The sequence below is a fragment of the Chelonia mydas genome, chromosome 11 (assembly GCF_015237465.2).
Source record: "Chelonia mydas isolate rCheMyd1 chromosome 11, rCheMyd1.pri.v2, whole genome shotgun sequence".
Taxonomy (NCBI): domain Eukaryota; kingdom Metazoa; phylum Chordata; order Testudines; family Cheloniidae; genus Chelonia; species Chelonia mydas.
This window is the reverse complement of record NC_051251.2, coordinates 51973910-52201355: the sequence shown is the minus strand read 5'-3', so window position 1 is coordinate 52201355 and position 227446 is coordinate 51973910. Positions and strand designations below refer to the sequence as shown.

At 41.9% G+C, this 227446-nt stretch overlaps 2 protein-coding genes and 1 long non-coding RNA gene across 18 annotated transcripts; 1 reads left to right on the top strand and 2 right to left on the bottom strand.

The window, feature by feature from the left end:
• The first annotated feature begins 10285 nt into the window (after window positions 1-10285).
• On the top strand, window positions 10286-53899 carry STAT1 (signal transducer and activator of transcription 1). Of its 10 annotated transcripts, none has more exons than XM_037912542.2 (25): window positions 10386-10478; window positions 15702-15749; window positions 19192-19320; window positions 20149-20293; window positions 21887-21985; window positions 23610-23699; window positions 24639-24717; window positions 26160-26251; window positions 26942-27093; window positions 28335-28493; window positions 29770-29862; window positions 32066-32125; window positions 33526-33555; window positions 33660-33753; window positions 34817-34858; window positions 35950-36033; window positions 37282-37380; window positions 38010-38145; window positions 40755-40810; window positions 41649-41743; window positions 45158-45297; window positions 46637-46822; window positions 47483-47558; window positions 48695-48797; window positions 49584-53899. In XM_037912542.2, the coding sequence occupies exons 3-25, from the start codon at window positions 19193-19195 to the stop codon at window positions 49605-49607; spliced, it is 2262 nt and encodes a 753-aa protein (XP_037768470.1). In that variant the 5' UTR covers window positions 10386-10478; window positions 15702-15749; window position 19192; the 3' UTR covers window positions 49608-53899. The 10 variants fall into 10 exon arrangements, with proteins under 10 accessions (XP_037768468.1, XP_027687835.1, XP_037768470.1 ...); XM_043524870.1 differs by having other exon boundaries at window positions 10387-10478; window positions 48695-48770; XM_043524869.1 differs by lacking the exon at window positions 15702-15749 and adding an exon at window positions 17647-17837 and having other exon boundaries at window positions 10392-10478; window positions 48695-48770.
• On the bottom strand, window positions 50765-156315 carry GLS (glutaminase). Of its 7 annotated transcripts, XM_043524872.1 has the most exons (20): window positions 155952-156315; window positions 155659-155706; window positions 148655-148669; window positions 143722-143818; window positions 141170-141291; window positions 131926-132055; window positions 130202-130281; window positions 127035-127198; window positions 117916-117974; window positions 108779-108811; window positions 108441-108499; window positions 106288-106354; window positions 105592-105642; window positions 101996-102172; window positions 101125-101256; window positions 99244-99336; window positions 62646-62707; window positions 59690-59766; window positions 59539-59602; window positions 50765-57345 (listed from the first exon to the last, which is right to left on the bottom strand). In XM_043524872.1, exons 1-20 carry the CDS (start codon window positions 156260-156262, stop codon window positions 57189-57191), a joined length of 1998 nt encoding a protein of 665 aa, XP_043380807.1. In that variant the 5' UTR covers window positions 156263-156315; the 3' UTR covers window positions 50765-57188. The 7 variants fall into 7 exon arrangements, with proteins under 7 accessions (XP_043380807.1, XP_037768471.1, XP_037768474.1 ...); XM_037912543.2 differs by lacking the exons at window positions 148655-148669; window positions 155659-155706 and having other exon boundaries at window positions 155952-156314; XM_037912546.2 differs by lacking the exons at window positions 148655-148669; window positions 155952-156315 and having other exon boundaries at window positions 155620-155706.
• A 40805-nt stretch (window positions 156316-197120) lies between these two features.
• On the bottom strand, window positions 197121-227232 carry LOC119567415. The gene is made up of 4 exons (XR_005227419.2): window positions 227116-227232; window positions 215098-215313; window positions 202550-202587; window positions 197121-197411 (listed from the first exon to the last, which is right to left on the bottom strand). It is a non-coding gene; the product is annotated as an uncharacterized LOC119567415 (long non-coding RNA).
• Between the last annotated feature and the right edge of the window lie 214 nt (window positions 227233-227446).

The following is a 227446-nucleotide window of genomic DNA, read 5'->3' as shown; positions in this document are numbered from 1 at the left end:
CAGCATAAAGCAGCTTCTTTATTACCTTACTGGTTACTCAGAAGTCCAAACAACACAGTTCCCTTAAAGTGATCTAGCCTCAGGCCTCCATCCAGGTACCCACATCAAATATGATGAAAATTTCTGTAAATCTTATTTCATCATATAAAAGAACAGGTTCTACCAATCCCAAAGGATCAGACACAACCACCCAAATACACGCTACAGTCAAGTCTTATTAACTAAACTAAAATTTATTAAAAAACAAAGGAGAGCAAGTATGGTTAAAAGATCAATATACATACAGATATGAGTTCAATCCATTGAGGTTCAGATTCATATCACAGATGGTGAGCTTTGTAGTTGCAAAGAGTTCCTTTAGAATTCAGTTCATAGGTCATAGTCCAATGTCCAAATTTCATATTCAGGGCGTACCAGCATAAATGGGATCTCTGTCTTGCGAATCAAATTTCCCCTGATGACGCCTAAGCAGATCTGAGAAGACAGAATTAGGATCCAAAGATCTTTTGGACAATTGCATGTCTTTTGACAAGTTGGAGTTCCTCAGGGAACAAAAAGTAATTAGGATGACTTTGAAGGAGGTCCATCACCAGTACTTAGCTATACGAATTAACATAAAGCCATTTTCTTGTTCCTCTACCATTCACCATTTCAAAGAGAGATGAATACTGAGATAGCCCATGTTTACAATTCATTTAAATAATAGGATGTTCTTTTGACCTCTGAATTATCAGAATACAGCATAGACAGGGACTGTTGATTACGTTGTCGACCCTACTCATACATATGTAAATACACAAAAACACAAACATTATCCCCCCCCCCATCTTTTGAGGGTTATTTATTTTGCAGGATGTTTAACCCTTTCTAGCCATGCGTCACAGCTTCTAAAAACAAAAAACAAACAAAAAAACCCAGCACTGCATACAGAATATTCTTGACCATATAAACCGCCTAGAAGACTGTGTTAATCGCTGTGGTGTCCCATATTTTAGCTCTGCTCTGGCCAGTTGGAAACAAAAGGCTAATGGTCAAAAAAATCAGATTTGAAAGAATAAGACCCTTGGGAACACAGATTCTTCTTCAAGTGCTTGCTCACGTCCATTCCATATTAAGTGTGCGCTCGCCACATGCACCGATGCCGGAAGTTTTTCCCTCAGCAGTATCTGTAGGGGAACCAGCTCTGGAGTAGCACCCGCATGGTGCGGTATAAGGGGCACCACTGGCTCCCCCCACCCTCAGTTCCTTCTTGCCAACAGTGATGGTGCTGGAATGTCTGCTGCTTTGGCTAGCATTGATTCCTTCTCTGTTCTTGTGAACTTTGAAATCCTGTAAAGTACTTATACATAGTAGTTTTCTTAGTTACCCTTAGTAGTCTCAAACTCTTTGTTAGTCCCGAAGTTCGTTAGTCAGGGCATGCCCCGGTCCCCAAGCTTTAAGCCCTGCAATTGCTGCAAATGGCCTATGCCCGTCAGCGATCCACATACCAGCTGCCTAAGGTACATAAATGACAAGTGCCATGTCTGTAAGTCCTTTAAACCTAGGACGAAGGAGGAGTGCGATATCGGTCTGAAAGTGCTCCTAATGAAGTCGGCACTCACTCCGGCACCGGAGCAGCGGTCTGATTGCACCGAGCACCATGGGACTCCGTGCGCAGTGCTCTGCCGGCACTGTCCACAAGCTGGTCTCCCTCCATGGCTCCGGTCAAGAAGCTGAAAAAGACTGTGAGGGGAAGATCTCCTACCTCCCACAAGCGAAAGGAGAGGGCAGGGGGTGAGCCAAGACCTGTGTCGGTCAGCTCAACATCCCCCTTGGGAAGTTGGGCCCCAGCTCAAGTCGAGCGGTGCAGCCCATCCCATCCCATACCTTGCCTGCAACTCCAGATAGTGGTGTAGGCCACAGCCAACTTCAGGTGCTGTTGATGCCCAAAGCCCTTCAAGCAGCTCAGGAGATCCTGACGCTCCTGGTGCCACCCACACCAGCTCCCGGCGGTACCCCAGTCTCGGGGTAAAGCTGCGTTGGGCGATATGTGTGTTCCCGCCTCAGCGGCACCATTCCCCATTGAGAGGGACGTCCCGCCAGCGTTCGCCCGCCCACAGCCGTCATGCCTCAGGACAGGAGAGGCAGGCTCAGCGGATCCCCCTTTGGTCCCCGCACTGGGGGCACTGATCGGGGGACTCGAGGCGTACCTCACCAGTAGATTGGCGCAGACCCTCTGAGGCACGTGCCACCCAGCAAGAACTCCGGGACCAGCCCTAACCATCTTCAAGGGCCCAGTACCGACTGGGCATCAAAGACCACCAATTGCCGGCCCGTCAATCAGCTGTCTCCAAAAGGAAGGTTGCCCTACTCAGGACGATCCTCCTGGCAATCAGCTCATAGTAGCAACAATGGCGGGGGACGGTCTATTCCCAGTCCCGAAACGCCCTGGAAAAGATCGTTACCATTCCCCAGGCAATACTTACCTTGCTGCAATGGTGGACTGACCACAGGACAGTCCTAGAGGGGGTTCCGTTCAACGAGCCCCCCCACTCCATCGAATTGGTGTCGGATGCCTCGGACCTTGGCTGGGGTGCGCATCTCAGTGACCTCAACACCAGGGATGTGATCCCTGGAAGAGTCAAAAGTTGCACATAAACGTCAAAGAGTTCTGAGTAGTCCAGCTGGCATGTGGAGTCTTCCTGCCCCACCTGTCGGGCAAGGTGGTACGAGTCCTGACAGACAACACAGCCTCGATGTTCTACATCAACAGGCAACGGGGAGCACACTCGTCGACTCTCTGTCAAGAGGCACTCCATCTTTGGGACTTCTGTATCAGCCACAAAATCCACCAGGAAGCTTATCACCAGGAATAAGAATAAGGTGGTGGACCAGCTCAGCAGGGACACAGCAGCTGATAACTGCACTTTCACTTTCTTTGTACTTCTCAGCTGCAAAGTCAAAAATTGTCTAGAGATCACAAGACAACAAATATGCTGAATTTAGAGTTTTGCCACATCACCACCATGCAACGAATTAAACAGAAACATGAAAATTTCAGTTGCCAACTGGTTCTTCTACTTAAAAAGACGATACCTATAACCAGACCTCAGCAGGATTACAATCCACAAGATTTACCATATGCACTTTGCATCTGGATTTTGTTCCCTGACAATGACATTTTGAAAATTGTTTCATTAGTACAACATCTATAGACAGATCCCAAAGTAAAACAGGAAAGGAGGCGTACGTACTGGAAGCCTGTTCCAAAGCCCAAACTTTTATTCTTCCATTGTTTTGCCAATCTTTTATTCCTGTTCAGGGGGAACAAGATATGCCCTTATTTCTCTGAATATCAGTTAATACAAGGCTCCAAAGAAAATCATAAAGGAAAGATAACATGAAACAAAAATAAACTATTAGAAAATCCAGTGGGGGAATGACGTTAATTGTCAGGAAAGATAATAAGGAACGTTCTTTTGCTTTCTGGCTGTAGTTGTTCACCAGTCAAAAACTACTGTATCTTACATGGAAATCTTAGTTATAATTTAGAAATGGGAAAGGCCAACTATATTTGTATGTTCTATTTTTAACCCTTTGCATCTTATTTCTTCCCACTGTATAATACAGAATCTGGTGAAGTTTGCCTCCGTCCACATACAATTAACCTGTAATTAATTTTAAACAGTTTAAGCAGTTCAGAATCAAATTATGTCTAGCTTCCACAATATACATGTCAACAAATGCCAGCATAGCATGTCTTTAACTGTGGTTGACAAACCATGAGACGTTTTATTCCAAATGTAAAAAGTGGGTCATTTTTCACAGTGTCTTATTTGACAGCTCTTTATCGTAGAGTTTTTAAACTCTAAGAAAAAAAAATACTTATACGTGTGAGGAAACCCAAAAATATTCAGAGCAATAAGCTCATTCCTTACTAAAAATTAGGGGAAATAATGGCGGTGTAAGAAGATTTGGAAAGAAAGTATAGCTGCAAACCTAACCATGGCATGGCAACCAGTGATTCTATAACTTAAACCCCCCTCGTGAAAGGTCGCTTCTTCCACAAGTACCCAGAAAAAATGAGTCAATAAGTCATCACACACACAAAACCATCATGATTATTTCCTATCTCTGTACTTCCCAGTGCATCCTGTCTGCTTTGAATCCATCTTGTCTAGATTTGGAGTGACTGTCTGTATTGTGTGTATAGTACAGTGTCAAGCACATTGTCAGTGCTTAATAAAATCCACAATAGCTCATTTCCACCCCAATTTTCTATTAACACATATGTAACACCTCTAGTTTTATTACCAACAGAAGAATTGCAAAATCATGTTGCAACAACAAAGGAGATATTATGGTTGTATTTTTACGATGGATCAAAATTGCTTTTGCTGTTTTCAAAATATTGGTCCTGTGTCTCTGCCCTTTTAATCAGTGTCTTGGTGACAAACACGTCTATAAACAAAAACTATGTTACTTCTCTTCCACCAGCATCCTGACGTGTTGGCAACTACCTGAAACCCATCTTCCACCCCAGAGGTGGCTGCAGTTCAGTGATGCTTGTACATGCACCATGCCATACCAAGGAGGAAGCAATGGGGGTGTTCTGCTTAAAAACTGATGGCACTCCATGGGTCATTGGTGTAAACTTGCTTTGGAATCCTTTGCATTGAAAGCGCTCCAGGCTGCCAGGAGGATAGGGATATATTCAGCTGGCCACGTTCCTTGCAGGCAGTACTGCAGGCGACGCCTCTGTATTATTCCAGCACACCTTGAAGGAGCAGCATCAGGCTGAAAAGTCAAGCACTCAAATGACAGCAAAGGCCAGAGGCTCAGCAACCGGCTAAAAATGCACCAGGCAGTCAAGCGGCCCGGCAGGTTTTCAGGCAGAGCATTTGTTAAATGATTCAAACACCCTATTTTGCTAGCTGGTCACCCAGCGAGCTAACACAATGCGGTAGGGAAGGGGGGGAAGTCAGCTCGTTCCCCAGCGAGGGCACAGGGCCAGCGACACAGCTGCTCAAGGTAACCTCCATTTCCCCGCTGCTTTAACTTTCGCTTTCCTATCAATCGCCGCCTTCCAGCTCCGGGAGTCCTTTCTCAGAAACCACGTGGCTCAGCTGTTCCCGGGTTCGCTCACCCCTCCTGCCTCCCTGGCCCCGTCAGCCAATCGGCCAGAGGCCAGCCAGTGTTTCCAGGCCCTGGGTGCCTGCCAAGGTGCAATCAGGCTGCCTGCTGGGGGTTGTAAAGCTTGTGCTTCTGGACGAGTGCTTCAGATCGTAGGATTGGAAGAAACTTTGAGGTCATGGAGTCCAGTCCCCCTGCACGCAGGGCAGGATTAAGTTCTAGACCAGTGGTGGGCAACCTGTGGCCCGCGGCCCGCATGCAGCCCATCAGGGTAATCTGATTGCGGGCTGAGAGACATTTTGCTGATGTTGACCGTCCACAGGCTCGGTCCCCTGCAGCTCCCAGTGGCCACGGTTTGCAGTTCCCTGCCAATGGGAGCTGTGGGAAGCAGAGCCAGCATGGTCACTGGGAGCTGCGGGGGCCGTGCCTGCGGACAGTCAACGAAAGCAAAATGTCTCGCAGCCCGCAATCAGATTACCCTGATGGGCTGCATGCAGCCCACAGGCTGCAGGTTGCCCATCACTGTTCTAGACCATCCCGGACTGGTGTTTGTCTAACCCGGTCTTAAAAATCTCCAATGATAGAGATTCCACAACCTCCCTAGGCAATTTATTCCAATGCTTAACCACCCCAAAAGGAAGTGTTTCCTAATGTCTAACCTAAACTGCCCTTGCTGCAATTCAAGCCCATTGCTTTTGTCCTATCCTCAGAGGTTAAAGAGAGAACAATTTTTCTCCCTCTTCCTTGTAACAACCTTTAACTAAAAGCTAATCTTCAATTCCTGGAGCAGCCAGGACAATCCTGGAGGGTTGCCAACCCTAGCAGACAAGTCATCTGGGAAAAGGCCTGCAGAAGAGGTCTGTGGGGCTTGAAAGCTTGTCGCCAACAGAAGTTGGCCCAATAAAAGATATTCCCTCACTCATCTTGTCTCTCTAATATCCTGGGACACACACTGCTCCAACAATACTGTAAACAATGCTTTAGCTCAGAGGTGGGCAAACTATGGCCCTAAGGCCACATCAGGCCTGCTGGACCGTCCTGCCTGGCCCTTGAGCCCCCGGCCCCTCCCCCACTGTTCCCCTTCCCCCGCAGCCTCAGCACACTGCACCGCCAGCGCTCTGGCCCGACACTCCTGCTGGGCAGCGAGGCGGCGTAGCTGGTATGGTAAGGGGACGGGGAGTGCGGGGTCCCGGGGGACAGTCAGGGGACAGGGAACAGGGGATGGTTGGATGGGGTGGAGGTGCTGGGGGGGGTAGTCAGGGGACGGGGAGCAGGGGGAGTTGGACAGGGGGTGGAGTCCGCGGGGGGCAGTTAGGGGCGGGGGTGTGGATAGGGGTCATGGCAGTCAGGGGACAGGGAGTGGCGGGGGGTGGGGTGCTGGGGGGCGGTGGGTCCTGGGAGGGGGTGGTCAGAGGTCAAGGAGCAGGGTGGGGTTGGATGGGTCGGGGGTTCTGAGGGAGGCAGGAAGTGGAAGGGGGTGGATAGGGGGTGGGAGCCAGGCTGCGTGGGGAGACACAGCCTTCCCTACCTGGCCCTCCATACAGTTGTGCAACTCCAATGTGGCCCTCGGGCCAAAAAGTTTGCCCACCCCTGCTTTAGCCAATGCACTATAACAATGATCTTAAAAAACAGGACAGCTGTAACATGGGTAAATTGAGGGGCAATGCTGAGAAAGGGGCCCCATAGTACTCCATAGGAGTACAAAGCTATATACTTTTGTCATATGTACCTTTGTACATATAATTGGTTCATGGTCACTGGCCACAAATCTGTGATTGACAAGTCATGGTTTGGTTCTTATAACAGCAAAAATCATAGGGCTATATTCTCAACTAGGTGGAAAGGGATTAAGCTTTATAACTGCCGTTAGTGTCTATGGGAGCTGGGTGACTAAAACCATAGTGCAATGAGTTAAGAATAAGTACTTAGTTGGCATTGGTCCTGATTCTTACTTTATTTTTATTATTATTTAACATGTGGTGGTAGCACCCACAGGCCCCCTGTTAGGATCCCATTGTGCTAGCTAGGCATTTCCCCCAAAGAATATCATCTCTATTCTTAATAGTGCTTAACATGAATTATTTGTAAGATTCAAATACAAACCCATCTTCAAATAAAATTAAGATTGTGATTAAAATACAATACAATAAAGGAAATGGACGGTTAAAGCTAATGCACATATAACAGGCCCTGTTCTGCATTAACATATCCAATAAAACCCCACTGGAGGAATACTGCTTTCCACCCCATGAAGTGGGCTCCATAGATGCAGAGGCTGACCCACACAGAGCACATTGTAAGATTGGGGCCTTTATTAGCAAATTGGGTCAAACAGTGCACTGGTTTCCACCCTTTTCAATCCGTTATTCCATTATAAGTCAAAGCAGAATTTCCCCATTACGTGTACACAGTGCCCAGAGACATAATTTTGGCAACACAACCCTTATTTTAATTGGGTTGTCCCAAGAACACTTGCACAGAATTCAAAACCTTCTAATATATTTTGTGGCTAATGCAAATATCATGATGTCAACTTTATGAGTTTTTCCCAGAACATACTGTTTTAAAAGTGGGAACGGTAAGTCCTCTGCTGAAAAAATATCATATTTGGATCATCTACTAGACCAGTGGTTCCCAAACTCGTTCTGCCGCTTGTGCAGGGAAAGCCCTTGGCGGGCTGGGCCGGTTTGTTTACCTGCCGCGTCTGCGGGTTCGGCCGATCGCGGCTCCCAGTGGCCACGGTTCGCTGCTCCAGGTCAATGGGAGCTGCTGGAAGCGGCGCGGGCCAAGGGACGTACTGTCTGCCACTTCCAGCAGCTCCCATTGGCCTGGAGCAGCGAACCGCGGCCACTGAGAGCCGCGATCGGCCGGAGCCGCGGACGCGGCAGGTAAACAAACTGGACCGGCCCGCCAGGGGCTTTCCCTGCACAAGCAGCGGAACAAGTTTGGGAACCACTGTACTAGACAAAGCAAAAGAACTACATTCAGCTTGTCTTCTATGGGAGTTCTTATTACAGATTTATATTGGTGAAAACAAAGCTGACAATCAGAGTTGTTCAACAGATTCAAAAACAAATAAAAATGCTGATGACAAACGGAAACTACTTTAAATAATTTCCCCTCCCAGTCTCCAAGCAGAATTAAGAGTCTTCATGAAAAGTATGGGCCTCAAGCCAACTGTCAAAAAATCCTCCATTAGTACCTTGGAGAAGTGTCTCTCTGTGGTATGTACTTTGACCTGACACATGCCTCTCTGAAGACAATATGAGTTTTGCTATTGACTTCAATGGCAGCAAGACTGAGCGGTCAGTGAGGCAAGCCCTAAAATAGTCATGCTGAGATACTCTAGTCTTTTTCTCTTTAAAGACACAAACCCTCCTCTTGTGACTTAAGCAGGAGTTGAGGGCACACAGCAATTTGCAATATAGGCCCTTAATTTCTCTGTCTAAATGTCAAGGTTAGGTTTCACTATCGGGTTTCTTAAAGCTATGGCACCAGCACTGTGCACCAAAACTAGTGCAGCTTTTTACTGAATGCCTTTTTTTAAAAACAATATATCAAAAAACTTCATGGGGCACTGGAAGGGAAAGGTTTCTTTTATTTTAAATCAAAATGCAACAGTGAAACCAAAGTTTGCAAGAGGTGCAACACAAGCAAGTTGTCATCCAATGCACCACTAAAATTCAAAGCTAGTGAGGAGAACTTGCATTAAAATGATTTTTCTCATGGAATTTGGTGGTTTATTGATTTACTGTCATCTTTTTGCTACAATTCTCAAACATGAAGGTTGTAAGTGCCGTAAACATGCTCATGAATGGGTTTCTTTTTAGCACATGCAGCAGTTAAAATGTTCTTGACCCCTTTTTGAGGAATTAATAGTGAAAAATAAAAACCTTTCGAACTCCCAGTAAATCACTTAAGTAGACATGGTACAAGGCGAGGCTGTACTCAAAGGTCAATCTATGGCTGCCAACTGAACTAGGTAGTTTCTGAAAGTTGATTGCAACACATCTGAATAAGCAGAATGTGGTGAGTGGAAATTGCTGCTTGGTAGTTAGCCCTATTGAACAGGACAGTGGGGAGGGTTGTGGGGGTTAGCCCTGTGGAGCGGGACGGGAGGGAGGGGGCTCTGAAGGGCGGGCGTTAGCCCCATGGAGCAATGTGGGGAGGAAGAGGCTCTGTGGGGTGAGGATTAGCCCTGTGGAGCAGAGGAGGGGGTTCTGTGTGGTGGGGGGCTTAGCCCTGTGGAGTGGGGGGGGGGGGCTCTGTGGAGCCGGGCGGGGAGAAGGGGCTCTGTGGAGTGGGGCTTAGCCCTGTGGAGTGGGCTCTGTGGAGCCCAACAGGGGCGCACTGCGGGGGGGGGGGGGGGATTAGCCCTGTGGAGCGGGGACGGGGGGTGAAGGGGTTCTGTGGGGGAGGGTTAGCCCTGTGGAGCAGGACAGTGGGTGGGGGGCTCTGTGGGGTGGGGGTTAGCCCTGTGGAGCTGGGGAAGGGCTGTGCAGGGTGGGGGTTAGCCCCGTGGAGCGGGGGGGGGGAGGGTGAAGGGGCTCTGCGCCATGGTGGTTAGCCCCGTGGAGCCGGGGTGGGGGGAGGGTGAAGGGGCTCTGCGGGTGGGGGTTAGCCCCGTGGAGCGGGGGGGGGGGGTGAAGGGGCTCTGCGGGGTGGGGGTTAGCCCCGTGGAGCGGGGGGGGAGGGTGAAGGGGCTCTGCGGGTGGGGGTTAGCCCCATGGAGCGGGAGGGTGAAGGGGCTCTGCGGGGTGGGGGTTAGCCCCGTGGAGCGGGGGGGGAGGGTGAAGGGGCTCTGCGAGGGGGGGTTAGCCCTGTGGAGCGCGGGGGGAGGGTGAAGGGGCTCTGCGCGGTGGGGGTTAGCCCCGTGGAGCGGGGGGGGGGGAGGATGAAGGGGCTCTGCGGGGTGGGGGTTAGCCCCCTGGAGCGGGGGCGGGAGGGTGAAGGGGCTCTGCGGGGTGGGGGTTAGGCCCGTGGAGCGGGGGGGGGAGGGTGAAGGGGCTCTGCGCGGTGGGGGTTAGCCCCGTGGAGCGGGGGGGGGGCAGGATGAAGGGGCTCTGCGCGGTGGGGGTTAGCCCCCTGGAGCGGGGGGGGGAGGATGAAGGGGCTCTGCGCGGTGGGGGTTAGCCCCGTGGAGCGGGGGGGAGGGTGCAGGGGCTCTGCGGGGGGAGGGGAGGACGCTTTCGGGAACGGCCCGGTCTCCGGCTGCCGGAGCCAGCGGATTGGCTGTGGCTCGGGATTGGGCCGGGCGCTGGCCGCGTGGCTCTCGCTTTGTTGCTATTTCTCGGCTCGGTTTCGCTTTGCCGGCGCAGCAGCGGAGCGGTGACAGCGGGGTCCGGAGCCCTCCTCTCGATAGCCGGGTGAGTGTCCCCGCGGACCCGGCCGCCGCCAGCCCCAGGGCGGAGTGCGCGCGATGCCCGCCTGCCCAGCCCCGCACGCCGAGCTGGGGTCCGCGCCGGCTGCCGGGCACGGAGGCGCCCCCGGGCTGTTTGCCCGCCCTGCTGCTGGGGCCCTTAGCGCCGGGCGGAAGCCACCGCGGCTCCGAGCTCAGCCCTGCCGGGGGCAGGGGCGGCCCCGGGACAAAAGTGGCCCGAGACAAGCCCGGGGAGCAAAGGAGGGATGGGCGCTCCCGGGGCTGCAGCGAGCCTCGCGGGACCCGCCCTCTGTTCCCCGGGTTTGTCACAAGGTTCCTTCCTGTGTGACCTCAGCCCAGTCCCTTCAGCGGTGGGTGCCCCAGGGCCGGCGAGGGGGTAACGCTGCTCCCCCCATCAGAGTCAGCGGTACGCGGGGGGACACTCCGTTCCTGGACCAGGGCCGGCTGAAGTGCAGGGAACACGAGTCCCAGCGGGCGGGAGAGCAGCAGAGTGCAAAGTCGGATTGAACACAGGCCTTGCTCGACCCCCCTGAAACTACCAGCTTGCAGTTTAAAGGGGGACACTACCACGGTGAAGATCACACTTCAGCTTGAAATTTTGTTCACCTGTTATAACTGAGAAAGATTAGAGGGGGGGGGGGGAAGCTTGTTGTTTACATTGACATTTGATGAGTTGTTCTCTGGCGGTGCGTTCTGTACAGCATTAGGCAACAGACAGATGTTTGTAACAAAAAAGGAAAATGTGACTGTGGAACCAGAAGGAAAAAGGGGCCGTTGCAGTGACTGAAATTACTTTAAATTCCCCTTTTTTAAATGAACCGGCTTCAGACTTCTTTGAAAGTTTTATCTACAGCGGCTCTGAACACACAGGGACTTAAGTTAAACAGCAAAACAAACATGTGCCTAGAATCATAGACCTTCTTATTTTTCAGTATCATAGAATATCAGGGTTGGAAGGGACCTCAGGAGGTCATCTAGTCCAACCCCCTGCTCAAAGCAGGACCAATCCCCCCAATTTTTGCCCCATCCCCAAATGGTCCCCTCAAGGATTGAGCTCACAACCCTGGGTTTAGCAGGCCAATGCTCAAACCACTGAGCTATCCCTCCCCCCAATCAGTTGTATGGAAATTTCTGTACAAAAATCAGCAAAAGTATCTGTCAGTTTATGGGGCAAATAGCAAAACTCACTCACCAAGTGGTCCAGAACAGTAAAGCTACCAGGAGTTTGTTGTTTTTCATGTAAAAAAAGAGGAAGAGTAAGTTTGATGCTGGGTACCAATTGCTCCTTAGAGATCAGGGCTTATTATTCAAATTGTGTTTTGTTTAAAAAAAGTCTTTGACCCTTTTCACTAGGGTTTGAAATTATGTAAGAATGACTTTAGAAATGCAGATCTGAGCTCTGGGTCGTTGAACTTGGCATGACTGAGGGAAGAGAAAAGGCACAGAAGTGGCTGTATGCGACATTGACAGCCACTTGGGGTCTTGTATGTAGTCTCAGCTATAGTTAGCGGGGGAGTAGACAAGCAGGAGTGTTGAGTTGTGGAAATGTAAGTAAATTTCAGGGGTTATAGACTTTGCAACTCAATTGATTTTGGGTTGTGGGATTGATTCATTTTAAGAGTTAAAACAATCAAAATGAAAGGTTTAAGATTAACTTCTCTCTCTCTCTCTCTTTTAATAAAGTGAAAAATTGCCAGTATGCATCCTTCAGGAGGCCTGAATTTCCTTATTTAAAAAGAAAGGAATGAAGTGAGGTTAAGCCCATCCTTTGCACAAACCCTGAGAAGTGGAACTTCATGCTGGGAATAAAATTCATTCCCCACATGCACCCTACCGGTGGGCAGGCTCTGACCAAGTCACAATGACTGCTACTTGATCCTATCCAGTGGTGAGCTGGAGTCGGTTAGCGTGAACCGGTTGTTAAATTTTGAAGCCGGTTTTGAACCGGATGTTAAAGGGGTGGGCAAACTGTGGCCCACGGGACCGTCCTTTCCGTCCCGTCTGAGCTCTCGGCTGGGGAAGCTCCCCTGAGAATTTTTACTCACCCAGCGGCACTCTGGGCCTTCAGCGGCACTTCGGTGGCAGGTCTTTCACACGCTCCGGGCCTTTGGCGGCACTCCGGCGGCAGGTCCTTCAGTGCTGCCGAAGACCCGGAGCGACTGAAGGAACTGGTTCTTCAGCTCATCACTGATCCTATCCTATTATACTGACCACAGCCCCTCTGCATCAGCGTCACAAAGACAGATTCAGTGATCCTTCCTATGACCCCAAACCTCTCCTTGAGTCAGTGGAAAAACCCTGGCCTTAGTACATGCTAAGTCTCTTCCTTTGCCCGGCAAGGTAGTGAAAGCAAGAGGCACAGAAGAGCTTACCTCTATGGTATTCTCCCCTACAGTGGGTGCAGATGTCTTGGCTAAAGAGTTTAAGAACAGGTAGGGAGATTTCAGACACGTAAGGTGACATGTAAATGGCAGCATCCTTCAGGAACTATGCTGCCTTGGGGCAGTGCCACAACAAAACACAAAAAAGCCACTCCTTTACAGAACTGGACCTTCCCATCTCTTCAGATTTTCCAGATATGTAGGGTTGGGAACCTACATCACCTGCTTCCTCCGAGATCCGAGGTTTTTTTAGTACCATATCCCTTTCCTAAATAAATACACACAGAGGGGTACAACTTGGTCCCAAGATTTTAGGAGGGCATAATGAAGGAACATTGGATTAAGAACATAGTATAATGAAAAATGAAATGTAAAGATCTTGGATACTTGCATACCTTTTCAGAGAGAACATGCACAATTAGAGAAATAACTTTCAGAGGGACTTAGGAGCCTAAGTGACTTTAAAATCTAAGTCAGAAGGGACCATTATGATCATTGACCTGGGTAACATAGGCCATAGAGTTTTGCTAAGCGATTCTTGCAATGACCCCATAATTTCTGGCTGAACTAGAGCAGTTGACTGAGGCTCATGAGCACAAGTGGCTCTTTAATGTGTATCCTGTGGCTCTTTGCAGCACAGGATATTAAAACACTGATTTAATTATTAGCCAATTAGGATGCTTTTACTATGTTATTAAACATAGTAGGTTAGACAAACACCTGTCAGAGATCACCTTGATTGATCAGTCCATCAGCCCTCACAGAGAGAGTGCCGATCACTAGTCAGTCCTTCAGCCAGCCGCTGGCCAGGCTGTCAGTGGCACCAGTCACCCGATTGGCATAGCGCACCAGCCTAGAATCCCTGAGCAATCCGCCAACCTCAGCCTCCCAAGTAGCTAGGCAGGCACACACCACCATGCCCAATCCTGTCAGAGATAGTAGTCCTGCCTTGAGTGCAGGGGCCTGGACTAGAAGATCTCTTGAGATTCCTTCTAGTTCTATGATTCTGTTAACCCAGTGTTTCCCAAACTTACAGCAGTTGCGTACCCCTTTTGAGACATTTGTCTTACCAGCATAGCCCTTCTCCAGTGAAGATAATTCGGGGGGTGGTAGCCACATAACACACTCCTAATTAGTTTCATTCTGGATTAAATGTTTATTAGAAATAGATACAAAATTATATTACATACAGTTGAAACAAATTTTAATAGAAATAATAGTTACATATAGAAATAGTACTAGAAATAATTAAAATAATAGTGAATCAACGGTCTGGCAGAACAGCATATTATATATATGGTGAATTTGTATAATTCTGAAATTAAAATATGCTGGGCTGGTTTGGTTAGGTTACTGAAGAAAGCACTAGTTTTAATACTTACGATTTCGGTATTGAAAAATTTTCAGTACAAACCAAACTATTCAGTGCGAGGGATGGAACTGCTTTTGACCAGACACTATCGCGGGGGTATCTGGCTTGATGTTTGTGATCTTTAAGATGAAGATGGGGCTCCACGTCAATAAGACTATTTCGTTTTTTTGTTTTGATGTCAGCTAGCGCAGAGAATCCGATCTCGCACAAATACAAGGTGGGAAAAGGCAGAAGATACTTGACAGCTTTGTCCGATAGAGCTGGATATTCAGAGCTAACCCCAACCAAAATGACGTCAGTGTATTTTGCTCAAATTTTGTTTTCAGGAAGCTATCTGAAGCCAGCTCCAAGAGCTGTTCTTCTGAAGCAGAGAGGTTATTTGGCAAAGTTTTATCATGAATGTTCAAAGGGCTCCTTATCCATTCAAAGGTGCCATCCGGTTCAGGGAAATACTTACGAAGATCTTTCTGTAAGCTTTCCAAATGCTGCTTCGTGGTTTGCAACACATCACTATCAAGTTCGTTAGTAGAGTTTACTACTAAATCATGAAGAGATGGAAAGGAATCCAGTTCACGATGACTAAGACATTTATGCCACACTTTCAATTTTGCGACCATGGCACTCACTTTGTCTTGGACATGGAATATGGATATGAGTTTCCCTTGCAAGGATAGATTGAGATTGTTTAAATGAGCAAAGATATCTGCAATATATGCTAGTTTGCATAGCTGTTTCCAGTTGTGTATATCGTCTTGCAGGTTAAAGGTTTCATCTAAAAAAACTTGCAGTTCTCGCAGCTCAAACTGGTGATTCAGAACTTTTCCACATGAAAGCCAACGCACTTCAGTGTGAAATAGGAGTTGTGTGTAATCACTGCCCATCTCATCACAAAGCTGAGATAACAGCCGGGCGTTCAGAGGGCGGCCTTTCACAAAATTGATTATTTTCACAGCTTCATCCAGTACTTGCTTTAGATCTGCCTGCGTGTTCTGGGAATGCAACGAGTCAATTTTGCTTCTGGCACAACAGCTTGAATACGTGCAACAACTCCTTTCTTCGAACCAATCATGGCTCTGGCACCATCCGTGCTTATTCCAACACAATGACTCCAATCCAAGTCATTGTTTTTGATAAAGTCATCAATAACTTTTAAAAATAGCTTCTCCAGTTGTATGTGTTGACATAGGTTGGCAGAACAAGATATCATCATGGACTTCATTATTCAGGTCGTATCTGACAAACAACAAAAGATTAGCTAAGTTCACAATATCAGTGGATTCATCTGCTTGCAGTGCATAGTAGCAACTCTTTTGTACTCTTGACAATAATTGCTGCTTTACGTTTTCGGCCATATCTGTGATTCTATGATGCAGAGTGTTGTTTGAGAGGGGGACACAATCTATAGCTTTGCTAGCCTTGTCTCCAATCATCACTTGTACCATTACTTTGGCTGCAGGTTTTACTAATGTCTCGCCAATCACTTCAGCAGCTCCAGACTTTGCAAGTAAGTATGCTACACTATATGAAGCTTCCAAAGCTTTCATATTTTCACCTCCCGTCACATCACGAATTGTTTTCTGGGACTTTTGGAGATCTTTGCGCCTATTTTCGAAGAATTCTACAGGTTTTCCCTCATTCTTTCATTGTTATTGAAATGGCATTTTAGGTTGGATGGTTTCATACTTTCATTTGTGAGAGTCTCGTAACAAATCACACATAATGGAACAGGCTCCACCTCGTCGCCAGTCCACAAAAATCCCAGTTTAACGTATTCTTCAACATATTTGCAGTCTTTTTTCGTTTTCTTTGCAGCTGATACGTTCCGTAAACTTACAGATGGTTCACACGGTTCACTAATTTTGTCGTCACAATTGTCTGATCTAGCCATATCACTGCATTTTTCGGCATAATTATCACTAGCATTCGTATTTCCTTCACAATTTTCTTTTGTACATTTCAAACTTCCTGTTTTTAGCCAGTGATCCATTGTAAATGGGTTTAACAAAAACAAAGAGAAATTTTGTATATTAATACACGCCAAGTATGTACTTGCTACGATCTTTAGATTACTATGAGTAGTTATTCACTTTTATCTTTTATCCGTCAATCTGACTTCTGCGCATGCCACGCGTGGTTTGTGTCGGCTCTGCTGTGCTATTAGATGTTACTGAATGCGTTATCATATTAGTTACAATGTAAACCTGGATTTCTACTGTACAAGTGTACACTATTCTTATATATTAAATTTTAGTGAATTGTTTTCTGCTGCTAAAAAAAATGATAAAGTAAAATAAAGAATTCTGCCGCGTACCCCTTGAAATCCTTTCACCGCCAGGGGTACGTGTACCACACTTTGGGAAATACTATATTAACCAGTTGTAGTTGATAAGTTAATCTCACAGCATAATGACCAGTTATTTTATTATATATTTCCCGTCATACTGTTTAAATATGAATATATAGTACTATAGTAAATGAAACAATGAATTCGCCCTACTGTGGCTCTTTTGGGTAATGTTGATTGCTAATTTGGCTCCTGAACCACTGAAGTCATGAGTATCACTGAGCTAGAGCATCTTTTTAAAAGACTCAGTTATGGAGAATCCACTACATCTGTAGGTTTAACAACTTCAGATTAACAACTCTCACTGTTGAAAATTTTCACCATATTTCAAGCCTGAATTCGTCTCTCTTCAGCTTACAGACCTGGTTATGCCTTTTGTCTGCTAAATTAAAGAGCTTTCTAATATGAGAAATCGTTTCCCTGTGTAGGTACTTATAGAGGTGATCTTGGATAAGATAAACAGATTGAGCTTCCTTAGGCTCTCACGGAGGCAGGCTTTTCAGACCTTGGATCATTCTTACGACTTTTCTGAACCTTTTCCAATGTGTCAACTTTTTTTAAATTCTGGACATGAGAATTGGACGCAGTACTCCAATAGTCTCACTAATTTCCTGGACAGAGGCGAGACCAGTTCCCTACTGCTTCTCAAGATGCCCCTTCTTAAAACTGGGCCACAGGATCACATTTGCTGCCTTAGCCATTGGGTTGCCCTGCAAGCTCATGTTCAGCTGATTATCTACCAAGACCCCTCTGACTTAGATACTTCTCAAAATGGACTTTGAAAATGCTATCCAACAGCTGAACAATCCAACCACTAATTTTATGCACTCTAATATAATCTCCCTTTGGTGCCCCCCCCCCCAACTATATAGGTCTTAACTTTTTGCTTCTCTATTGTTAGGGCTTGTCTTCGCTGCAAAGATAACTCGAGTTATAACTCAAGTATTGCCCTAACTCTAGTCCCTTCTACACATGAATAGTAACCTACTGGTTAAAAGGTTTCAAGTTAGCACAACTCATCAGGGCTACTAACACAACCCTCTCTGCTACTAATTAGAGCTGGGAGGGCAGCTGTCTTATTCCACAAACATTTGAAATAAAAAAAAATCCTTTTCTGCATCGGGATGAAACTGAGACCTTTTGAAAATTTTCCATGAAAAAACAATGGGAGAGACCCACCAGAGAGAGGGATACTGACCCACTTCAGAACAGCCAACAGCCTGATGCTTAGGGTCTATCACATTCCAGGTGAGTGCCCTATACTAGGCTATAGAGTTAGTGTGTGTGTGTCTCTCTCTCTGTGTCCTGTTGGAGCTGTTCCCCTTTGTATAAATGAGTTAAATGTTCATTGGGTCAGAGAAAGAGACTGACTCTATGACCTGCTGGTTAGGTCACTTATCTGGGACATGCGAGACCTAGCGTCCAGTCCTTGCTCCAGATCAGGCAAAGCAAGGACTTGAAGCCCTAACCCCTGGGCTACTGGCTTTTCTGGGGTAGGTCTGTCTCTTACCGACACTTTTGTGCAAAGCGTTTGGCTACGATCAGTTGGCATTTTCTGACACAAAAGTTATCAAAAAATTCTTGACCAGCTCTACTGCTAACCCAGTCACTCTGCATAGTAATGCAATTGCTCTGTGGCTCAAGTGTTATTTCGTACTGTGGCCACTCTCACTCAAGGTAGGCTAACTGAGGAGTTAGCTCCAATCTAGGTAACTCAGATTAACTGCAGTGAAGACATAGCCTGAGTAGTCATGATGTGGGGCAGGGGAGGAAGCAGGTAGAGTTTCTTTATATTTTTCCATTTAAAGAGATCCTATCCAGTTTTCAGTATTGAGTTCAATGTAGTTTCAGGTACTATGCCTTCACTTGAGTTCCCTGACCATTTTTATGGGTTTGCAGTCACATTTTTAGGTCTCTTAAGTTCTTCATTCTCCTATTGATAGATTAAAAATTCATACATGCAGAAGGGGAACTGAATGAGAGACCTCAGTCCTGCAATATACAATATGCAGGCAGCCTGCTGCTCCTGCACAGAGCTCCATTGCAAGGTCTAGGACTGCATTGGGGAAAACAGTGAAACTGTCTCCATGCAAAGTGCTGTCAAATGCACAAAATTAACAAATTGGACAGGGATCACTGTTATAGCAATCTTATATGTTAATTATAACAAAAATAGGTAAGAGTTTTCAAAGAGAAGTGTGATTTCTTTTTTAAGTTGACTCTCCATTAAATAAAGATGTAAATTTTACAAATTCTTCTTTGCATCATACCCTTAATCAGAGCTGGCTGGGAAAGGATGTTTATTTCCATGCAAATAAAATTGTCAGAATTTTTTGAAATTATTGGGAATTTCTGAAAACCCAAGAACCAAACATTTCCTGGTTTTTTTTTTTTTTTTTTTTTTTTTTTGGACAAAAGCCTGAAAATTTTCTGTGAAAAGAATTCCCCCCCAAAATTTAGTTTAGTTAGAAAAACATTTTCCATCAAAAAATATGTTTAGATAAGAAGAAATGTTCAGCTCTACTAAGTATTTTGTACTGGGATGTAGGTATGAATAAGACTTGTGTAATTTTATTAAACTTTATTCATCTTGATTCCACAGGATGACTCAGTGGTATCAGTTGCAGCAACTTGATTCCAAATTCTTGGAGCAAGTACACCAGCTGTATGATGACAGCTTTCCCATGGAAATCAGACAGTATCTGGCACAATGGCTGGAAAATCAAGACTGGTGAGAGCAATGTGCTGTAATGTATATAGGAATTTGCCATTAAATGAGTTGACTGGTGATGCCTTTGAAATATATGGTGCCAGGTTCTGGCCTTGTGTGCCGATGGCTCTCATTGATAACCATGCATGCACATCTAAGAACAAGGTTACCTCTGTTGTACAGTGAGAGCAAGCAGCCACTTAGGGCAGTAAAATACGAGGGCAGCAAACTGTTCAGTAAATTTTTGTGAGAGTGACCACTGGGCGGTGGGGACAGACCTTTAGTATTTGCCTATGTGGCTGCTAGTCACTGTTTCCCATGGACTTCCTTCCAGCACTTAACAATCTGGTCTGGGCCTCTTGGGTAGTGCAGGTGTTGGCTGCTCAGGGGTACACAGCAGTTTCCCTGTTTGGCTTGTCCACCAGAGAGAGATGGACAATTATTATTAAAGGGATATATGAGCCAGGTGTTTAGCTTCATCTCCACTAGCAAACTGAAGTATTGTTAAAATCTCTAGAGAATATCTTTTTATAGAGCTTCATTAAAATGCAAATGAATACATCCCACTTCCAGCTCCTCAGTATAGTGGAGATTAAGGAAAAATACATGTGCAAATACACAATGTTGAAGAGTAACCCTAAACAAAAAGCAAAGAAAGTAGTATTCATTTGAGATGAGAATGAATAAAAGGGTTACAGAGAGTGGAATTGAGTGAAATCTACAGATGCCTATTCAATGCTTTTAAAAACTAACACCAGAATCTGAAAAAAATGCATTCACTTACCGTATTTTTCTAAAATATCAGTTTAACGGTTGCATTTAATATTAAAGATGCCTTAAATATTCTAGGGAGCATGCTGCCAACAACGTTTCATTTGCTACGGTACTGTTCCATGACCTCCTGTCACAGCTAGACGATCAGTTCAGTCGGTTTTTAATAGAAAACAACTTTTTGTTGCAACACAACATCAGGAAAAGCAAACGTAATCTTCAGGTATGTGTGTAACTTGTTTAGATTCACACAGGCATACTCCTGTCATTTTATTAGGGTCTTATTTTATTCAAGAGAGTATTCTTCTAACTTAAACACAATCAAGTTAAAGGTTATACCCCCTCTGAGGTTTTTTCTTAAAACTTCTGAATGGTACATGTAACTCCTGAGTACTATAACAGTTTAAAGAAATGATTTTTTTCCAGTTTGTTTACTATGTTTATTTGGTAGCCCTTTGTGTAAGTTCTTTACTTTTTCCTATTTATTCAGTTTCCCAGGAGTTTGTGTGGGGGTGTTATGCTGTAATCTGGGAAAGAAAACATTTTTCAGAGAAGTTATGGAGCCACAAAAAAACTTAGCAGAGGGACTTTGGTTAAAAGAAATTTCACCCATCCATTTCTTTTAAATTGACTTGATTTCAGTAATAAATTAATCAACTTGAAAATAGGGAAGGTGGATTTACAGGTGTTTTCCAGATTCTTTTTAAACTAGATTCCAGCAAATATTTTAAAATACAGTTTTCACATACCTATTAAAAACAAAGTAGTCTGAAAACTATCCAGAAGCAAGAGAATTTGCCTGGGAAACAACATTGTAGAATCTGTACCAAGAAACAGATTCTAATGAAGAATCTCAGTGAAAAGATCAAGCGTTTCCTGCATGTGTTCTGCAGTTCCAGGCTCTGTAGGATTATACCAAAGAAACAAAAGTGGTTTATGTTATGGCAAGGATCAGATAACATGTTAGTCTCCAGTAAAGTCAGCAGAGGCAGTAACAGTTTCAGTAATTTGGTTGACAGTGGCAAGTTATAAAGAGTAAAATCTACAGTACTAATGACAATATCGTACTGTAGGCAGAGAAACGTGATACTGAACTAAAGAGGAAAGGGAATACAGCATTTGGGGATTAATATATTGTAGGACACTGCAGAATGTGGACCTGGTGGATTTTATTAGTTAGTGGATTCACTGGGCACAATGCTGCCTCCCCACCCCCGAAACTCATTATTCCACAAGGTTGCAGCTATTGCAGAACAGTGCTCCCTAATGCAAAGAGGGTAGGGAGTCCTGCTGATAGCTGGACCTCCTCGGTCTTTCTTCTGTTCAGCCAAGCTTAGGATAGTGCAGCTACCTGTTTTGTCTTGCTATCTCGCAGTTGGCCCCGTACAAGCACTCTGTACGCATCTCAAATGATAGGGTTAGATTTGTACCAAGCACTAACTGGGTTCATATGCAGCAAGGAGCCTTCACCTGAGCAGAGCAGGACACAGTAGGTGCAAGAACACTGCAAAACCAGCACCTACAGCAGTACTAGACTTCCTGAAAGTGGGTGGGGAGTGGCCCTTGGGGTGGACAAGAGGGCATTGGATTCTGCACTCTTGGAAAGGGTGACACAGCATTCATGCTTCCTGTAGTTCTAGGGGACACTGTGCCTGACCCGATAGCTCCTACTGAGGCAGTGCATCTCCACACCACATCTTGGCTCACATATAACCACCACCTGCTAAGCTTTTTGCCTGTCGGTTTCATCAAAGACATGAGAACTGGAGTGGTTGGTGTGTACTAATAATGGACTATTTTAATGCTGTGCAACCAGGATCATTTTCAAGAAGACCCAATACAAATGGCAATGACAATCTTCAACTGTCTGAAGGAAGAAAGGAAAATATTGAGCAGTGCCCAGTTGTCAGACCAGGTAATTCCTTCTCTCTCTCTCTAGCTGCTGCAGTTACAGCCACCCAAACAGAGTGACAGATTGAAAGCAGAACCATATGTGCTTTCTCCTTTTGCCCATCACCTCCTGTTTTAAAAGAGGAAGCTTGACTGGGTGTATCACAAACATCCACCGCACAAGATGTGGTTTATTTTAAATTGTTTGCTTCTCTAGGCATAGTTTAAAGAAAAAGGAAGTTAACTTTCTCCCTGTGCGGGAATTCAAGGCCTCAGCTGCCTTTGTAGTCCAGAGCTAGATGATACTTACAAAAAGAAGCCAGTTTGATTTTCTAAACTGGATTTTATTGTGGTGTTTTACTTTTGATAATGGACTCAAAGTGGCCTAGCCTGCTCATATTTACTTTTGATTAGGTTAAATGTAAGAATAATATATAGTTTTACCATTGCTGTAGTAAGGAGAATATTTAAACAACCTTATTAGGTTTTTTTATGACTCAGCTATAAGACTTGCCTTTGCCCTTCCAGCGTTCCCAACATCAGTGGGATTCTAGCCGGCTTCCTTTCCGCAGTGTACCCCTCTACCTGCCCTGTGGTGACCACCTGATCTTTCCTAGTTTTCTGTAGCTTCTGTCTGTGATCTTGATGCAACAGTCTCTCATTTTTTCATTTGCTCTCTAAATATTTCTTTACCATCTTGTGTTTTCCATGGAACCCTTCTCTGCCCACTAAATTAATAGGTAAAAAATGTAAAGGAGCCAGGGTGTTCCCTTCTTCACCTGTTAGAATAAATCTTCTTTTTCCTTTTTTATTTCCCCGCCCCCCCCCCGGACCAGTCACATTTTTTGGTAATAAAGATTGTAAAAAACCCACACTTACACACTTGGTGCAGACAAAAGTTCATATTGCAAAATGTAGCACCTCAGGTATTAGATAGTAATAGATGACTCATTTTGTGATGAATCAGTACTTTGGTGTTACAATCCAAAACTGGCCCATTCCAGTATACTGTAATTTAATAGGTGTAGGAAGCCATTGTGATAACACACAAAGAGCTCTGTGTCATAAAGCCAAACTGTAAACATTCCAAGCACACAGGAAAGTCCCTTACAGCAGTGGTTCTCAAATTAGGGCAGCCGCTTGTTCAAGGAAAGCCCCTGGTGGGCTGGGCCGGTTTGTTTACCTGCCGCGTCCGCAGGTTGGGCCGATCGCGGCTCCCACTGGCCGCGGTTCGCCGCTCCAGGCCAATGGGGCTGCTGCAGGAAGGGCGGCCAGCACATCTCTCGGCCCACACCGCTTCCCGCAGACACGGCAGGTAAACACACTGGCCCAGCCCGCCAGGGGCTTTCGCTGAACAAGTGGTGCTCCTAGTTTGAGAGCCACTGATACAAAGTACGTGTCACCCAGAAGGCAAAGTTTATATATTTTCACACACACCCCAGTCCCTTTCCTTATTACAGCCTTCTTCTGTTTCCAGTTATTTAAACCTAATTCTTTGACCATGATATATATAACAATTGCTCATTAGCTATCAGAACAAAGTGTGCTTTTTTAGAGGCGTCATTATGGCACCAAATACACTGTAGCTTGTGTTAATCAAAACCAAAAAAACCCAATATTTTTCTTTGATTTTGTTCTCTCTACTGCAGATGCAGGTAGGGAACATACAGAATACTGTAATGCTGGACAAACAGAAGGAGCTTGATATGAAAGTCAGGAGTGTGAAGAACAACGTTGTGGTAAGTGAAAGTGGGACTCTAGGCTTTGCTTGGCGATCTACATTTATTTTTCTAATAACAGGAAAATATTTTCAGTGTCTAAGTTGTGAAAGGGAAATCATGAATTCAGCAGTAGGGTTTTTTTTTTCAGCTTTTTACCATCAGTAAAATGTTTTAAAAACTTTACCTAATCACTATTCAACGGTACTGAGATGCAGGATGTCCACAATGCCTGTCACACTGTGGCTGGAATCAGATTTTTAGTTTAGTCTTGGCTATACCAGATTTCCCAAATTTCAAACACAGCAGGAGAAAGTTTTAAAATGGGATAGATGGATAGATAGAGATTAGATTGTCAGATATCTTTCTATTTTAAGCAACACTGTAGAAGAAAGGAGGTAGTTTGAGAAATTATATATAGTTCATCCATAAAAATTATTAGAAGCCAGATCGTCCGCTTGTATAAATCAGACCTGCTTCTACGGTTTTGCCCTGCACGTTTTTTTTTAATAACTTCATCTTGATTGATTGATCTTCTGTAGGACAAATCCTGTAGTGCTTACTCTGACTTTCATGAGAGTTTTCCTGAGTGAGGGCTGAAGGATTTGTCCCAACATCGTTAAATGCCATTCACTGGCCAAATTCTGCCTCATGTCATGCATAAATTCTCCTCACCTCATTAAAGTTGTGTGGGACTATGCAAGGTCAGAATTTAGCCCCGTTTTATTACAAGTGAACTTTCCGTTGGCAGAGAAGGCAATGGTTAGTTTGGGGATTTTTCTTACTACCTTCTTTTTGCTTTGAGCAGGGGGATGGACTAGATGACCTCCTGAGGTTTCTTCCAGTCCTAGTCTTTTATGGCCTCCAAGTAGCTGGTATCACATGATTGCCAATCAGTAAAAGTCTCATATGACCAAGTCTATTTGACTAACTGTGTTTTACGATGTTGATGCTTTGTAGGAAGTAGAACAAGACATCAAGACTCTAGAGGATGTGCAAGATGAATATGACTTCAAATGCAAAACCTTACAGAACAGAGGTGAGATTCATCCATAAGAAATCTCAAGTACAGTACAGAAATTTGTTTTTATTAGATTGTACCAGTAATCAGGATTTAGAGACAGCCAAATTCAGAGAGATGCCAATTGTTGGGTTTAATTTTACTTGTTCTGCCTACCTAAAATATTTCATCTCACAATGCCCACCGTTATGTAAAGTTGGAAAGCGTTTTTAATACCAGTCTAAATGTTCTTTTGTCCTTTGCATCGTTACTAGAAACCCCAACTCCAAAACCCCATGAATTTTGAGACAGTACAGCCCTAGATCTTATCTCTGGAGCTTGGGCTTCTCCCTGCTCTTGTGTATTCGTTGCATACATAAGTAATTTTATTATGAAATTTTATAACTTTAAATAGAGATGCACTTGTACGCCTCTAAAATATATTATATATATAAATTGAGATTACATATTAATTATATAGATCCTTGTTTTCAGTCAGTTAGTAGTTTTGAGATAAAAATTCTTTATGGGCTGAAACTTGACTTACTTTGTCTCTGCTAAGGAGTTTCTCCCTAATGTCTAAAAGTTTGGAGAAAGTACGAATTTCCGTTTTTGAGTTAGAGGAGCTCTCTCTTCTCTCCCCTTCTGCCTCCGCAAAAGGCCTTGATCCTGCACCATTTAAGTTAATAGGAGTTTTGCCACTAACTTCAGTAGAATTGGGACCGGAGTGATTAAAGTTGGTTGGTTCTGTTCTTGGAACATTCTACAAAGGCTTCATTTTTCAAAACCAAAGTTGGAAAGTGACTAGCCATTAATGAGGATTTGTCATCTTGCATGTTTTGAAAACTGTTGGCATCTAAAAAACAAAGTTACCATTTAACAAAATGATAAATTGTTTAGTGTTAGCAAATACAAAGAGTGTTGAACCGAAGATGAGAGCCATCCAGAGAGAATTGCATGCCACTGTTCTTTTTAATTGAACTTTCAATATCAAAGATGGTGAAACGCTTCATTATGTGACTTGACTGGTTCTACTGGCATGAGTAGGGGATGTAGGACTGGGCTATTTGTTCAAAAGGAGAACTGGGGAGTTTTTGAACATCTTTCTAAGCATTAAACAGCATAGTATAATCTGGACACTGCCAGTTGAGTAATTTTGGTGATGCCCTGGTCTAAATCCCTCGTGAAACCTGGGTGTGAATGTAATTGAGAACTACTGAGCTTTTAAATTAAATTAATATTTTCAAGCAGAAGAAAGGATGTGGTTTTCCCCTTCTTGAAATCTTTCAGCAAGTAGCCAAACAGGAAGAGACAATGCCAGGATTTTCTCTCCAGCCACTAGGCTCCTCAGCACTTTGTACGGACTCTGCTGCCATCAGCTTTTGCAGACTTCCTAATGTCTAACTGAAAGTAGAAACAATTTCCCCCACCCTCCCCCGCACAAAATATTTCTTATTCTATTGTTTGATTTTATTTTCTAGAAAATGAACCCAATGGAGTGGCACAGGATGAATATAAGAAAGAACAGCTTCTCCTCCAGAAGATGTTTCTAACACTTGACCTTAAGCGAAAGGTGATGCTCCAGAATACTTTAGTTTGAAAATATGCACTTTTGTTCTCTTTGGCTTGGCTTATCATAGGATATAAAAGAACCATGGTTTTAAACAAAGAAGCAGCTTGATTGTTAACGCCAGTTTAAATGTTCTTGTGCCCTTTGCATTGTTATTGGGAGTCCAAACCTCTTAAAGCAATTGCACGGCTTCTATTTTAGGATTTTTCTTACTAAACCAGCCTTTTCATTTTGAACTCTTATTTAACCAGCTAAAGCTGGTGCAATAACGGGAAAGGAAATGTGTCATATCTCATTAGTGATGCTAGAAAGTGCTGTTTTTTTTGTTTGTTTAAACGCTTCTTAAATAGTCATACATGTCTTGTAATACTGTAAGCCCCAATTCTGCAACGAGTCTGTATGGGCACCAGGGTCCACTTGCATAGAGGTCATTGCAGAATTGGGGAATCTAAGGTTAGTCACTTGGGAGAAGTCAGCGGGGTTAGCAGAACTTTGTCTTTTCTCTTTGTGTAGCAAATACTCTGCTGGTTGAGGAAAAAGAGCAGCTCTCCAAGTTCATGTTAGCAGAGTAGATTTTCTGTTATTCAGAGCTCCTTGCAAAGTTGTGTGAGATGCAGCATTAATTGATAAAGCAAATAATTAAATGTACTTAAAATACAATAATTAAACAGAGGAATCTGATATTCTCTTTAGGAAGTGGTGACCAAAATAATAAACCTGTTGAATATATCAGAGCACACACAAAGTGCTTTGATTAACGAAGAGCTTGTTGAATGGAAGCATAGACAACAAATTGCTTGTATTGGTGGTCCACCCAATGCTTGCCTCGACCAGCTACAAAACTGGTAAGTCTCTACATCGCAGTTCAGCTGACCCCAGGGGTTTTGAAACATACCACGAAGGAAAGTCTGATAAGCAAATATATTTGAAAATGGGCATGCTCAGAATATTTTGGCCCACAGTCAATTTACTGTTGTTAAAATTGTAATTTTTTTTATCCACAAGAGAACCAACAAGCATATTTCACTGTGCTCCTGAAAGTTATATAATGTTGTATTGTATTCATTCTTTTCGAGGAAGTCTGAAGAAAACATTGACTGCCTTTCTTGTATAACTTTCTGTACGTGAAGTACAATTTGCCTTTTTATGTTCCAGAGGCCGAATTGAGCCTTGGTGTTAAGGTTGAAGTCCTCTAGGAAGTATTTGTGCCGATAAATGTTGTAAATTGACACTTAGTTTCTCCTTCAAGGACAAGTTACAGCAGAACCCCATTTATCTGATCTAATTGAGAGGGGGCCCAGATCTGATAATCCAGAGAATGGGAAGGTATAAGACTGCAGTGCCATCTAGTGGCAGCAGGAGAGATTGCTTGCTTCTGGACCTGTGTGCCTTGGTTGTTTAATAGGGAGAGCTGGATAATAGAGGATTGGATAAATGGGGTTCTACTGTAATTTCTGGTGTAAGATGATGCAAGTCCCACTGAATTTGCCACTAGAGAATGAGGGCTCTAATTGGGGGAGAAATATAGTTTTCCTTATTAAATATCATATAAACTACCTTATACGTCATAAAAAGAAAAAGGAGTACTTGTGGCACTTTAAAGACTATATGTCATGTTAGCCCTAAGATTGCTTAAATATAATTTCCTATGCTGCAGAGCTAATGCACTGTAGAGAGGACAGAAATCTCCATTATGGCACCAAATGCAGTACAGCAATTTATTTAAGCAGCCTTACAATGCATGCATTGTCTCCAATACCCAAAACATGTCCTCCAAAAAACAGATGCTAGTAACTCGAGGAAACGCTTCCATTCCTTATTACTTTAAATAGGTCACAGTACTTACATGGGAAGGAGAGGTGAAGAGGGCAGATTCTGGAGATTTAAATGTTTACCTGCACTAACAACAGATCCTTGCCAAACCTACATCATCATCGTCTTTTTTCCACTGAGACAAGCTCACAAGTTCCTGAGGACCATGTGACTCTTAGAAACATACTAACTGGAGTCAGAGCTGGGTGGTGTCTGGGCACTACTGTAATACCAGTGTTTGGTAACAATAATCAATAAGATGTGTTTTTTGCAGGTTCACCATTGTTGCTGAGAGTCTTCAGCAAGTTCGTCAGCAGCTTAAAAAGCTTGAGGAATTGGAGCAGAAATTTACATATGAGCCAGATCCCATTACAAAAAACAAACAAGTCCTGCAAGACCGCACATGCAGTCTTTTCAAACAACTCATTCAGAGGTAATGGATGCATATGTTTGTTTGGTCTGTGTGAATGTATGGTAGACTCTCCCCACTTAACATGTCACACACGCACGGGTTAGTGCCCCACCTGCTGTTTTCTTTTATTCTTCACAAAAAACCAAAACGGGGCTGTCTGTTACTAGGATTTTCCCTGTAAGCTCTCCTGTTTAAGCCCCTGATTCTGCACCTTTAAGTCAATGGGAGTTTTGCCACTGTCTTCAGTTCACACAGAATCAAGCTTTGGACCGTTAGTCCATTTCTGATTTTAGGCTCTAGTCCTGCAAGCTGCTCCATGTGTGCGCAGCTGGGGTCTACCCACAGAGATACATGCAGGATGAATACCTTGGAAACTGTCCACCTCTTATTTCCTTGGGTGGGAGTTGGGATGAATCAGATTAGCCCTGCATCTCCAGGCAATTATTTACATTCCAGTAGTAATTAGAGGCCCCATCCAAGATCAGGGTCCACTGTACAAATACGTAACATAGGATTCCTGCCCTGAAGTAGTTACAGTCTAAACAGATAAGACGGATGAGATGTGGGAGGGGAAGAGGTCCAAAGGAGTAAAGTGATTTTGTCCAAGATCCCACAACAGTCTGAGCTGAGAATAGAACCCCCAGTTCCTGAGTCCCACTCAAGCGCCCTAGCTAACCCACAGGTGAAAAAGACAAATCCGCTCCTGCCCCATTAGAAACGGTGCAAATGGAGAAGATATAAAGGCCTAAATCTTGCCATTTTCCTTAGTTATATGCATAGTGTGCTTGCGCGAGTAGGATGAGAAATACCGTCCTAGAGCCTGACATCCAGTCACAGTATGAACACTTTAAGAATTTAGTAATCCATAGTGCTGCAGATAGAGTGTAAACTAACAGAATGATCCATCTCACCTATGATTGTACCAGTTCTGTCCTTTATTATTTACATGCCGTTTGATTTTTAAAGTTGCGTGAAGTAGCTTTCTTTTTTCTTCAAACTGTTAATTTTATTTTTAGTGCTTTTTTTTAAAAAGCCCTGATGAAATAAAAGTTTATATTTTTAGAGTTCCATCCAACTTAAAAACATATCACTTTAGTAAGAATAGAGTCCAAAGATTTAGTACCTGAATAAATAGGAACTGAAAGTGCACACAGTACCAATTTATTGTGGATATTGGTTAAAAATACTGTAGTAAATAAATTAGACTGTAATCTGTTTTGTGCTGAAAGTGTCATCACTTTTTAACAGTATTGTACTAACGTAGCTAAAAATGTCCATGGTTTTGTTCCCCCTGCAGTTCTTTTGTGGTGGAGAGGCAGCCTTGCATGCCAACTCATCCTCAGAGGCCATTGGTCCTGAAGACTGGAGTGCAGTTCACAGTAAAACTGAGGTAATTTTTCTTTGTGGTAAGCCTATTCCCTCATTGGACTTCCTGTAGCTGAAAGGGCTGCAAAACCTTCCATCTGGCTAAGTGACCAGAAACAAAATATAGTGAGCGCTCTGTGATAGAGAAAGTGTTCTGGCAGGATTTCCCTGGGCCCTGCCTTTCTTCCTCCCTCTTCCCACTCACTGCTCCACTTCCTTCTGGCTGAGAACTGACCAAGATTCTGTTTGGAACCCTCTGACTTTACTCCTTTGGTCAGGGCCCTGGTATTGAGTGACACAGTCCTGCCTCCGTAGCCAGAAGGGAGTTGAAGGCATTCAGTCTAAACCATTCAGGCCACTTTGATGTGAGGAAGGATGAACCACCATTAGCAGACTAACCAGGGAGCACTAGGCTGTATTCATGATTGCTCAGGTGCAGTGTCTTGGGGAGTTAATCCCCCCCCACCCCCCCAACCTGTCCTCTTCCCTTGAGCAATAGCGAGGGCCCTACCAAATTCCTGGTCCATTTTCGTCAATTTCACGGTAATAGGGTTTTAAAAAATTGTAAGCTTCATGATTTCAGCTATTTAAATCTGAAATTTCACAGTGTTGTAATTGTAGGGATCCTGACCCAGAAAGAAGTTGTAGGAGGGTCACAAGGTTATTGTAGCAGGGGGTGTTGCCGTATTGCTACCCTTCCTTCTGTGCTGCTGCTAGCGGTGTGCTGCCTTCAGAGCTGGGCAACTGGAGAACGGCGGCTGCTGGCCGGGATCCCAGCTCTGAAGGCAGAGCCACCGCCAGCAGCAGCGCAGAAGTAAGGATGGCATGGTATGGTATTGCCACCTTTACTTCTGCACGGCTGCCTGCAGAGCTGGGCCCTCAGTCAGCACCTGCCACTCTCTGGCCACCAGCTCTGAAGGCAGCCGTGCAGAAGTAAGAGTGGCATGGTATGGCACAGCCATGCTTAATTCTGCGCTGCTGCTGGCAGGGCGCTGCCTTCAGAGCTGGGCGCCTTGCCAACAGCCGCTGCTCTCTGGTTGCCCAGCTCTGAAGGCAGTGCAGAAATAAGGGTGGCAATACCGTGACACGCCCCCCCCCCCCGACCCCCAAATAACCTTGAGACCCTCCTGCAACTCCCTTTTGGGTCAGGACCCCCAATTCGAGAAACACTGGTCTCCACCGTGAAATCTGTATAATATAGGGTAAAAGCGCACAAAAGACCAGATTTCATGGGGGGGGACCAGATTTCACGGTTCGTGACGCATTTTTCATGGCCGTGAATTTGGTAGGGCTCTAGCAATAGCCATTTTATACCACATTTAATGACACTTCCTTGACTAGAACTACAGTTAGTTTGCCAATATCTCCTTGCCTTTCACAAGCTCCTTTAGTTTGCATAGGTGTCAGCTAATAATACACTTACTTTCTTTGCTTATACTTAGAATAATTCTTTGCATATAAAAGTGGTTAAGAATGGTCTTTCCATGATGGGTAACAGTCAGTTCCCTTCCAGGCCTCACCTTCAAAGTTCCTGTCTTTTGCATAGTTCTGTAGTTCTCAATAATACTAGTCTCCTTGTAAGACACTGGTACAGCTCTGATTTAGCATGGGAGCTCACACTAGATCCCCCTTAATTATAATAGAGAGGGGCTGGATGGTAGAGTGTTCTCCATCAGTGCCATGGACTCTTGATTGTACCCCTATCCCTGGTCTGAAATAGAGTCGAATTGCCTCTCCGGGGCATGCTACAGGGACCACTTGTTTCACTGTTACCTTTGAAAAGCGTTCAGTGAATTGAGGTGTAGGTCAGTGTATGGTGCGTTAGCATTTAATTAGGAGCTGGAGCTCCAGAAAAATGGGGTGAGCTAACTGCACTGCATTATTTGGTTTTGTAATTACAAATAAATGGTAGGGCACTCAGAGCTTGTGTACAGGCACTGTTTATTATTCAAAATGGAAAGAAAAAACAAATAAATATATCAAAGATGACTTATCAGTGGGCAGTATCCAGTCAGTCAAAAGGGACTAGTCACACTCCCAGTGAAGTCTGTAGCAAAATGTCTGATTTAAATGCAGGATGGAAATTTCATGCTGACTCATTGATTTTTAAAAGGAACTGACAAATCAAGAAGCCATTTTGTTCATCACCAAAATAAAACAGGAGCCATGTTTCTGAGAGAAGTAAAGCCTTTGCAGTTGCAGTCATCTGTACTTATTTCTCTTTCCAGATTGCTGGTGAAGCTACAAGAACTGAATTATAATTTAAAAGTGAAAGTCTTATTTGATAAGTATGTTTCATCTTTTTCATATCCCGTATATAGTTATGATGATCTGCCCCAGTAAAAAGCGCATGAGATAGACACTTAATGACAGAGTAGACCTTGGGCCCTGTTGTACCAGTTTATATACCAGTATATATTTTCACTATAATTCTGCTTCCTTGCTAGGTGCAAGAGAACAGTTCCCCATCCTCTTCCATTTCTAGTATATACCTTTGCATCACAGGGAAAGATGTAGACCCAGCCCTGCAGTGAGTTCCACATAGGTCCCACCCGTGCAGAGCTCATTGTAGTACTGGAGCCTTATTTACTAAGGAAAGTCACTCACTGTGTGGGTAAATTGTCTGTGCGCGCATGCACGTGCATTTCCCATTAATTCTATCTGAGAGCAGAATTTGACCCTATACTGCTATTTTCATTCACATACAGCTTTAATTATCAACTAGTCTCTCTCAAAGTTAGCAGAATAGGCATTCCACATTGGGGACTATACAGATGACAAGATTAAACTTTTAAGACAAAACCATTTTTGAGTTATCCACATGCAAAAAAGAGCCCCCTAAGATAAAAATTTGAGAAATGTCTTAACTATAAAAAAAAACAAACCCTCTGCTTATTCACATTCAAATCAGAAAACTCCAAACAGACTGTTACCAAACCTTCTAAACAAAATTCGCCTGTCAGCCAACAATGTGCTTGAGATAATTCAACACTGTTGCCAACCCCAGGCATCCAAAAATCAGCCTTCAGAAATCATGATTGGCTGAAAAATGATAATTTAAAAAAAACCCAAATTAATTTTTTTTATTTAAATTCTATTATTTAGTGTGCAGTGAGGCTTTTCTCCACAAACACTACAAGGGTTGGAAACTTACTTGAACAAAACAAAACAAGCAGATTCTCACATAATTATCTGACTCCAGGATCTGGGACTTAACATCTAATATCACGAGGTTTATGATAAAAATCATGAGTACTGGGCAACACTGTTTCAAGTTAAATGGTAGCTTTTTGTGCTTGAAATTAGGGGTTTAGAATGAAAGTAGTTTATGAACTCTTATCTTTTACAATGGAGTACCAAAGTTATAAACAGTGTAGTAAAGTGAAGGGCTGTCTTTGATTATAAAGGCACCTTGGAGAAATCTAAATTTTGGGGGGAAATGTACAGTGATGTGAAATACATTTAATCTAGTAAACATTTTGCTTTCTTGATTACTGGAGCTGATCAGAGAGTTTTGAAATTTCATTGATTTTTTTTGGCAAAAAAATTCATTTTTTTCCACAAGTATTACCACCAGTTTTCAACCAGCTCTATCAATTAGAAATATAAAGAGAAAATAAGCCTTTTTTTCCCCTCTATGTGTGTGGTTTACTTTTGGAACTTACAAAGATCTGAATCTCCTTTGCAGGGACGTGAATGAGAAGAACACAGTAAAAGGGTATGTTGCACCTGCACTCTTTCCATTTTTTTTTTTTTTTTTTGCCATGTTGGGTATTTTTAAAATGAATTAAAGTCTGATAACTCCCCCCTCTCTTCGTGTAGGTTCAGAAAATTTAACATTCTGGGAACAAATACAAAAGTGATGAACATGGAGGAATCCACTAATGGAAGCCTAGCAGCAGAGTTCAGGCATCTGGTGGGGTACACTTTTCTTGCCTTCCCACTTTTAGATCACTGTCTAATATGTCTTAAGTCACTGTTTGCAGAAAGCATTCCTTTAAGTACTGACTCTCTACTGCTTTAAAGTGCCACTGCTTTCTACCCTAGTGGTACCAAATAGCCAAATGACCCCTACATAAGGAGTTATGCCACTGACTTGAGTGGAAGTAAGATTGGGTCCTAGGAGAGCTGAAGGCCACACTCTTTATAATCTGTTACTACACTGGAAAATTTTTACTGCCCTGTGGCCTGAAACAAACATTTGCTAATAAATTGTAGCGAGGGTATCAGTTTCTGTGAGGAAAAGAGAGGAAACCTGCAGCAGTGGAGGTGCTGGGGCAGTAGGGAGAGTGTTTCTGGAAAGGATTCTGCAGCAAGCCACGAGTAGGGAGGTTTTAGATGTGTTGGGAAAGAAAGGTTAGAGCTGAATTCTCTAGGGAAGGGGCTTTTAGACAACAGCCCACAAATTTAGCGGACTAAATAATCTCACTGCCATGCTGATTTAGGAAGGGTAGCGAGTATCCATCCTATCTGGAGAGGAATCAGATGCAAATGGAGGATTCAGATGCAGGATTCTTCTCTCCTATTTGCCTAGACCTATACATAGGGCACTAACAATGGTACAGAGTCGGCCGACATTCTCCTAGACCAATTTAGGGTGGATGCTCATTGATGATAATCCATTATTTAGTCTATCCCACGCTCATCAATAACTCTTGCTGTGCCTCTAAGAAAGGCCTTTTCTACACAATCATTGCAGCATGATAAAAAGATATTAATTCAGGTTGCAATATCTGTTTTCACAGCAGAATGCTTTTATAAAGGGATAGCAGTTATCTACTGTATCTACAGTCAAATCCCCTGGTTCCCATGTTTGGGAGCTAAAGAGGATCAGAGACTAATGCAGCAGATTCATGACCAGTTATGCAGAAGGGACTGTGCAAATGCTACTTTATTTATGTAAATACATCTTTTATTTGTAACAGTCACTTTTTCAGTCGGGACTGTCATTTATTTTGGTTTGTTCTTTTTGTCTGCAGCAATTAAAGGAACAAAAAAATACAGGAAGCAGAACTAATGAGGTAAGAAGCACTGACTTTTTCTCCCCCCTCTCTTGGTCCAGTTTTTTTAAATATTAAGGACTATTAAATGCCTGATAGTGGGCCAAACTGCCCAATCCCATGGAAAAATCCTCAAGGGGAAAATGGGCAGAGCAGGGTAGGAACTTAAAACCTCAGGGAAAGCAAGCCCTGGAATCACAGACATAGGCACCGTACTATGTATATAAGATCCCAGCTTGGTGCTTTTCCTTTGTGCCTTCTCCCCCTGGCGGCATGGCTCTAACAAGAATTTTTGCCAATGGCAGAATTCCCTGGGATTGATCAGTAGCAGACATGGAGGGGACCAGGAAGTTCCTGCTGAAATGTCCATGTGCGCTCTAGGGGAAGTGCTGTGGACGACATCCAGTGCCCTTGCTATTACCCCTTGGAAGCCTAAGGGCAGGAGCATCTAGAAGTTTCCAGGAGAGGTGAAGGCTCCCGCCTCCCGGATAGGGTGAGATTTGCCATGGAGGGTGCCCTCCATATACCTATGCAGAGGGCACTCTTCACCCCAATGTTTGGCCATTGGAACAGATTCAAAGAAGTTTTAGATAACGGGGCACAAATTAGCATTTTGGTTTTCCATAGAGTCCAAAGCTGTATGACATTACGCAGAGTTATCCTGTGGTATTACCTAAAAACTGCCCTTTGTGCTCAATTTTATTTGTCTTTCTAAAATATACAGTCTTCTAAACAAGTTAGGAAGAAAAGGAAATAATGGGGGGGTGAGGGATGACGACTCATTCTGTCTAAGCCAGGAGACCATCAAACTGCTCCCTTCCCTGCCTAATGACACTTCTTCTAATCCCTAGAACCACTTAATTGGAATATTTGAAAAATTGCTTATAGGGGTCTTGCTTTTACATTAACCAATGAATACTAAATGTCATTATTTTGACTGACAGTAACTTCATAGCTTATACACTGCTGGGGAAGTAAGAGGTACCTTACTAAATGGGTTCCCATACAATATTTAACATAACATATCAAGCCTAACAGCCTAAAATGTCTTATTTCCAATGTTTTAAAGATTTGAGCTTAATCATTTAATTCCCTATGATTGTTTTTTAAAGGGTCCTCTCATTGTAACAGAAGAACTTCATTCCCTCAGCTTTGAAACTCAGCTGTGCCAGCCTGGGCTGGTGGTAGATCTAGAGGTAAGGTTACTACGTAGATTAGATAGGGTTGAAATTAATTCTGAGAAATAACAATCTCTGAATAAAATTAAAGTACAGTAGAAACCCCTCTTCTATGAAATAATTGGGGCCTGAGTTCAATTTTTAGGAATGTCTCAGAATTACAGTAGTTATGGTGCATAAGATGCACCATGGTGCATTGTATCGCTTTCTTGTCCTTCAAGCCAGTGCAAAGGAATTGTCAGTGCATTGAAGACATGCTTGTTCATCATCATCATCACTTTTTTGTTGTGATTTTTATTATCCTCTTGGGGAAAAAAAAAAGAGTTTGTAAGAGTGGTATTCATAAAATTAAGGTTCTACTGTATTAGAATTTTCAGCATTTTTTCTGCCTCCATTGTTGTTTTCAAATCCATTGATAATACTTAGCAGTGTCACCGCATATAGTGATAGGGCCTTTGTATTTTGATTCTTTCAAATCTCAGCACCTAAGTAAGGCTGGGTCTGGTTTATAAAACCTCAGAAAGAATACTCTATGTTGCAGAATTGGTACCTGCAGTTCTTTGGGTAGCACTCTTCCCTTCAGGTCAGAACTGAACCAGTGCCCCAGGCTAGCACTAGAAGGGCTGCTGGAGGTGCCAACTTTTGAATGAGATGTAAAACTGACTTCTTGGTTGAAGGGATGTCCACCAATTCCAACATACTCCCCCAGTCCCAAAAAAACTCAACTCTCCCTCCCCCCCAATTTGCTAACATAGAAAACATCAATCCAAAAGGTTTGGTAAGTTATAATCATGTGAAAATAGGGAACTGTTTTGTAAACTTCATTATAGCAGTCTCTACCAGCATTTACTACATTCCTTCACTAGTGAGTCTTGGATGTGTTTTGTGTGTTTCCCATTATATGACAGGATTTCTAAGGATGCCACTTCTTTTTTTTAGCATGACCTTTATGAGGTCTAAATGCCGTTATTAACCTTAAGTATGTCACATTGCCCCTGTCTGGTGTGTACCTGCTACAGGCCATGTCAGCAATAGTGGATCCACATTCATATAGACACTAGTAATGCAGCAGTTTTTCATAAAACCATTTCACAATATTGATCAGAATTAATTAGTTGTACAGACATAGCCCATGTTCATCACAAATTGATAATGTATTTATTGTATATGAAAGATGATAGTATATATACCTAAATCAATGTGTGTAATAAAGTATCTACAGTAGTAGAACTGTATCCCAAATAATTCCAAAAACCTCTTTTATAGACCACATCCCTTCCCATTGTTGTGATCTCAAATGTGAGCCAGCTTCCAAGTGGATGGGCTTCCATTTTGTGGTACAACATGCTGACTACTGAACCCAAGGTATTTACAGAATACTTACTTCTAAGTGTTGTTGACATGAAAGATAGATAGAATGTTAAAAGTGTAAGTCAGTATCCTGAAACTATTGTGTAATTTACAAGGGAGATGTGGATTGTCTTTCCATGTTAATTCATAATATTTGACATAATTCATTCTTTCATCTTTATTCTGAAGTTCAGTTCTTATGGATCTAGGATTTTGGGGGGGAAAAGGTCAGTCGGTCAGGGTTTGTTTCTTGTGTGTGCTTTTTTTAAACCAAGCAAACTGTTAGGTATATAAAGGTTAAGGATGATAAAGGATACTACAATTTTCAGATGTTTATTTGGCTTCTCCCAGTGTACTGTATATATTCAGTAATTTAATTCACTGCTCTTCAGTAACATGGAATGGTTTGTTGGGTTAGATTAAACCGAAAGAGGTTTCTTTTTTCTTGGAGAACAAGAGTCAATCAGTATTGTTAACTGCTTCTCCATAGTCAGCTGGACCTTCCATCTACGTAGAAGTCCTCATTTATTGTCAAACGTCACCATATTTTATGTAAACTCAGTGTTACTTTTTTGACCACACGCTTGTGCTCATGCTAAGTTTCATGTGTGTTTAAGATTGTGGACATGATGTTTTCTCTCTAGAACTTGTCCTTCTTTCTGAACCCACCTTGTGCAAGATGGTCTCAGCTTTCTGAAGTGCTAAGTTGGCAGTTCTCTTCTGTAACTAAAAGGGGACTTCATGCAGATCAGTTGAGCATGCTGGGGGAGAAACTTCTTGGTATGATTCTGTAACAAATTTTTCTATATCTACAAGCCCTTTTATTATGTTCCTTCCTCTTGGTTATATTAAGTAAGTAGATGGCCTGTTTGACTGCTAGGGAAAAGTGACTTATTGCTAGATAAAAATGGATTGAACTTTTCCATAGGAAAAAAATGAAAAGCTTATTTTCCCCTACCTTTTTTTAAGTCAAACTTTGAAATTTTTTTGACCAGCTGTAGTTACTACCATGTTGGACTGTTTTTTTTGTTGCAATTATCTACCATGGTTACTTTACGTTTGGGGAAACTTTTTTATTTTGTAGGTTTTTTTATAGCTATACTCTGTAGCTCAATTTTAAACTATTAATATTCAGTGTTCTGTAATGCAGATAGAGTTGTATTGTGGTCACACACTTACAGTGTTGAAGCCATTTTCCATTTCTCTACATGCTAAATAGTTTGTATACTGTAAGGGTTAGATCCTGCCGATCTCTCTCTCTCTCTCTCACACACACACACGCTTCTGCTGAGCAAGGGTTTACAGGATTGGGACCAAATCTACTTCTGAGAGGGCACTGAAATATTCCTTCAAGAAATGGGTCATTTAGTCCAGTAACTAACTTTTTCTCAGGTTTTTATGTTACACTTGCCCATAGACCAGGACCGGCTATGTACTGTCTTGATTCAGTGCATAAAAGACAGGGCTGGACCAAGAGACCTGTGACAGCCTTAAAGGAATGTGTCAAGTTAAAAAAATCTCCTGCTCTTCCCACCTACATGTCCTTAGCTAAACTCTAATTCATTGTTCAATTTTTGTGTATTCCCACTTGAACAACGAAAAGGTGTCAGTTTACTGTCTGGTTCTCAGAGACCCTGACTAATTTAATTCTGTAGTGTTTGGATAAGAGGAAGGATAGATTTAATTTAAAAAACAAAACTTTAATTCCCAGAAGCATTGCCATTAGCCTTAAATTTTATAAAAAGGTTATATTTAAAAAAAAATCTAAATTGGAAATCTCAGCTGTCCATTTTATAAAGCATATTTTCTAGCTCTATCAAGAGCTCAAATATCAAATCTTTAAAAGGTTTGGCAGCCTTTTGTAACATAATTTATCATTGTTTAGATCACTTTTCTCTGTGTTTTAAAATTCTGTAATATTTAACAAAGGCAGAATATATTCATCATAAAAAAAAAATACAGGTTTCCTGCTGTTAGAGAGAGAGATACTGATTATTGACATCTCTGTTGGTTTAGTATTTTACAACTTGGTAAATTCCCAAACTGTGATAACCTCCACTTAAGTTTGTAAACAGATATCCTCCATCCTATCATTACATTACATTTGAGTTATAAAACTCAGTCTTAGCACTGGAGAGATTGATTGGAGAATCCTTACTAGCTGCAATAAATTCAAGACTTCCTTCTGTGCTGTATGTAGTTCACTAGTATATGGAGTTTGGCTGTCTGATGATAAAGCCTGTATCCATTCTTTCAGATGTGAGGGTGTGAATAGTCTGTGCTCTGATACTATCAATGGTATTGGGAACCGAGACACAGTCTAGATGGACATAGGGGGAAAAAAAAAAATTTCTCCCTTGTGCCTGGAGCTAGTCTGATTGATTGATATTGGGAGTAGGATACTAGATAGAGTCAGAGTTGGAAAGGCTTGCAGTTGACAGGCCAGTATGTATAGTTTCCCCTGAGATTTTGGGGGTCCCATGCCTCATAGTTGAAAATCCAGTTGTGAATGTAGTGGGAATACTTAATAGTAATAAGTAACCGAATCTTCGTCCTCTGCGAGCGTAACTATACACTACTTCCCTAGTTATGTGGTGTGCCTAGGGGGATTTTGAACATTTTGAGGTAGCTGTGGCAACTGGGCCACAGTTTCATTTAAAGGAATGTCTGTGGCTTTTCCCTTAAATCAAAACACGTACATACGCTACAGGATTTTAATGGGAAAGAAAAGGATTCTGTAGTTAAGAGTAGGCTTGGAAGTCGGGATATGAGGTTTATTCCTCACTATGATACAAGCTTTCTGTGGGACCTTTGGCAAGTCACCTAAAGCTGAAATGGGAATAATACGTGATCTCACAGGATGTTGCAATGATTGATGAGTTAATGGGCCAAATCTCTCTCTCAACTCACATGGATAGTCCTAATTTCAGTGTGATAGCTTCTGCCAATAAATGGAGAATGATTGGACCACATTTCTAGAATTATTTTGAAGATGAAAATGTCTTAGTATATAACAATTTTAGATTATCTCTGTATTTGGATTAGTTCCTACCTTACTTTATTGTTAGTATGAAATCTGTAGCAAAGCTCTCGATTGCTCTTCCTGGTGCCTGTCAAAACATCGGTTTGTCATTTGCATACATTCTGCTTCTCCAGAACACTGCCTAGAGGGGCTACTCTGCAAAACTGGCTTGCTAGCTCTGCACCAGCTATTCGAACAGTTAAATCAACAGCTTCTCTTCCTTCTTTTTTAAACCCCTAACTGAAACTAAACAAATGCTTCAAATTTAATATGTAAATACAGATCGGTTTCACCTACATTAAGTCTTGAGCCTAATTGATATTTCAAATAAACACGTCTGAAACCAGTCTATTGGTTTGTTGTGTAGGTCCAACAGGTGGAGGTTCTCTTGATGGCCTTATTCCTTGGACAAGATTCTGCAAGGTAGGAACTGTCTATTTAACAGGTTAGATAATGAAGACAAAGCTTCGATTCCTGTTGTTTTTCACTAGGCTTTTGGGAAGGCAAGGGGGTGTGTGTGAGAATATTTTGATTCAGTTATGATTGGTTCATGTAAGTTATATGGGGGTGAGGTTAGACTGCTGAGTTGTGTGCATCTTTTCAGGGACTGAATCTTAATTTCTGTAGAAGTCACCTAGAGCACTTTATGTTCTATTATATTGAAATACATAAATCCATAGATACAACAATCTGCTGTTCCTGGCTTTTATTCCTACACTTTTATTTCATCTGTTAATCATTAAGTGAAGGATCTTCATTGCTCTTAAATAAAGAGGGTAGTTCTCCAGTGGACCGCAGCTGGGTTAGGGGCAACACCCAAGTTAACTCTGCAACGAAGACATACCCTAATATACATGCCTGTGGTGGCAGCAGGTCACGTGTAAGGTCCTGCAGGCCCAGGTATCCCCTTGCCAGCCCAAGCTTCTCTTCCCTGTACCTGTGCCACACAGACCAGTTTAGGATGGTACCAGTGGATGCACCTCATCCCAACACAGCATCTTTCATTTTAGGGAGTGGAGGAACTGGAGCTATTACAGAGGAGGGAAGAGAGGAGACAACAAAAATAAATAAATGAAATAAAAAGAGCAGCAAAAAGGAACAAAGAAAGAGGAAAAGTGTTAAGAAAAATAGGGGGTGAAGAGGAGAGGAAGGAGAGACACTGCAGCTTTTTCAGGACATTGTTATAAATTGAGTCCATTGTACTCAGATTTCTTTTTGTAACAGTTATATATGTCTTCCTCCCCATGTACTGTAATTTCAGGAAAACATAAATGATAAAAATTTTCCCTTCTGGCTGTGGATTGAGGGCATCCTTGAACTCATTAAAAAACACCTCTTATGTCTCTGGAATGACGGGTAAGAATCTTGTATGTTGCTAATGAAGATGAATAGCTGATGGCTCACACCTTTAGCTCTGTTAAAATGACGGTTGTGATCAGAAATAAAATGAGTGCTAATAGGGCAAATGAGGTTTGTTCTGGGTCTTCATTGGAAGGAGCCAGACGGATCCTCTGCACGTTAGGTGAAGCAGTGGTAAAAAGACTATGAATTTAGTGAATAAACCCATTGCACTGCCTTTTAATGCCAAAGGTCAAAGTTCAGATTAGTTTCAGGTTAAGTGAAATGAACCACCCGCTCTCAACCTACAGTACAGTGAGCTTTCACCACATCTCAAAGCAGAACTGAGTTAGCTCACAAGAACAGGAGTTTAGCAGGTGAAGACTGAGGTGCTGTAGGGGAATCTTGTATAAGATTCACCCTTGTTTAAAAAAGTGCATTTGTGAGCCTCCTGTTGGCAACAGCTGGATTGACTGAATCCTTTGATACCAGTGATGGAGTCCAGCTACAGCAGCTAATCTTTGCTGATCAAATGTTAAAGAATTAAAATGTTAATAGTAAAGCTCTTTTCCAGATTGAAAAATCAGTTCCTTTGCTAATGTTTAGAAACCTTGGGTTTCAGTGTTGCTGATATCACATAGTCCCTTTAATAATGGGCTATGACTTCTGCCAGAAATAGGCTCAAAATGGGGTTTTAATCCTGCTTTTTAGTTGTCAGTTCAGATTTGACCTTTTTACAATCCTGTTAACAGCTCATATATGATGAAAGGTGCTTCTGATTCTGTGAACCTTCAGTGACTTACTGTAAAAATAGCTATATATTAAGGTTGGCAATCAATAACTAATGAAAGCAATGACAAACTTTCTTACTATTTTAATGACCGTTTTAGGGCATTTATGCTGGTAAGATAACACTCATATCCAGGACTAACAAACATAGACCAGGAAAGTTATGGATATAGCCTTTGATTGAACAAGGTACTTGTGCATGTGAACAACAGAAGTTCTCATGTGCTTCAAAATAGGCAAATGCTTAAGTGCCTTGCTGAATTGGGCCCACAGATATGGCCGAGTTAACAGGGAAGTTACTATACTAAAGTGTGCTGTGTTCTCACCCTAATTTTCTGCTTAGCTACTACAGATATCTCTGCACTGACTTCTGCCCTCAAAGCTTCCTGTTCAGATGCCCCCAACAAACTTGTCACCTCCACTTCTGACCTCCACCCCACATAAACTCCTCCTTTTTCTATATATAATCTCTGCTCCTCTTTGAAAATCTTTGCCCTAATCTTTGCAAACTGATCAGCACCCACTGAGGGGTCCAGATTTGGCTTAACAGTGGGAGCAACTGGCTGCTGAGCATTTTTGAAGATCCAGCCAGAAGACTTAACTCTCTCACATCCATAAGAGATTTTTGCTTGTTTGTTTGTTCATATGGTGAAGTCTTGGCTCTATTAATGAGAGTTTTGCCACTGACTTCAGTGGCGCCAGGATTTCACCCCTGGTATCCAGGGCTCTCTCTGTATAATTATACCATTAATACCATCTACAAGATCATCTTACAGATATACAGAGTTGTAAACAACAAATTTCCCCCCTGTTCTGAGCAGTTCTCTGTTTGTTAGTGGAAGAACAGAGACAGAAATAAAAGGTACAAACAAACCTTTCTTTTCAACTAAACCTAGAGGATTTGCAGGCAGGTAACACAATAAAATGATCTCTAGGAACAAAGATAAACAGGTTTGTGACATCAGCCACAGGCTTTAAAACATTTATTGGTTTTTTTTAGGAAAGCTAAATAGCTGAAAGTTAATTAATAGGGGCTAATAACCCACTGGAACCGCAAGAGGCCCTGAATCAGACAGACTGCCAACCAGTCTGATTGTTTTTTGTACAATATGAACACCTGTTGCATATACATGGCATCATAATTGCCCCCAAATTGCCTTTTTCATATATCAAGCTGAAGATTGCCAAACAAAGGATTGGGATATATAGTCCTCAAAGGATCCTTTGTAGCTGTTACCCACAATATCTGAAATGTTCTTTTTTTAAAAATCTCTAAATATATAAAATTTACCTTTGTAGATTTCTACTGTTCTCTTTTGGGTAGATGGTGTATTTCCTAATTTACTGGGCTTGCCAAGATATATATTTACCTAGAGTAATGGTGGTTTAATTACATAAATGAGTGTTTGCATAAGGAAAGAACAATGGTTCAGAGGACTTTTGAACTCCTAGATAAATAAAATTGAGTTTAAACATTAATTTAAAGCAAAAAAAAAAAAAATCTCTTGCTTCTCCCTCAAACTCTGATCTACTGGAGAAAACCTGGACAATATTGCTAAGTGACTGACTGAATCAGAGCTACCTCATCCCCAAGCATGAAAACACAGATATTGCTTATGGATAGAGGTCATTGTCTTGAGAGCAGTTTCTTCCTTCATGTCCCTGTTTGAGACTCTCGTGTCATCTTGATGTTCAGACATCATCCACCTTTTAAGGTCTTCACCATCATGCCCATATAATAGATGTTACCCTGGGATACTACACTGGCCCATTCTGCCCTGTGCAGGTAAATTCAGGCATCACAAGCAGATTAGACACAGCCCTATATGCTCTCCTTAGAGCTCCTTTCCTTCAAGGCCACAAAAAAGTTACCCCAGATCACTCTGAAGCATTGTCTGACAAAAGATAAACCTTTCCAGAGGGACAAAACATCATAGTACCCTGCATCTGGTAATCATGGTACAAAGAGGGTGAGAAAGTTAAAGTGAGCTACTATCAGAGTGTTTCCAAGCATAAGAGAACATGGTTTTAACACACAATGTAATACTGGGGTTGAAATAACCTAGACTGTCAATATCTGATCTGGCAGAGATACACATGCTGTCTGGGAAGTGAGCACAAAACCAAACAATACTGAGAAATCCAAACAATTGTCTGCGATTCCGACAGGAGCATGGGATACTAAAGCAAACACAGGATGTCAAAAAGGAATGCAGTGGCAATTTTCGTTAATACCCACTTAATGCTCTCTTTAAGTTAAAACTGCCATCTAGGCCCTGGTCTTGCAAACACACATATGAGTAAGTTGAGTAATTTTACCCATTGAATTGAGACACTGGTTTTGGATAACAAACCAATTTCTGATTTTAGAAAGTGTTGAGACAACAACATTTTATAGCATGTTACACATAGCAAGAGAGAAAAGGCTGAATAGCCACTCTCTGGATAGCTGCTGCTCAAGGACTACTGCACCCAGGAGTGAGAGTGCACATTTTAATTTGTGCATTGATGGTGGTGTTATAGCTGCATGGGATGTTATAAACCAGTTGGAAAAATTCTGCTTTTAGTTACATGAGGTAGCCTAATAATAGGCTTTGGATGTACTTAGAAGTAAATTGTACAATTTTTCTTTTAATATTACAGTTGTATCATGGGTTTTATCAGCAAGGAGAGAGAACGTGCTTTGTTAAAGGACCAAAGGCCAGGGACCTTTTTACTGAGATTTAGTGAAAGTAGCCGAGAAGGAGCCATCACTTTTACCTGGGTAGAGGGATCCCAAAATGGTAAGTAAATACAGAGAATAACTTGGGTTTATACCTACATTTTAAAACCAAAGTTAAAAATCCTTGGAGCCCTCTGTCTCCCTTACACAGACTGGCAATAACATGAAATTAACAATCCTCCCCGATAAGTGCCAGAGTACCACCACTAGTACAATATTCCACCAACAATCTGGTAGGCTGCTTCATTTACTTCCGTGGGGACAGGGGCATTTCCAGGGGAGTCAGTTTGGCCTATAAAGTGGTGGAGGACAAATCCCCAAGGTTCCCCCAGTATCATTCCCCTCTACAGGTCTCCTCCATCCCAACATGTCCTAGTACATATCCTTCATGCCCCCCCCCACCACCCGAAGGTGCCCCCAGTTGCCACCTGCATCTGCCCAAAGTTCCTCCATCCCCAAGATGCTGCAGCTGCTGCCCTTCCCCCGAGCCAGAGATCCCTCTTTTGACCCTGTAACTCCCCCTCCACCTGCTCTCAGCAGCTCCCCTGCACCTGTCTCCAGAGAGGGGGAGAGAAGACATCGTGGGGGATGGGCAGCTGGAACTCCTCTGCAGTCAGCTCAGCTCCATGCCTGGCCAGCTCCTTCCCAGCTGGGCTCAGACCCAGGCTGGCTGGGGAGGGGCCTGGGCGGGGCAGGGACTGCACTGACTGCGAAGGAGAGGCTCCCTACATCTTCCAGCCTATGCTGTAAGGAGACAGATCGCCCCTAGCTGGCAGGAGGCTGCAGCTGCTGATGGAGCCCAGCTACTAAACAGCCTAGGAGAATCTGCTGCTGCTGCTGCTGCAAGCTGCTGCCTCACCCATTGTTTTTCCTTCTCTGCAGCCTTCCCGCTCCTGCCTTTGCCAGTCAGAGGCTGAGTGGGAGACAGACAGTGTTGTCCCAAATCCAAACTTTCAGCTTGCAGGGGATCCATACCCTGCTCACCCCCATAATAAAACAGCCACGGTTGTTTGGGTCAAATCAGGTAGCAGGTGATGTGATCTGAATTTTATCAGAAGAGGCTGAAAAGGTCCAGTCTTGTAAATTTCAGCATGTTTTAATTTAAATATATGATTACAGCCCGTTTCCAGAGGTGAACACAAGTCACCCCAGTCACTCTGAATAAAATATGTGAAAAGAACTGTTCTCACATATATTAGGTCATACTTTCCTCTGCATGGAGCAGTATTTGCTTTGGAAGTAAAAACTAAATTGTGACAGTGCAAATTAGATTTCATTCTGTAAGTCCCTTCCTTCACTTGATCCTCTCTGAACACGTAAGCTCAGCTGTGTTTTTTTGTATACTTTTAACCAGGCTTTTGGCACCATCTCTAGGATTCATGTCCTTCTTTATTCACTAGAACCTCAGTTCCATTCGGTAGAACCTTACACCAAGAAGGAGCTCTCAGCTGTTACTTTCCCTGATATTATTCGCAACTACAAAGTGATGGCGGCCGAAAATATTCCTGAAAATCCACTGAGCTATCTGTACCCAAATATTCCCAAAGACAATGCCTTTGGGAAATACTACTCCAGACCCAAGGAGAGTAAGTGATACCAGCATTTCATTTGCAGAAGTATTTTGAGGTATTTGTTTGTCATTGAAATGTTGGAATACCAGATAATAGCTATGATATACAATTAAATGACGGTAGTTGAACCAGACCTGCTGAATTCTTCCCATCTAAAATGTGAGCAGTTGTATCTTAACTGTTCAACAGGTGAAAAAAAAGTGTGGTAGTACAAGGGCTGTCAATGGGAAATCTAATCAAATTGAAAAATGTGTACGTGGTAGTTTCAGGCCATACAACTGCCCCAGAGTCTGCCTGCCGTATTTTGTGGTTTTACAACCTTATGTCCCCACTAGCAATTAGATCCACGTAACTGGACGCTGGCACTTGTGTGGCGCTGCATTGACTTCAGGGGGTAGAAGCTGCTACGTGCATGGATCAGGGCCATATTTTCCTTTTTTTTCCCCCTCCCTCATGCTATGTGGGAAAAGTCACACAAGCAGGGGGAACTGACTTGACACAGTCTTCTTTAATGCACAATGGAAACCAAGTGGAAATATAGCCTTAGTTGTTGTAACAGTAGCTGGTAAAACGTTTTCAGGAAGAAATATAGTTTTTGACACTGCTCCTTTAATTCATATAAAAGATTTTTCTCAAAGTAAACATTTGCTAAGCATTGGTGTATTTTATTTTTAGCCTCTGAGCCTATGGATTTAGATGGCCCCAAAGGGAATGGATACATCAAGACTGAATTAATCTCCGTATCTGAAGTGTAAGTTTGCCCAGAACAGCTGGATTTCTAAAAATGGGATAGTATTTGAAGCTACTAAAAATGTTGTGTATTTTAGGAGTGTTAAAGATGTATATGATTTGGCATTAGATCTCTCCCCTGCTTTGCTAAGCCCACTGGGTAGGAAGACACCACAATACACATAATAGAACAGAAAAAAGGCTACTATATTAAAGTACAAAATGTAGAAATATTTGGGCAATTTATAGCTGTTTCCCATACTTGATTTTTCATAAAAATTAGCTACCTCCATTTTCTTTGGACGAACATGACCTATCCTGACTTGAATGTAGTAGATTAGTGCGTATTCCCACCCACCCACCTCTGATTTCAGTTGTTAAAACCACTCTTGCATTGCAGAGAGTGAAACATTGTGTCTCAGCAATGCAGTTCAGAACTGGCTGGGCTTTCTAAGTAGAACACTCTAGCTTGTGGAACCTCCTGCTGCTGGTGACCTACTAAAGTCAGAGTGGTTGATCTTGCAGGGTATGGCTACACAGGGATAAAAGATCCATGGCACAGCTGTGGCTGGCCCAGGTCAGCTGACTTTGGCTCACAGGACTAAAAATTGCTGGATTCTTGTAGATTCTTGGGCTCGGGCTGGAACTTGAGCTCTGGACCCTGCATCCTTGCAGGGTCTACACAGCAATTTTTCAGCCTCGCAGCCTGAGTCAACTGACCTAGCCCAACCCTGGGTTTTTTATCCCTGTGTAGATGTAGCTGCAATAGGATCCATGGGCATAGGGGTTTGCACCCATCCCGCGACTTCAGTGGTACTGCGCATGGGGCCCAGGAGCTCCCTGTAATGGGTTCTCTTGCTAAAGACAGTATCTTCCCAACAGCTCACATTTGTTCAGACTGTGTAATTAACATTACTGCAGAATGAGTAAGATGTAACTTTGCTGAGTCACCCATCTCAGTGACATCTACCTACTTGTTGCCTTTTAAACTGAATGAGAGGCAGCCAGATGCCATGGTGAGGGGCACATGCTACTAAAAATCAAATAGAGTGAAAAGAGTTTGAAATGGGAAATGAATTGACTTCAGGGGTGCTGTTTTTTCATTGGAATTAATGTTAATACGCTGAAGGTTTGTCCCTTCTCTTCTCCCCATGTCAGCCACCCTTCCAGACTCCAGACCACAGAAAACCTCTTACCCATGTCTCCTGAAGATTTTGATGAGGTGTCTCGAATGGTGAGCCCTGCAGAAATTGACACTGTGGTATGGTGTTTTTTTGGGGGTTTTTTTGGCCAGGGTGGGGAAGGTGAAGGGGAAGAGAGCGGGGGTGGACATGGAATTTGCTTTTAAAAGGCTCTTTTATCCTGCCATTGAATATTTCATATTTTAAAAATACTGTGATTTGAACACAAACTGGCTTTCCAGAACAAGTTACCACCTTTAGTTGGAAATGCAAATGCATTTCCTTTGCAGGCTGGAGCTGCTTTGCTTCATTTTAACCTATTTCTCCCCTCTTTGGACTCCAGGACAGTGGCTCTCTTTATATGCTATGTCCTGGAGGAAGGCTAGGTAAGACGGTGGAGGAAACACAATAGGAAAAGTTACTATACAAACAGCAGTAAGGTGATTCATCTAGCTATGAATAGATTTGGCCAGTTAGCACTATCATATTATCTGGCTTAACAGTGGAACAAAGTTGGCAAAATACAATTTTCTTGTTCTCACAGTAAGTTGAATTGAGAGATCTGAATCTGCCTGTGGCAATCTGAAAAGATGACATATTCTTGGTTGGTTTAGCAAATAGCACTGGGTTCTGAAAACCCCGGGTAACACTTTTTGAATATTACTTAATAATTCTGCTGTCAGAGTTCAAGCCCCCATAATAATAGGTAGCAGCACATCAGTCTCAGTGTCTTTACTGTGTAACCCCATGAAACATACTACTACAATGCATGGTAAAATGTAAGTGTAAAAGAGTATTTTAGTATAATTCTTTGCTGTGGTTTGTTTTAGGATAGATTTTAATCAACCTGTGCTCTTTCTTTACAGATGTGTTCAGCCTATCCGACTTAAGTGTTATTGGTCTCTCTGCTATACTGTTTGCACATGTCCATCCTTAAGTAGCTTGCATTTTTCTGCTTCCGAGCCTGCAGAGGTATGCATCAAAGCTGTGTGTAGTCTGTGGCAAGCTTTCCCTACATTCTGAAGAAAGCCCTTGGATGGTGTGGCACACCAATGCATCAGACTGGACCTTCAGTTAAATTAAGGAATTGAGGTTCTTAATGAATTCAGTGTGAAAATAATAATACCCAGAGTAGCCTGTATGTTACTGATTGTGATATGACATTCGTTTAATTGTAATTTTCAATGAGCTAGAGAATTTTCTGTCACCACTGTGAAACTCCAGCACAGAAGGTGGAGGGGGAAAAGCTGGAAATCTTAGCAACAGCGTGGGGGAACAGTGGGGGCTTTTGGCTGGGACAGCAGCATGGGATTATGGGAGAAGCCCGTGTTTCTACTAAATTTATCGTAAATGAAATAGTTATGTTGACATTTACAATGTTGTCTTTAGGTTTTAAAGAAAAGGTAATTCACACCTCTGAGATTGGTTCCAGGCTGCCTGCATGTGCAGGCAGACAATACAGCTTCAGTTTGCACTTCGCTCACACTTGGCTTTCTTCTGCAATGAGGAGGGCTGGAATATTTTCTTTTAAATGAAAGCTTAGATACTTTCTCAAAGGATACAGCCACAAACTGCACTGACCTGTGTTTACTTCTGCTCTGCTAAATCAGTGGCATATGCTTCATTGTAAAAATAAACTAGCATGTTATTATGGTAAGAGTGAAATCCAAAACTGTGACTGTACCGCTCATTGAGAAAAGAAACACCAATTGAATAGGATGTCTCACAAAATCTTTCATGGAGAAAATTCCCAAAGGTATCATATCACCCCAAAAAACAGTGTTTGAGCACGCGCTGCATATTCTGCTTTCTGTTATGGCATAAAGGAATTGAAAGCTAGACATTGTAGAATTACACCCAGTCCCTTCCAGAAGTACAGTTCAATAAAATCTGTGTGAGGCAGCAGAGAGATGTTTTCTCAGAGGATCCTTAATACAAGCACTGCCCTCCAGCCAACCATCCTTGTAAGCTGACTGTAAAGACACCATAGACTACCCCTCTACCGGTAGTTACTTGTGGAGGTGGAAGTGCTTTGACATTGTCAGAGTTATTAATCATTGTCCAGCATGAAAATATATGTATCCACTAAGTATTCACAAAGCGCATAAAAGTTTAATTTTAAGTAACCAGAACTAAAATAAATTAAGAGTGGGGCTCCTTCATTGTGACACACCTGCCATCCAAACAAAGAGAAAATATTCTAACCTTGCTACTGGCAAGGGGATTAAGCCTGAAAAGTAAGTTGAGAATTGAGGGGGGGAAAAAAAAAATCCTCAAGAAATGCAAACTTGTCAAACCGACAGATGGCATCTCTTGGCCTGTCAGATTGCAGCTATTTTTATAGTTCACAGTTTAGCCAGGAACTGTTGGAATGGAGGAGTCCACGTTGTCCACTGAGGGCTTGATCTTGCACCATTCATGTCAATGGGAGTTTTCCATTGACTTGAATGGGAGTAGGCTCAAGCCCATCCAGAGCATAACTGTGTCTTGCTTTCCTCTTTGTAGCAGCAAACAAAAGCATTCCTAGCACGTCAATCCACTAGTGAAAGTAGCACGGTTACCTTAGTTGAAAAATAAACTAGTTTTAGGCCTCCAAGGGTGTGGCTTTGCTGCAGTAAAAAACCTGAGTATCTGCAGTGCAATTCAGCAATCCCTTAGCCCAGGCTCGCTACAGGTTTTTAATTGCAGCATCGACATATCCTAAGGGGCTTGACTGCAGCACAGCCCCACTGAAGTCAATGGAGCTATGCGGATATGCACTAGCTGCAGTCCTTGCTGCTTTACATGTTTGTACTGCCCACACTAATTTTGACTGTAATCTCTTTGGGGGGACACTTTTCCTGTAGGTATTGTGCATACCACTATTAACTAAGTCACATTTTAGAAGACTTCTCATTTTTACTATTGCTTATTTGAAAGAGGGCATAGTCTCTGCATAGACACACAGCTTCATTAATAGCAGTAGGATAAAGAAAGATGAGTTACAAATGACTCTGTGTTAAGTCAGTGCTTACAGCCCACGGAAGCATTGGTACTTGGAGGAAAGAGGCAGTCTGCTAATAGCAGAGGAGCAGATTTGTTCTCAATACACTGGAGGCTAATTAAGCCACAGTTCCCTAATGAGGGTGGCCTCTTGCACAGATTTCATTGAATTTCAAGTCTCATCATGAACTCATAACTCCTCGTGAAACTGAAAATCACTAATTCTCTTGCCTCAGTGTTCCAACAGCTGCAGTGCTTTGGCTCTCAGCAGCTTGCGAGTTTAGCGTTTTGCTAATTAGTTTATAAGGGATGGGGAAGTTACATTTCCACCATTCAGATAGGTTAAAAAACAATCAGCTGCTTGAGCCTGCTTCATGAAAAGGAAGTGGTAAATCCATTTAGTACATTGTGCCTGTAAAGACTAGCATGTTGCCTGCAAGGAGGACCCTTGCAGTCCTATGATTCCATGCCAGTGTTGAATGGATCTGAGAGTATTTGCTTAGGTAGCAAAATAGTGCCAGTTTGCCTTATTTTGATATCGCTATCAAAAAAACCAGTGACCACAAATGCAAAATATATCAACAGGTTAATTTTATTACCGTTCTCATTAGAGTAGCTAAATGTACATATATATTTATCACGTGAAATGAAGTGGGTGTTCCTAAGAATTGTGATGTGTTAATCTGTATATGGTGCTTATAATACCTTCACTTCTGAATTCAACTTACATCTGACAGTCAAATTTTCTCATGAGTCCAGTAGATGTACAGTAGCTAGCTTCATGTAATTTTTGCATGGATGATAGTTATAAAAAGAAGTTTTACAATACCAGAACTATTCTTTTCCAGGTTAAAAAACTGAAGCGTCACTTAGCAATTGTTTTATGGTTACTAATGAGATCATGTTTCTCTAAGACTGGTGAGATTTAATTGAATTTTTGACATAACAGAGGCCTCAATTTGATTGTAAGCCCACTGGGGCAGTTTCATCTCTATATGGTTGTCAGTTATTTCTATGGCTAGAGAATTAGCCATATGTTCTACTAGTCTCTAGGCAAACAAGTAATCTAGCAAAGTGGCAGTCTGGCTAGTCAAGGCATTGTTTGTTGCTAATTATTTCACAGTGCCATCAGTGTGCTATGCTGCTGCTCCTCACAGTACAGAACAAGTGACATTATCCTTGCCCCAAGTCACTTACAAGCTTATATAAACTTGACACAACAAGGAGTAAAATAATGCGGCGGGGGGAGGGAGACAGACAGACAGAGGCAACCCCTTAAGAAGGTGGATAGCCCAGCAGGGGGTCATGGTTCATACATGGCATGGTCACGTAAGAAAAGTTTTTTTTAGGGCTGTCAAGCACTCCATAAGGCCATCTACAACATGTTGAAACCATGAAATCAGCAACAACATATGTCTCCACTCCTGGCTGCAATATGAGACCTATTTAGTATAGGGCTAGGAGATGTTGATTTTCAGTAGAATCCCTTAATTGCTTCCACAATTTTCTGTTGTCGTCTGAGGCTGGAATTTGTGAGGAACCTTCAGGAGCAAAATGATGCATGTATATCCCTATTTCGCCCTCTGTGGTTCTCAACTATTTCAATAGCCAGACCATCCCAACTAATTCCTAACTCAACAGATTCAGAGACCTTTACTTCCCCATCCCAGCAACAGCCTCTATTCTAAAGAATAGACGTTGGAGACCTCCAGCACTTCAAAAAGATATGAACACTAGGGTCATCTTCTTGTTAGAATGCCCACAGCAGGTTGGGTACTCCTTTGTAGCATCATTTCTCCATCACCAACTGGACACCTGTATTGGGTGAGGGAAAGCCAATGAGCTCCTCTTTGCTATATCAAGCTTTTAGATTTAAAACTACAGTATTCACTGGCCACGAGATAGAGCCTCCTGATGATTTGATGCTACAATTAAAGCTTGTCAGAAGGCCTTCCCAATGCAAAAGTAGCCTCGAGACTGGAGGATATCAAAGCAGCCTAAAATGGAGGGCTCCACAAAGTCCACTCCCTTTGGCTACTTCAGTTGGGATGGTATTAGAGGTGGGTAAACGATGTAGCTAACCAATAAAAAAACCCCTCAAACATCTCTGTTTTTTGGTATTCCTGTTTAATTGTGCTGTAAAAAGCAACAATACCTGGATTTTATTCATTAAAATAAATCTCTTTCATTTTCAGAACCAGTACAGCTCAAGTATTTTTAAATTTAGATTTACTTACGGGAAATTGCTGAAAGCAAATACATTCATCACTGTCTATTCCCCACAGTAAGGAATCTATAATGTCACACCAATCTGTCACAATTGCTGATCCTACAGCATCAATAAAAACACTCATTGACATTCCAGCTCAGTAGCTAAAAAGTTATCAGCCCAGTACATCACATTTTTCACAAAAAGATGGGATAATTAACACTAAGACCAGCACAATATTTCTGTGTATAAAGCATTAAGTTAGCGTAACCATTTCTAGCTGCTGTGATACATAAGAAGCACATATATGACAGAACACAGAAAACTCTTTGGAGCATAAGGATGTCAGCATTTGATAACACAACAAAAGCCATTTAAATTAGAATCTACATGTCAGTGCCAGCAATGATGAGCAGCCAAACCAGTGAACTACATATATTTATAAATAAATTGCATATATAAATAAATGCACTGCTTCCACTGGGCACAAATCTTTGCAAAATAATATCTCCTGATACAATGAGAAAATGCTAAAACTATCCTGGCGAAAATGCGTTTGTGCCTAAATTCTAGCTAAAAGCTCTTAATAGGGTGGAGGAAAACGTTAGGTGCAGGGACAGCCATAATCTCTAAACTATTTAATTAAAATGCCTTTATCTTCTCAATACGTGTACCTGCCTTTTGGAAATGTTAGTGTTTGAGCAAAGTAAACCTGATTGATTTCAATTACATCAAAATAAATCACTGACATTTTTTCTGAGACAGCAGAGGATACATTTTCTTAGCAAACCAGAGAGCTATACATAGAAATCTGATCAGTTAACAAACAGAATGTGTCTCATAGTCTGGGACCTAATCAATACCCCCAGAGCCCAACCTGAGAAATTTGACTCCCATAGGATCAATTTGGTAGGTCTAAGAATGCTATAGAAGAAGACGTGGGATTTAGTTTGCCTGGTTTTATCCTCTGTAGGAGTGCAGCAGAGCCAGGGCCTTGTGCTCTCAACAGTGACCCATCTGCCAAGAAGGGTTCAAAGGGAATCCCATCCAGTTTTTGGTTAAGGAGGAGGGTGGCTGTGACACAAGGCATGAAAGGTGAGGGTTAAAAAAGCATGAGGCCTTCGGGTGAATAACTGACTTGAGGCAAAAAACCAGCTTGAGAGCAGTAATATCAGATCTACAGGGAAAAAAAAAAAAAAAAAAAAAGAGAGAGTGATGGATGCCAGGCAAGAATTTTTACCAATCAGATTTCAGGGATTTAGGCTTTCAAACTACTACAAAACAGCATCTTTATTATGAGATAGGCCACTGCTTGTGCTGAATATCAAGTGCCTCCATTTGATTTCTCTTTCTTAGGGGAGGCGATGTGCATAGTGGCTAGAGCACTGGAGAGGGATGCAGGAGACAAGGGTTCCATACCTTGACTCTGCCACTGACTTGCTGGTTGACCTCTCCATGCTTCAGTTTCACCATCTGTAAAGTTGGCATCTGGAGATCTGGGGATGAATTATTATTACTGCCATATCTTTGAGATGTGTGCAGTTCCCACAAATGGTCTCATTTCCCATCCAGTGTCTGAGTCTTGACTATCACCTACTTCCAACAAATGTGAAATGGATACTCCTACAGGAGTTTTTTTTTTTTTTTTTTAAAAGGTGACTTCATTCATATTGTAGTGTCAGGAATCAGACATATTGTTGCATTGGGCAAGAAGCTGATGTAGTGTAAAGGTCCCCAAAATAGAACAAATATTTGGATTTAGATTTCTAACAACTGGTGTACGTAGGGCACAGACTACCATGTGAAGAGTGCAAATGCGACAGTTCACACACAAATGAACTGCTTGATTTGTGGCCCTGTTTCTGGTTTCTTACCTGTTTTACACCAGTGTAACTTCAGAAACTTCAACAAAACTATTCGAGGATTTATGCCAGCATAAGAAGAGAGTTAGACCCACAGTTTGGTATATCCACAACCTTGCTCATGCTTTGATTAGCTTTATGCTTCTTTAAGCTGTTTCACGCCATCAGTGTTTTTTATTGTGAGCCTAACTCATTTCAGACATTTGGTTTAGTATTTTGCCTTTCATATACTTACATCCCCTGAAAAGGTTTTTGGTGCAGTTGCAGCTAAAGACAAAACATAAGACTGAGATGAATTATTTTGCAGCCTACAAGTCCCCCCATGATGCACGTATGCCTGTCAGGAACAAATGCATTCTGTGGAAGCACCTGCTTTTCCCAACTAAGGGGAAAGCACTTCAGCAGCTGAATATGGAAGAGAGAGGCTAGACAAAGGGCATTTGAAAGAAACAGCTCAAAAAAAACGTCAAACAAGTGATATTCCTCTATGCCATTTGGTCATCAAACCAACCTTAAAACAGATTCCCTGAAAAAATCATCTCTAAGAACAATTAGCTCAGACCATTGACAAATGTCACCAATATATTATTTTGAGATTTATACTATGTAAACAACCGGTCAAGGTGGCGCACGTCTTAATCCTAGCTACATGGGAGGCTGAAGCTGGTGGATCGCTTGAGCTCAGGGGTTCTGGGCTGCGGTGTGCTATGCTCATCGGGCGTCTGGTGCTACTGACAAGCCTGGCCAACAGGTGGCTGAAGGACTGACTGGAACAATATGAACAATGCGTTGCGATCGGCACGCTCTCTGTGAGGGCTGATGGACCGATCGATGTAGGTGACAAGCTGATGATGTAAACAAGGTTGCATGGGAAATTATTTAGGGGGAAAAAAAGGTAAGTGCAGATCCTTGTTCAACACACCCACGCTAAATCTACACCAGCATCCTCAACTCCTGAAATCTAGCAAAACCACAGTGACACCTGCACATGGCAACAGCATGGTTCCACTTAACCACACTGTAAGAGATTTGTTTAAAAATGCAAATTCAGCAGAAAAATTCCTGACCACGGTTTGAAGATATACACAGAACACAAAAATAAATTAAGTAGTGCACAGTCAAGCCATCAACAGCTAATACTTCTTTTACATCAATTATACGCAACACAAGGTAATATTGCTCACATTACAGAGGGAGACTCTTGGGGGGGGCAGGGGGTTGTTTGGGGTTTGTTTGTTTTTTGGAGCGATTAGGTTTGTCCGCTGCGTATCATGAAGAAAACTCCTGTAACACTGAAATAAATGAAATATTCTGTAAAATATACACCACTGTCAGACAGAAATACACACGCTCTTCATACTCATTTTCCACAAAAACATAGGTAAGTGAGTTGACTCTTGGGATCTAGCTGAAGATGGTTAGAGTAAGCCATCTAGATTTTTATGAACTGTTTGATTTTCCTTTCCATTGCTGGAATCCTCTGGAGGTGTGTACTGGATCTGGAATTCTTGAAGAATTTTAAATACATCATGGTGTCCAAAATGTAAAGCTTCATCCATAGGAGTGTTATTCCATCTGAAACAGGGAGCACAATATTTCCAAAATCAGTAAGCAAGTAAATCCACCACTATGAATTCCATTATACTTTGATGTTTGAGACAACAATTGCCAGTACAGTATGTACTAAGCTCAGCGAGTACGTAAGTACCTTCAGTGAATTGGACTGTGGGTCACAACCTTTTTTGACAACAGATGTTTTCACAACTTTTTACTCCTGTTACCCCTTCAGTATCAAAATAACTAATGGAGAATGAATGGGATTTCATTCCTTCTTGTGCTTCAGTATAATTGTTTAATAAAGTTCAGCTCAACCAATCACATATTCGTGTAACACCACTGTCTTCAGTGTGATTTCACAGGTGTCACCAAGGACAAAATCTGGCATGAAGAACTTTTATTACCAGGGATTCAGAGTCCAAGGTCAGAAGGGACCACTGTAACCTTCTATACAACACAGGCCATAAAACTTCCCCAACATAATTCCTAGATGATCTCTTCTAGAAAAACATCCAATCTTAATTTTAAAAATGGTCAGTGAAGTAGAATCCACCATGACCATTGGTAATACATAAAGGAAGAACCCAACTTGATCTTCAGCCCACAGGCTGATTGTGCACGGTTAGTCACTGGAAACAAAATCTTTTTACTTGAAAGTGTGAAAACTGAACACATTTGATATGGAAATCACTAAAAGAGGATAAAAACTGATTTTTTTCAGTCATTTTTCACATCAGAACTGCACTTTAATGGATAGCTTCAGACTAAACAAAACATAGCTAAACACACACACAAGCGTAACCGCTGCTATTTTCACATCATCCACACTAACCCTCTCAAATGTAACAACAATATGCAAAGGCTATTGCATACAATTGTATATTTTCCCCTCTTAAACAGGAGAGTAAGAGATATCTAAATATAGTATTTCAACAAAGCCAATGTAAAGTATTTATTTTTTGCCTTCCTTTCACCAAGTAAATCAACCCCAGAAACGTGCCTCAGATTATTGTTACTGAAGTGTTTTCCTAGTGTTGATCTTTGACGTCCTTTTAGTACAGGACAAACTCTTCCCCTGAGGGGTTTTAATGTAAAAGCTGGTAGTTAGAGCACGTGTAAACACAATGCAGATTTCCCACCAACCTTGGTTACATTTTAATTGTGGTGTATGAACTCTGTAGCACTGTGAGTTCCTTTTGAAAAGGACTGTATCAAAAAGTAAAAGTCTCACCTTAACAGGAAAGCTTCAAAAAATCACAGGTAATGATAAACGACTCAAAACGCTCTGCCTTTCTGACACTCCTATAAGTGCCGTAAGGAGGACATGGTGCACATAATACAAGACATTAGCAGACTTATATTAGTCTGCACAGCATTGCATGAAATAAACTATCAAATTAAAGCTAATTCTATGCTTTACTGTTAAATAGCAAAATCACTGTTATACGGAGGGAAGCATTGAAAGGTACACGCACACTGAAGGAAGCAGAGACAACGACACAAATGTACTTGATTAAGAGAGCTAGAGAGAGTGGACGAGCGTGGTTTCATTACTGGTGTCGGGCCTTGTTTTCTTTTGGTGAGGGACCTTGCACTGACCTATTTTTTTCTGGTTTCCAATGCCACACTGAGAGTTACAGTAATAAAACTGGAGGTGAAATTAAAAACAAAGTTAATGATTATACATAACAAACCATGTGAACTGCACCTCTCTCAGGACACCAGAACAGTAAAACAGCCTTTTTAATGGGGTCAAGTTCACACTGAAGTTTGTGAATAGTTTTAGTTACTTTGGACAGGAACACACAGAGACACCTCTTACACCCACATCCGCGTGTGTGTTGTGCATATATGTTCACACACGCACGTCAAACTACAAATTCCTTTTTCTTGATGCTTTTTTTGAAAGAAAATTCTCTAGCCACTGATTTAATTTTCTCAATCTTCCCTACTGAGGTCTGGAATTCCTGCTTCTTTAAGGGAGGAATTAGTGTTGCTAGATCAAATGAGCAGAAACAGCTCCAGGGAGCTCTAGCACCAGCTGCAAGTTAGCTGAGTAGATCAGATGGTCCCAATTGTCACTAGTTTCAGCATCCCATGAGATTTCAGAGGAAACAAGGACTCCGGTCAGTTGACTGCACTAGAGTTGGATTCACCAATCTAATTAGTTACTGGAGCTCCCCTCCTTCATACAACAGTGCAACTACTCACCTGTCTTTGGGGAAAGGATTCACTTTGCAGGCTTCCAGCAAAAATTTAATTACTTCCACATGACCTATAAAATAAAAGAAGGATTTAATATACTTTTTAAATTAAGCCCACTAAATTAATAGATTATATTTTATTTGTCAAGAGTCATTACCTTCTGCAGCTGCTACGTGCAATGCTGTTCGTGAATCATAATCTCTTTGCTCCATATCCATACCTGACAAAGCAAATCTGAAAAGCCAAATTCAGAAAGACAATCTTAGAAAGAATTACAAAAATACAGAAGTGATCATACTTCTACTGTAAAACAATGAAATGCCCTCTGACAGGATTTAAGTGGTATCTGTGACACTGTACCCCATATTGTTCATAGTGATGTTATGATAGGATTATGACAGTTATGTATTTTATGCAAGATAGATCAGTGAGGTGTCTTTGGAAAGGTTATGATCTGCTGAATATGATTATCCTACTTGTATGCATGTATCATTTTTGTATCTGAAGTTAGGAATATTGACTATGTACCTGTACATATGACTATGTATCTGTGGCAATTCTTCAACAAAAAAATCTTCAAAAACAGACTTCAACGAGAAACTGTAGAATTGGAATTAATTTGCAAACTGGACACCATCAAATTAGGCCTGAATAAAGACTGGGAGTGGCTGGGTCACTACAAAAAAGTAATTTTCCCTCTGCTGAATGAGCTACGTCCACCTTGATTGCATTGGCCTCGTTAGCACTACAAAAGTACTTTTCCCTCTCTTGATATTCACTCCTTCTTGCCAATTGTTGAGAACAGGCGTCTTCCACCTTAATTGAATTGGCCTCGTTAGCACTGACCGCCACTTGGTAAGGCAACTCCCATCTTTTCATGTGCTGTAATATTTATACTGCTTACTGTATTTTTCACTCCGTGCATCTGATGAAGTGGGTTTTAGCCCACGAAAGCTTATGCCAAATAAATTTGTTAGTCTCTAAGGTGCCACAAGGACTCCTTGTTGTTTTTGCTGATACAGACTAACACGGCTACCACTCTGAAACCTGTATTACAAATGTGTTTACACCTGTGGAACACCCACTAGACAAGACGCTTTCATTCTAAAAAGTTGGGTGGGGAAGGGCCATTAGAGAAAACAATAGGCATTAGAAGACGCTTATCTCCCACCTGGGGGCCTTCCTGAGGATGCTGCACACTGCCTCTGAGTCATGGCTGCTGTGACACTACAGCGACATGTCACCAGGTCACCTGGTGCTGGATTCCATCTTGGGATGTCAATATATTTCCACTGACTGGTGTGGGAACTAAGCTTGGAAACACAGGGTTTCTGCCATATGCAAAAGCTATATAAGGCAAGGGAGTAACATTATCTTGGTTCTTCACTGACTTCCTACCCAAAGAGACTCCTAGAAACACCTAAGGAACAAATACTGAACTGAGGGAACTGCTGGACTTTTAGCCTGTGAATGGAATACCTGGGGATTCCAAGCTGTAAGCAAGTGCAGCTTGCCCCTTAAGAATCTGCAGCCTCCTTGTATCATCACTTAGATCAGATATGAATACCAAATTCTCATCCTATGTAGTATATTAAGCTTAGTTTGCATTTTTTATTTGCTAGGTAATCTGCTTTGATCTGTTTGCTACCCCTTATAATCACTTAAAATCTAGTTAATAAACTGGTTTCTGATTTATCTAAAACCAGTATGTGGAAGTCAGAACTTGGGGCAGAAAGCTGTTGTATATTCCTCTCTACATTGAGGAATGGGGCCAATTTCATAAGCTTACCCTGTGCAGTCCCTGTGCAATGCAAGATGGTATAGTTTTGGGTTTACACCCCAGAGGGGGTGCGTGCCTGAGTAGCTGGGAAGCTCCCTAGTTGGAGCCAAACCGTGCAAGGCTGAGCACAGCGTCTGCATGCAACTGCAGCTGGGTGTTTCCCTACCTGTATGTGTGCTGGTGGAAGTGCAGTCTGGTCACAGCAGTACAGTGTAAAGGGAGCCCAGGCTGGTGGGTTGGGGGCTCAGTGGTACCCCAGGTCCAGATGGCACCCCCGGGGGGGGGGAACCCGTAACAGTATCAAAAGTACATTATATTTTCATCTGAGATTTAATAAAAGAGGCACCAAAATGACCTGGCTTTAAGATTAGTCTAGAGATTTGGCTTCCTTCCTGGCATCTTCATCTGTGGTTCCAGTCAGAAAAATCACTCTTAAAATGCCACTATGGAGCATACTTATGTGCATACATACTTCTCTCAGTCCAGCCAAAACACTAGTTCCAGGCAGATTCTCTGACTGGTTAAGATCACGTTGGGATGTGAAGTACAAACAGAACTTACATCAGCTGGAGAAATTTCATGGAAAATTCCCCCGGTGTCGGAAGAATCTCTAACCAGTATAAAGCTACTAGAGCAGCTCCACTGCTAGCTTTGCAAAGGTCCAGTGAAGAATTAAGCCTTCCACATTTATCTGCTCTCTCAGTGACTTTGTGTGAAATCTGCTCAGTGTAAAATGCAAAAGGATTTTTAAATACTGCCAGCCCTACAAAAAACAAACAAACAAAAACCATACGTGGGATCTGAAAATCAAGCTGGGTTCCATCTGGCTCCTACCTCACTAGCAATAAACATTCCTCAATTTGAGCTTTGCTCACAGTTCTGGAATTGATTCACAAGGCAGACTAGAATCCAGCTTGCTCTTCCATTGCTGTAAAAATTTGTGAGGAAGATAACATGACTGAGACACAAACTGATTTTTCCATTTATATCAAAGCAGCGTGGTGCCATTTTATATGGTTATACCTCTGACTATAACCTGATGTACACATTATTTTTCATATTATCCACATGAAGTTTTGATATGCAGAACAAAGGACTGATTGTGTAATAAGCTTAACTCCTTGTTCTGTTGGGATCTGAAGACTAGACATTAAAAGCAGTGCTAGATCCAATAGAGCGCATTCTTTTAACACCTCGTGTGTTTAAATGGCCCTGCTACCCTGGCGTATTAAAGCAGCTCTAATGTCTCCTAACATGGTCATGTGTTCAGAAACAAAGTATAATAGTAGTCGAAACAAGTGATGTCCTTTCCCCAACACCATATTGGTTTTACCTTCGGAGTGCAGATACATCCCCAGTGTAGGCAGCAAACAGGAGATTTATCACAGACTTCACCTGCGAAGTGGGAAGGAAAAAAGTTTTTTTTTTTTCTCTTGAGGTGACTTGTGGGAAGAAAGCTAAGATACAGTACGGTCACTGTTGGCAAACATGTCAACTATGTAACAATTTCTCTAGGTACATTTGCAGTACAATCTAAAAACGTTGTCAGATCGAATTCCAAACAGCTTCACCACAGGTAATTTATTGGTCCATCTCTGAATGCATAGAAACACTAGAAAGTGCAACATCACCAATTTGTATTTTACTATGACAAAAATCTCGAAATATTTTCCTTTGTTGGCCAAATTGTATTTCTCTTTTAAATGTAACACTATATACTAACTCTCTAACCCACTGCATGATTTGCATAATTCATCATGACTGATAGTTTACGCTGAATAGAGACTTGAAGAGTAGGGGATGTTACCAGTCAGCACTAAGGGTGCCAAGGAAAAGCTATCTGAGGACATCTGCATACAGCCCCTGTTTCAATACACTGCTGTCGCTCATACTTTCCATCACTTTAGCGGATATACTATGGAGGCTTTTTACAGACTACATCCCAGAATGCTTCACAGTGTTAAATAATAAAAAGAACAACTAATACGCATAAGCAAGACAGAAAAGGCACATTTCAAAAAGGCTGCTCTAGTTAATAAGGGCCAAATACACATTTCACACAGTTAGTTTCATAAGCATTTATGGCCAGGTAGAGATACCAAGTCTTATCCTTTTACAATGAGATTTGCAACATTGCACTGCCCTCCAACACCAAGGTTCCCAAGCTTAAACTCTTCCACTCAGTTTGGTTTGAGCTCTGCCTCCTTTATAGGCTATCATTGTAACAGACCAATACAGAATCACCATTCTTCTTGGTGCACCAGAAAGGAAGGAATTCTCTACACACGCCCACCCAGACCTCTCCACCTGTTCCCCGAACAGCGTGGACGTGTTCCTGGGGCACTGGGAGCAGGTTAAGGGGTGCTGTGTCATCATCTGTGCCTTTCATAAGCCAGAATTGAGGAATCATTTCACATTAATTTCACATTACCAAGTACCAAATAAAGGTATTTCTTATAAAGCAGCACAGTAACCTATATGGAAAAAAGAGAAGGGCATAAACAAGTCACATCTTTACAGCATACGCTGTGACCTCAAAACCTGTAACACAAAGACTAAGGCAGGCACAGTCACTGTCTTTAGTCCAGCAGTATACGAACACTAGTGGGGTTACCACCTTGAATCAACATTAGCAGACTCTCTGGCGTATTGTCCTCCTGCCTTGCCCCCTTGTGTGGACACTGACACAAGGTCTCTGGGCTTTAGCACTCTGCCAACTTTCTTGGGCTACCCTACAGTCATAGGTGCACTGGGTTAAGTCACCTGTTGCCCTTTTGTGAAGAAAATGACAAAATCCAAAGTCTATTAACTTAGGGCCTAGACTTACAAGGTGCTGAGGGCCTGTGACTCCCAATGACTTCAGTGGGAGGTGAGGACACATGCCAATTTGCAGGGTGGGCCCCAAGAACGCGTTCTTGTTATCATTCTTTTCATGCTCTCTGCTATTAGCCAAGCTACTTGCTATATTCTGTTGTTCTTGTGGTGTGCTTGACTGCAACTGTCACGCAGAGATAGACCTGTATCATTAACATGGGCAGGCAGGGCAAAGCATGGCAAGTTACTCTGGAGCTCAAGCTGGTTACTTATGTTTACTTGGCTACCACGATAAAAAATGTCAGACTGTCACTCCAGGAGTTTTAAAACCTCCCCTTTTTCTCCAAGAGATCAATCAAATAGAGGGGAAAGGCTGCATATGCTGTCAAGTTACTCCTGTGTTTAAGTCCACTATTTATTATATACAGCTTACAGAAAAGGTTTTGTAATTAATTAACTGCCTCATTGCAATGTATGACACCCATTTTCTAGTCTATATACTGTTTTGGTTTTTTTCTTTTAGCACATGCACAAACAATGCCAGACTGAGAGGAAAGACTGTCCAATAGTTAGAGCACTAGCCTAAGACTTGGGAGGTCTGGGTTTAATTCTTTGCTGTCTGAGACTTCCTGGGTGACATGGGGCAAGTCACTGAACCTCTCTTTGCCTCAGTTCTCCATCTGTAAAATGGGGAGAATAGCCCTGCTCTGCCTCACAAGGGTGTTGAGAATAAAGACATTCAAGATTGTGAGGTGCCTTACAATACTGTGGAGATGTGAGTACTTAAGACAGGTAGATTGAAGTAATCCGTTTATCAGGAGAAACAGCAGCAACTTCCTCACACTATCCCGCTAATGTGTCCCTGCCTTGTTATTGGAGGGGTCGCTCCCCCGAATGAAAATGTAGTTCAACTTCCATGACCACTCAATTCCTGACCTCTTTACTGAGACGACCAATGAAAGTGCCAAACAGAGTGGTGGCTCTAGCTTTGTGATGTGGACATGTACTCTGCGGGTTATACTGAGACCACCAAACTCATTTCAGATAAGCTACTGGACAGCCACTAGATGGTAACATGGCCACTACTGACATGAGCTGGAGCTATACAGTTCTGTACCCCATTACTGACCCCTTTAAGTACAGTTGATTACACTGTACTTTTCCAGGTATCTGTCTGAAGTCTGTGTTTAGAAATATAGGCAACAAATGGAAATTAGCTTAACTACCTTTTAATTTTATCTGAATGCAATTCAGGAAGTGGCTCTCCCCAGAGATGAGTGAAAACTGCTACACTGCTTGCAAGAACCCCCCCACCTACTCTTTAGGTTGCTGACAATATAAAATTTAAGAATTATGGGCTCAAAACTGTGAGCTGCTGAGCACCCTCAATTCCCAATTCAGCATGAGTTGAGAGCATTCTGCACCTTGTAATATAGGTGCAGAGAAAATTAAACTCTTGATTTGAGCTAGGCTAATTTGCATTTCCCAGAAGTATTTTTAAGGTCCTCTTTAAACAGTTTTCCTCCTCCTGCTTTGCTATTAAACTGGAAAATCCAGAATGTAACTTTCTAAGCAAAGATGAAGCCAAAGGATTGTGAGTGGCTACAGATCCCGTTAAAAACTTTGTATTCAGAAGTTATTTATTTTCCTACATTTCTGTGAGCAACAGATAATTTTGACTCTACATCTTCTAAAAGTCTTGACCATACTATATCAATTTAGGAGAAAACGTTCTGTTCATAAGACAAAGCAATGAGAGGTCTGAGATACAGGCACAACAGTGGTCTCATGCTCACAAGTCTTTTTACTGAATTCAGCCTTCAGTAAATCACCCACATCACTAAACAAAATCTACGCCACTCCTCACTACTGTACGCAATGTTGGTGGGGAGGCAGATATTTGGCCTCCTTCTACAAACCTTTGCAGAAGACATTCCTTACCCTTCTCTCTGGAGTTTCTGGGCTCTGTAGGAGAGAGAGACTCCTTCCTTTTCTGAGTGCTTGTCAGCATCTCTCACCCCTAAGTCTCACCATGAGTGTGTGACCCACAAAACAAGAGTAAGGGAGTGGACTTTTCCATGGGAATTATTCAAAAGGTAGCAGCTGAAAACCACACATATGGGCATATAAATGGATCCAACTATTAAACCTCAAGGAACACGGAAAATCCTCTCAACAAATACCAGACATTGCTTGAATTCCACATGAGACTTTCCACAGCCCTTTTAGAAGGTTCCAGAAAGGAACTGTTTCTGTGAATTTTGGTTACATCCAAATATTGTAATAATCTAACTAGTGTTAACACACCATATATCAGTCTGATAAACGCAATTAAATTCAGCAAAAATGTATTGTGAAAAGTAACTAAAAAGAGCCAGATGTTGGAGGATTTGTATTTATGGAAGTTAACTCAGAAGACATCAAACCAGTTTTGTATTCTAAAAATTAAAAATGAACAGCCGGCACTCTCTGAAATTGTTAGCCTGAAACAATGGCATCTACTGCAAAAGTGAAAACTTTGATATAGAAGGTAGCCAAATATTTTACGTTGTTCTTGGGAGCAGGCAAGGAAACATGAGGAGCAAGATTGCGTTGCAACACAAAATAAATGAGAGCAAAAACTCCAGTATGTTGTGGGAGATAAGTAGAATGGGTTCATAAACTGATAGTCAACTGCTTATGGAAACATTTTATGCCAGTGAAACCAGTCAGTCTGATTAGAAGCAATCGCCACCACTCTAGCCACACAAACAATAAGGAATGGTATATGTCTGATGTTCAGAAGTTGACTGTTTATGCTACTCAAATTGGTAGAAACATTTTTCTCTTCATCTTCAAAAACAAGAATAGGAAATTCACCTTATGCCTGATCCAAGCCGACTGAAGTCTAGGCGAGTCTTTCCACCAACTGCAGTAGGCTTTGGAGCAAGCCCCTACTATATACTCTGTAGCCAAGGAGATTTAAGCAGCTGAAGGACAAGTAGAAGGGAGTGATCGTTAAATGTATGTTTTGGATTAAATACCAGCACACGGCTCCGGTGCAGAATCCAAAATGGAACAGTTATATCTTATAGTGGACCAACTTCTGTTTGTGAAAAACAGAAAAAAGTTAGTCCAATAAAAGATATTACCTTACCCAGCTTGTCTCTCTAAAATCCTGGGACCAACATGGCTACAACAACGCTACAGACTGTTACATTTAACATTCTAACATGAGTTCTGACACACAGTACTGATGAGAAATGTAAAGTAAACTGGCGCTTAGTGGTTGCATCGATTTCCTTTCAGAGTGCTGGAAACAAAATATGGGTATTAAGCTGCTGCTGCTGCCGACTCAGGTTTCTACCAACTTAGTTTTTCTGATTTTATTTTTGTATTCTAATTCTGACACGAATTAAGGGGGTTTGTTACCGTTTTTTTGGGAGGGGGGAGTCTGTCAGAGGAAGTTCCGGGCAGAAAATATGAACGATCCTGTGCTCCAAAAATCAGCTAAAAGTGGCCAACATGAAAAAATATTCTGGCCATAGTTAACACCGGCTTTTCAAAAGTGCTATGCTGTTGGCTGTATTCTTGTAAAAACTCTTTGCCACCATGAACACAACCCCACTTGTGTAGGAGGTATTATCCTCATTTTGAAATTGAGGGAGAGGGGTTAAATGTCTTCCCCAAGAACATAGCGTCTGTCATTCCTAGCTCTGAGACCTGAAACTAGTTCAACCCCTTGCCATTTTCTGCTTTACAGCCATGTATCTTTATTAAAGCCATTAAAACCAACTTAAATCTCTTAAAATGTATGACCAGAGTCAACTATTTAAGAAGGTAGCTTGCTATTTATGCATAAACTAGTTGGCAGTCCTCTGGGTTCACTCGTCGTCCACTTCATGTGGCAAACAAGGCATTTTGAGCAATGTTCCATCTCAGTAGTGACTGGAATGATCTGACAGCCTCACTGTCCTAAGTAGGAAATTTTGTGCTCACAGTACAGTTTCTAGTAGACAGCTGTCCATCACCACAAAAATCACTGCAACTGGCACCCATGCTGGCAGTCTTAGAGGCACTAAGGATTGCATGGGCATGGAGACTGAACAGCATTTTCTCATCGCTAGACGTGGTTCCCCCAGAGGAAACGGACAGGGAAATTATGCACTACTCCTACTGTGGGGAAAGGAACTTTAATTTTTAGAGTTATCAGTCTAGCCCCACTGATAAGCACTGATCTCATATGGGTAAATGTATACAAGGCTGCAAAGGTAGTAGTTGTAAAAAGCATCTCTTTGTTTTCTCCTTTCCCCACTGCACTAACTTTGTGTGGTATATTGTTACTGGCATTTAAATAAAGACAATAAGGGTTATTAAAGAATCCCCATTCCAGATTTGAAAACAAAAATCCAAGCCTCCCACATTAGAAAGATTTCTCAATAGCGTAAAAGTTTCCAACCCCAAGTCAAAGACACGAGCATGGTTGGAAACAGCTAACAATGAACGGTCCCATCCACACTGCTAGAATAACTGTGTGTGCATCTGATGAAGTGAGCTGTAGCTCACGAAAGCTTACGCTCAAATAAATTGGTTAGTCTCTAAGGTGCCACAACTACTACTTTTCTTTTTGCGAATACAGACTAACACGGCTGCTACTCTGAAACCTGTGTTGTAACCATGTTTGGAGTAAGGGGGACTTCCTGTATTATCAAAGTAGCTGGTTTTGCTGTTTTCACTGTGTAAACAGGACCTCAGAGTTTCATTAGATATCTCAAAGCAAACAAATATATTTGCACACAAGTGATATGATGGGAATCATTTACCACCAGTTAGCACAGAAATGTAACAAACATTTACTTTATATAAATAATTCTCTTACACATGATCAGGTATGGCTGTGATGATCACCATTCAAGCTCACCTCTTCCCTGAGTCACATGATGCAGAGCTCTATTCATTAGAAAAGATCCAGGCCCTGCCAGGTCGTGGATCATGTTCAATTCAGCAAGATATTGTCTGGGTCGCCCAAATCAATTATTTCTGGCTTGTGGAAGTGCCAGCCAAGGAATAAGGGCATTTGCTTAATTTAACTGTCTCTCTTCAACCCCTTAACAGTTCTGCACATGATATAGGAGAGAGAAATGTCGCTGCTGCACATGCAGGAAAAAAACCTGTTTGGAAAAAAATAATTTAGCTCAAAACTGGATTAACTCCATCAGAAGCTCTTGGCTGAGCAGGGTCACTGAATCCAGATTATAATCTATTACTGTGTGTCCTGCTTTTCCGAGAGTCCTCCCATGCTCTTTAGAAAGCATTACAGCCTCTTCACCCATTTTTCATTAAATAATATTATTAGTGGCTTTAATATTTTCCAGGTGATCATCCTGTGGGATGCCATCAACCATGACAGCCCTCTGCCCCGGGTTACTGCTTGTGGATTTGCTGATACCACACCCTGATCGTGACCAGTGTTATTTAATAAACATTGTATCATGGCAAAATCCTTATATGTCTCGTTCAGGGACTCGCTGCCTGTGTTCAATCCACATGAAGATTTTTTTTAGCCAATTAGCAGCAATCCACTCAGCAGGTCACGTAGAAAACATCTATAAGGTACAAATGAAAGTACCTCTTCTGGTCGTCTATCACTAAGGCACCCAAACCTGGAAAATTCCATATATTGCCTGTTGCTCTGAAAAATGGTGTTCGTACATCTGCAGAAGTAACGTGTTTGAGGTAGATACATTGTTGTGTTGCCCAGGAAGAAGGGTACCAACTACAAAACCAATTGTCATCATCACCATACTCTTAAGCTGGCCAAGTGGCAACTTCCCACAGAAAGGGTGACCTATCGTGACAATGGCCAATATTATGTAGTAACAGTCAAAAGTTTCATCCTGGTCAATCAGAGCACAAGGTCATAACTAAAAAATTTTGTTTTGATCCAAAGGTGCACATATTAACTGGGCACGTGGAAATTTGTCCCGTACCTGTTTTTGAAAATGAAACCGTTATCACCACTAATCCAGAATACCAGGATCTAGTCCAGCAAAGAACACACCAATGTTCCAGCTTCATATTCCCCCACTAGATTTAAAACTGAAGCAATTAATAGAGAGAAAATATTCACACTTAATAACACCTAGTGATGAAGTAACCAAGGCGGGACAACTGTTCACAAGGGTAATGGACAGAAGTGATGAGGTGCTAGCTAAATGGAGACTGGAATAAAGGGAAGGATTTTGTGCAAGATATTGCAGTCGAAATAATCGTTGTTGTATTGTGTTGTATGCATTGTAAAATCAGGGGTCTATGCAAAGGATATCAAACCCCTTCTGTGGGAAGTCAACCCCAAGTTATCTCCACTCAGAATTCTATTACCTTTCAGGAGGTGACCAATCAACCTCAAGTAACCCAATCTGAGAAGCCATGTGTGTCCATGCAACCAGCACCAATATACCAAGTACCTGAATATCCCTATGCACCTATTCATCCACAACAGCCACTAACAGGATGTCCAGTTCCTAAGCCTCCATATGGAGATATTGTAAGACCCTAAATAGTTCCGTTCATTAGCAATCACCCCATCAAAGGGGGGACACGCGACGATTTGCAGCTAGCTATGTTGCTATAGATACATGGGCATATTAAGGTATAGGTACAGATTAAGGCAATAATATAAAAGCCTATAGGTCTCAAACCCATAAAACAACAGGTTAACCAAACTAACAGAGGCCTAAGGCCTAAAACCTTGACATAAGTAACTAATCCCATAAATGACCCACTGTCACAAGATCACAAGACAGAGTTTTGTCATAAGCAACTGTTGCTAAATTGCTGACAGGTAACCACAAAATGCCAGAGGAACTTTAGATATTTTAAGTTAAGAATATCAGCAGATGTCCCACCAAAAGAATATGATGGTGACTAAATGATATATATGCTAATAAACTTGAAGCAAAGACCTAGTAATCTATGGGAGAAGGACACCCCAATATTAGTAAGGTGAGGAAATACAGAAAAGGTAAAGGCGTTGAAACACCTACTGAATATGCATTAAGCATAGTACATGTTAGTGTAATCTATGATAAAAGATGGCATCTCAGCCCATGCACTCCTGAGAGATTTCCTGGAACCAGTCAGGCCAAGGACCACTCTTGGGTCATCTTACCTACTACGGTGCTCCCAAACAAAGGATAGTGAGAGCATGCAAGAGGAAGTTACTCACCTTGTGAAGTAACTGAGGTTCTTTGAGATGTGTCCCCCCTCAGGGGTGCTCCACTTTAGGTGTGCCTGTGTCCCTGCCGCTAGGGTCAGAGATTTTTGGTAGCAGTGCCAGTTTGGGCCACACATGCGTTATCCCTGTCTCACGCTGTACTTGGCCGTTATACAGTGCTGTTGCAGCCAAACTGCCCTCAATTCCTTCTCTACCACAGAGTCTATATATAAGAACTCCGAAGTAGAGGGACGGAGGACAAGTAGTGGAGCACCCATAGGGGGACACATCTCAAAAGAACCTCAGTTACTGCACAAGGTGAGTAACCTCCTCTTCTTTGAGTAGCATCCATATGCGTGCTCCACTCTAACTGGTTGTAAAGCAGTGCCCCTGTTGGATTTCTTGTTGATGATGAAACAGTCAATTTAAACAGTGCATCAGATGCAGAGTCATGAGTGATAGCATAATGATCTGTAAATGTGTGAACGGACACCCAGGTCGCTGCTCTATAAATGTCTGTGATCAGAACATCATTCAAGAAAGCTATGGAGGTGGAATGCCATCTTGTAGAGTGCGTGCAAGTCCCCGGTGGGGGTTGCAAGTAGTGCTGACAATACCAATAGTTGACACCATCAGATATCCATTTCAAGAATTTTTGCTTAGATATCGAGGCTCCTTTAGATCTATCTGCTATGGAAAGGAACGGTCTTGGAAATTTTCTGAAAGGCTTGGTTCTTTCTAAATAGAAGGCTAATGCTCTCCTGACATCCAGTGTGTGCAATATTGCCTCCTTTTTAGCCCTGTGAGGATTGGGGAAGAACGATGGGAGGTGGATAGGCTGATTCAAGTCAAAGGATGAAGGCACATGAGGTAGGAACTTTGAGTGTGGTTGAAAAGTGACCTAATCCTTGAAGAAAAGGGTAAAGAGAGGGTATGCCATGAGAGCCCCTCTCTCCCCCCATTCTAGGGGTGGACATGATGGCCACTAGAAATGCCGTTTTCATAGAGAGGTGTAGGAGTGAGCAAATGGCCATAGGTTCAAAGGGGGGGGACCTATGAGGCAGCATAAAAATAAATTAAGGTCCCGTGCAATCTCGAATTTGAAGATAAAGGTTCTGCATACCTTTAAGAAACATCTTTTTGTTGTGGAACAAGCAAATACTGAGTGCCCTTCTATTTGGTGTTGGAAGGTTGTAATGGCTGCGAGATGTACTCTCAGTGAATTTAACAATAGTCCTGATTTTTTTTTAGTTCCAGGATATAGCCTAGCACCAGAGACAAAGGAGAGAATATAGTGGTAACTTGTCTAGTGTAACACCATATTTGGAATCTCTTCCATTTCTGAATGTGTGTGTGGTGAGTGGTTGTTTTCCTGAAACTTATTAGAACTTTATTGTGTCCTCCATTTAGGAGCCACACTTTCAGGCAGAGAATTCCCAGATTCGAGTGGTGGATCTCGCCCACATCCTGAGAAAGGAGTTGTGAAATGGGGTGAAGAGCGATTGGAGGGTCATCTGTAAAAACTAAGGGAATTGTGTCTGTCTGGGCCCTGCTGGAGCTATCAAAATAACTTTGGCCTTTTCTTCCTTTATTTTGTGTATTACTTTAGGTCGGGGTGGCCAACCTGTGGCTCCGGAGCCACATGTGGCTCTTCAGGAGTTAGTATGCGGCTCCTTGTATAGGCACCGACTTCGGGGCTGGAGCTACAGGTGCCAACTTTCCAGTGTGCTGGGGGGTGCTCACTGCTTATCCCCTGGCTCTGCCTCCACTCCACCCCTTCCGGCCCCCTCCCCTGAGCCTGCAGTACCCTTGCTTCTTCCCTCTCCCCCCCCCAGAGCCTCCTGCACACCACGAAAGAGCTGATTGGGAGGTGCGGGGAGGGATGGGGAGGTGTTGATCGGTGGGGCTGCTGGTGGGTGGGAGGTGCTGGAAGCGGAGGGGAAGGAGCTGATGGGGGATTGCTGACATATTGTTGTGGCTCTTTGGCAATGTACATTGGTAAATTCTGGCTCCTTCTCAGGCTCAGATTGGCCACCCCTGCTTTAGGTGTTAATTGAATTGGAGGAAACACATGTAAGAGATGTCTGTTCCACTTGAGAAGGACGGCATCCACAGGAGATCAACGACCTGACCTGCTCTTGAGCAGAATTGTGGGCATTTGCTGTTCTCGGCTGTGGCAAAGAGGTCTATTCACGGAAGTTCCCTGGGTATGAATATTCTGTGTAGAATGGTGGTATCTATTTCCCACTTGTGTTCTTGGGAGAACTTCCTGCTGAGTGTGTCTGCTGTGATGTTCTGAAGTCCTGGCAGGTAAGCAGCTGAGGTATGGATCTTGTGCTGGATACAACAGTTCCATAATTTCACTGCTTCAGCACAAGGGAAGGTGATCTTTCTTCCCCTTCATGGTTATGTAAAACATGCAAGTGACGCTGTCTTTCGTTATCTTTGGGTGTTTGTTCTTGATTATTGGTAAAAAGTGTGAGCAGGCATTTCTTAGTGCTCTGAGCTCTAGCAGGTTGATGTGTAATGTTGACTCCGAAGGGGACCACTTGCCCTGCACTGTATACTCATCCAAGTGGGCTACCCATCTTAATAAGGATGCATTTGTAATCAGTATTAGTGAAGGAGGTGGTTAGATGAAGGGAACTCTGGCACACACATTGTGGGGATCCGTCTACCAGTTGAGTAAGTTTTTGTCTATAGAGGGCATTGAGATAAGCTTGTTTAAATTGGGTCTGTTGGGTAGTTTTTGAGCCACTCCTGGAGACAAGGCATGTGGAGTCTGGCATGTGTTATGAGAAAGATGCTCACCGCCATGTGCTCCAGTAGTTGTAGGCAGGTTTTGGCTGATACCTATGGACTGGTCTGAACTGTTGAGACCAAGCTAACTAAGGTGCTGAATCTATGCACTGGAAGGAAGGCTTTGGCCTCCACTACCTCAAGATAGCCCCCTAAGAACTAAAAGTTGTCAGTGCTGATTTCTGAGTATTTATTTGACAGCCTATTTGTAAGAAAAGGTCCAGGGCCGATTGCATAGCTATTAATGCCTTGTCTAGAGAAGGAGCTTTGAGCAAACAATCGTCCAAATATGGAAATATAATAATTCTTTGTTTTTGGAAGTGTGCAGCTACAACAGCGAGGACCTTGGAGAACACCCTGAGTGCAGATGACAGGCTGAATGGGAGCACTTTATATTGGAAGTGATCCTGTCCCAGGGTGAACCTGAGGAATCTCCTGTGTGATCAATTAATGGTAATATGAAAATAGGCATCTTGGAGATCAAGGGCTGAGAACCAATCCCTCTGGTCCAGTGATGAGATTATTGCTACGAAAGTAACCATCTTGAACTGTTGTACTTTCATGAACTTGTTGAGTGCCCTTGAGTCTAGAATGGGTCTCCACCCACCACTCTTTTTCTGTATCAGAAAATACTTGGAATAGAAACCCTTCCCCTTTGTGTTGGATTGAAACTAGTTCTATTGCATCTAGTTGTAGGAGTTTTTTCATTTCCTTGTGTAAAAGGTGCTCACAAGAGAGGTCCCTGAAGAGGGAGGGTGGTAAAATGGATTGAGTATACATGGTGATAATTTCTAAGACCCACTTCTCTGTGGTGATATTCTGCCACATTTGAGAGAAGAGGGTAAGGCTGTTGCCAAACTGATGGAAATGCTTAGGCTGTTGCAGCAAGTGACTTTAGGGGTGGTAACGTGGGGCTTTGATCAAAATTATTGCTTTGATGTAGATGGCTGAGACGCTGATATTTGTGATGGGGCGGTCTATGTTTGCAGCACTCTGTCTCTTTCTTTGTGGGTCATAGTGTCTTTGAGGAGGGAGAAACTGAGTCTCTGTGCACTGTGGTATTTACCAGATCTTCCTTCTCTTTTATATAGGGATCTAAATACCTCGAGACCATAGAGTTGTCCTCAAATCTTTGAAGGAGTGGAAGGATTCGTCTGTCCTATTTGCATATAAATTTGATCCCTCAAAGAGGAGATCCTCCACTGTGGCTTGAACCTCCCTCGAGAACCCTAAGAGATGAAGCCATGATGCCCTTCACATGACCACTGCTGTCGATATCGAGCTACTAGCTGTGTCATACGCATCCAAGGAAGCTTGTAATGCAGTCCTCATGTTGCCGGCACCCAGTGCCGAGAGGCAAAACAACAGCAGGGGTTCGTTACCCGGTGTGCTTCACTCAATAATCACAACGGGGTGGAGAAGCAGAAAAGTTTATTTGCAGCTGCAAACAAGGTACAGGGAGAATAGAATCTCAAATCCTGCACACCAGAGCAGGTCATTACACACACTTTTATATTCCTTAATGCTACTGCACTACACATCAGCCAATAAAACTTTGCACAAATACTCTGCCTTCCTTATATGGGTTACAACAATATTTATTTCCTGCAACCTCTAACAAGCATTCCTAGCAACTTAAACAACCAGCACATTCTGTCTGGCCTTGTAGCTCTCTCTCCTATTATCTTTAACTTGGCGTCAGCAAACCTTATACTATAAGGCATTATCTGCGGCTGCAACATTGTTTTAAGAGCAAAAGAGCTTACTTAAACCAGCCAGGCCTGAATTCTATTAAGGGGGGTTGAGAAGAAGCCCTTAGGCCTTCAGCAGGGAGACTTCTTCGACCCTTATGGCCTTCCATCCCCTCGACTTAACTAGTGGCCATGCCCTGGGGTCTCCAACACTCACCAGGAAATGACCCTCAGCCATGATTGCTTGAAATTGTTCTCTTTTATCACCTGGAATATAATGAATAAACTCACTCAATTCTGAATAATAAGTATGACTGCATTTTGCCATAAGGGCTTCATAGCTGTCAATTCTAAACTGCAGTGTTGCTGATGAAGATGCTTTGTGATCAAATAAATCTAAAAGCTTCTAGGCTTTATCATATGGAGTCATTTTAGTGTGGTACTGTCTGCCACGTTCATTCACAGCATCGAAAACAAATTAATTCAGCAGAGGATGAGAAAATAAAAAGTCCATGCCTTTAGAGGGTACATAATACTTTTTCTCTGCCCTCTTGCAAGTGTGGGGGATTGTGGCCGGTGTCCACCAGATAGCTTTAGCTGGGTCCATCAGTGCTTCATTAATGAGAGGTGCAATTTTCGCTGATGCCGATGTCTGGAGGATAGCAAGCAACTTCTGCTGAAATTCTTTAACCTCTTCAATGGGGATTTGTAGAGAATAATTTTTTCTCTTTGAAGAACTCCTGAAAATGCTTGAAATCATCTGCTGCTATTGGGGAGGAGGGGGAGGAGAGAAGGCATGACAGCCTCATCAAGAGAAGATGAAGAAATACTGGTTGCAGGTGTGGCTTCTTTTTCTGGTCTCTTCTCCTGTTCCTCAAAGGTTTCCTCTTGAGGATCGGGAGGCTGTCTATCAAGGCTGATGGAGAATGTCTCACTCTCTCTTTGTGGATACTGTAGGGTCTGGAAAACTGCTGCCCGTATACAGTCCATGGGTCCCAGGAAGGCCATTGCGATGGAAAGTGCATGGGTGGGGACATCCATGGGTGTTCATATCAACCCTGTGGATCATGTCTGGTGTGGTGGCTTAGGTGCCAACTCCATGGGTGCAAGGCAGGGGTGGAGTCGGGGCAGGGCCAGGGATAGAGGGGGATCGAGCACCCACCAGCGCCAGCAGAAGTCAATGCCTATGTGTGGTGGTAGCTTATCTGAATATAGGGGTCAGTTCTGGTTGCTCCCTGTTGTGGTGAGGAGCCCTGTGCTGATACCGAATAAATGCCTTCCTCCTCCTCATTGTCATCAGCACTAGAGGAGGAGGAACAGTCCTGGGCAGTGGAGTAGAGTGCATGTCTGAGGATGAGATGTGTACCGCAAACACATCGGTACCCAGAAGCGGAGACTCAGGCATCTCCGATACTAGGCAGTCCTTTGGACACACAAATTCCCTGTAATACCGTAATGGCTATAGGTACCGTGGCAGTATGTGCTGTCGGTGCTGCTAGAGTTTAAATGGTGGTTTGGCGCCGTGGCCACTCTGTGCTTTGTTGAGTGTCCAGTAGGCGGCACTGTAATTTTTTGCAGAGCCGATCTACTTGGTGCCGCATGTCTGAGCGGTTCTGTTGGTGCTATCTTAAGAGGAGGCTGGGCCTATCGCTTCCGCTCGTTTCTCCCAACAGGGATGTCTGTCTGAGCCTGCCCTATTAGAGTCCTTCGGCTTAACGGCAACGACGGTACCCGAGGATCCAACTGCCTTAAAGGTACTCAGCCGCGCACTGGTCAGTACTGAAGTCACTGACCGTACTGGGGATCTCCTTTGGGCGGTTTGGCCACACAGCGCTATACAATGGCGGAGTACGGCGCGAGACAGGGAGGGCACATATGCAACCCAAATGGGCACGGCTACCAAAAATCTCTGATCCTAGGCACAGGGACAGAGACACATATAGAGTGGAGCACCTATTGGATCACCACTCAAAATAGTAGCTCTGTATGCTTGTACTACCTCATCTGCTTTGTAGTGTTTGTAATACTGCTGATTGTACAAATAAAAACTATTGCAAATTCAAAAGGTGTTCCCTGAAAGAAAGTGTGTCTCCTGCATGCACTGGGATCCTTGCTCCCAAACTAACTGTAATAATGTGGCTGATTTTGGGGCAAATGAACCCTGCCAACCCACAGAGTGTTACATTGGAAAGGCTAAATAATACCTAACCAACAGGTCAGGCAACATGATGATGGGATTACATTAGGGTAGGAGATCTGTTCTCTCCATAATCTCTTCACATGACACTTGAAAAAAAACCTCAGTGGTTACAATCTTTTGCAGGATATTCAAAAAGTGACAGAAAAAGCAAATGTTCTTTAAATGTGCCTGTCACTCAGCATTTTGACAGTGTCTGAACTTCAGTGTGATGCAAATGTAATTCATTTACTAGCCAGCCTTCAAGTATAACTGAAATTATTGCAGTTCCTTACTCTTAATTTTCTGGCCCACGGCTAGAGGCCCTGAACCATTGTGGTGGAACATACCCCCTCCTATGCCCACTGAAAGAAGCTGATCACACAGATGACATATTAAGGATGTGATGGAACATGTTCTAAAAGAATGCTTGTTAAGCCTCAGAAATGGGAAGGTTTTCTCTGGACCAGTGGGGGAAAATAGCTCTGGGGCTCCTTCCGTCCCCCACCCTTGTGGGAGTTCAGTTTCCTTGTGTGCTTGAGCAGGGGAAGGGTAGCAAGGGAAAAGGTGGTTCTTACCTGATGGGCTGGATTAAAGGGTGCAGCCAAAGCAAACTAGCTCCCATGCACCCAAGGGGAAGGTTTATAAATCCTTCCCCCTGCCCAGGAGGCTCTTCTGCACCCATGAACCACAGCTCTCACCCTTTCGGATTAAAACAGGATGGGGTTTTGGGCCTGGCGGTATCGTGCTGGTCACTTCAGGGCTGGGAAGGAAATTTTCCCCACACCGCTAAATTGGCCTGGGCAAAGTGGGATTTTTCCACCTTCTTCTCAGCAGCCCAGAGACACAGTGGTTGTAAAATTCATGTTGTTGCAACTTGGCAAGTGTCCAGTGAAGCTACGTTTTCAAAAGGGGATCCAAGTTCCTTGATAAACTGAACTGCAAGCAGGATAAGGGGACAGCAGCCCCTACAGAAGGTGAGGAAAGTGGTTGGAGCTCCTAATGTCAGGTAGTACAGCAAGTGGCCAACCCCTTTCCCCCATACCATCATCCCTCCTACAAGGGGCGTGGAACGGGGTCTGAGCATTGGTGCTGGGTTAAAAGGCTGGACGGCTGACAGCAACCCTCTCCCAGATAGCACAGACTATAGAAGGAAGGATGACCTGCACTGAAAGAGTTATTGAGGGATAGCTTTCCAGATACATTAATAAAGTAGCAGCCTAGTTAAACGGTCACATCTGTCTTCTTGCAGTATTGGAACAGCAGTGGTGGGCTTTTAGAGGCTGACATTGCCACTGCAACCTCGGTTTCCTCCACACATTTGTGTTAAAGGTCTGCTAAAAGTTATTTCAAGGCTACAGGTCATGGTAGAGATGCCACATTCTGCTTCTGTTTATTGTCTGACTATGGCAAAGCACTAGGTGATCTCTCTTCTGTGCTCCTACTCTTGGCTCATACTCTGGCCTGTTGAAAGTCATTTTTGGTTAGCAGCTGTGCCATAATCAAATTGACATATTAAACAATGTGCAAGTGTACAGGCTGCCAAATGACCGTGCGTGTGCATCAATACTTTGTATTAAGGGCAAGTTTCCAAGACAGGAATGTTGCAACAGCCGTTGGACTTCCTGAGCTTTTGCACTTATTGTTAACAGGATATGCCATCATTAATCTATCTCTGAGCTGGATTAACTCTGAAACTCAAAAAATAGATTCTGAGCTGTTGAAGGTGAGTGTGTCTAGTGAACCTGGATTAATGTGTCACACTGAGGGGAGAGGTTTACTGCTGCAAGGTTTCCCTACATTCTCGGCTCTCAGTGGGATCTGTTTAATAGATGGTCTGTGGAAGTGGTCAAATTGCTGCTGAAGAAAGTTCAAATCAGCCCTAGAGAGGGGACTGTCTCAATACAAAGTAGCAAATTCCAAATGTAGCAAGATCTAAATCACACCGCTTTGCTACATTTTAAAAATAAAAATTAATCCCTATGAAAAGACATTTAATTAATATGCAGAAAAACAGAATCACCCAAGTTAAATCACCTGTTACCCTGTTTTGAAAAAAAAAATAAATAAAATGCACCATGTTTAAAACTGATACTTTAGCAGTGCACACATTCTAAATCCCAGAATGTGCTGATGTCAGATCTCGACCAGGTGCAGTGATCTATACTAAGTTGAAGTTCTAAACCCAAACTGAATATGGATTTAGGAGCCTAACGTTAGCTTCCTATTTTTGAAAGTTTTGGCCTAACCTTCTGATTATGATAAATCTGAACATAATCTATCAGTGAAATATTTCCAGTGCCTGAAGTTTTAAGAGTCAGAGTTCAGAAAACATCTTTGAATTACAAAGTAATCAGATTCCAGTTTTTTTTTTACTTTGTCTTAGATCTAGAAATTTGGATTGATAAAATAGGTAGAAAAGGACAAAAACATCAGAAATGCCACCAGAAAGGGGAATAAAGTCTACAGAAGTTTCAGCCCCCAACACAGGATAACACCAAGTTATTTTAGAAACGGAGATAGTTTTACATCATGTATATTGCACTGGAATGTGCCTCTATAGTCCACTAAATATATTCACATTGGGAACCATTCTCTGTGTATGGTTACAATTTTCAGTGTAAATAAAACTAATTTTTGGGAGAATCTTCTCCACCAGACACAGCCTACTGACTGTTGGACAGACGTACTATGCTTTCACCAAAAGTCGATAAAAAAATCCTGCATGTACCCTGAGTTCACATTCTTTTGGCAGTGTCTGTTGGGCCACACCTGTGCCTTGTCTCCACCCCGGAGGGTAGAGTTTATCGGAACAGTGTTTTCATTTTATTTTAATTTTTAAAATATAATAAAGGCCTGGGAGCCAGAAAATGGGAACACGAGTGGCTGCCATTCCCCTGGAACCCAATACTGGAGGAGCTATGAAGCAGGTTGGAGCTGGAACAAAACGCACCCCTCGTAATAGATGTCTCTGGTCCTAGAGCAGTGGTCCCCAAACTGTAGGGCGCAGCCCCCTATAATGGTGCAGAGGAACATTCAGGGGGTATGGAGGGGCCCGGGCCATCCCCCACAGGGGGCAGGGAGGAGGCGCCACCCAGCCCCACCTCCAGCTGCTTCCCCCGTCCTGACCCTGGCTCCAGCCCAGCCCATAGTTCCATTCCTGATTATGGCCCTGGCCACAGTGGCAGCTCTGGCCCACCCCACAGCCTCCGGCTCTGCCTGTGGCTCCCAGCACCAACTCCCAGAGGGGTGCAGGCTGGGCAAAGGGGGCGGGGGGCACAACCAAAAAAGTTTGGGGACCACTGTCCTAGAGGGACTATGAAGTAAACATTCTTTTAAAGCTATTCAAGACAAAGTAAGTACCTAAACAGGTTTTAAAAATCTGCTTTAACAAGTACATCCCTGCCATCCATAAAAACTCTCAGTCTTAGAGAAAAGTTTAACAAAAAAAATTTCCCTAATGTGTCAGAAGATAAAGCTTTTACAATGCTTAAAGTCAGGAGTTTAAAAATTGGAGAAGGCCAGATTTCCTGATTACGTTTTAAAATGCTTAGTGCCAGGAAGGCAGACGGCAGGAGCATGCACTTCAATGAGCCAAAAATAAACCCAGAAAAAAAAAAAACCATACAAATTAGCTGTGGCTCAAGGTCAGGATTAGGAGTCAAGAGAACTCAGTTCTAGCTCATTCAGCCACTGAATCACTGCTTGGGTAAGTGACTAAAACTCCTCTTTCCAGTCTGTAAATGAGGACTGAGACTCTCAGTCTCATATAAAGCATTTTGATTTTATATATATATATATAAAAAAATAAAAGGACTATATGCCACTTGTGAAGCTGATTTGTCCAAGCTCTCCAGTGAAACCACACAAGTATAAAAACAAGTCTGCTGTTTGGTACTCCATTTTTAGGTTCTGCCTGAGTGTTTCAAAGATGGCTGAAGGCAGACTGATGCTATGACTGAACTAGTACTAGTGACCTCAGTGTCCCCCTAGAATTTTTTAGTAAGTGCAGGCCTTTGTCTGTTTTACTATTAAACAAAATGCAACTTTGTTGCAACTCTCTCATTGTTTGCTCTTCTTTTGATACTCCAGATGGTTGTAGTCAAGAGGACCTCCTCACAGCAATGGTGTGGCCAGAGATCTTACTGCTGTGTCCAAAATGTTGAGAGCAGCCTGGAGAGAAGTACGTGTCATAAACTGAGCCTCAGACAAGAGAATTATATTCCTCCCTGCTGTCATGAGGGAGTTTGTCCATGAATTTAGGTACACTATCCCAATTTAGAACATTTTGCCAATGCAGCCTGATAATTGAGAATTCTCACCTGCAGACTAGCTGAAGAATAATTTTTGCAGCCAAATAAGGTCAAGTCTCAGGCTGCTTCTCTGAACATGAATTTTGGTGATCCCAGTTGACTAGTCATCCTATGGACCACAGCCCCTACTAGCAACCTGGAACAGATTGTATGCAGAAACGTTCAAATCCTAACATGGAGACTTGATACCACTGATCAACCTGTATCTACTTGAGGAGTTTGGCTTGCCCCATAAGGCCCTTGTTTACTGGCATCACAATCCATGCAAAGATGATTGTAAGATTCCCAGGAGTTTATGGAATTTCTCCTGGACAACTGCCCCAGAAATTTTGAGCATGTCTAACATAAGGCATAATAAATGTTGAAATGTTTTATTATCAGGCTTTGTGCTTGATGACAAAGGTACCACCACTGTCTCAACAGGTGAAGAAGAGGGAACGGGTGCTGGTATGATCTGTTCACCAGCCTGCAGATCCTCTTCTGCACAGTCTGTTCCTGCAGCTGTTCAGGGGAACTGGTCTTTGAGCAATTCCTGCTGTTTTGTGGAAGGAGTCCTAACCCCAGGTGGGGCTGCAGAAACTGGCATTCTGGCTGGCTCCAAGCCTCATGGTGCCCAACAGCGACAAGGCTGATGGTAGGGGTATGAGGCAGAGCAACCTGGGGAGTGCTCTCGGAATTCTTAGTTCTAGAGTAATAGTGTGCCCTAGATTCCCTCGCAAAGTCACAAAGAATCAAAATGATCAGGACTTCTAGGGTGTTTCAGTGATGCCTCTTTGCTATGCTCCAAGGAGGAAGAGGAGACAGACTCCCTCTTCCAGAGGTGGAGCAGTCTTAATTGGAGTCAGAGGTAAAACCAGACCAGAAGAGGTTATCTTCCCCATAGTTGAAAGGAGTGGTGACTCACATAGCGCTGAGACAGCCAGATGGCTCAGTACTATAAAACCTGTCAGCACTGAAAAAGGCTGTATGGCAGACAGAAGCTATCAAAAGTGTTGGGTATCAGTGTTGTTGGTACCAGGCAATACTTGAAGCTCAGAGTCAGTCCATACAGAGGCACGGTGACCGGTGCCTGACAGGGTGCCATTTGGAGCCATCTTGGACCTTGAATTACCTTTAAAAGAGGCAGACCAAGGGGATCTCTGCCTTTTTTTTGGTGTTTGTTGGTTAGGAACCAGCGAGGGAGACAGAGATCTGCACCCCTTGCTGGAGAAGTGGATCTTCCTCCCCTGGACCACAGATGTTTTACTGGTCTTAGAAGATGGCCTCTTCTAGACCTAAGTCCCTGAGCTCTGAGCGGATCCCAAGTTCACAGGAACACTTTTTGAAAAGGTTTGCTTAAGCTTTTGAGCATCCAACACTCGAGATTCTGCAGAGGGGCCCATAATACCCCCAACAAAGAGAACACAAAAGGCAAGACAGTCTTCCCTAAAACTCTCTTAGAGAACAACCTCTAAGTGGCACATTTGTCAGCAATATGCCCCTCTCCAAGGCACAACAGGTACATTGCTTATGACCATCACATCACCAGATGAACCGTTCTTAAATCCAGGAGACTTCAGCTCTGCTGTAAGGGCTGGGCCCAGTGCCACAGAATCCTCAGAGAAATCATGGGGGAAAAAAACAGTGGTTGGTTTTTTTTCAAAAAAACCCCTAATTTCTCACACTACAAAAGGATTAATATCACAGTGAGTGAGAAACTCGGACACTGCTAGGGTTTCCGACTTAGCCAGAGGCGGTAAGAAGGAACTGAAGGACAGTTGAGGTTGCCCCACTCTTTATGCCCTTATGTGGGCCATACAAAGGAATGTGGGGGGCAGGTGTGGCCCAACAGACACTGCCAAAAGAATGTGAACTCAGGCACATGAGCACAAAAAGAGTGGAAAACAGATAAACAAGCACTCACACAAGAGCTTACGTTTCTGTTTAAGTCTAGAGGCATAAATCGTACACATGAAACTAGTAAAAAATTTGATTTTTCCCTTCTCTACCAAATTTAGGAATATTAAACCTATTGATTTTAAATTAAATAATTTATCTCACTCAGAAAATAGTAAATGTCATCTTCAAACACTTACGGGTTCAGTTAGGCAAGTTCTAATCTTTTGAAAAATAAGTTCTTAAAAATAGAAATACTGACAAGCAGAAACAAGGATTATGAACAGCCTTATAGAATTTATGCTCATATGCTGACCATGCACATTAATGTATTGATACAGAAAAGCAGGCCAATATGTTCTACGTATTTTAACCAAAACCAAGTCTACGAGTGGCTAAAAGACCTAAAATAAATACTTTTGACGCTGTGTGAGTAATCGTGCATATAGAAGTTGTCTACTACTTCAAGGAAAATTTTTTTGACTAGCTAATCACATCAACAGGAAGCAAGCACGATTACCTCTTCTAATTGCTCAGCACCATGTTCTTAGCTCACATCGTTTTGTTAATAATTACTCAAATGACGAGGGCTTCCAAGTGGTCCTTGATCTAATCTTTCCCTTAGCAAGTAATGTATTTCCACATCAGAGGCACATACATTTCCAGTTGATATTTTCATTCACCACCCAAATATTTTAATAGAAAATGTAATATAAAAAAAAAGATCATGTCCTTTTATTCACAATAACATCTCTCCAAAATTTTTCAGAAATCCAATTTAGGGTCAAATGGAAATACAACAAATTATTTGCAGGAAAGAAATCATGCTTCAGTGCAATGGTGGTTAAAGGTGGCCCTCAACCCAGAAGTGCAACTTTTAGCGGCAACAGATCTCAGCATGCAGTGCTCCATATTGAACCAACAGGCCAGACTGCGGGAGTTCCATATGTCTGGCCATATGTCATGTCTCCAGATTGCTTTATTTAATGCAAATGACGTGTGACCCTTTGGTGCCCTGCAAGGCAAAGTGTGGGAACATCCTGCTGAAGAGGTTGACTTACCTGAACTAAGAAAATATATTGTATAAAGATGGAAAGCCAGGTGAATGCTTGCATACAAAGTGCACACAGTTTACCTGGGGTACCACTAATAATTTTAACTGTTAAAGACTTATACATAACTATACATCCACATCCAGGAAGGGAAAAATAAAGCAATCTCTTGTCAATTCTTATACACCAGTAAATATATAGATTTCAATGTGCAGAGAAAGTTCTAGATGACTTACAAGGTCACTTCTGCCACTATGAAAATTATAACATACAACAAAAACTGAATCAATTCCAAGTGACTCTACTGAACTCTGGGAGCCAAATAGACTAAGAAAAATGCAGAAAATTCAGCTCAGTAGTATGCAGTTTGTCAAAAACTGGTAAGCTTTAACACAGTTCTATTCACCTAAGGGAGACTCAATGGTGGTATCTTAACATTTACGCGGAGGAATAGTTTACCTTCCTAGGTTGAGGAAAACCACCTAATTAAAGTTAATATATAGCCTGGTCTTCACAGAGGAAGTACTGGCAAATACCTCCCAATAATTTACAGCTAGCACTGTTTATAGCTTGAGAAACTTCCTGTAGATGATCAGAGAAGGGAATTAGAAGAAGACTGAAGAGAATATGTGCAAGAAGTACCACAGAATGACGTTTCAAGGTAATGAAGATACAGGGAAACACCATATTCTTGAAAAAAGAAAAGGAGTACTTGTGGCACTTTAGAGACTAACAAGGCACTATATTCTTGAATACTTGGTGTCACGTAGCTCAAGAATACAAAAAAGAGAAAAAAAAGACCTTAAAAAAGCAGATACTATTACCATAGAACCGACAAGTTTTTCTCCACCTGCATAAAAAACCCCCAGTGATTTCAAAGCTAATAATAAAAAAGACAATTATAGAGGGGCCCAAATGCTCACATTCATGTCAATGACTTGACCCTCTCTTCCATTTTATAAAGGTAACTGCAAAGCAAGCAACAGAAAGGGACTGTCAGAAGGATGCAACCAAATTGAACTTCTAATTTAGTGTCTCCAACAGCACACTCACTTAATTCTCAAAGTTTGGCTCGAATCAGAAACACTAACTAGTGACACATCTCATACTGCTGGCCAATAGCTTTTATACTATCCTACAAAACACCTTCATAATTATTTACAGTTGTGATTGATGGGAGTGACAGTTTGTTGCTAATTCTAGGTAAATTTATCTGTGTTAAGTAGATTTTGACAATTTTGAAGTGAAAAAAAGAATTGTGCAATTCCTCCCCCCTCATCCCTTTTCCTGACCAGTTCAGGTATTAAAAGTTCTTAACTCTGGATTCCTCCCCCGCCCCCCAAATTATCTCTGCCTCCCATGAATCTGTGTGGTCCATTTAATACACACATCTATTTTAGGGCCTTCCTACACACAAGTTGCACTGGTTTAACAATTGGTTAAAAACCAATTTAGTTAATCGGTGAAAAATTCTGCACTGACACAATTATGTATATTTAAACCTGGTTCATATTAGTTTAGTTTGAACCTATAATTTAAAGCGTATCCATTAATTCCATAAGACCTTACTCACACACAAAGATACACAGATTTAACTAATATTTTAAATAGATATGGTTAAAATGGTGCAACTGTGTGTGCAGATCAGGCCAGACAAAAATAGACTTCTTGGTTGAAAAGATTCAGATGAGCTGTAAAACTATTTTGCATCAAGGAGTGAAAATTTTAGCAATGATGGAGTACGTTTTCATTTAACTAAAAATGGAAAGTCATAATAGGATATTCGGATTTTGTATGAGAATACCTAGACTGAGCAAAATATAAATCACAATCTGTATTTAGGTTCTAACAAACCAAGAAGGTTATTATTTAGATTACAAAAGCCCCCACAATATGCTTGGTGCTTTCTGGACACATAGGACATACTCCTGGCCCTGAAGAGATCACAATCTGTACATTATAAATCCCCTATTCATGTAACATTGCACATATCAGTTAACGTATTTTAACTAACTGCTGTTAATCAGGGACAGTATCTTTAGCATGAGACTAGATATATTTGAGGAAGGGAATGCTGATTCTAAAATTGAGACTGCTGATTTTAAAATGAGACTGTCTACAGATTCTGCCTTAGAGTGCATTCAAAACACCCTTTTTCTTATTTTAGTGTAGTTACAGCATTTCTTCTCTTCCTATATTCCTTTCCTTCGCTGGTACATATCCCCCTGTATATAGTCCAAGATGGCAGAGTCCAAGTCACTGGGTTTTCTAATCCACCCATCCTGTGATACAGGCATGCCAGTCAGTGACAGCCATACCTGATGCCTATTATATGCAAGGGTCAGAGCCACATGCCGGCATGCTGCTTCATCTGTAAATCTTTCTCTCAGAGCACACAAGAGCACGGAAGCAAAGCTGAAGCTCTTTCTCCTTGAGAGATCAATGCAGGCAGCCTCTGTTCTGGGCAGACCCTCTGAGAAACCATCAGTAGCAGGCACCTCCAGTGCTTAGATTAGCCTCGACACCAGTCTGAGCTCCTGGAGTGCCCCACATAAGCCCTCCACATTGGCCACACCAGTGATGGAACGGGGATGGAGAACCTCTAAGATTTTTGTCAAGTCTTAAAATGGAGTCCCATACACAACCTTCAGTAACAAAGTCAAAGTTGGGACCCATAGTCACATTCAAATACAAGGAGTGCACTCCCACTTTGGCATTGCCTACATCAGCACCAAGCACCATGGCTTCAGCCAGGATGGTCCTGTGTACCACTGTACCACGGCCTTCAGCACCAGTCACATCTTTGGCACTGGCCCCCATATGGCATTGATGGATTCTATTGCCAGACCAGTACCCAATCACAGCTATGATTGGCTCTGGGTAGTCTCCCTTTGGTGCTGAATTTAAGGCAGAGCACACCAGATAGAGGGGCTCTTGAGCTGCAGGAAAATTACTCTCCTCCCGCTCCCTCTCAAGTCCATAGTAGAGGCTTCTCCCCTAGGCACCTTCTTTTGTTTTACTGTACGTACTCACAAGTGTTGGGCATGTTACAAGAGCAATGATTTAAGATAAAACTGGTAAACTGGGATACACTGCTCCTTAGGGAGCAGAGGATCTGGGATTTCTGAGAGTGGCCAGTATCGGGCTGGATATCACAGGGGAACAATTCAAAGGGACTCCAGCACGAAGGGGCTCCCCTTGTTAACCTGCAAAGTGAAGACAAGGTTGGCATAACCCAGAGGAGAGGGCTTGAGTGGCTGAAAGGCTGGTGGTGTTAGGGAGCTAATACCCAGCCACTCCAGGCAAGACTACTTCTCACTAGAGGCAGGGGGCAACAAGGTGACTGAGCCCTTGAGATCCTGAGAACTGTCACAGCATATTATACCCTAGCCAACAAAGACCCACCCTGACACATTAGAGATAATTCTACCTGTGCCTAGGTGGCTTCTGTGGCCTGCCTTGCACATGTCCCCATTTCTGAAATACTCAAGAGCTTCTAAATGAAGTTCAGACCACACCATTATCTCCTCTTATTCCCTGGTGCAAGCCTATAGGTTAGATGCAAGCTTCAGCAGGACGGTCCTACAAGCACTCTTCAAATAGGTCTTCGTTCACTTGCCTCGTAGCTTTCAGATGACTGCTTGCTAATTACGAACACTGGAATCTGTGTCGTCAATCACTCAAAGAAATTACGATTCCTTTACAGTAACTGTAGTTCAAGACATGTTGTGCACACAAATTCTGCATCCAGCCTTCTCTTCCCACTCGCTGGAGGCCCAATCTCGGGAATCTTATTGGTGAAGGAATTGAGCTCACGAAAGCTTATGCTCAAATAAATTTGTTAGTCTCTAAGGTGCCACAAGTACTCCTTTTCTTTTTGCAAATACAGACTAACATGGCTGCTACTCTGAAACCAGTTACTGTAAGATGACTTTAAATTACCAGATTTCTACCTGATTTCCAGCCTCATCAACACATCTGAAGGTATGTTATTTCATCTTTTATTGCAAGACTCTTGGGGGAAAGATGTCTTTTTTGTTTTGTAAAGCAGCTAGCAAGCTTTAGGCCAGGGGTCTCAAACACGCAGCCTGCGGGCTGCATGCAGCTCGTGGGGTTCTTTCGCATGGCCTGCCAAGTGCCCTTCCCCTCCTGCCCGGCCCCCTGCCCCTCTGCCTACCCTGTGGCACCGTGAGCCCCAGGTCACTCCCTGAAGCGGCTGGAACCATGTCCTGTGGCCCCGGAGAGTGGGGGGGACAGACGGCTCCGTGCATTGCTCTCGCTTCCAGACACCGCCCCCCCGCAGCTCCCATTGGCTGGGAATGGGGAATTGCGGACAATGGGAGCTTCGGGGGAAGTACCTGAAGGAACAGCAAGAGCAGCACACAGAGCCCTGTGGCCCCACACGCGACGTGGTTCCAGCTGCTTCCTGGAGCAGAGTAGAGCGGCACGGGGCCAAGGCAGGCAGGCAGCGAGCCTGCCGTGGCCCCGATGCACACCACGGCCACCCCGGAGCAGTTCTAGGTAAGCTGCACCGGGCCGGAGCCCACACCCCAAACCGCTCCTGCACCCCACACCCCAACTCCCTGCCTGCCTCCTGCCGCACCCACACACCCCTGCACTCCAACTCCCTGCCCTGAGCCCCCTGCCATACCCTGCACTCCTCCTGCACCTCAACTCCCTGCCCTGAGCCCACCACACCCACCCACCCCCCCCGCAACCCCTGGGGGGTTGGGGTGGGGACTTCGGGGAAGGAGTTGGGAAGGGGTGGGGCACGGCCTCACGGAAGGGGTGGAGTGGGGGTGGGGCTGGGGGCAGCAAGAAGAGGGTGTCAGTGATGCGGCCCTCGGGCCAATGCACTAGTCCTCATGTGGCCCTCATGGTTATTTGAATTTGAGACCCCTACTTTAGGCACTGCATAATCACTACTGCGAGGCCCACAGAGTTATACAGCCTCTTGCCATTGTAACAACTCGCATAAATGTGGAATGTCGCATGTGATATCTGGATCCCTAAACAAAGCAACAGAACAAAACATGTACTGAAAATACAATTCACTATGCATGTTAAATCGTTCCAATAATAAACTCAAGTATAATTACAAAAAACAGCTCTCTCTGATGAACATTAACATTTTTAAATAGTGGATTCAACTTTTCAACGAAAGAAAGATAAAACTTTGCACTGTTTTGCCCAATGTAAACCAAATTAAAAAAAACAAACTACAGCATTCCAGATACTAATGAGAAACAGGCAGAACACTACAATTTAAATAAAGCTCATTCTTGAAGTACTATGCTATGCATTAATAATCAATGACATGTATGTATCAAGACCTGAAATAATGTGAGCAATAATATTTTACAGTGCAGATGAGTAAATACTTGAGTGATTTAGCGGTTTTCACTCTTCTATTGGCTTCTCCACTATTCCCTTTTTTCCAGCTTCCACTTTACAATACCCAGTCCTTTTGTCCATCAAAAATTATCTTTAGTAGATAAAAAGGCACATATTAAAAAAAACCACCCAAAACACAAGGGGCACATACAAAGTAAGTTATTGTATTTGTAAACTCCTTCACCTGGCCCCACAGCTACTCCCCTTCTTTAACTTTCCTCATCTTGCTGATTGAAGACAACTACACTCTTCTGATCAGGGATTTATTTTGTCTATATTTTGAAAAAGTCCAGCACCCTTCTATTCACTGTGTTATAAAAATATTTTTCAAAGCATGTTATAAGTAACTACACTTTATAAATTCATTTGGAATAAAACTAAATCCTGTTTCAAAACCATCCACATTAAGGATCTCTATTTAATATCCTGCACTCTGAGTGCACTTCCATTGACATCAACAGTAATTTTGTTACAAAGCACGCAGAATATACCAAAACCATAGGGCTCTTTCAAAAGCCAGCTATTGCCCCAAAAAGCCGCAACAATCACTACCAACCTGTTTAAACCCCAAATCCACCTACCTTTAAGATGTTAAAATGCAGCATGGATAGGATTGCCGGGTGTCCAGTTTTTGACCAGAAGGTCCGGTCGAAAAGGGACCCTGGCAGCTCCAGATAGTACTGCTGATCGGGCCAATAAAAGCCTGGTTGGTGGCATGGCGGGACTAAGGCAGGCTCCCTGCCTGCCCTAGCTCTGCTCAGCTCCTGGAAACTGTCAGCATGTCCCTGCGGCCCCTAGGAGCAGGGGTGATCAGGGAAGTGCTGCATGCTGCCCCCCACGCCAGCTCCAGAGCTCCCATTGGCTGGGAACTGCCACCAATGGGAGCTGCGGGGGTGGTGCCTGCGGGCATGGGCATCGCCCAGAGCCACTGGCCATGCCTCCTCCTAGGGGCTGGACATGCCGGACGTTTACGGGAGCAGTGCGGACCCAGGACAGGCAGGGAGCCTGCCTTCGCCCTGCTGTACCACCGACTGGGAGCCACGTGAGGTGAGCGCTGCCCGGCTAGAGCCCACACCCCGAACCCTCTACTGTGCCCCAACCCCCTGTCCCAGACTGGAACCCACTCCCGCACCCTAACTCCCTCACAGACCCCCCACCCCCACCCCAACCCACTGCCTCAGGGTGGAACCCCCTCCTGCACCCCAAACTCCTGCCCCAGCCCTGTGCTCCCTCCCAGAAGCCACACCCCAACCCTCAGCAGTCAAACTCCCTCCTGGAGGCCGCACTCTGAACCTCCTCCCACACCCCAACCCCAGCCTGAGCCTCCTCCCTCACTGCAAACCCCTCGGCCCCAGCCCGGAGCCCCCTCCTGTACCCAAAAAACCCTCATCCTCAGCCCCACCCCTGAGCCCACACCCCCTCCCGCATCCCAACCACCTGCCCCAGCCTGGAGCCCCCTCCCGCACCCTGAATCCCTCATTTCTTGCCCTATCCCAGAGTCTGCAGCCCCAGCTGGAGCCTCACCCCCTCCCACAATCAACCCCTGCCCCAGCCCAGTGAAAGTGAGTGCAGGTCGGGGAAAGCGAGCGACCGGGAGGTGGGGAAGGGGGGGTTTGGAGTGAGTGGGGGCAGGGCCTCAGAAGGGGAGGGGCCTTGGGGAAGGGGGAAGGGCAAGCATGCTGGGTTTTGTGCAATTAGAAAGTTGGCAACCCTAAGTGTGGAATGTTTTCTACATTATAAATAAGATTTAACAGAAGTTATACTTTGCTAATTTAAAAAAAATGATTATTGATAGCCACAGTTATTAGTTTGGCACCAAAACCAACATGCTTACTTCCCCAATTATTTTGCCAGACCAAATATTGAACTTAAATTCTATCCTCAGCCATGTAGTTCCAGAATGATATCAATGATGCTGCTGTTTAAGCAAAAGTAAAAACACTATCATATTAGTTTCTGCTTTGTAGAAAAGTGTGGGAAGTTGAAAAGAACCATGACAAATATTTTTATTTGCAAGCTTCTAAGATGGTATTTCTAACAAAAAGAAAGAATGATTTCACAAAACTTAGTCGAGAGATTCTTTAAAGTGTTTTCAATTATTGTTTTAACTAACTTGCATCATCCACCATAAATATTTTAAACCAGGATGAAGTTTCTGGAATATGTTCGCTATCTTATTTGGTCTCAGAAAATGTGCTTGAATGGAAGTTATCCTTCACCGATAGAAAAAAATACAATAAAATTGGCTTAAAATAAATTTATTACACAATACAAAAATAAGCCTGAGCAACATACATAAACACATACAATGTGAAAGAAAAATGGAAAACAAGACAAGTAACTTAAAGAACTGAGCCAAAAGGTATAACACAAATGCTAAAATGAAGTTTACAAAAGTATTTACATTTCCAATGAAATGTTGATGCTGACAAAAGGAAAAAAAAACAGCTCAAATGCTTGAATATCAAGAACTGGTATTCCCATAACACAGATGAATACTAAATCCTTTATATACTCAGAAATAGCTTCAATAAAAACATTTAATAATTAGCCCCACCACAACATTCTTTAGGACCCTATTCACAAAACATACAAGTAAGCGTACAGGAATTGCAATAGTGGATCAGGCCATGATCCAACTAGTTGTGTAACCTATCACCAACAGCCGCCAGTAACAGAAGCTTTTGAGGAGGAGCAAGAAACTGTGGAGAGGGCAGGTTATGGGATAAACTGGCCCAAAGGAAAGTTTCCAACTTATCCACAATAGTTAGAGGTTGGCTTATATCCCTTCCAAAACTTAAAAACACAAAAACACTCTGGACATTCTTGTTATCCATATAAATGTCTAATCGCTTTTTGAATCCTGTACATTTTGAATCCTGCCACATTTACCACCTATGACTTGCCTCCTCTTCTCAAAACTCCATGTATAATTTACATACCTAAATACTTAAAGCTTTGTGGGTTACTATTTTAAGATCTGAATCCAGCAGAAACAATTTCTCCAACTTCAGCTAGTTTTAAAATTAGTTCCAAATAATGTGAAATCAGCAAAGAATGCACTGAGAGCTATATTAAGTAAACCCTGCCCCACATTGGTACACTTTCTTTTTAAAAAATATTCAGCAACGTGAGTTCTTTTCACTAGGGGGCACAGATGCTTAGCCCTGGTCTACACTGGGTGGGGATCAATCTAAGTTACACAACTTCAGCGATGTGAATAACATAGCTGAAGTTGACGTACTTAGACCTACTCACCGTGGTGTTTTCACTACGGTGAGTCAACTGCTGCCGCTCCCCCATCGACTCTGCCTGTGCGTCTCGCCGTGGTGGAGTACATGAGTTGACGGGAAAGCGCTTGGGGGTCAATTTATCGCATCTGGACTAGACGCGATAAAATCGACCCCCGCTGGATCGATCGCTGCCCACCAATCCAGCGGGTAGTGTAGACATACCCTGAGGCTCCATCCTGCAATCCCTCTGAATGTTCAATACAACTTAACCAAATACAGCAATTGAGCGCATCTGAGGTGTGCACACGCAGAGTTTTGCTTGCAGTATCGCAGTGACTACTGTTTTACCGTAACTCTCTTATTCATGTAAAACTATTGATTTTAAGGACATTTAAAGACCTTAACTAACGTTCCCTTACTCTCACTTTACTGTAACCCTGGAAAAATGTAAGCAAAACAACTTGGATAAAATTATATGCTGAGTTTTCATTCAGTAATTTATGCCATTTTTCTGAAGTGCACTTAACAGTACCTGCTGCATTATTTTACTAGGATTTCAAAGTCCACTGTATGTTAATTTTCTGAAGAGGTTTGCCTAAGCAATTCTATAATCGTATGCTTCAAATGCAAATAGCCCCAATAACTATAAAAAATATAATGTACTGCTACAAGAAGATCACTTGGATTCACTTGCAACTGTACTTGTTTATAGAACATCTTAAACAGTACTTCTACGTTTTTGTGAGACATGTCCTTGTTAGCTATAATCATTCCTTAAATGGTATAGTCAGGATAGGTTTCCTCATCACCATTCACGGCATGTCTTGCTTTAAGCATTTTCTTGTTTTATAAGATCCCAAGTTGTTTCAGAGTGCATCCCTTCCTTTTAAGGGTTCAGGCTATGTCTACACTACACACCACTTCCAGCAGTATACAGAGCATCTGTTGTAGCTACACGCCACAGTAAGAAGTAGGCTGTGCCCACACTGTGGTGTGTAGCTACACATCTCAGTGACAGGCTCTGCCAGGAGTGGGACAGCAAAAGCTTCAGAAGTTCCCCATTGCCAGAGCCTTTCACTATGGAGAGAAAAATGCTCTGGCAAGGGGAAAGCTGGGAAAGGCTCAGCTCTTCCCCACTGCTAGAAGTATTTCCTTGTGGCAGAAGCAAGCTCCGGCAGCCGGGCGCTGGCAGAGCCTTTCCATATGGTATGGAAAGGCTCTACAGCGGGGAACTGCCCAAGCCTTCCCCACTCTCTCCTCCCTGCCAGTCAGCCCCAATGTGGGAGTCTTTTCCTGCAGAGGGGAAACGCTTCGGCATCAAGGAGGCAGCAGGACTCTACATTGCTAAAAATATCAGTGTAGACAGGGGGGCACAGCTTGGGCAAGTAGAGTATATACTCACATACCCATACCCTTCACCCTGTCTTTCCTCTACTAGTCTAAGCTAGGACTCACCAGCTACACTATTATTTTGTACCCATGCTAGGGGGCCTACGTGGGCACGTGCTCTACATGTCTCAGAGTGGTGTTTAATATAGACATAGCGTGTGTGTGTGTGTGTGTGTGTGTGTGTGTGATATATATATACACACCTACACATACTTTTCTGTCCAAAAGAAAATTACATATGTAGTTTGAGACCTTTATGTAAACGCTAAACCAGTAGCTCTTAGAAAGAGATCTGATCAGAAGTTATTTGGGCAGATCTTTGGAATTAACAATAAATTAGGTCTTTGAATGGTGGTTAAGTGGAAGGGGGCGTGGAACAAAGCATAATCAGCTAGAGACAAGGGCAACGGGGGTCAACTATATAGGGAGTGAAGAATTTTACAAGAAAAATCAGCATCAATAGAAACACATAAAATGGCTATGCATTTGGCCTCTAGAATTCAGAAAATACGGCTTCCCTGTATATTACCACCTACATAGTCTGAACTACTTCTAAGTAGGGCTGTCAATTAATTGCAGTTAACTCAAGTGATTGATTCAAAACAAATTAATTCAATTAAAAAATAATCGTAATACCCATTTAAATTTATTATAAATATTTTTGGATGTTTTTCTACATTTTCAAATATACTAATTTCAATTATGCTAAACACTCATATACCCCTTCATGCTTCGGCCACCATTCCAGAAGACGTGTTTCCATGCTGATGAAGCATGAAGAGGCATATGAATGTTTAGCATATCTGGCACATAACTAGCTTGCAATGCTGGCTACAACAGTGCAATGCGAATACCTATTCTCACTTTCAAGTGATGACATAAATAAGAAGCAGGCAGCATCATCTCCTGTAAATATAAACAAACTTATTTGTCTTAGCAGTTGGCTGAATGAGAAGTAGGACTGAGTGGACTTGTAGGCGCTAAAGTTTTACATTGCTTTGTTTTTGAGCGTAGTTATGTAACAAAAATAATTCTACATTTGTAAGTTGCACTTTCATGATAAAGAAATTGCACTGCAGTACTTGTATGAAGGGAACTGAAAAATACTATTCATCTTTTTTACCGTGGAAAAGTTTGTAATAAAATATAAAGCAAGCACTGTACACTTTGTATTGTGTAGTAATTGAAATAAATATATTTGAAAAAGTAGAAAACATCCCAAAATTTTTTTTTAAATTGTTTGACAGCCCTACTTCTAAGATTTATGCTGACCATTTCATACCAGATCAAACTGTTCCACAGTATGAACAGTGCATTATTTGAGACTAACATGCTCATAATTTGCGGTAAAAGATAGAAATTTTGTTACTAGGGAAGGACTACACAGAAGTGCAAAGTAGATAAACAAAAAACAAAGAAAAGAGGGGAAACTATTTCTATTAACTTATAAAATTATATTACGTGTATATGTGTGGGTACATATATAATAGAGGTAAAAGATATTATAACTGCTAAAATTAATTCAGAGCAAGACAAGATGGGTGATGTATTATCTTTTATTGGACCAGCATCTGTTGGTGGAAAGAACAAGCTTTCAAACTTCACAGAGCTCTTTGCAGGGCTGGCAGAAGAAGAAGAGCTCTATGTCGCTCAAAAGCTTGTTCTTTCCACCAACAGATGTTGGTCCAATAAAAGATACTACTTCACCACCTTGTGTCTCTCATATCCTTGGACCAACACAGCCAGAACAACTGAAGTACTTTCATTTGCATTCAGTAAGACTTAAAACTGTTTAAAAAGTAATAAACATTTCTAATTTTTCTTTGAATATATTTTCTCTTCACCTATCCCTCTAAAACTAAGATTGCTTACATTCTTTAAAATAAAAGTGGAGTGTAGTATTATTAGTAAGGCAGACTTAAGAGTCATACCTGGCAGGACAGCTCCTAGCGGATCACTCACAATACTTCAGTAAGAAATCCTTCTCTTCCTAACTTAGCTAACTAAGCAATTAGAGCCACTTTGCAAGCTAAAAAGCCACTTGCTCTTCTATTAATCGAATATTAACATGCTTAATTTAAAATGATTTGATTAAAAAAAGAATATGATTTGGTAATTTACTTTGCTTACGTTTGCTAACATGGTGTATCAAAGGGATGCTATTTATGCTTTTGTAAGTGTGTGTGAAACAAAAGATACGGGTGCTAATGTCAAGATTCACAAACCGTTTCTCTTTCAGGTATACCTATTTGGGGATTCGTCATCTTATTGTATTTTGGTGTACTGTTTTACTTTATGTTCCAGATATATAATACCTGCACTATTCTATGTTCCAGAACTGGTAAAGGACACATCACAAAATCTTCTCAGAGCTCCATAAAGTCCTCCTTTAATTAATGTATAAATTCTCAAATATATCAAAGGAGTTATCTTTTAAAACATTTAGCTTTTTCTGTTTAAAGTAAATTTACTTTAAGGAACCATGAAAGCTGGTTGACAGATTTTTTAAAAATGTCAATATTCTATTTTTGGTATAGCATATACAGTATTCACACAATATTAAAAGAAAAAAGTTTATATATAAACCAAAAATATCAAGGAAAACAACACAACTGAAGTTGTTTACTCTAGAGATGCTTGAGGGCTTTTAAAATGAAGAAATTTATGAAACTATAACCCATTCCTTTAGTTTTGCTCTCCCCGACCTTCCATTCTATACACTATGGTTCTGGAGATGTCCTCGTTTGACTCAGGTGACACTTTTTTCCACACTGTGCCTTTCAAAGCAAGTTCTTTCTGGAGACTTTCATAGTCCAATGGTCCAAAGGAATGCTAGTTGTTCAAGCAACATACATTATTTATTAGTGTACTTGAAGAAAGCAAATCTGCGTGTTACTGATATTTGCAATCAATGCCAAAAGCCTGAACTTCCACCCATCTCCACCTCTTCACATGTTATTACAAATAGTTATGGTCTGTTTTCCAGCTATACAAAAGTTCAAATTCCATATCAGATAGTTATAAAGAGAAATGTACATGCAAATAAAAACAAACATCTTTCATATTACTGTATCTTCCCTTTGGGAGACCTCCATATCCCTGCAAAATCCTTAAGGAAAACCTTTCACTATTTGCCTTCTACCCTCAAGCACCCATAACACTTCTACTATCCTTTAGTACAAAAGAAATGGAGTGACACTCTTCAGAGCCTGAAAACAGTACTCCTCAATAAGGGGCACTAATATAGAGTAAAATGAGGCTATCTTCCCAGCCACACATAAGTGCTGAGTGCACTGCCTCTACAACTCTCTGCGGGTATATCTACACTTGGAGCCGGAGATGTAAACAGCAGCTCCAGCAGACCTTCCCACACTAGCTCTGATTAAGGTAGTGTGCTGAAAATGGAGAGCAGCTGCGGCAGCATGAGCAGCAGGAGGGGCTAGCTGCCCTGAGTTTGACCCCACTTGAGACAGCAGGCACTAGCCCCTCCCACCATCACGGTTACGTTTCCATTTTTAGCACTCTAGCTTGGTAAGTGCTAGCGTGGGTATGTCTCCTCAAGCCGGATTTTACATCTCTGATTTCAGTGAGATCAATGTGAAAAATAGTGACCCCAGATCTCATCCACAGCAGTGCAGAACAAAAAGACTAAGCTACCAGTTGGCCAAATTTTTATTAAAAAGTAAGCAGAATAGTGAAATTCATCCTGAATATTAAAATACCATACACCCACTCTAACTGGGGAGAAGAAAAAAGGCTGAAGTCTTTAGCAATTATGAATCTTACACAAAATCTTTTAACTGTTTAAGCCTCATCACAGATATGACAGTCTTTGTCACAAATAAACTGTGCTCTGGTGAAACTAGACTGATAAGCTTAACTTATCTTTAAGTCTTGATGCAATACATGTCATTGAGCAGTTTTGTGTTTACAGATGAACCTTACATTTTCCAGCTGACAACTATACAAAGTAGTCATTAAAAGAACTTATTTAGCTTACCCGTTGATCACCGCCTTCTCTGCGAGGATCAAGCTTCTTTGCAAAGTGCCTCAAGTTATCATAATTATGGAAATTGCACAAAGAAACCAGATCCTGAAAACAGTCAAAAATAAACTAGATCATCCTTTGTATACTGCATAGTTTATTATTTTCTCAACTGAGGTTGATAATGCACACACTTTAAATATTTTTGCTTCACAACAAATATGACTTACTTGGCTAAGTTCCTGACTTACAAAAGAAGCCTCTTGTTACTCTCTTCATAAAATGTCCTTCCATACATTGGTAATAAAGACATGTTTTCAGGTTGTAATACTGAATTATTGCTGGTATTTTGAAAGAAAGCTAACTTATACCAATATTTCACAGTATTGGTATTATAGCATTTGGTTTTGTAATGTATACTTCACAAACACTTGCGAGGTGCTATATATAACAGTAACACAAGACCTGTGATAGGGAGCTGAACAAGGAAGATTCACTGCAACATTTGATCTTAATTAAACTAGAATCACTGTAGGGAAAGCCAATCACAAGTATTATGGCAAGTAGTTTTTCCATGCTGTTGTAGGTTAAAGAACAAATTTATTTATATATAATATATATACACATTTATAGCTATTTATTTTGCAGCAATGTGAAGGTTGCCAAATCATCAGTTATTAGGTCTTTCTTTATTAATAAGAGCTGTTTTTAAAAACAGTTTGATTTTAATTGGAAAGTATTGTTTAATATAGGACTTAAAAGCAAACATAGTAAAAATAGTAAGAGAGACAATGTACTGGCGCGCGCACACCAGAATGAGGTGCAAACTTGGATTGTTATGCAGCTGATACAGAAGTCACGTGAATGAAGTACTCTAAATGCTGCACAATGCTCTAAATATTGTAGTATCCTCTGTTGAGGTCTTTGATTGTCTGAGTACCACCTAATTTGCACTGCCACCAGCTGTAGAGAGAAGAGAAAGAGGCAGAAGGCATCCCTGCCATGTTCCTCTCTCTGCTTGGAAGGCCAGTGATGTGTCACCATTCATTACTACTGTGCAAATGAAGTATTGTACAAGATCTCTACCAATTAAAGAGGCTGGCCAGAGTCCAAATATTCTTAACACTGGCACCAAACAGGGCCCTTCAATTTTTTAAAGGTCATGTGTCCAGCAAAAGACAAAGCTAAGGATGCTTGTCTGACAGTTGTCTCTGTGGAGACTTTCAACCCATCTTCTTTCTTCCCAAACATACAAGTATGATATTGGCCAAAATAGAAGAAACACCATTCCCATTTTATTATTAGCCGCCAAAGGCCCCAGTAAGCAGTGCTAAGTAAATGAAATTATTGTTATTCTAACATATTGGAGCGAAGTGGAGTTTGTTAGTGTCTTTCTGTGAATAATACATACAAAATGTCTCTATACAGAAGACAACTGTCAGACAAGCCACCCTTAGCTCTGTCTTTGCTACAGACTGGACCTTTGAAAAACTGACGTCCCTGTTTGATGCCAGTGTTAAGAATATTTGGACTCTAGCAAGCCTCTTTAAGGTGGAAGAGATCTTGTGTTCTAATATATCAAAGAAATCAGTGCCACTCTCATGTCACGAGACATTATTCCTTTAAATTTTTTCATGAACATTTTTTCCAAGATTGCAAACCTTTAGAAAACATGGTGAAACCATAGTCCGATAATAAATCTAATTTGAATTACAGCCACGAAAGTCAGAAAACAAGACTGCTTTTCAATCTCAGGTCAGGTCAGACTGGAATTATGTACATGAACAAATTTAAGGATTTCATTTAAGTTCAGTTAGGCCTTAGCCATGCTAACCAATTAGGTAAATGTTGGTTGCAAAAGACAAATTATTGAAAGTTAGAGGAAGCCTTCCTTACATGACAGAAGTGAATCCCTTTAACGCTGTTGCCCATTTTGTCCAAAGAAGGTGACCAGCACATCAGACCCATAACATTAGGAACAACCAGAAGAATGCCACCAGCAACTCCAGATTTTGCAGGAAGACCAACCTACAGGAAGTTAAAGACTTAGTATACTATGTTAACATTCTAGTCTGTTGTGTTATTCGTAACACTTAGCACACAAAAAATTATTATATAGCACTTTAGCTGATCATTCCCAGAATATTTTCTAAGTTGGGTAAGCATTATTATCCTTGACAGATAAGGCACATGGAGAGACAGCAATCACGTTGCTCGCCTAAGATCAGACAGCATATTAGTGGTTCAGCAAGAACTATACCCCAGGCCTAATAATCTCAGCAGAGAAGTGAAACATACACACAGATATCCAACAAGTCATTGATAATTTGCAACAATGACAGTGCTACAAAATAGTATTAGCGCAAAGATCCCTTTTGTTTAAACGTGACAGCTTAACACGACTTGGGTGTGCCTGCGCGCATGCAATATTTTACCACCTAATTCAGGATTTCACCAGTTATAATATTTGTTTGGATAAAAACTAAATTGAATAAGCAATGTAGATATTGCTCTTGTAAGAGATGAGTTATATCTTTGAAGCCTAACTTACGTTTTAGGCTGAAAACAGTACTTGTCTGAAATACCTTGAAGTGCTTAATTTCACGATGCTGTAAGTAACAGATTTTCAAAAAAATGTTGTTTTCAACTTCTGATTAATTCACATAACAGCTTAAGTATAAAAAGATCAATCCTGAAATGTTTGTTTAAAAGCCAGTCTAGATTAGTTTCACTTGCCAGATACAATTAGCATCCAACAGTTACTCACATGGAAGGCAAACTGTCCTGAGAAGTCATACATGCCACAGGAATGCATTAGACTCAAGGTATTCCGGACTGATTCAGGGCTCAGTACTCTTTCACCAGTAATTGGGCAAAAGCCACCATTAGCCAGAGTTGCTGCCATCACACTAGCCGATTCACAGGTCACTTCAATAGAACACAGCTAATGGAAGGGAAAAATAATTCTTATTTGTATGTATAATGTCTATGTACATATAGTAGGCTAAAGAACAACTGGAGGTCTACATACTAGCGTCATTACGTGAGTTGATCTGTATCACTGAATAATGATTAATTTTTTCATCTCAGCCAAAATGGTTGGGCTGTTTTCTGATAACTAGTTTTGGGGAAAATGTTGTTTTGCTCATTTTAAAAAATTCTAGTGAGCTTTTCTTTGAAAAGCTCTAGCACCCCCACACTTTGCGGCAGCTATTTAAAATTTGGCAACGGATGGCTTTTTTCAGAAATGTGTCTTGTGCGAGCTGCATGAAAATCTGTCCAAATTTGGCCAAATTATAAGCCTTTGAAAAAATGCAGACTGTACATGCTCAGTAGGAAATTATTAGATTTTAGCAGCGTAATTCCCAGAAAATTCTATCTATCTGTGTTAACCATGCTCCAGGTGGCAGCTGAACCAGACTTTCCCTGAAACTGCAGCTCTGGGCAGCGGGCAACGTTGGATCAGGGCACCTGAGCTGAGAGCAAAGAACCTGTCTCTCCGGTGCTCCCAATGACCAGCTGCTGAACACAGGCAGCACTGAAAAGGAAACTGCCTGATTCACATGCAGAGGGGGTAAGAACCAGAAGTGTGTGTATGTATTTCGGGTGAGGGAGAACAGACTGAAAAAGAACCTAAGGAGGGGTGGAGAAGACACCACAATGACATGACAGATTGGATGAGGAGGTGGTGCCAGGGGGAATGACAACTAGGACAGGCTTGGCAAAGAGATGAGAACCAATGGGGTCATGGGAAGGAGGTGAGGGGAAAGGGAAGATACATGCAGCAAGAAGTTAGGGTGCAGGGAAAGAACTGGGTCAGGCTGGACAAAGAAATTGAGATAAACTGCAGTGGATGAGGCTGGGGAGTAGACAAACACTGAGACTGGACGAGGAACTGGAGAGATTAGGAGCCACTGGGGTTGGGAATGTGGGCGGGGCGGTGGTATGTGAAAGGAGGCCAGAGGAGGGGACAGATCAGATGAACAGAGGGCTGGGGAGAGGACTGGGCAAAGAGACTGGGATGAGAAGCCTGAGAAGTGGAGACTGTAACCAGCTAGCTGAAGACAACAGCTGAGACAAGAAGCCAGCAGTGAGACAGAGACAGGACTGGGACAAGAACAGGTTCGAGGGCACAGGGCAGAAGGAGGTCACACACTTGGTGGGAAATGAGCAAAAGATTCTGTGTCTGTTAAAGCACACTTCCTCTAGAGCCTACAATGGAATCCAAGATTCCTGAGTCTCACCATTCTTGTGCTATCAGCAAGTATCTGTGAAACCCATTGGCAAAAGTGTCCCATATTCCCTCTAGAGCTAGTCTACAGAGAATGACAAACTAGTATTACTCTGTTAGCTCAAGTGGCAGGAGGTTTGAGTAGTAGTTCTAGAGGTTCCAACCCTACTTATAAACTGTATGGAAGTAAATATGTCACATGATGGAATCTGTTATTTCAGTTTGCTTTAAAAAAAAAAAAGCTAGGAAATTACACTGAAAACTATGTTAGATGCTAAGGTTACAAAATCAATCATTCAAAATAGACAGGAAATGACAAAATTAAGATTGCTTGTGTAAACATAATTTATCTTCCTTATATGCATTATACTACAGTCTTTAATTACTTGATAGCTTACTATTTTCTCCACAGTACCAGATTTATTCACTGCACAGGATGGACCTGCTCTGAGGATGAAACAGGGTTGTGCAGTGAAAGAGGCTGTTGTCTGCAGGACCATGGCCTCATTTGTTGCACAAACTGGAAGGGAGTGTAGTGAATACGCTATGTAGTTTGTAAGACAACAAAGGATGGTCTCACGGCTAACACAGATGAATGCTGAAGTAGAAAACTGGATTCTATCCCTATGTATGGCACAGAGTTCTTATGGGATGCTGGGCAAGTCACACCAAACTTTTCACATGTGGTCACTAATTATGTGTTCCTCATTTTCTGGAGGCCTGAACTGAAACCATGAGGTCTGATTTGCAGAGTGCTGAGCACTCACAGCTGCAACAGAAGTCAATGTGAGCTGTGCTTGAATATATAAATTGCTATATAATGCTAAGTACATTTTGAGATGCCTAGGACCGGATTTTTTAAATTGGGCACCTAAAATTAGTGGATACCTGTGACCTTAATCTCTTTGTGCCTTGATTCCCCATTTGTAAAATGAGGTAATACCTTCTCATCTCACAGGGATGTTGTGAAAATAAATTAATTAATGTCTGTGAAGCACTCAGATGCTACGATGAGCAACACAGAAAAGTCCATGATGAAATAAAAAATTCTACATTCAGAGCAGGTTTTGAATAGAGTACAGTAAACAAGGTATGGGACCACATACTGAACAATGAGAAAACAAAATATGGAATTAGCTGTTCACCAAGGGAGGACAGTCCATTTCGTGCACTGAATGAGACTTAGGTCCTGTAAGAAAAAACCTGTATGTGATATTAGAATGTATCAAAATATATAATAAATACTACAGCTCTTAAATGCTAGCGCAATCCAGAACATGTTACTACAATTCTGCACTCACTTTTACTGTTTACTAACAACAATTCTTTGACCTGAATATTAGTTTGGCCTTGTCTAGTTGAGGTAATAAAGGCAAACACGAAATTGGCCTCACAGTGCTGATGCAGCTTATCATAGATAAATGAAATAGTCAATAGGTCAAGAATCTACAGGAGTCACTTCCCCACCCATGAATGTTAAGATAAAGCTAATGTTTAGAAATACTCTGCTCAGAGTTAAGCAGATAAGAGGGAGTAATATGAACCAGAAACGTGCTCCTTTTCAAAACATTGTTCTTGACTTGTTAGTGCTTCAAATTTGACAGGGATGAAATGACAGAAAGGCAAAATCTAGTCAGTCTGTGGACAGTTTACAGCATGCACAGTGTGAACGGTCAGTGGATTATCTGTGGAAAACCCCCGCTTGCCAAGTTTTTGTGTCGTGGCAAGTGCAATTATTTTAGATAAAAGCAAAGCAAAAAATGGGCTATTTGACTATTTACACAATATAGTTTCTTGTTTGGCTCGTAAGAATTAATTAAACAAGAGAGAGAAGGGGTGCAAAAGTGTTGCCTCACTTTGAATACTACCCTCAAACTTAAAATTAAAAATTTGTATACATATTATTCTCTCACAGCAGAAACTTGCTAATTCACACAACCAATGGAGACCCAAAAGTTAGTTTTAATTTAGTTTATGAGTTTAATACATCAAATGTTCTCTGTTCATTCAAAAAAATTAGGCATTAATGGGCTCCTTTATATCTATGATTAATTCAGTTTGTGCTGCTTACACTTTCAAAACTTTATTTCAATTCCATTATAAATACTCAAGATTAAATAAGAATCAGTCACCTGAAAGTAGAAGTCTAATACAGCAACCATGTCTGTGCCTTCTGGAAAACACTGGGGAAAGAAGTAAAAGTAATCTTTTAAACATGTTGATTATATCAAGACAGTAAATCAATTTTAAACTAAAAAGATTTAAAAAATAAATAAATTCCAGCCAGTGTTTAAAACATTAGTTTTAATTTTAAAATCTAGCCAACACTTATACAAATGTTTAAAGAGAAAACTTTAACGTTTAGGAAAATTAAATGACATTCTGTTTAAAAAGATGCAACTGCTAGATAGCTTAATACTCTCTAGCTACTAAAACACCTTTATGTACGACTTGAAGCATAGAATCTTTAACTATATATGGCAACACCTAAAAACACCTAATGCATTTTTATTTTTTAATTTTTTTTTTTTTAAAAAGAGTCACTTGTACTGAATCTTTAAAAAAGTTATAGGACATGACTTTAGAATCAATAATCTAATACGTAGAAATGAGATTTGGGCTGTTCTGTAAGATTACCTAAATATATGTCTACATTCTCTCCAAACTGTATGAAACAAACATACTTGCAAACTCTTGTACAAAACACACACAATATTCTAAACCATGTAAATAAAACCCAGATTATAAGACATAATGCCAAAAATTCAGAGGCCAATATTATGAGCAGTAAAAGTCTTGCAAAACCAACAAACAAAAGATAGATAAACCTTCTTTTCTTTCAGGTAGTAGCCAATTGCAAAATTTCGATCTCCACTCTCTCTTTCAGACTGGAACCTGAAAAGAAAAAAGTTTTCAAATACTTGGACTGTAGCGAAGCACATTGATGAGAGGGTTTTTTGTTTGTTTGTTTGTTTTTAAACTTATGTGCAAAGGCAGATGTCAACAAAAAAGAAACCAGCAGAGAGCAATGAAAAGCACAATTCTGTATTCGTTAAAAATCAAGCATTAAAAAAAGGTATAAGAATACTGGACTCACCAAGCTGTGCACTAGCTAGTCTATGTAACCACACCATCTCAACACTGTTACCCTCGTCCTGTCCTACTGCTCCAAACTTGCCCCCACTGAAGGCAATGGTAAAATTCCTAATGAATTAAAGAATGCAGGAACAGACCCACTGTTCGTTAAACCCATTCAAGTCAAGTCTTGTCTTGAAATTAGACTGTATGCTGCTCAGGACAAGGAGTGTGTTTTATGTTTATACAGCACTTTAGACAACACTGCACCTGCAGCTCCCCCTCTGGGCCCAAATTTTAGTTAGGGGTATATAGTAAAAGTCACGGACAGGTCACAGGCCGTGAATTTTTGTTTACTGCCTGTGACCCATCCATGGCTTTTACTAAAAATAACCATGACTAAAACAGTCTTAATTATCAACAGTAAAAATCACCAGCGTTGTTTGTTTCATTCACTCTAGTACTGTTTAGCAAAACTCAAGCAACACCACAGGCACCTTCTCTCTGCAGATTTGGAAAGATGCTGCATTAATTTATACTTGGTTCACACTTGGAGGTTACCCTGGCAACCACAGAACTTTAAGTGTCATTTTTTAAAATATAAGATTAAATTCTGAAGAAATTGACAGTATAGTGTGAATAGATTTTAAGTCCTAATTAAAGTTTACTCTAATTCAATAACTTTCTCTCTCTGGTAGAAGAGTAAATAACTATGCTTTTATCAGTGCAAAATCTAACACAATAAGGCTCAGAACTGAACTTTAACAGTTGAACAGTATCTATTTTTACTGGTTACCAATAAAATATACATAGTATATGTAAGCTGATTTATAGGTAGGCCAGTAAATTTTGAAACAAAAGCACAAGACCCTTTTCTTAAAAGTAATACTGAAAGAGGTAAGACAGTAAAAGAAAGGAAAAGGAAGGACATATGACAGTGAAATACAATGAATATACACCTCCTTGTGATTTATGCAAGTACAATCAAGAGGGATTTGACAGTTAGAAAAAGGGAATCAGGTTGAGGCTCAAGTCAACAGGTAGGCAGCTGCCTAGGGGTGCATGTAACTGAAGTGGTGGTTTGAGTGTCTGAACAGGGTGCAGGGACAGAGAGGGTCTGGGGGAACACGTGGACAATCTCACATTTGCGATGAGGCTCTTCTCCCATTAAATTTATGTTCATAGTTAAACAAGTCTTAATGAAAGCTATCAGCTGCCACAGTAAGCATTCCTGTATCAACTATACTCAGGTAAATTATAATCACCTCTCTTCCACCCAAACCAATCGGCATCCAAAATTCCCCAACACTATGGAGCACACTTATGGTTTCCATAGGAGTGTTGCCTCATGCAGCCCTCAGAATGGTGGAAATCCTGCAGTTGTAATAGAAAAGCCTAGTTTTCCTGCGGGAACCCTACATTCTAAGAGTTCCATAAGGGGAGTTTCCCCTATCGTAAAAAGATTATATAAATAAATAAAAAACCCAAGGAATAACAACTGTGTAAAAGAATGATTTATAATCCTTTTGGTACAACTAATGTTAAAGTGGGCAGTTTCATTTTTGGTATGAATGCCAGGCTTACACAGTTTTGATCTGTAGCTCCCACATAAACAGCACTCAAAGGGAGAAGACTCCCAAACCTAAAAGGGAACCACTTGTACATAAGATTTAATCAAAACTATTATCAAAGAGACCGTCGTACATTAAGTACCACAAAAATGAACATATATTTAAATCAGAAAAATGTAAATCATATTAGGACTGAAGTAAGATCTTAAATATAAAGGGTGAAATCCTGTCTCCACTGAGGTCAACTGGAGCCTTACCACTGACTTAAAGGGGGCCACGCTTTCACCCTAGATATTTTACCACCAAACCTCAAAACAAAAACAAAAAATACTCACGTGGCATTATTGAATCCAACATACTCATTACCAGCCATATTATTCATAAACTGCATCATCTATAAAAAAAAAAGCATCCCAAAATCTTCAGATCTGATAACATCATAACTCAGACCAAATTTTTAACCTGGCCTTAACTGAGACTGTTTTGGGGCATACAGTGAAAGTCATTAGGATGTCTAAATGCCAAATTGCACCTACAAATCAGATAGCTGTTCAAACAGCTCAAGTGTCACCTGCAATTTGAAGGCAAAAATTCCGTGAGGACAATGTGAGCCCCTGTAGCATCAACTCTAAATACGATAAACAGCACCAGAATTTTTTTAATATTCACTTACATAGTCAAATTTTTCTGCATTACTTGCTCCTTGCTGAAAGGAAAGAAAAAATATTTACAAGAATTGTTAACATACAAAAAACTATAGTCAGAAGTTCACTTAATATAATTAGTTTTTTTACTTGTATATAACTAATAAAGACGTAAATGTATAAAGATATTTAAATATAAATTACTACTATCATTTTGTATATTAATATAATTACAATAAAAAATTAAAAAGTTAGGAGAGTAAATAGCTCAGATAACATTCATACAAAGAATGCTACAACATGTTTTTATCAAATACCTTGTATATAGGGGATGGATTTAATCAGAAAGAAAGGTATGCTTTATTTTAAGCGCTCTCTATTCAACACAACATATTGACAAAGAATAGTATATAGTAATATACGTGACACACATACAAATTCATTGTGATCAATGTTCCTATAATGAACATAACACAGGATTACAAGCATAAGAGGTTAAAAATCTTGTCTTAATTTATATTAGCGCTGAGCACAGAAACTTTATAGGCTGGAGTCTGAATTTGTCTCCTATGGTTACTGTTCATGCTAAAAATTTAATTCAGATGGACGACTTAAAATAAAGTGTTACCTTTACTATAAAAATAACTTCACTTAATTTCAGATTTAAGGTAAGTATCCTACCTATATAAAGAAACTGATTATTTGGGTTAGCAAAATACGGTATTATTAAAAAGCAACAATTTTAGAATCTCAAAACCTCAAGTGACAAAACACTAAAACTACATCAACATTTTGCTAGCAATGTTTTTGTTAAAATTAGTTCTTAGGCAATTTTTTTAAAGGATTTTTTCTTAAATTTGGTAAATGCCAGTGAAAGATGTATTGGCCCTTATCTCAATTTCTGATAACTGGCCTGCCATAAATTCTTATGGGGGGCCCAAAAAATAAAAAAAGCTCATGCATTTTACTTTGTTTTGAAAACAGCCAAGCAGCTTCATTTTAATTTAACAGCAAGTTCACAAAACAATGGATTAAAAATTTGAAATCATACCAGTTGGCATCATATAAACTAATAGACAATACATCAGAGGTTTGTTTTATAAACCACTTCAGTATTGAAGATATTCTATTTAGATAAATCTTTTTGGCTAGCGTATTACCTCAAACAAATCAAAAAACATTACTCACACTATGTTTAGTATAGGGAAAACAAAAAAATGGAAGCTTTGCATGTACCAGCATTTTACTTAATGAGATGCATAAAGCCAGTTTCATTTCCCACTCTACAAGTGGATTAAGGTGTTGCACATAACTTGTGAAGCCCTACGCATCAACTCATCTACAAGAGAATGTGCAGTCACACGTGTACGATTCCTAGCTGAAAGGAATACCACGCTGCTGTGCCAAAATGATGTGCCAATGGTCCCTTACGCTTATAAAATAAAAGCTAATCAATAATCTTACTCTTAAAGCCAATAATCTCTAGCTAGACAATATCTAACAAACAGGTATGCTAAAAAAAATTCACAATACATTTCATCAAAATGTCTTGTATAATATACCAGAATACAAGCCTTAAAAATGTAATGCCAAATCTGTTCAATGAAAAATAATTAAAAAAAGAAATTACCAACTTCATTGAACTGTTGCAGTTGTCAAAATATTCCATAGATCCTAATGCTGTAAAATATGTAACAACATTTAAACCACAAAAACCTTTTCAACCTTTTAAATGCACAATGAACATCTTTTTGGGAAGTCGGGTCAGCATTAGTTATGGGATGCTGCATCAATAATCATAGGGTTAGACATTTAAAATAAAATGAAATAAGTTATGCTTTTGTTAAAAAAAGGGAGGAGAAACATGCTTTGTGAAAAAACAAAAATACATAGTATTTCGGTTCTTTCTTGCCCAAGTAAAAAATCCTTTACACTTTATTAAACTGATTTTACTAACAAAATATAAACATGATGGGCAAAAGTCAGATGTACGATTAATATATGAGTACTAACTATTTTCGTTCCAGCATTTAAAAAATTCAATGTTTTCTTTGTCTTTTTGTAAGCACCATCTGAGTTCACACTGGGGGAAGATAAACACTTTTACACAGCATCTTCTGTATACAGGTACTAACAAGCATGGTGACCAGCTGATGTACCCTTAGGCCGTAGTCCTGTACACATGCTTTCTTAAGTTTAAACATACAAGTAGCCCCACTGAAGTCAATGAGGCTACTTATATGCTTAAAGTACATGCATAAGTGACTGCATGATCGGAGCCTATATATACACAATATAATTCAGAAAAAGAACAAAAAGTTTTATTTCCATTATGTGTTGATAACTACAGTAGTGTCCCTTTTTATTTCTACAGACGAAGGAAGCATACCACCCACCTTCTAAATCAACAGGACACAGAGACAACACATATTTTATGACTGAAGTTCAAATATAGATACTAAAATTTAACTTTGACTTTCTATGGAAATATTGAAGATATTTTTGCTAATTTAAAGAACGAAAGCCAGGGCAGCTTTTGGCCTCTAAAGTTTTATTTGACTTAGCCTGGTTTTCCAGTTTGTGGCTTTAATTAATTGATATTTTTAAAAGCTTCATAAGCAATCCATCTATCTAGAATGCTAATGAAAGGAAATATTCCATGCAACATCTTCAGAAACACTAATATTACATATATTAAAATATATATACATATACACACTTATTGTAGACATGCTTGTGTGTATATTTTTCTATATGCAGTTGTGTATATACACACACATGAATGAACAAACATTTATAAATGAACACAAAATAGTTTAAAATGCTAAGACAAACAATCTGATGAGAGATAGGAAATTCAAAAGTTGTGACATGCAGCTCTTAAAACTCATATGCACTTTTATTTAAACACAATGAAAAAGTTATGGCTGGCAATCCTAACTTTGAATTTCTTTGCTTGTCAATTTATGTTAGGACCTTAGTGGTTTCTAAATAGGTTGAGGTTTTTTAGGTGGGGGGGGGGTTATTATTTTTTCTTTCTAAAAGCAATTAAATTATTCTGTGGAAGTTTGTTCTTATTTTAAGATAAACATTCTCCGACTTGGTATAACTGAATAAGACGGTAGCATTTTGTTCCCATAATATGTAGAGCATATGAATACAAGTGCCTATGTATTTGACATAGCAAAACAGAGTGCTGTAAATACTTGTCAAGGAATGCAATAATAAACCCATGTAAAACTGACTTAATGAAAAGCAACTTTTCATTAACATTTGAGTTGTAGCTGACTAGACCATAATGTAATCAAAATAATTTCTTAATTTGAAAGCAACCCATTGCAGTAAAAATATAGCAAGATGCTTAAACACAGATAACAATTTTATTTAGATCTTCATAAAATGCACCCTTGAGTGAAGACTTTATTTGACAAATTTCAGTAAAGCGGAATGCTAGGATTAAGTTTTATAAAGCCCCCAGAAAATGCAAATACTGACATTATTTTAATTACAGCAGCAAAATTTTTGCATTTGAATACATCAATTTACCTCTTAATGGCTTTATTCTAGCTTTCTGTACTTACACCCTTTTTTTGGTTAATCTGTGCGTGCTCTGTGAAAACTGGTGTCTTGGCTGCTTAGCATAACATTTTCACCTCTGAAATACTTGGGGGCACAATGTCATAGACAGTATTTGATCCACCAAGAACAATACTGACATTCTTAAGTTTATATATAAACTATTTCTCTTGTGTCCTTAATGTAAGTATTGAATACTGTGTGAGATTATAAATTCTTTACATAATTTGGGACACTGTGCACTACAGAACAGACTCTATGCCAGCTAGTGTAACATTAAGTGAAATTTACTCCAGTTGTAATAGGTCATAATAAAAAACAGACAAAAGAATGTGAATATTTACTAATCACTGAATCAGATAATATGAAGAACTGAGAAACAAGAAAAATCCTACAAGTTTGAGTAACAGACGAGAGGTAAAATAGCATGAACCAACACCCAAGTAAAAGAGGAAATAAAAATCTTGGGCATTTCTATAATCACGCTGGTACGTTTTCAAATTCATATGCATACACCTATTTAAGTGTCAGACAACCAGAAGATAAATTAAGAAAAAAGATGGCATGTGCTTATGTAATTATACTATTAGATATACTGGATGAAAAGCAGGGACTTTTCCTATCAAGTGGTATGAAGATGGAGTATGAAAACCATCTTTAAACTTCTATGAACCTAAAGGTTGTGTAGTGGCACTCAACAGGACCATGGCACTGTCAGCCACATTTCTCTTTACTCGCAGTCTCATTTAATTTTGTGAGTCACAGCACTTCACGACAAAGGTAATGTCAGAATACTATGAAGGATGTAAAACTGTTGGAGGACACTAATTTATATGCTTAGTTTCAAAAAGTGTCTGAAGCAGCTTAATTGCACACCTTATCTTTCTGCAAGTTTAAGTTTAGCTGAGGATGTGCATGCACTACTTCTATCCTGATCTTTATTTTTTACCCCTATGCTGATAATCCTTTGCAACTCCCCCCCCGCAAGGACTTTTGATAGCACTCATTACCGTAGTATCTAAATGCTTCCCATTTCAACTGGAAGAGAGAACTGCACTTCATGGAGCATCCAACTCTTCTCTTTTCCTTAACTGCAGAACCTTCTACTAAAGATGTCTTTGTTTTTACATTTTGTGCATTTAAGTCCTTCCCATTATGGCGGGAAAGCTTTATCAATACAGAGGAGGTCTTGCAACATGCCCTGTGGTACAGTTGCCAACTTTCGAATCACAGAAAACTAAACTCTCTTGCCCTGTCCCTGCCCTGGGCTTCGCCCTGTCTATGAGGCCCCACCCCTTCTGTGAGACCCTGCCCCCATTCACTCCATCGCCCCCCCTCCCCCACCCTCACTCACTTGCTCATTTTCACCGGGCTAGGGCAGGGCTTGGGGTGTGGGAAGGGGTGAGGGCTCCAGCTAGGGGTGTGGGCTCTGGGGTGGAGCAAGGGTGCACAAGGGGGCTCTGGGATGGGGGGTGGGGGTGGGGCTGAGGAGTTCGGAGTGTGCAAGAGGGCTCAGGAGGGGGTGAGGGGTGCAGGCTCCGAGCAGCGCTTACCTAAGGCAGCTACCAGGAAGCAGTGACATATCCCTCCAGCTCCTAGGCACAGGTTCAGCCAAGGGGCTCTATGTGCTGCCCCTGTCAGTAGGCACCGTCTCCACAGCTCCTATTGGCCGCGGTTCCTGGCCAATGGGAAATGCGGAGCCAGTACTTGCAGCAGGGACAGCACATGGAGCCCCCATGGCCGGTCCTATGCCTCGGAGCCAAAGGGACATACTAGCTGCTTCCTGGGAGCTGAGAGGAGCTGGGACAGGGAGCCTGTCAGCCACAAGCCAAGTGGACTTTCAACTGCCCGGTCAGCGGTGCTGACCACAATTGCCAGGGTCCCTTTTCACCAGGGTGTTCCGGTCAAAAACTGGACACCTGGCAATCCTACTCTGTGGTCAGATTCTGAATCAATTTCTTCTCCTCTGGCAATTCCTTCCACAGCTATCCTATCCTCCCACTCCCTTAGTGAAAGATCCATTCTTCCTCTCAAGCTCTCATGAGGTTTGTCCTGGGTGCCATGTGTTGTTTTCCTAAAGAAGTACAGCTGTCTTGGTACGTTACAAAAGGAGATGCAGTCACTGATATAGCTAAATGCTTACACATTAGGAGCTTTGACAATCAGGGTCAAGGCCTCAGATGGCAACAGCAGATCAAATAACTGACAGGGTCACCTATACTAGATAAATATATATCTCCCCAACAATGCACCATTGGTAGTTTGCAAAAAACTGGTTGGTTACATGGTACTGCATCTCCATGTTTCAAAGTGTTGTATTTCACTGAAGACAGCTAAAATGATAATAAATACTTTCCTAAAATTTCTTTTCCATGTGAACAATTGCTGTAATTACCACAATAATGTTATATTATTGTGCATGTAAGGGGAAGTGGCTGCCCAATCATAAATGAGAGGGGAAATGGTCTAAAAGCCTTTTTATTAAGATCCAGTCAGCAGCGGGAAAGAGATTTAGAACCCCAAAACTAAAGCACTTTTACATGGCTTAAATCTCTGAAATAGTTATGTGGGGTGTAAGTACAGTTAGAATAGAGCCTGGAATTAAGGCACCAAATTTTAAATACACCAGTATATTACTGGTGTACTACAGCTGGGCTGTTGTGCAAGCTTTTAAAAAGTACATTACGTAGTTATGCTTAGTAAGAAAAACCAATATGAAAGTTAACAGTAAATAAGTAATAAATTAATTGCAAAACCCAATTACATATTAAGTTCGTATTCTTTTCCAAGATATGTATAACTCCACTCTGTAGTCAGAGTGCTGTGTGTGATCCCAAGGGCAGAAATTTTCCCCTTAAAAGTGTTAAGATACTTATGTCAGCAACACCTTTTGTCCAGTGAAAAATTCACTGTGAGATACTTTCTCCGCGCCACGAGTACCCATACTACCATAGGTATTAAATGATAATTTGCACAAGAATTTTGAGGCAACACTCAACTTTTTTTTTTTTTTAAACTGATACATCCAGCGTATTGTATTTTATTTATATTTAGAATACCTTTAATTTAATTGTTCAGAAAATTAACAGATCAAATCAAGGAGCTCTTAAGTGTAACTGAAGTAATAGTTTCACCAAAAAGGTAAAAGCTGGTCAGAATTTTAAAATACAGCAATAGTCTCTCCATACTTCTTGACATGCTGTCATTTGATAAAACTATGTTATAAGATTCATATATTTGATCACATTTAAGATAATGTAAAAGACATTTAACTGCTGGATTCCCAAGGCCATGCATGGTCCTCTATAAATATGAGCAATTCCCATGGATCCCAATGACAGTGAATGCATGTGAACTGAGGGCACCATATGGTTTTAATCTAGCAGTGTGTAAGAAAATAATGATAAATCTGTATATATAGATTATATCCAAATTTAAGTTCGCCAGTGGTCTATCCAAATTTTCTACACAATTCATATGTAAGACAGCTAAATTGCAGACTATAGGTTATCTGCACAAAATATAACTAGTTAATGTTTTGTACCTGTTTATCCCGAATATACCGGTAGTTTCAAATGTTAAATAGCATTTTAGAGGAAGCAGTACATGAAAGGATCTAGATATTGTCACTCTGAAAACAAATAATGAAGCGATAGTATGGTATGTGTCTATCAGATGTGCAGTTACTACAGCCAAACATGTCAGTTCAATGCAATTTGGTCTATAAAAATGTCACAGCACTTTTAAAACAAATATCACAGTTACATGCACTAAAATTAAGATTTGTTGTATCAATTTAACTACACCATTTATCAAGAAGTCTACACGGGTGTCTTCCAAATAGTCTCACACTGTGCTTTTGTCAGAGAGCAATGGCCAGTAAGTGACACTATAGTAGGAGTGACATTTTGACAGCTTAGACAAATGCAGATTTTAAAACTCACTATTACCAACGTGAATTTCAATGCTCAACCTTTAGAAAAACAAATCATGACATTTACCTGTCTTACTTATGGCCATTTTCTTTCACCTATAGCTATTAAAGATAAAGGTCTTTAAGCAGGAATTTTTACACCTTATTTAATATAAAACAGAAAATCATGATGGAAAAATAAGAAAGAACCTTTCATAATTAACACTTCGCAGGCAGGAGCTAGGAAATACACCAGAGGCTAAATGATTTTCCAGATGTAATGAACACAATGTAAACAGAAATTAAGAAGTCATGCTTGGAAAAATTACATAATCTAGTTTTAAATTTTCCACATCAAAACTATGGAGGACTGAAATATTCACTAAAAGTCAGTAACTTCTAGATAGCAATTCACCATTACAAAACTAGATTTTCATTCCAAGTATTGCAGCAATGGTATGATTAACACTGGGGCTCCATCTGCAGTACAGCACTTACAGCAGCGCAGATGTACCGCTTTAGGGCTGCTAGTGCAGACGCTGTAAGTCTATGGGAAAGAGCTCTCCCTTCAACTTAATTACTCTAGCTCTGAAGAGCACTGGTAGCTACGTTGGCAGGAGAAGCTCTCCCACTCACATAGTGGTGTCTACACCGGTGCTTAGGTCGGTATAACTTACGTCACTCAGAGGGTGGCTTATTCATGCCCCTGAGCGACAAAAGTTATAAGGATGTAAGGTCTAGTGTAGACAAGATCTGAGTAAGTCAGCATACAATCCACATTTACAACTTTAACAATACACCTGCACACCCATACTAAGGGCAAAATCCTGCCTTTCAAAAACAAACATGCATTTATGCAGGATCATGGCCTAACAGGGCAATATTTGCTATGTAATCTAATGTTTACTCATGAAAACATGCATAGCTGTTAGTTTCCAACCACTTATTTGAGAAAGTGGACATTTTATGTTCAACGTAATAATAAATACAAAGTAATTACTAAATAAATGATTTAGCTACACAGAAGGTTAATTATGGGCAAGTTTAATATAAGAGCATGGAATTTAGTTGTGCAGCTCCTATAAATGACAGCTAAATTGTAAAGCACTCTAATTTTACCTCAGAAGGAAAAAAAAATCCTATTGTACTTTTATGCAAGACAGGAGACTAAGTCCAGGAGCACACTTGTGACTCTTTCTCATTCGGCAAGAGAAGATTTAGTGCATTTCTGAGGATGTACTCAGCTTCTGACAACTAAATGACATTTCTCATAACAAAATTGCACTAAACAATCTCTCTGTGAGATAGTAGTCAATCTTATCTATTTGTCTGCTTCACTCAGCATACAAGAGGCTAACTAGATGGGTAAAGTAGTAAAAGTAAAATTATAAACAGAAGCAGCGGTAAACAGTGTTTCAACCAAATGACTCTGGGTCAGATCATGGTCTCTCTCTTTCAGAAATCTCATTAATGGAAGTTTTAGTACTACCGTTGTTTTGAAGTGCATATTTTGCAAGTTATACGGCTTGTTTGCATGCTTCTGTACACTAGTTACTAAATTCCAATTAGACTGCTTATCTATACACACACATCAAATGTACAACACTACTGACTGCTAAGCTAATTTTCCACATTCAAATGCAATACTCAAAACAAAACTAAGTGTGAACGTTTTACCTTGATTAAGGAAGTGATCACAATTGCTCCAGCATTCACCATAGGATTGTGAGGCCTGTCTGTGAAATAAGAAAATTTCAATTACATATACATCCTTAGGGCTGAAGTTCACACTTGTTTTAAACAAAATAAAAAAAAATAAAAAAAAAAAAAATCAGTCAGCCAACACATATTTGAGTAAAAATTATACACAAGTTTCTTGAAGCTATGGCTGTTTTATTTGATTGTAATAATAAATTACAATACTATAATCTAACTTTATATACTTGAGCAATATGTAGTGCATTTTTTTTGTATTTACAAATGCATCACTCTAGAACCTATAGCATATTTCCGTCCATGAAGCGAGACACATCACCAGCTGACTTTACAACACTGCAGCCTCTACATTCTGAATTTGTAATTTTCATTTGTTACTATTCTACTACATACAGTGCTCTGAAACAGTTATGTGAAAAGGTTATTCCTAACTTGTCCTGAATTATATTTATAGTCTTAACTGAATAACGAATCCATTATCCGTACATTAACTATTACATTAGGAAACAACAGGTGGATGAACAACACATTAATTCATGTATGAACCCAAAGTCTCCCAAGCAAATGTCAAACCCAAGTGGTGTACATGCATGGTCGATTTTACTAGTGAATCTCTTAGTTAGCTGTAAGAGAACTAAAATCCTTAACAGGCAGGTGCTGTTAGCTTCCTACTATTTATAAACCCACTAACCATGCAGGGAAGGCTCATATAAATTTATTCTAACTAGCACATTTCATGAGAGCAATTATGTACTACTGATACTAGTTTCTAAAGGGAGTATGTTAAGACCCTGGACAGAACAAAAGCCTATTTTTTTTAATTTTTAAATCCGAGTGTCATACCGACTAAGTTGACATAACATACGTAGGCTTCTGACTTGAATTAGACAAATACTAAGCCATTCTGATAAAAATTAGCACTAAACAAAACCAGTGGAGCCCATACTAAAAATGGATTAAAAATGGTTCTCAAAAAGTAATTGTAAGGCAGTGGTTTTCAACCAGGAGTTCATGTACCCCTGGGGGTATTGTACAACAGGCTACATAAAAATCACTAGCGAAGTCGGTACAAACTAAAATTTCATGTAGTGGCTTGTTTTATATTATGTTTCAGCATAAAGTATAAAGTACAATATTTACATTCCAGCATATAAGAAGCATGTTTCTTTCCCTCAATCCATGATGGATTCTCTTTTCTCTAGCATGGTCATGCAGAACAAATATCTCCATCCCAAAGGGAAAATAAGTAGTCCATAGGAGAAGAGTCATTTGTTTATTGGAGGAATGTGTATTTACAATGGAGCCTCAGTGAGAACCATATTGTACAACAGTGAAGTTATTATTCTAATGGTTCATTACTGTTGCATTGCTGGAATAACTGCTCAAGCCTACATCCATACAATTATTCCATATGCAACACAGACCTTTCCCCTAGTAAACTCAAATTACACCATCTCTTCTCTGCCAGTTTTCCCAGTTGCTTTTCCTCTGCTGACCTTCTGCCCTTTTTGTGTTGACTCCCTAGCTATTTGGCTTGCAAACTCCAAGTAGAGAAAGAAAAGGTCAACCCTTGCACAGACTATATATATATATATGTACATTTGAAAAGATCATGGCTCAGGTCAAATACATGTCACACTTCCCAAAACATATAAGGCATGCTATGCCTTTGGGCAGGTGCACAAGGGAAGAGACAGGAAGAAGAGTGCAGAGAGTCCTACAGACAGTCCTTTCACTCAGGAAGCAAGAGGACCCATGTAAGCATTTAGTGCTAGATTCTCAAGAATCAAGCCAGGCCTTTACTTTCAGCCTTCAAAAGAAGCTTTCCATAAAGTCCACAACATGTGTTTAACCAAGTACAAACAGGTGTAACTGACAGATAAGTATGGCTCCTGTTAAGCAAGGGCTTGTCTTCATACCAGGGTAAGTCGACCTAAGTTACGGTACTCCAGCTATGTGAATAACTTCTTCACTGCGCTGCACTGACAGGAGACATTCTCTGGCTGGGTGGATTTGATGTAAATCACTAGTCAGAAAGACTCTAATCATGGTTTTCTACATAAAAGTGCATTCTTGTTAGTTGTTATAACCTTAATACATATTCTTTACAACTCAGAAATAGATGTAGGTTTCATTTTTAGAAGGTACACACTATAAATTTTTAAACAGTGATTTATTTTGAAAACTTTTCAGATTAGTTTTACAGCTATATCAGAAAATAAATGATTGATTTGTTATTTCATTTACCAAAGGTAAATGAAGCAGACATTTATGAAGTCATTGGGAGGTGAACTATCATTAATATTTGGAGGATTTTCTTGCCAGGCTGTATTAGAAGAACACCACCAGACAGACATTTAAACTTTTTTATTTAACTAAAACAACAATGTTAAGTATTCTGGATATTTTTCTTCAACAGCAAACATAATATACTTTAATAAAACAAGCACATGTCCCTTGCTTCTCACATTTAATTCCAGACTTCTTCTCCTTGTCCAGATCTATTCCGCCCCCAACAATCTTCTATTCATTGAACCTTTTGAAACTTTGTAGTTTTAGAGAGGTAAGGGATTGACTGTTTGCACAAATTTGCAGAGGGACAATACAGTTGAGGTCTGTTATTTCTCACCTCTATATATTATTTATTTAAAAGCATTTTTGCTGTTAACAAGCATGTTACCTCTGGAGACACAAATCCCCAGTCTGAGAACTGCAAAACTAAGCATCTCTGATGGTATCTTCTAGACTGAGCACTGAGTCCCATTGGGTAGATAGAAAGATTAACCTAAATAATCTATCCAGAAGCCCCTGGAACCCCGTAAGATTGGGTCCCTAATCCATGAACTATTGAAACTCATTTACAAAACTTTTCTTAAACATTACATGAATATATTGTCTCATACTACAGAATTATAAATTATAATCCCTATTCCATGATGAGATATCTTTGAGCTATAATGTACCTTAATTAAAACTATCTTTAGATAGGTTTTTTCCCTCAAAAAGCATTTTATCAAAAAATCCAATTTAAATAAAAAAAATTGAATTTTTAATATTTTTTTAAATCACTGATTTTTATCCACCCTGTTCTCTGGTCAACTTATCTTCACCTTTCCAAGAAGAGTGACTACCAGGGTCGACTGGAGACCACTCTGCCGTCGATATAGTGGATCTTCACTAGACCTTCTAAATCGACACCGGCTGCATCAATTGCAGCAACGTCAATCTCCCTGGTAGTAAGGACAAGCCCTAAGTTATAAATATACATCCCAATGTGCACGTATGTAGCACCAGGGCATTAAGAAACCAAAACACTAATCTTAGCAAATACAAAGATTTATAGTATCTTGGAAAAACTTCACTCATCCTCCCTGTGCAATAATTTGCTCATTTGCAAATTAGGGATCATACACACTTTTAAGTATCTTAAATTGCTTTACAAATGAAAGGTGCTCTATTAGTGCAAAGAATTATGAGCAGAACACACCAAAATATTTTTGAAGACGCAAACTGTGCAAATAGGAAGCCCAAATAAGTCATCTAATTGCCACTGTTTGGAGAAGAAATGAAAAAAATGTATATTCCACAGACTTGATTTAAGGAGTTTTTTGGTTTTTATTGTTAGAGTGCTACTTACAATGTCTTCTCTTATATGAGTGTTCTCACATCATTATGGACAGGATTTTTTAAAGAGTGGATTAACATAAAACACCACATTAACAGCTCTTGTGATATAAATGACAAAATGGAGAAAATTCAATACTGAACTACTGAAAATTCAGCTACCTTCACTACTTTGTGAATCACTATCTCTGTGTACTTCATAGCCATTGTCACATCCATACAGATTATATTATATTTAAATAAAGATCATATTGATGCTTCAGATTACTTATGATTATCAGATTAGCATTAAATATCCCAACTTGTTTTATACAGACTTCTACTCCCATAGCACTTAACATGGTTCCCTGCAGTGTACAATTTTCACTATGATAAGGAATACTGCCTGCCTATTAAAAGTATATGCATATTATGCCATATAAATATTGAGCTGGTGTACTATTGTAATTTTTAGACCTAACAGCTGAATCGTTTTGCCTTTGGCTCAGACTACAGACACTTACATACTTGGAACGATACCAAGGATATGACACTATATTAGTTCTTATGTAGTAATGAAATGAGTAAACATGATGAAGAAATCTTAATTCTAAAATTTAAGATGAAACCCTACAAACACTATGTACGTGAGTAACATTATACACATGCATAAATTAAAGATTGCAAGGCTGCATCCCAAGTTAGCAGAGAAAAATATAACACTATTAGATATAAAACTATGGATCATGTCTAACTGGCAAACCTCTGTCTTAAGAGGTCACTTGAAAATGTCTCAACCAAAGGAAAAATAAGCCAACTGTTATATCTAAAATTACCACGGGATTCCCTACCTCAGTGAAATTTCTGCACTCAAGCGAAACCATGTTAAGAAGTGCTACAGGAGCAGAGGAGCTTACAGATAAAAAAAATCTAGTTTTAGAGAACACTAATATGGCAATCCACAAGATCCAGCAAACAGAGCTGTAAACAGGGGAGTTTGAGTGGGAGTACTGTTGGAGGAGGCAGGATGAGGCAAGCCCCTGGTACTTAGGGGGCAGTGAACTTTAGGTGGGAAGGTGATGACAGACACAGAAACAACAGTGGCTGTGACCCAAGCATTGGAAGAGACAATGAAGATGCCCAGATGTGGAAGCTGCTGAATGTACACGATCCTGGAGCAGTTACCTGAGAAGAGCTTCATTAAGTGCCGCCTGATAGAGCTGATGGAAGAGAAGATCTGAGGTTTGGAAATGCAGGTGAAAACTACAGTTGAGTTTCTAACAGGATTCAAGCTGATGATGGAGGATTGGTCTTGGGACCAATCTTATTTAACATTTTTATTACTGACCTTGGCACAGAAAGTGGGAGTTTGCTAATAAAATGTGCAGTGACACAAAGTTCGGAGGTATTGCCAATACAGACGAGGACCAGAAAATCATACAACATAATCTGGACAACCTTGTAAACTAGAGTAATAGAAATGGGATGAAATTTAATAGTGCAAAGTCATGCACTTAGTGACTAACAACAAGAATTTTTTCTATAAGCTGGGGGTGTTTGAGTTGGAAGTGACAGAGGAGGAGAAAGACTGGGGTGTACTGATTGATTACAGGATGACTATGAGACACCAATGTGATGCATCTATGAAAAAGGTTTCAGAGTAACAGCCGTGTTAGTCTGTATTCGCAAAAAGAAAAGGAGGACTTGTGGCACCTTAGAGACTAACCAATTTATTTGAGCATAAGCTTTCGTGAGCTACAGCTCACTTCACTGGATGCATAACGAAAGCTTATGCTCAAATAAATTGGTTAGTCTCTAAGGTGCCACAAGTCCTCCTTTTCTATGAAAAAGGCTAATGCAATCCTAGGATGCATCAGGCAACATACTTCCAGTAGAGACAGGGAAGTGTTAGTACCATTATACAAGCCACTGGTGAGACCTCATCTGGAATACCATGTGCAATTCTGGTCTCCCATGTTTAAGAAAGAGGAATTCGAACTAGAACAGGTGCAAAGAAGGGCTACTAGGATGACTCCAGGAACAGAAAACCCTACCTTATGACAGGAGACTCAAAGAGCCTGGCTTGTTTAGCCTAACCAAGCGAAGGCTGAAGGGAGATATGACTGTTCTCTATAAATACATCAGAGGGAGAAATACCATGGAGGAAATAGAGTTATTTAAGTGACGCACCAATGCAGACACAAGAACAAATGGATATAAACTGGCCATCAACAAGTTTAGGCTTGAAATCAGACAAAGATTTCTAGCCATCAGAGGAGTGAAGTTCTGGAACAACCTTTCAAGGGGAGCAGTGGGGGCAAAGAAAAAAAAAAGTCTAACTGGCTTCAAGACTGAGCTTGATAAGTTTATGGAGGGGATGTTATGATGAGACTGCCTACAATAGCATATAGCTGATCTGCAACTTCGAGCAACAAATCTCTCCAATGGCTGATGATGGGACACTAGATGGGAGGGCTCTGCATTACTACAGAGAATTCTTTCCCAGGTGTCTGGCTGGTGGGTCTTGCCCACATGCTCAGGGTCTAACTGATCACCATATTTGGTATCAGGAAGGAGTTTTCTGCCAGGTCAAATTGGCAGAGACACGGGCGGGGGTGAGGGAGGATTTGTTTCGCCTTCCTCTGCAGCACAAGGCTCAAGTCACTTGCTGATTTAAACTAGAATAAATGGTGGATTCTCTGTAACTTGAAGTCTTTAAATCACGATTTGAGGACTTCAGTAACTCAGCCAGAGGTTATGGATCTATTACAGGAGTGGGTGGTGAGGTTCTGTGGCCAGCAAAGTGCAGCATTTCATACTAGATGATCATGATGATCCCTTCTGACCTTAAAGTCTATGAGTCTAATTTAAAGCATTGAATTCCAACCAATTTCATGTACTGACCTGCTATAATGATTAATAAAGGATGTCAAAGTATCCAGCACAATTCAACATTTAGCTAAGGACATCCCCTCTGCAAGTATAAAGGTAAGCAGTTCTCGCCATTCTCTTGCACAGTTAAGGCACATTAATGTATGAACAAGTCATACAAAATTCTACCAAGAATTAGTCACTTTTATATTGGCAAAGGACGTGTATAATTAAAGACTGAACTTTGCCGGGAGTCTTGCCTACATAGGTACATATCATACACACCCATATACTCGGTGACAAGTGACAAAGTTGCAGAGCCATTCAGTAGTCCCTTAAAAACATCTCACCTACAGTCAGCCCATTAATATGTAGTCCAGAGACACATTCTAACACTTGAAATTCCTGATCTGCTTCAAGCAACTAGGTTAATTGTTTGTTTAAAAACAAAAAACCACACGTGCGCGCCATGGAAATGTGCCCCCTCACCCCAAAAAAACAAACTACAGTGGTCTGAGATGCAGGATGGACAGTCAGTTCTGGATTCATTCCTGTGGTTTAGGAGAAGGCTTGTGGGATATTTCACAATGCTGCAGACTAAAAATGAGAGATTTCTATTTCCGAAAAAAGGATATTCCCCATTTTCCAAAGGGGACACAGCCAAGCCTGATGCCCTTGAAGTTTCTAAGATACCTTAACATTTAATGGTGACATTTTTATCCTTAGAAAAATCTGTTCAATTCATTTTTAGAGAGTTTTTGTTTGTTTTTGTTTTTTTCCAGTTTTACTTACAATTTTCCCTGTCCCTCTTTTCAGCTGGATTCTTAATACTAGCATTATAGGTGGAGAAATATAAAACTCCCCAGTCCTTAAGGATACAACGTATAACTTCTGTTTACAAACCTGCTCATTTAAGATGAATACATGTGTTCAAGAAAGATCAAATGTGTGCCAGGTGTTCTGCTGCACCCAGACGACACATATGGGTTAATTTATAGCTAAACATTATATATGAAAAAAATATTCCTTCTTTCTATGCAACTACACTGTCTGCCTAGCTCCTGATTTTCAGCATCTGTTCTATGGATTTGCATTTCAATTATGACAGACAAACTTCTGTAATTTACTGTTATTTTGCCTCTGTCCTTAGCTTTATGTCAGCCAGCAGAAAAATAACATTGTAATATACATGCCACACATTTTCAGTTAATTTGATGCAGTAGAGTATTTTAAAAAAAACAGATTCTCTTATTCTATAATTCTTTTTGCTTGTTTGTTTAAACTATTTATATCAATATGAACTGACTAGTAGTTAATTTTCTTATTTAACTGGATTTTTTTTGTTCTAAACCTGTATTGAAAGAAAAAAAAGTAACTTCTATGCCTTTCCTCATTACAGCAATAGGAACTACGCTAAATTGATGATACAACATAAAGCTGGCTGATTTTCAGTAACATCCCTACTTTTTAGATTGGGAGTTTTTCCAAGGCAGAGACCGCTCCTCCTCCTTTATGTTTGTACAGCACCTCAGCATTTGTGGACACTATCAAACAAAACAAAAAAAACCAAACACTATGCACAATGGAACAAAATGCTAATTTCCACATCTCAGTAATAGAAAATTCATGTTCATCTTTTGGTATGACAAATGTAAGAATTAAATACATTCCTCAACACAAAGACAATGTTCTTAAAAGGGTTACATCTTTCATCATCAAATTCTATTAAATATTAATTGCAGTACCATGCCAACAGAAATTTTGTCTGACCTCTTACTGAGCAAGATCCACTAGAAATATTTGTTTCAGAGACAAAAATCCAGTGTTTCCTCCAAGGTTAAATGAGTCATCCTTCCAACATTTTAGCGCTGTTTTTAAAAAACAGCACTTTTATGGTTATGTATTATTATATACAGTAGCAGTCTAGATAAAATATTATACAGAATCATTTTACATAAAACACTTTTGTGAAACAAAAAAAACTATTTCAAACAACATTTGTTTTGAATCAGAAGCAGAACACTTTTTCAGTGTTACAGAATCTGTGGGGAGTCAGTCCCCTCTTTTGCTTCTATTATCTGGAAGTCAACCAGCATTTGTATCTGGCACTAGCACCAAATTCTCTGAGAATGGAGAGGATGACTCATAATCACATTTCTTTCAATCAATTTAACACATCATTCTATGATCAAGAAACCATTTTGCAGAGGGCAAGACTAGCTACCCAGCTCCACTTACTCAATGAAATAAAGAGTCGAATTCCATAATATTTTTTTAAAAACATACATTATGAAAGGCACTTTACAATAATCTCCATAACTAATATTTACAAAATTGTACATAGGCAATTAAAAAACCCAGTGAAGTTTACTATGCCAAGTCTGGAAGTGAGACAAAACTGGTAACTGTTATAATCAAAGGGTGAAACAATTCCAGGGTGAAAAGTATTTTGGGGGCACTGAACCTAATAATCGGCTTGGTGAGAGGATACAAATCTGATGTACTGAAAAAAAACAAAACAAAACAAACAAGGCATCTTCCTTTATGATATTCTGATCTCAAACAAGAAGTAGAAGATTCTCATTATTAAAATATTTAATTCTTACCATCTTCATTCAGGAACAGTTTGTTGAATCTTAGTCCACTAGGCTCTTTACCAACATATCTGTGCACATACTCTGTGCCAAGGTCATTAACAGCAACAGCATATTTCAAAGGTTTTACACAGGACTGAAGACAAAAGGGGACTTTGGTATCTCCAACAGAATACCTAGCAGAGAAACAGATAAAATTATTTAATATTTTCCCTTTTTTGATCACTGTGCCAAGATTAATTGCTGCACTAATTCTTCAGACTATTATTTATTGCACTACCAATATTGTTAAATTAGATTTTAAAAGAACAGAAGTCTCTGATCAATTCAACATATTTTGTTTTTCAACCTGTGTAAAGGCAACAGTGAAGTCAAACATTGGCAATCACCATATAAACAAGAAAACCGAAATAAATGAGCTGCTGAAGTCTAGAGAGCAGCATCTGTGTCAGAGCTAAAACTCAGGAGTTCCTGAATCCCAGTCCTGTGCTCAAGTCACTAAGCTACAATCTGCATCCAGAATGGATACACCTGTTCGTGTCTAGATAATTAAAGCAATCCAACTTGGATTTGAGCTTCCAGACCTGTGTTCAAGCATTTAGATTTACATTTCAAAAGGGTCTCAGTGCAAACATCTGCTCTGTAATGAGATTATGAACGATAAAATGTATTGCTTAGTAGGTTTTAACAACTAATTCAGAATGTTTGTAAAAGCAAGGATGGATTAGCAAAAGTAGTCTGAATCTGCCTAAAATATGGGTCTCCAAACCTATCAAGTCCTTGTTTGTCAGCTGAGTTTTAAGAGTACACTTTTTTGTTATATTTGCAAAAAGGAGATTCTTTTAAGAGGCCTTTAATGGAGCTCACAGAACCCCTTTGATGGCATTAACAATATATTTGATGGTCTTTCATTAATATATTTTGTAATATTCCTAACAAAGCAAAATCCTAACCTTAGGAGCATGACAAACAGGAATATCTTGAATCAACATTTTAAAACTAATCTGCAAAGAACAAAACATAATTCATGTACCAGTGAAGGAAGCTTCTGAACTGGAATATTGGTAAATCACTTTTACAAAAAAACTGTGTAGTATTTTCATTTCAATGCTCACCAGTTTGACTGAACTGGATCCCGAAATTCTCTTACCCCAGAAAACACACTATTACAGCTGCCTCTGTGGTGTGCCTCAACACTGTTCCAGGGGGTTCCTTTTGGAGTGCAAGGGACAACTGGCTGGATGGGGCACTTAGACATGCTATTCATTTTTCTTATTTGCTGCAATTAAGTCACAACACATTCTGGCCCCATACGCAATATGTATTTTTTAAATAAAGTTAAAGCTTTAGAGTTTACATTTCAGAGGCTGCATGAATACACACTAAATTAATAAATATTTTGAATTGCCATATTCTCATCAGAACATATTTGTTGTGTGATTAGTTTGAATTAATATATTTATTTTGTTAAAATAAGAATAACTGCACAACTGAAAGACGAAGCTGTTTATAATGCAGTGCTGTGTTCCTATCTTTGGTTCAATAAGTATAGGTGAGGCTGCAAACTGAACTTCTCTTGGTCTGGAGATTTTATTTTTACCACTCCTGCTTCAAGGAAATAACTAGATTTAGAGAGCTCAAGAGCTTTCCAGCTTTACCGTTTTTCCCCTTCATATGTATGTAAAATATTTTAAAATGATAAAAATACCTAAGTTGATACTGAAATGACCATAAATCAACATTCTTGGCCAGCTGCCACGAGGCACAGCTCTAATGATGCTACAGTCAATTATTCCGTTCCTTTCAGACATTCAAGCATCCCTGAATGGTAGTATTCAACCACTTTGTTACTGGAGAAAAGGACAGTCCAAATCACTGAGGATCACCCAGGCAACAGTTATATCTAGACCAGTATATGCTCTTGAGAGAAACTTTCATTTAATAAATGTGAAACATAGGTCTTGTTAATTTATGTCAGTCTCTGTGTATTCATTTCCTTTCAAAAGACAGATATGAAAAATCCCCATGGATTCCATGAGCATGACTTAAAGCTATACAATATGGAAAAAAATGCCTAAAGAGACCACTATTAGGCTGTACTACAGAGCCAATGCTGGCACAGCCCCTTAGTGTGGACATACAGAGTACCCTAACAAAAGGAGTTTTTCTCCCAATAAAGGAACACCACCTCCCTGAATGACATTAATTATGCACACTTCTGTTGGCATACCTCCCAGTGTAGATGCAGTTTTGTCAGCATATGTCTCTAGGAAATGTGTTTTTTCACACCCCTAACTGACATAGCTATGATGGTGTAAGTTTTAAATGCAGGTGAGGCCTAACAGAGCCTTAGCGTACACAGCACTAGAAGGAGTTTCAACAGTTCTGAAGCCAGAGTACACGTAAGATAAGCCTTCCATGATTTTCAGCTTAACAGTGGCCAAGTGGTGTCAACCCCCATCCTCATATCCTCCAGTAAGGATCAATTGTGAAATTCCCCAATTATATCTACTGTTGTCTTCTTCACAGTAAGCTCTCCAAGCATTAGGACGATCCCAAACTTCAGATCTAAATAAGAGCTGATCCAAAAACTTGGGGGGTGGGGGGGGGTTGGGCACAGACTGAGCAAGAGTTTGTGATTTTTCCCTTTGTTTTCCAAACACATCTACTATATACACAGTATGCCTTAAGAAAATAGTTATTTGATTACTATGGATGAGAGAGAAGAGAATAACATATTACACATCAAAACTGGCATACTAACTTACGGGAAGGCCAGACCTTTTGTCAGAATACATATATTCTGATTTCAGAAGTGGAGGGGGTTTCTCAAAAGATAGCTCCTATCAAAGATTGGCTGTAAAGGGGACTTATTTTGGAGGCAATCTTCACTGTGTAGCTACGAAGAACAGAAGTCATCTACTGCAGCTGAAAAGTCATTGGGCTATTACTGAAGTTCATTCATAAGATCACTACTGAATGCTAAGGCCATGGATGCTGTACTGCCAAATATCAAAAGACAAGATCTGGTGGCTACTGCTCCAAATAAAATGAAGTGGTTTCTACTGTATGGGCAATACCAATAAAACTTAACTGAGCAATATAACATCACAATTAGTTGTGTTGCTGTAGTTCAAGTTACACCAATAGTGAAAATCTTAAACATGCTAAAAATATACCTCTGTCCATCCACTGTGCAAAGTGACACTCCCCACAAATCAGGGCTGAACTTGGCCAGTTGTGGAATATAGTCAGCAACCTACCCAAAAATATGAAATGAAATTATACAGTTCATTATATTGTTAAAATGTTTATTTTCATTATTAAGCAACATACTGTAACAGGCATAAATGTGTGTGGATATTATGCCATGGAATACAGCATATTCCATTTCTCTGAATAGCCTGGGGGACACAGATTTTATTCAGGTAATCAGGAGTTAGGATAAGCAAGAAAACAGTCTCTTGCACCAATCCCTGCCAGCGCTCTCCCTTACAGTCAGAAATAGCTGTACAGGGAATAGACTTTACCATTACTACTACATGTATGCAGTAACAATAAGGTAGCAGACTCCTACATCCAGGCTTACTGCAGCTGCTCGGTGCATGCACGACCCAGCACTAGGTCCTGCGGGCCACCCAGGAAGCAGCATGGAGGCTGGGGACCTCGGTGCAGCATCATCCAGGGCCACAGCTATGACACCAACCAGCTGAAGAGCAACTCCACAGTGGAGGTGTGGGGAGGAGTCGAGGAGGTAGGGATATGCATTACCAGCAGCAGTGCATGGGTGCCAGGTGGTTCCACCAGACGGTTGCAAGCATGCTGATGTTTTGGGGAGGGGACAAGGAAGGGATTCAGATAACAGAGAGGTTCAGATAATAGGGTTTTGGACAAACAGGAGCATACTGTATGCGAGATATGCTGAGAATGACTAAATTAACATGCCAATCATCACAGATCAAATCCAAAACCTTACTGCAAGTTTACAGAAAAGTATTTTCCAGTGACCTACAACAACCTTCAGCTTAGTCTAGGAGTAATTAACATCCAAACTTTCATGCATTCAGGAACTTCAAATTATAAGGATAATTAATTTGAAACAAAGAGTTTTAAAAAAATCTTATAAACAAAATTAGTGAAAGCAATGGATTAAATTGCAGTACGCTAACAGAAGTACAGTATTGATAAATATACAATTTCCCCCACACAGGTATGCCAGAGTGTCTCAGATGCTGTCCTTAAATGATTTATTATCCAAGGCTTAGCGCTCTCTTGCAGGTAAGTCGAATCATGCCAAACATATGGCAGTTCTGTTATTTATACAAATAAGCATGAGGAAACAACACTAATTTTTCACTTGTTAGTCCAACACAGAATTTGAACTCAGATGGCAAGACGTAAAAACCCCTACTGGCATACAAACCCCTACCACTACCTCACTAAATGGAAGTCTTTTTAAACATATACTATCTAATTATTTTTATATGGTCACAGACATGAGTTAGCTCAGAACCCATCAGTTGCAAGACTGTATTTCCATGGCTTTATTAAAGTATTAGGAAATCTCTCCAATTAGAAGAAAACCCAGAGTTTGCTTAATTTCCAAAAATCATTAGAAGCTTGGCAATGCTTTCAGATGAAGGCATGTCAAAGCATGAGACTATACTACATTTAATGCAGTTTAGGTTAATTTAAACCAAAAGTATAAAAAAATTACTAGGTTGCAAGAACTCAAAAAATGTCTGTAATGGATTCTAATCTCCTCCCACCCCTAAAACAGTCTTCTTAAAATATATAATATAAAAACCATTGGCTCCACTTTTAACAAACTGTGGCTCTTTTAGGCTGAGCTGTTTGAAGGGAAAAACAAAAAAAATAAAACACCCCCTTACAAAGAAATTACCTGTCCTCCAGATTGTTTTTTAGCACTTTCATACAGCTCATCAATGTGTGAAGTAAACGACATAAAATCTGGAATGACGAACTTTCGCCTGAAGGCCTGAGTAAGCAACACAATATTGCTTTGTACACACCTGCGGAATGTAAGAAAAATGTTAAGTAAATACTCCAGCTGCCTTTTATTTCTCTCAGAGGACTATAAAAGGGCCAATCCAGCCCTTGCTTATGTGTAATTCACTGAAGTAAACAGCATTATGTGCATGAGTAAGGACTGGATGACTGGGCCCTTAATTATTCTTACAGGCATAAGATATTCTTTATTAGAAAGAAGCTTCCATTCCACAAAGGTATTAGGGAAATTTTTAATTGATTGTTTACAGCAGTTGAATACTGGTCCATTTTATTCTTTAATTATTTTAGTTTCTTATTTAAGGTTTCAACTGCAGGGGTGCACTGCATTTCTAATTGTACATGACCACAAGTTTCATTCAGCCTGACAGATACTAGGAGTCGCCGAGCTCCACAGGGCTGGCTCTTTCCCTCAGCCCCACTTCTAAGGGATCCTCTCTATGAGTTTGGTGATTGAACTGCAAAAAGTGTCAGGAAGTAGGATGAGAGAAGCAGTTAAAGTGAGGAAATGGCTATACTCTAGCCCAGAGGTGGGCAAACTACAGCCCGCAGGACCGTCCTGCCCGGCCCGGGCTCCCGGCCAGGGAGGCTCTCCCCCGCCCCGTCTCCTACTATTCCCCCTCCCGTGCAGCCTGACCTCACCGTGCCACCAGCACTCTGGCCTGCCGCTCCTGTCGGGCAGCGCGGCGGCATGGCTGGCTCTGGCATAGTAAGGGGGCGGGGAGGGGTTGGATGAGGGGCAGTCAGGGGACAGGGAGCAGGGGGAGCTGGATAGGCGGTGGGGTCCCAGGAGGCGGTTAGGGGCAGGGGTGTGGATAGGTGTCATGGCAGTCAGGGAACAGGGAGCAGGAGGGGAGGGGGGTTGGCTACGGGTTGGGGTCCCAGGGGGTCCTGGGTGGGTGCGGTCAGGGGTCAAGGAGCAGGAGGAGTTGGATGGGTCGGGAGTTCTGAGGGGGGCGGGAAGTGGGAGGGAGTGGATGGGGGGTGGGGGGCCAGGCTGTTTCGGGAGGCACAGCGTTCCGTACCCGGCCCTCCACACAGTTGCACAACCCCAATGTGGCCCTCGGGCCAAAAAGTTTGCCCACCCCTGCTCTAGCCCAAATTGTATAAGTGCTCCATAAATGCTGAAACTGGGGGACAGCAAGTAGCTGGATGCTCCTTTAAAGCCACCTACACATCTTCCCTTCAAGCTGCCACCAACCCACCCAGAGTACACCTCTCTACTCCCTTGTTCCCACAACAGCCAACAGATCCTTCCCCACTCCTCCCCCAGCACCACCCCCTCTGGTAAATCTGAGAGCCAGGAAGGCATGGGGCAAGGGAACTTGTGGAAATTAGGTGCAAGAAGATGAAAGCAAAAATGGGGGAAGCTGGAAGAAAGGGAAGATGACAGAATAGAGAAAGGTAACTTTGAGAAATGCTGCAAGAAGGAAAAAACAAGAGTATGCAAGAAGACAGACAAGAAAAAGACAACAGATATGTAAGTGAAACAAATATGTCAGACATATCATGAGGGGACATATGGAGGAACGGGGCAGGAACAGTTCTATTCCAATGAGGAGTGGGTCCAACACAAAAAAGTTTGGAAACTACTGCGACACTGATACAGAATCAGCACACTTTCTATCAGTCTGTTTAAGCCTCTAAAACTGTAGCACACACTAAAAATTTAACACACAAAGTCAGGTTAAGAGCTGCAAGAATTTTGTTGAAAAGAGACTGCATTCTTCCTACAATTGATATCATTTAGTGATATTTCTTCAGAAAAATTAAGACTAAATTATGGTTCAAAATTCTAACATTTTAACTGGTGATACTTCCGGAAACATGTTGTTCTGGGCCAAGGTGTTCGAAGCACCACAGGCGGGCAGAGGTACTCTGGAAAACGAGACCCACACGCAGCTAAGCGAGTTATTGGCTTTATTGAAGGTTAGTGACACACCCGCAACGGGGACTCCCAACGTTGCCGTCACGGAGGCGGAGAACCCCGCACACCGGAGCTTTGCCTGGGACGGAGTCCGACGAAGGAGCGACCAGCAAGCCCTAATAAGCAGTACACACAAACAGCTCATGAATATAGAATTAGGTGCTTTCCTACAGGGGGCTTTCCGCAAACTGGCAAAGGTCCATACAGGGCAGACAGAACCGGCCTAAAGCCGGTTAGAGTTCGTTCTCCATGTCCTACAGTAACCGGGTGGCCTCGAGAAAGCGGAAGTTCCCTAGCTAGGCCATAACAAAGTCTTCCGCAATCCCTTACATATGTCATTTAATTACAAACAATGAAGAACAAAAAAAAGGATATTCCCAAATATTCTGTACTATAGCATCACTAACAGCTCAAAATAAGGTGGTATGCAGGTTACTGAATAAATCTATTCTCCCCTTAAATCTGTGACACATTCTTTTTCTGTGAAGCCCCAGTTCAGGTTTAAGTCATGTTGACTCTTCACACTTTGTGAAATTCACCCTAAATTCAACTGACAAGATTGCTCCAAATAGTAGAAGGTACCTCTCTCCAACAGTGAAGGAGAAAGACTAGAAAAGAATAGAACCAGTCCTCTCTGAAGGATACGTAAAATAGTGGTTTTTATTGGTTGCAACCTGCCAAATTTGTATAGGGGACCTACTTTGTTACCCTGTCAATTTGCGCATACTTCTGACATAGTTTGTAATGACAATCTATCCCTTTTTGGTAGATACTCATGTAGTTTTCATAGACCTATTTCATCTCTATGACCAGTCACCCTTAGAGGTCGTTACCTATATCAAGGGGATCCCTGCCCTTTTGGAAGCAATTAAGTAACAACAGTTAAGACAACTGGGCACTCAGAAGAAATATATGCACACTCAGTGGGTTCAATTCTCAGATGCACTGTGACTGGTTTGCACTATCACGATGATGAGATGTACCAGGAAGTCTCCCAAGGATTCAAGGTACTCCTGAACCAGGGGTCGGCAACCTGCGGCAGGCGTGCCAAAGGCGGCACGTGCGCCGATTTTTACTGGCATGTTGCTGCCAGCCGGGGTTCTATCCGCCGGCCCCGCTCAGCCCGCTGCCGGTCTGGGGTTCTGTCCGCCGGCCCCGCTCAGCCCGCTACCGATGTGGGGTTCTGTCCGCCAGCCTGGGGTTCTGTCTGCCGGCCCTGCTCAGCCCGCCACTGGTCTGGGGTTCTGGCCGAGGGCCTCTTGCCAGCTGGGGTCCTGGCCATCAGCCCCGGGATACCAGCCGCTGGCCCCGCTCACCTCGCTGCTCGTCTGGGGTTCCAGCTGCCCGGCCCCCTGCCTGCCGGGGTCCAGGCCTCCGGCCCTGCTCAGCCCTCCTGCCGACTTGGGGTACCTGCACCCAGCCCAGGGTTCTGCTCCTGGCCTAGGCCCAAAGCTCTGCAGCCCTTATCAAAAATTACCTTACAATTTTGAACACTTAAAAACTGTGTATATTACAGTAATGGTTAAAAAATGTATAAGGTTAAACACATAGGTTTGATGAAACCAAGTAGTTGTACTTATGTGCCTGTTCTTAATTTGGGTTTTCGATGATTTACCTTCTAAAAAAAACCCAAAAAACTCTCATATCTCACATCCCCAGAAAGGGCATCTCGCACCCCCAGGGGGGGTGTGCATCCCAGGTTAAAAACCACTGCACTAAACTGATACGATCTGCATTTTAATTTAATTTTAAATGAAGCTCCTTAAACATTTTAAAAACCACGTTTACTTTACATACAACACTAGTTTAGTCATAATATCGACTTATAGAGACTTTCTAAAAATGTTAAAATGTATTACTGGAACACGAAACCTTAAATTAGAGTGAAGAAATGAAGACTTGGCACACCCCTTCTGAAAGGTTGCCAACCCCTGTCCTGAACAAACAATCCCAAGGCAGAATGCAGAAAACATGGAGCTCTGTATTCCACACGGTGTTTCTGTCTCTGGAATAGGGAAGTTTGGTTCATACCAGGGGTGCCCAATCTACAGCTCCCCAGAACATTTCATAAGGCCCACACTGGGACTCCTGCTGTCAGCTGAAACCTTCTTAAAATATGTAGAATGTGTCTGGCCCACACACATCTGTGCTTAGGTTTATGTGTCCCTCTTGCGTAATAAGGTTGGCACCACTGGTTTATACAACAGGTTGTGTACTCACCCCCTCAGAGACTTACATCAGTCCTAGTGTGCTTACTCAGAATAATTCAGCCATTTCTCAGGGGCATATATTAGGCTTAGATTGCTGTAACTAACACCTCTCTCACAAATCACATATGATTTATGCCCCAGATCCTCCTATCATAGAGGAAAGCAGCTTGAAAGGGGATCTGCAGTATGAGCCATGTTTGGGGCTCAGAGATGACAGTCACAGGGGGCACAGAGGGAGAGACAGATGAACAGAAGCAAGTGTTTAGGAGGAGAGTGGCTCATGGAGAATGCCTCAACCTGCAAGGCACATGAAATCGTGTGGGAGGATAACTGGTCAGCTATTCCCCACAGTCAACAATTGTAAAAACACTGCAGCCTCCATTATCTCCTACTCCCATTAATTTCCCTATGAAAGAGGTAAATTCTTCCCTTTTTTTAAAATTCTTCCAGTGACCAAGACTATGCAATCTCATTCTAAAAGATCCTCTCTAGCCAACAGTCAATCCCCTTTTTCCCACATATCAACATTTGTCCTTTTCAACTTTCTAAGGATGCATCCAATGCATTGGAGAAATATTTCATGCCCATTACTATATGGGCCATTTTCATGCTGCTGCACATATGCACAATAGTTCAGGATCAAGCAAGATGGAGAAGATGTGGTTATGGCCCACAAGTGGATCTGAACCACACTTCACCTTAGGCTATTTCTTTTCACGTCACTGTAAGACAAGCGCATGTGGAACCCAGGACCAGGAGTGCATAACTCAAAGGGAGTGGCAGCTCTATACCATACCAAGTAACTTGCTTACGGCAACAGAAACAGCACACCCAAAGTCTGAGTCCAATGAGTTCTAATCAGAGGAATAAATTATTTCCTAGCTGTCAGCTAGGTAAGAAATTGTAAAGAATATGTGAAGCCTGAAGTAACTCCTCCCTCCAGCCCCCGGGCTCTAAAGATAAAGAATGAGTGGAAATCAGGCAGATTTTGGTAAGCAAAAATACCAATCAACAATCAGGTGTACGGTAAAGAGAAAAGGGAGAGGTCACCTCAGAGCCACCACTAAACTCAGTAACTGGAGCACCATCATCCATTTTCTATTTTTTGAGAGATTATAAAATAATTATTTTTATTCTGTTGCATAAAATTCTAGAAAGAACACTCTGGCATGCATATGCACATAACTCAGGAAGGTAAGAAGACTATACATAATTTACAATACCAAATCACCCCTGATAATCAGGACAAAGCTTGACCTCAAAAGAAAGAATCAGGGGAAACCATGTCTCTTTATATAGACAAGCAGCCTTTAATTCCAAGTTTTTAATAGAGGCTCAGGGATTCAGCACATTCAGTTTTTATTTAAAATGTTTTAAGAGATTATAAGTAATTTAGGCTTTAACATTTTTGTATTAAGTTCAGATTTCATTTTAACAGATTCTTAAAAATGTAAACAAATTAAAAAATCTGATTTAAATCAAAATCTTTTTTCCCCCCCTCCAAAAAAATGAATTTTTATCCAACCTGTCAGAAACAGGATCCCCCTTGAATTCCCCAAACTTCCACCATATGGCTGCAAATGTCATTTCACCACCCATAGTACAATCCAGGAGCAGAGTTTTGGGAAGGCAGAATACTGGGGTGCATAAGTCAGGGTTATTTTTCATCCTCCCTACTATATCCCTTATCTTCACAATTCCTCCAAGGTGTTTTTCTTCTCTACCTTTTTGAGTTTGCATAGCCTGTTTGTCAGTCTTTCCACTGGGAAGGTATTCAAAATATGGTCCTGATCCTGCTACAGATACAAACCTGAACTAACACCAATTTCAACAAGATTTGGGGGTATTTGTCTATGGCAGGTTCACCTATGCCAGTACATGTAAGTAGTAGTACTTCTTCTAGTAAAGCTTTTAAAAGAGAGTGGAGACATTTGAAAGCCTGGGCAACAAATCACCTCAGGAAAACAAATGCAAATTTAATAATTTTTGGTAAATGAGATACTTTTATGTTCATATGAACATTCCAAACACTCCAATGCACCTGCTGTCACAAAAGCTTTCAGACCATCCAAATGAATAAAAACATTTGTAACTTGAGGATTTAAGGGTAAGTATGACTAAGCCTAGAATGGAATACTTCACAGGAATTTGCTATCTTGATTTACATAACAGGAAGATCAGTTTCATTAAAGAAAAAAAGCAAAAAAGACCACTGGAGACCAGACTGCAGATGGTTAGATTTACATTTACAATAGAATATATCCAAACTGATGCTTTTTACCAGCAGATCAGAGGAGATCTGGCTGAAAAGAGTGTCACTCAGGGTCAATAAAAGTGGGACAAAGTGCCTTGTGACAAAGACAAAACTTCTTTCATATGAAGGCTAAATATCCAAGTCACCTACTCTGAAAGAGAATTAGTGTCTAAATTCAGATATAGCAATATTATAGCTGTTGCTCAGCAGCTGCTACTATAATTAAGGGAAAAAACACTTTCCATAATCTCATTTTGAGTCCCTCACAGCTTTCCAGAATTGTTTTAGCTGAAATTTTTCATGTTCCTTTCACCCTAGAATCAATTGTTTTTTTCAAAATACCTAGTTTTGTTGAGTCATGAGACATATGGGAAAAGCAACATTTCCTATTTTTGTAACCATTTCCTATATTCCATGAAACCTCCTCTTCCCCCATGCCCCCAACCACCACCAAACTGGGGACTCAAAAATAGCTAAACTTAGTATATTTACAAGAGTCGTCCCTGGGCTATGTTTAAATTCCCTCCATCCTTTTTCACTAGTAATCCATGATGTTAAAAGTTAACAGCATAGAAAATTTTCAGACGGAATTTGACTTTTAAGCTGGAGAGTTACAGGTTACATGAAATCAGAAATATAGATATTGTTTCAACAGTACCATTTATTACATTTGTGCAGTGGGGAAGTCAGCATGTCAGCTGGACCCTAACTTTTGCATTTCCTGTTTCATGAGAGTTAAGTGTGTAAGCTTAATATTGTATTAATTTTGACATTTTTACACGAAATAGCTCATCACCCCCTAGAACAGTGTTGCGTGGCAAATACAGGGGGTATAGACAACCTGTAACAGAAATTGATTTTAGTTATAAAAATTTATCAACTCCTACAGTTTTCCATAAAATTATTTTAGTGTTGAAAATCTAGTGTTTTTTCCAATCTTCAGCATAGTCAGTCTTATGCACAGAAGAGCAAACAAGCCAGCTTTCCCCAAGTTATGTTGCCAACGTGCATTACCTTAACATGGAGGAACAAACCCAAGAGATTATTCAGTCTCCATGCTGAATCTTCAGCCTTTGAATGAGTTACCAAAAAGTGCCCCAACAGATACCATTTGGTTTTGACACGGAGATCTTGTCTTTGCTAGAAAAGGTTTGCCACTATGGCTATACAGACAAACCCTTCTAGTGTAGGAGCAGATTATACTGGCATGAGTTCTTTTGTCAATAACTTATACCAGTTCCCAGAAAGAAATAAGCTGTATCAGCAAAAGCACTTTTTATCCAGTATAACTTCCCTACACTAGGGTTTCTGCCAGGAGAGAAATGTTGTCAACAAATCTCACACCCTTACCTAATATATGATTACTATACCTGCAAACGGTTCCAGTGGACACTTGGTCTTGAACATACACGCATTAGTAACTGGACAAAGCTACTCATTTTTCTCATCCATTCACATGGTAGGTTTTAACTGCCTAATGATTCATCCCATATTCAACAGAGTGATCTAGAAGTGAAATGCTTTGCTGTTCTGACATAACCTGATCAAATCACTCATTTCCCAATTCTTCCCATTCTCCACCAAAAAAAAAAAAAAAAAACCACAACAACCTTCTAAGTAAACATTTCACTTATTTTAACTAGCAAAGCTAGGGAGAAAGGAAGGAGGAGGAATTATTGCTGCTAATAACATTACTGTTCCCAGCCTGCTCTGTAATAGACCCCAATGACATTTCACAAATGCAAGGAGTATCCCACCCAGCACAAAGAGAAGCAGGAAGTACACAACACTGACAGAATAGCTGAATTTAAAGAGTATATTTTAAAAACTTCTACATCCGATCTAGTTTTGCTTGCAGAATCACCATGCCACAGAATAAAAATGAAAAGAAGTTACACTCTACTCTTAACACAAGCCTAGAATCTCATTTCAAGACTTAAGAATTCCCAAGACTGAAAAACTAAATAGAAACAAGTTTACATTCCTTTTTAAGCATCCAAAATAAACTGAAAATAGGGGAAAGGAGAGCGCTTGGCATGAACTGAACTTTGTAAACAGCACGGATATTGTTTAGCTAACTTGCTGCAGATATTTTACAACTCTTACGCTGTGTACTATTGTATAAAGCTTTTCCATAACTAAGACTAGAAAATATGCATGTACACTTAATTGAACCAAATCATTTAGCAGGCCCTGTATCATAAAAAGGTATTTAAAAAACCTATCCAATGACTGCACGTCACAGAGGTTAGTTTTTATTGCAGGAATAGGCACACAAGTTTCATTTATAAATGTAGATTCACACTTAATTCTTTGCTGCATCTTACTGCACATTTAACAATGCTGTAACTGTTTCCGGTGTTCTTTTTCTCAAAAATAAGTTGAGTTTCTGCATCACTAATTAGTGCACAGAAAGTAGCTGATTTTAAGAACAACAGCTTTTTTTCATTTTGTGAACAATTAGGTAAGAGAGATGCAGGATTTTATTCCTTGAGTAACAACATGAACCTAGCCTGCTGTATTTCATGAGACAGTGAAACATTCTCAAATACTAGTTTAATGTAAGTTAAATTAAATATGGGCGTCTCACTCCTTTTTCATTTTAACTACATATTAGATTTATACACAGTATATATATTCCATGACAGAGTGTGACTTAAATAAGGCGTACGATCTTAGTACTGTATAATATAGCAACCACATCACAATATTATCAGAAATATTTTACTTTTTAAACAAATCTTTGTCCAGCATGACGCCATCTGAGGTCGTTTGAAGAGTTAGTCTTAACATATCCATGCACTCTTTCAACCGTGGATCAGACGTACGCAATCCTGTAGATTTGAGTGCCTATTACAATAAAGGAGAAGTCAGAATTACTACAAATATGAAAAATACACCTTTACTGAAATAATATTAAATCCTCTAGTGCTTAACCCTATTTGCTCTCCTCTTCCAACCGAAACATAAATCAGCCTACCAAAATTTCACTGAATTATACACGGGCTCAAAACCCCAATCTCTTGCCACGCCACCCTTACTACTGGCTTCAAAAGACCACCACAGATTTAACAAGATCAGTGAATTGATTAAATGGGCAATAACTTGGAAAGAAGATAACACATTGTTGGGGAATTTGAGTGTACAAAAAGACTATTCCCAAGAAAATAGTATTTATTCTTAAATGACAGACACAAAGAATCCTCCAAGTGAACCCTTTCAAGTTGTGTGCAGTCTAATGACTATGAAAAGCCTCACCCTGTTTGTAGTGCCTTCAGTGATAAGCCTGTAAAAGCAAGGAATGTCACACGAAGCTGTTGCCCACCATGTAACAGAGAAGTTAAATTAATATTCCTGACTGCTGCTTGCTAAAGCATAAAATGTATTATCAGAATACCAACTAGCTTTTATACAAAACTTGGGAAGTAGAAAACGCACCAAGATGGATTTAAATCACCAATCTCAATCATGATTTAAATCAGAAAGAAAACCTTGATTTAATCCATTTTAATCTTGGTGCATTTATACTTAAATAATTTTCCTAAAGAAAGGCTGATATAATTTGGTACTTCTTTTTACTAACCAGGAGGATACAGCATATCTATATACATTTATCAAAAAAAAACACCCACAAGGAGTCCTTGTGGCAACTTAGAAACCAACGAATTTATTTGGGCATAAGCTTCCGTGGGCTATAACCCACTTCATCAGATGCATGGAGTGAAAACATAGTAGACAGGTATAAATATACAGCTCATGAAAAGATGTGAGTTACCTTATCAAGTGGTGGGTCAGTGCTATTGAGGCCAATTTAATCAAGGTGGATGTGGCCCATTCCCAACAGTTAACAAGAATGGGAGAGTATCAGAAGGAAAATTTCTTTTTGTAATGACCCAGCCAATCCCAGTCTTTATTCAGGCCTAATTTGATGGTGTCAAGTTCGCAAATTAATTCCAGAATTGTCACATTCAAAAATCAGTAGCAGAGCACTTCAATCTCCCTGGACACTCAATAAGACTTAAAAGCAGCCATTTTTCAAAAAAAAAAAAAAAAAAACTTCAAAAACAGACTTGAATGAGCAACTGCAGAACTGGAATTAATTTGCAAGCTTGACACCATCAAATTAGGCCTGAATAAAGACTGGGAGTGGCTGGGTAACTACAAAAAGTAATTTTCCTTCTGCTGATATTCACCCTGTCAACTGCTGGAAATAGGCCACGTCCACCTTGATTGAGTTGGCCTCATTAGCACTTGGTAAGGCAACTCACATCTTTTCATGTGCTGTATATTTATACCTGCCTACTATGTTTTCACTCCATGCATCTGATGAAGAGGGTTCTAGCCCATGAAAGTTTATGCCCAAATAAATTTGTTAGTCTCTAAGGTGCCACAAGGACTCCTCATTGTTTTTGCTGATACAGACTAACACGGCTACCCCTCTGAAACCTATACACATTTATGTAAGTAGTTATATGGCTTAACGTATATTTATTTAGATTCTTAATTTTCATGGTTTTTATTATGTTAGAAAATGGTGATTTAAAAAAATCTAATAAATAAATGTGTCAAACTCATGATCTGTATCAAGCTGCAGTCAAATGGAATTTGGAATTCACTTAAAAAGGCACAAAGACAGCACTTTAAAATTGTTTTTGCTAGTTAAATAACTACCTTAAATGTGCTGGATACATTAGAAAAAAGTTTATCAAAACATGTTTTTACACTGAAAACTGATTTACTGAACAAATCAAGTATTAATACCAGTTAATGAACTGAACTGACTGTTTCTGATCACCATGTCCTTTAACACTTTAGAACTAGCAGAGCTCATCCTTTCACACCTCATTTTTATTCACAGACTGGAAGAGAACAAGCTTTCCTATTTTTTCAACTCCCAATTATTTCTGAACTTTGAATGAACTAGCTGAATAGTTACATAAAATGGAAATGAACAAACAGAAATGAAGAAAATATTCTCTGCACCTGCAGAAAAAGCTACTTGCTATCAAAAGGACTTCAACATACTCTGGCTTCAGGTGCTTAGCCAGCGACCTCCACCAGTTCAATGGTTTGACTTTCTTTAGAAAGTCAGTATACTTGTACTGCTTGATTTTGTTGTTGTTGTTATCTATATGATCTTACTACAATAAGTTTTGGCCTTAACACAAGCTGTCATAATTACAAATGTAATTAAGTTTATTTTTTTTAAAGGAAGATGAATTCAAATTTAAAAAATCTGGGTGTTGTGTATGTCAGATTTTTATCCACTCTGAAACTTACAGTAATGAATTTATGAACTGGAATTTTTTCTTGCCCTTCTGCAATAGTATAGAACAGCAAATCTTCCAAGCTAGGCAAGAGACCTTGCTTCATCTTACTAGGAATAAAAAGAAAGTCACAGAAGAGTTAGTACACATGCATTATTTACAATGTATCCACATAAAAAAAGCAATGTAGACCAATTCTGCTATAAGGGGAACTTGGGAACATTTGCAGGATGGTTATTTCAAAATTTTAATTCCACTTTCACCAAAAAACTGATAGTTAAAAAAAGCACCATGTATGTTTAATTTTATTTTTTTTAAACTGTAGTTGAGATGTACAATAGTTTGCATTAGTGGTATTACAATCAGTTTTGTATATGGCAATAAACTAAAAAATGAAAGAAGAGATACAAATATTTATTTTAATATCACTTTGTGAAACTGCTACATCACATCTTACTGTTCATGAGGTTCTGTAGGATGAGAATGCATACGGACAAAAAGGTTGCATCACTTGACAAGAAGGTCAAGTTAAAGCCCAATATATCAGGGAAACAAAGGGGAGGAAGAAGCACAAATTTTGTTTTGTTCACAAGGCTTAACTCCACACCTGAAATCATAAGCAGACTTCTCACTGACTTCAGCGGGAGTTACACATGCAGAAAGGCAGAATTTGTCTAGAGATCATAAAGACCTACCTACCTAACTGTAAAGAAGATACTGGTTTTCACGGGAACAAATATGTGCATTACATTTTCATAACCTACGTTCCTTTCTTCACCTCACACTTTCCCTGAACACATACATCAAGATGAATCTGAAGTTTAAAATATTTAAACTGCATGAGATATGAAAACAACAAAAAGTAACTGCTAGACAGTTTTCACAACCTCAGAAATTAGCATACTGGTTGGGACCAGCAATCTATCTAACCCACTCTCTCCAATAGTGGCCTAGTGCCAGAAGTTTCAGGGGAAGATGCAAAAATCCTGTGGTAGGATAATTGCTCCTGAGAGGATTCTGCGAGACTGCGGACCCGCAGAAAACCCTCCCCCACAGAGAAAACAGCAGGGAAGCAAAGGGAAGCCATACACGGGGCGGGGCGGGGAAAAGAGAAACGTGGGTACAGTCTCTGGGGGACTGCGCCCCACCCAAACAGAGGTGAGGCATGGGGGGGACACATGAGGTTACATGCCACTGCCCCCCGCATCCCATTCTGCAAGCACAGAGCTGCCCAGCTGATTGAGGCTTGGCTTGGCTGACTCTGAAGCTGAATGCCGCCACCCACGTTCTAGCGCCACTCGTGCTCCCTTTCTGTGTGCTGGGAGCCTTCCTGTTTTCTATTCTGTGCAACACTTAGTGCCCGCAGTGGGACTGGGTAAGGCGTGGGAGGAAGTGAGGGAAGCGGGGGTGAGGGATAAGAGGCAGTGGGGAAGGGAAGCGGGGGTGAAATAGGGCAGGGTGAGGAGACTGTGGGAGTGAGGGGCGGGGGATGGAGAAAAAGGGGAGAGAGGAATTGCAGGGGGAAGCAAGAGCCCGGCATCCACACGGCAGCAGCTGGAGCTCCCCCGTTAAGGAAGCCCATTGAACCCTCACCCTGACAAGCCCTACCCCCTATACCTGGAAAGCTCCAACGAGCCCCCAACCCCCAGACCCCCACCCCACTGATCCCCAACCAGCTGCACTTGGACCCGCCACCCCATCAAGCCCACTTGCCCAGCCCCCGGATGCCCACACAGAGCCCCATCTCCCCACACCGAGCCCCCCACCCCCCGGATCCCTTGCACAGTCCCATTGCCCCTGCACCCCTAATGAGCCTCTGTGCACCCAGATGGCCTCACATAGAAACCTCTCACTCCACATCTGGATCTCCGACACTAAGCCCCTCCACACTTGGATCTCGCTGGGCTGAGCCTCCCCACCCACACCTGGTGCACCTGGCACAGAGGGGCAGAGTCCTGAGATGTTCCTGATACAGGCCCAGCCCTTGCACTGTCTCAGGGTCAGATGCAGCCTCACTGCCGAGTCCCTATACTGAGGGAGGTGGGAGCTTCACGGTGATCTCCCACTTCAATGCAGCCAGTGGCCTGTGCTCCCTACTGCCATCCTGTAGCCATATTTATTTACGGACAAATAAAATTTGCAGAATTTTAAAATATTGTGCGCAAAGTTTTTAGGTGCCAAATTCCCTCAGGAGTAGATAATTATAAAGTAACTTGTCTCTATGGAAGTTTATTCCCTGCCCCATTGGCTAGGGGTTGGCTCATGCCTGTAAGCACAAGTTTATATACTTTTTTTTTCTTTTTTAATTCTACCTCCTAGGCATGATATCCTAATATAGCTAAGGGTGCTTTCACATTCATATACACATCAATCCTAATCAGTTCTTGCCATCAATTACATGTTGTGAAAAGTTAGTTACAGAAGAAACTTTATGGGTTTTTTTTTAAGCACAATGCTTTATAAGTTTTTAATCTGTGGCTTTTAAATTTTATTCAATGTCCTCTTATTCTTATATTATATGAGGGTGTAAATCGAAGAGCCAGATTCACATTCCCTAAATAACTCATTTTGCACACCTCTTATCCTGCTCTCCTTGCCTCTCTAAACTGGTATTTCTCTCTGATGTTTCACCCTTAATGCAATGCTGCAGGATCAGTTCTGAAACAGAAACAGGTATCACAATAAAATTGGTTTCCCTCCCAGCTCCTCCCCAAATTAGATGACAATTTAATACCAGAACCGACAGTCTTTTCTTGAAGGTTCACAATGTCACCTCCAAAAGCATGCCAGGAATTTCAGGTTTAGAGTCAGCTTTCTATACTCTGCTCTCTGGACTGGCACGGTAATAGATTGTGGACGTTCTACCTGATGGACCTACATCTCAGAACTATTAGGAACAAAGTTACAATGGGCTTCAAATCATTTTCCTTTTCCCCCCAATAGGCTGTCTTGTATGTGCTTCAGTTTTCTTTTAGACTTAGTGTTAACTTAAAATCTATGCTCTTTGGTATTTGACAAATTTAGTACAAGATAACAGAGCATTACTACTGGGAGTCTGTAAATAAAGATAACTGCCACCTACAAAAAGGGATGGTAAGTAGTCTCACTGTTTTAAATTTACCCATTAAAAATAATAAGTGCGTAAACTTGTAATTTGAAAACAATCTTCAAATTAATTACTATATGTCACCTCTGCAAGTCATATTCTCTCCTGGAAATGAAAGCCTTCAGACAAAACAAAATATACAAACAAGCAAAAATTTGAAAAATTGTTGCCTGGCTATGAAAGCGCTCTTTCACAAGATTACCAAGAATTCTCTGAGTTATATTTAAAGATGACTTGCAGGACCCCACCCTAAGACTGCAATAATAATTGTTGTTGGTAGTCACATAAACCATGTAGACCAGTAAAATTCTGCAGATCCGCACTTAAATTCAGTATTAGCTGAAATTATTTCAATGGTAGTTCAGTTTACTCATTAAAAATTAATAGTGAATCAATGACCTAAATATATTTAATCCTATCCTTAATGTTAACGATGGGCCTCATACCGTATTAAATTCTCCTTCCCTCTACCCAAACCAGTGGTAAATATCAGACTTCCTATTAAATAAATCAGAGAAAAACACTGTACTTATTCATGCACTAAGAAAAGACGAGGACTTGTAAACGAACAGAACTTTTACTGTTCTTTTCACTTCAGAAAATTAACATTATTTTAAATGATGCAATGCTGGCTAGTGTACAGACAGGCTGGCAACTCAACAAAGACAAATACGTGCAACTACACCAGGAAAGTGAGAGAACTTTCTTCCATGCCACATTTTGCATCTTTATAAAAGCCAAGCACTTAGCTTCTGAAAAGACTATTTCTAGACTTCAAAATGTTATACATTGTTAAAGCTGTAATTCTACATTTCAATAACGCAAAAGTACGCAATTTTTATTTCATACATTTTAGGAGTTACAATACTATATACATTCGAAAGTCCAGTGTTATCGACTTTTGACCTCTTTACAGAGTTTTACAGAGTTTCAGTAAATTTCCCAATAAACTTTCTGAATTATATACTATGTTTCCCTTAACAAAAAAAAAAATTTGATTTCTGGAAATTTGAAATTGAGATTTCAATCTTTGCTGTCACTTGGGCAATGGATATACTTACAAATATTTTATAGCGTGCAAAAAGAGCTGAAATCTATGAATCTGCTCTATCACAAGCTTTATAATTATGTCCCAGGAAACTGCACCTGTCCTATTTATATCAATGCAGATTTATGCCCTTAAACACTGAAATATTTGACAGTAAGTTTCTTACCCCTACCTTTTGTAACATTTACACTTATTTCACAAATGAAGATTTTTTTTTAAATTCCCATCATATCTTTCACATCCATTGCTGTTAAATCAAGCTGACTGACCCAATATTTAACAATAAATTTGCACCAGCTGCCAAAGCAAATGAGGCTACTATTCAATATTTACAGAAAATGCTTTGTCAAATAGACTACCCTTCAATAAAGTTTATCAGTTAAAAGTGTAGAATAAGATGTTGCCCTTTTTATCAGTTCAACATTGTTAGTACGTAACATTTGCTTAACCTAAAAGCAATATTTTAGCACGGTAACTAACACACTTAGCAAGAAAGTGTTATTCAGCATATGTTGCATAGAGCTAAGATACTGAAGTGGAGGGAACATGCTATTGCCACAGTTAGCTTAAAGTGGAAAATCCAATTTATTCCCTGCTTTATGGTTCATACCATATTCTGAAAAACAAGGAAAAGAGTAGGTGTAAATTAATTTTAGGCAAGAAAGATTGAAGTAGATTTCACAAATATTGTTCTAGTCGATGGGCTGGAATAATGGAGGTTGCCCCACACTACCACTTAACAAAGGTTCTAGAACATACAAACCATGTGAGCGAGGATCCAGCCACCTCAACCTTGCCCTTATTCCCCTCTACCCCAGCATGGAGCCAATCTACAGAACTGCAGGGCTGTTCACAAGAGTCAATTTCACACAAAATTAATAGATTGTTTTTTTAAATAGAAAACTGAAGTGTCAAATGCGCTGTTGATTTTTGTCCTAGAGGGTATGTCTACACTGCAGTTAGACGACTGTGGCTCACCTGTGTCAGCTGACTTGGGCTAAAGGGTTTGGGCTAAGGGGCTATTTAACTGAGGTGTAGAAGTTTGGGTTTGGGCTGCAGTCTGAGTTCCGGGACCCTCCAATCGCTCAGGGTCCTAGAGCCCAGGCTCCAGCCCGAGCCTGAACATCTACACAGCAATTAAACTGTGCCATAGCCCAAGGTGAAGTCAGCTGCCACAGGCCAACCATAGGTTTTTAATTGCAGTGTAGACATACCCATAGACACCTACCCGCTAGGAAATTGACTGAGACCATCAATTCATTTCACATTGGATGCTCAACCACCATAATCTGGTGTCAACTTTCTTGTCATTACCACTACCTACCAGACAAACAATGATTACAGCCATGAAGAAACTTCCTTATGAAAAACTGGTACTGTTTACTTTGGAGGGGGAGTGGATAACAGGGGGCAAAACAGTTTATAAAATAACAAATAATGTAAATAAATTGGTATGAATTGATCACTTCTATTCACCTTCGCATAATCCAAGAATAAGGAGCTCACAGCAACTGAAAGGTGGCAAATTTTAAATTGATACACACATCTCTTCCATGCCAAGTAACATTAGCCTGTGAAACTTGTAGCCTCATCATATTATAGATGCTAAGAGTTTAGCTGGATTCAAGAGAACTAAATATGTATATACATCCAGAGAGAAGCAGTAGTAAAGACATTATTAAAAAACCACACACCAAAAACCAGAGTTTTGGGAGGGTTCAAAAGTTGCTATTTGAGGGCATGAGCCAGTGTTTAACTGACAGGGGTTAGGAAAAAGGCTTTCCTATACACCTGCATAACTGGGTTTCTTGAACCTTCAGTATTGACCACTGTCAGATATTGGATCAAATGAACCACTGGTCTGTTCCTGTATGGCACTTTCTATGTAACCTGGGCTGGATTTGAAAATAAATTAACTAGGTAAGGATACGCTATATTATTAGAGTCTAATCTCACCCTTTAAAACCATCCACATCGCTTGTAAACCGGCCCTGAAAGTTATAAAAGCACCATTAACAGAGAACCTAAGTAACTATTTTACTTTATTTCAGAATCATAAACCAGTGTCCTGGGTCAGGGCTATTGTGATCTACCTATGACTTTAAGTCAGCTCTGCTCACATTGTTTTGGTATTTTTAAAATAAAGAACCTAGATAACTTATGCATAAAGTGGTTGTGGCACAGAGCCAGTGACAGCTGGGCAACCAGCACGCTAAGTGACCCAAAATCAACTTTTAAGGACATATTAAAGAGGTACTGAAATGGTAAATGGGGCCGTTCCTTGTAGATAGTTATCAAAGCCATGTTAAACAGATGAGAGGTCTGTATTGTTAGAGAAATTAGACTAATTGTATTTATCTGTGTTTACCTACATCTGTTAGAAATTTAACAATGTGATTTAATTATCTTGTAGATGTTAAACTTCTGTTCTTATGATATTTCATCACTATATTATATTGAGTCAGAGATCAAAAGGGGATATTAACATTTAAATGAAACTTGTGGTGTAATATCATTGTCTTTATTTCTCTTTGAAGTTTGTAGTAAACTACTTATGAACCGTTTGAATGTTAACTGCCTTATGCTAATCAATGCAACTAGTTATCAGTGTATGCCTAGGAAATAGAGATTTCCTTCAAAGCAACAATGTATATTACCCATTCTTCCAACTGTCCTGCTATGACAAGAGGCTTCTCAGCCTGCTTGGGAATTGAAAAGAAGGTCTCGGGCCTAATCCTTTTTTATCTAAGATCTGCTGCAACGTTGTCAGGGGAAGTTCAAGTCACAAGACTGAGATCTCCAGGTGTGCCCTGGACTACCCCGACAAATTCTCATGGAAGAATTTGAACAAACTCTACACATGGACTGCCTATTGGACTATAACCTAATTGAACTGATTCTGGAAGGAGTTTTACAAATCAGCAGCATGTCATCTCGCTATGAAACTGACCCAAGACTTTTATTCTTGTCTGTATGTATAACATTCTTTTCTTTCTTAAATAAATCTTACATTAGTTAACAAGACTTGGCTGTAAGGGTGTATTTGGGCAAGATCTGAAATATTAACTGACCTGGTGGGTAATGTGTCTGATTTCTTGGGGCTAGTAAACTATCATATATGGTGAATAATTTTTTAAGTAATCCTTGCTACGTTAGACTTGGCTGTCTGGGTGGGAGCCAAAGGCTAGATTGCTTAAGAGGAGCTGTATTTTAGGTTCTTGGGAACCAGTAAGGTATTATAGAAGCTGTTTCATTCCTGGGTTGGTAAAATCTAATTATAGAACAAACCACCAGTTTTGCAGATCATCTGCCCTAGTCTTTGCAGCTTGCCCTGAGTATTCTCAGTGTGGCCCCTCTAACGACCAGGGCCACAGTGGTCTCACATCAATAAAAGATTTTCTTTCCCCTGCTCTAAAATACAAGAGGTAGGAAGTATCATGTGCATTATGCTGAAAACAGAATTCAAGGAAGCAACATCTCAGTACATTCAGAAATACTGCTTTTGGCCCATGACGTAGACTGAATGACAATCAGCCACGACAACTTCTGCAGATTCTTGTACCCTAAAAATATGACATTTTAAAAAAAATTTTACAGCTGTTTCATATGCAGCCCAGTTGTCTCAAATCTACACTTCTCCCACAAATATTTTTTCTGATTTTATAAATAGGAATTTACACAAAATCCTAAAAAGAAGTATCACTCAGTCTATCACAGGAAAAAAATTACGAATTAATAAGCAGAGAAACTATGTATGTTTCTAACATGACAGAATTTCTCTGTTTCTGAAAGAAGTTCCCCCCGTTTCTGGTGTACAAAGATATTTGATTGAAAATTATACATAATACACAAAAAACTACATTTCAAAGTTATTAAGATTGCAAAGTCAACTACTCTAAAGTTACAATACGCCAAATTTACAGTTGTTCAACCTTAATTTTGCCCCCTTGTGCATTCATCCTGTGAACTGAACGAGACAAGGATCGTGTGGAAAACAAATAATGCGATCGAGTAATCAGACTACCATAACATACATATACATATATATATGCACAAAAGGGAAGAATTAAAGTTGAACAGGTACCTATAAATTTGGCATTTTTTAAACTTTCAAGTGCTTGGCCTAAATAACCTTTCTTTTCATGAATTTTTTTTTTAATATGTAATTTCATACATAGGCTTCATACATACTCATTCTAAACCTTCAGCACTGCACCACAAACTTTTCCCACTTGAGCTACAGAACTAACTAGCTGACAGGAGCAGAAGGCTGTGCATTTCAAAACCATGAGCAGCAGTAAAGGCAGACCCTGGAGCCATTCAGTAAAACAAAGTTCCATACTGGATCAGATAATTGGTCCACCTCGTCCACTATCCTGCCTCCTACAGTGGGTACTACTATTTGTTTTAAATAGCTACTATAACAACTCTGGATTTTCTCGTTATACATGTAGGCATCTACTCTCTTTCTGAACCCCATTAAGCTATTCACCTCTGTTACTGTGCAGCAGTGAGTGCCACAAGCTGTGTTGTATGAAAAAGCGCATCCTTTATGTTTTTGATTTGTCATCTTTAGTTTCATTAAATGTCCCCTTGATCTTATTTTATGAGGAAAGAAAAAGAAAAGCTTGCTATCTTTTCAGTAACAGGCAGATAACCTAAAAAAGACTGGTGGGATCCACAGAGTAGCAGCACCTCAGCCCACATCCTCAAAACAACCAAGGCAGCATGTAAGAGAATCAGAGCAGGAGACAATTGTTTGTATTATACACACACACACACAAAACTTTTCTATATTGCACTGTACACAGAGCTACATTCTATATAAACAGTACCTAAAACCTTGTTAGTCTCTAAGATGCCACAAATATTCCTTTTCTTTTTGCGAATACAGACTAACACGGCTGCTACTCTGAAACTTTACATATGTTGGGGCTCAACAAATTTGCATGGAACAGTTAAACCAATTTTTTTTTTTTAATTTCTCATTCTTTGCTTATTTATATATAGAAATATTTAAAGCCGAGTTTGGTATGCCTGGGATGCTTGTGCAATAGATCAATCTTCTGAAATCATGCATTAAGAAATTCCCAACTAGAAGCATCCAGCACTGAGCAGTTTGGCTGAAAAGTTGTGATAATTCCAGCACTGCCTGCTCAGCTGGAAAAAGAGTATTTGGAAACTGGTTATTTATTTATAAATCACTGCGTAATTGTCTTGAATTCTGGCCATTCTAAGAAACTACTCTCTGTGCATTAAGCACTAAAGCTTGAAGTACGTACTGACTATTAGATACATCCATGTTTCAAAGAACACAATGAGAATGATTTTTAAAATGTGGCTTGTGATTTTTTAGCCCCACGTGTGATCAAACAGTTTTTTTTTAAAATCATATCAAAGTGATTAGACATTTTATTATTTACAATTTGCACTAGTAAATTGCACTGCATTGATACAGGTTATACAGGTGAAGTCTGTAAAATAACGTAACTACTTTGGAATTAATCTACCAACAAGAATGGGTAAGAATTCAAATTAGGGAGTTAGGATGCTGCCCTTTCTGCATCTGTAACCATACAGCGTACGTTTCTCTCACTGAAATATGAAATATTATCTTGACATTAAAGTTCAATAATTCTATGAACTGCATTTAGAACCACCATGGAAATTAATGACAGGTTTCAGAGTAGCAGCCATGTTAGTCTGTATTTGCAAAAAGGAAAGGAGTACTTGTGGCACCTTAGAGACTAACAAATTTATCTGAGCATAAGCTTTCGTGAGCTACAGCTCACTTCATCAGATGCATCTGATGAAGTGAGCTGTAGCTCACGAAAGCTTATGCTCAGATAAATGTGTTAGTCTCTAAGGTGCCACAAGTACCCCTTTTCTTTTCATGGAAATTAATGTTACATTATTAATTTATATTTACAATCATTCGTGAAACTACACCCAAATAGCAAACTTTGCCTATGCACAAAATATACTATGCATACACACTGTGTGCATAAGAATTACAGGAGTTTAATTTAGCACAAATTTCATACATCCAGTACTGGGGATGACCTGCCGTCACATAAGCTAAAGCCTGAGGAGAAAGAGAGAAGCAACACACAGAAAACTCTGAAGAGCAGAGGGGGAAAGCAGGAAGAAAGCTTATTCACTCTTCCAGGAGACTGAAGGGGGTAGAGCTTCAGATTTACAAGACCAATACTAGCTAAAGCAGAGGTGGGCAAATTACGGGCCACATCCGGCCCGCAAGACCCTCCTGCCCGGCCCCTGAGCTCCTGGTACAGGAGGCTAGTCCCCGGCCCCTCCCCTGCAGCCCCAGTGCGCCGTGCTGCCAGTGCAATGCTCTGGGTGGCTGGGCAGCACAGTTGCAGAGTCGCAGCCTTACCCGGTGCTCTTGGCAGTGCGGCTGTAGCGCCGCCAGCCACCAGTGCTCCAGACAGTGCGATAAGGGGGCAGGGGGGCTTGGATAGAGTGCAGGGGAATTGGGGGTGGTGGTCAGGGGTGTGGATAGGGACCTGGCGGTCCGAGGGCAGGGAACAGGGGGGTTGAATGGGGGCAAGGGTCCGGGGGTGGGGGGTTGGATGGGACAGCGGGGGGCAGTCAGGGTACAGGGGGTGGTGGATGGGGCAGAAGTCCCAGGGGGCCATCAGGGTGAGAAGCAGAAGGGGTCGGATAGGAGGCAGGGGCCGGGCCACGCCTGGCTGTGTGGGGAGACACAGCCTCCCCTAACCGGCCCTCCATACAATTTTGGAAATCCGATGTGGCCCCCAGGCCAAAACGTTTGCCCACCCCTGAGCTAAAGGCCGATATGAAAGATGGAGTCCTTCAGATAGACATTTTACCATCTTTTTTTTTCCCAGCAGTCAGAGCATTTGTGAGGTGCCCAAGTTTTTAAATGAATGTGTTGTTCCCTAGACCCACTCCCCTTTGTGGTTTGAACCCTTTCCTAGCTAATAAGTTTAGCTCAGTGAGCGATAAATGTTAAGCCCTCTCAGATATGAAAATGAGTTTAATGAAATCAGCTTTTGGCTGCTCTCTGTCGTTTTCAATTCCCCACCCTCATATGACCATCAGACCAAGACTACATCCCGATCAATCCACCTAGCTACTCCTCTAGCCATATGCCATGGGAATCAATGTAAACATCTATAATCCACATTCACATTAATTCTACCTCTATTAATTATAGGTTGGAGATCAGATAATCTAATGGTTAACTGCTAAAAATCACCAGATATAGCAGTGTAATTGAGAACACCATTAGAGGACTGACCATACTGTACTTGATAGTACTGAGGTTACCTTTAATAATTAGTACAAAAGGTACATAACTTTACTTCTAGTACTTTTGTTCACACAAAATACCATTCTAACAAAAAAGCATCACTACTACAGTCTTATCTGAACTGAAATGTAAGTATTTCCTGCTCAACAGCACCACAGTGCTTTTTACAGAAAAATATCCAACTGTCTTCAAGCAGTCAATATGTTCAAGACTATCACTGATCTCCAGTTTATAGCAGCAACTATTTCCCCCAGACTACGGATTCTGACATTCCCCCCATTCGTATTACAGCAGATAATTTACAGGCCATTAAAAAATGGCATGTTCATAATCTGCTGAATCCTGATGAAATTTGCTGATGCAATCCACTGCGCTTCAGTACAGAAATATCCATTAAAAATATCTTATTTTAATACTAGAATTAAATAAATTTACACCAGACATTCAGAATAGAAGCCTGTACCAGAACTATTTTGAGATTTTTTCCTTGATATTGATGGACACGGCAAGATTTCTTTCGGCGTGTCTGCAGCATTTATCTGCTTCCGCCCTTGAGGGAGAGAGAGAGATGCGCACAGGAGTCAATACACAAAGAAGATGGTAAAAAAGTGTTTAAGTGAATTTTGTTTTATTCTCTGCCGGGCCCGCGAGCGGTGACCCCGCTCTGCTCCGCGCGCAAGCAGGGGCCAGCCACACAGCGCAGGCACGGCCCGCCGCCAGCGGCATCTCCCCGCGTGGCCAGCGCCCCGGCCCGGGGCCGCCCGCCAGCCCCGGCCTCCCGCCCCAGAGACTCACTTGTCCCCGCCGCCTCCCGCGAGCTCCTGGCCGCCGTTGTGGTTGTTGTTGTTGCCGGTGTCGGCGGGCGGCGCCCTGGCGGAGAGCGGCGGCCCCTTGCCCGGCTCCTGCAGGGCCCCCTCCGAGCGGGTGCAGACGCTGCGGGCGGGGGGCGGCGGCAGCCGCCCGGGCCCGGGGTTGGGGAGCGAGCCGGCGCCCCAGGCGGCCGCAGCGAAAGGGGCTGGCGGTCGCCTGATCGCGGAGCCTCCGGCCCCACCGGGCTGGCTGAGCCGCAGCAGCTCCCGGAACAGCGCAGAGCTCCAGAGCCGCATCCTTCTGCCTCGCTTGCCTCCGCCGAGTGCTACGCTCCAGCCGCCCGCGAGCCAGCTCGGAGGCGTCCGCGCTCGCCCCGCCCCGCGCCTGTTGGCTCCCGCCGCCTAGCTGTCAGGCGCTTTGCCAGCCCATTGGCCGCTGGAGACGCCACTCACAATCCGCCCCGCCCCCTCAGAGAGCAGACTCGAAGCTGTGGCGCACTTGGCGTCTGAGGCTGCTCCGTTGGAGTCAACGGCGGAGCCTGTGGGGGGGCGGGGAGCGGCGGGGCCCGGCTGGGGAGTAGGAAGAGGGGTGTGGCAGGAGCGTCCCTCAGAGCGCGGAGGGTGGCGGGGGCTGCCCGGTAGGGGAGGGTAGCGCCGCGGGGGCAGCGTGGGGACCAGCGGGGCTGTAGACGGCGGAGAGCTGTAGCTGCGGGCGGAAGGGGAGCAGCCCCGGGAAAGCGGGAGGGTCCCGGCCCCACGCCTGGGCAGGTCGCCACGTAGGCGGGCGCCCTGCGGCCGTGCCGAGCCCCGCCGCTCCTGTTCACAGCCGCCCTCGCCCGCTCGTGAGCGCTACAGCGCAGTCCATTCCCCCGTGGGAGGGAGATGGGCCTTGCCGTTCTTCTGGGCACGGCCTTCGCAGACAGCTGAAGGGTGAAACTGGTGGGAGAGCTGAGCGCCTCTCCTCTGCACAAATACCCATAAAAACTCAGGGCTTGGGACCTTTCTTGGAGGGGCAGAGCTGGAAAGATAGCTGCTGCAGCACCAGGGAGAGTAGAGCTACAGAAAGCTTCTATAGCAAAAACTTTACCAGTAAATCAGCCTTCTTCCTTTCCCCCCCCAAAGAGCTCAGCGTAGGAAAGTTTACAGTAAGAGAGGGGGAAGGTTTCCATTGTAAACCGAAGAGGAAATAAAAAGAGTTAATGGCTTTCTGCTAACATTGGTTGCAGCACTTTCTATTCCGGTTTCTTTTACGACGTGTTAGAAATGGATACGACGCTTGATCTTAGCCAAGGCCAAGCGAGAAGCTTCTCTCCGCTAGAAGTAGCAGGGAGTTATGTAATGTCACATGGAAGTTACCATGGGTACAAATGACAGGTTTCAGAGTAGCAGCCCTGTTAGACTGTATTCGCAAAAAGAAAAGGAGGACTTGTGGCACCTTAGAGACTAACAAATTTATTTGAGCATAAGCTTTCGTGAGCTACAGCTCACTTCATTGGATGCATTCAGTGGAAAATATAGTGGGGAGATTTATATACACAGAGAACATGAAACAATGGGTGTTACCATACACACTGTAAGGAGAGTGATCACTTAAGATGAGCTAATACCAGCAGGAGCGTGGGGGGGGGGGGGTGGAAGAGAGTTGGTCAAACTGGACAGTCTCTACGTAAAACAATAAATGGACACAAATCAGACGTCAAGAATTATTCAGAAACCAGTCGGAGAACACTTCAATCTCTCTGGTCACTCGATTAGAGACCTAAAAGTGACAGTTCTTCAACAAAAAAACTTCAAAAACAGACTCCAACGAGAGACTGCTGAATTGGAATTAATTTGCAAACTGGATACAATTAACTTAGGCTTGAATAGAGACTGGGAGTGGATGGGTCATTACACAAAGTAAAAGTATTTCCCCATGTTTATTCCCCCCCGAACTGTTCCTCAGACATTCTTGTCAACCCACCTTGATTATCACTGCAAAAGGTTTTCTCTCTCCCCCCCTCCCCCACTCTCCTGCTGGTATTAGCTTGTCTTAAGTGATCACTCTCCTTACAGTGTGTATGGTAACACCCATTGTTTCATGTTCTCTGTGTATATAAATCTCCCCACTGTATTTTCCACTGAATGCATCCGATGAAGTGAGCTGTAGCTCACGAAAGCTTATGCTCAAATAAATTTGTTAGTCTCTTAGGTGCCACAAGTCCTCCTTTTCTTCATGGGTACAAATGACTTCCATGAAATATCAACTGTACTGCCCCCTAATGGAGGAGAGAAGACAAAATAGTTGGCAAATAGATTGACATGAATTACAGACTCACCATGGTACCAGAACAACATATTGAGTGCCTCTGGACTAATTTTTTGTCAACTACCTAATTTAATTATTCAATTAGGTTTCAGTGCTTTTCAGTAAGCCTTTTTCTAGATACTTACTGTGATCATATACATAATACAGGAATTTCTATGAAAATATTAAGATTGATTAAAAGGAACACTGTAGTACAGGAAGTGGTTAATAATCCGGTTATAGTAGCTATAGACTCAGTGGTAAAGTTCTTTGCATCTCTAGAGGCATATGTTTGGTCTGTCATCCTTAAAATCTATTCTATTTGAAGCACAATTTTTATCCTCCTGCATGCTAAACCAGCTCTGAATTCATTTATAATAGTAAATGGGTTATAATAGGAGTTATACTTTTTCTAAATTTATGGACATAAAAATCCAGATTCAGACCTGCTTTAAGCAGGTGTAATTACACAGAAGTCACCAGGTGTGTATATAAACCAGGGGTGGGCAAACTTTTTGGCCTGAGGGCCACATCGGATTTCCAAAATTGTATGGAGGGCTGGTTAGGGGAGGCTGTGCCTCCCCAAACAGCTAGGTATGGCCCAGCCCCTGACCCCTATCCAATCCCACCTGCTTCTCGCCCCCGATGGCCCCCCCGGGACTCCTACCCCATCCAACCCCCCGTGCTCCCTGTCCCCTGATGGCCCCCCCCCCAGGACTCCTGCCCCATCCACCGCCTCCTGCTCCCTGTCCCCCTCTGGACCGCCTGCCCCTGACTGCCCCCTGCCACCCCATCCAACCCCTCCTCTCATTCCTGACTGCCCCCCGGGGACCCCTGCCCCATCCAACCACCTCTTCTTCCTGTCCCCTGACCTCCCCTGGAACCCCTGCCCCCGACTGCCCCCCGCTGCCCCATCCAGCCCCCCCTCTGCTTCCTGACTGCCCCCCCGGAACCCCTGCACCCATTCAACCCCCCTGTTCCCCACCGTCTGACCGCCCCGCCCCCTGCCCACACCCCCTCGAATTCCCCTGCCCTCTATCCAACCCCCCCTGCCCCCGACTGTGCTGCCTGGAGCACCGGTGGCTGGCAGCGCTACAGCTGCACCACCCGGCTGGAGCCAGCCCCGCCACTGTGCAGCACACAGCACTGGGTCAGGCCGGGCTCTGCGGTAGCGCCGCCCACAGCATTGCACCGGCGGCGCAGTGAGCTGAGGTGCGGAGGGGAGGGGGAGACAGCGGGGGAGGGGCCAGGTGCTAGCCTCCGGGGCCAGGAGCTCAGGGGCCGGACAGGAGGGTCCCGCGGGCTGGATGTGGCCTGCGGGCCATAGTTTGCCCGCCTCTGATATAAACCCAAATGGCTAAATATACCAGACACTACATTGTGGAAGTATCAGTAAATAGCAATACAAAAATAGCATGTAGACACTGTACTTAGTTAAGTTTGTTGTGAAGGCCAAGACCATAACAGGGTTCAAAAAAGAATTAGATAAATTCATGGAGGATAGGTCCATCAATGGCTATTAGCCAGGATGGGCAGGGATGGTGTCCCTAGCCTCTGTTTGCCAGAAGCTGGGAATGGGTGACAGGATGGATCACTTGATGATTACTGTGATGAGTTGGATCACAGAAACCCCCTTGGGAACTGCCAACTGATGTGCTGAGACTACCTCTAAGCCCATTTTCCCTGGCAGTTTGGGACTTCGGTGCCCTGCCTGGTTTGAGCCAGACACACTCGCCTCCTACAAACACAGACCCAGGTCTGAACCATGTCTCCCAAAAGCTGCAGGCTAAACTGAAAACAGCTTAAGAAATGTTCCTGTTTCCAGTACTCAGATACCCAACTCCCACTGGGGTCCAAACCCCAAATAAATCCCTTTTACCCTGTATAAAGCTTATACAGGGTAAACGCATAAATTGTTCGCCCTCTATAACACTGATAGAGAGATATGCACAGCTGTTTGCCCCCACCCCAGGTATTAATACACACTCTGGGTTAATTAATAAGTAAAAAGTGATTTTATTAAATACAAAAAGTAGGATTTAAATGGTTCCAAGTAATAACAGATAGAACAAAGTGAATTACCAAGCAAAATAAAATAAAACATGCAAATCTAAGCTTAACACAGTAAGAAAGTGATTATAGATGAAATCTCACCCTCAGAGATGTTCCAGTAAGCTTCTTTTATAGACTAGGCTCCTTCTAGTCTGGGTCCAGCAATCACTCACACCTCTGTGGTTATTGTCCTTTGTTCCAATTTCTTTCAGGTATCTTTTGGAGGTGGAGAGGCTATCTCTTGAGCCAGCTGAAGACAAAATGGAGGGGTCTCCCAAGGCTTTATATAGTTTATCCTTGTGGGTCTAACCTCCTCCTTCCCCCTGTGTAGAATCCCCTCTACAAGATGGAGTTTTGGAGTCACATAGGCAAGTCACACGTCCATGCATGACTTAGCTCTACAGGAACGTTCCCAGGAAAGCTCAGATGTGGACTGGCATCTTATCAAGGTCCATTGTTCGCCAACTACTTCCATTTACTTGAATAACCCCCTCACACTATGTTGATCAAATTTGCCTTAGGTGCCTTCTACAGCACACACTTTAAATACAAGCACAGAGCCAATGCTCATAACTTCAGATATAAAAATGATACATGCATATGAATAGGATGAATACATGCAGTAGAACATAACCTTTGCAAAGATATGTTACATGGCACATGTAGCATAAAACATATTCCAGTTATGTCCAGTTATTTACATTCATAAGCATATTTCTATAAATCATTATGGGGTGCAACATCACAATTACCTGGTCTGTTCATTTCCTCTGAAGCTCCTAGCATTGGCCACTGTCAGAAGACAGGATACTGCGCTAGATGGACCTTTGGTCTGACCCAGTATGGCTGTGCTTATGTTCTGATGTTCTTAAGTACAGAATTTTGTTTGTATTGAATCTATGAAATTAGAGTCCAGGATTACTCTGTATGGGAATCTGAAGCCTGTTATGTCTGAAGAGATGGAAACAGCTAACCACTGGTAGTGGGCTCTTTATGTTCAGGATATCACCAGGTTCAATCATCATTGTGAGTTGCAGTCTGTTACCATCCAATTTCTTAAACTGTCAGCCATTTTCAGCTTCTTCTTTTTTTAAACTCAGATGCCTTTATGAAATACTCAAGCAACAGCATGGGCTTTCAACTACAAATGAATATGTATTTTTCAGAAACTACTGACTGAGAGAAGAATAAAAATTCCCAATGTCTGTTGATTTCAAATCAAAATTCAAGACAAAGCAATCTGGAGTTTGTGACAGAACTGTTGTTCAGAGGCCTATATGCTAAGTTGTCCAAGGTATCAAAAGTCCAGCTCAGACTATTATATAGAATTGTTTAGGAAAAGGCACAAAAGGGAGACAGACTGAATTAAAGCTAACAAAAAGGTTTAGTGATAATGCCCAAGGACTGTGTTGATATGATGAATAGTAAACAAAAGGAGAAAATAATGGGAAATTAATGGTGGGTCAGAAATTAGGTCTAATTAGTAGGCAAAATAATCACAGGATGTACTATTCTATCTATCACCCCCTTTTGGCGATCCTTAAAAGACTCTGGAAGGAAAACAAAGCACCGGAGGACATGTGAATTTAAAGAATCCCAAGAAGCCCATCATGGCTGAAACACCACAATCCACCTTGACAGCAGTAGACCTTCAGTGTCCTGGCCAGCCCTGAGACAGGGTCAGGGAACAGATGACATCACCACCTCCACTGGCTTCAGCTAAGTATTGCACAATACCTGAAATGTAAGAATTGCATTCCTTTTGTCACCCCCTCCCTGATGTGTCCTTTCCCTTCCCCATCTTACTTTTTATCTTTCTCATTTTGCCTTTTGTTTAATAAGAGTCTGGCTTAGCTAGCCATGACTGCATGTTTTCTAAGAGTGCTGTGAGCTGTGACCAAAGAGGCAGATAAAAAGCAGTGGCCTAAACAGCCCAATGCTTGAACAAGTTTGTCAGGTCTTGGAGTGGCTAATCAGACCACGTGCTGTGCCTGTGTTTCTCTTGCAGTGAGGTTGCAAGTAGTCAGCCCCAGAAAGAGATGCTGCATGTGCTATGTTTACTATTCTTTTTTCTCTTTTTTTTGTGTTTGTCTTGAGGATAATGGGATTGGACAAACGACATTTAAGCCTATCACACCTAACTTCTTTTTGGGGGAACAGAGAAGACAATTACCACCTAGACTAGACAGCTCTGTGTTGATGGCCCATTAAAAACACTTCACTCTAACAAAGGTCCATAGAAGAAACTCATCCTGCCCAGATAGTTCTCTCTCAGCGTGCCTGAGACAATGAGGGGCCAGTGACCAACCCCTGTAAGTCAGCAAACCATGTAAGGACATGTGATATGCTTATATGACCCTGGACTCCATCTTGGGCCAGTAATTTTCCATAAACGGGTTGTGGGCTTTGTTTGGCACAGTAAAATTCCAAGCACATGGCAGAGGATATAAAAAGACATCTCTAGTTTGTCTTCATTTCCTGCTTCGTTTCTCTGGACTGGATTTCTAACAAGGAAGTTCTAAACAAGGACTGATGACCCCCAATCTGTTTGGGTGATTCCAGAGAGAATTTTGTAAGCTAGCTGTGTATTCTATTACAGCTGTAATCCTGATCTATGAACAGTGAAAATAATTTGTATGTATATGATCATTTATTGATTCAATAACTCCCTTTTATTTCTTTATTATATTTTTTAAACCTTTAGTTTTTAGCTACTAATGGATTGGCATCAGCATGGTTATTGGGTAAGATCTGAGTTATATATTCACCTGGCTAATTAGCTGATCTCTTAGTATTGGAAGGACACTATATCTGATTAAATTGGTTTTCAGTAACCACTCACCATAAAGTCCAGTGTTGGAATGTTGAAGGAGACTGCATTTTTGACTTTTGGTTAACCAGTGTGGTGATACAAAAGTTCACTTTTGTCACTGGCTTGGTATAATCTAATGATAAAATAACCAGAGAGACAGTTTGGGGTGAGTCTTCCCTATTTCTCATCAGTCTGTCCTGACTTGGGCATGCTCAGCTGTCCCATTGAGCCGGGGTGGAGGAGAAGGAGGTAGTTCTGGGTTAAGGTGACCTTTCTAGGAACATTTCTTACAAATGCCTTATTATAAGGTATTGATATTTTATTCTTCCCCTTTCAAATGGGAGTTTTACTTGCCTTGTTATAGCAAAGTGCACCCATAGGGCTACATAAAACAAAGAGGGCAATTTCTGTAAATTGTTTGTGTATGTGCCTAAAGTTTTAGATGATCAAAGCACACAAAACAACAGAACAATCTTTGCTCATTGCTTACAACTCTCACTCACATCAACACCAGTTACTCTGCAAATAAAATATAAGTTTTTTGGAAGCAAATGTAAACTTGTTTTAGCCTGACAAACTGTGTCTATAAAATAGGCCTCTGTGGTCTCACCCATTACTAGACAGACACACTTAAAATATGACTAGAGATGTATAATGTAGCCCTAAGGTTAGTTCATATAAAACAATGCAAAGCAGTTTCAATTCTAATGTTTTTATTAAAATTACCCAGTATACTCCCTGTAACCAATTATTGATTCCCACTCTCTGTGATGTTTGGTAGGCAAGAAACAGTTTCAGCGTTTCAAACATACCCAATGAGTATATTAGTTTCAAGGTAAGGGTAAATTCTTCAGTCTCTGGCAAACTCCAGGGCCATTTCAGTTCCATTAGGCCAAGAAAGCCAGAGCCAGATTCTGATTTTGGTTACATCAGTATAAATCCAGAGTCCTGTAACTGGCTTCAGTGGAGCAGCTCTGGATTTTCTCTGCTCTAACAGAGCAGAATCTGACCCTCAGATTCTCACTTCTGGACAGGCCATTGCTTCTTCTGGTATATTGTTCTTTTTCTTTTACACTTTTCTATGGTGGAAAGTTTGAACATCCTAGATTATCTTAACCATCTCTATCACCCCTCAGCAGCAGCTCAAGCTCCTGACCAAGGCCTCATCTGCTCTTTATCTTCTCCCCAGTCAACTGGCATTTCAATTGCTATGAAATTCTCCTGTCCATTGTTATTCTGCTCCCTAAAGGAGCATCAAAAAACTTTCCATTGTTTAAACCATTCTAACTATAGGCAAGACATATCTCAGAAAGAGAGGCATTATACCCTTTTGCATTCTCTCCACAGGATCTCCCACTTCAAGGTCGCAGTCATGGATAACATTTCCAGTATGTGCATTTGATCATTAAGGGTATGTCTACACTACCCGCCAGATCAGTGGGCAGCGATCAGTCCAGCAGGGATCGATTTATCGTGTCTAGTCTAGTAATCGACTCCCTCCCCCTCCTGCCCAAGCACTCTCCTGTCGACTCCTGTACTCCAGCTCCACAAGAGGCGCAGGCGGAGTCGACAGGGGAGCGGCAGCAGTTGACTCACCGCTGTGAAGACGCCACAGTAAGTCGATCTAAGTACGTCGACTTAGAGCTATGTTATTCACGTAGCTGAAGTTGCATAACTTAGATCAATCCCACCCCCAGTACAGGCCAGGGCTAAACGTGTATACGGTCCTATAGACACTGACAAAGTTCCCCATTGATTTCTCTTGTCAAAGTGACGTCTCTTTGTAGCAGCTGCACTCTTTTGCAAACCAGCTGCTGAACAGCAAATGAGGTTGAAAGACTTGTCTACATCATCACTTCCTTTACTATACGTGTGAAAGAAAGTGAGATGTTGCAGTATATAATAGTTTGGAATAGGTTCTCCCAGAAACATTTAATCATTCCTCTGAATATTGTTTTCTGTTCAGATCTTAGAGTCTGAAGATTGTGGGAAGGAAACATACCGTACAACAGCTATACTAAAGGTCAAGGTATTCTCACCTCATCTACATTATAAAGTCTTGCACATAATCTTGCCCCCTTATCTCTGCTTTCATTTCCCCCTAGTCTTCCTACTACTACTTATGCTCTTCCCAATCCTCTCACCTTACTCCTCTCCTTATCTCCTTCTACTATCAGCTTTGTGCCCTTCCTCTACGTCATATACTGGTAACAGTCCTCCTACCTCATCTACCAATTATCCTCTATTTTCACCATCAAATCTCTTAAGATTCACTTGAAGAAATCCCTGCTTCCTTTCTTTTCAGCATTAAAAATCCCCCTGACCTCTTCTTTCTCTGTGTTTTCCTGTATTTGTCTTGAGTCTAAGCTCATGAGAGCAGAGAATGCAAGTTCCTCTGTGTTTGTAAACATACCGTGTAAATGTACAGATCAGTAACAATACACTTAATAAAATTTCAGGTTTCAGATTCACAGAGCACCAGGCAATAGTGACTCCCTTCCCACTCTGAGTGCCTTACCCCAGACTACATACTTCTCTTCAGGCCATCACTACTTGCTCTCACTATATTAAGCACAAGAGGGTTCACACACAGTCATGGATACACTAAAGACCCTTAGTCTAAAATTTTAAGAGGTATATTTCACAGGGACCATCAGAAGTACAGCAAGATCACCAGCAAGGATATGAAGGTTTGCATGTAAAATCTCTAGAATGAAACTGGTTTCTTACTCAGATTTTGTTTTTTCTCTTGTCTTGTCAAGCACAACAGGTGCTAGCACAATGTAAATGGGAAACCACCATTTACTAATATTTTAAATAAAAACCCAACACACATAACTCTAGGCCACGGCCATGAAAAGCATGGTATAAGATGGCTTTTAGAAATAGCAAAAGATGATGATCATAGGATCATAAAAATGTAGGGCTGGAAGAGACCTTAAAAGGTCATCTAGTCCAGCCCCCTGCACTGAGGCAGGACCATAGCTAGACGATCCCTGACATGTTTGTTTAACCTTTTACTAAAAATCTCCAGTGAGGGGCTCCACAACCTCCCTTGGAAGCCTATAGCCCTTATAGTTAGAATTTTTCTCTAATATCTAACTTAAATCTCCCTTGCTGCAGATTACGTAGATTACTTCTTGTCTTATCTTCAGTGGACATGGAGAACAATTGATCACAGTCCTCTTTGTAATAGCCCTTAACATATCAGTGTGACGTTCCCCCCTGGTGTTGTCTGGACCAGTGGTCTGCTAGGTCACTCCAATCCTTGAGTCTGGGAATGAGCCTTACCCTGCTCTGCTGTGAGAACCCCCACTCCTGGGCTGTTCACGCACAGCCTCTGGCATGTAAGCTGCTCCCAGCTACTTACAACCGAATGACACTAGCCAATATCTTCAGTCCCAGACACAACTCTAGGAACCTCCATCTTGCAGTGTCCAGTTGTGCCCGCTGGACATTGCAAGCTTATATGCGTTCGTCAATTTAACAAAGAAATTGATATGTACCAGGCTTGTTATGCCAAGGGGCGTCTCTGACACACTTCAAACCAAACGTACTGCTTCAGGTAGAATAAACAAACAGATTTATTAACTATAAAGATAAATTTTAAGTGATTATAAGTGAAAGTCAGATTTGGTCAAATGAAATAAAAGCAAAACGCATTCTAAGCTGACCTTAACACTTTCAATGCCCTTACAAACTTAGATACTTCTCATCACAGGCTGGCTGGTTGCTCTTCAGCCAGGCTCTCCCCTTTGATCAGCGTTTCAGTCGCTTGGTGTGGTGTCTCTAGATGTAGGTGGAAGAGAGAGAGAGCTTGGCAAACGTCTCTCCCTTTTATCATGTCCTTTCTTCCCTGTTGGCTTTGCTCCCCCACCCCCTTCAGAGTCAGGTGAACATTACCTCATCGCAGTCCCAAACGGACCAAAGAAAGGGAGGGGGGGTGACTCACTTGAGAGTCTAACAGATCCTTTTGTTGCTAACAGATCCTTTTGTTGCTGCCTAGGCCAGCGTCCTTTGTTCCTGTGAGGCTGGGCTGGGTTTGTCCCATACGTGCCCTGATGAGGTGTGAACTGCCTCTCTGCTCTTGGAGAGTTTTTGCCTGGACTTATTTTAAGCCATGAGGATACATTTTCAGCCTCATAACTACATACATGAAATTATAACCTATAACATTACTATAACATTACTGGTTTCAGAGTAGCAGCCGTATTAGTCTGTATTCGCAAAAAGAAAAGGAGTACTTGTGGCACCTTAGAGACTAACCAATTTATTTGAGCATAAGCTTTCGTGAGCTACAGCTCACTTCATTGGATGCATAAAGTGGAAAATGCAGTGAGGATGTTTTATACACACAGACCACGAAAAAATGGATGTTTATCACTGCAAGAGGTTTTCTCTCCCCCCACCCCACTCTCCTGCTGGTAATAGCTTATCTAAAGTGATCACTCTCCTTACAATGTGTATGATAATCAAGGTGGGCCATTTCCAGCACAAATCCAGGGTTTAACAAGAACGTCTGAGGAACAGAGGGGGGGGCGGGGAGGGTAGGAAAAAACAAGGGGAAATAGGTTACCTTGCATAATGACTTAACCACTCCCAGTCTCTATTCAAGCCTAAGTTAATTGTATCCAATTTGCAAATGAATTCCAATTCAGCAGTCTCTCACTGGAGTCTGGTTTTGAAGTTTTTCTGTTGTAATATCGCAACTTTCATGTCTGTAATCGCGTGACCAGAGAGATTGAAGTGTTCTCCGACTGGTTTATGAATGTTATAATTCTTGACATCTGATTTGTGTCCATTTATTCTTTTACGTAGAGACTGTCCAGTTTGACCAATGTACATGGCAGAGGGGCATTGCTTGCACATGATGGCATATATCACATTGGTAGATGTGCAGGTGAACGAGCCTCTGATAGTGTGGCTGATGTTATTAGGCCCTGTGATGGTGTCCCCTGAATAGATATGCGATTATCATACACATTGTAAGGAGAGTGATCACTTTAGATAAGCTATTACCAGCAGGAGAGTGGGGTGGGGGGAGAGAAAACCTTTTGAAGTGATAAACACCCATTTTTTCATGGTCTGTGTGTATAAAACATCCTCACTGCATTTTCCACTTTATGCATCCAATGAAGTGAGCTGTAGCTCACAAAAGCTTATGCTCAAATAAATTGGTTAGTCTCTAAGGTGACACAAGTACTCCTTTTCTTTTTGTGAATACAGACTAACACGGCTGCTACTCTGAAACCTGTCATTATGCAAGGCACTGCATTTAGCCGTATGGAGTGAAAATCTATCAACTGCATGAAAAAACTTGTACAGATACAGACAGACATCATCTTCCTCTCCAAATGCAAACAGATGGACATCGTACCAAAAGGACTGAAGGTAAAAAAATCCATTACAATCTACATACCACACAGACTATGCTGACAGCTTGTGCCACACACTCTCAAAGAAACTGCGGAACCACCTGATCAATATCCTCTACAGCAAACAGGGAAAGATTAAGAATGAGCTCTCAAAACTGGATACTCTCATAAAAAACCAACCTTCCACAGAAACTTCCTCGTGACTGTACTTTATTAAAACTAGACAAGCCATTTACAACACACACTTTGCTTCTCTACAAAAGAAAAAGGACACTAAACTTTCTAAACTACTACATGCCACAAGGGGCCACAGCAATGGTTCCCTCAACCCACCCAGCAATATTGTTAATCTATCCAACTATATTCTTAGCCCAGCAGAAGAAGCTGTCCTATCTCGGGGCCTCTCCTTCTGCCCCTCCACCCCCACGAACATGATACAGTTCTGTGGTGACCTAGAATCCTATTTTCGACATCTCCGACTCAAGGAATATTTCCAACACTCCTCTGAACAACATACTAATCCACAGAGACCTCCCTACCAACACTACCAAAAGAGGGATTCTAGGTGGACTCCTCCTGAAGGCCGAGACAGCAGACTGGACTTCTACATAGAGTGCTTCTGCCGATGTGCACGGGCTGAAATTGTGGAAAAGCAGCATCACTTGCCCCACAACCTCAGCCGTGCAGAACACAATGCCATCCACAGACTCAGAAACAACTCTGACATCATAATCAAAAAGGCTGATAAAGGAGGTGCTGTTGTCATCATGAATAGGTCGGAATATGAACAAGAGGCTGCTCGGCCGCTCTCCAACACCACTTTCTACAGGCCATTACCCTCTGATCCCACTCAGGGTTACCAAAAGAAACTACAGAATTTGCTCAAGAAACTCCCTGAAAAAGCACAAGATCAAATCCGCACAGACATACCCCTGGAACCCCGACCTGGGATATTCTATCTACTACCCAAGATCCATAAACCTGGAAATCCTGGGCGCCCCATCATCTCAGGCATTGGCACCCTGACAGCAGGATTGTCTGGTTATGTAGACTCCCTCCTCAGGCCCTACGCTACCAGCACTCCCAGCTATCTTCGAGACACCACTGACTTCCTAAGGAAACTACAATCCATCGGTGATCTTCCTGAAAACACCATCCTGGCCACTATGGATGTAGAAGCCCTCTACACCAACATTCCACACAAAGATGGACTACAAGCCGTCAGGAACACTATCCCCGATAATGTCACGGCAAACCTGGTGGCTGAACTTTGTGACTTTGTCCTCACCCATAACTATTTCACATTTGGGGACAATGTATACCTTCAAATCAGCGGCACTGCTATGGGTACCCGCATGGCCCCACAGTATGCCAACACTTTTATGGCTGACTTAGACAACGCTTCCTCAGCTCTCATCCCCTAATGCCCCTACTCTACTTGCGCTATATTGATGACATCTTCATCATCTGGACCCATAAAAAAGAAGCCCTTGAGGAATTCCACCATGATTTCAACAATTTCCATCCCACCATCAACCTCAGCCTGGACCAGTCCAAACAAGAGATCCACTTCCTGGACACTACGGTGCTAATAAGCGATGGTCACATAAACACCACCCTATACCGGAAACCTACTGACCGCTATTCCTACCTACATGCCTCCAGCTTTTACCCAGACCACACCACACGGTCCATTGTCTACAGCCAAGCTCTACGATACAACCGCATTTGCTCCAACCCCTCAGACAGAGACAAACACCTACAAGATCTCTATCAAGCGTTCTTACAACTACAATACCCACCTGCTGAAGTGAAGAAACAGACTGACAGAGCCAGAAGAGTACCCAGAAGTCACCTACTACAGGACACGCCTAACAAAGAAAATAACAGAACGCCACTAGCCGTCACCTTCAGCCCCCAACTAAAACCTCTCCAACGCATCATCAAGGATCTACAACCTATCCTGAAGGACGACCCATCACTCTCACAAATCTTGGGAGACAGGCCAGTCCTTGCCTACAGACAGCCCCCCAACCTGAAGCAAATACTCACCAGCAACCACACACCACACAACAGAACCACTAACCCAGGAACCTATCCTTGCAACAAAGCCCGTTGCCAACTGTGCCCACATATCTATTCAGGGGACACCATCACAGAGACCAATAACATCAGCCACACTATCAGAGGCTCGTTCACCTGCACATCTACCAATGTGATATATGCCATCATGTGCAAGCAATGCCCCTCTGCCATGTACGTTGGTCAAACTGGACAGTCTCTACGTAAAAGAATAAATGGACACAAATCAGATGTCAAGAATTATAACATTCATAAACCAGTCGGAGAACACTTCAATCTCTCTGGTCACGCGATTACAGACATGAAAGTTGCGATATTACAACAGAAAAACTTCAAAACCAGACTCCAGTGAGAGACTGCTGAATTGGAATTCATTTGCAAATTGGATACAATTAACTTAGGCTTGAATAGAGACTGGGAGTGGTTAAGTCATTATGCAAGGTAACCTATTTCCCCTTGTTTTTTCCTACCCCCCCCGCCCCCCCTCTGTTCCTCAGACGTTCTTGTTAAACCCTGGATTTGTGCTGGAAATGGCCCACCTTGATTATCATACACATTGTAAGGAGAGTGATCACTTTAGATAAGCTATTACCAGCAGGAGAGTGGGGTGGGGGGAGAGAAAACCTTTTGAAGTGATAAACACCCATTTTTTCATGGTCTGTATGTATAAAACATCCTCACTGCGTTTTCCACTTTATGCATCCGATGAAGTGAACTGTAGCTCACGAAAGCTTATGCTCAAATAAATTGGTTAGTCTCTAAGGTGCCACAAGTACTCCTTTTCTTATAACATTACTGTAACAGCAATGCTCAGTGCATCATGAGCCTTCCAAAGACACCTGACATGACAAACTTTGCATTGGATACCATACAATCATTTTATAAGGATGAACATGGGGACCCTGGGTGTTCCCCTGTGGTATAGAGTGTCACAATCAGGTTCCTCCTCAGTCTTCTTTTCTCAACTCTACACACACACAATGTGTTTTTGTTAACCTTTCCTCATAGGTCAGGTTTGCTAAACTTTTTTCCTTTTAGTTGCTCTCCTCTTGACTCTCTCCAAATTTGTCCACATCCTTCCTAAAGTGTGATGCCCAGAACTGAACACAGTACTCCAGCTGAGGCCTCACAACTGCTGAGTAAAGCAGGACAGTTACCTCCCATGTCTTACACACCGCACTCCCGTTAATACACCCTAGAATGATATTAGCCTCTTTCACAGCTGCAACACATAGTTGACACATTTATGATCCACTATCACCACCAGATCCTTTTCAGCAGTACTGCTGCCTAGCCAGTTGTTCCCCATTTTGTAGTTGTGCATTTGATTTTTCCTCCTTAAGTGTAGGCTTTACACTTACTTGTCTTTACTGAATTTCACCTTATTGATTTCAAACCAATTCTCCAATTTGTCAAACTTGTTTTGAACTTTCCTCCTCACCTCCAAAGTGCGTGCAATCCCTCCCACCTTGGTGTCCTCCACAAATTTTATAAGCATTTAAAAACACTCCATTTTCCAAGTCATTAATGCAAATATTGACTAGTACCAGACCCAGGACAGATCCCTATGGGACGCCACTAGATAAGTCTCCCCAGTTTGACAGCGAATTATTGATAACTACTCTTGAGTATGGTCCTTCAGCCACTTTTGCACCCAATATGATCCTAAGAATTCACCAGTGCCAACTGGCAAAGGGTTCGCTGTTCCGTCAGCAGCTCCTATGAGGCCCAACAAACTCACTACACCAAACACATTGCTGTCAGCATTTATCTATAAAGAATGTCATGTGAGATATCAAATGAAAGCTGGTGACACACTGGTCATTAACATCATTGTGAAGTGCATGTATTAACACTATATAAGGAATGATGTATACCTACTAATATTAGACTTTAAATCTGTAACCAAACAAAAGGAGAAACAGGTTTCTTCCAGACCAGAAGGAATCTGTCGCATGTAGATTAAGCAGTGTGAAACAAGAACAATGGGAGCTACATTTGCATGTAAAATTGAAACAGGTTGATGGGGGGATGGGAACTCAACATGGTGCCAACACAGCGGGAACAAAACAACAGGAATGCATTTCAAAGGACAACAAGGAAATCACCCCGTTATCCATTTCACTGGGGAACAATGTTGGTGGAAAGGAGCGATTCATGAAAGAATAGATCCTGCAGCTCTGGAGAAAGACTTTGAGGGAGAGAAACTGCTTTAGACAAGGGTTGTAATCTAATAAATCTTAGTCTCTAGAAAGAGCATTATACTTTTGTTTTGTGGGTAACCATTTCTGTTTCCGTTATTCTCACTCAATACTCACTTGAATCTGTTCTTTGTTAATAAACTCATATTTGTTTTCACTATAAATAGATTACAGTACTGTACTGATATAGAGGACCTGAAACCTGAGCTGTAACCCTCCATCTGCGTGTATATTGTCTCTTTGAGAGGCAACTTACCTGGTAAAATCTGTGAGTGTCCAGTGACGGGACTGTATGCTACAGGGGAACGCTCTTCTAACAGGATCCAGGGATTGAATTGCACCTACTGTTAACCTGCAAAGCAAAACAGAACTGTCAGAGTCCTGAGAAGAGTGTACGAGAGCTACCAATAGACTCCTTCATGCTGGAGCTGTGGGGAGGGGGAAATATGACAAATTGAACCACAATCTGGGTGCCTGGAGGAAGCCTCACACCCACTTTATAGTAATCTGATCTAGACCACATTTCCCTAGTTTGCTTATAAGAATGTCATGTGGAACTGTCAAAAGCCTTACTAAAATCAAGATATCTCATCTACTGCTCCTCCCATCCACTATGCTGAGGCCATCTGCTATACTATTATGAGTTTAGCATAATATCCCAAGGGAAACATAAGCAAGTGAGCCACAAAAATGGTTTGCAGCAATGTGCAAAAATATATGAAATTAAAATTCATTGTGGTTTTTATTTTCAGAGACAGTTGCCTAAGCAGTTGATGGTAAACCTGAGCAAAATTATTATTAATTTCCATTATAATTCGTATTACAGTAGCAGCCCTATTGTGCTAGGCTCTGTGGAAATATAGGAAGTCACAGTCTCTGCGTCAAAAACCAACTGCAGATATTTTAAGTGGATCTCATTTGACATATTTGTATCATTTTTTATTATTTGACTCACTAGCCTGTATTTTACTGGAAAAAATAGTATCAAATTGTATAGGATACTTCCTTGCAAATAATATGTATTTCAGAGATTGTCTTCCCTTTTTGCAAGGGGGGTGTGCTCTCTGCTAAACCCACAGGAAAAACAAGGTTTTCCCAGTTCAAGCACATCCATAACAGCTTTACGGAAGGGCTAAAACCTCCCATCAGATCTGCAGGGCAGATCTCAGATAAGCAGCTGAAATGAAGGATTATCTTGACTATGACATGGAAATGTTTACTCTGATAATTTAAATGTCTGTGTTGGCTTCACATTATTTGTCATTGTGCACACGACTCTCCAGAAGGGGATTAAGGATGTGATACAGAAACACTTACTCCCAGGAGAAATCCATATTCACTCAAGTAATTCTATTGACTACAGTAGCACTATTTGCATAAGTAAGATTTACTCATGTGAGTAAAGTTTGGAGAATCAGGGAATGTAATGTTACCCAAAAGGAATGTTTTTAGGTCAACACGCTACAAATTTGGACTATGTTCGGTCATTAAAACAAAAGGCCAATGGCATTCCCCTCTTTAGGCGGAATATATGATACACAATAGATTCGTCCATGGATAGAAATATAAGCAGCAAGTAAAGTGTCATTTAACCTAGAATAATGCAGGTTAAAATATTTGAACATAATAGTCTGAAAGCCCAGGAGGAAGGAATTATTGGAAAGCAGTAATTCAGAGAAGGAGAGAGAGACCCGAAATAATAGCAAAATAGAGATTTTATAATGGCAGAAAGGTAATGGCAAAAAAATGCCAATGCCACGTTATGATTCATATGCAGGGATTATCTACACTTTTCCCCCAACTACAGTGAAACATTTGGTGCTTATTTTGGAACAGGTTAGGAATGTCATTAATTGTCAAACCTATTTGCCATCAGCCCTGTGCAGTATGTTCTTTGCTCCTCAGTCTCTGAGTGTCCTTTAGTGAGGCAGTACGCTCACTCTTCACGCAAAATGCTGCCTATAAAACTTGGAATGTTATTCTCATGTGAAATTCCTTACATGCCAGAACCCTCACCTCATGAAATAACTAACCCACCTAATCAGAAGTCTTTCTTGATGCATCAAACACCATCCACATTATCTGCTCTAAACCAGGGGTCTCAAGCACACAGCCCGTGGGCCGCATGCGCCCGTGGAGTTATTTCCTGCAGCCTGCCATAGGTGCCTGTGGGTGCTCTGGGGAAAAATTGGTGGGTGCTCTGCACTCACCGGCAACCAAGCTCCCCTCCCTCTCCCCCTCCCCCCTTGAGCGTGCCGCATCCCCATTCCTCCGCCTACCACCCAGTGCTTCCTGCCGCCAAACAGCTGTTTGGTAGCACTTAGGACTTTCCAGGAGTGGGGATGCTATACTCAGGAGAGGAGGCGGAGAAGAGGCGGAGATTTGGGGAAGGGGTTGGAATGGGGGGCGGGGAAGGGGTGGGAAGAGGCGGGGCCTCATGGAAGGGGTGGAGTGGGGGTGGGGCCAGGGGCAGTTGGGGGTCATTTATCCTCTCATTATAACAGGAGAAGGCGCTTATTTGACAGAAGAGTTGGGTGAACTATTCAGTCATTATAGCCTTCTTCCTGTTTGTGAGCTGTCCGCAAACATACTAAGATTTTTTATTAATTGAACTTAAATTTATGCATTGACTTAACTTCAGCATCTTAAATAAGATACGTTCAAATTCAGGTACTCTATTGTACATACTTAAATAGAAATCCTGTAGGCTATAAAGGTCTTCCAATTGTTGTTTTATTCAGTTTTTTTTAAAATACTGACCATATAGCAAATCCTGAGATTCAGGATTTTTAAAAAAGATTCAGGAGTTTTAAAAAAGTTAATACATTGATTTTTAATAGCATACTATATTACTCTTCACTTTTTTTCATTTTTGACTATACTTTTGTATTGTTGTACGAAAAGGTTTCAGTGATGCGGCCCTCGGGCCTATGTACTAGTCCTCATCGGGCCCTCGTGGTGATTTGAGTTTGAGATCCCTGCTCTAAAACATATTTCTAAAATGTAGTATTACAAACATCACACAGTCTAGCCACAAATATTTTCTATGTGTCAAACATCAAATATAGCCTTTTATAAGCCCATTCAGCATATTTTTAAAAAATCAGCATCTGTTCATGATACTATAGTTTTGCTTTACATTAAAAAATACTTATGGCTAACTTATCACATTGTACTAGGTATCATACAAACACACAATAAAGTATAAGGTACACCCAGAATTGCTTATGTTCTATTTAAGACAAGATGGAATAAACACGTAAAAGGTCCATTTTGTTGAGGAGAAGACATATCCAGACTGACACAGTGATCAGACACTGAACACGGGGTAGGCCTCATCCTGAGTAGATCATCCCTAGGCCTGACAGATACACAAGGGGTCTGTGGTTGTTACACTTTGGCAGCACTTCTATGGTTTGTCATGACAATCAGGCCTCAGGCCTGGAGGCAGCAGCACTACTCCCACAGAGACCTTTTCTAGGATCGTCTTGATCACCCACACCAGGGTCAGACATAATCCAATGCTACATCTTTATTGTTTTCAAATGACTGAAAAATTCATTCCTCTTTTTCTCATCTTTCCCTGGATACAGGATGACCCAGCCTAAAGATCTGGCCCCAAGCAAGTTTGGCGAAATCCAGGTTTAGGAGCAGGAGGTGGCTAGACTGTCTCTCCATAGGGGGATGCGGGGGGGAGCACCTTCTAGGGTAGCCTCTGAACAGGGTAAGCCATAAATCCCTTTAGCTAGAATGCCAGCAGCCTGCACAAGGACATTCAAGTCTGGGGTTTCCGAGAGGAAGAACTGTTGAAGTGCAGAGTATAGCACCAATACCAATAAAAAAATTGTCCCTAAATGGCGGACTAATGTGACCTGGTGAAACTGGGGGAAAAAAATTATGCCGTTATATTTGGAAGCTGTAGCTCTGATGATAAATTAAAGCCAGTTGTTCTAGCAAAGATTGGAACTGTGTTTCCTCCTCCATATATTTTTATGTTGTATTGCTGAAGGAGGAAGAATTGATGCTGGTTAGCTGATTAAGGGTTCCATCCTCCCATTGCAGATTTGGTGAAACTCCTATTCACTTCACAGGAGCAAGCCCATAAAGACTAAATAGAACAATGTCTTTTTAACAGAACAGTGCTGTAATCCTGAGTCGGGAAAAATTTTGTTCTCTTTATCTGTTTATCTCTTAAGAATATCTGTATCTTTTTAGAGAGATAAAATAAAATAATCTGAAAAACAAACAAAAACACACATAACGAACCCATGGGAGCATTTAACCTTATCTTTCTGGTGACTGAGGACAGGCTACAAGCATCATCAACTACAGTGGCATGCAATGTTCCCTTATAACCCAAGGTTACTTACTATTTGAACAAGATTATCATCTTTGAACACTTCCAAAACATTGATAATTTCTAATGGGGATTAAACATTTATGACACTGAGTTAAGATACAAGAAGAAGAAATAATCGGGTGGCAATCCAGCACTGATTGTTGACAATAACTCGTGAATATTTTATTGCTAATGATGTAAACATGTCAAACCCAGCCATTGGGCATGCACTCTAAGCGTATCTATATAGACCTAGCTGTATGCTCATAATTTAAGATTGCACAAGTATGACTCTTGTCCAAAGGGGAGTGCTGGCATAGAACTGTGTGTTCTCAGTTAGGGAGGTGTGTTTAATTATACCACCTTTTCAAACACTTATTTGAACTTGCACTGGAGTGCAAATCAAATGGATTTGAGCACTTCAGATCTTATGCAAAAACACAAGACAGAGTACCAACCTTTTAATTTAACATTACTCTGGCTCTTGCTCATGTTGATGTTTCCTCTCCCAATAATATAATAGGGTTTCCAGTTATATGGGTTCGTAACTTGCCTGATTTCAGATTTTGTTACCAACTTGAAACTCAGCCCACATTGGCAAATCTTTTCTGAAAACGGGGCCTACTTTGGGGAGAAAAAGGCTCAGGTTCTGTGTTTAATCCACCTCTGTACAGGATCTTGCCCCTTCTCAATAGAGCCCCAATCCATTTTCCTACTTTGGGGCTGGGATCTGGGCACAGTTACCATCCCTCCTCACATCTGGTGTCTACAGGGGCAGACAGCTGATCCCGTCTCACCTTATAAGATCTTCAAGCAGTGTCAAGCTCCCCCTGCTTCTCTATCTTTTGTGTATTTTAAAGGGAACAGGTTGCCTGCCTTCTAACCCCCATTCAGCACCAGTGGGACCCAAAAGGCTCTATTGGTTTCTGCTCTTCTTGCTGCAGTAGCTATTTGCCACATGCCAGGGCCTGATATATCCCAGATTGCACCACTCTATGGACTCCCCAAAACAGCTGTTTCTGCCACTGTACTTTTTAAAAACATTTTGTATAATAGAATTAAAATGGAAGTGGTTATCCAGTTAATATTAATTCTTTTCCCAGAGGAAGGATGTATTGTATGCAAGATGGCTCTGAATTGTAGAGGTATATAGGATGGTTCGGAGGGACAATAGGAACAAGGGTTCTTGATAAGTTTGTTTCTATTTGTAAACTTGGTACTGTACTAGAGGGAGGGGAGATTATGAAGTCTGATCTCTTGGCACTTTTCACCAATAACCTTAAAATGATGGGCAAAAGTGGAAGGGGATTTTGAATTTTTGGACATAGTTTCACTTAGTAGCTCTATAAAGTCACTTCAACAACCATTGCTTTAGGCAATTAAGTCTCTTGTGACAAAATCAGAAGCCTTTCTGTGTGGATAAAATAATTTACAAGATAAATTTTAAGGAGAAATATAAACAATTTCTGATATTAGTAGTACTTTCTTCTGTCACTTAAAGAAAAAGCTTACCGCACCCCACAGTCATCATCTTAGACATGATGGGCTGAATATAGCAGCAGGTTTAGTAAAGTCTATCAGGAGTCTAATGGCTGTAACTTACACCTTCTTCCAGACTGCTCAACATACAGGCTACTGTAACTTCAACTCTCCATTGACATACTAAGTTTTGAATCTGTTAACACTGAAGTCAGTAGAGTTATTCTGGTGTTAAACCTGAGTAACTGAGATCAGAATCAGGGCCCTTTATGGAGGATATTTTGCTCTGATTTTAGTGGGTTAAGAGAAAACATATATGAAAAATGAATTGTGGACCATATTTTGGATCAAGAGGTGTATAAATAAGAGGTACCTGCATATCACTATGCATCCTTATTTTGATCATCATCCATCCATCCTCCAAATTTCTCACCTATTGTTTTTAGCTCTTACTTGTTCCAGCGTGTCTGTCATTAGAATATAAACAGACTAGGACAGGGGTAGTTTTCAACAGAGGCTATTAACACTCTGCGGGGCCTAGAGATAAAGGATGGAAAAACTGGTCAGAGAAGAATCACACCCTATTTATTTATTTATTTATTTTCAACTCCATAAGATCAACACGTTTTTACAAATTGCATACATCTCCAACAATTCTAGGGCCTTGTTTTAACCTCAGTTACACAAGGTATAAATCAGGACAAAAATCCAGAAAATTCAATAGAGTTATCCTGGTTTAAGTGAAATCAGAATCAGGTTCCTGTAGAATATCATCATTCACTAAAGGTTGACAGAGAAACTATTAGGAATCTTTTTAGGATATAATATTTTTGGAATCTATATTGGATGCTACATTTGAAATTCTGGTGACAATTAACAAGTACTTTGGGATCCCAAATAAGGTTAAAAAATTCTTTTTCAGATGCAGTTTTCATTAAATCTGCAAGGGGACATTAGCTTAGTTTAGCTATTGTATGGAGGCAAGGCTATAAACATAAAGCCCAATTCTTAAGTAAGAACTGTGCACATGGAATGTCATGGGCAGTTTCCCACCAAAGTCAACAGAACTGCATTTATGAGCAAGAGTCTGTGCTTGCTAATCAAGTTGCAAGATTGGGCCCTTAATTTATAGAAAGCATCTACTCTTCTACCAAAAGAGGAGGAACAATATAGTTTTGGACTTAACACAAGTAACTACATTGTAGATGAAAGTCATGTGATTTTAAACAAATCCTTTTTTGTCGGAGGTGACAGTTGACATAATACAGAGATATAAACCATAATAGTCATAGCATTTATAATATTTATTATGCTAGGTTGTGGTACTGTATTAAAAGACAACAATATTTGGTCTTATGAAGGTAAAGATTCTAGATAATTATAAACACAAATAAAGAAAAAGGATTATGTTTGGAAAAATACTGAGGATGAAGACGACAAAGAAGAAAAATCAGCTACAATTGAATTCTTAAGCAATTGTTTGTTTAAAAATCAAGAAAAGTTGTTTTACTTCCTTGACCTTTGTCATGTGTGCATGTATGTACTCATTTAAATATCACTTGTCCTTTTAGGACCTAGTAACTTAACTTTTATATATCTGCATGTTTAACCTTTGATCATCTGTCTTCTAATTTTTATTACAGCTTCTGACTGATAGTCTTTATTGGGGAAAAGTGTAGATCTTAAATGGATCACCATTTGTGATAGTCATTCATTTTTTTCAACTTTAGATGTCACTTATTTTGATTGGTATATCAACATTTTCCAGTGTGGGAAAAGCATGAGCAATTTAATGTACTACTCTGATATACAATAATATCTTTGCAAGAGATAAGCAGTTTCAGTAGTCATTACCTTTAACTTAGCTTGAAGTAAAGCCACTCTTTGAAATAAAAACACCATAATAAAAACAACAAGCAGTAATATAAGTACAACCAGAACTGGAAACAATCAATAGAAAACACAGATGCTAGTGATTATCAGTCTTACACTCAAACTCTGAGCTAATTCTACAAACGTGCTGAGAACAGAGATAATGCCCTTTATTTTGGCAACTGAGAAATATTTATTTACATATAAATATTTACATAACAAGCAATTAGCTTCTAAAGTTAATGAACTGATATATCCTCAGGATCAATCCAGCTACTGAGAGTATTTCAGCAAAAACAGAAGAGTGATACGTGTTACAGAAATTACTGAATTTCTGCTGAAATTCAGTTGAATTGAAATAAAACAAACTTGTTGCTGAAAACAATCTTGCCATTTAGGGCTCAGTTTTACATTATTTGTGGACCCCAAACTCTCATTGGATCAAATTCTGCTTTCAGTTACACCAACATCAAATTTAGTAATTCATTTTTGAATGAGAAAATAACTAAGAGTAGGTTCACCCGTCTATCAGAAGTCCTTATCAAGAGAAATTGTACAGTATCATTTAAAACCCTCCACTCAAACTGAGCACTTAAACATTAACAGGAGTATAGAAATAGTATATCCTTTAGTGTTGATTTGTTATAGAAGTGAGATATTTATTTTGTTGTATTTTCTCTTCCCTGTGCATTTTTATTGTTTTTGACATTGTTTATGGGCATACTGAGACTTTAAAAAAAACCCAACACAGGCATTAAACACATCAGATCAATTAGACCCATTGTACCTAACAGATGGCTGTAACTGCCTAGGCAGTCATGAACTGAATTCCAAGTTCACTGCTAGACTTTAGTAACAGTCAGTCCTCTTAATTTTATGACGCCAGGCACAGATCCAAAATGAATTACATCTCTTTGGATTGGCTGGAGCTTCTAGCAGGACTAAGCTAGTTTCTCTGTACCTTTGTTGCCTAATGTTTTTCTGTTCAAGGACGTGGGTAATATACAGCTGTGCCAAAGGAGCTGAAGATGTAACCTTGGAGTGCATACTTTAGAGTTCATTTATAAAGTCAGCCTGCCTATGACAGCTGGGACAGTTTAACTTTCAACTATTAGAGTGTTTCAGTTCTGATCTGCAAATAAAGGCTGTGGATAAATTATTTTTAAACAATTTAGCAGCCTGTTCTATATTATCTCATCAGAGTGGGCAGATGGATAGTAAGAAGCTCTGTCCTCTAAATTACATAACAACTGATATTCTAGAAAACAGCAGATATGTTGCTTATGTGCAAAGGCTGGTGCAAATCTTTCAAAGGGGAAAAGCAATGCATGAAGAGGGATGCTGCTTACTGAAGGGCCTGATCCTGTGAAAGGTGCTGAGCACTCTCAACTCCCATTGAAGTCAGTAGGAGTTCAGGATGAGCAACACTTTTCAGGATTAGGCCCCACAAGAGCAAGCTGTATTTATACTTCTGTATGTTTCACTCTCTCACCACCCTCCAAGCGTTAGACAGTAGGCAGATGTCACCACCACCACATAGTGGTATGATGACCATGGGAATAATTTAGAGATGCAGACAGTTGGTCATGATAGCCACAGAGTATGTAACATTTATTAACACCGTTAACTAGACTTGTTCTTATGCACTGAAAACAGTATTCCTAGTCTGTGCTGATTATAAATTATGCTTTGGTTTAATTCTTACACAGGTGAATGGTGTCCTTTTCCTAAAGAGCAGTCTCCAAAGTCTAAGTGTGGTTTTACTTAAAAGAGTGACTATTTTAAAATGATGTCATCTTATTCAACAGATTTGCCCCGATGTATTCGGAATCATGACTCTGCTTATTGTAGATGACAAAAGTAATGTTTTTAGTACTTTTTAGTCTTAATAGTATAGCAGATCCTACACAGCTATGATTTTACACATCCTTATGCATCTTTAACAGAATTGTTAGTAAGCAGATAAATTCCCATTGTATTGCCAATCTGCTGTGCCATTCTCTCACATGGCAAAAGTGTAACCGAAGGTATAATATGAAGACAATGAGTGTGGCACAGGTATGACAGAGAAGAGATTCTCCAGGCTAAATTCTACTACTGGTGATTGTGTGGGAGAAGGAAATAATCCAGCTTGACTTTCATAGCCCAGGATGAGTTTGGAGGGCAAACAATTAGGAAAGTATCCCTTTACTTGTATGCTGAGCAAATTGGATATAGAATTCATTGAGACAACAAACCTGGAAACTAATATGCCATTTTTACAATCACCTTTCCGAGCTAACCCGATTTGAAGCAACTGTTCTGATGTTCAGAACAATCAGACCCTTATATTGAAGGAAACCCAGCTATCATGAAACCTGGAGGAGCAGGTTTCACTGGAATTTCTCTCTTTGGATTGGTTCTAAAACTTCACTGACTCAAAAACTGACTGTCCCCAGTCAAATCAATCCTTGAAAGAAATGGCCATCAATGTCCAGGAGCTGAAAACTGTTGAAGGCAGCTGTTTGCTAAAATCCCCTGGATTTCCCTGGTCCCTAGATTTATCTGTTATGGCTCTTTGCTTTTAGTTTTTCTTCAAATTCACTTGACACTCTGAATGTACAGCCACACTAAAACTGGCTGCCAGCCTCTTTGCCAGCCTGCAAATCTTCAGCGGTGAGCAGGAATTACTCTGGGAGACCCCCAGCAGTTTAAATCCCACTTGGTAGTATGAAAGCAGTAGTTACGGTGCGTTTGGATTATCATGCAGCAGGGTCCATTCGATCACGCAGCAAAGGAAAGGATTTCTGAGCTCATCCCTTGACAGCATTGCAGGTAGTCGCGCACAGTGAGGACACAGCAATAAATAGAAACACAGCAGCTTGGCTGGTTGTACAACAAAACTGTCTTATTGCTGTTCAGGGAACAACTCTTCGTGACCTCTTCCCAACCTCCTGAGCAGTCTGTCTCATAAGCAACAGCCTCTCGGTAGGCAGGCGCGGCACGCTGATGCGATGCAGAGATGCTCCCAGCTAGCTGGTGTGAGGCTTCTCCCCAATCCACCGGTTGGTGCGCTCCAGTCAATATCTACTCACTCAGGGTATGTCTACACGACGAAACTAGGTTGAATGTATAGAAGTCGATTTTTAGAAAGCGATTTTATACAGTTCCCCAGTAAGCGCAGTAAGTCGGCGGAGTGCGTCCACAGTACCAAGGCTAGGGTCGACTTTCGGAGCGTTGCACTGTGGGTAGCTTTCCCGCAGTTCCCACAGTCTCTGCCACCCATTGGAATTCTGGGTTGAGCTCCCAATGCCTGATGGGGCAAAAACATTGTCGCCGGTGGTTTTGGGTACATGTCGTCAGTCTCCCCTCCCTCCATGAAAGCAACGGCAGACAATCATTTCGCGCCTTTTTTCTGTGCGGGAACCATACTGCTTTCAGCAGACAGTGCAGTAGGACTGCTAATCGTCATCGTCGAACCACCGCTTCCGCTGCCACTCTGCTCTCCTGCTCTTGTCTCGATTGCAAATTTCTCCATGTTGTCTCTCATGGGCTCCCGCTTTAACTCTGCTCTCCTGCTCTCATGAATCCACCTTGCAGGTCGTCAGCCACCACTTCCACTGCCACCCTGCTCTCCTGGTGGTCTTGCAGGGCCGCTTCCGCTGCAGCTCTGCTCAGCTGCTCTTGTCTCACCATAACACGGCAAGCGTGCAGCCCGCTCAGCTGTTGTGTCCTGGCAGCAGATGGTGCAGTAGTTCTGCAAACCATCATCATTGAATGACTGCTTCCGCTGCCACTCTGCTCTCCTGCAGACGCCATACCATGACAAGCATGGAGCCCGCTCAGATCACCGCAGCAGTTATGAGCATTGTAAACACCTTGTGCATTATCATGCAGTATATGCAGAACCAGAACCTGCAAAAGCAGGCGAGGAGGCGATGGCGAGACGAGAGTGATGAGGACATGGACACAGACTTCTCTCAAAGCACGGGCCCCGGCAATTTGGCCATCCTGGTGGCAACGGGGCAGGCTCATGTTGTGGAATGCCAATTCTGGGCCCATGAAACAAGCACAGACAGGTGGGACCGCATAGTGTTGCAGGTCTGGGATGATTCACATGCATAAGGGCACTTTCATGGAACTTTGTGACTTGCTTTCCCCTGCCCTGAAGAGCAAGGATACCAAGATGAGAGCAACCCTCACAGTTCACAAGCGAGTGACAATAACCCTCTGGAAGCTTGCAACGCCAACAGCTACCGGTCAGTTGGGAATCAGTTTGGAGTGGGCAAATCTACTGTGGGGGCTGCTGTGATCCATGCATGCAATCACTGAGCTGCTGCTATTAAGGGTAGTGACTCTGGGAAATGTACAAGTCATAGTGGATGGTTTTGCTGCAATGGAATTCCCTAACTGTGATGGGGCAATAGATGGAACGCATATCCCTATCTTGTGACCGGACCACCAAAGCAGCCAGTACATAAACTGCAAGGGGCACTTTTCAATGGTGTTGCAAGCACTGGTGGATCACAAGGAACGTTTCACCAACATCGAAGTGGGATGGCTGGAAAAGGTACATGATGCTCACATCTTCAGGAACTCTGGACTGCGTGAACAGCTGTAGCAAGGGACTTACTTTCCAGACCAGAAAATAACTGTTGGGGATGTTGAAATGCCTATAGTTATCCTTGGGGACCCAGCTTACCCCTTAATGCCATGGCTCATGAAGCCATACACAGGCACCCTGGACAGAAGTCAGGAACTGTTCAACCTTAGGCTGAGCAAGTGCAGAATGGTGGTAGAATGTGCATTTGGACGCTTAAAAGTGTGCTGGTGCAGTTTACTGACTCGGTTAGACCTCAGAGAAACCAATATTCCCATTCTTATTACTGCTTGCTGTGTGCTCCACAAAATTGTGAGAGTAAGGGGGAAGACGTTTATGGCGGGGTGGAAAGTTGAGGCAAATCCCCTGGCCACTGATTACGTGCAGCCAGACACCAGGGTGGTTAGAAGAGCACACCAGGGCGTGCTGCACATCAGAGAAGCTTTGAAAACCAGTTTCATGGCTGACCAGGCTGTGGTGTGACAGTTCTGTTTGTTTCTCCTTGATGAAGACCCGCCCCCTTGGTTCACTCTACTTCCCTGTAAGCCAACCGCCCTCCCCTCCCGCCTTCGATCACCGCTTGCAGAGGCAATAAAGTCATTGTTGTTTCAAATTCATGCATTCTTTATTAATTCATCACACAAATAGGGGGATAACTGCCAAGGTAGCCTGGGAGGGGTGGGAGAGGAGGAAAGCACCAGGTGGGGTTGGGGAGGAGGGAAGAACAAGGCCACACTGCACTTCAAAACTTATTGAATGACAATCTTCTGTTAGTTGGGCAGTCCTCTGGGGTGGAGTGGCTGGCTGCCCGGAGTGCCCCCCCACGTTCTTGGGCCTCTGGGTGAGGAGGCTATGGAACTTGGGGAGGAGGGTGGTTGATTACACAGGGGCTGCAGTGGCAGTCTGTGCCTTTCCTGCACCTCAACCATATGCTGGAGCATATCAGTTTGATCCTCCAGTAGCCTCAGCATTGCATCTTGCCTCCTTTCATCATGCTGCCGCCACCTCTCCTGTTGCTCTAGCGATCTGTCCTCACGTTCATTTTGTGCTTTCCTGGACTCTGCCATTGTCTGCCTCCAAACATTCTGCTGGGCTCTTTCAGTTTGGGTGGACTGCATGACCTCAGAGAACATTTCATCGCGAGTGCGTTTTTTCACCTTCTTATCTGCGCTAGCCTCTGGGACGGAGATGCTAGTCGCACCATTGAAACATTTGCAGCTGTGGGAGGAAAAAAAGGGAGATTAAAATTGAAAAAGACACATTGGCCATTTAAAAGGAGGGGCTGATGTTTTCAGGTTAACGTGCAGCACAAACCCAACTAACCCCCCATACACCCAATTCTCTGGGGCCTGGCGCAGAGTGAGCCAGGGAAATTTTCCCTGTGAGTGCTCCAGCCCCGGAGCACCCACGGAGTCGGTGCCTAAAGCACCACTTTTGATGTGATCAGTGGGGGGAGCAACCACTCCCCCTGCTCCCCCCCCAGCTATGCTCCCCCACCCCTTGGAGCCAGAGGGACCTGCCAGATGCTTCCTGGGAGCTGCCCCAGGTAAGCAACGCCGGGACTCCCCACCTCGCCCCCAGGCAGGTCCCTCTGGTTCTTAGGGGTGGGGTGGCACCCACTACGGTGGCCCATGAGACCCTCCTGCCCGGTTCTGGGGGCAGTCAGGGGACAGGGGAGGAAAGTGGATGGGGCGGGGGTCCCGGGGCGGGGGGAGGCAGGCCACAACCCCTTTGCGGGGTGAGGAGGGAACTGGTTGTTAAGATTTTGGCAGCTCATCACTGCATACAGGGGTGGGGCAGTGGTAGGGGCACCCCCTAGAATTGCATGCAGCTCATCATAGAAGTGGCATGTCTGGGGCTCTGACCCCGAGCGGGCGTTTGCCTCTTGGGTTTTTTGGTAGGCTGGCCTAAGCTCCTTAAGTTTCACATGGCACTGCTGAGGGTCCCTGTGATAGCCTCTGTCCTTCATGCCCTTGGAGATTTTTTCAAATATTTTGGCATTTCATCTTTTGGAACGGAGTTCTGATAGCATGGATTCGTCTCCCCATACAACGATCAGATCTAGTACCTCCCTTTCAGTCCATGCTGGAGCTCTTTTGCGATTCTGGGACTCCATGGTCACCTCTGCTGATGAGATCTGCACGGTCACCTGTGCTGATCAGCTTGCCACGCTGGCCAAACAGGAAATTAAATTCAAAAGTTCGCAGGGCTTTTCCTGTCTAACTGCCCAGTACATCCGAGTTCAGAGTGCTGTCCAGAGCGGTCACTAATGGAGCACTGTGGGATAGCTCCTGTAGGCCAATACAGTCGAATTGCGTCCACACTAACCCAAATTCGACCCGGTGATGTTGATTTCAGCGCTAATCCCCTTGTCAGGGAGGAGTACAGAAATCAATTTTAAGAGCCCTGTAGGGAGCCAGGGTGGCTCCCCTCCGAACCAGAGGGTAAAGAGCCACCCTCTGAGCCTGAGTGGGCGGGGCCAGGCCAAGCTTCCGCCAATCCCCGGAAGGGGAAGGGTGGGACAGGAAGTACAAAGGGCGGGGCCCTCTGCCCAGTGAAGAGAGCACCAGGGAAGGAGACAGACACAGGCTGCTGGCTGCTCCCTCGCGATCCTGCTGCTGACCCAGGCGAAGCCCTGGGCAAGGAGGAGCCTGACCGGGGGGAAGGCCTGTGGCAACCAGGGCTGCCGGCCGCTGAATACCCAGAGGACCTGGAGGGGCCTGACTGCAGCCTGGGCCAGCATGAGTCCGATACCGAGGGGGAGAGCGAGTGGCCTGCAGCGGAATACTCGGACGAGATGGAGGGACCGGAGCGACCCGCCTGAGAGACCGGGTAGGAAGTAGCCCAGGGGCCGAACTACACCGTGGGGTGGGTGTGTTTGGTCAGCGGGCGCGGACTGCCCCGCTGACCCAGCGGCGGGACCTTTGCCTCCCGCCACTGTCAGGGCCCTGGGCTGGAACGCAGTGGAGTTGGGTGGGCCTGCGTTCCCCCACCCCGGCGCCCCCCTGCCTGAGGGGCGCGCTACTGACTCTTGCCGGCGCTCCCCGGCCTGAGGGGCACGCTACTAACTCTGGCCGGCACACCTTCCCGCTAATTCCCCAATGCCCGGAAGGTGGGGCCGAGGCCTGCCACGGAGACCATTGCTCTCCATAACCCCTAGGGGCTCGGAGGACCGACCGACACCTGTCACAAGCCCATTAAGTCAACAAAAATGGCTTCGTTGTGTGGATGGGTGCAGGGTTAAATTGCTATAACACTGCTAAATTTGACCTAAACTCGTAGTGTAGACCAGGGCTTAGCCTATGCACATCATAAAAAGGTGCAGGATACACTCAGTTCTTTCAACATTCTTGTCACGCTGCCTGGTATGGGACATAGCTAAGAGTGCCAATCTTAGATCCGACTGCCAGAAAGCAGGGCATGTACCCCAAACTGGAGGTATATTCTATCATAAGACTTTACCAAGCCAGTAATAAATGTGTGCTTCCAAAAATACTATACTATTTATTATGAAGCTACAGACAATCCCCTTCAGGCACTCTAGCCCCTTTATGTACCACCCAGGCAAAGCAGACTTCTGTGATAAATGATTATTAAAACCCAAGAGTCAGATATATTAGGTTCTTCCAGTTCCAAAGAACCAGACACACGCCCCAGGTCAAATACAATTCAGATTGTATTAAAAAATCATGCCAATAGCTAATCCTTTAGTAACTAAGAACAACAGATTTATTAATATAAGAAAAAAGAAGAGAGTTATTAAGAAGTTAAAATGAATCATATACAGTTGATTTCAGAATTTGTAGATCAGGATAATAGCAGTGATATTAAATCTACCAGTCTGTAATAAGTCTCCCTGGATCACCCAAAAAGATTGGGGGTCATCAGTTCTTTGTTCAAAGCTTCCCTTTGTTAGAAATCATAGTCCAGAGATGTAGAGCAGGAATGAAGATCATGAATGATGTCACAGTCCACAATTTATTGCTCTTATTCCAGGTGCATGGAAAGTTCCGGATACAAGCATAGAGTCCTGGGTCACATGTGCCTTGTTGAGTCATTCATTGCCTACCTACTGCCTGAAGAGACCCTGCAGTCCCTGGAAGAACTGATTGTCCTTAATGGGCCATCAAGCAGGCTGGCTAGCCTTGATATAAATCTGTCTTGGGGACATAACCCAGAAACACAACAGGTTTGAGCTACAGACACACAGAGTTGAATAACTTCATATACAAGGATGATACATGAAACAGGATAATCATATTACCAGACTATAACTTTTCCAATGATACCTTACACAACCTACTTCGTGCAAGATTTATCACAATTGTGCAACAGTGGCGATACACCAGTGATGATACATTAATGTAAACTTGGTCACCTTTCTTTTAGATAATGTCACAATTGTTATGTTCCCACTTACTCAGCAGGCAACTGCTATGTTCTGGCCATTGGCTGACTGCCATCTTCACTCTCACAGCATTAAAGATCAATGAGTCCTGGGAGAGTCCAGAAAGCATGTTAGAAAATTTGCAGTAAGATGACTGGCGTCACTCATCAGCTGCATATTTAGGATGTGACAGCACTTTCTATTACAGTATAGCTTCCTTCTCTCCATGGTGGAAGGGATAGCTATATGAGTGCAATAAGTCACCCTCAAGATATTCAGAGAGCCAGCAATGGGAAAGAACTTTTCCTTTATGCACACTATATGTATTTGGGGCTGGAGGAGAGAAAACATAGCAGTCACAGCATTTGAGCACTGCTGATATAGGTGGCTGACAATTTCTGGCATGGAGTGGGGTCACATCGACCAGAATCCATAAATAGGTGCTCTATGACAGTAACAGAGAGGGCAGCTGTTGTCTTTTGCAATCATATCAGTGCATTCCAATTAATATTTGGAAACTGGCTCTAGGACATAGCTCAATAGGACATATAGCTCACATATTGCCAGGGCTGGCCTTACCATGAGGTGAACTGAGGTGGCCGCCTCAGGTGCCAGACTGGGAGGGTGGGGGGCGCCACTAGGACCCAGAGTGTAGAAAATTGTGTCTGCTGCTGGTGCATATGTATTCTCTCTGCTCTAGATGCACAGAGATGGTGGAGTGCTGTGCTGGAGGAAGGAGGGCACAAGAGACATAACAGGCAGGCAGGAGAAAAGGTGAGAAGGAATAACAGAAAGCAGCAGGAGCTGCAGGAAGAGAGAGGAGGAGGAGCCTCTTATGTACCTCTCTAGCACCCCCAGGAACCTGGACTGATTAACACCAGCTTCTCAGGGAGCTTCCTGTTTCCTGCTGCTTCCTTGAACCCACTTGAGGAGAACACGCAGTCAACTGAAGTAGTAGGAGCCAGTTAGGCCCTTAACATGCTGATATCTTCCCTCACTCAGGCCCTGCTATCAGCCTGCTTATTTGTCCCCTTCAATTGAGTGTGGAGAGCCACTGTAGCTGGCACAGAACAGCAGTCATGACTGAAAGAAGAAAACGCCCCTCTGGGGCAGCATTCAGAAAAAGAAAGAAAGTAAAGGAAGCTTTTCTATCTAAGCAGGAAGGAGCAGTCCTGAGATACATAGACACAAATGTTCATGGTGAGCCTTCCGGCCTCAGTGAGGATGAGAGTGGTGAGGAGATGCCTGACCTTCCAGTTAGTCAGAGTGCACGTGGCCCGGCAGCTACTGCAGCATCCATATCTCCATCTCAAATGGATGTAACCATGCACATTCCTGAAGAAAAGTGTAGATCAGAGAAAAGTAGAGACACAAGAAACAGCTGCTGCTGAGTTTAGTTCCTTAAGTCTAGATGATCCACGACTGTGGACCCACTTGAGCAGTAGCCTGAGGGACTTCCTTGTACTGCATGGGCCACAGCAAGTGAAAAACTTCATGTTCCCCAAAGACAATGAAAATAGAAGTTTCCATCCAACACATTACTGGCGCGAAATCCCCAATGGTGACAAAGTGGAGAGGCCATGGCTTATGTACTCAGAAACCCAGAATGCTGCATACTGTTTTTGTTGCAAACTCTTCCAGTCTAATGTTCCAGCCACATTGGGTTCTACAGGAACAAAGGACTGGAAAAATCTGGCTAGAAATCTGGTATGTCATGAGAAGGCAGCAAATCACCAGAGAGCATTTCATAGGTGGAAAGAGCTTGAGATGAGACTCAGGGTACGTCTACACTACCCAGCGGATCGGCGGGTAGTGATCGCTCTATCGGGGATCGATTTATCTTGTCTAGTGTAGATGCAATAAATCGATCCCCCATCACTCTGCTGTCGACTCCTGTACTCCACCGCAGCAAGAGGCGGAAGCAGAGTCGACGGGGGAGCGGCGGCAGTCAACCCCGCGCTGTGAGGACGCGAGGTAAGTCGACCTAAGATAGGTCGACTTTAGCTACGCTATTCTCATAGCTGAAGTTGTGTATCTTAGGTCAATGCCCCCTAGTGTAGACCAGGGCTAAGGGTATGTTTACACTATGAAATTAGGTTGATTTTATAGAAGTTGATTTTTCGGAAGCAATTTTATACAGTTGATTGTGTGTGTCCCCACTAAGCACATTAAGTCGGCAGAGTGTGTCCACAGTACTGTGGCTAGCGTCAACTTTCGAAGCCGTGCACTGTGGGTAGCTATCCCACAGTCTCTGCTGCCCATTGGAATTCTGGGTTGAGCTCCCAATGCCTTATGGGGCAAAAAGATTGTCGAGGGTGTTTTGGGTACATGTCGTCAGTCACCCCACCCTCCCTCTGTGAAAGCAACGGCAGGCAATCGTTTCACAGCTTTTTTCCTGGGTTAACCGCGCAGACGCCATAGCACTGCTAGCCGTCCTCATCAATGGCGTTTTGCTCGCTCCACCGCTTCCGCTGCAACTCTGCTATCCTGATCTCCTGTGAGCTGGAGGCTTCTGCCTCAGGCTGCTCTCCCAGCCGGCAGCACCACACGGTGGCACCTACCCCAGCCTACCGCTTGCTCCCATGGCTCATGAAGCCTGGACAATAGTAAGGAGCAGTTCAACTATAGTCTGAGCAAGTGCAGAACGGTGGCAGAATGTGCCAAACACACGATTGTGAGGTGACGATTCAGGTAGACCTATTGCAAATGCTCAACATGACTCTCTCCCTTGCTCCTCCACTAAACCTGAGTTCACACTGCAAAACATACAGTCAAGTCAACATGGTAAACTAATTGAAAGACTGTATTAGGGCTTGCCATGCACTACCCTCTAGGACAGCAACATGAATATACACTTTGCAACGGTATCCGAGAGGAGACACCTATGGCAGAACACAGCCTAAAGCTGCCCAGAAAGGTCACATCAATAACCACATCAGCTAATTGCGTGTGTATACGAGTTAGAGACCGAGAGACTGTTTGAACATTGGCACAAACTAAAGCTACAGTGATTCGCATACAGTATTAAAGGCTCAACCTCATCAGGCAACATGGTGTGCATCCCATGGCAATGGCCTATTATAATATATCCACGTTATCAGATTCCTTTCTCTAAGCACAGGAGGCCTGATTTACATAGTTATGGCATTAGCACATCACTGAGCCCCAATATCAAACAGGTATTCATTCAGAATAATTACAATCATAAAGTGACAGTTCCACGCTACGAGTCTGAGTTCTATTACTTCTTGAGTTGGCAGATATTGTGTTTGAGGTCACGGCCAGCAGCAGCAACCCCTAGGCCAACTGAAGCCAGCAGGGAATTCCATCACTGGAGTGTGGTACATAAAGATGATGGAGACCACATAGATCATAGATAGATATAGGCAGAAATCTCAGGGCAGTAGTTCTGGTGGCTGGAAAAAGAGCAGAAATGCTCCTGGACAAGAAAATGCCGGTGAAACGTCCAACAAAATAACTGAAATTGCCCAGGTAGAGGTGGAAATCATAGCAGAAAATCAAAAATCAGTGCTGCGGGTCCAGAAAAACTGACTATATCCTAAAAATGACTGTGAAAGAAAGATAAATCTCAGTGCTAATACACTCTGTGTCTGTAACTAAAACATGGTGGAGATGGACAAAAAAAAAAAGTCAAGGAATAGGATGCTGGTCATAGTAGCAAAGTGGGAGAGTATCACCAGAAGTGAATCCTTCCCTATCCAACCTGTTGGTGCTGATTAGCCTGGGGGGAAAATTGGCCTCACTGACAGAAGGAAAGATGTCTCAGTGGAGGCCAATGAGTGCATCATTTGTAAGTGTAACCACTACATAAAAGTTATGTTGATAAATGGCAAGCAGCCCACTGTAAACAGAAAGCCATCGATAATATGCAATGACTCCTCTCTCCGAGCTAGACAGGTGAAGTCACATTACATTTAAACAGCCAGGAAGCCAGTGCAGTACACTATATATTCTTAAGATAGTCTTGAGACCCCTACTCCAAACACTTGTGAGTAAAACGCAGAACTACTTCTTCATTCTGCTACTCTGTCTGATTTCCCCGCTAGTGAAGGTATAGCTACACCCCAAAACTACATACTCCAAAATGTGCAGTCTCCAGTTGTCTGGCCCTTGCATGATACCGCTTGTGTGTGTGTGTGTGTGTGTGTGTGTGTGTGTGTGTGTGAGTGAGAGAGTGAGAGAGAGAGAGAGAGAGAGAGAGAGAGAGATCCTATGCACTCATTCTAGGGTTAGGGGACATTACTTGTCTCCTTCAGTGGGTACTGGCACTGTATCATTAGTACTTGAATTTGCAAATAAAAGTACTTGAATTTGCAAAATAGCCATCACCAACACCTGTGATATGATCACTCTGAAGACTTTTTTGTTTTGTTTTCTACAACCCCAGGCCATGGCATGGTCAGCCTGAAGATTCACCACCAACATGGGCTTCAAAAGTTCTCTTTTTTCAACCAGGGTAATGCAATGTAATATATTATCAATGAATACATACAATCTTCTAACCTTAAAAGCCTTAATTCTGGATAATGAACTGCAGAATGAGCAAGATTGTTACGCTCCAGCACAATGTACATGTAGGTTATGGATGGTACAAGTACAAGCTAGGCGTGGTCCTTGCCACTGAGTGGATGTAAATCTCAAGCAGTCTACATGACTGCTCCCTTACGCTTGAGAGTTTAAAAGGGCATGGCATTGCTGTAATAGGGGCATGCCTGAGAAGATACAAACTCCTGCATGATCATCATGATGCTAATGAGACATTTAGCTTCAAACTCCCTTCTCAGGCCATTCTCCTGATTCTAGGCCAGAGTAACTTGGCAGGCACATAGTACCAGGTATCAGATGAGGATCCACTGCTAAATGAAAGAGGGTATAATGTCAAAGGTCTGTGAGGCCCACTTCAATAACGGTCAGGATGCCACTTGCCTTTATTAATCATCTATTATTTATTTCCAGTTGTGTCCACAATGTGCTTAACACTGTACAAAACACAGAAGGAAACATAGCCACTGCCTCAAAGAACCTACGCTCCAAAAAGGCTGAGTAAGGTTAGATGAAGGGGAGCAATATACAAGTGATCGGCCATATCCTTATGATGATGGTCTATAATAATAAATATAATAATAAAATAGTAATAATAATAATAATAAATCTCCAGCTACCCTCCAATCTCTCCATAATCTGCTCATCAGTTTAATATAATTGTCATATTACGGGTGAGTCTTTAGGAGGAACTTGAATCTGGAAAGCACAGTAGTCTTGCATCCCAGCCCAGGAAGGGTGTTCCATGTAGGACATAGCATGGCATGTTTACCCTATTGAAGCTGCCGTGTGTCAAAGCACAAAATGGGTGTGCTACCAAACATACAGCAGGAAAGCCCACCTAAAGGGCAGTGCATTGTACCACTGGTGACCGTAGGTGTTTGTGACCTATGTGGTCACTTAGCACCTTGCTGTTCCAGGAACTCTGTGCACATCTGACACCATCCAGCTCAACTTTTAAACCTGTCAGTATGTGGCTGAAGCAATCAAAATGTGTGACAAGTGACCAGAACATGGAATACCTATATTTTGTTGCATGTAATACCATCAATGATAGATTATAATGGCTTTTAACGATAATACCTGCTTTAAGTACTTTACTCAGTGCATTAATTAAGTTAACCATTAAAAAAGGAAAACTGGAAACCAATTCCATCATGCAACTGTAAGAAACGCTCCAATGGATCAAACCTGGGACCTCAAGATCTCTATACAGACTGCCAATATTTGAGCAAAAGGAGTAGTGTTATTTCCTTGGAAGAACCAACCATGAAAGGAGCTTGCAACATATTTTGCCAGTAGGATATGTAACAATTTGCTAGACAAATCTGTTGTTGGAGATCAAGTCTCCTGAGTGTTGTTTCGGACTCTGGGAATGGAGGGTGGTTTCGTGGTTAGAACAGTGGCCAGACATAGATTTGGCACCATGCAGTCTGAAAGAAGTTGAGGATGAGACAAATTCTATTCCCAGCTCTGCCTCGTGAGACAGCCTGCAAGGTCTCGCTTTACTTTTTAATAAAATGGGAATGAAGGCTATTTGATTGCCTTCCATCTGAACAGTCTGAGGCCTTGCTCAATAATGAGGGCTATGGAGTACACAGAAACAAACTGGAGTCAAAGTTGGGACCAGAACTCATAGTTTCCTGGCTCCCAGCAAAGTTCACTTTCCCCTGTGCTAAAAGGTCTCTCTCCCTGCCTTTTCCCCCTTCCCTCGTGTGTGTCTGCAGAACACTGCCTGACTTGGTGGAGCAAAGCATGAATTAGCTGAAACACAATGTCCTGCAAAATCCACTACACCAGCCTGATTGTCTGCTTGTCCAACTCTGGCATCAAAAGGCTGGCACAACCATTACATTCCTTACTGCCTGCCAAAACGCTTTCCCCTGCTCTTCATGTGGCAAAATGCATTGAAGTTCTGCCTCTTGGCTTGCCTTCCAGACAGTGTATTTATCCAGAAGTCTTTGCACTTATTCCTGTCAAGTGCAGGCATCACACAAAGCTGCTGGGGCATGCAAGCTGATCAGTTGGCATGGCAGGAGCTTCTCTGTCATGCCAGGGCATTACACAAGGGGTGTAGTCTTCTGGCACTCCAGGAGACAGTACTTCTGCCAGATGAAGGAAGTGAGCCAACTGCAGTAGATGGCAGAGTGATGCTCTATTGCTGTCAGAGAGAGGTCCAGCAAGTTAATTGCTTCATCACCATGTTGAATTCACACAAACATCAAAATCCAGCTGCCTTGCCTGTCTGCTTTTGTCCCCACTGACTCTCTCCCAATCACCCCCCATGAATGGCTAAGACAATAGTCACTGTTCCCCACTCCCCGTAACAAAAACATTTTTGATACAGCCCTGGCCTCATTGCCAAGAGACTAGGTTGTTGCTACCTGAATTGTAGGTTGTAAACCTTCACCACACACAGAGTCTCTGATGTCAGTTGTCTTACCTGAGCGACACCATGCCTATTCTGAAAAATAAATGGAGTTTTTTCTGACAATGGAGCCTTGCCAAAAGGCTGGAAGAGTTGAGGGAAGAGCCACTGCCTGGGCAGCCAGCCTTGGGAGTGGGGTTCATGCAGAGGTGGAGGGACCCATTCTCCAGAGAGGAGAGCATGAGATGGGGCCTCATGCCTTTTACTTCACATAAGACCTATTGCCAGTTAGCATGGTATCCATGAGTAATTGCACATGAGATGTGGGATAGATGCCAGCCAAGACAACACACACACACATGCAGTATTGCCAACTCCAATAATTTAAAAAGAAAATCAATGAGATTGGCCAAAAAAAAGATTAACTGTTCTTGAGCTGTCTTCTGGTTTTTGAAATTCCCCTGCTCCCCTGTGTGAGAAAATTAGTATTCTGGTACATGAATATCTCATGTCTACTGAGAAGAACTTGTGTAGGAAAGGGCAAATGATGGATTTTTGGTTCACTGGCAATGCCTTTTTAAAAAAAATTTGGCTTCCTGTTGAACCAAAAATGAAGTTTTTTGAAATTTTCAGTGAAAAAGCTGAAAAAGATATTAGTTTCAGGTCAAACAAAACCTTTTCTTTCAACAAAATCAAAACCTCTCATTTCAATTCTGCCCTTTTTTAATGTGTAATTTTATTTTTAAAATCCCAATAAAAAGAAACTTTGAAACTAAAGTCATTTCAAACCAAGAAAGTCAAAATGTTTAGTCTAGAAAATGTCAAAACAAAACATTTTGACTTTTTTTTGGCATTTCTTTCCTCCACAACAGAAAAAAACTGGCAAAAATTGACTCGAAATTTGCAAAACATTTAGGTGTTGCCGAACCTGCTTTTTTCATCAAAAACGTTTTGCACAAAAAATTTCATCCAGCTCTGCTCTTGGAATGTTGGGAGTGTATCATCCATCCTGCGCAGCATTAATCCCACCGCAAGGTTCCACGCAAGTCGCTGTGATGGAAGAAGAAGTTTTAGATACACAGGGCATGTATGGAGATTTGCAGACTATCACGTGGATTACACAGACATAATCAAACCCTCATGCTACAGAGCTGTGGTCACATCGGATACAGTTCCCTCGCAAGCTATTGAGAAACAGGTGCTACGTGTTCCTAATTTATGTGTCGTATATTGATTGTCAATATCAGAGGGGAGTTTGTGGAAATGTAACCTTAGTTAATACTTCTTTGCAACTGCTGTTGCTAAGATCACCCTATTACTCTACACCTGTAACTCCGTTGCTTAGAGCAGATGAGGAAATGCAGGCCATATGCCTTGCTTGCTTTTGATGCTAGATAAATAATTTATACAGGATGCCAGTTGCAATGGTGCTGTTATAACAAAGATCTCAGTTATAGCTCCAGGCCTTTCTGTGATGTAAAGCCAGATCCATGACCGCCCAAAAACTACAGCTGGGTTTTTGATGTCTGTTATTTATTTGCAGTAGCACCCACTATGTGTTAGGGGCTTTCTAAATGGAAAAGGACAGTCCCTCCTCCAATCTAATGGATGTGTTCCTGTTGTGGCAAACAAGTTTGTGCAATCTAGATACAGTCACATGGGCTATTGCTGGCACATGTTACTGTGATCAGGATCTAGGCATTGCAATCAATTTGTACTAGAGCCATGCTATGGCTATGTTGGGGATTGCTTATGAAAATAATTGGTGTCCTTGATGGTATATTATCACTTACATGGGGGCTGTAGTTATGCTGATCTCACACACAGCAGGAGCAATGGGAACAGCATACAACTGACGTGCCAGTACCCGTCTTTGAAAACAGGTTGCAGATAGCAGTCTACATTATAATACTATCACACTCCAGAGAATAGCATAGCTTTCCTGGTATCTAACACAGCTTAGGGCTTGAGTGAATGCTAGCCCACTGAGAATGAGCCCAGACAAAACTGTAAATCAATAGTTTGTCCCATACTTGCAATTTGGTTAGCTATTTTGTATTTGTATAGTTCCTTTAATTTCAAAGCACTTTACAAACTAGATTATACAATATAGATACAATTTCTTGGGGAAGAAAGGTGAAAACTAAATGGCATATATAGAATGGAAACATTTTGCTCAAGGATACTGGGATAAACCTCTGTTCTCTTTTAAAGAATCACGGGATCTTGAAATGGTCCAAGTGAACAGGTTAATGTCTTAAGCAAAAGGCAATGAATACACAGCCTGCCTAGTTTATGTTCTAATCTCACCTGTTTGTCAAGTCCATATTTTAGACTAATCTAAGATTTAATCTCTTCTGAGCAGGGATTTATTTTAGTTATTTTCACTGAAGTACTTAGCATACTGGAAAGGGATATAAATGATTAACTTCAGCCAGAAGTTGCAAGGTGCAAGTTAAATCCTTTTGAGGGACACTTTTCATCTTTCTAGATTTGACAGGTCCTGTTTTGGGCCAGTTGTATTCATTTAGTTGGAACAAAGAGGCCCCAAAAGTCAAAGGTGTTAACAAGACCCTATCACTGTCCAAAATTCAAAAATTTAAACAAGGTTCAGGTTTTGGTATGCAGATATGTGTTAAGGAAACGTTAGCGTGTCCTACCAGGTATAATTCGCAGCAGTTGTGTGCGTGTCCTCTCAGGTATAATTTGTAACATATGTCAGCCTGCTTAGTACCATGGCATAGACACCATTAAAAATCCTTTTAACCTTTTAATAAAGATACAGAAAAGAAGGAAAAACAGTTAATACTTTACATTTGAAATGTTTTAAGTATGACTTTCATTTTAACAACATCCTGTGTTTCGTTTCCCTTTAGCTGGAGGGAGTTTTTGAAGGAAAACCCCTTGTTTGTCTTTTAGATGGCACCTGTGATGTGAGACCTTGTCAGACACACATTTCTCCCCATCCCTTTTTGTGTGTTCTTCTCATTCCCAACCTTACGTCTTCTCTTTCCTATCCCTCTCCTTTTTCTTTCTGTCAAGTAAGAGTCTGGCTTAGCTGGCCAAGACTGTATATTTTGTAACACCTGTCTTTTTTTGGGAAAAAAGAAGTTAGCTGAGACGGGCTGGAGCTGCTGTTATTCCCAGTGTTGTTAAAGACTGATCCCATTTCCTAAGACAAGAAAGCAAGATAAACACACACAAAAAAGAACAGCAAAGACAGAAAATGACTCTTCTGTCTCTGGTGTTGCCTCTTGAAACTGCACTGCTGGAAAAAAACACAAGCATAGCACAAGTCTTATCAGACGCTTTGAGCCCTGGCAAACTTGTAACACTGTCGGGCTGTTTAGGGCATTGCTTTAATTTGCCTTTTTCTGGTCACAGGATTACAGCAGTGTTACAAAATATATAGTCTTGGCCAGCTAAGCCAGACTCTTACTCGACAGAAAGAAAAAGGAGAGGGATAGGAAAGAGAAGACGTAAGGTTGGGAATGAGAAGAACACACAAAAAGGGATGGGGAGAAATGTGTGTCTGACAAGGTCTCACATCACAGGTGGTATTTGGGATTTAGATGGAGCTGGTAGAGGTGGTGATGTCATTTGGTTCCCTCTTTCTAACCCAGTTTGGTCAGGACATCTCTCAGCATCAGGAGATGGTGGGGGTGGCAGCCATGATGGTGAAGCTCACTCCAGTTGCTAATTTTTCTCCCCAAAGTCTTTTTCTTTAAGGACCCCAAAAGGGAGTGGTGGCTGGAATAGCCCATCCTCCCTTTGTCCACCAATTAAGTTTAATTTCTGACACAGCAATTTTGGTTCATTGATTTTTTTGGTCTCACACGGTCTTGTTTACCAAGCATGATGTTAACACAGTCCTTGAGTTACATCACTAGGATGTTCTTTGTTTGGACTAATTCAGTCTCTCTGTCTCCCTCTTTTGCAACTTTTCCCATCAATATTTGCTGTTATAGGTTATTGTGACACTTTGTGAGCTCAACTGTGAAAACTGAGTAAAATTGTAGGCTCAGTTGTTACAACAGGCCCTATTCAAATAGGAGTGGTTGATGTTCTGAAATAAAGCCAATCAGAAGACAGGACACTGGATTAAATGTTCAGGAAAAAAATTAAATTATTAATGGTAGATTTTGCACTGAAAGCAGCAAAAATTAAGTTTTATGGAGACTAATGCTATAGAAAAAGGATAATGAAGGTTAAGGTTAAGGTCTCCTGTGAAGGAACACAAGGTGTAATATTTTATACTACTGTATAATAGGTAACATTTTAGTCCCAAATCCTGCAGACTTACTTCCATGCTTTAACTTTACACATTAAAGTCAGTGGGACTACTCACAGAGTGTAAAAATAAGCACATCTGAGTCTTCCCAAGATCAGGGTCTTAGTTTGGAAAAGACTTATTTTTGCACAGTTCTGTGTATAATTTTTCACAGTTCTGTGATTATCTTTGTTATTTTAGTATTTTGTATTGTTTTCAACTGTTATTGTTGATATCTGAAGATGAGTGTTTCACAGCTGAAATGAAAAGACAGGATTTTGGATTTTCTCTTTTCTAGAGCTTGCCTACACAATACTATGTCATTATGTGGCTCAGTAAAGTTTTTTTTTTTGGATTTATAACATATTTGTCACTTCAAGATCATCCCATATCCACTCTATTTTGCTGAGAGCAAATGATGATGTCATCTGCCATTGTTAAACAACTTCTCATTTTGGATGTGGTCACAGGAAGATTAACATATAAATTGTACTTTGCTTGAAAAACAGTGCATTCTCTGAGGGGAGTGAAGTGCTTCTTTTAATAATGACAGCAACTTGACATCATTGTCCAGGGGTTCTCAAACTTGGGGTCATGACCCCTCAAGGGGTCACGAGGTTATTAGGTGAGGGGTTGCAAGCTGTCAGCCTCCACCCCCAAACCCACTTCACCTCGACGATTTATAATAGTGTTAAATATTTTAAAATGTGTTTTTAATTTATAAGGGGGGGGTTGCAGTGCCTTGCTGTGTGAAAAGTTTGAGAACCACTGCCATTGCCCCTTTAAAAAAACTATTAACTATTCTACTGCCTATAGATGTATGACAAATGGCTAGCACCTATATATGGTCCTATGAACACATTCTGACCTGAACCTGTTTCTTCTGAAACGAGGAGCAAAGTTCCAACTCACAAAAAGGGAGAAAACCTTGCACTGCATGACAAATCAGAGGTAAATGTATTAGGAAGGATACCATCTGAAAACAGAATCTAGCCTTTTCCTCCCAAACAGTGGGACTGACTCGAGTCCATTGCACAAAAGGACATTACACAGCAGGAAACACTAGAAATATATATACACCGATACAATAAGGCAAGCAAAGAAGTGCTTGTATCAAGAAATAATTGAAATTTGCCACAAACTAACCTCCAAAGAAAGAGTCTAACCTAATTTTATCAACTGTCAGCTAATTTTAAAAGGATATACTGCAATACTTGCAGGGATAGCACCTTTTTTGAATGTCTGGAATGAAAAAAAAAAAAAAAAAGCACACAGTCAGTTTCTCAACTGAATGGAGGAACTGCCATATGGATGAGTTAAATTGTAAGTCCTTCATCTGTCTGCCAGTAGGTTTTTCTTAGTTTGCAATCACAGCATCTGAGGGTGTATATTAAATCCCTGGTTGGGAACACTGCCATAATTTTGTGCTTTCGGAACACTGCCTTATCCCATGCACAGAGGGCCATATTCTCTTATGCCTGAGGGTCAATTTGATTAAATTTTGACTCACTGAATGCTCCAAAAACCACAACCACACAGTTGAAACACAGAAGTCCAGCAAAGTCACGTGAATATTAACAGATCCATTTATATTAATTTACACTTCAAACAAATTCATTCACATCTATGGTTTATAACATTACATGTAATGTATACTTTGGTATTTTATACAAGATTTACCATACAGATCACAATGTGGTTGTGTGTGCAGTAAGCTTGGATTTAATTCAATAGTGACCTGGTTAATCATCTGGATGGTTAATAACCTGAGCTCACAACATTGGACTTTAGTCATCTTGACTGGGTGACGTTCCCCTTTCATAATTACTTCCATCTTTAGCTCCAAAACATGTCACATTATTTGCTGAATTTCACAGCAGCGTTACTAAAACTGTTTACTTTAATGTCGTACACTGACCTTTCCTGACGTCAAGTTCATGAACAGGCTCCAGGAATCTGCAAAGTTGATGAACATTCTGAGTTATGGTTCTTGTGCATTTCCCACTGCAATCAGTTCCTTCGTAGTGGCACATTTGTAATAAAAGAAATAGCATTGCATCACCACGGTTCATTTTGAAACTTTTCGTTCAGTGGAGACAGTTTTTCAGATTGCTGGAACTTGTGCCGTTTATTAGAAAGAAGAAACTTAAGTGAGAATGCAAACTTGGTCCTTTTAAAAAGTACAAATTTAAGAGCAAGTGCTAGACTGAAAATATTTTACTGCTATTTTCACAAATGCGCCTGATTTATCCCATACTCTCCAGAAAGTGGCTTTTGTCCATTTGCCCCAGTGCTGAATTACCTTATTAGGAAGTTCTCCTTGGTATACTCCTGGATCATATTCTTTTCCAACTGTAGCCCCCTTACAAAAAACTGAGTGACTAAGTGTACTTAAACTTCTCTTGCAGCAGAGATGAATGCAAAGCTGGTGCAATTGAGACTGTGGCCCAAAGGAGTCTGTGGGCACAATGCAGAGCAATTTTACAAATTAATGGTCTCTGCAAATATTTTTTTTTTAAACTTTAAAAATGCCCTCAGTTAACCTACTAACAACTGCTTCCTCCCCTTCCCATGCAACTCATGCTACTATAAACGATAAAACCAAACCAGAAACAGTTCAACAGCAAAACTGTTAGCGATAATTCTACATATTTTGCCTATGTATAGTGTATAGGAATCAGGTAATATACTTTTAAATAGTTTGGGATCCCTCTAGTCAGCCGCTTTGTCTTTTATTGCCAAAGCCCGCAGATCCTAACAGAACAATAGCATATATAAGTAGCTAGGCTTTTGTAGGTTTGAATGTTTGTATATAGTTAGCAAGCAATTATTTGGAACCCATTGGAATCCATGTGGTTTCCTCATAGTACTAACACTTTGTATAGACAATAAAGACACAACATTATGCTTAATGAAAGTAAGTATCTTTGCCTGCCTTTGTATGGTTGCACATTCCCGCTAGGCATGATCCTATACTGTACTGAAATAGGGCTCCTCACACAGTCCACTTCCAGAAGAACTATCCCTGCTTTGGCTCTCTGTACCTAGTGCATACTGTACTTTTCCATTGCTAGCCATCAAACATATAGGCCAGACTCTGGCCTCAGTTGGCAGCACTGCTGACCTTACAGATAATTGCTGAGGAAATGCAGGTATTGCTTAGGGGATGCCAATTTCTTCAGTTCCCTGCTGACATCCTGCAAAACTCTTGTCATTCTCACTACCTCCATCTTCTTTCTCTTAAACAAACCATTATTTTACTGCGGCTAAACCAGTACTTCAGTTGCAGAAGAGATACTAGATGTAAGTGCACTGTTTGCACATCCTTAGTAGATCTGTTTTTCAGTCTTTCCAAAGTGGCAAACTACCACGTGCCATTGGCAATAGCTACAGGATGCCTGTGGTGTATTGAAGACTGCATTGGAATTACAAACTATCAGTTTAAGAGTGGGAGGATGGGCTTCCTTGGTCCTGCTTGCAAGCTAAGGGGCTCTGTCGTGAAGCATGCAATCTGGGAGCAGCAGTCAGTCTGGAAAAACCCAGCCTAGAACAAAGTGCGGTGATTTGTTCCTCCCTGGTTTATCTCTTTCTGGTTTTGGTTATTGCGTATTATCTTCTGGATTCTAAGAATAAGGGCTTGTCCACCCGGTGTGTTAGTGTGCACCAGCTGAGCAGTAAATTCTAGCCTGCACCAATGTGTGGCAGACTAACCAACCATGTGGACCCTACTTGTGCTCACTAAAAGCTCCCTAGTGCACATTGATGTAGTCCTGTTTGGACAGTGTCAACACACACTAGAGAAAACTTTTAGTGCATGCCAGCAGGGTCCACAAGGACTTTTAGTGCACACCAGCATGCCACACACTAGAAATTGCACCACGCTGCCATGCACTAATGCACCACAAAGATGAGCCCTAAAGTAGTGTTACATTGTAACCTTCCAGAAAGAGTATTCTATGTTTTTATCTAACTTCTCTGTTGGATGCCATGAACACGCCCTCCAGCATAAATGACCTATAACTGCATGCTAGATATGTCAACATGTATGAATACTCATACAAAAACCAGTGTCCCATAGCAGGCCTCAGAACAATCACTATCCAAGCAGACAAAGCAGCAGTCACAGTTACATACGTCACAGGAGCTGAAAGAATGTGGAGAAGCTTGTGGAAATCCCATATAACAATGGTCCAGATCAGCACACCACTCAAGAGCCTAGCGCACAACAGCACCAATCTCGTGGGTATGGAAAGAATTGGAGTTCATAGATTTTATAGCCAGAAGGGACCAGTCTGCCCTGCCACACAGCACAGGCCTTAGAACCTCACATGGCAGTTCTGACAGCAAGTGTACCATCATCTTGTACCTTCACTGGGATTAAACCCAGGATCTCTGTTCCCATCTACCAGAAACAAACCCCTGCACCACTGAGCCATGGCACACTGTGCACCTCGTCCCATCTCTCCCTGCCTGCCTGCCTCCAGCTCTATGCTAGACACTAATTTGAAACACATATATCACCCCCAGGGCTCCTTTTATATCACACTGCAAGTTATGGCTGCTCAGAGTTAACCCCAACTTGAAGCGCTTTGTCCTGTATTTTTCAGTCAGTTTGCATTTATGCGACCCCTTTCCTTCAAGGAATACAAAGCACTTTACAAACATTAACAAATTACACCTCAACCTCACCACACCCCCTAGAAGGGCAGTATTACTATCCCAAACGATGCTCCTTCCCACTGTAGTCCACACCACACCACAGTTAAGCAGTGTGTTGTTACTGTGTGGCTATAATTATTATTATACAAGGCTGCCTTTTGGGGTTGAATGCTTGTGGCATTCACATCCTTACTGGAGTTTTACTGCTCCCTTTTAGGTTACCTTTAAACATGCTTCTCCTGTCTGCTGCATACCAGAAGGAAGCATATGACCTCAGGATAGTTACTGTAACAGAGATTACAAAGTGAAAGCCCTACAGAGGGATTTGCGAGATTACGTGGGTTGCCAAAAAAATAGAGGTTATGACATAACCTCCTGCATTTTCCTGCAGAAAAGATTCTTACTGAAGAACTGCACTTTTCAGCGGTTACCACACATGGTAAAGCTCTGTGCACAGCACTGCTTAGCAATTCCCACACTCCTTATTCTCTCTTATGAAAACAGACCTACACTATAGCATCTCCAGTACCAGAGTCAAAATGGAAACAAGAGAAACATGTTCTGTTAAATAACCATTTACCTCAACAATTGATGAGAACTAGCATATAAAATAATGACGTGGAAAATGCAATGTAAATTTTTTAGGAGTACAGGATGCTTTAATGCTTGTACCATCAATTCTGCACAGCAGCAATATCTTGTAAACTCTTTAGACCAGGGACTCTCTCTCTAACACGTTTGTTTAGGCCTAGCACAATGGGGCCCTGACCCAGGCCTGTGATCTCTAGGCACTACTATAATAATTTACTTGTGGGGGAATTCTGCACCACTGGCAATGCAGAATTTTGTAGAAATTAATGTTGGACATGCAGAATTCCGCCCCCCCCAATAGAAATGAACTGCAGAGATGTTGGCCACCCCGTGGACCATTGGACCCGGCAGAGCCCAGTTTGCAAATAGAAGACAAGGCCTCGGGGAACGGGAGGGAACTGATGGTTCCCAGTAGTTGCAGTTCCCCACAAGCCCTGAAGTAAGGAGGCAGCGGCAAGCAGGAAACTCCATGCAAGCCCGGGACCCAGCAACAGGGTGTTTCTCCCTCTGGAACCCCGGGCTGTAGGAAAGCAGGGTCTGTAAGAGTCTGGGCTAAGGGAAGGCGCAGCTGGGCACTATGCGGTGAGAGTGTCTGGGCTGGGGGGGAACCCATGGCTGGGCTCTGGGGGGAGAGGGTGTGTCTGGGCTGGGGGGGCAGGGAGTGTAAGTGTCTGGCCCCCTGGCTGGGCTGCGGGGGGAGGGGGAAGGAGGGAAGGGAGAGGCGAGAGGGCAGAGAAGCAAGAACTGGGCCTTCATAGGTTTTTCTTTAACTCTCTATTCCTGGGTCTTTTTGAAATAAATTACCAAAATAATTTAGGTTTCAGAGTAGCAGCCGTGTTAGTCTGTATCCGTAAAAAGAAAACGAGTACTTGTGGCACCTTAGAGACTAACAAATTTATTACAGCGCTCTAATAAATTTGTTAGTCTCTAAGGTGCCACAGGTACTCCTTTTCTTTTTACAAAATAATTTAAACTGGCATGATTATATAGTGTTATTTTGACAGATAAAATTCGTAGAATTTTGCAGAATTTTAAAATATTGTGTACAGATTTTTTAATTTTTTTGGTGCAGAATTCCCCCAAGAGTATATAATAAAAATAATAAAAATATGGAAAATATTTTAATCCCTGCAAATCAATTCCCTGTAATTTAGCGGCAGCTTTGAAAAGACATCTAGACTAAAGAAACAAATTGCTTGTATCACTTCAGCAAACTCCGGTGTCAGCACTAAAATAAAGTGAAGTTCACACATAATTCCACAGGGAATTTGAAATGAAGAAAAGGGGAAAAATAAATCCCAACCCAGTGGCTGCACTCAGCATTACCATTTGATCAGATTATTCTAGGAAATTTGCTATGATCAATGCAAGAAAAGGTAAAGGTCTGTGCAGAGCTTGGGATATGTTACACACCAATCTAAGCACAGTACCTGGTATCTTAACACACACAGTGCACCATCACAAGTGTTCAAGGAACAGAGGGTGCTGATGCAAAGGATACTGAAATATTGGGCCTACGTCTTTTCTTTCACCAGCCTATAAAATGTTATTTCAGATTTACACTCATATAAAACAGTAGTATCAGGGCCAACTCCTTTCTCAACTGCAACTTCAGGGAAACTGTTGGCATCTGGAAATTAACTACAATGATCCAGATGGTACACAGTAATAATTAAGGAAGAGAAAAACAAGGAAAGGGTTAGTTTTAAGCAGGGGATGATGATGAGTGGCTAATTCCTTGCTGGCAGAGAGGTTCCAGAAGGCTGTATTGGGAAAGGGGCCCAGGTAGGGCTGGTCTTAGGGAAAATGGCACCTGGGCGAACTTGCTTTTTGGTGCCCCCGGCCCCCATGGGCTCCCCAGGCTCCCCTCCCTCCCTTTGTCCCAAAGACATGCTCCCCCTCCTGTGCCCCTAATCCCTGCACCCCCTTCACTCCTAACCCCTGCATCCCCTTCCTGCACTCACAAGGGGAAACTGACCTGGATTCACAAAGCAGCTGGCATTCCTGCTCACTCCCCCCCGGACTGCAGCTCCTCTGCCCCGCACACCCCTCTGGAGCTGGAGGGTGGGGGGCAGGAGCGAGGAGCAACATCAGGGCTCCTTGCATCCAGGTCACTTTCCCGCCCAGGCTGTGTAAGGAGAGGGCAGGAGAGCAGCAGCTCCTGATGCCTCACAGCCCAGCCAAGGTGGGGAAAGTGACCTGGATACAGGAAGCCCTGGTGGGTGTGGCGGGGGGAGGGGACTGTGTGAGGGAGAGTTTGTGTGTGAGTGTGTATGTGTGAGTAACAACAGCTAACAAACACCAAAACTGGCCAAAACACCAGCCACGTGCTGCTCCCACTAAAAGAGAACCATCACACTATCTCATCCTTCACATTTCTCACATGAGGTACCAGGACTTAAATTAAATTTTTGTATGAAATTTGAGGTGAATTTAAAAATTGTTCAAAACGTTTTAGAAATAAAAAATATGGAAAACTTTAATACATTTTATTTACAGCATCATTATTCATACTAGCCTTGCTAGTCCTTCCCCCCAGGCAGAGAGGCACAGAGACTAGGATCAGGACCAGCTGTGCCCCCAAAAGTCCAGGCCAACCCTCCAAATCAGACCAGACCCACATCCCTCCCCAGACTGAACTGGACCCAACCCACATCCCTCCCCAGACCAAACTGGACCCAACCCCCATAACTCACCAGTCTGAACCCCCTGAACTGGACCCGACCCACATCCTTCCCCAGACTGAACCGGACCTGACCCGAATCCCTCCCCAGACCGAACTGGACCCTCCCCACATCCCTCCCCAGACCGGACCCGCATCACTCTCCAGACTGAACCAGACCGAACCCGCATCCCTCCCCAGACCAAACTGGACCCAACCCACATCCCTCCCCAGACCGAACTGGACCCAACCCCCATCACTCACCAGTCCGAAGCCCCTGAACTGGACCCGACCCGCATTCTTCCCCAGACTGAACCGGATCCGACCCGCATCCCTCCCCAGACCGAACTGGACCCTCCCCACATCCCTCCCCAGACCGAACTGGACCCAACCCCCATCACTCACCAGTCCGAAGCCCCTGAACTAGACCCGACCCGCATTCTTCCCCAGACTGAACCGGATCCGACCCGCATCCCTCCCCAGACCAAACTGGACCAGACCCACATCCCTCCCCAGACTGAACTGGACCCGACCCCCTGAACTGGACCCGAGCCGCATCCTTCCCCAGACTGAACCGGACCGGACCCGCATCCCTCCCCAGACCAGGGGCACTGGTGGGGGGATGGGGCAGGGGGCACTGGGTCTTCCCCAGGGGTGCTTGGGGTGGAGGCCAAAGGACTCCAGTTGCCCTGCGGGGCCCAGGCCAAGGGGGCTTACCTGGAGCAAGGAGCACCCACTGGCCAGGGTGTCCATCTACTGGGTGCTGGTGCTGCCTCCTGCCCAGCATGGTCCAGGTCCCCCACGCTCCCTGAGCTCTGCATTTGAATAATGGTGGGGTCATGGTGGGCACACGGGGTGGGAGGAAGCTGTATGCTTAGCACTCTCCCACCAGCGCTGCCCCAGGCCCGGCAGGAGCCCGAGAGCCCCCCAGGGAGGAGACAGGGGCCACGCCACGGGGGAGCCCAGCTGTCCACAACACGCAGCAGCCAGAAACCCACGGGCCTGCCACCAAGCCTCCCTCTTCCCCTCCACTCACTCCACCAAGTGGTACGAGCCTTTGGGGGGAGGTGGTGGGGCCGGAGCAGAGCTGCAGCAGCAGCCGGGCCAGTGCACGGCACCCTCTTTAGTGGGCCGCCCTGGTCAGCCACGCCGGCTGCCCACCCCAAAGGCCGGCCCTGATTGCTTTTCTGCTTACATCAGAGGGAGAAATACCGGCGAGGAAGTAGAGTTATTTAAGTGAAGCGTCAATGTGGACAACAACAAATGGATATAAACTGGCCATCAACAAGTTTAGGCTTGAAATTCGACAAGGATTTCTAACCATTATGGGAGTGAAATTCTGGAACAGCCTTCCAGGGGGAGCAGTGGGGGCAAAAAACCTAACTGGCTTCAAGACTGAGCTTAATAAGTTTATGGAGGGGATGGGATGATAAGACAGCAGACAATGGCATGTAGCCAGTCTGTGAGTGCTAGTAGCTAATATCCCCAATGGCCGGTGATGGGACACTAGATGGAAAAGGCTCTGATTTTCTACAGAGAATTCTTTCCTGAGTGTCTGGCTGGTGGGTCTTGCCCACATTACTTCTGGGGGAACTCTGTGCCACTGGGCAATGCAGAATTTTGTAGAAATTAATGTTGGGAGCACAGAATTTCCTCTCCGCCTCCCCCCCACAGAAATGGGCTGCAGAGATGTTGGCCAGCGGGAGGGAACTGGAGGGTTCCCAGCAGCTGCAATTCCCAGCATGCCTTGAAGGAAGGAGGTAGCGGTGCACAGGAAACTCTGTGCAAGCCCAGGATCCAGCATCAGGCTGGTTCTCCCTCTGGATCCCTGGGCTCTAGGAAGGTAGGGTCTGTGAGTGTCTCGGCTCGGGGGGGTGGGGGGGGGGACGGACGACCCTGCAGCTGGTCTGTGTGGATGGAGGGGGTATGAGTGTGAGTGTCAGGGCCAGAGAAGGCCCCCCAGCCGCCCGCTGGGGGGGAGAGGATGTGAGTGTTTGGCCCCCTCAGCTGGGCTCTGTGGGGATAGAGGGAAGAGAAGCTGGAAATGGGTTATCGTAGGGGCTTCTTTAACTTTCTACTCCTGGGGGAATTTTTGTGTGTGTTTATATTGTTACAGACAAACTTGCTGACAGGTATTTTGAAATAAATTACCAAAATAATTGAAATTCTTGTGATTATATAGTGTTACTTTGACAAATAAAATTTACAGAATTTTGCAGAATTTTTATTTTTTTCGTGCAGAATTCCCCCAGGAGTACCATATGCTCAGGGTCCAACTGGTTGCCATATTTGGGGTCAGGATTCTCCTGGGTCAGATTGGCAGAGACCATGGGTTTTTTTTTGCTTCCTCTGCAGTCACAGCTCACTTGCAGGTTTAAGCTAGTGCAAATGGTAGAGTCTCTGTAACTTAAAGTCTTTAAATCATGATTTGAGGACTTCAGTAACTCAGCCAGAGGTTATGGGTCTATTACAGCAGTGGATGGGTGAGGTTCTGTGACCTGCAATGTGCAGGAGGTCAGATTAGATAATCACAGTGGTCCCTTCTGGCCTTAAAGTCTATCAATCTATGAGCAACAGCTGGGAGAATAGCAAATAATATCCCTTCCAGCAATCTCCTTCCCCTACCAAAATTAATAATGGAAGTGCTTAACATAACAGCTCTATTATTTGCTTCCCTTCCTCTGTGCAGCTGCTTACATTGTAAATGCCTCAGGGCAAGGACCTACCTTCCATGTCTGAAGTGCCTAGTGCACTGTTGGCATTAAAATAATAATAAAATATACACAAAAGTGTGTGTCTGTGTGAATTACTAATGCACGTTTATGATTCTTATTTGGCTATTTTGCTGAAGCTGCCTTTACCACATATTCCAAATTAATTGTCACCATTATAGTGTTATACAAAGTTAGAGGTATGTTATCAACAAAAGGATGTAAATTAAACTTGTCAGACATATTACAAAAAGTAAATAAAATTGTAACAAGAGGAAGAAAATTCTAGCAAGAAGACTAGGAGCATCTGAGCTAGAAAACCTGTCCACAGGCACAATCTAGTGGTAGATAGAGATATTGCAACGCAAGTACTGGTGCTTAAAGAGCATGTTCATTTGTAACTCTATATGCTTTAAAGGAATAACCTTTATATTTTTAGGGAGGCAGCACAGACTAAGGAATAGGACACTAGAAAAGAGATCTGTTTCCAGCTCTGCCAATGACTCGCTGTGTGAATGGGAGCAAATCACTTCATCTTTCCATGCCTCTTCTCTTTTTACCTTTTGTTTGTATTATCTCTTTAGATTATAACCTTGGTGGGTCAGCGACTGTCTTTATGTCTTTGTACAGGGCCTAGCACGATAGGGTCCCCCAAACTTGGTTTAGGCCTCTAGGAGCTACCATAACATCAATAATAGTAATTAATACCATTAATAAATAACACCGCTCCCCAAAGACGACCTGTGCTTGCCAATAGTGGAGGGAGGAACAGAGTGAGGGAAGCCGGCCTCAGCAGTGTTTCTGAGCATGCTCAGTACAAGCCAAGCAGCAAATCAGGGTGGCGGGGACTGTGATCCCACATGTCTCACCTCACGCGTCGCTTCTGCTGCTCCCTGTGTGAAATGAAGAAGAAATAATAATGGTGCCTGTGAGGTGGTGGATAGCATCCGAGGGAAATCATGCACGATATAGATTCAGATTAGAGAAAAACATATGAGTGAGAAACATGATAAATGAAATAGGAGCTGCCTTCTAACATGCAAGACCAATGCAGCCAATAACTCTCTAGGAGGAGAAGCCTCTATACATGCAGAAACACTTCTTGAATCAAGGGCAAAGACACTTATCTCACCCCAGACCTATGCTATGTAAATAGATGCCATTATACCCAAATTATGTATGCACAAAGTCCCTGGGTTTACTCTGAAGTGATGTGTCTTAAGTTACAGGAGATGAAAAGCTCTTTGCTCAGGAAAGTGGAGTCCTCTTCATTACTAAATAAAATTGGGACATATACTCTTCCCAGTATATTGGCTTCAAAGTGCATTGTATCATCTATGCCAGTTTAGCATCCACCAGGTAATGGTGTTCATACCTAGATTTCAAAGGAAATGAAATTGTATAGGAGACAGACCCTTAGAAAAGGGGATTGGTCCAGAGTCTAGCTGACGGTTATGACCTCAAGCACCAGGATATTGAGATAAAGGCAGAACCCATGATAGATGGAGAGACAGACACAGAATGCTAGAAATGTAATCTCTCATTTACTAGTACTGTAACTATAAGATTTAACCTACCTCGCTTGGCTGTTGCCTACTCTCTATGTTAGGTATGATGTTATTCCATTTAGGTGGACCATTCTTGAAGGCAAATGTCTGACCTCAGGCAAGATATAAAAGGAGGTTAAGAGGTAACTGACATGCAGGGTTCACACCAAGGCAAAGTTGTGTAGACAGACTGACCGCAGTTAGCAAGGAGCATGGGGGAAGGCTAGTGATCAAGAGTAGCAGGGAAGTGAAAGTTACATTGATGTGTATATTAATCACGTTTTTTACCTTAGAACATTTGGGTTCTTTTCCTGGCAGAGTAAACTTTGCAATATCATCATGACTTCAAGTGGTCAGGAAAATTTGTTGTTTGGGGAAAAATCAATGACAGTAAACAAAAACTAGACTACAACTATGTACACTGTTAAACAGGGATAATAAATGGCACAAGCAAAATGTAGCTGAACTCCAAGATGTAGCAGAATTTCCAAAGAGCTCCAGCTAATAGATTTGTATTCAGGCCAACCGCTATTCTGATTCTCTCTTCTCTCTCAAATTCTGTTCCAATAGTCTCTAGCAGTGAAGGATCCCCATCCAAACCTCAGACACATTGGTTGCTTTGCAACACAAAATGAAGCCCATCTGATTTCAGGTATCAATGACCCTCCCTCCTGATACAAGGGCTCAAGGGCCTACATTTTCAGAGTAACTAGTAATTTGGGTTCTCTCAATTCTGACACCTTAAAAGGGGCCTGATTTTCATGGGTACACAGCCATTTCTGAAAATCAGGCATCCAAATGATGTCTCAAACTGGCCACCCAAAAATTACTCGTTACTTTTGAAACCAAAGAGCTCAACAAGTCTGAAGAGGAATCCTTCTCATTCAGTTAACTCAGTTTGTTACTAAAGTCTTGTCTACCCTGGGAAATTGTCTGGATTAGCTATTGCAGAATCAACTATTATGGAATAGCTCCCCGTGTGCACACACTATTCCAGAATAAAAGGGGGTAAATTTGCAGTGGTTTTTAATGCTGCTGAGGTGAGGCATGGGGACATGTCCTATTTTTCAGAATTCATTATTTTCACAACTCAACCAGTTTAACTAGAACACAATTAATTGTTTCCCATGTATAATTAAGGTCTCATGGTCATACAGGTAACGGATTTTCAGAAAGGACTGCGGTTTGGCTTAAGTCTGACGCCAGTAGACTCAATGATAAAACTCCCATTGACTTTAACAAGAGCAGAGAGTTAGGGTAACTCTCAGCTCAGCACTTTTGAAAATACCCTGATTATTACCCAGTGACTTCTGTCTGTTACCAAGGTTTTCTCAAGGGAAAGAATAAAAAAGAGAAATACATATGAAAAAAAAATAGTTAATATGGAAGCCATGAAAAAGGTAGGGTGATTTCCATCTTATGTCAATACACAAAGGTATAATTACTTTTGTATTATCACTAAACTACCAGCAGGCTGTGCTTGTGCACCAGTTTTCTAGCTCATACATAACTAATCTTAACTTTCATTTTAAGTGATGCCAATTGTGCTTTGTCATTGAAATTGTGATTACAAAAAAAATACGCAGCCAACTAGTCTCATTCATAACCTCTGCTGCTCACATACTCCCCAACTCTCTAAAGTATTAGTAATGAAGACAATGCTACAGCCTAACAAGATAAAAATAAGCAGTAGGTGGAGAGACTGGAACAGCCTCTGTTTTTCTAATAAACGTAAAATGAGGTTAAATTTCTGTTAAAAATGATCAGGGACTAGGAGGATTGGCTTGACAGACTTGACCACAGTGATCTACAGAACTGTAACTTCAGTCCTATGTAGGGGAGTAAAGTTTTGAAGCCAGACTCTGTAGGAACTCCAGCAGTTACAGAATGCAGATGCCTGCCTGCCTGCTGGGCCAATAAAGAACACTTCATTCTGGTACACCAATAAATTCATTGGCTACTCCTCAAATATCAGATATAGGGTAGAGTCCTGGTTCTGATCTTCAGGCTGTTTTACCTCTTGATACCTCATAAGCCAACCATAGACCTCCAGTAAAACTCAGTTTCTTCAGCGGGATAGGAGATAAAATTAACAGTAGCATAGCTCTCAAAGGAGCACACACAGAGAGTCTTTCTTACAAGCTGCCATCTCGTCGAGCTATAGGTTCAGTAACTGACCAGTTTTGAACTTTGACATTTAATAGGTGCTACTGTAGCACAGAAAAAGTCACCACCAATTCACAAAGCCACTGTACTGACACCACAAGAGTGTTCAGTGGACCATCTCAGAACCTACCTCTCCCCTCTGCAGCCGAGACAGTCCACAACAGCAATGATCCTTCAGAAAAATGGCGCTCTCAAAAGCAAGAGACAGACTACTGGCAGCTGGAGAAAGCATCTTTTCAGCCTGTGGCCAAACTTCCTGTAGAATGTTCCTTCCACAAGAGTTAAGAATGCCCATAACGTGGCCATCTTCTGACTCTTATCTGCACCACTGCTTTTCCATAATAATCTATGAAAGAGAAAAAGACACTCTCATCGTACTCCTAGCAAAGGGGAAAAGAAGAGACTTATGTCAACTTATAAAGAATTTGTTCATTCGCCACAAGGATGGTGTACACCAGAACTGAGAAAATGATCCATTCAAAAGACATGAGAGACTGGTAGTTTAGATTTGGAACAGCTTGGTGTTGCTAAAAAGGGGATATCTGGCTTGCCTGTGTAATGATTTTAGTTGTCAATGTGCTTCTCTGAAGCATTGTACGTTACAGTATCCTTTATGTTGTCCTGTAAATGCACCTCCACTGACCCAAAAGAAATACAGCTGGCAATAAATCAATTTTTGACATTAATGGGAAAAAAAGTGGATTTTTCTCCTCCCAAACTGTCCTGGATGATCACTTACTGCCATCTGCTCTTTGAAGCTGAAATGCCATCAATTCATAAAATGGGGCCAAGATTTTCAAAAATAGTAAGCCTACAGTTAGACTCCTAAATCCATCTTTGGGCATTTGCCTGATCTTCAAAAGCACTGGGCACCCACAGGCTCCAGCTGACCTCGCCTTTTAGTGAAGTTGAGGATATTAAGCACCTAGCTACCTTACCAAATCTCCTTTTAGGGTGCAAATTTTCAAAAGTATCTAGTGATTCTGGATTCCTTAGTTTTTGGGTATAAAACTCAAGACTCAGCACCATCCTCCAGAAAAAAAAAAAAGTCAAGCTCCATTAGGCTGTCCAACTGGGCACCCAAAATTTAAGGGACCCAAAAATCACTAATCATTTTTGGAAATTTGGGGCAGTGCCTACATTTAGCCTCCTGCTTTTGAAAACCCTGGCCTGGAATTTTAATTTCTTCTTTATGAACATATCTAAAGAGAAACCTAATTTCTGAGTGTTACAGCATTGAAAATAGTTTTTATAAAGTATCAGAACTCTTTACACAGTTTTAGAGGGGTGCATATAGTCCATCACATTACATTAAAGACTTTAAATAGCATCCACAAATCTCTCTTACAGCACCTTATTGAAACATAACATTCGTTTTAACTTCAAGTGGATACGAAAAACACATTCTCCTATCAACTGTGTATGTAGCAAATATGTCCGTGAAGACATTTTTTTGCCCTAGTGGAGATTTGTGTTTATATAATACACTAGTTATAAAATATAAAAACCTGAAAAGTATACAAGATGTTTTCACTGTATTAGTGACTATCATTTTGATGTGAAACCCACTTTAATGACTACCTGTCAAAGAAACCTTTTAAAAGGAATGATTTTCCTTGACATGAATGCATTCAACGACTGTTTGTTGAGTGATATCTTCTTAAGCAGCTAGCAAAAGAACACAGTATCACTGTAAATCAGTGGTTCATCACCCTTGCAGCACTGAGGATTGTAATGGAAACCTGTCAGCAGCCTGAGGGCGGCACTTAAGTTGCAAATAAATTTACATAAACAGATATGTATGTATATAGGATGTTGTTTATATTGTTTTTAACTATGTCTATATTAAAAGTGCTTTAACATTGCAAAATGACAACATATGCCTTGAGGGCTTCACAGCTTTGATTCAGTCAAAGCAGGGTCCCAAACATCCAGCTCCTGTTGAGATGGTCACACATTCTATGGAATGAAGTTCTGAGACTGTTAAGCAATTGCAGTGTTTGGATTTGTTCAGAGGTCTGTTCACAAATATATAAATATCTCCAAGATACTGTACCAATAGCAGCCCTCATACCAAACTCTAGATTATCTCTCCCTTGACAGACCTTTATACAAATTCAGCACATTTCATTCATAAAATGCGGACTGAGGTGGACGTAAGCATCATGAGCCAGATCCCGAGCTGACATGAAGGGGCACAGTTCCATTGAGTTACGCCATCCTCCAACCCAGCCCCGTAATCAACAATTCCTGCTGAACTTCAGCTCCACTTCTTCAGACTGAGCTGAAAACCAGGGTGCAGACAAGCTGAACAGGTCTGTGACTCATATTGCTTGAGCTTTGGTTGGCAAATCAGGCAGAAGTCCATTTTTCTGAAGCTGCTCAGAATAACATACTACTGCAAGGACAGGCCTCTACTTCACTGGCAGCTGCAGACAATGGTACCAATTCCCTTGGGCTCCCAAGGCAGAAAGCACCAACCCCCTCCAGCCCACTAGCTTAGGACCTTCAAGCAAAGGCCTCTCTGCAACTTCTGCTTTCCCAGCAAAGGTCCCAACTAATCCAAAACTTCCTCTTTTCAAACACCTAAAACTAGTATTTTGGCAGAGGCGGGAAGCCAAGAAGCAGATTCAGACTTGCAGAGAGCAGAGTGCTCCCTTAGCCTTGCAGAGAATAGCAAACCCTACTGAAGAGAGAGCCTTCTACAAGCTACCCTGGCTGGCTGCTAGCAAGCTCCCAGAATCTAACACACAGAGATATGGCACTTAAGTATCACATTTATATTTTAAATAGGACTTTGCACCCTCTACTCTAATATTAAAACTATAAATGTCTGATTTATGTCCATATAGATCTTGGACAGTTTTATTTTTTTATATATAGCTGTCAGTAAATATGAGTATTGAAATTATCTTGTAACTTTAATGGAAGCTATTTCAGGTGAAACCCTTTTCTTATCACTTCAGACCTGATCCTGAATTCCTTGCACACCCCAAACTCCCATCAACACCTACAGAAGTTTAGAATGCACAAGGACTACAAAATCAAGCCTTATCATAATGTAACAATATTGCCTAAAATAAATGATTGAGAGATCTAAATAATGACTGGTACCTCTACAAAATAGTGATTGGCTCAGCAGAAACACATACAGTAAAACCTCAGAATTATGAACACCAGAGTTACTAACTGACAGGTCAACCACACACCTCATTTGGAACCGGAAGTACGCAATCAGGCAGCAGCAGAGAGGAAAAAAAGCAAATACAGTACAATACTGTGTTAAACATAAACTGCTAAAAAATAAAGGGCAAGTTTTAAAAAAAAAGATTTGACGGGGTAAGGAAATTGTTTTTGTGCCTGTTTCGTTTAAATTAAGATAGCTAAAAGCAGCATTTTTCTTCTTCAAAGTAAAGTTTCAAAGCGGTATTAAGTCAATATTCAGTTGTAAACTTTTGAAAGAACAACCATAATGGTTTATTCGGAGTTATGAACATTTCAGAGTTACAAACCACCGCCATTCCTGAGGTGTTTGTAACTCTGAGGTTCGACTGTAACTGGCTAATATTAGTGTATATTGAAGGGTTTATTTTTTGAACATGACACTTTCACATTTGAAGGTACTCAAATTTACAACATAAGTGACCCTTTCCAAGTTGTGAATTAGCTCTTTATGCAACAGCAGATCAACATACAGTAGACTAGAATTTTTAGCCTCATCCTCTTTGCAGTTAATGACATCCATGCAATTTCTATATTAATGAGATCTTTCCACAGCTTTTAGTTAATGGGAATCCCTGGGGCTAAAGTCTGTGTTGACTCATACCCCACCCAACACCATGGACTTTGGCCATATACATTAATTCAGAATCTAATCTGCTTTGATAGGTTCCAGTGACCAGATCTTAATTGTTTTTTTTTAAAAATGTGCTGCGAACAGCCTGTGCTGTATAATTAACAATAGCCTGCAAATTGCTGGAGAGACATATCCTGATAAGGAGGAAGGATGGTCCTGTGATTCAGGTACAGGAGTGGGAGTCACCAGATCTGGGTTCTTTCCCTAGCTCTGTCAGCCTCTTCCTCTGTGACCTTCAGCAAGACAAAGCCTCTTGGTGCCTAAGTCTCCTCATCTGTAAGAAGCGGTTAATAATACTTCCCAATCCCAAAGGAGTGATGTGAGGTTAATTCACTAATGTTTGTAAGACTCTGATTTCCTTGGACAGAAGAAACTATATATTTATGAAACAGAGCCCCATTGATGGTTCACGACTGTCTCAGCAACTCTTGAGAGACCTGACACACTATAGCTAACACACTGTTGGCATGATATGTATCCAGAAGGTAGCATGTAATATATCACTAGAAAATGTATAACTCACTGATCATTAATATTCTTGTATGATGTGTGCTCAGAGTGTGTACAAACAGTTATAAATTTGTGCTAGAATTATGTTCTTAAAACGTGTTTGTCAAGCAATGCATAATCCCACTCTGCCTAGACAAAGCAATGTATACTTGCTTATCTGACTGTGACATTGCACTCTGTATGATTTTATGAAAGTATGCTGATGAGTGTGAATATAATGTAACTAAAATATGCTTCATGCAAAAGGTCTCTTGTAAGGTATCATTACAAAGCTTATAATCTACTGAGTGTGGTCATCCTATTTGTATAAATGTATCACTCTTGTAACAGAAACTAGAAATATGAAATATAACTCTGAGGTCCTATTGTAGTTATGCAAAGTGTGGGCCATTAATGGTGTTCTGGAATCTTAACGGCTCCCATTAACAAGGACAACTGACTGTAGATGGCTCTGTTTTACTTGTAAGTCTTCCTGTATACCTGTATCCTGGCAAGTGGGTAATGAGGTATTACAGTGATATGTGATCATGTCACCTGAACTGGAATCCATCTTTAGCCTGGTACTTTTCCATTGAGAAGAAGGTGGGGAACCCAGAGGGACAAAGGATTCCCGCCTTATGCAAAAGATATATAAGTGGGTTGAAGAGAACAAAGGGCGCGGCCATCATGAAAAATCCCCTAGCTACCACCTGAGCTGGAATGACAGCTGTACCAGGGGAAAGGATTGTGCCCAGACTAGGGAGGCGTCCAGTCTGTGAAAGAAACTTATTGAAACATCTCTGAAGGTGAGATTTTATCTGTATTCAGTTTTATTACTGTACTAGACTTAGACTTGCGTGTTTTATTTTATTTTGCTTGGTAATTCACTTTGTTCTGTCTGTTACTACTTGGAACCACTTAAATCCTACTTTCTGTATTTAATAAAACCACTTTTTACTTATTAATTAACCCAGAGTATGTATTAATACCGGGGGGGGGGGGGGGAACAGCTGTGCACATCTCTCTATCAGTGTTATAGAGGGTGAGCAATTTATGAGTTTACCCTGTATAAGCTTTATACAGGATAAAACAGATTTATTTGGGGTTTAGACCCCATTGGGAGTTGGGCATCTGAGTGCTAAAGACAGGAACATTTCTTAAATTGCTTTCAGTTAAGTCTGCAGCATTGGGGCACGTGGTTCAGACCCTGGGTCTGTGTTGGAGCAGACTGGCTTGTCTGGCTCAGCAAGACAGGCTGCTGGAGTCCCAAGCTGGCAGGGAAAGCAGGGGTAGAAGTAGTCTTGGCATATCAGGTGGCAGTTCCCAAGGGGGTTTCAGTGATCCAGCCCATCACACTGGCCATCTAGGTTGTCAGGCAGAGACAATGAAGGTACATTTATATAAAAGGCAAACAAGCGATCAACCTAGCAAGTTGGGGAGATAGCCTCAACTGTCATGATGGGAGGCGGGGAAAGGAGACTACAAAAATCAACATGGCTTCAGCTCCCTCGTGTCAAGCATCAGAGGGGTAGCCATGTTAGTCTGGATCTGTAAAAGTGGCAAAGAGTCCTGTGCACCTTACAGACTAACAGGTGGCACAGGACTCTTTGCAGCTCCCTGGTGGACACAGCAAGCTGAGCCCCCAGGAAGGCTTCCTAAAGCAAGGTCACGGAACTTCAGAAGCCCAGAAAGCCATTTTGGCATCTTTCACTTGAGTGGCTAAAGGGATCAGAGCTCTTGAAATCACGGAAAGTTGGATCCTTCAACACCAGTGGTTGAAGTCTCTAGGAACTGACTATAGGTGAGAAACCTGCTTAGGCAAAAGGTTGGAACTTGCTGAAATTAAGTTTTAGTCCTTAGAAGTGTATTTTTACTTTGGTTTGTTTGTAACTATTTCTATCACTTAAACCTATGATTTTCTGTTCAATAAACTTGTTTAACTTTTAGTATAAACCAATTCAATGCTTTGATTGAAATAAAAGTATTTATCAAACCCCGAATAATGAGCTGCCATTTACTGTCTCTTTAAAGGAGCAGCAAACAATAGCTTTGAGAGTGCTCCAGAAGAAGGATGTACACTACTGGGAGAGGTCTCTGGGGAAATTAGGGACTGGTGTGGTATTTAGATCACCCTGCATAAAGTAACTGAGCAGTGGAAGCCAGGGTGTGACCTGCATGCTTGTAAGGCTGGCTGGTGGTGTCAGGGCTGTGAGCCACAGCAGCATAGCACTGAAGGCATCCAGTGCTGCAGGGCAGGCTGTGACACCCTCCCCTCAGTCTGGTTGAACCCCAAAGCATCACAGAATTATATATGGATAATTATCAGACCATATGCTCCCATTTAACATGGGCACACACTGCCTCTTTAAAACATCCCATCAGCCTGGAAGTGGGGCAGAGCCAGCATTTTAACTTTTTAACATTTTAATTAGACCCAGACATTGACTGCTACTGTTGATAAAGACTGAGGTTCTGTTGAATCATCCTGAGCATTGCTACATCAGTAACAAGCACCTTTCAGGTCTTGAAGTTGCTTCAGACTTTATGCATTTGTTTCAGCCATGCAGGACCGGCTCTGGGCACCAGCAAAGCAAGCATGTGCTTGGGACGGCACATTTCCAGGGGCGGCATTCCGGCCACCCCTTTTTTTGGGGGGGGAAGTTGCGCTCTCGGAGCTGCGCCACTTAGATGGGGCGAGGGTGCCACGCCCCCAGCCGCAGCAGGAAGGGGAAGCCCCGGCCCCAGGATGCTGAGCTGCCAGGGCCCAGCCGCTACCTGGGGAGGAGAGGGCGAGTCCTGCCGGGGAGCCAGGCCTGCGCTGCCTCAGCTGCACAGGGGCTGCTGCGCTGCCTTGTGCCACCCCTTATCTCGGGGCTTCTCTGCGCGGCCAGGCGGGGGAGGGGGGAAAGCCCCTGCAGGCGCTGGGAGAAGGTGACATCACTCCCTCTGCTTCCAGCGCCGCCTGCGAGCCCCAGCCCCACCTGAGCTTGGGGTGGCAAAAACCTAGAGGCAGCCCCGCAGCCGTGCCCTTGGAGAAATGGGTATGTGTAATGGAGTGCAGTGTTGTGTCTTTTAAAGACTCAGTAGAGCCTGTTTTTTGTTCAGTTCCTTGGAATAAAAATGTTGGGTTAAAATGCTTCACAGTAGCACACCAAGCAATTCTGTACTTGGAAGAGAAGCTCCCATCCACGGACAACATTCCCATGTACAGCTGTGTGTATGTACCTGTGGCTGCCTGCATGCCAAAATGCAGAATTCATCTTGTACCTACATGTACTTACATGTAAATAACCCTTAGAAAAATAAATATCACTAGTTCAAAAAAGTTTGGGCTATTTATTTCTTCTGCCAAACTAAGCTAGGGTAGAGATGAGACCAGGATTTAAAACAAACACACGCCACCACACAAAAGCATTTGCGTGAAGTTTCCTGCTGAAATTAGATTAATTGACAGAGCTTTAAAACAAACACAAAAAACCAGGACAACCCTAATTGCTTATTACAGCTGATGGAGATGGGAAAGGATGATGAAAGGAAATTTAAGTGACTGACACTACTTCTTAGTCATATATTTACACCTTTATTTTTGTTTCACAATTTCAGTTCGACACTATTAACACAACCTTGAATTTCCTGGCTTTGTTGTTAAGCGCATTGTGTCCCCCCCTGTATTACTTTGCAGCAGAGGATCAGGAAACCAAGAGCCACTGCTCCCCCACAAGCAGCATGGCAGTTTCTTTCCATCATGCAAATACAGCACTAGAATAAAGAACCAGCCAGCCTCCAACTATGTACTACTTCCCCCAGGGGACATGATCTGTGGGTTGGGAGTGTGTGGCACCTCCATTAACTATCGTGTGTGCTGGTGTCAGTAAGAAGAACTGGCTGAGATGTGCACTTCACAATGAGCCCCGCACAATCCTACTTGTGGGCCCCTGTATTTGATCTGATTCAGCAAGGTACTGAAAGTAAAGTTAATTGGAAGGAAAAGAAAGGAAGATGAGGGGGAAATAACAGTGGCATCAGTAATAAAGGCTCTCTTATTCAACTGTCTGAATGGGCACTGAACTGCTACTAATGTTCATCTGAAAAGGAGATCAACATTGAATCTGTCATTTACACTGTATTTTGACATGTTTTTACAATGATTGCACATTACAGCATGATGTTTTACTGAGAGCAATAACATTTGAGACGTTATCGAATTTATGCATTTTGCAGAGCCAGATGCTCCTCTCCACTTAAGCTAATAGAGGGAGACAAACCAAAGAAAATGGGTGTAGGGCATGAAAGGGGGCAGCAGAAGCTCTGTGGAAATGTAGGCCTCCTGCCACCACCTTTGAAAACTTTAACAGGGCGAGAGGCTGTTGGGGCCAGGGCCTATCACTGCCAGGATATTGGACTAGATTGGCCACGGCTCTGATGTTGTCTGGCAATTCCTATGTACGTCTGAAAATAGTGCCACTGGGGAGAATAGAGGGTGTGTTTTACTCTCATCCTAGCTCCCCATCTCTCTTGCAGAGAGGCCAGAATGCAGATGCACAAGAACACTGCTTCCTCAGCATGACTGAGAGACTCCTTTACCGACCAAAACCACTAAGTGCCCAAATTTAGCCCTCGCTGCTTAATTAAAAATTGCTTAACATATCATCCTACTCTTTTCCTCCCTAAAGGATGCTTATCTGCCCTATCGGAAAACATTAACAGAAGAAATACACATTTTTGTAAACCTTTAAAACAAGTAATAGGAAAAATCCTGCATTATCCTCATGATCTTAGTATTATGCAAATGTCACTGCTTCTCTCTCTGATGCAGGATGTGAACTGCTAGGAATTTAAGAAACTGAGCTAGTCACTCATTCCCAGCTTGGTCTAGAAAACAAGCTGCCTCCCATATTTCCTAGGACCCTGATGAAAATAATTTATGCACGTGCTTAACTCAGAGCACAAGCAGGCCCATGAACTCCTTCAGTGGAACTACTCACATATTTCAATTCAGCACACACTTTGCTGAAGTGAAGTTTAATTGCTTCAATAAATCAGGCCTACGTGAGTATTTATTATCAGACTGTATGAATGTGATGTCTTGGCCTCAGATTTGCAAGCGTGGTGTATTAATCATCACACTTTTCTCCTTGTTCATGTCAGCATTGCTGTTGAATTACAGGTGTTGCAGACAGAACAAACATATTGATTCCTCCACCCCAACCCCACTAGAGGTTCATTTACAGGTACATCCCAAAATATAGGTGGCAGTATTGTACCGTAGAAGTGTGCCTGTGCGCTGTCTCTCTGCAGAAGCACGGAAGGGAGAGGAATCACTGATGTGCTATTATTCCTCCCTCCATGTACAGCCTACACAAGTGTGGTTTGTGGATTCATTTGAGCACTCAACCGGACAGTGCTGAGGAAATAAGTGGGAGACACCTTGATCTGGAAAAGATGAGATGTTTCAATCTGTACTAAGTAGCCGCTGCCCATAATGATTTTAAAAATAAAACAAAAATGAATGAAATATATCAACAATTAATATTGTCATATTATGATGTCACTAGTCGTGCATAATATAATGTGTACTGCTACTACTGACAAGTCATGAAATATTGTAAAAATAATACAACTACTAGAATGACATAAAATCAAATTTGAAACAACGTTTTGAAATTCCGAAAGCAATCCAAAATGAACTTTTTTTTCAAAACTGGAAATAATTTTTTTTTTTATTTCAAATATCCTCTCCCCGGAAATTTAATCAGAATCAACATGATTTCACAAAAACATCGAGGTTAGTCAAAACAGAATTTTCCAGTGGAAAACTGTTTCAATGAAAATTTTCCTAACTACAGCTCGAATTCCAACATATCAGGGGCTACCTCGGAACATCTTGGCTATCAGTAAGTTACATGTGGTGGCAGCTCATAACTCTACGATGACAGCAAAACAAATTCATTTCCTCCTGCTCCAGAAGCACAGGCCTCTCTCAAATATCCATGAGCTGTTAGCAGAATGGGGTTCTAGGACACAGATAAGCAGTTCTGATTCCATCCAGTGACAGTGATCCACAATCAAAATTTTTTTCAAGAGTGATTAATGCCTTTCATCCTGAAAGATAAAAGCATATGAACTACATACAGGCCAGGCAATGTTCAAATGCAGCCACCTCTAGGGTGGGGATTGATACCCAACTGCTTGACATCACTGCACAATTGAACATTTAGTCAAAAATGCTTGCCCTGAAAGCTTTAGGTCAATAAACACCACTAAACAACCATCTCCCTTGGAAAGATGAGTTGACCCTGCTAAGGCTTGGATTTATCATGGTTATAAGAAGCCCAGGGCATTCAAAGGCCCCTGAGATTCCCTCTGATTGTGCAGCATGCAATATGGGTGGGAGGGGAACAACAGTCAGCTAGAAAAAATACTATACCTTTCAAACGTCCAGGGTGATTAACAGAAACAATGCAAAAAATATTTTTTTAAATTCTGAAATACACCACAAGAGTCCTTTTAAAAAGCGAGCAGCAGCAGAACGGCAAACAGCAGTGTGTAAGGGCACTCAGGAAGGGGGATGACTCATTGTGACCAAGCAGGGCGAGGGCTGTGAGTAGGACTGGCTGAGAGTAAATGGACGTGGGTGGTTATGACTGAGTATCACCATGGAGGAGCAAATTAGCGATACTTCATTCCAGTGACTGTTGGAGGGGGAGTCATACAGCAGCAATTTCATCCTTTAAATCTTTTAGAAATAAATACACTTTCTTCAATCAGAAAAACAATAAAAATAAAGCTGATTTTATACAAAAATACAAACCAGAACACTCTAGTCATTAAAAACCTGGGGTTATATCGGGTGGTCCTTACTCAGGTACTGATCTATGGAAATCTTGGGTATGCCTTTACTGCAGAGTTACCCTGTTTTTTCAGCTGGGTTTCAGCCCTAACTCCCCTACTGTTCACACAGAAAAATCTTTTACCAGGGTTTGTGTGTGCTTTGAAACCAGGCGGATTTATCCCATGGGGAGTAGAGGTTAGAGGTTTCACTTTAACATGAGCTCCTACCTATCTACTTAGCAGCGTACAGGCCGTAGCCTGGTTTACAGAACTTAGGTGCTGATAGTCCTCCAATGTCCTCCCACTTTCCTCTGTGGGCTGGGTTTCCCTGCTGTTTTATCTAGTGCATTGTTTAGAACCATGAGATAGGCCGCTCCTACTGCCTAACCTGAGTTACTGCAGTGTCTACGCGGGTGTGACTTGAGTGTTGTCTAGCAGGGTGGAAGGTCACACCTGAGTTTGGCTTATCCGGCTGCCCAGATCTAGGTAAACTCTGCAATTAAGACATACCACAGTGAGGGGAGATACAAATCCCGAACGCCTTTCAAGAACAATTCAAAGCCTGTCATCAGAATTTACTGCTATTAACAGCCTTGAGAGATGACTGGATTTCAATTTTGCAAAAGCCCTAGACACAACACTTTCCACAGAGAAATCATCTGAGCAAAAAAGAGTTGGAAACACACAGCCTTCATGGCACTGTAAATAGCTTTCCAGATTGAGCGATCATTATAATTAAAATGGAGCCAAGTGTCATGGAAGAGCAGTAGCTAAATTACAGGTCTGAGAGTTGGGGAGAAGAGCATATCTGACTGCATGACACTCAAAAATAGTAAATTAAATTTTGAGGTCCAATACACTGTAATCATATCCAAAAGAGAAACAAGGATGAAATGTGAACATGCATCTAAAAATCTTGTCAACTTAAAGTCTATTTGTAAAAAATTTTGAATTATAATCAGGGAGCAATACCTATATACACCAAGATTTCTCCAAAGAAGCAGAACTAAAAACCAGATGCTCCCACAGACCTTCATGGAAACAACAAGGATAGAAGTCAGATTCTCCTGATCCAAAAACCAGAGGTTTGCTTTCATTTGCGCTAAAAGATAAGCTTAATTAGCTGCCAGCAGTACGTCACTTGTCCCTATGATACATTTGAGCAGTTCTGATCTTCTTCAGTAGAGGGCAGTATAGCACGTTTGTTGTAATTAAGTGGGTAGAGTGTAGTATATTGGAGAAGCACTTACAAATTGTACAATTAATTTTTTTTAAGTCACCTACATGCTGCTTCAAGATATTT

Excerpts from the sequence above, each read along its gene's own strand:
- STAT1 (XM_037912540.2), top strand. The coding sequence starts at position 19,193 with ATGACTCAGTGGTATCAGTTGCAGCAACTTGATTCCAAATTCTTGGAG. Across the intron at positions 24,718-26,159 it reads CAAAACCTTACAGAACAGAG|AAAATGAACCCAATGGAGTG; the intron begins GTGAGATTCATC and ends TTTATTTTCTAG. Across the intron at positions 48,798-49,583 it reads CTGCAGAAATTGACACTGTG|ATGTGTTCAGCCTATCCGAC; the intron begins GTATGGTGTTTT and ends CTTTCTTTACAG.
- GLS (XM_043524872.1), bottom strand. The coding sequence starts at position 156,262 with ATGCGGCTCTGGAGCTCTGCGCTGTTCCGGGAGCTGCTGCGGCTCAGC. Across the intron at positions 141,292-143,721 it reads CAGTTCATAAATTCATTACT|GCACTCAAATCTACAGGATT; the intron begins GTAAGTTTCAGA and ends TTATTGTAATAG. Across the intron at positions 101,257-101,995 it reads CAGGACAGTTTGCCTTCCAT|GTTGGTCTTCCTGCAAAATC; the intron begins GTGAGTAACTGT and ends AACTTCCTGTAG.